The sequence below is a fragment of the Canis lupus genome, chromosome 10, assembly GCF_003254725.2.
Source record: "Canis lupus dingo isolate Sandy chromosome 10, ASM325472v2, whole genome shotgun sequence".
NCBI lineage: Eukaryota > Metazoa > Chordata > Mammalia > Carnivora > Canidae > Canis > Canis lupus.
In genome coordinates, this window is record NC_064252.1 from 50,954,706 (window position 1) to 51,162,502 (window position 207,797).

The 207,797-nt window shown below is 38.2% G+C and overlaps 1 protein-coding gene and 2 long non-coding RNA genes across 7 annotated transcripts; 2 read left to right on the forward strand and 1 right to left on the reverse strand.

The window, feature by feature from the left end:
- The first annotated feature begins 40,148 nt into the window (after nt 1–40,148).
- Nucleotides 40,149–62,635, forward strand: LOC112671940 (uncharacterized). Its single transcript, XR_003143935.3, has 3 exons — nt 40,149–40,254; nt 41,532–41,599; nt 62,216–62,635. It is a non-coding gene; the product is annotated as an uncharacterized LOC112671940 (long non-coding RNA).
- On the reverse strand, nt 61,755–114,744 carry LOC112671946 (uncharacterized). Of its 2 annotated transcripts, XR_003143936.3 has the most exons (4): nt 114,487–114,744; nt 114,041–114,083; nt 70,672–70,853; nt 61,755–62,165 (listed from the first exon to the last, which is right to left on the reverse strand). It is a non-coding gene; the product is annotated as an uncharacterized LOC112671946 (long non-coding RNA). The 2 variants fall into 2 exon arrangements; XR_007413795.1 differs by lacking the exon at nt 70,672–70,853.
- Nucleotides 114,740–181,140, forward strand: FOXN2 (forkhead box N2). Of its 4 annotated transcripts, none has more exons than XM_025466275.3 (6): nt 114,740–114,880; nt 149,520–150,070; nt 162,308–162,432; nt 164,800–164,864; nt 173,262–173,330; nt 176,718–181,140. In XM_025466275.3, the coding sequence occupies exons 2-6, from the start codon at nt 149,534–149,536 to the stop codon at nt 177,239–177,241; spliced, it is 1,320 nt and encodes a 439-aa protein (XP_025322060.1). In that variant the 5' UTR covers nt 114,740–114,880; nt 149,520–149,533; the 3' UTR covers nt 177,242–181,140. The 4 variants fall into 4 exon arrangements, with proteins under 4 accessions (XP_025322060.1, XP_025322056.1, XP_048971835.1 ...); XM_025466271.3 differs by lacking the exon at nt 114,740–114,880 and adding an exon at nt 115,001–115,202; XM_049115878.1 differs by lacking the exons at nt 114,740–114,880; nt 176,718–181,140 and adding exons at nt 115,001–115,202; nt 175,591–175,899.
- Nucleotides 181,141–207,797: the final 26,657 nt, after the last annotated feature.

Consider the following 207,797-nt stretch of genomic DNA (forward strand, 5'->3'; position numbering starts at 1 on the left):
AGCTGGTAGGCTGGAGACTCAGGGAAGAGCTGCAGTCTGTGTCCAAAGATAGTCTGCTGGGGACGCTTGAGTGGCTCAGTGTTTGAGCATCTGCCTTCAGCCCAGGCGTGATCCCAGGGTGCTGGGATCAAGTCCCACATCAGGCTCCCCGCAGGGAGCCTGCCTCTCCCCCTGCCTATGTCTCTGCCTCTCTCGAATAAATAAATAAAATCTTAAAAAAAAAAAAAAAAAACACACACAAAGACAATCTGCTGGGAGAATTCTTCCTTGCTCGAAAAGATCTATCCTCTTCTTTTAAGGCCTTCAGTTGATTTCATGAGGGCCATCCACATAATGGGAGGTAAGCGGCTTTACTCAAACTCTACTGATGGAAATGTTTATCTCATCTAAAAAAATACCTTCACAGAAATATCTGGAGTAATGTTTGATCAAATATCTGGGTACCATGCCCTAACCAGTTAATATTAACATCAACCATCACGTTGTAGAACTCTATTTAGGTACATTTTAGACCTTTTAACTTTGTGGCACTCTGTCTCTTTCCCTTTGATATTCTCCATATCTGTTTCCTTATGCAAAATTTTGGATAATTTTTATGACCTATCTTTTGCTTTACTAATTCTCTCTTTATATATACTCTTCTGTTAAACCTATTGATTTATAATTGCAATTATCAAATTTCTATAAGGTTTATTTTGTTCTCTTTCTAATGTGCTTGGTCATTCCTCATATTATTGTTCTCCACTCATTTTTCCCATACCTTTATTTTATTTCACATTCTGTTTCTGATAATTCTTATATCTGAAGTCTTTAATGATCTGATTGTGCTAACTCTAGTTTCTTCTGGCTTTGGTCATAGTATCTTGTTTTCTTTTATATTTCATAGGATTTTATTTTATTTTATAGGATTATATTCTATATTTTATATACTATATTTTATTGGATTTTATTTCTGGGAATTTTTGAGGTCTGGAATGAAGGTAGGTTTCCTTCTGCCAGGTGCCTGAGGGCACATTATGCCCAAGAACACTTTAAGCTAAGTCCTCAGCCTGACCATCTAGATAAAGCAAATTCAGGCTATAACCCTACTTACTTGATTATACATTCTCAAGTGAGATTTTGTTTGCTCCTTTTACTTAGTAGTAAGATTTGAGGCAAACAATTCTCCTTGCTTATTCCTCTCACACTAGAATAAGGGTGAGGCTTTTAAGGTCCTAGTTTCATTAGGTCTCATAATAGATGCCCCTCTCCTGACTCTGGGTTCCTGAACTTTGTCTCTTGTCTTCAGGACTATGAAGCCATAAAAGCCAAAGTTTGTGTTTATCCAGTTCAGGAAATGCCCTCAAAGAAAAAAAAATCATTTTATTGCTTGGCTTATATCCCTGGGTTCTTTCATCCTTTTTCACTTAGTTTTTGGCCAGAGTATTCCTCACTTTCTTACTAGAGCACTAATGCATTTAAAAAAAAGATGGTTGTAAATTTTATTCCATTTTATTTGTTTTTACCTAGAGGGTTGGCCAGATTACCTAGGTTGCCATTCCTCCTGGAAATGGACATCATTTCTACAGGTATACAAACATTAGTGATAAAGCTGCAGTTTTTTTGACTTGTGGGCAAATCTTTATTAGATTTCCAGGTATTTCCTACTTTTGACTTGGGAGATAGTCTGTCTTTTTAGCCAACTTCTTTAGAACTCCAATCTAATAAGTGTTTTCTTTACAAGATTAACTCTCAAACAGTGACTTAATTTCCAAGTCCCTCATGTCCGTTAGGCTTAGGGGCACATGGCAGCACAGCTGAGTTACAGTTGATTTACACTGATTATTTCTCTCCTTGCATCTTTGTAAATCTTTTTGTTACTTGAAAATCACACACTATTTAAACTGAGAATGGCTTTTAAAATATACAGAATGAAGCAAAGTAAAATATGTGTCAGTGGTTAATTGTTTCTTTGGAAAACAGGTCCTTGATATCTGTCAGGACACCTAAAGTCATGCATGTGTTGTGAATAACTAAATTTATAAATACCATCACATGATATAATTTTCCCCATGAATTGCAATAAATTATTACTTAAGTTTTAAATTCCCTCAAACTTTTTTTTAAAGGTTTATTTACTTGAGAGAGAGACTGTGAATGCACACATGGCAGGGGGAGGGGCAGAGGGAGAAGGAAAGAATTTCAGGCAAACTCCCCCTGATTGCTGATTGTAGAGCCTGAAACAGGGTTGCTGATTGTAGAGCCTGAAACAGGGCTCCATCCCAGGACTCTGAGAGTAAGACCTGAGTCAAAATCAAGAGTCAGTCACTCAGCTGACTGAGCTACCCAGATGTCCCTAAATTCCCTCAAACTTTTAAAGAGTGTCTAAATACAGGATCAGAGTCTTTTATGAGTCTATTAAGATAAGCTAAAATAAATCTATCCTACCTTGCATAATGATTGAATAGAACATTAACTATAAAGTGGTCAGAAACTACAAAATCCAGTCTATGGTGATGAGACAATGTAATTGTGCTTGTTTAAAAGTGTGAACAGAGGAGTATGACAAGTCACAGGAGATTAGCAGGGTTCTCTTGCCCTTCTGAGTGATTATCCAGCGTCAGAGCTGGAAGAAATGTAGGGAGGGGATCATAGAGGAAGATACAATATGAATGTAGACAGTCAAGGACCCATCTCAGAAAGGCATTCTTGATGTTGTAAATGCCTTCTTAAAGAACATGACTGTCTCCTTTGTCTCCTTTGCAAGAACATTTACTGTATTTCTGAAAGAAAGTATTTGCCCCTGAATGCTGGAGACTCCTTGTGAGTTGAACACGTCTATGTTAGGGCATGAATTTCTTCAGCTTGAAAGGAGGGTCAGCTGAAGCCACCTGCCCTATTAGTGCCACATTATGCAGATTGTTGAACCAACTTTTATTTTTGGTGCTTTCATTGCAGCGGTAGAAGTACACTGCTTGTTGCTTCATAGACAAGTCTCTATAGACCACTTGAATCTCACTTCTGTAAAAGGTAATTATTTCCAGTGCATTTCCTCACTGAAGTTTTACTGTTTTATTTCTCACTTGAAAAGTAGTTGTGCTCTGGCCAGGAAGTCACTAAATAGTCTCATAAACCAACCTTCCTCCCTCTCTCTATCTCTCTCTCTCTGTTTCTTTAGATAGTACATGGGTGACTTATCACATCATTGACTTCAAATGGAAGAGATTTTAACAATGATCTATAATTATCCCCAAAGTATTTTCTTCTAAAAATAATTATTTTCTGAGAGTTTTACCTTTTATTCAACAACATTAGAACTAGAGACTACCTTTTTTCACAAGACTCTTCACACACACACACACACACACACACTAGCTCTTTTATACTTCATGAGATTATGCATGTACAGCTGATGGAGAAAAGGAAGACTATATTGTGTTGAGGCTGCTGGGCAGCAGGCAAGGCCTACCTCCTGGATTGGTGTAGTAACTTAGGTACCCCAAACTTGTGGTGATTTATTCACATTTGTGCTCTCACAAAATTATAAGGCACTGCTTTTATTGAAACTCCAAAGACAGTGAAGCTAGAGGAGTGTCTGAGTGGCTCAGTTGCTTATGTGACTGACTCTTGATCTCAGCATTGTGAGTTCAAGCCCTGCATTGGGCTCCACACTGGGCATGGAGCCTACTTTAAAAAAAAAAAAAAAAAAGATAGTCAAGTCAGAAAACATTGAGTCTACAAACATCAATGACCAGGTATTTCTAAACATAAGGAGTTTACTTGGAATACTAAGAGCCTTCAAATAACTGGATCTGGGGATCCCTGGGTGGCGCAGCGGTTTGGCGCCTGCCTTTGGCCCAGGGCGCGATCCTGGAGACCCAGGATCGAATCCCATGTCAGGCTCCCGGTGCATGGACCCTGCTTCTCCCTCTGCCTGTGTCTCTGCCTCTCTCTCTCTCTCTCTCTGTGTGACTATCATAAATAAAAAAATAAAAAAATAAAAAATTAAATAACTGGATCTGAGTTAGCATTTTACATAATTCAGTATATTTCTTTTCCATCTGTTAAAGTCTATAGAGAGCAGACTTTTATATTTGCTCTCAGAAAGAAACTGGAGACTTAGTTCATTGAAATTTATCTGACATCAAATATCAAGACCAACCATGAGAATTGTTAATTTGCTGCTCAGACCTTTACATTCATTGGCTTTTTTTCTCCTTGGAGCATTAATTCTGAATACAAAAGAATCCATCAAAGATCTCTCTGCCAGTTTTTATCATCCCTTTTAAAACAAGTTTTCCATGTTCTTCTTATAAATAGCTTTCCCCAGTGATGGAATCTATATCCTTCCAGATATCAGAGAAAGAAGACGAGTTTAATATCAACAGTAAAAGCACAATGTATGTGGCATCTTTGGGAGAATTTCAAGTCTGTAGAGTTATTCAGACCTCAGTCATCCAGATCTTTCCCCCCACCCCCCCGAATCCCTTTTGAGGGAAATACCTCTCTCGATCACTCCACTACTGAAAATGAAGCCAACAAAAAGATGCAGTAGAGTTATTATCCTCTCTATTCAACAAAGTTTGCTAAAAAGAAAAGGTTTTGCTCAATAGCATGAAATATGGAATCTAGGATATTACAGTGACTCTGGTATATCAGTGGAGATCCCTGGATACAAAGGAAAATTAGGTTCAACCTTTAGAACATTAATTGCCCTGGTGTTTTGCCCTTCAAACAGCATGCATATAAAATTTAATGATTAAATACTCAACAAATACAAAATTTACCAAAAGTAATTTCTATTTCAAGAAAAAAAAACTGAATCAGCTTTTAAAAACCTTTAGCATTTGTTTTAAAATATATTTATTTATTTATTTATTTGTTTGTTTATTTATTTAATTTATTTAAGATAGAGTGAGCACAAGGTGGGGTGACAGAGGAGAGGAAGAAGCAGGGTCTCCACTGAACAGGGGGCTTGAGACCGGGCTTGATCCTGAAACCCTGGGATCAAAGCCTGTGGTGAAGGCAGACACCCAATGGATTGAGCCACCCAGGCACCCCCAGTATTTGTTCTGTTGTTATTTTTTTTTAAGATTTAATTTACTCATTCATGAGAGACACAGAGAGGCAGAGACATAGGCAGAGAGAGAAGCAGGCTCCCTATGGGGAGCCCAATGCGGGACTTGATCCCAAGACCCCAGGATCACACCCTGATCCAAAGGCAAACGCTCAACCACTAAGCCACCTAGGCATCCCTGGTTTTTAAATATATATTTTATGACTATTTTAAAGATAATTTAAAGTTGTAGTATATATTCCATTGGGGAGGAAACAGTAATAACACTGTATTAGTCTGGGCAATAGCAAAAAAACTTCCAAATCTTTATAACAAAGGTTTCTTTCTTTTTCTTGCTACAGGGCCACTCTGGGTCAGCAAAAGGGTAGTGGGAGGGTGGAGGCTCAGCTTCACATTATTCTCATTTAGGGACCCAAGCTGGTAGAGACTCCACCATCTGGATATTGTTGGTCACTGGAGTGGGGCAAAGGGAGATAAATAATTAATCACACCCCAGCTCTTTAAGTGCTTCTGGCCAGAAGAGACATATGTCATTTTATGCACATTTTATTAACCAAAGTCACACGGACATTCTTTAAAATGGGTTGAGCCTGGAAGAAGAGAATCAGATATTGGTAAACAGTAGTAATGCCTATGATAGATGTCTCATTTATTATAAGCCTTTCTACATTTTGAAGCATTGTCACATCCAATGAAGAAAGCACTTGCCTATGGAAATGTTCATATTCCTTTCCTGACCCACAGGACCAGCTTCAGGGTATGTAACCCATGCAGTCATACAGGGCTCCTGTTCAGAATGGCCCATGCTTGGGTTTTAATGCTTCTCTGTTGTCATTTTGAAATTCTTAATAATTTCATCTCTTAGCTTGTATACTTTTTTCTTTTTAAGATTTATTTATTTATTTATTCATGAGACACACAGAGAGAGGCAGAGACATAGGCAGAGAGGGAAGCAGGCTCCCTGCGGGGTGCCTGATGTGGGACTCGATCCCAGGACCTCAAGATCACGACCTGAGCCAAAGGCAGACATTCAACCACTGAGCCACCCAGGCATCCCCTGAGCTTGTATTCTTACATGAAGTTCGACGGTACAGTGGAGCATGTGTGTGAACAGAGGAGATACAGGATGTATGTCCACTGCTGCTCCTTACTACATCCTTTGCAATATAGCATTGACACGCCTCATGAACACAGCATTCCAGTGGCCCCACAATGTGTGGGAGTTCAATGAGACTCAAAGCAAGTAAAAAGTAAACATATGTCTGTGCCTGAGTAAACAGGGGTGCTAACAGCCCCAAGGAGCTATCAGAACTTTCTCAGAGCACAAGAAGAAGGTAATGGTAGTCTAAGAAACACCAAACCACCAAGAAACCCAGTCCCATCCTTTCTGATTCCTATTAACCTACCTGTATTAGCTAACCACTACTACTGAAAATGATGACATAGAGGGAAAGGGGAAGGGAAAGAAAGATCGGGCAACCCACAGCTCCCCTTCTTTCCAGTTCTTTCCTATCCATCAGGAGAAGGACGGAAGTGGTGGTATAATGTGTGCATCTCAAGATGTGAAATAAAAACAGTTAAGATAGGTTTGTGTAATGTTTCCACCGTTCTGGTTAAAACGAAACATATATGCATGCATAAGCTATGAAATACAAATTATATAATTTTAAGGATTCTGCATGTGAGTGAAATGCTCTTATATTTGCATTAGAAACTGGCATTTCCCAATATAAATAGGAATAGAAAATTTTATGACAATAATTTAAATTTTTACTTTCTCTCTACTCAGAATGACATAAAATAGCAAATAAAAACGTCATGACAAATTGAGAGAAAGACCACAGAAGAACAGAAAAAGTTTCATGTTTTAGTGCCTTTATTGGCAATTAAAAAAATTTTTTTTAAGACTTGATGAACAAGGGGTCCTGAATTTGCATTTTGCTTTGAGCCCTGCAAATTACGTAGCAGACCCCACCCACCCACAAGCCTCAGAGATGCCATGTCCAGGAAGATTCATTAGAGCTATAAAAAGTGAACTCAGAGATAATCAAATCCAGTGATTTTCAAATTTCTTTTAGCAGCAGAGCCCATTCTTCAGGGTGAAAGTCCCAAATGGAGGGATCCCTGGGTGGCGCAGCGGTTTGGCGCCTGTCTTTGGCCCGGGGCGTGATCCTGGAGACCCGGGATCGAATCCCACGTCGGGCTCCCGGTGCATGGAGCCTGCTTCTCCCTCTGCCTGTGTCTCTGCGCCTCTCTCTCTCTGTGACTATCATAAATAAATAAAAATTAAAAAAAAAACAACAAAAAAAACAAAACGGAAAACAGAAAAACGCAAACTGTTTTGGTTCAGCAGGATTTGAGCTCTGTTCACCTGACCTCTCCATTCCCACACTTTTTGGGTAAGAATGAAGGTCTCAGGGAAGCTTCTGGAGTTCCTTGGGGCACAGAGGGGAAATCTCTGATCCAGAGGGGCTCACTGACTTTGAGCAACATGCCCAACCTCCTAACTGCTAATGTGCCTCTCTTTCTTCTGCTTCTTATTACCACTCAAGCCAGCTAGCAATCTCAAAGTGTGGGGAGACCTCTGATGGCCTTGGCACATTTGTGAATACTCTCATCTTAAAATGGGGTGGTAATCTACCTCAGGGAGTTGTGTTAAGGATCGAAAGAGATACAGTAACTAAGTAAATGCTTAATAATTAAAAGCTGCAACTTTATGATAATTGTGATAATTATTATTTATTGTAATAGTAATATTATTATAGAATTATAATTACCATTTAAACCTAGAGTCCTAACTTCCATAGATATTGGTAAAACTTCTAGTTTTCTAACTTTTTAAAAAATGTATTTTTAATTTTGCAAAATTACATATAACATAAAATGTACCCTCTTAACCATCTCCAGGGGGTATAGCTCAGTGGTAGAGCATTTGACTGCAAACCATCTCTAAGTGCATAGTCCAACAGTGTTAAGTATACTCACATTGTTGTGCAACCAATCCTCAGAATTTTTTCATCTTGCAAAATGAAACTCTATATCCATTAAATAGCAAATCTCCTTTTACCCAACTACCCAGCCCCTGGCAACCAGCATTCTACTCACCACTTCTGTGAAATTATTTTAGATACTTCAAATAAGTATAATTATTTGGTCTAAGCAACAGATAGAAGGAGTGAGAAGCTACAAAATGTTTGATACAAGGTAAAGAAGGTACATTTTCCTTCTTCCCTCAAAAAGAAAGACAATTCAGAAATTTCAGGGGGAAAAAAAGCAGAAACTAAAATAAATTAAAATGAATGAATGAATGAATGAATGAATGTCTGGTCTAAACATGAAGCAGATGAGATAGATGTGGGTGCAAGATTTTTTACCATATAACTGTCATGTCATTTTGGGTTTTGAATCATATGAATACATTATCTACTCAAAAAACAAACTGAAGCAAATTAAAAGATAGCATGTATTTGAGAAAGAAGAATCTGTGCAGATTTCTCACCAGAAATATGTAAACTCTGTGCCCTTCTCCATCCTATACCTTGTTCTTTGCATCTCTTCCATTTGGGTTTTCGGAGTTGTATCCTTCATAGTAAACTGGTAATAGTAAAGTGATTCCCTGGGTTCTGTGAGTTGTTCTAGCCAACTACGGAATCCGAGGTTGGGGAAGTCATGGTAGTCTGGGTACTCCATTTGTGGCTTGTGACTTAAGTGGGGGCAGTGTCACGGGACTGAATCCATAATGTGTGGTGTCTGGGCTTGTTCCAGGTACTTAATGTTAGAATTAAATTGAACCATTGGACACCCTGTTGATGTCAGAGAACTGGAGAATTGGTTGGGAGAAATCTCACTGGTCTCCCGCCTCCATCCTGGTCTCTTTTTAAAAAAAAAAAAGATTTTGTTTATTCATTTGAGAGACAGAGAGCAAAAAAGGGGGAGTGGCAATGGGAGAGGAAAAAGCAGACTCCCCACTAACCAAGTAGCCAAATACAGAGCTGGATCCCAGGACCCTGAGAGCACAACCTGAGCCAAAGGCAGACGTTTAACTGACTGAGCCACCCAGGCGCCCATCCACCCTGGTCTTCTACAGTCACCTTCATCATAGCAGCCTGAGTCATGCTGATAAAGCAGTTACACTGTGTCACTCAGAATCCCAGCCAAAGCTCTCAGAGTGGCTGCATGTCTGTACTCAAGTTCCATGTGTGCAGTGTGCATATACACACATCACGCGCATGCATCATGTATGCCTCGCGCTCACGCGCGTGCACACACACACACACACACACACACCCTATTGCTTCTCTGACTTCATTTCCTGTTCCTCTCCTTCAATCTCACTAAGCTTTCCTTCCACTTCTTCCACTAATGAGGCATGTTCTGGCCTCAGGACCATTGCATTTCCTACTCCTTCTGCCCTAGGATACCCACATGGCGTATTCCCTCACTTCCTTTGGGTCACTGTGACTGTGGGTATGTACATTTGTGTACTCATAACTCCTTTCCCCCTTCTCTGCTTTGTTATCCTCCTTCGGGCTTATTAGCTAACACATTATATATATTTTACTTATTTCTCTCCCATTATGAGAAGGAAGGCTTCATGAATGTTGCTGATTGTATTCACTTCTATATTCTTGTGCCCGCAAGAGTGCTTGGCACATAGTAAGCACTCAATACATATTTATTGAATGAAAAATGAATGAATGAATGAATGAATGAATGAACTAATGGGCAGATCACTGATGATAGTCTGGTTGCAGAACAGAATGTAAATGTTAACCAAACCTGAGAATGTTAATGTGATCAATCTTGGCAGAGACAGGGAAGTAGAAGGGGTAGGGAGTGGAGAGGAGGGAAAGGCTGGGCATAATTAACCTCCTGTCAAAACAAAAGTCAGGAGATACTGTCTAAGTGGAACAATAGATGGAGGTCCAAATACATTGTTTGAAGTCGAAGATGCAGCCAGTGGGGAAACTGAACATTGGGAGAAGGGGTCTCCGGGGTGGTGGGAGGGGTGCAAGGAATATAAATGAGCTGAGTCTTCCTCTGACATGGCAATGAGTCAACAGACACCACCTAAGGTTCATGAACCAAGAACGGGAGGATAACTGCAAATGAAGATATAGGTATCACCACCAGAAGAAATAAAACCTCCGTTAAGTGGGACTATATTTTAGCAGGATGCAGAGTACTTTGATAAAATCAAATCTCTAGTGTTTTCCTTGGGCACCTTATTGCAAGCCAGTCCCATATTGGGTATGAAAGGAGATACTACCCTTGTCCCTGGGGACTTTAAAGTCCAGAGGCATGGGCAGGACAATGACACCTCAGAGGAAGGACAGTATGAGACAATTCATGAGAGGCAGCGTGCAGAATGGGTCCACTGCCAGGTGAAGGCATTCCAGAGGAAGCATGAGTTAATGCAGGCCTCAGGTGGTGACTGCAAAGTTGGCAAGATGAACTTTCTGGTCTCCAGATCTGCCTCTCAGGAAGGCCAGCAACTGCCCCTTTCTATGTGCCACACCCCTTCCCAGTAAGGGTGCAAAAGCTAACCTGTACCGAATAACTTGCTAGAATATACGTGATTCATGGCAAGGAAACTCAGAGAGAACACAAACCATATCCAGCAGTGACAGGTGGTGCTTATAGGAGAGGAAGTTCCTGGAAGGCAAGCTGGTTGTAAGCATAACAATTACTAACTTCTTTAAAGTTTAGGTGCCAGAAGGCCCCCCCCCTTTTTTTTAAGATTTTATCTATTTATTCATGAGAGACAGACAGAGAGAGAGGCAGAGACACAGGCAGAGGGAGAAGCAGGCCCCACGCAGGGAGCCCGACGAAGGACTTAATCCCGGGTCTCCAGGATCAGGCCCTGGGCCGAAGGCAGATGCTAGATGCTAAACCGCTGAGCCACCTGGGCTGTCCCAGAAGGCCCCTTTGACCAAAAATGTCTCTTTCATGGGTTTATAGGTTACTCAAAATTATTACTATTTTTATTATCATTCAAAGTACCCTATAACAACTCCTGCCTCTCTTCATGTAGTTTGTGGATCTTAAAAGATTCATGTGTTAAAGAAATGTATCTTTCTTTGCTTCCTTTCAATACAATTAAATCAGATTCTGGACATGCCTCCCAGTGGGTTTGCATTTCAACTGCAGTCAGGATTGGAGACCTCTTTTCTGGCTGGAAAATGTGGTCCTGTGAGGTCCAGTGGCTTTCTGTTTCTATGGCAGGAGTACAGAACTTTTTGCCCAGTGTGGGGTCCCTCACCCTCAGGGCCCCAGTTGACCCAGGGTCACAATGCAGTACCCCTCTCTGCCTTTCTAGCTTTGTTTCCTCCTCAAGGTCAGAGGGATTTTCTGTTTTCCCATCCCTACAGCATCTGACCTTTGCTCTCTTGACTTCATCTTATTCTGGAAGAAAGCACTCCCCACCCTCCCCTCATCTTACTGCCATTGAAGGCACTTGGCAATTCATTCAGGATTTTATGGGACAGGAAGAGTCCTCTTTTAGAGCAGCTCCTGCTTTCCACTCTTGTTCTACAAGTTTCCTTTGTCAATTTTTTCTTTCAGAAGTCTCTTGAAAACTTTCATCTGAGGGCAACCTGCCTCTTCCATGCTCTAGGCTTTTAAGAGTTTTTTGTTGCTGTTGTTTTGTTTGTAAGAGCACATTTTACTTCATTGGGGGATTTCAGGACGGACAACAAGTAAACTTGGTACTTACTTCACCAACAACAATTTCATCTGTTAAAATGATTCCTTCACTCTACACAAGTTTTACAGGCAGGATTCTTTTTTTTTTTTTTTTTTTTTTTTTTTTTTCAGGCAGGATTCTTTGTAGGCAATCCTCTACCTGTACATATAGCATGCCCAAAATATATATACACAACTTGAATATTAGAAAGTGGATCATCTTCTATGCCTTAAGAGAAGGGCTGTTTGCAGAAAGTCACAAAAGAGACAAAAATAATTGTAAGTTTTTCTTCAGATACAATCTTCAAGTTATTTCCTGCTTTCATGCATGGTGTTTAGTTTTGTTCTTCCCATTTAAACACGCAAAGTACTGGCTTAAATTCAGTGAACATTAGTCGAAGCTGAAAATGTTTTGCTTTTGGCATTCTTAATGATTTCCATCTTTCTCCATTATGTTGGTTTTGAGAGCTATGTTCTTGTCACTCATTTTATAAAAATAATTGCTAAGTGAAAAAAAGAGCAAAATGCAAAAGAGCTATTTGAATAATTGCAAAACAGTGCTGGACAAGCAAAGATGGAGTTTGCCAGAATTACGCCACTGATAGGCTGGCAGTATGCACAGAAACTTAAACACTCATGCATTAGTTAATGAAGAAAGGTTTGAATTCAGTGTACAGTATAGTTTGTTTAGGAGTTACACAAAAGTTGAATGTCTCAAAGTCAAGGACAGCCTTAATATTCCAAGTCACAGAAGTGTTTAAGAGAAATATTTGAAGGGCAGCCCGGCTGGCTCAGCAGTTTAGTGCCGCCTTCAGCCCAGGGCCTGATCCTGGAGACCCAGGATCGAGTCCCACGTCGGGCTCCCTGCATGGAGCCTGCTTCTCTCTCTGCCTGTGTCTCTGCCTCTTTCTCTATCTGTGTGTCTCTCATGAATAAATACAATCTTAAAGAAAAAAAAAAAAAGAATAACATTTGAAGGGATCTGGGTGGCTTAGTCAGTTAAGTGTTTGCCTTTGGCTCAGATCATGATCTCATGGTCCTGAGATCAAGCCCCACATCTAGCTCCTAGTAGGTGCTCAATAAATATTTGCTTTAAACTGATGTGTACCAAAGAAAGATTATTTAGTCTACCCAAAGTCACTGAGAATTTACTATAATGGCTGGTCCACTGACAAAATGCTTCTGTAATAAAGTGTATCTGATAAAACAGCTAGGCATCTCCCTCATCCAGGCTTTTGTTCCCCAGAAAACAGAAGTGGAGACCTCCTTATTGACCATGATTGTTACTGTTTTTGGTTGGCTTTTTCAAAACACTAATTAACTTGAAGGATTTTTGTCTTAGCAAACAAATGCTCCTCTAGCACCAGCAACCTCTGCAGTATTAATCCCTTTGCAGAGAAGCTTTATATTGGCAAGAATTTATGTTGTCAGCTCCAAGCACATGGCCTGCAGGATCCCTGCATTGTAAAGACCCAATATTTTTGGTGTTGCAGTTCACATTCCTATATTATAGAAGGACTCCCTCCCCCCTCCTCCGCCCCCTTATGCACAGTGGCACTGAGCTGCTTCTTCTCCAATAATGTAATATGCTAATGTAATAGAAACTAGGTTCAGGATAAAGGGAAGAATGACAGACACTCAAAGTTTTTCAGGTTACACCATGTTGTTTGGGTGTTTTTTGTTTCTTTGTTTTGCTGGGGGTAGAGAGTGGAAGGGGATTATCTTTCAACAAAAAGAGAAAGAAGAAAGGACCCATTCTCAGCTACTTGCAAAGCCAAAAAGTCAATCTATGGCTCTAAGAAAAATGTGGAAAAGGCAAATTGGCAACTGAATTAATCTCATTCTCCTAAGAAATATGGAGACTCCATATTTCATCTGGAGTTAACCAGTTATTGGACAGGAAAAATTTACTCTTCTCTTTAGGAAAATATGATGATGAAGACCAGGGATGGAAGTCTTTACAGAAGAATTTTACCACCATGTTTTTATGTAATGGGGGAAGTTTCTGTAAATAAAGCCTGATTATCTCAGAAGTGGAAGCAGATATATCAGGCATGCTGTCTTGAATTGGATTTTAAAAAGCTTTCAACTTTTCAGAAACCCATCCATTACATAAAGTAAGATGCCGTTGTGAGTTTTTGGAGACACAATACATAGTATGCATCAGATACTCTGTCCTTAGTTTTCCTGGAATCACAATGAAAGCACAGCTTTTGAAATTTCCCAGGGCAGTATTTGGGGCTAGTCTTGTTGCTATACTATAGTGAGATCATTTGAACTGAAGGTGTCTTGAATTTTCTGGGTGGAGTTTTAACATGGTATCATCAGTCTTTCTTGGTCTACTAGGCTAGCATAGAGTTAATAATCATGATGCTGATAATGATAATGATAACAAATAGTTAAGGCTTACAAAGCACTTAGAATAGTGCCTGGCACAGAATATATCTTCAGTAAGCCTTAACTATTCTTACAACATGAGATCTCCTCTGATATTTTCTACTCTAGTCTATTTCATTTTTTAAAAATGCTGATCCTAGTCTATTAAATTGATTTCATTACCCATTAATGGGTGGCAATTTGCAGTGTAAAAACTATGAAGTTGAACCCCATGAAGTTGCTGGTTTTATACATCAGAAATGCTTAAATATCAGCAATTTTATATAATTGAATCAAATAGACATCTATGCCTGCTTTGTTCAGCTTTATAGTCTCAAGTAGACAATGACAACAAACTGGTGAATATGTACATACAAGTGATTCTTCAGTGCCCCTGGGACTTGGGATTTGGGACTCCTGCTCCCTATTTAGAAGTTTACTTTGTGAAGCAAAAGTGATCAAAAGATGAAAAGTGATCAAAACACTAATAAAGTGGCCACTTATAAAATTAGTTCCTACTCCAAACACTCTTCCTTTTTTACTGGTAATGTCTACTTCATATATCTATACATATATATATATGAAATATATTTATATATATATATATTAGTCAGTTTCTCATGCATTGTTAGATATATAATTGAAAACACATTCCAAATATATGGAAATTAATTGCAAAGTAAAGTAGCAAATCTTACAGAGGAAGATATAGAAATTCATCAAATGAAATAAAGTGAAAAAGGCGTACTCATGCAGCCCAGGTGGCTCAGAGGTTTAGCGCCGCCTTCAGCCCAGGGCCTGATCCTGGACACCCGGGACAGAGTCCCATATCAGGCTCCCTGCATGGAGCCTGCTTCTCCCTCTGCCTGTGTCTCTGCCTCTCTCTCTCTCTCTCTCTCTCTGTCTCTCATGAATAAATAAATAAAATCTTTAGATTTTAGAGAGAGAGGCAGAAACACAGGCAGAGGGAGAAGCAGGCTCCATGCAGGGAACCTGATGTGGGACTCGATCCCGGGACTCCAAGATCACACCCTGGGCCAAAGGCAGGCACCAAACCACTGAGCCACCCAGGGATTCTCCATAAATAAAATCTTAAAAAAGAAAAGAAAAAGGAGTACTTGAACCACATGCAAAGCCAATGTCAGAGTTACATCAAGTAACAATTGATTACACAGAATGAGCCTTTTGAAAAATGAGAAATCCTTGGTACACTACTAAGGAATGAAATGAAATGAGCTGCAGATATACACAACACATGACGGATCTCAAAATACATTATATTCAGTTAAAGCAACTATATACTGTATGAATCCATTTATTTGCAATTCTAGAACACAGAAAAACTAACAGTGATAGAAAAAAGATCAGTGATTATTTGGGGGAGGGACTGCTCCCTAGGAGGGAATGTGCATAAAGGAACTTTCTGGGGTGATGGAACTGTTCTGTGTTGATATGAATTTGTAAATCCAGTTGAATGGTACACTTAAGATTTGAGCATTTCATTATTTATAAAGCTAATTTAAAAATTCAAAAATTAGTTATTTATGGCATACTAAAGTAGGGGAGTACTTGGGAAAAATGGACAAAGCCTCAAATATTTTTGCAAAAGATAACCCCTTTTTTATGGTCATTCCACAAAAGTCAAATAGGAATTGGTCTAAGTTATACCATATCATTAAACAATTTTGTCAGAAAAATGATACACCTCCCCAAATAAAAAACACTCGGTTCATTCTTTGTTCTAAAAATCATAATTGTTGTACTTATAAACCACATTTTGTGAATATAAATAAAATACTCTTATGATTCGGGGTCCCTGGGTGGCTCGGTTGGTTAAGTGTCTGCCTCTGGCTCAGGTCACGATCCTGAAGTCTGGGATCGAGCCTGCATCAGGCTCCCTACTCAGTGGGGAATCTGCTTCTCCCTCTCCTTCTGCCTCTCCCCCTGCTTGTGCTCTCTCTTTTGCTCACTCTCTCTCTTAAATAAGTAAATAAAATCTTAAAAAAAAAAAAAAAAGAAAGAAAGTTAAAAAATACTCTTACAATTTGTATTTCTCTTTTTAAAGGTTAACTATTGGGCAGCCCTGGTGGCGCGGCGGTTTAGCGCCGCCTGCAGCTCAGGGCGTGATCTGGAGACCCTGGATCGAGTCCCACGTAGGGCTCTCTGCATGGAGCCTGCTTCTCCCTCTGCCTCTTTCTCTCTCTCTCTGCATCTCTATGAATAAATAAAATCTTAAAAAAAAATAAAGGTTAACTATCAATCAAATTTTGGTCCTCATTTTAAGTGGACTCACTTTTTTTTTTTTTTTTTTGAAGATTTTATTTATTTACTCATAAGAAACACAACAGACAGAGGCAGAGACAAAGGCAGAAGGAGAAGCAGGCTCCTTGCAGGAAGTCCTATGCAGGACTCAATCCCGGGACCCTGGGATCACTCCCCAAGCCAAAGGCAGACGTTCAACTGCTGAGCCACCCAGGCGTCCCTAAGTGGACTCACTTTAAAATTAATTCATTTAACAAGTTTTTATGGAGAGCTTACTGTGTGCCCCAGCATAGTTTTAACTGCTTGGGATGTATCAGTGAACAAAAGGGACAAGGATCCCTGCCCCTGTGAGTGTATATTCTCACAGGGAAACAAGCAACACACCATAAAGTCACAAAATAAGAAAACAAAGAAGAATGAGGGGGATCAGCTAGAGCTAAAGCCTGGAGACAAGAGCATGCTTGGCATGTTCAAGAGACACAGGCACAGAGAGAGCTGTTGGAATGAAGAGGAAAGAGGCCTGAGTTGGACAAGGGCTAGATCATAGGAGATATTTTGATATCTTCCTGGTATGGTTCCTCATACTTCTTACCCAACTATTCTTAGTAGGGGGTCCTCTGTGTATTTGTGTGTGTGTGTGTGTGTGAATCTTTTTATCCCAGTCTAGAAGTATTTCTCTGGCTGTCCTGCAGTCACCTTAGAGCAGGATGTCCAGGACAGTTACCCAACCACTCAGAGCCACCCTCCTGTGTTCACTGTTTCTGTTAAGGGCATAAACTTCTTCCCAATGCATCAAGCTAGAAACTGGAGTCATGTTTGTTTCTTCCTTTCCTCTCATGCTCCAAAGTCCTACCAGTTCTACCCCACAGCCTCTTGAATTCACTTTACCCCCTCTTCTCTATCCCTACTGTTTTGGCTATCACCATCTCCTGCCCAGGCTCCTGCAAAAATCTCCTTCCAGTCTGTCCCCTCCCGGCTATCAGACCAATCTCTCTCAAACTTAAGTCTGATTTATAACTTCTCTGCCAAAAATCTTTTGGTGGCTCCTCACCAGCCATAGGATAAAGCCCTTGATCCCTGGGGGGAGAAGGGGAGCTTATGGACCCTTCTTCAAACTCTCACACCCCTTTCTGGTCTTATCTTCACCCTCTTATGCTCCGGCCCCCCAAGATATCTCACCATCACCAGGACACACCTTGTATTTCCATACCTTTGTAAATGCTATTTCTAGATCTTGAAATGTTTTCCCTCACTCCTGTGATCATTTGTATGTCCTTCAAGATCAAACTCACAGGTACTCCACCATGACTCTCTCTCCCTGAATTTTTCAGTCATTACACCATTCGCCCTCTTTATCCCTAGCCCATGCACACGCAGCTCTGGGCTTGCCCTTATAATTATAAGTGTAACTACATTTCCCCTCATATGTCCTCATCTGCTGGAACAGTTCTCCAATTCTGGTTACCTCCTAGCTACCTTTCTGCATGTTGCTACCAGACCATACGTGCCTCTAGTTCTCCCTGGGAGTTCGAACATAGCCATAGTCAAGTCCAGCCAATGATAATGAGGTCTGATGTTTGTTTTATTCCCCTTTTTCTGCTGCAAGGAGTATAGTTCTCCCATGAGTCTCACCATGTTTGTGTGTCATCACCCCAGCACGTGGTGACAGAATTGGGACTTGAACCAATTCCTGTTCTGAGTTCTACATGCTATCCCCTCCCCATGCAGACGTAGTTCTCTATTTATGGATACATTTATGAACATTTAAAGTTCAAAAAATATCTTAAACTATATGTACTACATAGATATCTCTATATAGATAACTTATGTATCCCAGAACTATTCTTTAGCTTATGTATGTACATACCCACATATATAAAATGAAAGTTCCATCCTCAGGAGGTTGTTTATACATGACAAGATTTCTGCCAACAGGTAATTATGGACCTGGATATCACTACATATTTATGCAACTGTACCTTTATTGCTAAATATATATACCATAAATAATTTTACTAATCAGGGGCTAACATAGCTAGATACATAAGTACAAGTTTAGAGTTCCAGTAAGAACTGATCATCTAAATATTTCCAGTCATGCCATCGCGAGTCACCCAGTTCCCAAAGGAAAGCCCCTTCTCAAATAGTGTGTGTCTGTCTCCCTACTAACACAGAGTGTAATTATCTCAGCAGACTCATGTCCCCTGTTCAGCTACTCTCTTTGAATGGGTGACAGCCATGCATCAGTGAGGAGATCCCTTGCTGTTTCCCCTGGGGTCCTGGGAGATGAGGGGCTGTGCTGAGTGTTGGACCAGTTCCCTTCAGGCTTCAGGGTCTCGGAGAGGAGTGGGGGAGGGGGCCAGCGGCCTGAGGCGGCTCTTCCCGCCTCCATTTCTGCTGTTGTCAGAGAGTTTCCTGGCTTCCTTTTGTGATCAGCCGTCTTGGAAAGGCTGTGGCAGATGGCTAATTACCATAATGCACAGAGCTTTTGAGGGTCCTGGGTGCAAACCCAGGCGTGACCAAGCCAAGAGCAGCTGCATCTAACACAGCATGTGGAGCCAACATTAGGCTTTACCCACACACCCATTCTGACCTTTCCAATGGGGAGCTGATGGCATGGTTCAGAACAGATGGCCAAGAGAAACTCGAGGGAAAAGCCCTCCCGACCAGCTGTAGTGTCCCTTTTCCAGCCTCCTAGCCTAACAGCTCAGAGCTGACATGATGCTCATTATCTCCATTGTATCTTTCTCATGGCGTTTATTCTCGGGGCAAGCACAAACCCTGATAGTTCCATTCTTAGCAGTCTTAGCTATTGGGAAATTTGGTTTCTAAACCAAATGATGCTTCAGGCAGTTTGAGTCTGTCACACTCTGCCTGGTTTCCACCCTTGGCTAACATCTTTTCACAAAAATAAACTTCAGGACCCGTACTAGCTGACTTAGCCCTATCTGGTCACTAGAACTGTTCCTGAACTTGAAGGGATATAAGAAGCTCTTGCCCAAACTCAGGATTTAATATCACATCATACTAGCTACTTATCTGCTCTTGACCTTGAATGTTTAGAGCTGGAAAAAATATATATTTTTTATTGTAACAGGATGAAACAAGTGTTTAAAAAAACTAGGATTTTTCAAGGTGGAATCAAATTTTTGCTTAGGAAAATCTCTTGACATTAGTGTGGGGCAGGGGCAGGGTAAACCCATATACGACATGTGTGAGGACTTGAAGTCATAAAGCAAATAAACAAATTGTTAAACAAAATGTGTTTTACTCACCTAACTTGACAAATATTCCTTTTTAAAAATCTGGTAGTCCAGGTTTGAATTTAGACTTCATGGACTCCTCAGAATTCTGAACCAGAACATAGTATTCTGCAGAGAGCTGGGCCCAAACCTTGGCTCCTGGCCCACCAACCATCTCTACCTCCTGGGCTTTCTTCCTATCCCAATTCCAACCCACATGGAGGGAGCCTTTGGCACACTTGTGACAATCCTCCTGCCTTCACAGCCAAGTTCCAAACACACCCCTGCCCACAGCTAACATAGAGGACATATGGCCATAAGGCCTAAAATATTTACTATCTCATCTAGAACGTAGAAAGGAGGACAAACATGGAGCAAGTATGTCTCCTTGGCCAACTGGATGCCTCAGACCATAGATGGGGGGCACAGTGCCCAGAGCTGGGGTCCCTCTTATCTGGGTCTAAGAGAAGTACTGCTTCTGGGAAGTCTCTTGTAAAAAAAAAAAAAGTACCTCATACCCTAAGGGCGTAAACAATTAACAGGAAGTTGGATGTCAGAGAGTAGAGAAGGGAGGAAGTTGAGGTATGTGCCAGAGTAGTGAAGAACTTTTAAAAAACAGGGATGATACATTTTTTTCCATAAGATTTGTGCACTGCAGTAATATAATCCCCTCACCACTCCAAAGCTTCACTAACGTCTGCTATATACACAATTACTTTGTATGACAGTGGGATGATGTGGGTGGGGTAGAGGATAGGAATCAAGGAGCAGGGCTGATTTGAAGTCTGGGCCTACAGAGTCATAAAGGCAGCATGAATGGGGTGGCAAAATGACCCCCAAACAATTAATTCTGCAGAAATGGGAGATGAGAACTAAAATTGACCAGAAACTTGCCCTTGGGACTTTTCCAGAAAATTTGAGGAAGACACTGAACTTTAAACAAACTGCAGAATGAGTCAATCTTGTATAGCTCTAAAGGGCAGGGTGACCCCAGTAACAGCATACATTTTTATGGCTAGATATTAAAAAGTATGACTTCCTAAAATATATGTATTTGACATATTTAAAAGTATGGATCCTTTTTAAAAATACATCTTCTTTGGTGATCCATATAATACTTTGATTCTCTCTATTCATCTTGTTTTTTTCCATCTTTCTCAACCAGGGTCTTGATACTAGATGATCTTTATATCCCTGGGAATCATGATTTTACCCTTTTCTGGAAATTATTTATAACACGTGGGACAACTTACTTCTGAATTTGAGTGCGTTTTCTTACAGGAAATCAATATTCTCTGCCCTCTGCACTGCACATAGAGACTGCCGTTCAATTCTAGACGGACAGTGTTGAACTCTTATCCCATGTCCCCAGCCTCGTCATCCTTAAAGATCCTTCTCAATGCTGTGGGCTCCTCCTTTATTTCTGGTCTATAGACATTCCCCTTTTTCACTTTCAAGTCACTACACAATTAACTAGCATTTCTCATGGTTGGGTTGAAAAAGAGGGACTTCTGGCATCAGCTCAGTCCCCCATCTTTGATTAGAAGTCTATTCAATTGTATTTTTCAAATGTCCACAAATTCCATCTTAAAGAAAAAAATATGTGGCAAAAGCAACATGCATAAACAATATATGGAAAAAGCAATAGCACTATTTATAGCAGTGCAAAACTGGAAATCATCCAAATGTCTAATAATAGGGTAATAGATAACCTATGAAATTTACTCAAAGGTATATTTTGCAGTCATTTTAAGTGGTAATTATAAAGGCCATTTAGCAACACGGGTAAGTGGTTTAGTGAAGAAAGAAAAAGCACCTAAATTATTTGTATGTAATGATTATAGTTATATAAAATAAAGATATACAAAAAGGACTATAAGGAAATATCCAGAACAATAATTTTAGGGTTATAGAATTTTGAATGAATTTTTACTCCATTTTCCAGTTTAACAAATTACTATAATTTAATGAAGTAAAGTTATTTAAAATGTAATTAATTTAGTCCTTAAAACTATTAAAAGGTTTATAAGGAATCATCTGGAGATGTTAAGCAAATTTAGAAAAACAAGTTTCACTTACTAATAGCCTCATGAGTTAAAAATGTACACCCCTATTTATATGTTTTTATGTAATTTTTAATTGTTAATGGATTTTAATGAAAACATCATTGATGAATTTCCTTCCATTAAAACAAAGAAAGTAAAATTATAATAAATTCTTATTTTTGTACAAATAAATATTTATAATTAAAATAACAGTTTTAGTACACCTACTTTTTAAATTTTCCAATATTTTTTCAATTACTCAAGTGTTCTGGGAGAAAAATTAACCATTAAAATAAATTCATAACAACTAATTTCAAGGCTCACATTTTTTCCTTTTGCCTCAGGCTCCAATATGAGTTGGCTCAGCACTATTAGATCCTGTCTTCTAAAAATGTTTTATGTTTTGCTTGTAATAGATTTTTTTTAACAGTAATTTTGATTTTTAAAAATATTATTTGTTTTGATTACTGAGTTTTGGGAGCTCTCTTAATCTTGTACCAGAAATTTATTTTCCTCACTCTAGTTCTAGCCCTGAATCACTAAAATCCAAAATCTGCTGTGGTAAAAATGAACTTTTCAGAGTTGAGTTGAGGAATTTAAGTATGAAAAAGTATCCTTTCAATGGGACTGGGAGTGGGGAGGGAAGACAGGCTGGAAACATTTGCACATTAATAAAATCTCACTCTGTCACATGTTTCCTGGGTTCCAAATAAGGATTCATTAAGCAAAATACTCCAAAAGTAAAAGAAAAAACTTTGAAAACCACTGACTCACAAAGGAAAGTAATAGGAGACTTGGGACTGGAATCTCGGTATCCTAATTGAGATTAGCAAAAACAGTGAAAAACAATATCCCTTCACAAGAGTAACTAGAACGAAAACTAACGGTCATTTCCACTGCCCCTCCCTCATCCCACTCCCACCCCCTACCTCTGAAGTAAAAAGTCAAATCTGCAGAGACTTTTCATATCAAAGCTATATAGCTCAAAAGCTACTGCCAGATTAACACCTGGGAATCTTTCTCAACCCTAAGGAAAAATATAAAGAGTGCTGCTCTTTGTTTAACCTCAGTAAAGGAAAGCAGAGTAAAATGAAATAGTGATTTTAGTGGATGTTGCTTTGGTATCCATTTACCCCAGTCCTATTTGTAGTCCATTAGGTATCTATCCTTCCCCATTCTTTTTAAAGAGTTTTTATTTTGAAGTAGTCTTTGTACCCCATGTGGGGTTCAAACTCACAAACCTGAGATCAAGAGTGACAGGTTGTACAGACTGAGCCAGCCAGGTGCCCATTTCCTTCCCCATTCTTAATCCATGCACTTGAGGGCCCCTCCTCAACCCCTCTCAATATCGGAAGGTCAAACCAGTACCTGTAGCCTATATGTTTCTTGGTGTGGCACATGACCCAATCAGAACCAATGAGAAAAAAACAAGGCTTTGCTAGGACTCCTAGAAAACAAAATATGGCTCTCCTGAGCAGGACTTTAATCTGAGAGAGAATGTGATCAGGAGTTGCTTTAGTCCTTGTGTGACTATAAAAGGAACATATGTTTTAAATTGAAGCCAACCTGGAGGAGTGCTGACTCAAGAGAGAAAGTAAGAGAGAAACTGAGTCCTGATGACATATAAAGCCCCTGCACTGATGCAAATCTAGTGCCAGCATTAAGCAGAATTTTTGAGTCAAATCTTTCCTTTTTTGCCTAAATCAGTTTGGCTTGGATCTTCTGTCATTGGTAATCCAAAGAGATCTGACTGGTATGACTGGCAAGTTTTGTGTTTCTTAAACAAAGGATTGGTCCATTTGTAGTATTTCTCTGAATTTTGTCCTATGTTTATTTTCTTTTGTTTTGTAAATGTTCAAAATTAAAGAATAGTTGATATTCATACTGTTATTTTCATTACAAGTTCATAGTTTTATTAATTTAAAGATTATTTATTTTAGAGACAGGACCAGTGTGTGGGTGATTGAGGGGAGGGCAGTGGGAAAGAAACTCAGGCAGATTCCTTGCTGAGCATGGAGCCCAACAGGGTAGTGGGATCTCAGGACTCTGAGATCATAACCTAAGCTGAAATCAAGAGTCAGACACCCAACCCAATGGAGCCACCCAAATGCCAAGTGTCCATAGTTTTAATAGAAAAAGAATAAACAAGTAAACCACGTGCCAGATTATCAGAGATTCACCTGTTTGCACCCAAGAAACGCCTAATCCATTGACTTTTTTTATGCAGTAATAAGCCAAAAAATATCTTTATTCCAAAATCAGGTGAACTCTCAGCCCGAAGAAGATGCATTTAATTAAAAAGTAGCTGGAGAAACAGCAATGGATTAAAAAATCAAGTAATTCTAAAAAAAAAAAAAGAAGAAGAAAATAAAATCAGGTAATCCTGAAGAAGGAAGGAAAAACAAGGAAATTTAAAAGGTGGGACAGGCAAGATGGGAGGCTTGAGAGTCAAACCAGTTACTTTCATTTCTCCAGGCTAAGGCCAGCGTTGGCCTGGGGAGCCAGCAGGGGAAGCTACTTGGCCCAATTACGGGAAGAGAGTCTGGGCTGGGGAACCAAGCATCCTCTGAGCCACCATGAGAGTTTCATCCTTTCAAATTCTGATTCCCAGTCCCAGCTCCTCCTTTGAACCGTAGCTACTCTTGGAAAAGGCAACCCACTTAAAACACTCTGTGTGAAAGAGTTTATCAGATATCTTCCTGCCTGGCGGAAAGAACCTAATAATTTGCCTGGGAAAGACTGAACATAAAAGTTGGGTGGAGAAGGAAAGACAGCGTGAAAGGGAAAATTGCAGGCCCCAGAGACAAGTTTATTGACTTCCATTTTGCTGATGACCAACCCTGTCTATGGTATCGTGGCACCATTCAGGAGTTCTGAGACAAGCTCCACCCAGCCCAGAGAGCTGTTGGCATAGCTGTACTGTATATATAATGCCATGTAATGACTGGTTGGGGTTAATCAAATATAATGCCCAACCCAGACCTATTAAATTTCACCACAAAGAGGCCTTAATCAGTCTTTTATCAGCTTGGTGCTCTGGCCTAAGAAGACTGCTTTTGTTTGCCCTTATAAGAGACAATGGGAGAGCCAGGATCAGCCTGCTCTCTGGAGTACAACAAGTGAATTGTCCACAAACAACAGATCATTCAAGGCCATGGGAGAGGAAAGGCAGGAGAAGCTGCATGAATCTACAAAAGTGTTCACTGTTAATGGTCATGGCCCCGAGTGTTTAAATTCAGGCCGCATTCCCGCTGGAGCTTCCAAAATATAGGCAGGACAAGAACAAAAAGACTCCAGTGTGCTCCATGTAAGTCTATCTGGCTTTGGCCCTCTGCAAGACATTCTTGTTTGCTACTTGCTGAAAAGGGAAAGGAAAACTGACATTTGGTTCTCTCACTAAGTAAAGCTCAGATCTCCTGGAACTTTGATGCGCTTCACAGGCTAGGGATTAAAGTGATGAGTATAGGTTCTATGCCAAACTGCACCTGTCCCACTGCCCAAGTACTCTTGAACTATGGACGGATGGGAGGAGAAGGGAAACAAAAGGCAGTAAAGAAGGGAGAGAAAAGAGGGTGATCTTCCCTGACCCTAAAGAAGGAATGACACTTAAGCCACCTAATTCAATTCTTTCAGCAAATATTTTGATGCTTTCTAGGAGGTAGGCTGAGACACACTCAGGCACAAACACACAAATTAAAAATCCACCTTTTCTGCCTAGAATTGGCTAGAATGTTAGAGCTGGAAGAGTCTCTGATCATCTCTCTTTATATTGTTGTGGTCTTCAAAAGATGGCAGAGGTTGAAAAAATGCTAAGAAACATAGCTCTATCACACAGGAGTAACCTCAAATTCTGGGATATCATCACGGAACTGTTGTGGGAATGTGCCGTGTCACTGAGAGAAGAAAGATCCAGAATTATTGATCTAGTCTGACCCAGGCATCTTACTGGGGAGGAAATAGAAGTTTTAAGAAACAATGTGGCTTGTTGAAGGCCATTTAGCAACTTAGTAACAGAGAGGGAATCAGAACCCACATTTTCCAGTGCAGAACCCAATCCATTATACCACAAACTCTCACCACTCAGGCTTCCCGGAAGATGCAAGTCCTAAAGACCTTAGGCAAATCATTGACTATCTTGGAACTAGCTTTCCTCACTCATAAGTCACCTATTAGCTACCAAATTTTTTGTGCCCATCGCTTCTAGTTTTCAGAGTTTAGATTTTGAGAACCAAGATTTTCCCTTCTGCTCCAGATGAAACTTTGCTTGGGACTGGGAGTCTGTAGAAGAGTAGGAGGAAGAAGGGATAAAGGATGGCAGCAAAGGAGAAAAAGTGAACCTCCCTCATTGGACCAAACCTGTGGTCCCTGAGCTCCAGATGGGTGTGAAGGCATGGGTAGCAGCTCCCTAATGTGGTCTAGCTCAGAGCTGCATTCAAATATATTTGGGGGCTGATTGATAGGGGATCATTCTTGTGACCAGGTGGGAGAAAGATCTGGAATGTTACTGGATGTATGCATCTGAGGATGAAATGAATACTGTCCTGTCTAGAAGGCCATTAGGGGTGGGATAGAAGAGAAATGAGAAAGGGACCAGGGAAAAATGAAAGTCATTCTGTAAACTGTGAAGGGTGCCAGTGATCAGAAGTCTTTCGCCATTCTCATTTGTCATCGGGTGTAGCTGACCCATACTTCAAAATGGTTTAGCTTCCCTAAAGATATTCTGAGCTGTAATTGCACATTTCCATTTTAGGTTCTTATTCTCTTCCATTCTGCTCTATACAATCAATTCGAAATCCTTCCTCAGGCAATGTGCAAAATGCCTTCGCCAAGTCGATGAACGATCTGTAATATGGTCCATGTGAATTTATCAATTTTTTTCTGCCTGTAATGGGGAGTGGTTATGACAAAGCAGTTATCAACTAAATTAGATCAACAATTTGGGCTGGTGGGGCTTGGTGACATACCTTCTTTGATAACAACCTCTTTATAAATTATATTAATTATGACTTTGCCTTGCATGGCAGTAATGGAACTAGAAGCTTTCTATTTTCTCTTAGGCTTCAATAGTAATGCTGCCTCGGGTTCTTTACTTATGTTCCTGGCAATTAAGTGCTATCTCAAAACATAAACACAATTTCCTCTTCTTAAAATCATTATGCAAGGAGTGTCATGTGAAAGCTGCTGTTACTTAAAATATGATCTTGTAAAATAAATAAAGGGGAGTTCTCTTATTTATAAGACTAGCAAGGAGCTGTTATTAAAAATCTTAATAAAGAAAACTATGCTATACATCATTTTCTTCCCCCCCCTTCCAAAAAGAATAGAGTCCTTCCCTTGGGGATATTTTTAATTGAAGAGGAAGAAAATAAACATTTTTTTTGATTGTTTTGACTGTGGTTAAAATGTGGACTATCAAAAACATAGAAATAAAGAGAATTGTCACATGGACATCTCCCTACACATCGAACAGTGAGATGTCAGAGTTTACCCAGCAACTGTGGCTCTCAGCATTTTTTTTTTCTCTCTCTCTCTCTCTTTTTTAACTGCAGTCAGGATGGCTCTTTCTCTCTATAGAAAAGAATATTGACCCTACAGTCAGATGACTGGGTTTAAATCTATTAATTTGCCCCAGAGGAAACTGTTGTTTGTATACACCAAAGATGGCTAAATATTGGCAATTTCATGGGGCCAGCCTGGTATCTTCTCTTTGGTCAGCCTTCAGTTATATATACACACACACACACAAAATATATATTAAAATATATATTAAATATTTTACTTATATATAAATATAAATTTATAAATTTATGTTCATGTACATAATATACTTAAATTTGCATATAAATTTATAAAATATAAATGTATCTATATAAAATATATAGATAAATATACTTTTCTTTAGAGAGAGGGAGGGGTGGGGGAGGGGCAGAGACAGAGAGTGAAAAATCTCAGGCAGGCTCCACACCCATCATAGAGCCCAACATGGAGCTTGATCTCACAACCCTGAGATCATGACCTGAGCCAAAATCCAGAGTCAGACACTTAACCGACTGAGCCACCCAGGGATCCCACAGATAATGTATTTGAAATGTCTTACTTATTCCATAACACTTAGTATGTCCAGCAAAAATGGTGAGTAATATGAATTATAAGAGGCAGCAATGGTGGCATTTCATTTCAGCTCAGTTCACCAAGCCCAATCTGAGACACTCCTCTTCATCCAGGTGCTGTTTTAGCATCAGGAATACCTGGGTGAGGGCACGTCTCAGTTCCGTGAGGCAGAGACCTGCCAGGTGATGACCTATGCAGGATTGTAGCAGTTTACCCACGGTTGCAGGGAAGCCTGGAGGAGGAGGCTGTAAACTTTTGGGATATGGTGGGGGCCGGGTGAGCAGGGATGAGGGTGGATTTTCCTCAGGAGAGATGCCTCATTAAGGAACTTGGTGGGAATGTTCCAGATTGTATGTCCAGAAACCCTTGGGCTGTTGGAAGAGAGAGAGAGAGAGAGACCACACTGCCATCAGAAAAAGTTGGGGAGATGGTTAGGGCCCATGGGGTAGTAGATTTTGTGGGGCCTGGAGCTTGGGGGACCCTCTTTACAGAACTGAAACTAAAATGGCCATACAGACCTACTAATAGGGGCCTCCCAGGACCTAAAGGGGGAGCCTTGACATTTCAGCTTCATTATCTTCCCTGAACATCTGCCCTGGCAGGGCTACACTGTGAGGGCCTCGTCAGAGAGCAGGGGCTGACGACCGGCAGCTGCTGCATGATCTTAAGCAGCAAAGTGCCACCATTAGATTTGCTATTTAGGAAAACACCCCTAGGGCTGTCTGGAAGATGGATCAGAGGAGCTTGTGTCACACAGCTGAGAAACCAGTTAGGAGGCTATTTTCATAACCCAGAGAGCCAAGAGTCTAGGCATGACAGAATTCATGAAGAAGGAATTGACCCAGCCTCACTCAGCGAAAGTCACCCCAGAAGGCCTGGTCTTCCTGCCCCCGAGCCCTCACAGAGCAGAAGGCAGATGCTTTCAAAATCAGTTTTTCCACCTAAGAAGGATCAGAAGCCTGTCACCCACACACCCATGGTCAGCCCCGACACTGTCAGGCTCACTGATGCTTACTTACTCCTTGCCTCTGCCCTGCCCTGTCACATGCTTAGGTTCTGCCTCAGTTTCCTTTTTTTAATAGTTTATTTTTATTTTTATTTTTTTTATTTCAAGTAGGCTCCACACCCAACGTGGGGCTTGAACTTATATGATCCTGACATCAAGAGTCACATGCTCCACTGACTCAGCCAGTCAGGTGCCCCTCAACTTTTTTTAAAAGATTTTATTTATTTATTCATGAGAGACAGAGAGAGAGAGAGAGAGAGAGAAAGAGAGAGAGAGAGAGAGAGAGAGAGAGAGACAAGCAGAGGGAGAAGCAGGCTCCATGCAGGGAGCCTGACGTGGGACTCAATCCTGGGACTCCACTCCAGAATCATGCCCTGGGCCGAAGGCAGGCACTAAACCACTGAGCCACCCAGGGATTCCCTCCCCCCCTCCCCGTCCCGCCCCGCCACACACTTTTTTTTTTTTTTCCGCACACTTTTTTTTAAAGATTTTATATATTTACTTGAGAGAGAGAGAGAGAGAGAGAGTAGAGGAAGCAGAACCCTGCTGAGCAGGTAGCTTGATGCAGGGCCTGATCCCAGGACCCTGGGATCATGACCTGAGCTGAAGGCAAGCACTTAACCAACTGAGCCACCGAGGTACCCCTCAGTTTCCTTTTTTTTTAAATTTTTTAAAAAAATTTATTTATGATAGTCACACAGAGAGAGAGAGAGGCAGAGACATAGGCAGAGGGAGAAGCAGGCTCCATGCACCGGGAGCCTGACGTGGGATTCAATCCCGGGTCTCCAGGATCGCGCCCTGGGCCAAAGGCAGGCGCTAAACCACTGCGCCACCCAGGGATCCCGAGTTTCCTTTTTAATAGATTAGTTCTCTCCTGGGTTCAGAGTCTAACCCAGAATCCTGGAATGCTTTGCCATGACTCTGTCATCTGCTTAATTCCTGCTGTGTCTTTTCTGTTCCTCCAAACTTTGGGCTGAGCCATGTATTCCAAACACTCCATACTCCTAGGAAAACTCCTATTCATTTTCTTTATCTTTTGAAATGCTACACAGGGGTCCATTCCTCAGTGATCCTTCTCCAGCTACCTCCTTCTGTTCCCTCCAAATCAATGACTCGCTCTTCTCCGTTATACCTGGGATGTGTCTTTATTATTGCATGTATTACACTCTATAATACTTGTGTATCCTTGAGATACTGTCATTTCCCCAGTACATCACACAGTCCCTAGAGATGTTTAATAAGTGTTGAATCAACTGACTTGAACTAAATTCACTCCTCTCCACTTATGATAACACCACATAATAATAATAATATCGCAGCCAGAATCCAGCTATGTCTACCTACTGAGGACCACAGAGCCTCAGCCCACATGGCTTGTGTATTGTCTACACTTCCTACTTCAAGGTCTCTATCATTTACCTAGAATCAAGCCTGAGTTTATCAGACCGCCCCTCCCCCAGACTGCATAGGCCTTGCTATAGCCAAGTCCTATTTCCTCTGGCCAATTCTTGCTCAGTCCTCCCTTCTTCCTACCCTGACCCTAAGGTGAAGGGCTCAAGATACATTGTGACCTCTCTGGCCATGCTGTGTGGACAACAGGGGGATACTTAGTTTGAAAGCAGGGGCCTAGACTATGCTTATAAGGTAGCCCAGTGGGAAAAGTTTTAACCAAAGGGGCTGTCTTAGTCAGTTTGGGCTGCTATAATAAAGTACCATAGACTGGGTGGCTGTTATAAACAATAGAAGTTTATATCTCACAGTTCTGGAGGCCGGGAGTCTAAGATGAGGATACCAACATGAATGAGTTCTGGTGAGAGCCCACTTCCTGGTTCATTGGCACCACTGTGTCCCCACATGGTGGAAGGTTTGAGGAAGCTCTCTGGGGTGAGTGTCTCTGGGACACTAATCCCATTCATGAGGACTCTACCCTCATTGCCTAATTACCTTCCTTAATCACCTTCCTAATACTGTTGGGGGCTAGGATTTCAACATAGAAGTTGAGGGGGGCACAAATATTCAGTCTATAGCAGCGATTTTATGGGCCAATAAGATTGCTATAAGGTGATATATAAGGAGACATATGGAGAAGATCACTTCCAGGAGCCTTCCCTCAGCAGCATGGGCTAGGCAGGCATCATGACTGAGCTCTTGAGAATATTGCTCCAGTATCTATCTGCTCTCAGTATTTTTCCACCTTTGACCAGTGTCACCTGAGACCCAGAACCTGTCTAGTTGCCCTATAATACTTCCTTACCTAAATTTCAAGAACTGTGAAGAGGCCTAAGATTTCACCAAATTTACAAGCTAACAAATTATCTTAACACAGTTTCATAGATACTGGCCAAAGACTCTGGGCCGGAGACAAAGGACTTTATTATTCACAGCACAGCAAGTAGCATGAGCTTTAGCACATTTACATTGGTTTCCATTGTTTCCTAGCCACATGGGAATAATGTAGATGGGCCGAAATGGATGCCTGTGGAAGCTGTGGGTTGTGTTATAATAGAGGAACTCTGAATTTAGGGAAACCAAATCTTTTATACTTGGCAGTAAACATACCTGCTCTTTGCACTATAGGGAGACAGTATCTTTATTATACTAAACAATAAGCATGTATGGCTTTTTCTTTAGATGGAAGCACCATGTCTACCTTCCAAGGCTATTTGTTATACAAACATCCTTGAAAAGATATTTTGAATGAAGGGTAGTAAGTACCTTACTCACAAGGTGTGCAGAAATGCAAGATACTTATGGGGAATTATCTTGAAACCTAACGAGCAGCCCCCCTGTCCATCCACATGTTGGCACTGGCATGTTTATTTCTCAGGTAACAGCAACTTTACTTTTATAATCCTAATTCCTCTCTCGTGCTCTAATCACAAATTTCTTCCTCCAATTGAACATTCATCCAGATATCTGCAGCACTTAAATTTAAAATGTCTACAACTATATACATCTTCCTTCTCTAACTTTATGTTTTATTACTACCATTTCTCTGTCTCATCAGTTCAAAACCTACAAGTCACTTTTAAAGTCCATCGTTTTCCTTATCACTCATAACTAATCAATCACAAGTTCAGTCGGCTCTTCCTTTGAAATAGCCCATTCTCTCTGTCTTTCTTCCTGGCCATTTATACTATCATAAATTTAGTTCAGAATCTTATTTCATTCCTAGACTGCTTAGGAAATGTACTAACTAGCTTTCTAGATTCCTATTCTGCTCCTTGATACTTCTTAATCCTTTTTAAAAAAAAATTATTTATTCATGAGAGACACAGAGAGGCAGAGACATAGGCAGAGGGAGAGGCAGGCTCCCCTCAGGGGGCTCAATGCTGGCCTTGATCCCCAGACCCTTGATCCCCAGACCCTTGATCCCCAGACCCTTCTGAGCTGAAGGCAGACGTTCAATCGTTCAATCGCTGTCACCCAGGCATCCCCTTCTTAATCCTCTTAAGGCACAGTTTTGATTCTACCACACTCTTCTTAAGACAGGTTGAGGAGTTTTACATGGCCTGTTTGATAGAATGCTCTAAACTTCTTTCCCAAAGACTCCAGCCCACCCAATCAACCTGGGCCTTATCTCCTAGCACTGTTCTGGCTGTGTAATCATTACCTCTTTTCTCTACCTGTCACACCCATACATATGTTCCACCTTCCTTCTATCCCTGCCTCACCACTCAAGAGTTCTGAATCCTATACCTTTGCAGAAGCACTGATTTCATCTTTTAAAGCTTAGGAGCTCTTATTTTAATGGTCTAGCCCACACTAATTTCCTTTCTCCAGTTAGATTTATTTAAATATTTCATCATCATGGCTGCTTTTGTTTTGTCTTATGTACCCATCTAAGTTAAGTTCCTGGAGGACAAGTACTATCATTTGTGTGCCTTTTATACTATTCAGTATCTACTTAGCACCAACTTGGGCAAAATATAGAAACCAGATTCTCCCATTTGCTATACGTGTGACTGGGCAGGTAACATCTGTACCTCAGTTTCCTCATTTATTATTGTTTTTAAAGATTTTATTTATTTATTCATGAGAGACACACACACACACACACAGAGAGAGAGAGAGAGAGAGAGAGAGAGGCAGAGACATAGGAAGAGGGAGAAGCAGGCTCTATGCAGGGAGCCCAGGTCTCCAGGATCACGCCCTGGGCTGAAGGCTTAACCACTGAGCCATCCAGGCGTCCCTCAGTTACCTCATTTTAAAAAATGAGATATAGGAGCACCTGAGTGGCTCAGTCAGCTGAGTGTCTGACTCTTGCTCAGTTTCAGCTCAGGTCATGAAGCTCGGGGATCAAGCCCTGTATAGGGCTCCATGCTCAATGAGGAGTCTGCCTGAGGATTCTCTCTTCCTTTCTCTCTGCCCCTCCTCCTGCTCTTTCTCTCTCCTTCAGATAAATACATCTTTTTTAAAAATAAAATATAAATAATACCTATATCACAAAGTTGTTGGGATAATTAAATTAGATAATATGGGAAAATCTTAGCAAGTTATCTAGCATATAGGAAAAGCTTAATACTGACTATTATTATCAATCTTAAGTGATGAATGAATAAATATATAAATGAATGAACAAATGAATGAATGAGATACATAGTCCTTTTTCTTGGGGGGCTCCAGTCTAATGCAGGATGACCATATAACCTTGAAAAATATTTATGATTGCATATCAGTGACCCAAGGGAGAGATTGGATGGAAGATGGGGAGTAGCAACTTCCAAGGACTAACTTAATCCTTGAAAACATGGATTTTTCAGAGATAAGAGAGAACCTAATAAGAGAGAAGAACAAGAAAATTACAGTCCAGGGGGTTTGCTTGTCTCTTTTCTGTTTCCATGTTTCTCTCTGCCTCTTGTGTAAGCCTAAGGCTCTTGAAACATAGGTGAGGGCCCTAGAGAAGCAGCAGTGTGGCAATTGGTCAAAGAGAAAGAGCCTGCCCTCTGGCTGGGGGACGGTATTCCAGAGGGAGCATATCCTGTCGTTCTCCCAGGGCATCTCTGCCATCCTAAATCTGTTGCAATACGGGCAAGCTTGTTATGAGCTAGTTCTATGCAAAGCTGTCACTGCTCATCAGAACCACAATGCTGCTTAATGTTTGTTAGAAGAAGCAAATGCTCACTAATTGGCTGGGCAAAAAGGCAAAGGAATTCTCTCTTAAAGAGTATAACATCCTCAGTCTTCTATTAGCAAATTACCATGATTATCCTTTCAGAGCCTTTTTGTATGTCAAGTACTCTGTTACCTGAGAAATAATCTGGTAAAGTAAGCTTTACAGTATTCACTTTCAAGAAAAGGAAATTTAGGAGCATCTACATTAATTGTCTTTGATCATGCAGCTAAATAAGTGATCGAGCCAGGATGCAAAATTTAGGCATTCCTGCCTCCAAAAGTCTGGGAGCATTTCCCCTGAACACTAGGGTATAAGAGCCTCTAAACAAGCTAGGCCTTAGATTCCTACTCAAGTGTGCTTTCATCCAGTCTCCTAACTTCCTTTTGCCATTTATCAGCCCTTAACACAACTGTGTGAGATTATCAAATGTTTTTTTGAGAGTGGGTTTTTACAGCCTGAAGGGGGAGGGCAGGAGGGGGACACTGAACCCCTCAGTAGGGGTGAGGGAAAAAACCAGCTGTGTGCAGCTGAAGGCAAATGAAAACAAATTTACTTGTTAACTGAAGGTTAGCTCTCTATGTAGCGACTAAAATTGTTTTTCCATCTACTGCCAGACAGAACTTCTGTTACAGCTCTTCATGTCACCAATAGGAAAATATGGGTTCCTTCTAGAGCTCTTAATTCTGAATCTGTTAGTACACTTTTTAAAAATAATGTTAATAGATAAAATAAAATGGAATCCTAACCACAGACACTTTGCCATCTTTATGAAAATATTGGCTCTGGGAAAGGCACAGCCTGGTAGGAAACCAAAGACACAGAAATATGTTTTGAGAATCATGTTCCTGGCTTGAAACAGATCTCACATTAACGAAGGTTGGCTGAGGCCAAGGTTGCCAAGGGCAGAAAGGGAGAGAAGCTGAGTACCTTGTTTTTCCGCAGTCTTGGTGCAACAGGGCAATCAGGGAGGGCATATTTTGCTGTCTACTACCTCTTCCAAAAGAAAAAGCAGTCTAGGTTAGTGTCTCCTCCACAAAAGCAGGGGTAGTTTGCCTTAACCAGGATAGACTACAGACCCCCCATGATTTGTAGGGATGTTTCTTGTTGACCCATGCCAGTTCCCCTTCCAGAAGGCTTCCCCCTCCCCTAGGTGACCCAAATCCTACTACTCCTGACCACCCAATTGTAGCTTCTGTGTAGTAGAAGATGGTTTAGGTCAATGGCAGTTCCAATGAATTTGACAATACCACCATCATTAATTCCTTTTTTTTTTTTTTTGAAGATTTTATTTATTTATTTATTTGAGAGAGAGAGTGTGCAAGAGCACAAGCTAGGGGAGGAGCAAAGGGAGAGGGAGAAGAAGTACACTCTCTACTGAGCAGGGAGCCCAATGCAGGGCTTGATCCCAAGGTCCTGGGTTCATGACCTGAGCAGAGGGTAGACACTTAACTGATTGAGCCATCTAGGCACCACTCCTTTTTATTTTTTTGTAAAGATTGTATTTATTCATTTGAGAGAGAGAGCACAGGTAGAGGGAAAGGGGCAGGGGGAAAAGCAGGCTCCCAACTGAGCAGAGAGCCCAATGTGGGGCTCAATCCCAGGACCCCAGGATCATGACCTGAACTGAAGAGAGATACTTAACTGACTGACCTATACAGGCACCCCGCATCATTTCTTATTCTCATTGTCTCCATTCCCATTTGATTGATTAAGTAGTTAAATAGGCAACTGTTTTAAAATTATGTTTTAAAGTTAACTTGAGGGGTGCCTAGATGGCTCAGTCAGTTAAGTGTCTGCCTTTGGCTCAGATCATGGTCCCAGGGTCCTGGGATCAAGCCCCAAGTCAGGGAGTCTGCTCTTCCTCTCCTTCTGCCCCTCCACCTTGTTCGTGCAAAATAAGTAAATGAATCTTTTTTTTTTTAATTTTATTTATTCATGAGAGATACACAGAGAGAGGCGGAGACATAGGCAGAGGGAGAAGCAGGATCCCTATGGGGAACTCGATGCAGAACTCGTTCCCAGGACCCCAGAATCATGACCTGAGCCAAAGGTAGATGCTCAACCACTGAGCCACCCAGGTGCCCAAAAATCTTTTTCTTTTTTTTAAAGCTAACTTGATGATTAAGAGAGACATTATTTCTGCTTTACATTTTGATAAGTGCTATTGTGTCCCTCAAAAAGATATGATAAACTAACTCAAGGTTAGTTATCAAGGTTATCAAGGTTAACTCTTGATAAACCTGAATGTGACCTTATTTGGATATAGAGTCTTTACAGATAGAACCAAGTAAAGATGAGATCATACTGGATTAGAGTGGGCACTGGTGTCCTTTTTTTTTTTTTTTTTTTTTTGGTACTGGTGTCCTTAAAGGAAGGCTGTGAACAGACACAGACGCATTCAGAAAGAAGGCAGCCATGTGGAGATGGAGGCAGAAACTGGAGTGATGCAACTATAAACCAAGGAGCGCCAAGGATTGCAGACAACCATTAGAAGCTAGAAAGAGGCAAGGGAGGATCTTCCTGGAGCCTTCTGAGGGAGCATGTCTCTGCTGACAGGTTGGTTTTGAACTACTGGCCTTCAGAACTGTAAGAGAATAAATTTGGTTTTTGAAAGCCACCCAGTTTGTGATACTTTGTTATAGCAGTCTTAGGAAACTAATACAAGTTCTTTCATATGCAGTCATCTTTTTTTTTCCTCTTTTTTGTTCTGGTTTGGCTACTTACTGCATACCTAGCACTTATCAAAGTTCTTGGCAACATAATGGGAGCTCAAGTCACACATGTTGAATGAAAAAAAATTGATTATGTATGTGCACAATCCTTATGTAGAAGTATACTTTCTGATCTATGAGCCCCTTGCAATAGTCTATAAAAATAAATCCATGCATGTAGACTGAATAAATAATACTTATCACATAAAGGTACTCTTATATTAATTCAAGAGCCATGCAAATAGACAAAACTAACAACTGACAAAATTCCTATTAAAAAGTCAAAATGAAATTACATTTTTAATAATAGGAAAATTTTCAAAAGGATCAATCTGTCTTCTCCCCTCTGCATTCTCTCTAAAATTGTCAAAATTGGTTAGGCATACCAGTAACATATCATAGTCACTGCCATAGTCAAATCCTCAACTATAGATTCTGATCTGTATAAGAGTCAATATCATTGACAAAGAAGGATATGACCCATTATCTGTATGTATGTGTATATATACATATATATTATATATATAATATGTGTGTATATATATAGTATGTGTATATATAATACATATATATAATATATATATATCTTGCTGCTATCAATATGTAGGAGTCACTCAAATTTGTGAAACAGATGGATACAGGTGGAATTATGAAGTCTCCACCTTTTCCAAATGCACTTTAGTAGCCTTCTTCTCTTCATTGTTGAAGTCAATTTATAATCCTATTCTACAGAGAGCTAGCTCTGTACCAGCCCTTAGGACAATGTTTCTCAAAGTGTACTCCAAGGACCACCTGCATTAGAATTACCTTATAAAGCTAGTACAATTAAAACAGTGTGGTATTGGTACACAAAGAGACAGATATAGTCATGTCACAGAAAAAAAAAGTTTGGAGTTAAACCCAAATCCATACAGAATCTAGAATAGGATAAAAGGAGCAATTTAAATCTGGGCAATGATAAAAGTAAGGAATAGATTATTCAATAAAGGGCACTGGGGGAAACTGCATAGCCATCTGAAAAAAATTTGCAACTAAATTCTACATCTTATTTCTAGAATAAATTCTATCTGGATTAAAGATTTAAATATGTTTTTTAAAATCCATAAAGATACTATGAGAATCTATGGGATAATTTCTCATAATCTCAGAATGCGGAAGGCCTTTCTAAGTATAACATAAAACCCAGAAATCACTTTGGGCCCCCAACATAAAATATTTATGAATTCAATAACAGTTACATTTTTATTAAAAGCTATACTGCAGAAGCCATCAAAAGGGAAGCCAAAAGATAAAACACAAGCTGGGGAAAATATCTGCAATTCATATCCCAACCAGAAGCTTAATTTCTCTTATAGATAAAGAGACCCTACAAACCAGTAAAATAAAGATCAAAAGATCCAGCAGAAAAATAGTCAAAGGAAACAAACAGGCTTTACACACACACACACACAAATACAAATGACTCTCAAACATGTTCAGATATGCTCATCCTCCTCTCATGGTAAAAGAATTATAAATTTAAACAGCAATGAGATACTATTTTGACCTATCCTATTGGCAAAGTTAAAAAGTTTGATAGTACAGTTTGTTGGCTAGAGTTTATGAACAAATGGTATTCATGCTCGTAGGAGTATAAATTGATAGAACTTCTGTGAAGGGTAATTTGGCAATATCTATCCAAATCACAAAATCACTTACCATTTGGCCCAATAATTCCACTTCTAAGAATTTATCCAGATATAATCACTTATGTGGGAAATGACATGTGTACATGGTACTTGTTGCTATGCTGTTTACAGCTGAAAGGGATCAGAAACAACCTGCATGTTCATTAGCAGAGTATTGTTAAATGAATTATGATACGCTCCCACCATGGGAAACTAGGTAGTCATTAAAAGAATGAGAAAACTTTATATACTAGTATGGTACACTCTCAAAGAAACATTGTTAAGTGAAAAAGAAAACACACACACACACACACACACACACAAAAAAAAACCCAAGGTTCAAAACACTGTGCATGGTATGCTATCATGTGAATGAAAAGGGGAAGAAAATATGTATGCTGTTTTTGCTTAATATGCATTAAAGCAGATATTTCTTTGAAAGATATACAAGAAAACTTGCAGATCCCTAGACTGTAATCCCTTCCCCAGATCTACTAAGGCAGAATCTGTGCACGCAGTGGTTCTGAAGTTTACTGAAGTTTGATAAGCACTAATCTTATGGAGGAAAAATCTGAGAAGTACTTTGAGATTTGTGGCCCCAGTTCCAACAGGTAGAATTTTGCCCTGTGTCTCAAATCTAGCTGACCCAGTACCTCAGCTTTAATAACTAGCTTCCCCACCCCTATTACCTCACCTCTGTCTCAGTAAACTACTTAGATCCATTCTGTCCAACCTCTTCCTCCTGGTGTGTAAGGGGCCTGGACTACTGAACTGGGTCAGGGTATCTGGAACCAGGAATGATCTAAACATGAACAGTTCTGGCAACAATTCATTCCTTACTCTTTTTTTCCCCTAAGATTTTATGTATTTATTTGAGAGAGAGCACAGGGGGAGAGAGAGAGGGAGAAGCAGGCTCCCCATTGAGTAGAACCCAACATGGGGCTCTGTCCTAGAACCCTAAGACTGTGACCTCAGCCCAAGGCAGATACTTAACCAACTGAGCTATCCTCGTGCCCCCCCCCCCCCCCACTTCCTTACTCTTGATTTAGACATCTGGGACAAGAGAAAAATTCAATGGTCAGTTCAAGGAGTAAACGGGAAAAAAGTTGTAGCAGAGGGCAGAGATGATAGATGAATAGGCTGAGAGAAGGAAGATGTCCCCTAAAGTGACAGAACTGAAGCTTTTGAAAGGGAGCCAATAACTGATCCTCTGGTTGGGAAACAGTAGAGAACAAGTTCAGACCACGTGTTCTTCCAGAACCAAAGCTCTGCCCTCCCTTTCAAAGCAATGACTGCCATCACCAACACACACCCCTGAACTCTGGGCCTCTGCTAACCAGCTCCAGACTTCCCTGAGCTGCCTGCCCACCGATCTAAGTTTCTGAATGCCTCCTGTTCCCACCAATCGTGAAGTACTTCCCATCTCTCAGGACACACTTTCTAGGCTGAACTTGCTCTTAGTATCTGTAGCTGCATCTGTTCTCCACTGACACTTTCCCTCTGCTGGTCTGATCTGATTCCCACATCTCAACTCTCCAGGCCTGCACTATTATCCCAAAGGGAATCAAGTCCCATGAGGCCTCATAACTTGGTTGCTGGTTGAAATTGATATAACAAGTTAGATGGGAGCTCTGTCTGGAAGTACTTGGTCTGTTAACACAACCACCTGCAACCACATGAAAAGTAAATAATCATATTAATGCAGGTTAATTCAGGATGATGGACACCAAAGGAGCAAAGGTTTGGCTAGTTTTGAGCTGGTATAAGAATAGGACTTTAGCTATCAGATGTCAGAAAAATAGGAGAACAAGTAGGTTAATGGATAACAGCAGGCAGAGGTTAGAACAAATCAAGGATATGCCACATCAAACAATCAGAGTCCAGTGACTTAGGTCTGTTCCTGAAGCAACATCTGCCCCACACCACTCTTTGCCAAGGCGGGTTTGGTATGGGAGTGAGCTCAAAGCTTCTTACTCAGGTAAGCAATCACAGGTGGCCATGGAGGGGGCAAGAGTGACAGAAGGCTCTAAACATCATAATAGGTGTATATGAAACTTGGTGGAAAGACCACTGGACCAAGGTCCTAATAGACCTGAGTACTGCTCTCTGTGCTTCTCTTTTCAGTGACCTCCACTTCGATCCCAAATCCTGCTCAATGGAGCCATCTTGCTTTCAATTCAGCACCCCTATTTCCAGGAACTTGTTCTACATCCATCTGTCACCTGACTCTCATGACCAAGAGCAGATACTTGGCCCTTTAGGTCTGTTTGGTGTAACAGCATTCTTAGCATACGCCCTCACTGTTAGCAATTTTGGAAACACTATGATCCCTGAGAGTGAACAGCCTGTGTCCTGATCAGCTGAGCCTACGGTCTATGAAGTGCTTAATTAAAAAAAAAAAAAAAAAAATCCTGACACAAGTTGGCCTACAGAAACTGCTACCTAAAAAGACGGAACCAGTTCTCTATATATGAAATGTCCTGGTCATATTAGTATAAAGAGAGATTTTAGCCAAGTGGGATTTTTTGTTTTTAAATGAAACTTATTTTAAAAGAGGAAGAAATATCACGAAGTCCTTTGAGGACGTTAGTTGTTTCCAATATTGAAGGTTGTCTATTTTCCCACATTCAATCTGTAGACTGAGAACTGTGTACCTTTTTCTCCAGGAAATTGGCCTCAGCCACAGTTGGCCCCAAAATGTCAGCAATGTAAGCAAATGCTAGCAAAATAAGTCTTCTGCATTAGATAAAATTTTGCCTGCTCTTTTCTCTCCTTTCTCCTTGACATAAGTCAGTAGTTAGCATAAAAAAAAAATCTGAATTTCCTAAACACTTGACACATTTAAAAGTCTCCCAAAGAGAGACTTCTCTCTGCACCGGTGAAATGTTGAGGCTTTTCTACAGAAGTGTCTTAACCCGTCTTCCTACTGTCTAGTTATCCTCAAAAGTTACTCATTATTTCTCTGCCTCAGAGATTTTATTATTTGTTTTTTTTTTTTTTAAGATTTTTAAAAATTTATTTGGCAGAGAGAGAGTGTGTGTACAAACAGGGGGAGCAGCAGCAGGAGAGCGAGAAGCAGGTTCCCCACTGAGCAGGGAGCCTGACATGGGTCTCAGCTCGGTCCCAGAACCCTGGGATCACGACCTGAGCCAAAGGCAGATGCTTAACTGAATAAGCCACCCAGATGCCCCATCTTAAACACTTTTTTTTTTTTTCCTTTCTTAAACACTTTAAAGAGTATCTCATGTTGTGCAGGATGAAGTCGAGCTCCTCACCCTGGCAAAGTCCTCCATCCAGGCAAGTCACCTAAAGGAACTCATGATGTAAGTCAGAAAGATCTTCTCACTACCCCTTTTAAATACCTTACATACTCCTGATACCTCATGTCCACTCTGGCCCTTTCTTCTTCCTTTCTACTACCCAATGTTTACATTTTTAAAAAATAACTAGCTAAAATCCTTCCTTCTTCATAATGGAAGTGCCCTTAGCTCAGGGAGCTCTCTCTCATTATACTTATATTCACTCTCTGTTCCCTTCATTTGGCATGTTGTTTTACAACAAGCCTTGTTTTTTTAACTTGTTTTTCCATTCCACTCATGTGCATATTTACCTTTTCACACTGGATGTTTGACTTTGAGGGCAAGGATCATATCTACCATTAGATTAGCACACAGTGGACTCACAATAAATATTTACTAATTTTAACTGATTGACAGTTAAAAGATGACAACCCTTGCTTTCATCTTTCTCTGTAACCTTCCCTACTTGCTTTTTATCATGAATCATTCCAGTTCCAAAGGCCAACCTTTTCTTTCTGGTTAGAACGTGTCTGGAATTCTATCTAGGTTTTTGCACTGGAAGGATGCTCTCCAAGAGAGACAGCAAAGCTCCAAGGAGTAGTAGGATGGCTCTCTCCATGACTTTCACCTTTATCTTCAAAGTAAAGGGAGTTCTCTTCCATTAGCATGCTCTGCTGCTGCCTTTTAAGCACTCTGACTCAAGGTGAATAAACAAAAAGGATCTTCTCTTGGGTCACCCTAGCATGAAATGCACAGGCTTCATTAATTACTAAGGGAGGCCAAAAGGAAAACAAAAACAAAAACAAAAAATTAAAAGACATAGATACATATAGATATTTATTTAAAAGACATAGATTTTATGTATATTTATTTATATTCATTCTAAATTTTGAATCATTCTAACATTAGCTCAATCCCAAAGTGCTCAAGACCTGTTCTATTCCACAAGGCATCAGTAGGAATTGGGCCTGACAAGCATATGTTTCAGAAAGGAAATCACAAAGAGGAGATGGGGGGACCCTGGATAGGAGGTTTGAGTAGTAGGATTGAACTTGAAATCTCATTCTCTCTTTTTCTCTCACAAACAGCCTCCTACCCACATCTGTCAGTCTTGCTTGTGAAATAATAAATAGTATTTGCTGAGTGCTTTCCATTTGCTAACTGCTTTCCCTAGATTATCTCATTCAGTCCTCACATTAACTTTATGAGGTAGGTACTATTATTACCCTCGGCAAAGAGAGGATATAGGACATATAATCAATGAGTGAGTAAGTGGGCTGTGAAATGTCACTCTTCAGCTTTAGACATTTGAGGAATAGGAAGCAAGAACCCAAGTACTTATGCCTAAAAATTTTTGCTGTCCTTACTTGGGAATAGAGTGGAGACACTATTGATGGACTACCTTCAAGAGCACAGCTTCACCTTTTCAGTCTCAAACAATAATTGTATTTTAACATAGTGCGACAATTGTTGTGGTCAACATAGTAACACAAGGGTCTATTCCTTCTGGTTCTATTCTACCAGCCCAAGAGCCTCAATATTTTTCTTGACATGGTATAATCATGCTTTCTCCCTATCTACAACTATTCCACTCCATTGTTCTTAACTCAAGATAGACGATCACAAGGCTCTCTTTGTCTTCTTCCTGGAGTGCCTACAATAGCCATAAGATTGTTCAATTGGAGCACGTATGTGACCTTAATAAAAATCCTTTTTTCCTCTCTGGGCCTCTGTTTCCTCATCTATAGGTAAGTGGGTTGGACCAGATCATCTCTAAGGTCCCTTGCAACTCTAACATTCTCTGTTACCAAAAGAGAGCAACATTAAATCTGAAAAGGCAGACTGTAGTCTTATTGTGGAGGACTTTGCTGAATTATGGGTCCACTTAATTATATAGACAATAGGGACACACTGAAGGATGGTGAATAGGGAAGTGATATGATTGGAATTGACTGACCATGACGTTTAGGAATAGGGAGTAAAGGGGAGAAGTAAAGAGATCTGAATAGGAGAGATGGGAAATATCATGAGCAGACAAGAGTTTTCTAGGTGTGGCAACTAACTAGATACAGAGAACAAAGGAGGCCTGGGGAGTCAAAATTGCTGGTGATTGGGATGTTACTAAACAGAAATAGGGAGGTAGAGAGGAGTCTGCTTTAGAGGGTAACATAATGAATTCTATTTTGTACATACTCTATAACTCAATTTCACTCCTACACATTAATCTCAAGAAACTCATGGACCCATATAACAAAATACATGTGGAAGAATGTTTATTGGAATATTGTTCACAAGGCAGCCCCGATGGCCCAGTGGTTTGGTGCCGGCTTCGGCCCGGGATATGATCCTGGGGACCCAGGATCAAGTCCCACATCGGGCTCCCTGTGTGGAGCCTGCTTCTCTCTTTGCCTGTGTCTCTGCCTCTCTGTCATGAATATATAAATAAAATCTTTTAAAAAAGGAATATTGTTCATAAAACAATAACCTAGAAATAATTAAAATGTCCATAAACAGGAAAGCAGATAAATTGTAATATAGTCATGCCGTGGAATATTATATGGTAGCCAAAACAGATGAACACACTATAATATAGATAAAAAATAGCAATATAATATAAATTTAAAAGTTAATCTCTTACATTCAGCATAATATCATTAATAAAGTGAAAAACAGGGATGCCTGGGTGGCTCAGTGGTTGAGCATCTGCCTTTGGCCCAGGGCATGATCCTGGAGTCCTGGGATCGAGTCCCACATTGGGCTCCCTGCATGGAGCCTGCCTCTCTCTCTCTGTGTCTCTCATGAATAAATAAATAAAATCTTAAAATAAAATAAAGTTAAAAACAATCAACATAAAGAATAAATGTAATTACATGTGTAATCATACATATAATCACATATATAATCCTTTTAAAGAACACATATTTGGTATGTGTGCTGGTCTTGTTTTTGTTTTAAAGATTTTTATTTATTTGTTCATGAGGGACACAGAGAGAGGCAGAGACACAGGCAGAGGGAGAAGCAGGCTCCATGCAGGGAGCCCAACATGGGACTCGACCCCGGGTCTCCAGGATCATGCCCTGGACCGAAGGTGGCGCTAAACCACTGAGCCACCGGGGCTGCCTTGTTTTTGTTTTTCAATTGAAATCTAGTCAACAGGGATCCCTGGGTGGCGCAGCAGTTCGGCGCCTGCCTTTGGCCCAGGGCACGATCCTGGAGACCCGGGATCGAATCCCACATCGGGCTCCCGGTGCATGGAGCCTGCTTCTCCCTCTGCCTGTGTCTCTGCACCTCTCTCTCTCTCTCTGTGACTATCATAAATAAATAAAAATTAAAAAAAAAAAAAAAAAAAAAGAAATCTAGTCAACAGGGATCCCTGGGTGGCACAGCGGTTTGGTGCCTGCCTTTGGCCCAGGGCGCGATCTGGGAAACGAATCCCACGTTGGGCTCCCGGTGCATGGAGCCTGCTTCTCCCTCTGCCTGTGTCTCTGCCTCTCTCTCTGACTATCATAAAAAAAAAAAGAAAAAAAAATCTAGTCAACAGAAAATATTATTGTTTCAGGTGTACAACACAGTGATTCAACATTTATATATATTACAAAGTGATCACCACAATAAATCTAGCTACCATCTGTCACCATACAAAGTTGTTACAATATTATTAACTATATTCCCTATGCTGTGCATTGCATCCACTTGTCTTACTTATTTTAGGACTGGAAATTCGCACCTTTTAATATCCTCTTCCTATTTCGTCCATTCTTCCCCCTCTGGCAACCACCAGATTGTTCTCTGTATCTAAGAGTCTGTTTCTGTTTTGTTTTTTTAGATACCACATATAAATGAAATCGTACAGTATTTGTCCTTCTCTGTCCAACTTATTTCACTTAGCCTAATATCCTCTAGGTCCATCCTGAGGACCTTGCAAATGGCAAGGTTGTTGCAAATGGCAAGATTTCATTTTTACTTATGGCTAAGTAATATTCCATTGTGTGTGTGTGTGTGTATACACCACATCTTTATCCACTCATCTATGGATAAACACTTAGGTTGCTTCTACATGTTGACTATTGTAAATAATGCTACATTGAACATACAGGTTCATATGTCTTTTCAAATTAGTGTTTTTGTTCCCTTTATATGAATACCCAGAAGTGGAATTACCCATAAGTGGAATTGCTGGATTGAATGGTAGTTTCTATTTTTAATTTTTCCATACTGTTTATCTGTTTGCATTCCCACCAACAGTGCACAGGGTTCCTTTTTCCTCCATATCTTCACTGACACTTGTTATTTCTTATCTTTTTCTTCCTGGCCATTTTGACAGGTGTGAGATATCTCACTGTGGTTTGGATTTGCAGTTTCCTGATGACGAGTGATGTTGAGCATCTTTTCATGTGTCTGTTGGCCATCTGGATGTCTTTTTGGTGAAATGTCTACTCAGTTTCACTGCCCACTTTTTTATTTTTAAAAATTATTTATTTATTTATTCATGAGAGACACACAGAGAGAGAGGCAGAGACACAGGCAGAGGGAGAAGCAGGCTCCATGCAGGGAGCCCGACGTGGGACTCAATCCTGGGTCTCCAGGATCACACCCTGGGTTAAAGGCAAGCGCCAAACCTCTGAGCCACCCAGGGATCCCCCACTGCCCCCTTTTTAATAGGATTATTTGTTGTTGTTTTTTTTTTATATTGAGCTGTGTGAATTCTTTATATATTTTGTATATTATCCCTTTATCGGTGATATCATTTGCAAACATTTCCTTCCATTCAATAGGTAGCCTTTTGTTTTGTTGATGGTTTTAAGTAATATGTATTGATACAGTAACAGAATATAAATAGAAATTAAAGGAATGATAAAAATAGGATACAAGATGCTTACTTTGGATGCAGAAGGCATTGGGATGCAGTGAGGAAAACAGATATAGATTATTGTCAAGGAACTAGTTTTCATGTTGGGTTTTCAGGGGTTTATTATGTTATTTAAAAATAACTACTCAGGGGCACCTGGGTGGCTCAGGTGGTTAAGCATCTGATTCTTGATTTCTGCTCAGGTCATGATCTCAGGTTTGTGAGACAGAACCCCACATTAAGCTTCTCTCCCTCACCTTCTGCCCTCCCTCCCCCACTCATTCTCACTCTCTCTCAAATAAATAAATCTCTTAAAAAACCCATAGAAAGTAACTGATCAAATAAACACATAAATTATCATAAGAACAAAATGTATTAAGCATAACTAAATATAGATCTCAAAGAACACTACTATGGTTGAAAAAGATACATTAGAAGATAAAGCAGATTGGTAGACAAAGTAAAGAGAAAATAAAAACATCTCTGAAGTGAATGCTACATTAGAAACAATGAAAAGTAGGGATAAAGTATGATTAAGGCATGTCAAAACATGAGGAACAGGATAGAGAGAATAAAAGAACACAAATATAAAAATGATACAGAGAAGGTATACAAAGAAGATTCAACTCTTGGATGTGATTGAAATGATATTTATTTATTTTTTTTTTAATTTTTTATTGGTGTTCAATTTACTAACATACAGAATAACCCCCAGTGCCCGTCACCCATTCACTCCCACCCCCCACCCTCCTCCCCTTCCACCACCCCTAGTTCGTTTCCCAGAGTTAGCAGTCTTTACGTTCTGTCTCCCTTTCTGATATTTCCCACACATTTCTTCTCCCTTCCCTTATATTCCCTTTCACTATTATTTATATTCCCCAAATGAATGAGAACATATAATGTTTGTCCTTCTCCGACTGACTTACTTCACTCAGCATAATACCCTCCAGTTCCATCCACGTTGAAGCAAATGGTGGGTATTTGTCATGAAATGATATTTAAAGATATAATGGAAGACATGTTTCCTCAATAAATATTTAATCTGCAGATCAAAAAGATACATCAATATTTGGAGAAAAATGTTATAGTAAGATGAACCCAAGATATATATACCTGTAGAGACTAATGTTCAAGTATATAGAACTAATTATATGAGAATCCGAAGAGAAAAGGCAGGCAACTTAAAAGGAAGAAAGAATTAGGTCGACTTCAGAAATCTCTGCAGTGATATTCAAATGCTTGAATACAGTGTATGACTGACTACACAGTTATGAGAAAATGAAAGTGTGACCCCAAACTACACATCCAGGTGCAGCAGGTAAAAGCTGCTGGTTATTTCTCCACATTTATTTTCTTCCTTCTTAACACAAAGAACCCTGATTTTGAGCCAGACAATTACAATCACCTAAATGGCTATATATCCCATGGCCATGTAACTGATGTTTTTCTAATGAAATATAAACAGAAATGTTGTGTGTCACTTCAATGAAGTCTCCTTGAGGGTAGGGCTCTATCCTTTTTTTTTTTTTTTTTTTTTTAAGATTTTATTTATTTATTCATGAGAGAGAGAGAGAGAGAATGAGGCAGAGACACAGGCAGGGGAAGAACAGGCTCCATGCAGGGAGCCTGACGTGAGACTCTATCCAGGGTCTCCAGGATGACACCCTGGGCTGTAGGCGGCACTAAACCCCTGCACCACTGGGGCTGCCCAGCTCTATTCTTCTTGATTCATTCCTTCACTTTGCTGTCTGAAATATGGATATGATGGCTGACACGGAAGCAGCCTTTTTGGACCATGAGGGCAGGACCATTCTTTAAGAAATGGTACAACAGTGAGCTGGAAAGAGTGTGGGTCCCTGATGAATTCATGTAGACATCATGCCTGCTCTGGACTTCTATTATGTGAAAAAGTAATAAACTTCCATGTTAAAATCTCTCATGTGTATGTATGTTGGGGGAGAAAGATTCTTTATATTAAGCCAAACTTAACACTAAATGATTATGCCAGGCAGCTGTCTTCAGATATAAAGTTAAGAAACAGGACTTCTCAACTTTGGGAAGAAAATTAAATGATGAAACTCAGCAAACAAAAGTTAAATCAAAATAATATACAAATAGGGAATATGGAAGACACTGTAAAAGAATTAATGATGAAAATTTAATTCACTTAAATACAAAAATAAGATTAAATAACTATGGGAGGGGATCCCTGGGTGGCTCAGCAGTTTAGCACCTGCCTTTGGCCCAGGGCATGATCCTGGAGTCCCGGGATTAAGTCCCACATCAGGCTCCCTGCATGGAGCCTGCTTCTCCCTCTGCCTGTGTCTCTGCCTCTATCTGTGTGTGTGTCTCTCATGAATAAATAAATAAAATCTTAAAGAAATAAAGAAATAAAGAAATAACTATGGGAATAATGGCTACCAGATAGAAAGCAAATGATAACACAAAAAACAAAAGTATGGTAGAAGATTGAAGTGAAATGAAATGAAGTTAAAACATTCCCTACCTACTTTATTTTTGAAGACATTTTCTTGTGGGGTTGAAAATTCCCTTTAACAAAAATAAAATTAGAATGATTGTAAAGTATTGTCTTCAAGAAGATGTATGACAAAAGGTGTGGTTGTTGACTTTTCAAAGTCACAAACAGTAACTACCTCTGTTAATAATTATAATAAAATTAAAGAAAATGTGCTGATTTTCTCCTCTTGCATCACACGGGATCTATAGATATAATCTAAAGTTGAATATTTTATTTTAAGATTTTATTTATTTATTCATGAGACACAAAGGGGAGGGGGACAAATATAGGCAGAGGGAGAAAGCAGGCTCCATGCAGGGAGCCTGACATGGGACTCGATCCTGGGTCTCCAGGATCACACCCTAGGCTGAAGACAGCGCTAAACCACTGAGCCACCCAGGCTGCCCTAAAGTTGAATTTTTAAAAAAATCTTTTACATAATGATTTTGACCTCTTAGTGATTTTCATAATTTTTTTAAAAGAACTCGGGGTTGGGGGGTTGTGCCTGGGTGGATTAGTTGAAGTGTCTGACTCTTGATTTTAGTTCAGGTCATGATTTCAGGGTCCTGAGATCAACCCGTGCATCGAGCTCCATGCTCAATTGGGATGTGTCTGCTTAAGTTTCTCTCTTTCCCTCCTCTCCTCTCCCCCAGTCCATGATATCTCTCTCTCTCTCAAATAAATAAAATAAATCTTAAAAAATTAGGAACTAATAACTTTCATAGTGAAGAAACATTTATCTAAAGTTCAGCAATTTGTGCAGTTTCACTTCAATTTCCTTTACCTTCACTAAATGAAAGTATAAAGTTACTATTTTTTGTTTTAAACTAGCATGTAGAGTATGATTCCCATTTTTGTTTGCTGATCTCCTTGTCATTCAACCTAATATTTATTTATCTACCTACCTACTATTTTCTTGTCTATATCTTAGTTGCATATTGAATGTCTTGAAAGACCTTCAACAGGGGCACCTGGGTGGCTCAGTGGTTGAGTGTCTGCCTTTGGCTCGAGTCATGATCCCAGTATCCTGGGATCAAGCCACACATCAGGCTCACTGCAGGGATCCTGTTTCTCCCTCTACTTATGTCTCTACCTCTCTCTGTGTGTCTCTCCTGAATAAATAAATAACATCTTAAAAAAAAAAAAATCTTCAACAAATGTCATTTGTGATAGGTTCAAATGGTGGAATTTATTCTTTGTTTATATATTTTAATAAGCATCATGTATTAGTTTGATAAAACATATCAACCCCGTAAAAACTAGGGTTTTTTTTCTCATAATAGTTTTATTTTTAATAGCTCCAAATGGGTTTTTTTTTTTTTAACAAAGGAATTTTCCCACTTTCTCCTGGAAAAAATTTTATAACTATGCAAAAATGAAAATGAATACCTGCCCCTATACCCAGACAGAAAGTAGAAAATAGAAACAGAAAATAGAAAAGCTTCTATTTAAAGCTTTTAATTTTATTAAAATTACTAACAGGGGTAGTCTCTGTTTGTGACTTTGAAAAGTCAACCACACCTTTTGTCATACATCTTCTTGAAGATAATACTTTACAATCGTTCTAATTTTATTTTTGTCAAAGGGAATTCTCAACCCAAGAAAATATATTTAAAAATAAAGTAGATAGGGAATGTTTTATCCTCATTTAATTTTTTCCTGCATTTCATTGCATCCAAGGTAACAGACCTAAATAGTGGCAGAGTTGGGATTAGAACTAAAATGTTCTAATTTCCAGACCAGATGTTCCCAGAGAAAGACAGTTACTGTTATTTTCCCCTTGTTGAATACAACTGGTTTTCATGGCAATAAGATAACCAACACATACCCAATGGAGCCATTGGTTCATAGAATTTTCAACTTGCAAGGGACCTTAGAGATGGTCTGATGTGAGGAGTCTGCAGAGGGCATCAGCAGCCTCCTCTCCAGGCCCAAACTGGCGCCCAGCTCCTGTGCCTCTAGGCTCTCATTTCAGTCCTCACCAGTTTTTTTTTTTTCTTACCTGATTTACATATTAATGTTCCACATAAGATTCCATTTGAAGAAGAGGCATGATTTCTACAAATAGATTTAAAACCACTGATAGCCTAATCTTACAGAAATAGAGAGGTGATTTAATATAATCATTGCAAAGTGAGGAAGTTTCAAGAAGTACCAACCAATTCATAGGAGAATAAGCAATCTTGGGCCAAGCTTATTTTGAGACTGTCTGATATCATTCCATTTAGGAGCAGCTGTTTTTCTGAATTCACACTTCTCTTTTTTTCTAAACCGCTAGATAACTAACCCAAGTATATAGACTGTACAAATTTTATGTGGTCAAGAAATTGTAGATTAGATGCATGAACAAGAATAAGAGGAAAAAATGTCAAATGTCCTGCCTTATAGTGTTTCATGTTCTAATTGAGAATTGTCAATTGTCTAACTGACAATTAGAATTGTCTAACTAAATGGATCCAATTAAAAATGTGGATCCATTTTAAAGGTAATAATAGAAATGTTCTTTATTAGATAGAAATATCACTATGTCTCTGAGGTTGATGAGGTCAATTAAATGGAAGATGGAGGTAATTTAATACTTTACATTTATCAAGGGCTTTATAGATTATAATCAGTAAAACAGCATTTGGTCTGGTAGGAAGGGCACAGGCCCAGCCTCAGATCCACTTCAACATCTAGTAACTGGGAAACTCCAGGCAAACCAACTTAGCTTAACTGACACTCAGTTTTATCATCTGTGAAATGGGACTTCTGTGAGAATTAAGTGTAATGACACATATTAAGTACTTAACTCTTTCTCAAGTAATTTTAGTTTCCTTTCCTCTGTTTTCCTGGCACGTTGAGTATAATGATGCTTTTATTAGACTATTTTAAATATAGAAGAGTATAAGCAATAATACATGGCAAGCTATTTTTTGAATAAAGAATAATTTTGCAACCTGCATCATAACCAGTAATCAGTATATTGCAAAGAAAAGAGCCCTGGGTCTACAATTAGAAGACCTCAGTTCTTATCTCCATTCTGCCCTTTTTAGATTGAACCATATGAAATAACTATTTTTATAGGTCACAAATGGTTGAATAGATTTGTGGTACTGGAAAAACAATGTTCTCTCTGAGATTCCATTTCCTCATTACATGAATTTAAATAACTACATTTATTCACTGATTAAACATTTATCATATACATATTGTGTGGCAGGCATTGTTTCATGTGACGATGATACAGTGAAGAACACAACAATGTCCTTTTCCTTGTGGTGCTCTATTCAATAAGGCAGACATGTAATAAACAAGCAAATAAGCTTACAAACAATACACTTTTTTCAGGTAGTGATAGAATATTCAGTAACTAGGTGATCTCTAAGGTTTGATTCTGCTTGAAAATTATAAAATATGAAGTCATTTTTATAATAAATTATTTTCTTACTGAAATAATTTAAGATATATTTGAAGATAAATTTATACTCTTTAAAAATAGAAAGAAGTACTTTCACTGTAGGAAATCTGAAAGAGAATCTTCAGAAAATCTCAAAAGGATTTAGGGGATTATATTAGGAAATAGTTTTGGCTCCATGTAACAGAACAACCAAATAGTAGTTTACTTTTCTCATGAATCAGGAAGTCCAAATCCAGCTGCTCCAAAGCTAGTATGGCACCATAGTGCTTTCAGGCCAGGCCACTCTCAGCCATCTTCACCATAGGCTTTCTTTCTTTCTTCTTTTTTTTTTTTCTTTTTCAAGATTTTATTTATTTGAGAGAAAATGAGAGAGCATGAGCAAGGGGAGGGGCAAAAGGAAGGGGCAGAAGAAGAAGCAGACTCCACTGAGCAGAAAGCCCAATGCAGGCTCAATGCAGGGACCATGCCCCTAGCCAAAGGCAGACACTTAACCAACTGAGCCACCCAGGCACCCCCATCATAGACTTTCTTCCTCATGCTGGCTGTTTCACAGTTACAAGTTGGCAGATGGAAACCCCTCCTGCAACACCATACAATGTTTCAGGTCAAAGGATAAAATGTAACTGCCAACTTACTTTGCCTCCTTTTAAAGTTTTCCCAAAAGCTTCAGCTAGCAAATCTCACTTATTAGCAGAAACTGGACCACCCCTAAATTTTTCAGTGGAGCACATGGCTACCCTATATGAAATTAGGATTATGTTAATAAAAGAGCAGAGTTCAGAGAAATATTGGTTAAAGAACGAGGTGTCTCTATCAGAGGGATATACCAACCTTCATTCAGAAATATGATTCTGAATATCTGTGAAACAAACATTTACCAGGGAAAATCATTACTAAAAGAAAATTTTCACACAAATATTCTTAGATAGCAAAAACTATTTGGCATACAATGATCTCCAATTCCCTTCTCCAAACTCTACCTCTCAGGAATGTGTTTGATTAGGTTCTACTTTTATTATTTGCTCTAGTTAAGTCCACCTGTAATATCAACTCCAGGGCTTGGTTTGAATAAATATGCAAGCACTCCATGTATCTGAAGTGATTTTCTATTTCCTTCCTTCCACACCAGGTTTAGGAAGACTTATAAACAAATAAAACCAATGATTAAAATAATAGCTAAGGGATCATGTTTGAGGAGAAGAGCAAGAAAACAAAATCTAAGGGGATACAAGTATGCAGAAGTCCCTGGGATTATCAGAGGGTTCCACAATTGTGTGTGTCCCTTACCATCTGAATTTTAGCAATCTAAGTATGTGTATAAAATCTGCTAAAATGTTTATAAAAATTCAAAAAAAAATTCATTGTCCAAATGAAAAATCAGCTATGATGAATATATGAGGGTACATCAAGTAAAATGGTGTGGGTAAATGATGAGTGGTTCCTCTGGGTATCCCTCACCCTGGCATTTAGAGAAACTCTGGGATAGAAAGTGAGAGGTACAGATACCCAGGCCTAGTGTGCGGTGCCATAAATGTCACACCTGCATGAAACTGGAAGTCACAGAGCTGGTCTCCATGGCAGTGGCTGGAGGAAAATGTGAAGATGTGAAGTGGTGCTCAAGAAGCCATCAGTTCACCACCCAGTCCTTCTGAACCAGATTTTCTTGGGTGGAAGGCTGGGAATATGCATTTTTAACAGATTCCTAGGTAATTCTTATAGACACTAAAGTTTAAAGAACCATAGCTCTAGATTGGTGTTTCTCAAATGCTAGTCCACAGACCTGCTACAATATAGTCCCTTTGGGAGTTTTAAAAAATAAGGAATTGATGGCAGAGAATTCAAAATCATATTTTCTAGTAAAAAAACTTAGAAGCGCAGGATTTGGTATAGACACTTAGGGAAGAATCCAGGTACTTTAAGAATGAGCCAGATGGACCTAGTGTCTTGCTTCTAATTAATGGAATACAGCAAAGATGATGGGATATCATATCCAAAATTAGGTTACAGAAGAACTGTGGCTTCTTGCTTGCTCACTCTTGTTCTCCCTTGTTTGTTCTGAGAGAAGCTTGTTGTCATGTTGTGAGCTACTTGTAGCAAGGAGTAAGGAACTGAGGGAGGCCTCTGGCCAACATCCAGTAAGGAACTGAGACCCTCAGACCAACAAGGAACTGAGTCCTGCCAATAACCTGTGAGTGAACATGGAAGTCAACAGCCCTACTGACACCTTAAATGAAACCTTATGAGAGACTTTGAGATCAAGGCATTCAGCTAAGCTCCACCCAGATTCCTGATTTACAGGAATCTATAAGATCATAAATGTTTGTTGTTTTAAGCCTCTAGAGGAGGGGATAATTTATTACCCAGCAAAAGTTAATTCATACAGGAGTATTTCATGTAAAAATATTTATCAGTTTTTAACATTTTGGCATATAAAAGAATATGTCTTGGTCATATGGGATTTTCTTTCATATACATGAAACACCTTATTCCTTGATACTGCAAATAAAAACAGACTTCTTGGGAGGAAACTTTTTCTTCTAGCCTTCAAAGATTCTTCTGGCTGGTCTAAGGATTAAATTGACATGAGGAAGATCAACAGAAAAACTAACTTAATTTCACATATATGGAAACGACACATGCACGAGAGGTTCAAAAACAATGGCAAAATGAGGTATATATGCCATGATGACCTAAGGAACAGGATAGGGGCCTGGGGCTTCAAAGGGTAGGAGGGCTATTCACACACAGGCAATAAAAAAATAGCAGATGTTTGGTAATTAGATATTTGTCCTGCCATACAAATGGGTCAATCAGATAAAATTTATTTCTGGTAATAGCTCTGATTCTGGAAAAGACACCCAATTTAGGTTCTTTCAGGTAATTAAGAGAGGAGCAAAATTTCTCTTGAGCCTGCAGTGTCTTGATTGCCTTCAGTTCAAAACAGTCCACCTACCAAGGGATACCTAGGTGGCTCAGTGGTTGAGTGTCTGCCTTTGGCTCAGGGCAAGATCCTAGTTCAGGGATCGAGTCCCACATTGGGATCCCTGTGAGGAGCCTGCTTCTCCCTCTGCTATGTCTTTGCCTCTCTCTGTATCTCTCATGAATAAATAAATAAAAATTAAAAAAAAAACAACCCACAACAGTCCACTTGCCAAAGTGGCACATTTTGGGGAGATCTGTTCTGAACCCCTCTGCTGTGTAATACTAAGTTTTAGAAGTTAGGCTTCAAGTTAGGCAGAGAGCAAATGTAAATCTCTAATGCAGAATAGGTGCTTACTAAATAGGAGAACTGAATTAATAAGCCAGAATAGATGACTGGAACAGATAGAAAATAAGATTCCACTTGATCCAACAGGCCATTGGTTCTCAACCCTTAGTGCGAATCAGAATTACTTAAAGGGCTTATTACACCACAGAATGCTGGGGCCCACCTTTTTCATCTTCAGAATTCCTCATTCAGTAAGTCTAAGATGAAGACAACGAATTTGCATTTCTAGGGAGGTCCAGGTGATATAGATACTGCTGGTTCAGGGACCATACTTTGAAAACCACTGCAACAGGCAGTGGTTCTATAGTTTCTTGTTGGGGGAGTGACATGAGAATAGTGCTCTCAGATGACTCATAGGCATCAAAGGAACAGCAAGGCTGAAGGGATCAAACTTGAAGTAACTGTGAGGCTCTTACTAAAATAATTAGGTGATGGTATTTGGGAGCAAGGAGCTTTGCAGCCAAGGGAAATTAAAAAGGAAATATTGAAAAGGCTTGTTTACTTTATCAGTTCTCCTCCAAATATTGCAGTTTCAATAGTCACTCTAGCTACAGAAGGAGGAAATCAAATTATTATCATTCTTAATGAAAGAGTCACACAGCCATGTTTGCTGGATGGGTGAGAGACATGAAGTACCATCCAGCTTGGTTCCTATGAGTCAGTGCTTTGAGCAATATTTACTGCTATAATTAACTCCTCTACCAATTCTATTTACCTGATAAAATTGTCTTTGGGCTTCCATATGGCCCTGGCTTCCTCCAGGATCATTGGCTGGAGGTTCTGAAACCCATTCAAACCCTTCAGATTTGTGCCTCATCTGATTTACACCATTTCAGAACACTGGGTGTAATTCCTCTATGAGCATTCATTATCTCTATTTCCAAGTTGAAAATGATTCAAGCAGTGAAAGAGTACATGATTGTATTTATTCCTGGGTTGTTTTTGAAATGCAATTATTTCCTTGATGTTCTAGAGACAGTGGTGTTAATAGACTGCTTTCCAAAAGCATGGGGTTGCTGATTTCCAGGTTTCTGGCAACTGTTAGCAGATGTCATAAGCAAGGGTGATGGGGCAATAAACAAAGAAGGCCTTCTTTCCATCTTCACTGTGGCACACTCCCCTGAAAACTTGGTTCCCTTTGCATTTTCATTATCATTCCTTGCAAATGGTTCAAAAGTTCAAGAGTATCAAGAATAATGTCTAAGTGGTCATTTCAGATGCTGACTTATTTTTGTTCATTGGGACATTGGCTACTTTCCAGCAATTTCTAATGCTAAAACAATGCCTCCAGGACTGGCAAAATCAGAGCACTGTTCAGAGATATCTGTGGCTGATTTACAAAAAAATTGGGGGGTAGGGGGAAGCAAAGCATCTTGAGGGTTGTGAGGATACAAATTTATCCCCTCAGGATTTTCCAGTACAGTAAGGGAGAGACATTTATGAACAAGCAAACAGATTGGTATTAATAAAATGTCAGGGCCAAAAGAAAGCATCCCAAATGGAAAATCAGACATTTTAAATATGTTTTAAATGTCATGAACATAACTTAGTTAATTTCTAGTATTACCAATAACTGTTTCCATAACAGAAATGAGTGGTGACTCCTGGACCTGGACAGTGAGGAAAAACAGAAGGAACCCTTTTCTGTCTCTCTTTCCCCTGATTTATTTATTAAATTTATTTCTTGAGTAAACATTTTAACAATCAAGTGTCCTGGTTTCCCTCAGTCTCTCCTCTGCCTCACCTCTTTGGCACAGGGCCTGATACCAAATACCAACTTGCACATTTGCTTCGAGCAAAGCATGCACCTAGATACAGCAATTACAATGGTTTTTGTTTTGACTTTACCTCTTTTTTTTAATTTTGAAACTTTATTTTCGTATATTGAGCTATTTATATTTTAAATAACGTAATCCTGTAAACGTAATCCCTAATTTTTAAAATTCCTCAGCCTGAGCGTCTGCCTGCCCAGCCAAGGAAGGCTCCCTGATCCCCCTGAAGTGGCCCTGGGCCCTCAGACTCTAGACTTTACCTCTTTTAATGAAACCTCTATTTAAAGGTTATACTTTGAAAGGTATACTTTCAAGTTGAACAAAGCAAATACTTTTTTAAAAAATTGCAAGTCAATACTTTTTTAAATCAAGATAATAGACAGGATCTCCATCAGTAAAGCAGCGTTCCCATCCCATGTTGCACGAGGCTCATGTTAATATGCCTCCATTCTAATGGTCAGTTTCAGAGTAAACTTGCTCCACATTCCTGTGTTCTGTTTCTCTAGGTACAACCTTCTCTGCAAGGTTTAAAGATTATAAAATGGCCAAATGCTTTCAAAAGCATGGATTTCCCTGGTCTTTAAAATTCTTAAACTGTCCATTTTATCACATTCAATGGACATCTAGCTCCTGCAACCCAAACCCACAAGCATACTCATTCCTATTAGGCTGTTTACATCTACTTTGAAGGTCTTTCAACTAACCTTTTTCCTGACCCACCCCACAATTTCCTCTGGTTTGTTATTTGACAGACTATCTAAATACTTTACCCAAGTCATTTGCTTCCTTCCTACTGATAGCTTTTTAGTGCTTGCCACCAGCCCCTTTCTTCCTGGGAAAGGATCAAGGTTTTCTGCAGTATGGGCTCTGTAGCACATGGTCCATTCCTTAGCTCTTAGTATAATCTCGCTTTTTGAACTGGTTGTGGGGGGGGACAGTGGGCAGGTATGAATTATAAACACAGCCCTAGGGATGCCTGGGTGGCTCATTGGTTGAGCGTTTGCCTTTGGCTCAGGGTGTGATCCTGGAGACCCGGGATAGATTCCCACATCGGGCTTCCTGCAAGGAGCCTGCTTCTTCTTCTTCCTGTGTCTCTGCCTCTCTCGGTGTCTCTCATGAATAAATACATAAATAAAATCTTTAAAAAAATAAAATAAAAATAAACACAGCCATAGCAGTGTGACATAATTAATTCTGGGCACTTAGAATAACAATATTTAAGGCTAATAAAACATTTCAAGGGAAGGACCTTGGAGGACTGTTAAACAGGTAAGTGGCATTCGTTTCAATTAGCATATCAATTGTTTCTATGAAGAAAGTTCATTCTCTAAAACAGTTTCATTATTTCCTTCTGAAAACTTCTCCTTTCAATTGTTTAATAATTATTATCATGGATAGCACAAAGGAAAAGTAAAAAAATCACAAATTCCAAATTAGTAGATACTGATCTAAGGGCTGAGGTGTTACTCAACTGGGTCCTTGGGCTCTCCAATCAATAGCAATTGACAAGAGGCCCAGTGGGCATTCTGGGCAAGACTTTATCAGGGCTTATACTCAGCACAAGGAAGACAGCACAAAGGAAAGCATCCTCAGGCTGACTCCCCAAGTAGAGGTCTAGAGGTGGGAGAGAGTTTTTAAAAGAAACTTAGGTGGAAAAGGGCAAGTCTAAGCCTGGAAAGGCAGGAATTTATTAGCACCTGCATACTTAAAGTTCATGCTTCTTCATGTGTCACATGTCTAATTAACATGTTAAATCTCCACCCTTGGGTGTAATTTTTAATTTTATAATGAGGGGGGAACCTGGAAAGGTAAGCCCTGGGGTCCATCTTGGCACAGACTGGTTTGGTCCAGTCTTCACCAGTCTGTGTAGTAAGCATCTTCTTTTCAGTAAGCATCCTCCTTCGCATTCCTACAAGGTATGCTACTTAAAAGGCAGAGAGTTTGAGCTTTTTCTTTTTTCTTTATGGAGGCAGCCCAGTAATGCTGGATGTTAGGGTCAGGATTGAGGGGACCTGAGCCCAGTCCCTGCTCTGTCTGTGAGGTATCCTTTGATTTGACCAACGTCTGTGTGTATTTTAGTTTTCCCAAGGAGCACCAAAGGTTTTGCCCATCTCCTTCCCAAGCAAATCTAAAGTAATCCAATACTTTACCATTCCTTTTTCAGGGCCCTGGAGTCTAGGACATTACTCAATATTTGCCTATTTTTCCCTGGAAAATTCACAATGTTAATGCAGTCCACTTTGCACTGTTGGGGCCAATGGCAAGCTCCCCAAGGTGGGCCACTTTGGCCTGAAGACTACTTTGAGTTAAAAAGCAATAAAAACTTAGCAGATTTTAGTAAAAGCTCTTTATCTCCCCATCAACTGCCTAAAAAGAATTTAGATAGAGGACTTGCTCCAGGAAGAAAGTTATCACCATAAGTAACTACATTATGATATGAAGTAGGTGTGGTATACAGGGAGGAATCTAGCAAGGCCTATTTGATCCAAGTTCTCTCTAAGTCCTATTGTTTCTGGACGGCCCAGCAAACATTTGTTTACCAAACATTTACTCTTTTTCATCCTCCTGTTAATTGCATTCCTTTCCTCTGAGTCATAGATCCCTACTCCTCCTCAGTTCAGGATGACATGCATACCTCACTTTGCATGCCTGTCTTTAGAATATCCACCTCTGTGTGGATTCCCTGTAGGTACACTGCTAAATTTTATTTTCTCCTGTTAATCTATCTCATGTCAGTTTGAATCTTGGTCCAGATAGAAGGACCCTGAAGGGGACAGGAATTCCTGCTCTCCTTTTTTTTTTTTTTTTTCCTGCTCTCCTGATAACACCTAAAATACACTGGTTTCTCAACTCAACCTTGCTGAAGAGTCTCCCAATGTGAAAACAGCACCAAAAAGTGTTTTTAAATTGCTAGGTAAAAGGAACCAGGGAACACTACCATTCGTTCCTGAGCCAATTTTCCTAGTGACCAGATATGAATTTGGAGAATGGTTGGATGGTCTGAGATATATAACCTGTGTTGATGTTACAGGATTTCTTCTCCCCTAAGCACCCATAGCTCCTGGCCATGCCATTTCAAATGCAGAGTGGTGTACAGCAAAGCAAGGTTTATTGAGCGATAGCAAAGTGATAGTCCAAAGCTCCTGCAGAGGGAGGAGACCTGAGAGGGTTTTTACTGGAGGTTTTAAGTCTAGGAGTTTTTATGAGCTTGTTGGAGGGCTGTTTGAATCTGATTAACCCTCCTTGCACCTGTCATCCAATCAGGTTTTTGTCATCTATCATGTGGGAAAGGGTAGAGAACTTCTTCCAGGGTGGTGTAAAATCCTTTTAAGGATGGTTTCCTCTTAGGGCAGGGGCCCCCTTGCCTTGCCTGCCTTTATTCCAACTGTCCACCACTGACATACTAGAGCACTATGTTTTAAACATCCAAGTTAACTACTACCCTCATATTCTGGGCTTGATAATAATAGAACTATAAATTAATAAAGCCACCTTTCAGCTCAATGACAACAGAGTCTGAATGTGGGCCAGATGTCAGGAGATGTGCATATAATCTTTCCCCATCACTAATTATAATCTATAGTACAGATCAATTCAGTGGAATGGTTGTATAAGCTAGTGGAAACTACTCGTCAAAATCAAGTTGGTATGGGGCATCTGGGTGGCTCAGCTGATTAAGCCTCCGACTCTTGATTTCAGCTCAGGTCATAATCTCAAGGTTGTGAGACTGAGCCCCACATCGAGCTTCATGCCTGGCATGGGGCCTGCTTAAGATTCTCTCCCTCTGGGCAACTTGGTGGCACAGTTGGTTGGGCGGCTGACTCTTGGTTTCAGCTCAGGTTGATATCTCGGGACCATGAAATTGAGCCCCGCTCCAGGCTCTAAACGGAGCACAGAATCTGCTTAGTTTCTCTCTCCCTCTTCCTCTGCCCCTCTTCCTACCCTCCCTCCAAATCAATCAATCACTCTTTTTTTTTTTTTAAAGATTCTTGGGGATCCCTGGGTGGCTCAGCGGTTTAGCGCCTGCCTTTGGCCCAGGGCGTGATCCTGGAGTCCCAGGATCGAGTCCCGGGATCGAGTCCCACATCGGGCTCCGTGCATGGAGCCTGCTTCTCCCTCTGCCTGTGTCTCTGCCTTTCTCTCTCTCTCATGAATAAACAAACAAACAAATAAATAAATATTCTCTTTCTTTCTTCCCCTCCCACCCCTACCCCACTCCCATCTCCTGGGTTCTCTCTGGGGAAAAAAAAAATCAAATGGGTGTGGTATAGATTAATCCCATCATCTACTATTCTATCTGTAAAGTTCTTTTTAATTCTGAAATGTTTTCCATTTTGAGGAATACTCTGTTGAAATGCAAATATGTCTTGAAGGGGTTATAGCAATCTTTTAACAGAAGACACGTTATAAACAGTTAATGTTTTAGCAGAGATTGGTTACAAATTCAATACAGGCCAGGGAGAGCAGGGAAGGCTGAGGCTGATGAGAGAGGTAGAAAGACGCCAAAACAAATTTTATTACCCTTTCCAAAGTGCTTTTTGAGGACCACCTTAATTCTGCTTGTCATTATCCCTGCTGACCATCTCTGGATTGAAGCTGGTGATTTCCCTGAACACAAGGTCAAGCTTCACAATTTGGATGACAAATAGCAGCAACCTTACCATTATCTAGTCTTTAGTCCAAGACATGTCCATCTTCCTTCCATTGGCAACTGAATCCATTTTGCCTAACTTTTTAAAGATGCTCAGGCTGTCAAGCTGTGATTTTCACCCAGGGCTCTCATCTACACAATAAAATACAACACATGACCTGTTTGTTTTTTTCTCTTCACAGGAATCAATAATATTAACACTATTCCTGCAAAGCCAGACGCTGGAGATTTGCATTTTGAAAATAACAAAGGATAAGGGAGGACCCATTTAAAAATTTTTTGTTGGCAGTCTGAAATGTCTAGCCCTACCACTAACTGAATTAACAGACAAAATGAACTCCAAACAGCTGAACTGCTGGTACAAAGGAAGGAAATTATAAATACCCACTGTGAAGGGATCCCTCGGTGGCTCAGTGGTTTAGCCCGTGCCTTTGGCCCCAGGGCGTGATCTTGGAGTCCCGGGATCAAGTCCCACATCAGGCTCCCTGCATGGAGCCTGCTTCTCCCTCTGCCTGTGTCTCTGCCTCTGTGTGTGTGTGCATCTCATGAATAAATAAATAAAATCTTTAAAATAAATAAATAAATAAATAAATAAATAAATACCCATTGCGGCCTCATGACTCGATGCATAGAGTAAGACTACAGCTGGCACCCATATTTTCCTAACAAACACATAATTAGAGATAATTTAGTTCTTAGGTTACAGGACATCCAGGAGAGATTGTTCCCGAACTGGCTAATGAACATTACACAGAGAGAAGAGGGGGAATCTCAAGGAAGGAGACTTTATAATCTTCCCTTCAGACAGATGCACAACCAGAATCACTTCTCTGAAATTCTAATATTAAATATTTTGAAGAACAGGAGCATTTCATAACTTAGTTATTGGAAAATGAACTAACACGAATCCATTCATCCTGAAAACCTGACATGAACTGAAGCAAGACTATTTCTAATCTTTACCTATACCATTTAGTGTTCATATGCAGACAATTCACTAGCAAGTTTTTCTTTGCACAAAGGATCTTTCCATTTTGTTCAGTGAAACCATGTTTGGCTTGCTATTATTGTTTAGAAATTAAAGTAGGAATAGAAAAGTATGTGTAAACGTTGTGTGGTCAAAGGGGTGGACTATTGGTGAGTGGCTTTGGTGAGTTGCTTTTAGCATCTACTCCAAACTCCTTATTGAGGCCTTTCCTGTCCTGTAGAAGCTGGAGAGTTAAAAAAATACATTTCTGATTTCCTGACCCCTGAGTTCAAATAGCTGATTTAATACACACATCTAACTTTAATACACACATCTTTCAAGGCTTCCTCTTGAAAGCCTACAAAAATACAATAAAGAGATTTATTTTTCTAAAAAAGATACAAACTTTCTGGGGCTGGGAAAACAAGAGGCAAGAACATTAATATTTTGGAAGATAGAGAGCGGTAGTGAAGAAGCCAGGGAAAAACCCAATTTACATTGTAGGATTCTCAAAAGGTTCAAGAACTCTGTAGTAGTAACACAGGAGTTGAAGTGAGGGGACATCATGCTGAAATAAGGAGGTCTGGGTAAAAGATGTTTAAGAAGCAGTTAGATCTTGAGAACTCTTCCCCATTCCACACTGCTGGGTAATGGCCTGCCTTTATCACAGCAGAGCCTAAGGCTTTATTTCCTATGGAGGTAAGAGTGTCAGAGAGAAATGCAAGGCTTCCACTGAGGGCTGAGTCCTATGCAGATGAATGTCCACTCAGATGTCCCCAAGGTAGAACTGTAGCTTGGTAATTTCCATCTACTTGCTCAGAGCTTCTAGTATGCTTCCAGTATTTTCATTCCTCACTTGTTTTTGTTTTTTTTCTAATAGGTATTTTTAGGGGTATAATTTATATACAGTATTGAAATGCACACATCTGTGTAAGTCACACCCCTAATACCACATGAGACAAGTCCAATGCCCCAGAACATTAGTCCTTCATTTTATTTTATTTTTTAACTTACTAAAATTTTTTTAAAAGATTTTATTTGAGGGGATCCCTGGGTGGCTCAGTGGTTCAGCGCCTGCCTTTCGCCCAGGGCATGATCCTGGAGTTCCGGGATCAAGTCCCGCATTGGGCTCCCGGCATGGAGCCTGCTTCTCCCTCTGCCTGTGTCTCAGCCTCTCTCTCTCTCTCTTTCTCTCTCTCTATGTCTATCATGAATGAATAAATAAAATAAAATCTTAAAAAAAAAGATTTTATTTGAGAGAGGGAGAGAGAGAAAACACAAGCAGGGGGAGGGGCAGAGAGAGAGGGAGAAGCAGGCTCCCCACTGAACAGGGAGCCCCACCTGGGATTAATCCAGGGACCCTGGGATCATGACCTGAGCTGAAGGCAGACACTTAACTGACTGAGCCACCCAGGCGCCCATTAAAAAAAAAATTTTTTTTAATAAACTCTACATCAAACATGATGGCTTGAACTCACAACTCCAAGATCAAGAGTTGCATGCTCTACTAAGTGAGCCACGCAGGCACCCCCTAGTCCCTCACTTTAAATCATGTACAGATAACTAATTACCAGACATCTAAGGACAGACTCTAAGATAGAAGATAAAGACCAAAGCAAACAAATAGGGGAAAAAAGCAACTTGAAAGAAAGAATCCTTTTAGGAAAAACAAAATATATTTTAAAAATACTATATCAATATCCTTAGGGAAATGAGAAGAGTCTGCACAATGGATGCTATGAAAAAATTCAAACAACAAACAAAAGAGCTCTTTAAAACTGAAAACATAAATGAAAAAAACTCAAAAGAAAATTTGGAAGATGAAGTTGGGGAAATTTCCCAGAAAATAGAGCAAAAAGACCACAAGAAAGAAAACAGGAGTGAAACAGTCAGGAAATCCAACATCTAAATAACAGAGGAGAAGAAAGCAGCAATGAATAATTCAAGAGAATACTCAGGGTTTCCAGAAAGAAAGGACCCGTTGGATGCCTAAGAGAACAGATGAACTCACGCAGAGGCGCGTCATCATGAAATTTCACTGGGAACAAAGAGGAAGGAAATCCTTCCATCACATGGAGGAGCTTCAGACTTGTAAACAGCAAGCACTTAAAACCAGAATTCCATGGAGCAATGCCTTCAAAGCTGAAGGAAAAATACTCCTAATTCAGAATTCTATATCCAGTCACTTACCAATCAAGTGGGAAGATAGAATAAAAAGATTTTCAGACACCCAGATCTCAAAAAGTTTACCTTCCATGGACCTTTCCCAGAAAACTGTTGCAAAACATGTTCCATCAAATGAAGGAAGGAAAGCATGAAAAAATATGTGGGCCAGATGAAACAGAAGATTCAACCAGGAGAAGGGCAGAGGGAATCTGTCAGATTATGGAGGAGGTCCCCACAATGACTACTCCGCACAAAGCACAGAAAATTTTGTCAGAAAATCTGAGGCCACGTGCTGTGGAGAGCCCACATCCATAACCATCCTTATCTGCAGAGTGATCACACAGGCACAGGGAAAGCCCATGCATGTACACTAAAGAGGAAATGATGAGACAGTAATGAAGGATGTTTCTAACCTAATGTTACACTTAGCCTGGGGTTTCTATGTCTTAGCAAAATGTCCATAGACTATATGCAGAAAAAAAAAATCAGAAAAATCAGAAAAATCGAAAAAAAAATTCCAAAGAAGAGAAATTCTGCATATTAATTTATATGTTCGTATGTTGTATATGGGTTTATGTGGATACTTGTGTATCTATGTGCTTATATATACATAGAGTATTTCTGTATGAATTATGAAGGAAATCTACTTTTCTTCTTTTTTTAAAAAAGATTTTTATTTATTTATTCATGAGAGACACAGAGAGGCAGAGACACAGGCAGAGGGAGGAGCAGGTTCCCCGTGGGAAGCCTGATGCAGGACTCTGTCCCAGGACCCTGGGATCACTACTTGAACTAAAGGCAGACGCTCAACCACTGAGCCACCCAGGTGGCCTGAAATCTGCTTTCCTTCTATCTATCTTTTTGTTCCATTTTATTTCTTTTTTTACTCTGTGTATTATTATTCAAAAAAATGAACAATGGATTAAATATTTTTCTTTAAAAAATTACAAATAACAACAACATGAACAACAAAATTATAAACAATATGCCCACTGATTGAGCAGTTCTACTTTTAGGAATCATCCCATGAATACTCTTGTACACATGGGAAATTATGTAAATACAAGGCCATTCACTACAGCAGCAATATTTGTGATAGCAAAGGACTGGGTACTGCCCAAACGTCTGCTGAGAGGGGAATGGTAAGACTAATTACATACATTTATACTGTAGAATGCTTTGCAGTCATAAAAAAAAAAAAAAAAAGAAGAAGAAGAATGTAAAAGCTCATTATATGTTGATACATGGTAATATCCAAGATATTCTATTAAATGAAAAAGGCAATGTATAGAAGAGACTGTGTAATTTGTTATAAAAATACAAGGGGGAGGGCAGCCCGGGTGGCTCAGTGGTTTAGCGCCGCCTTCAACCCAGGGCGTGATCCTGGAGACCCAGGATTGAATCCAGTGTTGGACTCCCTGCATGGAGCCTGCTTCTCCCTCTGCCTCTCTCTCTCTCTGTCTCTCTCTCTCTGTCTCTCTCTGTCTCTCATGAATGAATAAATAAAATCTTAAAAAAAAAATACAAGGGGGAAAAATGTCTCTGACCTTTGCAGACAAAGTCAGATAACCCTGTTATGTGTTCTTAGTATATTCTGTGTTTTGCCTTTGTAATACTTATGACAATTAGTTAATGATTATCTGTGTTTAAAAAAACCTCACACTTCTCATACTCCCTTGCAGTTGGTTCTAGGTATGAAACAGATCGTACCAATTCAGTGCATTATGTAAGATTTGGAAAGCAGAAGGGGTCAGTGCCATCTTCTTGAGTTCTTAGGTGTTGCTGCTGACAGCGATGGTCATGGAATTATTGGGCTTTTCTGCAACAGTAGCCTGGTGTCCAGAGACTAGCCTCATAAATGTCAAAAGGCAGTTGCAGTGAAGGCTTCTGAGTCTTGCCTGGATCATAGTTAGTGGTGTATTCTTATTCTTTTTTTTTTTAATATTTATTTATTTAAAAAAAAGAAGAAGAAAAAAGATTTATTTATTTTTAAAGAGAGAGAATAGGGGTAGGGGTGGAGGGAGAGACAGAATCCTGAAGTAGACTCCCCACTGAGCATGGAGCCCAACTCAGGCTTGATCCAGAACCCAGAGATCATGCCATAAGTGGAAATCAAGTCAGCTGCTTAACCAACTGAGCCACCCAGGAGCCCCCACTTATACATTCTTAAACTTTCCAGAGTAGGCTCTGATTACTCACTTTCTTGACTATGATACTCCTCTGGCAGGACAGTTCAGTGGGGATGTTCAGGGAGTCATTAGAAAGAACCTAACTTATCCCACTCCTATTAGCCTCCCTAACCATTCCCTAACTCTCTGAACTGAAGGCTCTTTTGCTTAAAACAGGAGGTGATTTGTTTCTTGCAATTGATATTCAAATGAAATAATTTATAATATAGATTTTTAACATAGAGAAACTGCAAACCTTATTTTAGAATCATTAAAGTAAGTTATTTGATTTGTATCTATCCTGTATACTATATGCTGCCAAAGTAAGTGTAAAAGAGGTTTAAAAATTAAGAATTATCTATGAGATTCCCTTCTACATGTGGTAACAACTATTGATAAATCAGAGCATACACAACAACTCTGGGGCAGCATGTTTAACCTTTTTTTAAAGATTTATTTATTTGAGAGAGTGTGCATGTGAGAGTGAGTAGGGGAAGGGACAGAGGGAGAGAATCTTTTAAGCTGACTCCCCACTTAGGCAGAACCCAACCCAATGTGGGGCTCCATCTCACAACCCACGAGATCATGACTAACCAAAACTAAAAGTCAGATGCTAAACTGAGCCACCCAGGTGCCCCATAACCTTTTTCTAAAAGTTTATTCAGAACACAGAATGAGTGAATGAATAGGTATAAAGAATTGTTTTTAATAAATAATTTTTATTTTTAAAAATTGATGAAATAGAACATGACTAGCAGGTGAGCAGTGGCTTACTCTAAGAAATGCCTGATGGCATCAATTGAAAGGTGTGTCAGAAACAATTGGGTGATTCCAGGTTTCACACTCCTCGACTCAGCATCCTGAAATGGTTTTCAACAGGCTGGAAAACCCATTAAAACATCTGGCCCATAACAGTAACAGGCTCAATTCCTTTCAATCATGGTGATATTGTGGGAGAGAGTGACATTTCTGAATTTTGTTTTTTTTTACATTGTTTGCAAAGTGAATTTGACAGTGAGTGAGTAAAAGAGAGTGATACATGAACAGTTACAGCTTTTGAGTACCACTGAGCACATGCTTGATATAATGTTTGCTTCTAGGTAGCATTTTATAATTACATCTAATCTAGTAACATTTTTGCCTGTGCTTTCAGAAAAGAAACATTGGGAAGTGGTGGCAGATAAGAGGGCAAATGACTGAGAAGTCACAACTCTCTGCAAATGCAGACACACACATTTACAATATTCTGGCAGAGAATAAATAGCAACAAGCATCTGATTCTAAGTTTTTAGAGTTACTCAATTTAAATGAGGTTGCCACTGAGGGCAGAATAAGACAGAATTGCTTTGATATATATGAAACATTTCTAAAATAAAAGGAAACGTTTTTTGGATCATTGAAAGTTTTAGAATTAAGATTATTTTGAGCTGGCAAGGTCCTTAAAGACTTCTTGTCCAATAGTTTGATTTCATAGCTGAGAAAACAGGTGTAGAGAGGTTTATTGACTTGCCCAGAGTAACAGTTAATCGTGAAATTAAAATGTTTAATTCATAGCTCCCCTCCCATTAGCCTGCACATAAGTTTTTGGAAATATGTTTAGAATTGTCTGCAATAAGGGAGAAATGATCTAACACCAAAGCTTCTTAAGAACAGATCTAGACTCCAGGGGTGAGGGGCTGATGGGGGTGATGTGGGATGTGGCTGGGGAAAAGGGCCTTTCAGGTATTCCTTCACTCAGCTTTGCCACTGACACATAAGAAGTCTATAGAATCTGCCTCCCTTTCTTACTTTATAACTCACTCAGCCTGCTTATTGCCTTTATGCTACCTCTTTCCTGCAAGTAAACCACATATAGTTCCTCTTCAATTGCCTTTTGTGAAGAGGAGAGTAAGGTTCGAAGTATATATTGAATGCTGCTGAGCAGCTAGGCTCTAGGAATCATGAGAATTTATACCACTGAATCCACTCAAAAGTGGCTGGTGGGGCTTTGCCAGGCGTAAGCAGATGGGGAGAGAGGAATAAGTGCCTATGCAGCTGAACAAATTCCAGAAGTTCACCTCAGTACCACTGGCTGCCTTTCAGGCTAAAGACTCACTACTGGGAGCTTAAATGTATTTGCAGATGTACTCAGATTTTAAGAACTCTGTAGCACTTCACCCATTAGGATGGCTTCTATGAGAAAGAGAGAAGGAAGGAAGGAAGGAAGGAAGGAAGGAAGGAAGGAAGGAAGGGAGGGAGGGAGGGAGGGAGGGAGGAAGGAAGGAAGGAAGGAAGGAGAAAGAAAAAAGAAAAGAAAAGAAAAGAGAAGAGAAGGAAAGGAAAGAAAAAATAATAGTGAGGCACAAGAGTTCTTGTGCCCATTGTGGGAATGTAAACAGGTACAGCTACTATTGAGAATGTATGGCAGTTCCCCCAAAAATTTAAAAATAGAATTACCATATGATTCAGCAATTCCACTTCTGGATATATACGCAAGAGAAGTGAAGCAAGAACTTGAAATAGATATTCATACACCCATGTTCATAGCAACATTATTCACAGTAGCCAAAATGTGGAAACAACTGAAGTGCCCATGGACCGATGAATGGATAAACAAATGTGGTATATATTCAATAGAATATTATTCTGCCTTAAAAAGGAGTTAAGTTCTGGGGATGCCTGGGTGGTTCATTGGTTCAGCGTACTTTACCATCTTAACCATTCAGTGGCATTAGTACATTCATATTTTTGTACTACCATTCCACCATCCATCTCCAGGATGCTTTCATCCTGTGAAACTGAATCTCTGTACCTGTTAAATGCCAGCTCTTCATTTCCCCCTTCCTCTAGCCCTTGACAATCACCATTCTACTCTCCGTCTCTAAGAATGTAACTACTCTAGGTACCCATGTAAGTGGAATCACACAGTGTTTGTTCTTTTATGACTGGCTTATTTCACTTAGCATGATGTTCTCATAATGTCCATGATCTACCATGTGTCAGAACTTAATTCCTTTTTTTTTAAGATTTTATTTATTTATTCATGAGAGACAGAGAGAGAGAGACAGACAGAGAGGCAGAGACATAGGCAGAGGGAGAAGCAGGCTCCATGCAGGGAGCCCGATGTGGGACTCGATCCCGGGTCTCCAGGATCACACCTTGGGCTGAAGACGACACTAAACCGTTGAGCCACCCAGGCTGCCCTGAAGTGTGTTAACTGACTTTGTAAAGGGTTCTTTTTTTTTTTTTTTAATAGAAATGAAAATTACAGCCTGCTTTGCATCCATTCTTTTATTCCTTCCTTCTTTTCTTTATCCCTTGATTCCTCCTTTCTTCCTTTGAATATCTATAGACTTACCTAACATGTGCCAAACATTGTGTGAAGCCCTGTGAAGCTCAGTTGAAAGATACCGTGATCCACTCACAGGTCAATGGTGGGGAAGTGCCCCAGGTAAAACAGACATTGTCATGTGGCAAGGGCTCTGATGGAGACCTGCTCAGGTTGTTATGGAAGCTCAGGGAAGAGACTTCTAAGCCAGTCTGGAAGATAAAATTAAAAATTTTTGGAATTTGGAATTCCTAAGTAGAGTCTTAGAGGAATAGAAGTCAGCCTGCTAACAAAAGAAAAATCTGAATTATCATAACAATATTAGTAATAACATTTTTAGCAATAAAGCTATGACTTATGTATTGTTTATCCAACAAATGCTTGTTAAATACTAGAAAATGAGCAGAGTCCTATGTGCTAGAAATATGGAGGGGAAGAAGATAAAGTCCCTCTGTCATGAAGCTTAGGTGGAGATATTCAATAAATACGTAGACAAGCAAAGCATAGTCTATCAGATTATGATAAGTGCTCTGGAGAACAACAGAGTAGGGGGAAAAAGAAAGGTTTGAGATAAGGGAAAGGATGTTACTAATTTTTACACGGTGGCTAGGAAAGGCCTCACCAATACAGCAGCATTTGAGCAGAGAACTGAAGACAGTGAAGGAGCCCTGCAGAAAGAAGGGGAGGCCAAGGGAACAGAAAGAAAAGTTCTTGAGATGAGAAAGTGCCATATGCATTAGAAGGACAATGTGGTTGGAGCAGGAGGGAGGGGAAGAGCTCCCATCATTCAGGGCATTTGAGGCTGTGGTAAGGACGTCAGCATATACACTGTGAGATGGAAATCACTAGAGGGCTTTGATTAGAGGAATGACATGACTTGACCTGGGTCTTAAAGTGATCATTTTATCTTCTATTGAGAAGACAAGAAGGGGCAAAGGTAGAAATGCTGTCTCCAAGTAAGGGACTACTACACTTATTCAGGAGAAAGTGATGGTAACTTGGATTAGGATGGCAGCTGCTGAAATCATATTCTAGATATATATTGAAGGTGGAATCAACAAGACTGTCTGATAGACTGGCCATCAGTTGTGGAAGAAAGTAAAATAGTCATGAATGACATCCAAACTGCTGGCCTGAGTAACCAGAGGCATCAAGCTGCATTGACTAGGATGGAGCACTTGTAGGAAGAGCAGGTTTGGGTTAGGTGCTGACACTGGAGCCACTGAATGAATGTGGGGAGAAGTGAAGTTGGAATATGGCCATGGGACTATTAACACAACTATATTCCTTAACGGGGGTTCCAGGAAAATCAGAGACATTGATGAGAGCCTAAGAGATTCATCTTGGTTAGAATCTTGGTTACAGGTACCAGATAAAGCTTTAAAATCTACTGGTTGGCAAAGCCTACACTAGATGACCACTATCTTAGTGGCTTTCCAGCTCTGATGCCACATCTTTGTTTCTGGGATTTTGGAAAGCTGACTTTGTTTTCAATGAATTTCACAAGCACTTATTAAGTGTACAAGTGTAACAGGAAAGGCTCATAGTATACTGGTTCCTACTGATGCCATCCGTTGATGGGCAGAGTTAACTGGCTTTTGCTCTGGCACAGGCTTTGGTTATATCTGTCTGATTTTGTAAGGTGGAAATTGGTAAACTGAAGAACTTCTATAATATATCATCTTTGACAGCTGGTGATGGCACCTCTTACTCACCTTCCATGAAAATTACAGTGACCTATCACTATAGGTCACTATATCACCATGTCCAATCATGGACATTTGTAAGATTGCTGGCTAGAGTTAGAGTTTCAAGCAGAGAACTTCTGCCTTGTGAAATTAAGTGATTTCAGGACCTACAGTCTCATGTCCTTCTTAACCAGGCAAGATTTTAATAAACACTCAGTAAAAACTCTTTGGAAGAATGTAATTAGAACTCTCTCTGGCACTCTATGAAACTATAGGTTATTTTCATAATGGTGAAGATTCAGGAGTGCTTTCCCAGCATAAAAGATCCAAACAGGCAGTGGGTTCTGAGCTGCTAAGTATAACCCCAGTCCCTGGTGTGGGCCCTGTATAGGATTCAGAATAACTGTGAGGATGATTACATTTTTTTTTTTTAAGATTTTATTTATATATTCATGAGAGGCACAGAGAGAGAGAGGCAGAGACACAGGCAAGAGAGAAGCAGGACTCAATCCCTGAACTGGGATCACACCCCGAGCCAAAAGGAGATGCTCAACCATTGAGCATCCGATGACTGCACTTTCAATGAGAAGACAGAACAGAACTCGCATTGACCAGGCAAACATCTAAGTGTTCAGCTGTGTGCTCATGCCTCCCCCCTGGGCCAGGGCTGGCCCACTCTGCTACAGACCCTGTTACATCTCTATCACAATGTTCTTCACACTTATGCTTACTTCCTCAGACTGTGAGAAAGATCTGCCCAGTTCACTGCTGTATTCTCAAAACCATGGCCAGTGCCTGGGACAGAGCAGTCCCCAGTAGATGTTGAATAAATGAACAGAAGTTATAAAAAGACATTAAATAAAACAGTTTGAAAATGCAAGTTATGTCAGGTAAGGTTTTTCAAGGCCTTTCCTTTACAAAGCAAGTATGGCATTCTCTGAAAGGCTTCCTTGATCCCTGACAGCAACCTCTTCTCCACAGAGGCTGGTTCCACTCCTGTGCTTTGACCCTATTACATCTTGAGCATCTGTTATGCTATTTATTACTCTCTACTATATGATTTCTTGAGTTTTCTTGCTTATATTACTCCCCACTAGACAGAGTGTACCTTGAGGGCAAGATCCCTGCATCTCTGCATCCTAGAATCAAGAGATAGTGTTTGAATAAATAAGCTTCCATTTGCTGAAGTTACTAAAGCTGAATCCATTTATTAAATATGTGGCAGACAGGATTAACCAGAAGCAAGAGTTTGTAGTATTTGATAAGATTTCCCTCAATGAATATTTGTTGAAAACTATTAAAGATAAATTATTAACCCATTGCAATTAGTGTTCCCAAAGGCATCTAAGAGCTCATTTCCTGTTCTGAGTAAACCTATCATCTTCTAAGATCTAAGCCTTATTTCACAGGAAAATGAGGCAGATTCTCTCTGACAGTGTGTCAGACAGTGGTGTTGAGTCTCATTAAGAGGATCATATTCCTTCTCTTTGGTAGACAAAATGGTCAAGATTATAGGATCTCTGAGGTTGACATATACAGCTAACAATCTTTTTTTTTTTTTAAGATTTTTATTTACTCATGAAAGACACAGAGAGAGAGACAGACACAGGAACAGAGGAGGAACAGACATAGGCAGAGGGAGAAGCAGGCTCCATGCAGGGAGCCTGACATGGGATTTGATCCAGGGTCTCCAGGATCACACCCTGGGCTGAAGGCGGCACTAAACCGCTGAGTCACCAGGGCTGCCCCACAGCTAACAATCTAGAACTAAAATTAGAAACTGGTAATTACTACGGGGTAATTATTTAACTAGAAAAATATATGTTTAAGTTACTAAAGAACATACTAAAAAAGGTTGTACCAATGCAGATACAATTTAATGTTAGTGAAATTCACGGAATAAACACCTAATAATTTTATTCTTTTTTTTTTTAATGAAGACTCCCCAAATCTGCAGTTATGTTGAATAATCTAACAGCAAAATTATAATCTGGGATTAAAACAGAAATCTGAGATTCTGATTGGAATCTGTCTGATTCCACAGTCTATGCTTTCCCCTTCTATAAAAAGAACTCTCAGATATGATATACATGCTGAAGTGTTGAGATGAAATATACTGATGTCTCTCAATGTATCAAAAATATCAGATGGATTGATAGGTGGACAGAGGGATAGATAGATGGATCATTATGTGAGAAGGCAAATATGGAAAAATGTTAATTGTAGAATCTAGACAGTCATATAGATGTTCACTGCATAAGCCAATTTTTCTGAATAATTTTCATAGCAAATTTAAATCATTTATAATTATTTAATAATGTATAATAAAAATAGCAAAATAAATAAATAGAAATTTAGGGATCCCTGGGTGGCGCAGCGGTTTGGCGCCTGCCTTTGGCCCAGGGCGCGATCCTGGAGACCCAGGATCGAATCCCACATCAGGCTCCCGGTGCATGGAGCCTGCTTCTCCCTCTGCCTGTGTCTCTGCCTCCCTCTCTCTCTCTCTGTGACTATCATAAAAAAAAAAAAAAAAAAAAAATTAAAAAAAAAAAAAAAGAAATTTAAAGCTAGTAACTAAAACATTTGAAATTTTTCATAATAAAACATTGATGGGGAAAACGTGGCCTTATAGTCCTTCCTAGGCCAATCTAGTCTAGGAAGCTAATGCTCAGAGAGTGTGTCTAATCCTATTATTCCATTGTTTAAGATCCCTGAAGCCTCTCCATTCTCTGTACAATAAAATTCAAGCTCTTTGAGTTGGCACACATCGCCCTTCATAACCCGTCCTCTGACCCGCTCTCTGATCACATCTTCAATCCTTCAAGCATAAGAGCAGAGCTGAATTGCCACATGCGGGCAACTGAGCTATCTAGTAATTTGATGCCCCTTGACATTTTTAAACTAATTTTTACTTATCAAAGCACTATATGTACATAATTTAAAAGGTCAGTAGTGCCCAAAAGCCTTTAAGAAAAAATCAACAGCATTTTCACACAGCTCTGTCACACCGTTACCATCCTATTTTACAGACTCAATCACTTCCAGCTCTTACAGTTGTTTCTTATTTGCCTTCAAGTTTCTTGGCATATGATCCTTTTTGGTCAAGTTAGATATTATCTGTTGATTTTCTTTCATTGCAGGCAAGGCAATTAGCACTCTTCCTCTTCTCTGCCCCATCCCTCATCCCCCAGCATCACACTTTTTGGCTAAATCCATATTCAGTGTTAATTAATAGGACTGTAAGTACTGTTTGCTGAGGACTCAAGAATGGTGATTGCATTTTCTTTCTTGGCTATCTTTTAGTTTGTCCTGAAGTTGATATCTGCCTCTGTTTTGTCATTTGTCCAGATTTCATTGAACAAACTGTGTTTCCACACCCACTAACAGTTCTATAAAATGCTTCTCACTAAAAATTCTCATATGACCAGCCTGTTGGATAATCAAGTAGCTCCATTTTGTTTCCCCTGACAGCATCTTTCCTGGAACCTTCCATCCCACTTAAATTAACATGGTTACTTCTGGGCCTACCACATCACCTACTCTGAGTTCTTCTGGGACTTCATTTTGGCATCATCCTGGAGAGGTTCTATGCCTTACTCCTGTGTTGGATCCCCTCTTCCCTGAATCCACTGTGTTCTTTCTTGGTTTATTTCTTCATTTGGTGGAACATATCATCTAGTGACTTTTTGAGAAAGGATATGTGACAGGAATATCTTTTTGAGATTTTGCATGTATGAAAATGTGTCTACCCTATCCTCTTACATAATCAATGGTTGGTTTGGGTGGGTGGGTATAGAATTCTAAGTTGAAAATAACTATTACTCAGGCTCTTTTTTTTTTTTTTTTAAGAGTTTATTTTTAAGTAACCTCTATACCTAACATGGGGCTTGAACTCACAACCCCAAGATCAAGAGTCACAAGCACCACCTAATGAGCCAGCCAAGTGCCCCACAACTTTTACTTAGGCTTTTAATGGCATTAATCCCTGAGCTTCTAGTTGTAAATGCTGTTGAGAAGGCTGGTGTTAGGCCTTTTTCCCAATCCTATTGAATAATTTTTTTTCTCTCTGAAAGGTTTTTTCCCCTCTGAATTGTTGCTGTTGTTATTGTTCTGGTTTCTAACTTCCATACCGGAAGTTGTCCTCAGATCTCCAGTGATCTTTGTCTTTCCATTTATATCTTAAAATAAATTACCTAATAGCTGTTTGGAAGCTGTTTATTTGAGGGTGTTTATCTTCTACTGAAATGTAATATATGCAGGTGGCTAGCTGAGTTTTTCATTTGGTATCCCTAAATTTTAGCATAGGTAGATCTGTTCCCTAGCAGTGTGGGTTTCTCCTATGGGAGGAGCGGGGAGGAAGTGCCATTAGAACTTGTCACTGAAGTCCTTACTTCCCTTTTTTCACACTCTAGTACCTCACTGCCAGCTCTCCTCAGTGCCTGATTTTCTGAGACTTTCTAGTTTGCTTCTCCAGAGGCTCTACTCTCATCTCTGAGGGTGGGGGAAAGTTAGCCCTTTGTAGAGTAGATGGGAACCTACAGGTCTAGCTGTTCCTTACACACTCTTAAGCAGTCCCCAATCCACTCCCTTGCCTCACCTCTGTCTTTCAGGTAGGTGGTGCCACTAATCCCTGAGCCTTTCTGCAGTTGGGCGGAATGAATCAGCTCCTCCTGATTAACATGGCCCCATACAGGGACTTTGCTTTGATCTTCTTCCACTTTGGTCCAGAGTCACAATTGTCTCCTAGTTTTACTAAAGATAAACTCTGTGTTCCTTATTTTTGTTTTTCTCGTTGTTTAAAGGCAACTTTTCAGAGAAAAGGGAGTGGGGGGGGGGGGGCAGGACCATTTTTATTTGGTCATCTGAAAACTAGAAGTCTTCCAAATGATATTGCATTAAGAAAAAAACCCAACCCCAGTCTTTCCTCCTGTGTTTCTCCTTTACTCTCACACCACTATCACACTCACAACACTTTTTTTTTTTTTTTAAGATTTTATTTGTAAATAATCTCTACACCCAATGTTGGGCTCAAAACTACAACCCTGAAATCAAGAGATACACACTTTACTGACTGAGCCAGTGAGGCACCCCCATACTTCTGATGCCAGATGTGTAGGGTTTGTTTTCCCTCAGCAAGCAATTCTGTGACACAAGCTGGGTGCCCTACAATTTAACTTAGTTCTCACACTATCTACCAGGAGATAGCCTCAGATCCCACAGGTGAGGGGATGAGTCCCACAAGACTGTCCTCCCCTTCAGGTGCCAATCACAAGTAGTAGGTACATAGCCTGGCCACAACTTCTGTCTGACTTGGCTACAAATTGGAGAATCCCATGGCCTCCTCTCTTTGGATTCAATTATTTGCTAGAGTGGCTCACAGAACTCAGGAAAACACTTACTTAGGTTTACCTGTTTATTAAAAGATATAATAAAGAATACAGATGAATAGCCAGATGACAAGACACATAGGGCAAGGTTCAGGAGATTCCTCAGAGCAGGAGCTGCCATCCCCATGGAATCAGGCCGTGTCACCCTCCCAATACGTGGATGTGTCCACTGACCTGGAAGCTTTCAGAATCTCATACTTCTGGGATTTTTACAGAGGCTTTATCACGTAGGCATTATCAATTATTAACTCCTTTCCAGGGCCTCTCCCTTCTCTAGAGAATGGGAGGTGGGACTGAAGACTCCAAGCTTCTAATCACAGCTTGGTCTTTTTGGTGGCCAGCCCCTATCCAGAAGCCCACCAAGAGTTACTGCTGTCACCCAGGAAATTCCAAGGGATTTAGGAACTCTTTGTCAAGAATGGGGGTCAAAGACCAAATATTAGAACAAACAGTGCTCCTGCTATTCTTATCACTTAGTAAATTACAAAGGTTTTAGGAATTCTGTGCTGGGAACTGGGGGCAGTGAGCAATATATATTTTTTCTATTATCTCCAAGACATTCTTTATTATTTGTTCAATAAGTTTTTAGAGGAGAGGCTGGGGGAAGAATGGGAAAAGAAGACCAACAGTGGTGGAGAGCTGAGCTCTGCCTACTAGTAAGTCTTTTTTATTTTTTACTAGTAAGTCTTTACAACTTTACTGGTCTAGTCCAAAAGGGAATGTATTTGCTTACAAAACCAAATACCGGAAAGGCAGGTATGGCTAGATCTTACTAGAACTAGACACTTGATCCTCTTAGGACTCTCTAGAGATGGCTACATTCTCCAGTAGTAAGGAATAACTTGTGCTCATACCTTGACATTAGTAACAGCAGAGAGGAAAGAACTGCTTCCTATCGCTCAGCTATCAGAGTAAAAAAACATAGAATTTTAAGGATTTTATATATTTAAATATTTTCTTAAAAATTTATTTGAGAGAGACAGAGAGAAGGCGAATGTGAGAAAGAGAGCACAAGCAGGGGGGTGGGGTAGAGGGAGAAGCAGACTCTCCTCTGAGTAGGGAGTCTGATGTGGAGCTCCACCTCAGGACCTCAGGATCATGACCCAAGCTGAAGGCAGAGACTTAATCAACTGACCACCCAGGCACCCTGGATTTTATTTATTTATCTTAGAGAGAGATAGAGAGTTAGAAAGAGGGGAGGGGTAGGGAGAGGGAGAGAGAGAGAATCCCAAGCAGACTCTGAGTGTGAAGCCCAACACAGGGTTCTGTCCCAGAACCTTGAGATCATGATCTGAGCCAAAATCAAGTCAGATGCTTAACTGACTAAGCCATTCAGGCACCTCCCTAGAAAGATTCTTTGTCTTGAGCTATATCATAGACAGTGGTCTGGGAAGCTCCATTTGGGCCATGAGAATGAGGGAGAAAAGTAGTGGGTTTCTAAAGTACAGGGAAACAACACCTATGTTACCTGGGGGCATCACTGATGTTCTGCACCTTCACTGAACTGTGAACCTACAGTTCACCACTGCCCTTCAAAAGATTTCTCCTTTGTTGAGGTGGCCAGAAAACATAGGCTTCACTTATTACCTCAGTTCCCAAATATCTATAAGCATCTACTAATGCCACTGGATACTGAGAATAAAAATAATAATAAGGCCCAGTCACTGGACTTAAGGACCTCACAGTCTGATTGCCAAGAGAGTTATGTAAAGAAATAATTACAGAACAGTATTGTGAGTAGAGCAATCCAGAGGTCTAGAAGATATACAGAGAAAGGAGGCCATAATTTCCTTTAAAGGAGCAGTATTTTATAGTGGTGATATAAGCTGGGTTTTGGAAAACATAAATATGAAAGCGTCGGTGAATTGGAACTGGGAAGACATTCCAAGCAGAAAAGAAAAGAAAAAAAAAACATATGCTAAGGCTTATTGGTTCAAAAATATTTACTCATTGCTACTAAGATACCTTGTACTAGGTAAGCATTGAGATACAATTCTAAAAAAAATAGTCATAGTCCCCGTTCTTGAAATTTGCAGTATGATGAAGTCAGACAATCAAATTTTCAAAAAAATAAATTAATTACAAACTGTGTTAACTGCCACAGAAGCGAAGTACACAACACTATGAGAAAGCAATAGGGCTGATAACAGTGGATGGTGATGTGGGTGGGTGGGGCAGTCCACAACATGGAGTATCCAGGGAACCACAACCATTTCCATGTTGCTGGATAAGAACAGGAGGTCCAGGGATCCCTGGGTGGCGCAGCAGTTTGGCACCTGCCTTTGGCCCAGGGCGCGATCCTGGAGACCCGGGATCGAGTCCCACGTCGGGCTACCGGTGCATGGAGCCTGCTTCTCCCTCTGCCTATGTCTCTGCCTCTCTCTCTCTCTCTCTCTGTGTGACTATCATAAAAAAAAAAAAAAAAAAAAAAAAGAACAGGAGGTCCAGCTGTCTTGGACAGGGCAACAAACTTGTTGCCCCCATTTTTAACCTTAGGGCTGTTCCACACTTGTAAACAGTTCTTCAAAACCCATGGGCAGAGAATCATAAATTCTAGAGTCTTTTCCTTTTTTTCAGCAAATTTAGCTTAGCTGAGAATTTCAAAATTCCTCTTGAAAATTATGGATACTCAAGTCAGACCTGATCGGTCATATCACTTCCTGCCTCCGTCAATAAGTCCAAATCTATCTGGAATTTCTCAAAATTCTTCAGTGGGTTTTTTTCAAGATCTTATTTTTAAGTAATCTCTACAATCAAAACAGGGCTTGAACCCACAGCCTCAAGATCAACAACTGCACGCTCTACCAAGCCAGCCAGGCACCTCTGGGTTTTCTTTTCTTGACCTGTTTTTCTTTTTTTCCAACTTCTCCAAACCATTGTGTCATTAGCTGCCTTCACCAATGTAGAGTTTTTTTATTTCTCAAATTTAAGATCAATTTTTAAGCATACATAGATATAGAAATTTTATTCATAAAATAAAATTTTAAGGATACATGATTACTTATGTATAATGCTTCCAATTAGTTTATCTATTATTATAGATAATAGCCTGCCTTTGTTTCCTCTCCTTAGGCTGGATGTAGAATGTAACTGCCCCCATGGAGAGGGGCAAGAAATCAAGGAAAGTAAGGAGACCAGCCTCAGTTATCATTGATGATGCCAAGAGACACTCAGCACTAGGACCATGTTATTTAAACATAAGTGAGAAATTAAGCTATGGAGTGACCTTTAAGAGGTTTGTCACATTAAGCGTACTTCGTATCACTAAAGACTTAACTACTAACAAGCTATACCTAAGTGAGTTACCTAACTACTTCTGAGTGCTTTGAAATGACATCAATATTCAGCTTCCAATTTCTAATCTTTGTTGAACTTTTCGTTGTTGAATGCATTAAGTACACCAAGAGTTGGGGACATTTTTAAATGTTGACTTTGGATGTACTCTCCCTTCCACTATAAAAAATGACTAGTATTTTTGATGCCCATTTAGTAAACTAAGGCTACCAAGTTTTGTTCTTGTGTATGATATTATCAAGCTGTGGTGGGTAACTGTTTTATCCCATAAACTGGTTATACCAGGTTGGGTTCCTCTGATTCATACTGTTTAAAATTTGCAGTGTCTACATTCAGTTATAGAGAACATCCATCTAGAGCAGTCTATTAAATGCTTTACCTAGAGATGATGGCCAGAAGCACTCGGACCAGCTATCAAGGGCCTCAGCAAAATGACAAAGTATGATATATCTTCAGTGCCTTCCCCAAATCTATAGCTTTACCACTCCCCGTGTCTTTTCTTTTCAACTGCAATTTTTATGCTTTTAGCTCCTGAGGTAGTATGAGGAAGGCATTGAAAGAAATGTCTTGGAGGGACTCTGACAGTAAATTATTCTCTGGGTCTGGGAGTACATGTCTACACCTAAACTGTACTTATACATCTTGAAAGAGAGGCCACCAGGGAAGGAGGAAGGGCTCTGTGGGAACAAGATAAGGGAGGGAAGAGGTGCAGAAAGGAGGAGCTCTGATGAGAGTTCCACCCTCAGGGGCAGAAAAAGAGCCATCTACCCGTCTGGGTACCAGATAAGGATAAAGTTAAATGTTGTGTAGGGTGTTTGGAGACTTCATAACTTCTTCATGTTTTAATTTTTTTTAATCCCCTTCTGTTTTCCCATGGTGCTCCCAACAAAGCTCTTAAAATTGAAAGAGCCTATGTACTGATTCTGGTGCACAGTAAGACAGGGATACATCCCAATCCATAACTTCTCTTAGAGGAAAATGAGAATCAAGAAGTATAGTTGGTACTAAGAGATCAAAAAGGAAAAGAAAAAAAGCTAAATTTTTCAGAACTGTGGAAAGGAGAAAAGAGGTTCAAGGAGTCAGGTCACAGAGAATCTAACTGGGAAGAGTTCCCTAACAATCCCTAGGGCAATACAACCTTCCTTCGCCTTGTATCTGTCCTCCCCAGTGTTCCATGTTTTCAAATGACTAACTCTTCCTTCTTCACACTTAATCCAAACTCTCATATAGGCAAGAGAGGTATAGGGAGTACCAGGACCCCCATGGCAAAACTAAAAGGCTTCACAGAAGAAGAAGACACATATGAACTTCTTTTTTTTTTTTAAGATTTTATTTATTTATTCATAGAGATGCAGAGAGAGAGAGAGGCAGAGACACAGGCAGAGGGAGAAGCAGGCTCCATGCAGAGAGCCTGACGTGGGACTCGATCCAGGGTCTCCAGATCACGCCCTGGGCTGCAGGCGGCGCTAAGCCCCTGCGCCACCGGGGCTGCCCACATATGAACTTCTTAATTTGGTATCACCTCTAACAGAATTCTTGTATGACTGTATTCTTCTGGGTCAGCACCCCAGAGATCTCTAGGGCAAAAACCATTTTTCAAGAGGAATAGCTACTTTCTATTTAGTTTTTTGTAAGGAGAGGGTAGTAGGGCAGAGCCAGTCCTATGAGAAATATTCAGTAAAGGAATTTCTCAGAGTCTCCTACCTATACTTCAGAGCCCTTGATTTCCTTGCATTTATTCCTGAATGTGATTATATTAGCCAGGCAAAAATGGCCAACAGTTCATATTAATGGCTGTAATTCGTGTTCCTTTTACCTTGCCAAGGCAAGTGTCTCTATCCTTTCCTTTTATTGGGTTAATTTTTCAGCATTAATGAAAAACATCCTTGAATACTTTGTACCAATATCAGATTTCTTTTCTTTTTTTTAAATTTTATTTATTTATTCATGACACACACACACACACACACACACACACACACACACACAGAGGCAGAGACAGTCAGAGGGAGAAGCAGGCTCCATGCAGGGAGCCTGACATGGGACTCGATCCTGGGTCTCCAGGATCATGCCCTGGGCTGAAGGCAGCGCTAAACCGCTGAGCCACCCAGGCTGCCCTCAATATCAGATTTCTTATGTCACTTTTATACATACCAGGAAATGAAGACCCTCAATCAGCCCATCTGAAGCAGGAGATCCCCTTCTTTAACTGTCTCATTCTATCTCTGGTCCTGGTGTTCTTCTGATCTAACCATTTATTTACCTCCCAGTTTTCTAGGATGCCCTACCATATATATCCTCAAGGGAATCTTGAGTAACACTCAGGCTATATCCCATTTCCTGCCCTAGTACCCCTCCCCTTTTTTCTTGGTTTTGGACTGGTGGCTGGAAGGAACTATGAGAGCATGGCCAGCCCTTTGAGGGTAGGGCCCTATAGAGTTCTGGTTGTAAGAATGATCTCTGCAATCTGACAGCATGCATCAGAATCCTCTCTCCTCTACTAAGATCAAATGTCTAAGTTCCCAACAGCTATAAAATAAGAATCAAAAAACCTTGACATGGCCAGGCTGAGGCAGCCATGTGAGAAGACTGATGATGCAAGGAATTGAGGTCTTCTGCCAACAATCAGTAAGGAACTGAGGCCTCTGTCAAGAGCCACGTATGTCAGCTGTCTTGGAAGCAGATCCAATAGTCCCAGTCAGGCCTTCAGATGACTACATCCCTGGCTGACACCTGGACTGCAAACTCATGAGACCCTGAGCCAGAACCATTCAGCTAAGTTGCTCCCAGGTTCCTGGCCCTCAGAAACTATGAGATAGTAGCAGTTTGTTGTTTTAAGCTGTTAAATTTGGTAACTTTTGGGAGTACATAGCAATACATAACCAATATAAAATGTTTTCTCTCTCTTGAATCTCAACCCCCAGAACCAAAACTCTGTGTTGCATTCCTGCCCAGTACTAAAATAAGTGTTCATTCAGAGCTTACTGTGTGGTAATAACAGTGCCTATCTCATTGGGTTGGGAAGATTGAGCATGATAATGCATATAAAGTACTTAACGTGAGTCTAGCTCACAGTAAGCACTCAACCAATGCTAGTTACCACAATCATACAGAAACACAGGTCTGTGGGTAGTTGCTCTAGATCTTGGAACCTGGGAGGCAGGCTTAGGGCATAGCATAGTGAATGAAGATTCAGAGTTGAGGGGGTAGGGAAGGAAATCCTAAGGTACTTCCTTCCACTCCTAGTAGTTCTTAGGGATCAGGCCTAATGTGGTGCTGCAGCCAGCATTCCCTTCCATGAGAGTAGGAGGGATAGGTCAGAGGAGAGACATAGCTTTTTAGTGGCCTCTAAAATGACTAAAGCAATATGTAAAAAGGTAGAAAACGTTTACTAAATGCAAAGAGGGAAAGAAAACAAGAGATAAGAGTGGCAGAAGTCATCTTGAACTGCTTCTTACTTTTGCTTTGGTACTATTGTGTTTATTTTTAACTTCCACTGGGCCAAGCAGAAGCTATCCTCCAAATACTCCTTATGGTACACAATCATACACTCTGCAGCTTATAACAAAGCACGGGTCTATTGTTTGTTATCTGTTCCCGATCCAGGCCATCTCTGATATGAGTTATATAGAAATGTGGTAGGTTCTGGGAGCTGCAAGTCAACAGGCTAGTCCTCAAGTCGTTTTTTTCTCAGGGGAGACACACACTAAGGGAAAGAAGGGAAAGAAGGGAAAGAAGGTTTTGGAATACTAAGAACAAAGTGAAGAATGTGAAGAATAAAGTGAAATTTTGTCCAGCAATGTGCCAAACTAAAGTGTTCTTCAGAAAAGAAAGTGAAGAACATTTAAGAGCCAAGAGTGGTCAGAGACAGGCTAAAATAAAATGGGTCAGTTAGAGCAATCTTGGAATTAATTTGGTGAATGTGGCTCATACACTGAATCACTATTCTTAAATACACTGGGGTGTAAGCCTCACAATTTTTTTATCAGTTTCAATCACTATCATGTCTCCATTGCCTCTCAGAGCCTAGCACATAGTAGGAACTTCATAAATATTTGTTAAATGAATGAAGATGTGACTCAACATAGATCAAGAAGTAGGGGTACATAGAGATCTATTATTTAAAGATACATATAGACTTATTTCTTAAGTTATACACTTTTGATTCACACTGGTGTTTTTTTTACTGATCTCCAATATATTTCAGTAGTCAATGTGTAGTATGTATCCCATCTGGAGACTTGGTCAGGTTTCAAATTCCCCATGTCCTCTACTCACTTGTTAGACAAGTTAGAAAGAAGACTATAGCTTTGCTTTGTGGATAGTGGAAATAGGCAAGCTAGCTGTTTCAAATATGTTATATGAGAAAATTATAGCTTGAATTCACGGGTCAGTAGTAACACATTAGCAAAGAATTACTTTTCCTATACTTCCTTTGAGGGTTGTAACTATCATATCTTTAAGGGTTAGAAATACTCAACTGCTTGTCTAACATATGCCCTAAGTCCCCAGCCCTCCCACCCAAATGATCCACTATTAGAGAAACTGCTTTGATAAGTAAGACCAGCTGCTTAATTCAATGTAGACTCTACAAGGGTACTGCATTACTGTTGTTCTCTTTGTATGAATAAAGAGGAAATCTAAGGAATTTCAGTATTTTCTCTGTCATTTCTGGTATGGAAAAGAGACATGAACTGTATTTGTTTGACTAGAACCCTTTAGTCCTATAGGACTACGTATCATTTCAAAAGTCTCCTGTAAGGTAAACAAATCTATATAAGGAGATCCTATAGCATAAAGGATGAGAGTAGGAGGGCATAGGAATCACACACAGGAATCACTCCAGAGTTACCTATGAGTTTCACCAATAGTCTGTCTACAGACAGCTTACTGTGAGCTTCCTCAGAGCTTAACTTGGGAACAGTACAATCATCTGGAGCCATTCTGTGCCAAATGACGGCCATCTGCTTTCCACGTGCCCTTTCTACTTGGACAAATAAAAACGATCACCCCACATGAAAACCCATAAATTCATATTACCTCAAAGACACTCAGCCCCACCTCAGAGCAGTAATATCTCAACAGCAACTCTTTGGATATTAAGAATGGATCATCTAGAATAAACCTTGGAAGTACTTGGAATGTATATTTCCACAAGAAAAAAGATTCCTTATTCCTTTCTGGGAAACATTTATCTTCCTACCTGTCTATAATCAGATTAGTCAAATGATGTACAAAAAGCAGGTGAACAATTTTTTATAAACCCTCACTTAAAGCACTAAATTCTGACCATGGTGATACTATTTTTAAATGATGCATGATTTATTATAATCCTTTATTTATATTAATCACACGTTTCCTTATCTTCATAGATAACCCACTCTTTAGGTATTAGGGATCTGGGAGCAGTGGATAAAAGAAGAATTTAATTTATTCATTCAGCAAGTATTGTGCTTACTAGATGTTATTGGCCTGGTAGCAGCAGTGGGATGCAAGAGTGATACTATGTTTACTGAGAGCAGACCCTGTGGCTTTTTCACTCTTTTCCTCATTCAGAAGATCACTATAGCTATATATATATATATCAATTAATTGATTTTTTTTTAAATTCTATTTTTAAATAATCTCTACACCCAACATAGAGCTCGATCCACAACCCTAAAATCAAGAGTCACATACTCTACTGGCATCTCTAATTGATTTTTAATATTATCTGCAGCATTGCACCAAATTGCACTGTAATTTTTTAAGAACAGAGTTTTATCATTTTTATACTATATGTATTATAAATCTGGGGCAGTTTGACAGAGGGCAAAAGTATTTAGTTTACCTAAATTAGAAAGATTATTTTGTCAAAACAAACAAAATCAGGAAAACACTTACTTTGAGAGCCAATGTTGTCATGGTACCATAAAATTTGCCACTTCGACACTATTGATGAAATAAATAACAGTGATTAAGAAGTAGCCAAATTCCCAGGCTTGTGGAAGCTTGGGAATTGCTTAGATAAAAAGAGCAGGTGGTGAGAGAGCTCCAACATCAAAAAGAGAATCACAAAGGCAGAGGTTTACAGCTTTGGCACCACCCTGCCTTTGAGAAATCTCTTTAGAAGGCAAAGGGCACTAAGGTGACCACTGATTTAAAAATAAAAATCTCCCCTAAAAACACTTTATATAAAGGGGTGAAGAGAGGAGAGTCAAACATTATTTATACACACATGTGCAAATATACACATAGGTCAATTTATGTACACATACATATACATGTGTATGTCTACATATAGACAGATACAGATATACACATATACAATAGTATATTTCTGAGAGAAAGTAATGGAGAGAAGTACAGGAGTCAAAGGGAAACTGTATGGATCCTCCCGCCCCCAGGATTTTGAAAGGTTTTGCTTGACTTTTTGAAGAATGCACCCCACTGAAAGGGAGAGAGCAATCAGAAAGAATTCATACCTGCTGAACCCGTTTTGTTTTTTCTTTTCTTTTAATTTGCCTGCAACTAAGCAGCAGAACTGGTTGGGAATTCTTTTTGGACAGAGGGTGGTTTAGGACCTGCTATTATGGGGAACTTAGTCATTTTAGAGTCCATAGTTTTAGAAGAAAAGAAAAGTTATTCCAACTTATTCCAACAATTAAAATGGAAGTTTCACAAGAGCACACACTCGCTTATAGCTGTATAACCCCAGCATATAATTCGCCCTCAGTAAATATTGTTGATTGAATATATGGACAGATTAAAGGATTTTTTTAAAGATTTATTTATTTATTTATGATAGGCATAGAGAGAGAGAGGCAGAGACACAGGAGGAGGGAGAAGCAGGCTCCATGCCAGGAGCCCAACATGGGACTCGATCCCGGGACTCCAGGATCGCGCCCTGGGCCAAAGGCAGGCTCTAAACCGCTGCGCCACCAGGGCTGCCCCAGATTAAAGGATTAATCAATGAGATCAGTGAGTATGGATTGTTTGCTATATGCAATGGAGAATGCAAGGAAGTCTAAGACATAACTGCTACCTTCCAGAAGCTTTGTAGCCAGATAAGAACAGAAAGTTAATAATCATAAAGTAGTTGGAGAACAATAGACACATAATAGCAATAATAAAAGCTACGTTATGTGGTTCACTCTACAAAGCTTTCAAAAGGGCTTGGAGAACAAAAAAAGATGATACTGAGTTTGCCTTAAATAACTGACCAGATTTAAATAACTGCCTGCTGGGGATCCCTGGGTGGCGCAGCGGTTTGGTGCCTGCCTTTGGCCCAGGGCGCGATCCTGGAGACCCGGGATCGAATCCCACATCAGGCTCCCGGTGCATGGAGCCTGCTTCTCCCTCTGCCTATGTCTCTGCCTCTCTCTCTCTCTCTCTGTGACTATCATAAATAAAAATTAAAAAAAATAAAATAAAATAAAAATGAATAAATAAATAAATAACTGCCTGCTTACTAATCCACTTCTCCAAGTGGCATCTTGGTGGTTCTGGCCATATCCTTATAGCCTCCTGGGCCAGTTCTAATAATTTAAAATTTTAAGAATAAGTTAAATCCATCTGTCATCTACCCACAAGTGCAGCACTGTTTTCATTAAGAGAGGAAGAAACAGAGAAGGAATTATTTTACTTTTGTTTTTTAAAGATTTTATTTATTCATGAAAGACACAGAGAGAGGCAGAGACATAGGCAGAGGGAGAAGCAGGCTCCATGCAGGAAGCCCAATGTGGCACTAGATCCCGGGACTCCCGGGATCATGCCCCAAGCTGAAGGCAGACACTCAACCACTGAGGCACCCAGGCATCCCTATTTTATTTAAGATTTTATTTATTTATTTGAGAGACACAGAGAGAGAGAGCATGAGCAGAGGAAGAGGCAGAGTGAGAGAAGAAGGGAGAAGTAGACTCTCCGCTGAGCAGGGAGCCTGATACAGGGCTTGATCCCAGAACCCTGGGATCATGACATAAGCCAAAGGCAGACACTTAATGGACTAAGCCATCCAGGCGCCCCATGAATGATTTTATAAAATAGGTATGGTGGCCATATATTTGGGGATCCAACTCATATTTGAAATTGAGACTTCATAGAAAAATCCATGCTCAGGCAGCCTGGGTGGCTCAGCGGTTGGTTTAGTGCCACCTTCAGTCCAGGGCGTGATCCTGGAGACCCGGGATCAAGTCCCATGTCGGGATCCCTGCATGGAGCCTGCTTCTCCCTCTGCCTGTGTCTCTGCCTCTCTCTCTCTCTCTCTCTCTCTAACAAATAAATAAAATCTTAAAAAAAAAAAAAAAAAAAGGAAAGAAAAATCCGTGCTCAATAAATACTTGCAGATTGTCTGATCCAGATCTCCTGGCCCTCTCTTCACTCATTGCAGGGAATGTGTTATTGCTCATACAGTGGACTCTATAGTTCTTTCCTTTAATGAATACTTCAGGAAAGTCAGCTTTCAGAGAAAGCCTGCTGATAACCTAAAGATTGATTTGGGTTGAAAACTGATCTCCAGGTAGCCCTTTGCAGCTTAAAAAAAAAGATGAATGGATAAAATGGATGAAAGCCACTTTATCTAATTTGAATGAAGTGAAAGCTATAAACCTCAACAGACAGGGAGGGATTCTGCAGCTTCTCAGAGAAATTTTACAATACTACTGTACTAATGCTGCTGCACCTATACCTATGATTTCCCAGTTTTGCCTAATATTTTTTTTTTGCAGCATTATGCTTGGATGACAAAATGTTTTTCTTTTCTACTATGCTGGTCTCTCACTTGCTCTCTACCTACCCTGTCCTTTAGTCAGTTTGTAGAGAGAAATGGGTTTGCCTATTATCCCAAGAACAAGCTTTGCTGAATTTAATGGGAAATGGGGTCCCAGTAGCACTTTTGGAAGACACTGACAAGTATCCTGGAATGCAAGCAGCATATGGCATGAATCTCTTCTAAAGTTCTTTGTTTTGCATAGCTCTTGAAACAAAACAAACAAAACAAAAGACACAAAGACAAACTTTTTACGGAGAAACAAAACAGGTACAGAAAAACATACAAAACAAACATAGAGCTTAATGAGTCATTATAAGGTCAACACCTTTATAACCACAATCCAGGCCAGGAAACAGAACTTTACCACCCCAGGCCCCATCCAGGAGCCCCTCCATATCCCCAGTCCAACGATAGCTTCTTATCTTGATAAAAGTAACCACTATGCTGAGGATTAAAGCAAACCTTGCTTTATGTTTGTATTACACATGTGTGGTAAGACATCAAGTGTGCAACTCTAGACTACAGCTTAGTGTTGTCTACAGTAAGTCTCTTAATGTATAGGTTTCTTCTTCAATGTCTCCCTAGTCATTTTGGTTATCTAAAGCCTGACCTCTAGTTGACTCCACAGAGAGAAAAATGAGAGTGCTATTCCCTGAGTTCTTGCATGTTGATAAATATTTTTTTTTGTGCTTTTGACACCTGATGGGTCAGTTTTGCTAATATACCTCTGCTTCACATTTGGTTTGAGTACTTAACTATGTTACTCCATTTATGTCTAGCATTAAAGTGTTGACAAGACTGATGATAATATAATTGTTTTTGTCATATAAAGCACACATTCCCTTTTCCCTAGATGCCTAAAAGACTTATCCCTTTTTCTCTAAAGTCTAACGATTTGGGGCACCTGGGTGGCTCAGTTAAGCATCCGACTCTTGGTTTTAGTTTAGGTCATCATCATCTCGGGGTCATGAGAATGAGCCCTGCATCAGGCTCCACACTCAGCAGGGAGTCTTTTTGGGATTCTCTCTCTCCTTTTCCCTGTCCCTCTCCCCGTTCCTCGCTCTCAAATAAAACCTGGCTTGCAGTTGCATGAATTCAGCACCAAACTGTTCTAGTGCCTTCCATCCTTACTGGAGACCTCTTGCACTCATCTGCCATTTGAGTGGGGTACCTACCTCCCAATTTCAGCTGCTATTCTCAAATAAGTCTTCTGCCTCTCCAGTACGTATCTGTTGGCCATTTTTCTCTGCTCTGTTTTCAGGTTTACTTAGAGGCCGTATTATTTTCCTCTGCTTTCTACCATACAAATGGCAGGACTTGCGGATTTTGGTACCTTGTTTTCATTTGCTTGTGTTTTGGGTTTTCTAGAGTTACTCCTTCACCTAATTTTATCGTAAATGTTTTTGGTCTTGCTATCTAGTGGTTCCATGTTTTGTTATGCAGGGATGTTGAGAGATTAAAAAACTATGTGGCTGCGGCCATCATTCCAGAATCTTTTCAATCCTAAAACATTTTTTTTAAATGTATATTGTCAACACAACAATATTGCCCAGCACACAGCCCACAGAAAGATGGCTTCCTGACCAGGCAGGTTGCATCAGGGATCTTAAAGCTAGATAGAGCTTCAAGAAATCATCTGGACCAGTTCATGTTTTCAGGCAAGAAAAGCATCATCCTAAATTCAGAAGACATAGCAGTGGCACTTCAGAATTAAGTAGGATGTGGAACCTATTATTTAGTCATTTTACATTTTGTGGTTTTCTTATAGTGTTCATACAATAGAACCTAAATATATAAATACATACCACAAAATATTGCTCACTCAAGTTAAAATAAACTTGAATATTCAAACAGTTCAGAAGTACAAACGACAGGTTATGTAACATCTGCGTATGGGTAATAGTTAAAATTTCTGTATTAGTTACAGTCATGAAAGAAATATTAACTGAAAGTAGCTACTTTTTAAGACAAATCTGAAAATCAGCTAAGAGTAACATCCAATTCAATCAGTTGTGAATAGCTTTTTGAGTGAGTCAGAATATTTTAATGCAAATTCTTGTGAATTAACTAGGGAATAAAATCTCTGGTGATGATAAAATATTGAATTAACAAATGATAGAAGGATTTTTTTAAAAAGGAAAGACAGCTATCTATAATAACAAAAAGAAATAACTATAATACAAGATGAAAATAACCTAAAAGCAAACAGAACATGTCATTAATAGAGTCCTTCATTATCTAGCATGGGCTGTAATGGAGAACACGGCAAGTGTAATTCTGTTATCTCACCCTAGGCAGTACGCACACACTGTAAAATCCATCTCTTCATTTTCTGGTTGAAAAGATCATTGTAAAAAAGGACTGCCAGGGAGTGGAGGTCATGCTGATTTATTGGCAATTAAACCTGCAGGATTTCTGCACTCCCTTCAAAACAAAGTATCCAAGGCTATTCAGCCAGGATGATTACATAGTGGGCTATCTACTAAAGCCCAGGAGTCTTTCTGTTAGTGCACAACGGATACAATTGACTTGGCTGTATTTAGAAGATTACTGCTATTTTCTGTGCAAATTCTTGTTGTATCTTCCGCAACCGCCTAGGCCCAAAGAATTACCTTGTTAGTCAATTTAATAAGTAGAATCTTATGAAATGATATATAATTCTGCTTCGGTGTATAAAAACTGTGGTACAAATACAAATATGGACTCATATAAAGCAAGTGAATGTATTACTGAATCTATTTAATTGGTCTATGTTGCCTGATGCCTGAGCCCTAGCTTTCTGAAATGGTTGAGATATTTTTAGGTTTGATACTTATTATGAACTGAATGCTTGTATCTCCCTAAAATTCATATGTTGAAATATTAACCCCTAGTGTGATGGTATTAGGAGGTGGGGCCCTCAGGAGATAATTAGGTCATAAGGGTAGTGCCCTTATGAATGGGTTTAGTGCCCCTATAAAAGGAACTCCAGAGAGATCTTCCACCCTCTCTTTGCAATATGAGGACACAAGGAGAAGTCAGCAGTCTGCAACCCAGAAGTGGGCTCTCACCAGAATCCAACCATGCAGAAACCCTGATCTTGAGAGTTCCTGCTTCCAGAATTGTGAGAAATAAATTTCTTTTGTTTATAAGCCATCTGGTCTATGGTACTTTGTTATAACAGCCTGAACTAACACAATACCAGAGCATATAAGTAGCTTTTATCTATTCCATGTCTAGATATAACCCAGGTTACTTAGGCTAGCTCTTTAGGTCATGAGTGCTATATACATTTCTGATGCCCTACAGATGGTGATGGGTAGGTAGGCTTAGGTGGTAGGAATGATGGAATCTTAGCAACACATGTAGGTGGAAAAGAGAAGGAAGGGAATACATTAGCTGAGGGTGGAGAATAGTAATCAGGTTAACATTTCTGCCTCTGCCCAACCCTACCTGCCAAAATGAATCTGATTATACTTGAGTTGTCCTACTCCTTAGAAATAGGAATGTGGTCACTGTATACTGTACCATATTGGATTATCTGCCTCAGGCACTAGCCTGTCTGTATCAATCCTAGCTTTCTTCTCTTGGGTTTGTATGCCCAAGGTCTCATTTATTCATCCATCCATCCATTCAGTAAACATTTATTGAGATTTTAATATATGCCAGTTACTGTTCTAGGCCCTCACAATATAGCATGTCTCTGTAATGTACTCTGCTTTTTAATTTTTAAAAAAGATTAATTTATTTTGAGAGAGAGCGAGCGCACACACATGGCAGAGAGGAAAGAGGGAGAGGGACAAGCAGACTCTGCCCAGTGTAGAGCCCAACAGAGTGCTTCATCCCACAACCCCAAGACCACAACCTGAGCCAAAAACCAAGAGTCAGAGGCTTAACAGACAGTGCCACCCAGGCACCCTTGGGATTTCTTTTATAAAATCATTAATCCCATGAACCCTTGTGACCCAAACCCTTCCCAAGGCTCCACCTATAAAATACTATCCCGTTGGGGATTAGGTTTCAGCATATGAATTTGGAGGGAACACAAACAGTCTATAGCACATTCAGAAAACAATGGCGTTATTGTAACAGAAACATCTTGCCTCTCTACAGTGAGTGTGCTTTTTACTACAGGCCTTCTCAAATATTTTCAGAATATTTTAGAATAACATGTTATTATTTAAAATATTTGGTTGCATTTTTTAATAATAAAAATCTCAATTACCAGTAAGATTTCCATCAATACAGCCTCGTATTAATTTCCTTCCCATGGGTACCCACATCAAAAAGTTTTGCATTGGTGGCTAGCAAAGAGCTGTGTCATTCTGAACTAGTTATCTGAAAAAGCTATTAGTAAGTCTCAGCCACACTTTCTCTTTTCAAAATAGAGCTACTCTAGATCACCACAGGACCTAGGTAACTCGAGATGAAGAAAAAAAAAGAATCATTCATTAGGAAGTGTGAGAAATGTCTTAGGGTTGATTTTGTTTAAATGCCAATGTGAATTGATCATTAGCATTTGCGAGAGCTGTGCAAATAACACCACCTAAGGGGCTAAACCAACATGGGATTGTTTCAAAGCAATTAATTCACTTCCAAGTTTCTTGTATTAACACCACCTTATTTCCCTAGTGTAGATATACAATTTGTCTTAAAAATCAACCCAAAACTGTGATATTCCACCAACAAGATTACAGGGGTGAAAGCACAACCCCCTAGTCAAAGGCAAATTGTAGTCATATTAGTATGCTAATGAGCTAAGTGATAAACTGTGGGTCAAATTTCCCCTTCTTCAGCTTAAAGAGCACTTGAAAAGGCTTATTTCTAAATGTCTGGGAAACCTAGAAGCAGCAACAATTAAGATTTATAACATGAACGTTATCTGTTCAGCAATATGAAAATTTAGTTAGACTAAACTAAAATAAAACAGGATTCTTCCTAATGATTTTCAAGTTAATGGGAAACACGGCTTCAAGGAAACATACTGAATTATTCAAAATCTGGAGTGAAGTCTTTTCAAAAATCCTAATTTTACAATTTTTAAAAATTAGGTCTGCTTTGTCTAGTCAAGGAAATTTAAGGGAAGCCAAGGAAGAAAATAGTGGAGAAAGAAAAGTTGAAAGGAGATAACGTTTTCATGAGAAAAAAAGTTTACAGATGTCAATTTCTCTTTCCTGACCACCTATCAAAGACGACTTTCTTAATTGAAACTACTCTCAGGACCTGATTTCACCAGGTCACAAAACATGTATGTGCTTTTATACAGTTTTTCTACAAATATCCATTATCCTTTATACGTACGTGTTCATTTTATTCATTCCTTAAAACCCAAAGCAAGTCTGACTGTATTTTGCAGCATCCAGATCAGCTTCTTGCCTGTGGAGCAGGCTGGGGAAGGCAGAGCCAGGACCCCAGATGGCCAGGAAATGTGGTAGAGAGAACCTGAAAATGGATGTGGATCCATTTTCTGTGCATCCACATTCAACTCTATCCTCTGCCACTTCCACAGGCTGTGAAGCCACAGGCAAGTTATCCCATTTCCCTAGGCCTCAACTTTGACAATTATAAAAGGGACATAATAAAGCTTTAGGTCCAAGGCAGTGGTCCCAACCTTGGCTGCACAGTCGAATCACCTGAAGAACTTTAGATACACTGCTGACTGGGTCCCACTCCCAGAGTTTCTAAATTTATCTGTGTGGCTGTTGCAATGGCATAGGGAATTTTAAAACTCCCTAAGTGATTGTAATGGGCAGATGAAGTGAAGAACCAGTGCTCTAAGGGTGTTCCGAAAATTAGTTAAACAAAGCTAAACAGTACGTACTTGACAAGTAGTAGGTCAAAAATTATTTATTTCCTTTTTTCTACAGTTGGTTTTTCTCTTTGTGTTCATAGTCATGTGTGATCTTAGCTGGAAGCTATGAGAGAGAATTCATTCAAAGATTTGTTTTATTTTTTTATACTTTTTTATTTTGAAATAATTAAAAAAATTTTTTATAATAAATTTATTTTTTATTGGTGTTCATTGAAATAATTTTAAACTTAAGAGTTGTGAGAGCAATACAAAGAATGCCTATACACCCTTCACCCAGATTCATCAATTGTTAACAATGAACTACATTCACTCTATCACTCCTCCTTATTCTCTATACACATATAATTAATATAATTTTTTTCCTGAACTACTTGAAAGGTAGTTGCAGAAAACATGCAACTTTACCATTAAAGAGCATGTATTTATAAAGAACAAAGACTTTCTCCTACATACCTACAGGACAATTATTTGGGAAATTTAATATTGTACAATACTATTATCTAAACTACAGTCCATATGTAATTTCTCCAATTTCCCAATAATATCCTTAAGGCATCCCACCATGCCCTCGTCCCAACATTCAGGATCCAATGCAGGATGGTGCACTGCAGTTGGTGTCATGCCTTTTTCATTTCTTTTAATCTGACATAATTCTGCTGTCTTTCATGACACTGAAAGTTTTTGAAAAATACAAGCCAGTTTTTTTTTTTTTTTAAATATTTTATTTATTTATTCATGATAGTCACAGAGAGAGAGAGAGGCAGAGACACAGGCAGAGGGAGAAGCAGGCTCCATGCAGGGAGCCCGACGTGGGATTCGATCCCGGGTCTCCAGGATCGCGCCCTGGGCCAAAGGCAGGCTCCAAACCGCTGCGCCACCCAGGGATCCCAAGCCAGTTGTTTTGTATCCCATGCCATCTTTTTTGTAAGTGTACAGTTTAATGATTTCTGGTAAATATATAGAGTTGTGCGGCTATCACTATAATCCAGTTTTAGAACATGTTCATCATCCTCCCCAAATTCTGCTTTCCCACTCAAACTCCCAGCCCTAGTAACAACTGATTTTCTTGATAGTTTGGACTCTCCAGAATGTCAAGCGATAGAATTATACAGTATTGTATCTGGTTTTTTATATCTGACTTCTTTGACTTAGTCCAATGTTACTGAGATTCACCCATTTGCAGCATATCTCAGTAGTTTTCCAGTTTTTTCTTTTCCGGTTTTAATGCTGAATAGTACTGTTGTATGGATATACCACATTGGTGGGCAGCTTCTAAGATAGCCTTCAACGACCCCTGCCTTCTGGTATTCATGGCCTTGTGTGGTTGCTTCCTATTGAGAATGGGGTGGACTTAGCGACTTGCTCCTAAGAGATATCCCACTAAGCAAGGTCCAGATTCCTGACCCATAGGAACAGTGAGAAAATAAACACTTATTGTTTTAAGTTACTACATTTTGGAGGGGTGATCTGGGCATAACAACAGATAACTAATATACTATATTTTGTTTATTCATTTACTAGCTGATGAACATTTGGGTTGTTTCTGGGTTTGGACTCTTATATATAATATTGCTATAAATATTCACATTCATGTTTAAAGGACTTTTCTTATGGCACCAAGCTCACTTGACTTGTACTATTCCTATAGTTCCAATTGCCACCTTGGTTTTTTAACTGTTTCCCTGCTTAAAGTACTTTCTTATCTTAACAAATAAAATTGTGCACTCTACCAACTAGACCCTACAGTAATATTTTAAATCAGGACACAATATGTTAAAGAAGTAAATAGACTTAATTTAAAAAATCAATAGGTTCCAAACTATACAGAGCATCAACTACTTCTTGATAGAATATTAATATTTCAGGATATTAAAAGCCAATTTGGGGACAGCAGTGATTATTTGTTTAATTTTTGCTAGATATGTGTATAGTGTAAAGGGTAGTTTTGTGCCCTAGGAGAATTAAGGCCATATACTCTTTTTCCACCTCCCTGCTCTCCAAAGCATGTATCTCTTAGAAAAAAACAAAACAAAATTTAAATCTACTATGCTTGCACAGTGGTTACTGCATTCCTTTAATCTGAACTAAGAATAAAGTCACCATGACCATGTTTTCAAGATTTTCTTTGCATAGCCAATATATGGACCAATTTCTAATAGTTAGTGTCTAATGAACCCTTAGTATGTGCCAGGTATTATTCTATACTCTTCATATGCATTACACTTAATTTAATTCTTACAATGATCTTAACTGTCACAACTCCCTCAGGTAGGTACTCATAACAGGATGGTCTCTTCACACAATTCTAGGAGATGCCATTCATGTTGTAGTTTATATGAATGCCTGCAATTATATAGTGCTAGGCTGCTTGTTGCTATTGTCTATTACATTTTCTACTCAACAGATGAAGATGCACAGAAATGTTAAGAATCTTGTTCAAGCTCACCTACTTTGTAAGTGGCTGAGCTAGGATCTGTAACTAGGCTATCTAGCTTCAACCAGGGCATGAACTCTTAGACACTGTATTCTTCTGAAGAATCCTAATTTGAAGTTTAAAAAAAAGTCATGTTAGATATGGCCATTTTACTTTTATTTTTTGATATGGTCATCGTAGATAATTATTTCTAGGGCATTGTGTCTCAAGGAATGATCCCAGACCAGAAAGATCAGCATTCACCAGCAAGCTTGTTAGAAACGTGAAATGTAATGCCCTAGTCCCATCCCAGATATACCGAATCAGAAAGTCTGGGATGGGACCCAGCAATCTGCACTTTACAAGACTCTAGTTGATTCTGATGCACGCTCAACTTTGAGAACTACTAAGTTTAAGGAAATATAAGTTTCAAAAAAAAAAAAAAAGGAATACTTAATGGTATTTAGATTTCTTTTGCTATTTGCTTTAGGGTAAGTTTTATTTCAAGTAATCTACTCAAGTTAGTCCCTGTGTTTATTATACTCTTGATCTATATTATAAGAATGAATGATCTTACAGAATTCAAGGAACAGGCAAGGGTGAGAATAGGGCAATCACTCTTTCTGGCTCCCCTATAAAAGTGATGTAGCTACTCCCTTGTTTTCTGTCTCCTCTTTCAAATGTTCGAAAAGGAAAATCTGATTGATTTAGCTGTGTGATGGGGGGCATCCTCTTGAGCCAGTCAAGTACCCACGGCTTACTTGCCTGAGTCTAGGAGAAGGATGAGGTCACATAGTACAAATAGGCCAGAAGGGCTCTGTTGTGATGGCAGCAAGTCAGAGTCTTTTAGAGGTGAGGATGGATGGAATCGATGATCTGCATCTCTGATACACACTTTATGTTTAAAATAATGTGGTAAACATACGTCAGGCTCCCTGCATGGAGCCTGCTTCTCCCTCTGCCTGTGTCTCTGCCTCTCTCTCTCTCTCTCTCTCTCTCTCCTGTGTATTCTCATGAATAAATAAAATCTTTAAAAAAATAATGTGGTAAGCATAAAAAGAATGCATTTGTTCTATCATATTTGATATTGAACATGTGGCATTTGAGCTCCTTAACTGGTTTGGGAAAAGATTCTATGGACCTGGCTAGTGGAGAAGCCCAGTGCAGAGCTGCAACGAGTGAGGTTCAATACACTTCTCTGTCAAGTAGCAACACAGATACTGTAAAAGGGGAAAATTCATTTGCTAGATTAACTGAAGTAAGGCTGGCATTTTTTTCCTCATAAAGATCTGAAGATATTTTTCAAAAGAATATGAAATGCAGTATCTGCTTATGAGAAATTAAGTCCAATGGTAGTTCAGACTTGTTCAAAATGACACTACCATTAGCTGAATTATACATTGTATCTAGCTATTACCTGAACAGCCTGTAACCTTTGAACAAATTCTGAGCGGTAGTCTGGCTACCTTGTTTCTATCATATAAGTATTCTCCTGAGGCGCAGTTGATTGGATCAAAGGTAGACATCTGACCAAGGAAAAACAAGCCATTTTAGCGAAATAGGTTTTCTATCTCAACACTCCCGATAGCTGAGGCACATTAATGGTGGAGGAGCAGAGCAAAGATCAATAAAATCTTGATACTGAGAGTCCTGAAATGTATTGATTTCCTGTTTTTCCTTAGTCATTTCTTTGTTCTTTTGTGGACTACAAAAGTATTTTTATAATGCAACTCCTTTTAAAATAATATATTATGGGCACCTGGGTGACTCAGTCAGTAAAGCATCCTACTCTTGATTTCAGCTCAGGTCACAAATTCAGGGTGGTGAGATCAAGCCTTGCATCCAGCTCCATGATCAGCTTGGTATCTGCTTGAGATTCTTTCTCTCCCTCTACCCTTCTCCCTCCTCACATATGTGTGCTCTCTCCCTTTCAATAAATAAACAAGTAAATAAAATCTTCTTAAAAAATAAAATATATTTAATGATACCCATATAGATGGCAAAATCTATAAAGAATAACAAGAAAATGATATTTTTTTAAGATTTTATTTATTTATTCATGACAGACACACAGAGAGAGAGAGAGAGAGACAGAGACACAGGCAGAGGGAGAAGCAGGCTCCATGCGGGGAGCCTGATGTGGGACTCGATCCCAGGTCTCCAGGATCACACCCCAGGCTGAAGGTGGCACTAACCGCTGAGCCACTGGGGCTGCCCAAGAAAATGATATTTCAAAAAAGCGGTGTAACAGTTACCTCTGAAGGTGAATGAGGGACATATTTTCAGAGAAGGGAAAACAATGGTCTTCTACTGAATGGCAGTATTCTCTTTCTTAAACTGGCTGGTGGTTACTTTATAGTTCATACTCACATATATGTATTTTATACATTCTTGCTCGACATGATACAATTTCTCAAAAGGAAAAATAATTTTTATCTGAGAAAATTCAGTAGGTTTCTACTACTTCCATGCAAACATGTCCTAAGACCCATAGTTATTAAAGACAGTTTAAGAATAGTAGTATTCATTTAAAAAACAGAATATGGGTATATGTGTTTAAAGCATGATTCAAATATCACTAAACTCCAGGGTTGGAAGAAACAGAGATTTTCTACTTATTTGAAGGTCTTTATTTAATAAAGATAAAATTGGGAGCTAGAAAGATTAAATAATTTGTACATTTTCTTCTTTTAATCCAGAATTCTGGGTCTTTCTACCAAGCAATACCACTTTCCTAATATGAGAAGAGATAGCAATCGTATCAGTAAGAAATGCATATTTCAAAGTTTCAATTATTTTTAATGCTTATTTTATTCTTAGAAGACTTGACTGCCTCAGAGCTGAAAATAAATTCTCCTATGTAATATAATATCTATACATAAGCAACGTTTTATATCATGATTGCTGGATATCAAGAACATTCAGAAAAGAAATTACTGCAATTTAAAATGGAATTTTACTGACAAGTACTAAATTTTCTTTCCTGCTTATTCATTTTAAATCATATAATAAAGTGAATTTAATGATAGAGTGATTCTTATGGGTACAGGAAAAAATTGCTTCCCCTTTGCTAAGCCCATCAAAGGTAATCGAAGATTAATAATACTATGTGTTGTAAAAATTGGCTTATTTTCACTAATGGAAGACACATCACCACTCAGATGTTATAGTCTGTTACTTGGAAAGGAAAAAGAAGTAGAATGCCTAGGTCGGACTGACCACATTATTTGTAGGACCCAGTGAAATATGAAAACATGGCACCTTGTTCAAAAAGCAGAAAAAGTGCCAATACACTGCAATGCTAAAGATACTAAAACACAAAACACTTTTCTTTCTTCTCTCTCATTTCTTCTTGATGTTTTAATTTGTTTACTTGCACAGGGATACTTTCAGGATGATGGCAGCTGCTCATAGGCACCTTAGGTCCCATTCCATGACTATGCACTCACCATCCACCAGCTGCCAGGTTCACATCTCTCTAGCTGCAGGACATACACGCTGTGCCCTGGTAGGGGCAGCAAATCAACCTCCCTTTGCATGGCCCATCACCCTAACCCATGGCAGACAGGCAACTCCCAGAAGGCTGCAATCTCCATACCTAAAATTTTTCTTGTGTAGCCCTCCCATGGAAAGCTTCCACTTTTTGTCCTGTGTCAATCTTGAAGTAGGAACCAGAACATATTCAGGAATCCCTTCAAAAGAAAATCCATCCATCAAATATTTATAGGCAATGTAGATTCTGCTGAAGAGTTTGTAAAGGAGCCACTGGAGGGTTTCATAAACCAGAGTGAATAGCATACAACTTTATCAATGCCCTCTTCCAATTTGTCTTCTTTTTCTAGTCTCATGAGGATGTGTGTGTGTGTGTGTGTGTGTGTAATAAAAGATTCATTTTCCCCTAAATGAACCAACTTCTAAATCTTCCTCTGTGCACCACTACTATTCTCTCCCTTTATTACTGCATTAGAACCAATCTGAACTATCGGCCTGAGAATGAGTGCCTCTTAGCCAATATGTAAGACCAGGCAGTCCCAGAAATAATGGCTATTTAGACATGAAAATTGTGTTCTGTGAACAGATGGAGTATGGCTGAGGTCTAGAAGGGGAACAGGGGAGGGCAACATGGGCACGACTGGTTCTTAGATGAGGAAACACGGACATCAGCTTAGAGCTGTATTTAGGACACTTGAGGGTTTCAGTGTAGCACGGAGGAGAAACTGAAAACAAAGAGAAGTTGAAAGAAAATGGAAAACTCCAACTCATGTAATCATTGGCTTTGTTAAATTACTGTCCATTTGCTTCATTTTTGTCCAAATAAGACAGTACAACAAACACACACACCAACTAATAACCACAAAATTTATCAGTTAATTCAACAAATATTTTTTGAGCATGTACTACTTGCCAAGCAGTGTTCTACATAACTAGGATATGTCAGAGAGCCACCTGGGTGGCTCAGTCGGTTGAGTGTCTGCCTTTAGCTTGGGTCATGATCTCAGGGTCCTGGGATCGAATTCCATGTTGGGCTCCCTGCTCGGTGGGGAGGCTGCTTCTTTCTTCCCCCCTTGTTGTGTTTCTCTCTCTCTCTCTCTCTCTCTCTCTCTCTCACACACACACACACACACACACAAATAAATAAAGTCTTTTAAAAAAAAGTATATGTCAGAGATCAAAAGAAAGACTGCTGTCCCTGTGAAACCTACATTGTTGTCAGGGAGCCAGACTTAACCAAAACATAATAAATAGGCTATCTAAGTGTGTGAGAAGATAATGTTGCTCTGGGAAAGATAAAGTATAATAGGGAGGGAAAGGGTATTAAGATTCTTGAGACATGGTTGGGGGTAATTGCAGTATCAAATTCGGAGGTCAAGGCAAGCCTCATTGTGAAAGTAAAATTTCAGCACGGACTTAAAGGAAGTGAGAGAGTTAGCTAAGCAGATATCTGGAAGAAGAATCCAGGCAGAAAGCAAAGGTCACAGGGCTGGGTGTGCCTGGCACTGTCAAGAAAGAGCAGGGAGGCCAATGGTGGCAGTGCTACACAGGGTTAGATCATGTAAAATGTGGTAGGATATTATAAGGACTTTGGCATTATTTTGAGTGAAATGAGGAAGCCACACAGTAGTTTTGAGATGAGGTTACCCAAACGGGCAGATTTTGAACGGACAGATTTTAAGAGGATCATTCTGGCTGCTGTGCTGAGGAAATACTGCTTAGGGGCAAGAAGAGAAATGTGTGTGTGTGTGGGATATTAGGAAGAATTAAAGCCATTCAGGTGAGAGAGGACTGTAGCTTTGAGCAGGGTGGTAGTGGTAAAGGTGAGGAGAAGAGATCAGATTCTTTTTTTTTTTTTTAAGATTTATTTATTTATTTATTCATGAGAGACACACAGAGAGAGAGAGAGAGAGGCAGAGACATAGGCAGAGGCAGAAGCAGGCTCCTGCGGGGAGCCTGATGTAGGACTCGATCCCCACATCTGGGATCACACCCTGAGCCACCCAGGCATCTGATGAGGTCAGATTCTAGACACATTTTAAAGGTATAAGAGAAAGAAAGGAGTCAAAGGTGACTTCAAGGTTTGGGGTTGCACAATCAAAGAGACAGAGTGAAGCAGCAACTGACCATAGTTAACTAAAAATGCCTAAGTCTAAATGCAAACTACTGTGGAACAAAAATTTATATTTGCTATAATATAACTTGGAATCTCTTTAATGCTGCTTTCCCTGAGCAATTACCTAATTTATCAAAAGTCAGTTTCACGGGATCCCTGGGTGGCGCAGCGGTTTGGCGCCTGCCTTTGGCCCAGGGCGTGATCCTGGAGACCCGGGATCGAATCCCATATCAGGCTCCCGATGCATGGAGCCTGCTTCTCCCTCTGCCTGTGTCTCTGCCTCTCTCTCTCTCTCTGTGACTATCATAAGTAAATAAATAAAAAAAAAATTAAAAAAAAAAAAGTCAGTTTCACAACTGCAGTATTTAATTTTAAATAAACTCTATTTACTGGATACCCAACTGCTATAGATATAATTTGTTTTATTCTTCTAGCAGCGGAGAAGGAAACACACTTCTCTAGCTTTTCTTGCACAATCCTTTTGGGCAATTCCTAAAATTGAACTAGGTTGACTTTTTAGTTGTTGTTCATTTAAAAATAACAATAGAAGCTAGCATTTACTGAGCACTTATTATTCACCAGGCCATGTGTTCAATTGTTTCACATACATTGGCCTCATAGCACCCTTCTGAGGCTGGAATTGTACCATTCCACATGTCTTCATTTTAGACATGAAGACGCTGAGAAAATGTGGAAAAATTTTGCCTGGGCTAGTAAGTAGCAGAGCCAGAATTCTAACCCAAGTCTAAGCTTACAGCTTTTAAAAACTGTACAAACTGTCTCTCTACTCGACTGCTAAGGAGGGAGGGACTAGAAGGGATATGGAATTTATTCTATCCCTAAGAATTATGAAGCTTTAGGCTTCCCTCTGTGTTGGTATATTCGGGCTGACATAACACCATACCGAAGACTGGGTGGCTTACAAAAAACAAGTATCTCATTCTCACAATTCTAGATGCTGGGAAGTCCCACCATTTGGTGTCTGGTGAGAACCCAATTCCCAGTTCATGGCTGGTCATCTTCTCACTGTAACCTCCCATGATGGAAGGGGCATATAAGTTCTGTGGGGTCTCTTCCATGAAGGCACTCATCCCATTCTGTACAACTCCCCTCTCATCACCTAATCACATATGAACTTGGGTGGCAGTGGTTGTGGGGGCAGATACAACATTCAATCTATAGCAGCCTCTTTTGTGTGGTTTTTTTTTTAGTCTTTTTTTTTAAATTTTATTTATTTATTCATGAGAGACACACAGATTGAGAGAGGCAGAGACACAGACAGAGGGAGAAGCAGGCTCCATGCAGGGAGTCCGACATGGGACTCAATCCCGGGTCTCCAGGATCATGCCCTGGGCTGAAGGTGGCGCTAAACTGCTGAGCCACCCAGGCTGCCCTAGTAGCCTCTTTTGTGAGTGATTAGTATAATTTTAAATGTACATATGTGGGGTTTAAAAAAATTTTTTTAAATTTATTTACATATTCATGAGAGATACAGAGAGAGAGAGAAAGAGACATAGGCAGAGGGAGAAGCAGGCTCCCTGCAGGGAGCCCAATATGGGACTCAATCCCAGGACTCTGGGATCACGCCCTGAGCCAAAGGCAGATAGATGCTCAACCACTGAGCCACCCAGGTGTTCCTGTACCTATGTTTTTACTGAGTTTCATTGGTCACATTCTAAAGCCTTAGTTTCCCCATCTTTGAGAAAAGTCACCTAGATCAGTGATTTCTAGGTCTTTAAAAATTTCAACTCTCACAAGGCAGAACAAATCCTATCACTATTAGGGATTCATTGTAGAAGTTCTCAGTGAGGTAGAAGTAAAAAAGAGCCTGGGAGGGGTGCTTGGGTGGCTTGGTTGGTTAAGTGTCTGACGGTTGGTTCCAGCTCAGGTCATGATCTCAAGGCCATGAAATGGAGCCCAGCGATGAGCTCTGCACCTAGCCAGGAGTCTGCCTGAGATTCTCAAGATTCTATTTCCCTCCTCTCACCTCCTACACTCACTCACTCTCTCTCTCTCAAATAAATAAATCTTTAAAAAAGAGAGAGAGAGCTTAGGAATTTGACAGAGCCTGGCCCTAAAGATTCTGATTGTACTTCTCTCAAGCCATTAGATCAGTGGTTTTCAAACTGTGTTCCTGGAGGAACACTGTATGAAAATGCCTGGGTGTTCCCAGCCTTTAGCTGCCTTTTAGCATCAGCCCATTTTCAACCACAGCAGGTCCACTGTGATCTGTTTTATAGAGTTGGGTTCTATATAAGATTTCATGGAAATCTTTCATGGATTTCTACTTTGAGTAGTCTGAAAACTGCCATTCCAATTAAGTGCTCCTTATACTTTAATGTGTGTATGAATCACTTGTGAGAGTTAAAAATGCAGACTCTTATTTAGTGAGTTTGGAGTAGGGCCTGGGTTTCCGCATTTCTAATAAACTCCTGCTGATACTAATGCTGCTGAGTGCTTGACTATACTTTGAATATAGCAAGGATTAGAATGATCTCTAGAGGGGCACCTGTGTGGCTCAGTGGTTGAGCGTGTACCTTCAGCTCAAGTCGTGATCCCAGAGTCCTGGGATCAAGTCTCACACCAGGATCCCCACAGGGAGCCTGCTTCTCCCTCTATGTTTCTGCCTCTCTCTCTCTTTGTGTCTCTCATGAATAAGTAAATAAAATCTTTAAAAACAAAGAAGAATGATCTCTAGAGCTTTAAAAACTCTAATGTTAGTTTTTCTACTCAACCCAAAAGATTGTGTATTTTCCTAAGAATGATCTTAAGTTTACCAAAATGATAAGTTCTAGATTTCATCTCCATCTATTCCCCAGGTCTTAGTCTGTCTGCCTTTGTCTTTTCAAGTTCAACTGTGTTTCATTCTCTCAATGCCTCTCTTCTCTTTGTCTTTTGAAAGGTAAACACTGAACCTTTCGGACATGCATTTAACAATCTACACACAGTAAATATTGTGCCTCAGCCAGTTCATCTCAGCAAGAGCTAACTATGGAGGGTCTGGGAAATTTGCCACAAGTGAGTTATTTAAAGGTAGTTACGGTGACACTCTCTTCTAAATTTAGCATCTTAATGAACTTCTCCAGATTAAGGAGTAACTGTCTTGCACTCTTCCACCCTTTGTGTGAAAAACTTAGCACATACTTGAGACTGATTATTTTCTTTCCTGTGTTAGAGCCTTCAAACATTTCCATTCTCAAAATACTTCCTCAGCTGCTTTTTCCCATTATCCTTTTTCTGCAAAGAGGAGGAAGGGGTTATCCACTTTTCAAAGCTTCAATTACTGGAGCTGTCTCTCTCTCTCTGAGCCCTATGTCTCCACATCCAACTACCCAACACATGGATCAGCAGTCCTTTTCTGTGAAGGTCTAGAGAGTAAATATTTTCAGCTCTGTGGTCCATAGGTTCTCTGTTGCAACTACTCAACTCTTGCTTGTGACATCAAAGCAGCCAAAGACAACATGTAAATGAATGTGTGTGGCTGTGTTCCATTAAAACTTTATTTACAAAAGCAGAAGGCAGGCCAGATTTGCCAACCTCCGTCCGACTCCCAAGGCCATAAGTTTGCTGACCCCTGATCTACATGCATGTTGAAACTGGACCAGTCAGATTACGGCTCCTGGGAATTTGGAGTTGGGACTGGGAAACTGAGTTAAGTAATAACTGTGGGTTGCTAAGCAAGAAAGTTGGGCAAACTGGGTGGAGGCCAGAGGCGCAGTGTGGGGGCCACTATGTGGGACTGCCATAGTATCACGCAGGCAGACAAGTAAGCAGAGAAGCCCGTTTGCAGAGGAAAGGAAGCAGACATACAAAGAAAAGCTCAGATCAGAGATCAGAAGATGAGGGAGGGAAAGCGGAGAAGGAGGGCTCTTGTAATGCTGGCTATGCTTCCCACAGTTCTGTCTCACATAATCCTTGCCTATTTTTATATTCGTTCCTCCTTTACTTTAGCCAGCTGGCATGAGTTTCTGTTTCTTGCAACCAGATAACCCCTAACTCGAGCAACCTTTTATACTCCAGACATTCCAAATGACTGATAGTACTCTGACTTGAACAGTCATGCTCTCACCTAGCTGAGGCTTTGCTAGGTATGGTTCCATTCCCCACCCCCACATTGCCACTTCTACTCCATATTCTTTTCTTTCTGCAAACTTTGCTCAGACATTATCTCCTGTGGCTGAATTAGGACTTGGTTCCCACTACGCCTTATGTAAAGCTCTATCATTGCACTTATAATGCCACATTATACTTTCTGATTTGCTTGTCTGTAGTTATAACTGTAACTTTTTTCTCTGTGCTATGTACAGGGTTTGGTATATGGTAAGAACTTAACATAGAGGTAAAGTTACACAGTGGTAAATATATCTGTAACATAGGATAGGTTCTAACCACCTTGAAGGCTCAGGATCCTCAGATGTCCCTTCCAGCTTCATGAGCCAAAACAGAAATAATACAAATTGATAAATTTATTCATATGTAAAAGACTATAGAAATGTACTCAATATGCCTTTATAATCAACTTTGCTAATAGTGTTGTTCAAACCTATGTTCTCACTGAATATTTTGTCTGCCTATTTTATCAGTAGCAGAATATGTTAACATCTCCCGCTAAAATTGTTGATCTTTCTATTCCTCCTCACATTTCTGTAATTTTTGCCCTATGTGCTATGAGGTTATGTTATTAGGGGAATACAACTTAGATTTTTTTTTTTAATCTGGCAAAGTAGGGACACCTGGGTGGCTCAGTGGTTGAGCATCTGCCCTTGGCTCAGGTTGTGATCCCGGGGTCCTGGAATCAAGTTCCACATTGGGTTCCCCGCGAGAAGCCTGCTTCTCCCTCTGCCTGTGTCTCTGCCTCTCTCTCTGGGTCTCTCATGAATAAATAAATAAAATCTTTAAAAAAAATTCTGGCAAACTAAATCTTTATCATTATAAAGAGTTTCTCTTCGTCTCTAGTAGTGCTTTTTGTGTTAGAATTTACTTACTCCAATATTAATATATTGCATGGTTTAGTTTTTTCCATCTCTTTTATTTCAACCTTCCTGCATTTTAATGTCCTAGATATATCCCTTGTAAACAGCATGTAGTTGGGTTTGGATTTTTTTGTCCAGTATGACAATCTATGCTAGCTGGTTATATGAATTGGTGGTCCCAGATTTATCATACCTACTAATATTTACACCTTTCTGTATTTCCCTCCCCTTGACTCCGGAATGGGCCTGTAATTTGTTTTATCCAACAGAATGTAGCAGAAGTGACCATAATCCTTCTGAAAGCCTTGAACTTGTGTGTAAGACGTCTGCCTATTCCCCTAGAGATTATGTGGAGGGGTCAAGTGGCGAGGAAGAAGTCATGGAACTATTTACAAAAAAACCAAAGAACTCAATCAACAGTGAGAACCAAGGCCACATACATATGATCTCAGTGAAGCTGGTCCAGCTAACCTCTAGCCATTGGAGCTATCCTATAGCTGAGGTGCCAGACATGAGAAGTGAAGCAGCTATCTGGGATGTTTCAGCCCTAGCAGGCATCACCCAGAGATGAGATGAATGGTTCATCTATCCAATTTTGTGTCCTATCCAAATTCCTGACCCATAGAATCATGAAATACAATAAAATGGTTGTAGTTTAAAGTTACTAATGAGGGTAGACTGTTAAATAGCAATAGATAACCAAAACAATCTTTTTCATTAAATTAGGATCTGTTTTCACTTAATGTAATTAGTGATATATTTGGGTTTAAATCTATCATTTGATGAAGTACTTTCTATTTGTCTTACCTGTTGTATGTCCTCATATTTTTCCTACTTTGCATTTAGACTGATTACTTTTTTTTTTTTTAAGATTTTATTATTTGAGGGAGAGTGAGAGGAAGAGTGAGCTTATGTGGGGAGAAGGGCAAGGGGAGAGAATCTCAAGCAAATTCTGTGCGAAGCATGGAAACTGACACAGGGTTCCATCTCAGGAATCTGAGATCATGATCTGAGCCAAAATCAAGTTGGATACTTAACCAACTGAGCCACCCAGGCACCTCTAGATTGATTACTTTTGATTACTCCATTCCTTTTTTCCCCCTTATAGATTGGAAATTGCATAGTGTGATGGTTAATTTTATGTGTCCACTTGGCTATACCACAGTGTCCAGATATTTGTTCAAACACTATTCTAGACATTTCTGTGGAGGTGCTTTTGGATGAAATCTATAGTTTAATTGGTGGACTTTGTGTAAAGCAGATGACCCTCCATAATGTGAGTGGGCCTAATTCAATCAGTTGAAGGTCTTAATAGAAGAAAGACTTCCTGAGCAAGAAATAATTCTACCAGCAGACAGCCTTTGATCTTGAATTACAACTCTTCCCTGGGTAAACCTGCCAGCCTATCCTACAGATTTTGAACTTACCACACCTTCACAATCACTTGAGCCAATTCCTTAAAAAAAAATGTGTGTGTGTGTGTGTGTGTGTGTGTGTGTGTATCCCTGTTAGTTCTTTTCCTCTGGAAAACCTTAACTAATAACCATAGCCTGGGGCAACTGGGTGGCTCAGTCAGTTAAGCATCTGACTAGCAGTTTCAGCTCAGGGTCATGATCTCAGGGTTGTGAGAACAAGCCCTGTGTCTGGCTCCCTGCTCAGCTCAGAATCTGCTTGAGATTCTCTCCCTCTCCTGCTGCCTCTTCCTCCACTTGCGCTCTCTCTCTCTCTCTCTCAGAAAAAAAAACAAAAAACAAAAAAACAAAAAACAAAACCATAGTCTTTTACTATTCTTATAGTGATTTTTTTTTTTAAGATTTTATTTATCTGAGAGAGTGAATGAGAGAAAGCATGAGCAGGAGGAGAGGCAGAGGCAGAGGGAGAGGGAGAAGCAGACTCCCCACTGACTTCCCAGCAGGGAACTGGATGCTGGGCTGGATCCCAGGACCACAGGATCATGACCTGAGCTGAAGGCAGATGCTAAACTGACTGAGCCACCCAGGCACACCTCTCTTAGTGATTATTTTAGAGATTATAAGATGCATTCTTGACTTATCAGAGTGTACTATTAATTGTAACTTTCTTCCATCCTCTTAGACAATAAATAGATTTTAGAACACTTGATTCCATTTACTTTCTCCTAACTTATATACCATTGTTGTATATTTTTAAGTATGAAAGACATTGCTATTATTGGGTTATATACTCACTACCAATATTCATTTATATTTACCCACAATTTTATCATTTTAACTGATCTTAATTGCCTCAAGTTTCTTTGACATTATTACAACTAGGATCATTTTCCTTCTGCCTAAAGAATGCTAGTGTGAATCTGCTGGTAACAAACATTGTATTTAATTTTTTTGAAAATTTCTTAATTTCTCTTTCATTCTTAAACATTTGCTTTCAGTCTTTTAAAGTTATTATGCCATCATTTTCTGGCTTCAGACTATTCTATTAAAAAGTCAGTTCTAAGTCAAACTATTGTTTCTTTAAAGATCAAATTCTATTTTTTTCTAACTCTTCTACTACTATTTTTCTCTTTGTCTTTGGGTTTTAGCATTTTTTTCATGATCTAGCTATGTGTCAACTGTATGGATTAAAAAGATATGTATGTATATAACCTGCTGGGGATTTATTAACTCAAATATCATTTCTGTCCAATGTTTCCAGAATTCCAACTATGTGCATATTAAACTTTATCACTATATCTTTATGCGCTTTCCCTGTGCTCTGTATTTTCCACCCTTTTTCCTATGCTTCATTCTGGACAGTTTCTTCTCACTTATCCTCTAGTTCACAAATTCTATCTTCATCTGTGTCTAATATGCTGTTACACCCAACACTGAGTCATTTTCATTAGTGAATTCTTTGGTCCTAAAATTTTCATCTGGTTCTTTTTTTCAAATTTCTAGTTATCTGCCTAAATTTTTAACCTCATGTTTTCTTTATTTATACATGGAAAGCATTGTTATTTTCAAATCTGTGTCTGATAATTTCACAATCTGAATCCCTTTTGCTCTGTTTTTGTTCTTTGTAGTTTCAGTTGGTTCTTTTGCTTGTTTCTTTGGGTGACATTATTTTTCACTGTGTACTAGACATAGTTTTTGCAAAACTGTACAAATGATTTGAGGCCGAGAATATTACTTTACTTCAGAGAAAATTTCCCTTTGCTTCTGCCAAGGGCTTGGGGGCATTAGGCTAAAGGAATTCCCCTAATCCAATCTCAGGGTTGAGATGATATGAAACTAAGATGTCCCTCCTTTACTTCTAGGATATAACCATTCGGATTTCTTGTCCAAAGCAAGGGGGCTTCAACCAAGTCATCCTCCTTCTCCCTTTGCACATCCTGCGCTCTAATCACTAGCCCCTATTCCTGTTCAGCAACCTTCTATGGAATGGATAAGTGAATTCCCTGGGTTTCCATCAACTCTCAGATTATGGACTGTAATTTCTATCTTGTTAGCTCTCTAATACCTGATTTTTAAAATATTTTTTTAAGGTTTTTTTGTATCCTTAGTAGGAGAATTGGTCTAAATTACTGCCAATAACAGGGCCTATGGAAATATAGGTATTATGAAATACAGTTAGTTACTCTTAGGAAAGACACTGAAAAAGATCCTCAAAGGAAAAAAAATTTAGACTCTCATTCACAATTCTAACTTTTTAGCCCAACTGGCATACCAGTACTTAGGATCGTTATATCTTAGTCCTGGTATCTTGTAATTTGAGAAAAGTTACTTCTTTTATCAGCGTATATTATTCACCATCACCTTTGTCCTGAAAACTGTTCCAAGAAATTAAACTGTAAGGATGAAAAAGATATGGTCATTGACCTCAAGGGGCTTGAAGCCTACATTTCCGTATTGGCAAACTGGTTGTTTTTAGAATCACCAACTATGATCAAAGAGTCTTTGTTAAATATATGCAATAGAGTGTTAAATACATTGAACTGAAAACATGTATATTTGCATTCCTATCACTTTTCAGCCTAAATACAAAGGCATTTCAAACAATATATTTTCTAATGCATTTGTCTTCCAGTAAAGTTTATTAGTGAATATGTTCCTTTAAAGTATTTTGGAGAATGAAGAATACAAACTTCACAAGAGATCTTAAATGCCAGGATCCTCTTTTTCCTAAAGAGTTCAGCTCTGTTTTCATAGCCTTTTTACTCTTGTAAACTCCTGGGGAAAGCTACTCACTCTGAATCATCATTAGTTTTAATCAGAGCTTTTCCTTGATAGGCGTTCAAAGTCCTCTAAAATAGCCTTTAAGTATACAAGTGTCCCTGGACTCTAAACTAAGTGTGACAGATTTCCCAAGAGACCTCAGCCTTATCCACAGCGATTATTTAAATGTTCCCAGCCTCTCTACTCAGTAGAGAGGCCCAGCAGAGAGATCTTAGTGGATGCTAATGCAGTACATTCATTACTTGACCTTGGACAAGTTACATGACTGTTCTGGATTTGTTTTTGCATCCATGATAAACTGGGCTCCTAGATGACCTATCTTTAAAGTATATATTCATTCCAGATTTCAAATTCTGGGATTCTTCTAGAGTTGAGGAGGACTGTTTGGTCACCTGAGTTTAAAACTGATTAGAAGGAAAAATAGAAACTAAAGTTCAATATATCAAATAAGATACTATTACAATAACCTGTAGGGAGAGGAAGACCTATATTATACTAGTGATCACCATGGCCACTAGAGATAAAGCAAAACTAAGGTAGGAAGAGGCTGTGGCTCTTCACAAGCCACCTCCTGTCAGTCTTCCTTTCTCCCTAGCCTGTTTGTGGTAAAAAAAAAAAAAAAAACAAAAAAACAAAAACTACTATATTCTAGTACTATATTCTAGTAGTTCTGAAAACTAGTAATTCTACTATATTCTTCCTCTAGGAACGTCCTTCAACTTGTCCACATGAGGGGGTAACAGTGATTGCTCTGAAGGGAGAAAATGAAGCAACTCTTGTTTTAATTGAAGCTTACTGTATCTTTGCCGGGTGGCCTCTTACTCCAAATGCAGTCATGAGGACCTTCAGGACGGTGTAATGAGAAATAAATGGAACTAGTAGCTGATTTTGGACAAATCCTATAGACACAACATTTTCCTCTGTGGAATGAGGGTTGAACACTTCCATTTTTGTTTTTATACATTCTGATGCCTAGAATTCTTCTATGTCTCTGTCATCTCCACAGCTTGACTTGTTTTATTGTCAGTAGGCAGCTCGTTTCATAATCAGCTCACTTTATACTCATGGCCTGGCACATAGTAAATATTCAGTTAACATTCATTGTTCTGGAAGAAAGTGAGCCTCCTATGACACCAGCCACTATGCATGTCTCTTTCACATACCTTTTCTCTCCATCCATTCAGCACATTAGAGACAGGGATCATTACTCTAGTTTTTGAAGATGTGGATAATATAGATACTCAGAAATTTAGTGATCAGAATCATAATTTTTGTAAAATAGAGCCTTAGTTCTGCCACTTACCTTGTATTTGTCAGGTTAATTTCCTAAGCCTCGGTTTCCTTATCTGTAAAGTGGGAATTTGTAAGAGTTAGGGTAGGGTTTGCAGATTTAGCAAAAAAGAAAAAAAAAAAAACAGGAAGTGTATCTCCAAATGGAACATTCTTATATTAAAAAATATTCTACATTTACCTGAAAAAAAAATTTTTTTACCTGAAATTCTGATATAATTGGACACTCCTGTGTTTTATCTGGCAACGCTATCTTAGCATCATGGTTATTACAATGCACGTAAAGAATTTAGCTCGGTCCCTAGCACTTAGTGAGGCCTCAGGAAATGCGATGCTTATTAAATTTTGGGTCTGATTCCAGAGTCTTTTTTTTTTCTTTACCACAAACACGCTAAGCTCAGTTTCTTCTTAAAATTCCAGTCAAGCGAGTGCAATATGAAGTTCACACTCACGCTTTACCGTTTCGACAGCGCTTTCAAAGCCTGGGCAATGGCGGAAGGCTCCCGGGGGCCCCCACAGGAGCCCGGGCTGTCGAGGGGCCCCGCCGCAGTCCCCGCGCCAGGACGCGCCGGCCGCGCCGCCGGGGAGGCCGCCCTAGCCCCGCCCCCGGGCCTCCCCGGCCACTCAGCGGCCGCGCCGCGCCCCGCCGCGCTCCGATAGGCCCTTCCGGGACAGGCGAGGCCTTTCCATTTTTCCCGCCTTCCCAGCCTCTCCTCAGCCCGAACCCGGCCCGGGCCCACACAGCGCCTCCGCCCTGCCTTCCGTGCGAACCCCGCCCTTCCGGACACCGCATCTCCCTTCCTTCCTCGCCAGCCGTCCCGAGCCGCCTGCGAGGCCCCGCGCCGGCCCTTAGGTAGGAGGTGGGCGGGGCACCGAGGGGCGGACCGAGCCCCTCCCGAGGGGCCGCGGGGGGGGCGGGGACCGCGGGGGGCGGGGCTAATCGCCTCGGCGCCGCGTTGCCATGGCAGCGGGGGAGGGTGCCGGGAGGGGGAGGAAGCGAGCGGGAGGGGGATGTGGTGCTGCCGCGGCCGCCACCGCAGCTGCCGCTGCCTGCTCTTTGCCGCGTCTTCCCGGAGGCGGCTGCTGGAAGCCGCCGGGAGCAGCTGCGGGGCTCTGCCATATTGTGTCCTCCCCTGCCCGCCCCTCGCCTCCCCGCCGCGGCGGCCGAGCAGACGGTGAGTCCCGCGCGGAGTGGCGCCCTGCGGGGCCGGCGCCGCCGGGCGTCCGCGCTCCCCGCCCCGGCCCGCGCCGCGGCTCCCGGGGCGGAGGCAGCGCGTGCGGCGGCGGCCGGCGGCCGGCGGCCGGCGTGGGGCGCGGAGGCGGCCGTCCCGTGACGCGCCCGGACATTTTTGTCCTGTGAGGAATTGGCGCCGGCACGGGGCGGGGAGGGGGGCGCGCTGTCCCCGGCGCGCGGCGTGGGTCCCGTGTGGGCTCCGGGGCGTGGGGGCGGCCCCGTGAGGAGTTCGGAGTTGTTGGCGAGCGGCAGGGACTGCCCGGGGGCGGGTGCCGGCGGCCCGGCGAGGCTCCGCTCGGGGCCAGGCTGCTGTCGGAGGAAGTGCCCCGAGCCCCTCGGGAGCGTGTGCAGCGCCCCCGCCCCCGCCCCCGCCCCCGCCGAGTGGAGCGCGACGTGCCGGGCGTGGAGGGCGGCCCGGCTGGGCCCCGCCGAGGCGCGCCCGGGGAGGCGCCGGACGGACGCTGCGCGCAGGCCACTTGCAGCCCCCCGGGCGGCGGGGCTCGGGGCACAGGGGCGGGTCCCGGATGTGGGGGGCGCCCCGGCCCCTGGCCCCTCCCCCGCGGGCGCCCGTCGGGGGGCGGGGGGAGTTAGGGTTTTTCTGCGCCGCTGTACGGCCACTTCCTGTTCGCCGCCGCTGGGGCCCGTGGGTACCTCTGCCCCTCGGTCTTCTGCCTGGGGCGGGGGGCGGGCCGTGGGGGCGTGTGCGAGGCCCTCCGCCCGCGGGGTTGGCCTCGCCGCAGCCGCAGCCGCGAGTCTGAAACCCCGGCGGCCGGTGGGAGGCAGGGGAAAGCCGCCCGTGTGCGCGCCCCTGCACCCTCCACCCTCCACCCTCCACCCTCTATCATGCCACCCTCTACCCTCCACCCTCCACCCTCCACGCTCCTGCAGCTCCACCTTTGCGAAATGCCTCCGTTCCCACCTCCGGTCGCTGGAGTGGGCGTAGCGACTTCAGTGGGGGTGCACTCTCGGGCTCTTCGTGGACCCGATTTCTGCTTGAAAGTCTCTTTAAGGCAGCCTCTGTACTTTACCTTACAGGAAAGGGGGGGAAAAAAGTCTTGGCGTGCAGAGAAACGGCACAGCGCCTCTTCTGCCGCGACTCCGGGGTGGAGGGAGGGGGGCAGTTATTTGTTTCCAGGTTAGTTAGTGCGGTCTCTCCTGCCTGCCTTCTGATTGTGACAGCCACGTGGCCGCCCGAGTGTGAGAGTTGCCCTAGCGCCGCTCGGTCTGAGGCTTCCTGGGTACCAGGGGCTTTGTGATCGTGCTGTAGCCTTGCATCCACACTTACTTTGGCGTTTTCTGAGATGAGGAAGTGGAAAGAACTGAACTTGTTCATGTCTGTCTCTGTTCCGCATTTTAAGACTTTGTTTCCTTGCCGTCCGTGTATATATGGACGTTTTTTGCCTTCCTCCGCTGTTTTGATGATTCATCCCTAAAATCTCAGCAGTGTTAGGTATCATTAAAGAGTGGTGGGGGAAGAGAGTAGTACATTATGAAGTTCCTCAACTCTGGGAAAAAAAAAAAAAAAGCCGTTTGTATTTCAGAAGCATCAGTGAGAGGTTCTAACGCAAGAAGAAATCATCACGTTCTGGAGTATTTCTTTTTTTGAGTTTTATAGAAGTCTTATTTTTTTTCTTCTTCCATAAAAATTGTGACCTGAGAAGATATGACTGAAAATACTTGTTTAGGGATGAAATAAATACTTGTTTGGTTAAAAAAAAAAAAAAAAAAAAAAAGTTTGGTTTGTGTGCACTTTCTTAAACTCATTTTTGGAAAAGTATTCATGTTTAATGTGACTGTTAACATGAACAGATTTTCTTTTAAGGAACGAAATTTAATTTTGAGAATACATGAAAGCAAAGAGTCAAAGGGTTGAAGATTTTTTTAAAAATCCAAGCTTTTGGAGAGTTTGGAAAATTTTAGAATTTAGGTGTAATCTCTGCATACTAAGGCATGTTTCGTTTTGTAAATGCTTTGGTGGATTTGAATTATTTCTGTAACATGTTTTTTTTTAAATCAGTTTTACTTGGAGGGTGCTAAACCACAGGAAACATTTAGAAGGTTTGAAACAATTATGTAGAGAAGTTATAGCAGCACCGTTTATGAGAATTTAGTTATGCCATAACAACAGTTCTCAATCAATGAAGTTAATAGATAAAAAGATTTGGAGAGGATTCAGTACAGAAAAGATAATGGGATTGAGAAATGAGTGTATGTGCTGGCCACTAAGAGCAATGCTTAGTTGAGAAAGAAAAGTAAATAAGGTGATGAAATACTTATATAAAGCAGGAAGCACTGAAAACATATGCTGTAAGATAACAGCATTATTAGTTATGGGATCCAACTATCAAATGAAACTTTAAAAAGTGCCATCCAAACAGGACTTACTCTTGTTTTTATGGTAGTTTAGCTACTCAGAGGATGTATTGTGTGTTGCTGTTTTAGATTGTTGTCATTTTGGTAACTGGGTTTTGCGCAAATGCAAGAAGTCCTCCAAAAAAGTTTTGAGGGTCCAATCTTTGCTGATTTCTTAGGGAAGAAACAGAGGTCTACGATTTGAATCCCTATTCTTTGATTGAAAAGACTAGATTAACATCCATGAAAATAAGAATTTATACTGTGAGAGGATATAGTTAGGAGTTAAATTGTATAATTCAGGGGGGTGCTGTAAGGCTTAAAAGAAGGAACCTAGAGTTTTGATTAGATAGGGGAGGCTTCATTCTTTCTCAAGTCTAACCATGTTACTCCTATTAGATTAATCTTCCTGAACATTATATCACTCTTATGTCAAGCATGAATTGTATCATCCTTTATGTCAAGCATGAATACCAAATTTCTTCTCAGGACTTTTCTTTTTTTTTTTTTTTTTTTTTTTTTTTAATTTTTATTTATTTATGATAGGCACACAGTGAGAGAGAGAGAGGCAGAGACACAGGCAGAGGGAGAAACAGGCTCCATGCACCGGGAGCCCGACGTGGGACTCGATCCCGGGTCTCCAGGATCGCGCCCTGGGCCAAAGGCAGGCGCCAAACCGCTGCGCCACCCAGGGATCCCCTCAGGACTTTTCAAACTTTGGTCCCTGTCTTCTCCCGTTTTACCATCCACTAACCTTCAGGAACTGTTCTTTATTTACTACTTCGATGTTGTATAACTATTTACTTCTTGCCTTTGCTGGTGTAGTATTTTTCTGTTGGAAATGCACCTGCTCACGTCCTCTTAACCCCTGAAGAAATACTCGGGCTTGAGTCTTGGCTGCCCTGAGAGCCTTAGAATCATAGAGTTTTAGACCTGCCCTCACCTGTCCAACTGAAAATTCTTTACCTTCTCAAATATCATGTAATTCTTTTGGCTGTAGCATTCTGTACCGCCATGTTTTCACTTAATAAATACTTTCTGAGCACTTCTATGAGGCAGGCACTGTTACAGGAACTGAGAATACAGCTTTGAATGAAACAAATGCCTGTGTTCTTCATTAGTCATCTTTTTAGGTTTGATCACCCCAAGAAGATTGTAAAGTATTTGACCACCCAGAAGAATCTTATTTTCTTGTGTATATGTGATGTGCTTAGTGAGTATTTAATTTTTTTCTGAATAAAAGAAAGGCAGGACTTACGAGGCAGAAAGATGGGTGGAAGGATCTTTACAAGTGAAGAGTACAAAAGCATAACCAATTATGGATGGTCTTGAAAGTATCACTTCTGAATTTAAATATGGTTTAGCACCCAAAAAAAGATGTCATTTGAGCCTTGGAATATGAAAATCCTTATTTGAAGAAGGTTCTTTGATAGCAGTATGTAGTACTAGTTATTAACTGTGGGGATGGAGAGACATGGGAAGGGGAGAAATCTATTGAAGAAAAAATTAGTAACTATGAAAGGGAGGTTTGGAGGAGGAACATCATCAAGAAGATGGTGAATTTAGTTGAGTGTAAAGTGAACTAGAGGTAGTAAGGGGAATATAGCTTTTAAGTGACTAAAGATTAGAAATGTGGGATGGTCCATTCAATATAGAAGTGACAGCTAACGTTGCGAATTTATGTTGTAGCGTGAAATGAAATATTGAGGACTAAGAACGATACTTTAGAGAAACTAAAATTGAGAGGGCGTTTGCTTTGGTCATATATAATTTCATAATTAATACTATAGACTAATACATGCCTACAGTATTGTTTTTATTAATAATTTTATTTCCACTATCCACTATAGAAGTATGCTATCTTTGTCTTAATCACCAAACATAGACCAAAAGAATGTTTATCAACATTTGCTTCCAGAGGATTTTGATCATTCCTTATTTTCCTTACTCTGTTTTTTTATTTAAATAAGTTTTTTAGATTAGTTTTACATTTACAGAAAAGTTGCAAGATAGTATACCTTACTCAGTTTTCATTTCATTTTCGTTGTTAACTTCTTATTTTACTACGGTACATTTGTCATAACTAAGGGAACAAAATTGCTACATTTCTAATAAGTAAACTACACACTCTATTCAGATTTCACTAGTCAGAAATGTTAGAGAATGTCCCTCAGTTGAGAGTTGTCTAATATTTTCTTCATGAGTAGACTAGGGTCATGCGTTTTAGGGAGGAAGACAATAGAGGTGAAGTGCCATTCTTATCACATTACTCCAAGGGTATATAATAACAATATGATAAAATTGAGGATATTCACAATCACTCTTTGAGGTCTTTGTTTGCCAGATTTGACCCCCATCCCTTCCCTACTCTTTTAGAAACGAGTTGCTAAGCATATCCCATACTTAAGGCCTTAATCTAATTTTGATTCATATATTTTTTTATTGCCCTCAAGCTAATTTTCTTTTCGATAAGTAAACATTTAAACTTGGATAGATATTTTAGAGCATCTGCTGTATTTTGGTGCTAAGAATATAGTGGTGAACAAGAGATGTAATTTCTACTCTTCTGGAGTTGGCTTGATATAAAATTTATCCCCTCACTTACATAGATGTTGATGTTGTTATGAACATAGTATTATGATAGACCTAAAAGGCAAAATAAATCAAAAGGTTAAATATATGTACCATAAGAATAACTGCCTTTTTGTACCAACACAGATAAAGAAAAATTACTTTGATTCTCCCCAATACACGTATTCCTGTGGAATTACCAAGAGAGTTTAATTACCATTAATTAGCCTCATAATCTATAAAGTTTGCAAGTTGTATAAGAAAACTTTTGGCTTCTGGATTGTATTTTTTTAAGTATTTGGTTCTGTTGCCACTTAGAAATGGTTTGAAATATGTGTTGGGGAAAACACATTGGGAAAAGGATAGCTCTATTCTCTTCTTTATGAGAGGATGTAATTTTTATTTATGGAAAAGAAAATAAAGTTTCGAGAGTGATAATAGACATTTTTGAAGGGAAGTCACTGTATAATTAAGAGAAGAGTAATGCCATTCTAATACTGGGAATGTTATTGAGAATATTATCAATAAAATAGTGCCAGTTTTATTGAACAACAAAATTTGATGAAAGACTTGTTGAATGAGGATTTCAGTTAATTTTTTTCTAGTTAACTGGGTTACTAGAACTCTTGAGTTTGGAACTCTTACTGAAATTCTAAAATGTTCTTAATACATTATACCTTTTACGCTATGGTACAGCCCACTGAGCATAATTTAATATTTAAGTTATGATTTTGACACAGAGCTAATATAGTACTTCAGAGTTTTATTCATAACCGTGGAGGTAGAGAATTGAGAAAATTGATGAACTTATTCTTGTGGTTTATCTTAAAAGAGGAAATACAGAAAAAGAAATGATTTCTTGTACATTAAGGTTTTCCTGTTCCTTTTGTTTGCCCCATGCCTTTGTCTAGCTTCTCCATCCTTAAAAGTTCAGTTTGAATGCTACCTCTTCTATGCTTATTGAAGATTTATTAATAATCATAGCAATCAATACCTTTTATTGAGTACCTACTGTATTCTGACATGGAATTATACTAGACACATAGTATATAATATGTAGAGTATGTTTTCCTCATAACAACCCTACAGGAAGTATTTTTTTTTATTGATAAAGAAAGATAATGAGAAGTATGTGAATGTAGTGCCGCGTCTTTGAACCCAGGTTTGTTAGACTTAAAAAAAAAAAAATGCATATTCCAGGGCACCTGGGTGGCTCAGTTCGTTGAGCTTCAGGCTCCTGATTTTGACTCAGGTCATGATCTTATAAGCCCTGAGATCTAGCGGCATGGGATCCATGCTCCGTGGGGAGTCTGGTTAAAGATGCTCTCCTGCCTCTTCCCTCAGCCTTCTCTCTCTGTCTCTGTCTAAAATAAATAAATCTTTGAAAAAAATTCATATTGTATGTACTGTGACCTGAAGTTTTTAAAAAATGGGTATTTGCCAGGATGAGACACTTGCATCTTGATCTGCCTCCCGGAAGGAGTAGGGAAAAATAGAAGATAGGGACCGGAAACTAGTATTTACAGGCCATTTTCTCTCATTTGATGCCTAATTTATAGACTGCCTATTCTAGCATTGCTACTACTTTATTGTTGTAATGAGTTAAGTAAGTGGTATTAACTCCTTGAGACTCAAGGAGGTTAAGTCATTTCTCAGAGATTCTATAAGATTGCTGGCTGATGGGTCTGCTTGATCTCAAAGCCTTGCTCTGACTTTTCTAGTATAGGATGCTGCTATATTTATTTATTTATTTATTTAAACATTTGCTTACTAAATGGTCTATACTAGAGCATAAAAATAAGTATATTGAGTTCTGCCTGCAAGGATTTGTAGTGCAATATTTCCTATGTGGATGATAGAACCAATGTAGTAAACTGTAATCAGCATTTCTATTAAAAAGGAATAGAAAATTTCAGTGTATTGTATGTGGTAAGTGAAAGTGTAATTTCATTTTGTTTCAGTTATATGTGTATATCATGGATCTTTATAAAAATGTAATTGCTCCTCAGCCTTTTGGCTAGGATCAAGTGTAAAAATGTCATAAATAGGAAGTAAGTTCTATAATAGGGTTCTTTTTCTTTCTTTCTTTCTTTCTTTTAATTTGAGAGAGAGCAGAAGAGAGCACACATAGAAGGAGGAACAGAGGGGGAAGCAGACTCTGGCTGAGCAGGGAGCCCGAGAGGGCTCCATCCCAGGACCCTGGGATCAGGGCCTGAGCCGAAGGCAGACACTTAGCTGACTGAGGCACCCAGGGGCCCCTATAATAGGGTTCTATATAGGGTGCTAAGGAAGCATGATGGAAAAAGATAATTCAAGGAAGACTGGAGAGATGATGTTAAGCAATTTTAGCAAATGGGAATAGTGAGAGCCTTAAATACATCTAAAATCCTGAAGAGGGGAAGCCTGGGTGGCTCAGTGGACGCCTGCCTTTGTTTGGCCCAGGGCATGATCCTGGAGTCCCGGGATCGAGTCCCACATCAGGCTCCCTGTAATGGAGCCTGCTTTTCCCTCTGCCTCTCTCTCTCTCTCTCTCATATGAGTAAATAAAGTCTTAAAAAAAAAAAAAAAACCTGACGAAATGAAAGAGCATACTATATGCAGGAAATTTGAAGTGGTGTGAAATAGTGGCAAACAGGAGCCAGATTTTTCCTGGGAGCTTATAGGCTACTGTACCAAAGATTTTAGATTTTATTAGGCTCATGGTTTTCTGGAGTTTCATGGTATCCCTTTGTTAAAGAACAAATACGTATATATTTTTGATTGTATCATATGATTTAGAAACATCTTTAGCAATAGAAAATTTGACCATATAACATGTATGCAGTATAAAATGGTGCCCATAAACATGACTGTTGATAAAACAATAACAGCCAAAAACTGGTTAAGTAATTTTGAGGTGGCTATCAAATAAATGTTCCTTTTCTCCTTTTTCTTATGTTTTGTCATCTGCTAGCTCTTGCTAGCAAACTAATGGTAGCAGGTGCTAATGTTTTAAGAGAGAAACTTTTTAAGAGAGTTGTTTACTTTTCCTTTGAAATTGGAAGACAATCATTTTTGCAGTTTTGAAGACATTCGGGAGCCAGCTATTGGAATATTAATGTCAGACCCATTTCTGAAGGCAGAGTTCGCAGACTTTGCCTGCAGCAGTGTTTTGTTTGGGTTGTATTTTTTTCTCCCAATTTTGCATTTTTTGCCAATATTTAAATATTGGTATGTTTCACATTAAGTGACTAGAGTTCTGTCATCTTCTGGAAAATTGAACCTTGTAGCAACATTGGTTTTTCATGTTCCTAAACAGTGGTAATTGGCTAAAATTTATAAGGAGCTATCTTCTTTTTGGCAGTTTCCATCATTCTTTTTTGTCTTACACTGGACCAATTTCACTCATTTGTTGCCTATTTTGTCCTTGTAAAGCTTTTGAATTGCCTGTATATTGTACTTTGTGAAGAGTTTTTTATTTATTTTATTTTATTTTATTTTATTTTATTTTATTTTATATTATTTATTTTGTTATTTATTGTGAAGTTTTTTTTTTTTTTTTTTTTTTTCTGTGAAGAGTTTTTAAAAGGACATTTGGTATTTGGAAGATCATTCTGCCATTACTGGGGCGGGTAGACTGGAGGAATATGAGAAAGGTCTGGTTAGAATTTTAATGCAAAAAAAAAAAAAAATTTTAATGCAGTACGGCAGGTAAAATGCCTTTTTTTCTTCTGAACCCACAGTACCCTGTAACTTTCTCACAGTGCATACTATATATAGCTTTCTATTGTAGGTGTTACTTATCTCTTCAACTAGAGTGTAAATACCTCAGAGATAATATATTCTGGATAAATGTTTGTTGAATTATATTTATTTTAAAGACTACCATATTTATCACAAAGGTGAGGTTTCTTAGGAGTTTTAGAGTATCTCTTAACTGAAAAAAATCTTTTATACATTTTAACTATTAGTTGCAGTTTGTTCTAAGAATCAATGTGAGATACTTTTTAAAGTATGTGTTACATGTGCGAAACAGAACAAGTAGGTACTATATAGTAAGACAATAGACTTTTGATTCATCATCCTGTTTGCCAAACATAAGGACAAAACATTGTGGGAATATTTGTCTCTTGGTTTACCATGTCATTTTATGAAGTTGGTTTGAAGATTACTCCCAAGTTTTTTGTTACGGTTGTCTACTGATACCTAAAAGTAGCTTTTGATTTTCCTAAATTCCTTTTTTATCCTTTTTACTATAAAATAAAATGTAAATGCAGAAAGCATATGTGTAGCTTATTGAATTATTGTAAGACCCTTGTAACCATCTTCCAGGTTAAGGGATAGAATTTTGCCAGCCACCTTAGAAGCACTTCTATATATGCCTCTTCCCAAACATAACTCACTTAACTTCAAAAAATAATTGCTTCTCCTGACTTTTATTTTCAGCCCCAGCACTTTCTCTTAATTTTCTTTTTTGTTTTATTATCAAGTATATATACCTAGACACTATAATTAAGCTTGCACCCATCTTCTTCATTTCTTTTTGATTGTTTTCTTTTCACCTTCTGTTTTTCTTAAGGCTTTATCTTATAGGTTTATTTTTAAATCAACTTTTAAATACCTTTTATATATTTTTTCTGAAATTATTCTTTCCCTTTTATTTCAGACTCTTTCCTGAATGCTGTCACTTCATTTCTGAGCTTTTGATACAGGTTTTTCTTTAATGTCTTGTATAATATTTTTAAGTTCATTTTTTTTGTTTTTTTTGTTTTTTTTTAAAATTTTTTTTTAATTTATTTATGATAGTCACACACAGAGAGAGAGAGAGAGAGGCAGAGACACAGGCAGAGGGAGAAGCAGGCTCCATGCACCGGGAGCCCGACGTGGGATTCGATCCCAGGTCTCCAGGATCACGCCCTGGGCCAAAGGCAGGCGCTAAACCGCTGCGCCACCCAGGGATCCCTTTAAGTTCATTTTGAAATATAAACTCATTTTTATCTTTCCTGTGAGCATCCCTTTCTGGCATGCTTTCATTGTAGAATGTTATTTTATTCTCCCTTTTAAAAAAATTTATTACTAAAAAAAAATAAATAAAATAAATAATTTATTACTTTGTGCAGAGGGGTGAGTAAGGATGTATAATATGAGACCTACCCTGTTCAAAATGTTTAAACACAATACGGTATTGTTAACTGTAGGCACTATGTTTTACAGCAGATCTCTAGAACTTACTCAATCTTGCATAATGGAAACTTAATACCTATTGAACAACTCGTTTCCCCCTCTGCCTTGCTTCTATGAGTTTGACTATTTTCCTGTTTCTTTTTTCTTATTGTAATTTTGTATGATATTCAACCTCAATACTTTGGTTTCTTTATATCAAAATAGTTTCTTGAACTTCTGGGAGGAGGCTTAGTTCAGATAGCTCTTCCAACTTCACAGATTTCTGTTGTTTTTGTGCATCATTTAAAAAATGATAGATTTCTCAGATTTCCTGGCTCTGTTCTACTCTGACACTTCTATTTGGACCTTCTTGTTTCCTTTATCTTGTTTCCTTTATCTTGTTTGTCCATAACCTGCTCAATTTTATTTTCAGCCCCAACACTTTCTCTTAAGTGTAGGCTCTGTCTTGGAAGATAGCCCCACGTTCCAGTTTCAAGCATCCTAAGGGGACCAGACTGCTTCAGGCTTATAGGCCTTATTGTGAACCCCTTAGCTTCTCACAAATTGTCTCTCACTGCTTTCCACTGAATACCTTTTGGCTATTTTGTGCTTCTGTTCTCAAGTTCTTCATACACATTGTTGCTTCCCCTTGCTTTCTCTCACTTAGACACCAATAGAAAACAATTTGGGGGCAGAGTTGGGGGAAAAAAGGTTGGGGCTGTTGGTGGTTTGTTTCGTCCTTTGTATTACGGGGTTTGTGGTGAGACTGTCAAATAGTGTCATAAAAGTTACCCATAGGTTTTTGGGTTTGCTCTCTAGTTGCTCTTTGTTTTATGTTAAGATTCACGAGGAATCAAAAATTTGCTGCCACCACAGCTGATGTTTTCTGTAATCTTCCTGAAATTTTTAAAGGAGTGGTTATATCTTTTTTTTTTTTCCCCAAAAAATCTTGGCAAAAAAAACTTACTACTTCTAAAATTATTGCCACTTAATGCTGTCCATTAATTTTATATGTCACAGCACTCTGAACCTGTTGTTCTGCCCTAATTATTTCTTCTTAGTTGAGAGCATTTAAAAGTCTGTTAAAGATCCTTTGGGAAATTTGAAGGGGTCATGGGATTATTTTACAGTTGTAAATACACAAGTGTTAGTGCTTTGACATTTAATGCGTTAGCTCTTTCCAGTATTTAGAAGCTAATCTACATCATTTACACCTAGGGCTATTCTTAAATTATGGAGGAAGAATTGGTTAGGGTTTTGAGAACTTGTTGATTTTTCCTTTCCGTAAGATAGTAATTCAGAAGTATGAAATAATCAGAAAGCTTAATGGGATAGTCAGTCTCTTGATTGATGTTTAGAAGAACAAAAAGTTCAAGGTAAAGATACTTATTTAACAAATAGCAAATACTTTATGTTAGGAATCAGATACATGTAAATAAATAATTGTAGTGTGAGGCATACCGTTCTAGACATAGATTCAAGACTAGTATGGGAACACAGAATGTAGGAACCAGCTTTCCCCAAGGAATGGGTTTAGGTAAGGTGAATTTTTTAGTTATAATAGAGGTTTACAAATGGTTTATCATTACCTTTAATAAACTCATTATTTCTTTGTTTTTGTAGACTTTTCCATTAGTAGTGCTTCATACAAATGGTTTTACTCTAGACTTCCTTTAATTACTACTTCCAATTAGCATATTGCTCAAATGGAATTAAAATGATTAATGCTTAAAAAGTTTTCTGATACTATTTTCCAAATGCTTAAGTGGAGAACTAAAATTTAAGAAGTGAAAGGCTCACAGAGCAGAATGGAAAAATGTTATCTAGCCTAGTGTTCTGTACTTGAATGTTAATTGCTCAGTAAATATTTTTTAATGAATATAATATTACCTTTCAAATTTTTGTTCTTTGGGGGGAAAATCTCCTTTATTGAGTTGAAAAAAATTAAGAATATGGTATAATTTGGGCTTTGCATGTCTAATCTACTTGGTAGCAACTGAGAGCCAAAGTATACTTTTTCACAGTACTCTACTTAGGGTTGTTGTATCCATTCTTCTCTTCTCTTCCCTTCTCTTCTCTTCTCTTCTCTTCTCTTCTCTTCTCTTCTCTTCTCTTCTCTTCTCTCTCTTTTCATTCTGGAGTAATTCTTTTTTAAGGCATAGAGCTTTAGTGTTTATAAAGTAATTTCATTTTGCTTTGAGCTATTGACACAAATAACCACCATTTTGTGTGTGTGTGTGTGTGTGTGTGTGTGTGTGTGTTTTAAGGACATATAAATGCAATTGGAACATAGTAGGAGAAATAAACATCTCTAAAAAGTTCTGGTAGTAATTGCATGGAGGATTTGTCATTAGGATTTGGCTGAATGGTTGTAGGGAAGGTAGACAATGCAGATGTTGGACTAGCAGGAGCAAGGATATAAATAGAGAAATGCACAGGAAGTATTCGGACAGAGGTAGTCTAGTTTGAACTAACTTTAAGTAGAGGATTAGCTTGAGGATACAGATGCTGAGTAAGATGTATTTATGATAGTATGTACTTTTTTTCATTCGTGTACTTATGGAATAATAGGCAGGGTGGCAGCTAGTGTAGTAGTGTGAAGAATGTGAGTTCTGGAGCCATATTCCCTGAGCCTATATCCCATTTGTTTTATGTTAGAGTTTGTGATAATGAACGTACCATTTAATCTCTCTGTATCTGTTTCCACATATAAAATGGGTACTAATAATGGCTACTGCTTGGTAGAGTTGTTACGAAGATTTTAAGAGTTAATACTGGTAAGGCATTTAAAACAGTTCCTATCAATGAGCATTCAGTGAACTTTTTTTATATAAGTACTAGCTCTCTCATTTACATAACTCATGTGTACATGATTTATATATACACATAGCAAATGTACATATGGGTAGGATATAAAGGTTTTACTGTATATATATATCTGCAGGAAAGCTGGTAATATTCAAATTTCAGTTTTTGATGGTAGTTAGGTTAGTATAGAATGAAAATCCAACCATCTCATTTTATAGATGTCCAAGTTATGTGGTAGTAGAGCTAGAACCAAGATCTGACAGACAACAAATACTTGAGCAGTAAACAGAACAATCATCTCTGCCATTATGTAGCTTTCATTCGGTTTGGAAAGATACATAGTAAGCCATCTCGGGTGATAAATGTTATCAAAAAGTATAGGATATTATGGAAAGGCAGAATTTAGGACCCTGTCTAGTCTGGGATGTTGAGAAGGTTTCACTTAAGATTTGTAAGCTGTGATGTGAATGATAAATAGCAGTCAGGACTAGGTGAAATGAAGAGTGTGTCAGGCAAAGGATAACATTTCTAAAGGCCCTGGGGGAGGGGAAAGCATGGGCCTATTCAGACTTCTAACATGAGGAGAATCTGGGAAAGAATGACAAAAGGTGTGGCCAGAGAGGTTACACAGGGGCTGCATTATGCCAGATCTCATATACTGTGTTTGGACCTAAGGGTCCCCTTGATGGATTAAGGAAGAAAGGGACCATGTCAGATTTGCATTTTATGAGATTATATTCTAGAGAATAGATAAATAGAAGATGAGGCCTAGATACAAGGAGACTGATATAAAAAATACTGTCAGAGAAACTGTGTATGTTTGTGCAGAACACGATTATAAGGGGTACCATTCATGTAGACTACTATTATAGCAGTCTGGATCAGAAATGTATTGATCTGGACTATTGTTGTGACTGTGAAAATGGAGAAAAATTGGCAGGTTTCAGATTTTACTGTTTCTCCAAAATCTATCCCCAGACCACACCTGTCTTCTGAACTTTATTTTTTTAAATCTTTTTTATTTTATTTTTATTTTTTTTATTCATGAGAAACAGAGAGAGAGAGAGAGAGGCAGAGACACAGGCTCCATGCAGGGATCCTGACGTGGGGCTCCATCCTGGGTCTCCAGAATCCGGCCCTGAGCCGAAGGCAGCGCTAAACCACTGAGCCACCCGGGCTGCCCTGTCTTCTGAACTTTAAATCACATCTATCCCAAATGACAACTATATTTGAATATCTCACAAGTCGAACTCAAGAGATCAAAACAGAACACAAATACACACATACACACTCCATCACTACCACCACAAACATTGATCTACCTCCAAGAAAAAAAGCAGCCATTTTGCTGTCAGTATTCTCTAATATCAAATAGAACTAACATCCATTCAGTAGCTGATCCTATCTACTAGTAGTGACAGCTAGACCTCTTTACTACATAGGGCTACAGTTGATTGGCTATTTAGAATTTAGTTATGTTCTGAATAAGTTTATTTAGAAATTTGAAAGTTTATTAGGTTAAGTGTTACTTTTTACAATGCCTTGGAGATAGTGTATTTAATAAGATCTTTAATAATTTTTAGCATAAATATATTTTACTTCAGTAATTACAGATAGAGGGTCAGTTGAGTCTTAAGTACTTAAAAAAAATAAAATGTACTTATTTCATATCATACTTTTAATTAATCACACTTGTGCTGTTCTTAGAATTACATATAAAATCCATATATTAAATCAACTGTCAGAGTCCTAAGTTTTACGTTTGCTCTCCAAATTTGATATAGAAGGCTGTTAGTAAGATAAGATATCATTTTCTGCATTTATTAAATTTATTTCAAATTTTGAATGTTCCTTTAAAAGATGCCTTTTTTCAGTGGAACAGTTTAATTGACTGTGGGAGATTTACTGCATGACTGACTAATTATGGCTTATTTCAAAGCATTAAAAGTAATTTCTATATAAATAAATTTTGATGACACAGAATACTTACTGTTTGTATTCAGATGCCAACCAAATTTACTTGTGTACTTTAGGACATTAGATCTGTTGACTTTCAGGTTTCTGTAACTTTGTTCCTTGCAACAAACACTACTTTTCCAATGTGGCTGGTATAGAACTGTCACAGGACCAAAGGGCTGGTTGGTTAGTGAACTGATTACTGTATAGTTTGTAGCATAGGTGACTTCTAGATGGCATGTATGTTTTCCTCCACTAGTGATTATTTTTTATTTTTTTATTTCTGTTTTGTCAGTGTTTTCCAGCCTTTAATGTGTTTTCCTTTGGATGTCACATTGATGGCAGTTCCAATGGTTGAGAAAAGATGGATTTTCTAGGCTGGATTTACTCTGAGAGCTAGTAGTGCTTTTTTCCCCTATCATATTTAATAACATGTAAAGTAAATTAGTGCTGTTTTAGATAGTATTAGAAGTTTTTAAGTTATTTTGTCAATCAGTTTTTTTAAAACATTTGATATTAGAACTAACCATTTTCCTTATCAGATCTTTGTGGTACTGCTTTTTTAAATCAGTATTTCTGTGTGTGAAAGGCAAGGTTACATGCCACCATTCGTTTTAAGGAAACGTGTTTGGTCTTTATACAGAAAATACCTGGTTTGTTTACTGATTAGAAGCAGTGTATTTCATTTTTTATTTTTTTATAAAGCTATTGCTTCATTTTAACTTCCCCAAGAAACTGATGAACAACTGAGACACTTTTTTAAAGAGACAAATACTGCAACAATGTGTAGGGGAAGTCCATGTACTGTGTACAATAGCACAAAATTATTTAGATAGAGATGGATTTAAATCATGGTTTATACCGTGTACCTGGGCAAGTTAGGAGGAGGAGAAAAATGGATTCGGTGGGAGATTACAACAGAATTTGTTCCCTCAGATTTAGTGTTTTCTGCTTTTAGCATTAGTTCAAGAAAGGTCGTTTCCTTCACTCAATTTTATTTCTTTTTTTTTTTTTTTAATCCCTTTTTGAAAAAACAGTTTCCCTATGAAACAAATCTTTGACCCTTTTGTATTCTGCATCCCCCCTCCCCTTTCCCGCCCTTTCTTGACTGGAAAATGCAGCTGCACACATTTTTTGTGTAGAGACAATGGATCACATGCTGTGTCACCTAAATCTATGACCAAGAGGCAGTTTTATCCCTAAGAGACCATAATGCTTCAGTTGTCCTGGATACATGACATCATGTAGCATTATAGTCAAACACACGTCTTTTTTTGCAGTACATTTGGTATTTGAATCGACCCTCCAATTCTCAGTATTGGATTTTATGGGATGACAGTATTTATAATAGGGAATCTTAATCAAAACAAAGATGTTATTGTTACTCAAAGGGAAAGATTGAGTTCCTTCTTTTTATACATCTAATTTTTTTTCTTTCCTGGGGGTTACCAACATTATCAGATATTTTGAGTTAATGGAATATCATTAAAGTTCTAGTGTGTGTTAGGTTTGTTACACAGTGCCTTGCGAATAGTATGTGCTCAATAAATGTTACATTTTGTTTTTACTCTCAGTGTGGTAAATTAACAGGAGTAAAATTTTCCTTTTTTAAAAATGAGCTCTTAGGATTTAGAAAATAATTATCTGTAAACTGCTAAAATATTTTATGTTATGCTTAATATAATAAACTTATACTATTGGATAAATCCAGGAAATATAATTCTGTGGCTTCCAGGGTTGAGAAAAGGTATTTTATGTTAATTAATTGATGAAAATCGTTTATTCTCAAGGAGATTGGAGGTAAGGAAAGGAGAGAGAAACTGAATGGAAATTTCTTTTATGTGTTTATCTTTATCAGAGAAAGCTTAAATTATGGTAAAGAACTGAGATAATAGCCAGGCCCTGCTAATAAAATCACAAACATTTTGGAATTCTGTACTGTGCCATGTCTCTGTGGTAGATTTGCTTTTTTCTTTGGAAAACAGTGTTTAGTGATCTGACTAAATTGAATGACTATTTCCCTTTGCTAGAGTTGTCTTACCCCAAGTCAAATAGTTTTTTATATTGGTTACTTTAAAGTAGGATAGGAAAGCCACAAATCTAAGATGGGGCCTACTCTTTGGTGGCTCTTTTGACATTTGCAGGATTGTTTGATTTACTTATGACATTAAGTTATTGGTAGGAGGAAAGAAGGCAAGTCAATAAAAATAAAGTTTCCAAATTCTTAAGGCCATGTAAAAAGATAAAATTAGAAATTGTAAATGCATATAATTAAATATAACCAAAAAATAATACTCATTTGTCACATGCTTGATGAATTCACATGTTTAAAGTATTTATAATGAGACTGATTTTAAGTAGAAAGCTAGACTAGAATAGTGAAAATGATGAGAAATAACTTTCTGAGATGCTGTAGGTCAGATGCTGCCATATTGTTCAAGGTTAATCATCCCTTGCTTTTAGCCTAGGACTGACAGCAAGTCTTCTGCAGGGTTTCTCTGTGCAATTGCTCAAGTGTTGGTTTCATCTTCTTCCCAGTTCTAGTAAAACATAACAGATGGCATAGTGCCTTTTCATTCTAGTGTAGTAAAAACTTTTAACAGCAAAATTGATTTTCCTCATTACCCTTTTCGGGTTTTCCTTTTTTTAAGAAAATGAGGAACTCTTAAGATTTACAAAATAACTAGTATTTGTAAACTGATAAAATATTTTATGTTGAGCTTATTATGATCTTATGCTATTGAGTAAATCTAGGAAATACGCTAAGAAAAGAAATATTCAATGATTTGCTGGGGGGCATGCAAGGAAAAAAATTGGAATAAATTTGCTTTGGGATATCAAGAATTGACTAATATTTTATTTTGATCTGAGTATTTCTTGGTGCTTTTTAAAAATTTCCTAATGAGAATTCCTAGGTAATATAACGAATTAAAAATAAATTTTTGTTAGTTTTTTAAAAAGATTTTATTTATTTGTTCATGAGAAACACAGAGAGAGAGGCAGAGACACAGGCAGAGGGAGAAACAGGCTCCCTGCAGGGAGCCCTACTCAGGACTTGATCCCAGGACCCAGGGATCACGTGCTGTGCTGAAGGCAGATGCTCAACCACTGAGCCACCCAGGTGCCCCCAAAATAAATTTTTAACAATTAAAAAATTATTTCACAAATAGTGTCTTAGATTTAGGACTTGAAGAACTGTAATATAGGTAAGATAAAAAATTAAAGTTGAAAAATATAACATCAGGAGACTCAATAGTATTGAAAAGCACTTTTTAGAAGTATTAAACACATCATTAATAGAATTGAGTTAATTGCAGTTATTCCTTATTTATAGCTATGGATCTGTATTACTAAAGCATGCACTTAAAAAGTTTCATATTCATGAGAATTGCTGGACCGAGAGCCTGATTTGGCACGTTTTTAAGTAAATTTTATATTCATTAACCCATTTTTTTATGAACCCATATTTTTCTCCTTTTTTTTGAACCCATATTTTTCAAGTACTATAGCTATTCTGGAATCACAATACTATAATATCTTCAAAGAAGAGATTATTATCTTGGATATTCTAACCTGATAAGAATCCTGTAAAAGGCTAGTAGATTCTGAATTCTTTGGATACAAAAGAATGTACTGTATATGTAGATCTTTAAATTTCTGTTCAGTTTTGGCTATAACATTATATTTGCCACTATATTTTTTCTTTTTGTTACTGAGAATGTCATTACTAGTGAAAATTCAATATTTTTTTTAACTTTAGAGGTAGTGCATTTTCTTTATTTTTTATAAATTATCTTTTTGTGTATGAGAATGTTAGCATCAAGCAGAGCTGTTAATACATGAACTTAGAGTTTTTGGAGGCCATTAATACAAAATACTAAAAAAGTTCTAAAAGTTTATATGATTTAGTTTCTTTTAGTTTATTTAAACTAGAAAGATTTGAAGAAGAGTTCTCTCATGGAGCAAGATTGGTAAAATATTGATATAACATAAAGTTGCATGGAAACCAATAGAATAAGGAAGTGAAAGTCGAATCACAAAGAGAATGATGAAACTGTTATTGCAGCACTCTTCTGAGAAGTCCTTATTTCAGGTGGCTGCTTTGCCAATGTCATTGGTCATAAGGGAAACCCATTCTTAAAGTTAGGGTTTGATTTTTTTTTTTTAATTTCAAAGCATAAAGTATTGTTACTGATTTTGTATTTTAATTTTTGTATTTATAAGATGTACCATTTATAAATCTACCTTAGGAAGGAAACTAATAATGATTTTAAAAATTAATAACAGTAATAATAATTATCATCTCTGTACCTCGTATTCATCGTGCACTTACTCTCTAGCACTTTTCAAAGTGCTTTATATGCTCATGTAATTTGTATTAACAGTCTTAGGAAAGTCAGTACTATTACAATTCTAAATTGATAGGTCTTATAGCCTATTGAGTGACAGAGCTGGGATTTGAACCCAGGCAGTATCTCTTCACAGCTCATGTTCTCAACTCTCTGCTTTACTGCCACCAGATGTGATTATAATATCAAGAATAGTGATTTAGATTTTACTGTTTTTTATAATATGAAATTGCTTATCCTTCACAATTTTAACTTCAGCTATACTGTCTCTTCAAGTTTCTGTTAAATATCTCCTGGTATTACATGTATTAATTCCTTTCTCAAAGAGGAAGCCTTTGATTTTACAGTCGTGCCATAGTTGTTAGGTTCCGTGGTAAAATATGGCCACAGAGGCATGAATGTAGTAGGAGTAAAAGGATTGTGGTGTTTTTGTTTTTGTTTTTGTTTTAATCTTCTTTGAAGGAGGACTAAGAGAGGTTATTCTGAAGAGTATATATGTTATACTTCTCTTTCTCTACCTTTTCTCCACATTGCAAGATAGTTTAAATATCTGTATACATTTAGGTATTTCTGACATTTTAGAATTCATAATATGTATTTTCTGTTTATCAGGAAGTTACTTATTCTGTATCCTCAACTATTAAACCACAAATGGACAAAAAGAGATCCCTAAATAGTTGGGAGAAAAATTATCAAAGCTTATGCATTAAATTCATGCACCCTAAGGTGAGCTCTTTGCACTTCTTGATCTTACTGTGATCTTATATGAAATTCTAATAAAATTTTTTTTGCTTTCTAGTCTGTAACAGATAATGGTAGTATATAATTCCATGTTAATGATGGAGAAATCCAAAATGCTCTGAATACCAAAGTTTTTTCATAGTGTTATTTAGTAGCAAAATATGATCTGAACTGATGTAAAACTATTGATGGTCTTTATTTACCCTTTTCTTAGCAAATCTGCATTTTGCTACGGAAATATTAAAATGTTCATTATGGAGTTCTGCCTCACATCTCACTGACATAACATATTTGCATTGTAGTTCCTTTCTAAACTCCATAATATTCTAAATTCTCAAATATATTTGCCCTCAAGGATTTTAGATAAGGGATCCCACACCTGCATAATCAGGTACAGTGAGTGCAGTACAAATGAAAACTAGGATATAATGAACTTAAGAAGATTAATCCAGTAACTCAAGCATAGCAAGGTGAAGCCTTTTAGCGTGGAGCAGTATTTCTCACCTTGAATAATACATGGATCTCTTTTAAAGAAAAGAATTATAGATCCCATTTTAAGAATCACTGACTTTAGTTCCTGAAGTAGCTTTTTTAAATAAGTCTTTCTCTTTGAAAATAGTAAAATACATTTTTATACTGTTACTAAAATAAAAGCACAAAATGAAAATTTGCAAAAAACTCTTGGCCCCCAGTGTATATCCATGGGACACCTTGATTTGAGAATTTGAGAAATAACTAATAAAGTGGCAAATAGTCCTATATACTAGAATAGCTCCTATAACTTTTTTTTAAGCTTTAATTAATTATTTATTCAGAGAGAGAGGCAGAGACACAGGCAGAGGAAGAAGCAGGGTCCATGCAGAGAGCCCGACTTGGGACTCGATCCCAGGACCCCGAGATCACACCCTGGGCTGCAGGCGGCGCCAAACCGCTGTGCCACCAGGGCTGCCCTCCTATAACTTTTCTTTACCAAGTTTGTTTATAATGACAAGCCTGAATCATAGTTAAGGGGTTAAGATATCTTTCCTGTCTTTAATGATTATGATTTTTAAAAGGGATGAAACATCCTCCTTAAAACAAAAAAAGTACACAAGTTTTGATTAACTACCTTCCACCTCCAGGAAAATGTCCTCTACCTACTTCCAGTTGGGAATTACTGTCATAATGAGCAACTCTTAGACTGATAGAGGAGTGAGTCAAATTCCTTAAGTGTGTTGAGGCTGAAGAAATTTAAGAAACCGTGCTCTAAGATACAGGATAACAGATTAGTGGTACTGCCATCAGGAACTAATATAAACATCTGTTTCCAGCAACATGGAAAACTAAATACCTGGACCAGCTTTTCTGCTGAAAACAACCTAAAATGCTCGATAAAATGCATCAGTGCCCTGGCACAAAAGTAAAGAATATTTAGACCGAACACTAATTGGAAACCCCGCGAGAACCCAGCTCAGTAAGCTGAGTACTGAAGCTGGCTATTGCCTTGAGGGTATTTACCCAATCAAGGGATTTTCTGTTTTCTTAGCCTTATGGAAGTCAGTATCAGGAAGCAAGCCCAGACCCAGCCCAGATAAAACACTGTAGCAGGAAATAGTCTTCCCCATTACAGTGGAGCCCCACAGGACTATAACTTCTAGACATAAGAGTGATCTAGATATTCTTTCCCTTCATGTCCTTAGAGATGACAAAATTATCTTTCCAGAATATTGCTCTTAACAGGAAAAATAAAATCCCTACTGAAGATTTGTTAACCACAAACTAGCCCTCACACAGGTTGCCTAAATTCACACTAACCTCAAACTAAGAATTTAAAATGATCCTGCATTGTTACTATTCCCAGGGACCTGACAGAAGCACGCAAGTCATCATGATCAAAGAATTGCTTTTAGTAAAGTTCTATTGGAAATTAGTAGCTTAGGGGCAGCCCCAGTGGCTCAGCGGTTTAGCACTGCCTTCAGCCTGGGGCGTGATCCTGGGGACCCGGGATCCTGGGGCGTGATCCTGGGGACCCGGGATCGAGTCCCACATCGGGCTCTCTGCTTGGAGCCTGCTTCTCCCTCTGCCTGTGTCTCTGCCTCTCTTTCTCTCCCTGTCTCACATGAATAAATAAAATCTTTTTAAAAAATGAGTAACTTAGGGGCGCCTAGATGGCTCAATTGGTTAAGTGCCTTCGGCTCAAGTCGTGATCGCGGAGTTCCTTTCAAACCCCACATCAGGCTCCCTAGTCAGCAGAGAATCTGCTTCTCCCTCTGCTCTGACTCTTCCCACCTCCCAACACACTCACACACAATACTTGTGCTCATGTGTATGCTCTCTGTCTCTCAAATAAGTAAATAAAATCTTTTATAAAAATGAGTAGCTTATAATAAAAATTTACAAACTATCCAAGGAAACAAGGCATAATATAAGAGAATCAGCAGAATCAGACTTGCCAGTAGTTCATATCTTGGAAGTATCAGATATAAAATATAAAATTAGTACATTTAATATGTTCAGTGACAACTTGAAATGAGGAAAAGAGCAGATATTTCATAAAGAATCAGGGGTTCTAGAAATAAAAACGTATAGTAATTGAAATTAAAATTCAAAAGATAGATCAGGGCAGCCTGTGTGGCTCAGCGGTTTAGCAGCGCCTTCGGCCCAGGGCATGATCCTGGAAACCTGGATCGGGTCCCGTATCAGGCTCCCTGCATGGAGCCTGCTTCTCCCTCTGCCTGTGTCTCTGCCTCTCACTCTCTGTGTCTCATGAATAAATAAATAAAATCTTAAAAAAAAAAAAAGATCAAAGTAAATAGGCTCCACCGAAGGAAAAATTGGTACGAGAGATGAACATCTGAAGAAATCCAGAATGCAACACAGAAAAGAAAATGGAAAACATAAAAGAAGTAAATAAAGGAGAAAATTTTAAGAGAAAACAGAACACTTTTAGAGGACTATCAGGTTTTAATAATGATAGTGAAAGTAGAAGACCATGAAATGATATAATACTCCGTGGAAATAAATCTAACAACTATAACCTATTCTAGTTCAACCTAGAATTCCATAGCTAGCAAAAATGTCTCCTAAACAGAGGGTAAAATAAAGACATGCTCAGGTAAATAAAGTCTGAAAGTTTAATAGCAAACCATGTTTTATGTAGAGGGAAAATGGTCATAACAAGAATGAGATTCAAGAATGAATAATCAAAGAAAGTTGTAAGTATATAGATAAATTAAAAAAAAATTTTTTTTTATGATAGTCACACACAGAGAGAGAGAGAGAGGCAGAGACACAGGCAGAGGGAGAAGCAGGCTCCATGCCCTGGGAGCCCGACGTGGGATTCGATCCCGGGTCTCCAGGATCGCGCCCTGGGCCAAAGGCAGGCGCTAAACCGCTGCGCCACCCAGGGATCCCAGTATATAGATAAATTAATAAAAATTAACTGTAATAATATTACTTATTATTAACTATAAATAATAAAAGTTAGAACCAAAATGCCAGTTATTTTATTTACAAAATACCTGTTCTTATAAACCAGGAGAAGGTGATCGAATGTAGTATTCAAAAGATCTTTTTATTACTCAGATTAAAGGTAATTTTGGATTTTGATAAGAATGCATGGTAAAAATTGTAAGTTAACACTTTAGTAATAGAAATAAAAATATAATTTCCAAACTAATAGATTATAAAAAAAAAAACAGGGTAAAAAAATCTTAAAGAAGGCAAAAAAAGAAGGAAAGAAATGTAGAGTAGAGCACCAAATGAGGCATTAGAAGTAAATATATTTATACCTTATATTTAAAATGTTCAGCTCTGTGGGGTTTATTTTTTTGTAGTGTTTGTTGAATTTATTAAGTGATAAATGAATTTACATGGGAGAGTATAGATAGAAATAACTACTTTTATAAGTGAAGTCACCCTGCCTGAGCTTTATGAGGTTTAAAGCAGAGACTGAAAGGAAACAAAAGGAAAAAAATGTTGAAAGTAAAATGATGGAAAAAAATATACCAGGCAATTAGTAGAAAGAAAGCTGGCATATCATTTGAAGTAGATGTTAAAACTAGTAGAATTACTAGAGGAAAAGAATTGATCTATTAATGGTAAATGTTTCAGTTTTGCCAGGAATAATAGCTTTAAATTTGTATGCACTTACAACCATAACCACAAAAAAAAAAAGCAAAAATTAACAGAACTACCAGGAAAAATAGACTAACTTCACCAGCATAATGGGAGATTGAAATATATCTTCCTCAGTATTTAATAAAGAAAACAGTGCCACCCCCCCCCAAATTGGTGAGAATATAGAAAAATTGAACAATGTAATTAACAAGCTTAATTCAGTGGACATCTGTTTCATCCAGTCAGTGCAAACATCAGCTGACTCATGAAAATCAACCACATACTGGGTGGGACCAAACAAGTTTTAACACATTTCAAAGGATTAGTATCCTATGGACCATTTAAGTTAGAAATTAGTAAGAAAAAAAATCACATGGCAATTAATAAGCATTCTTCTAAATAACTCATGAATGAAAGAAGAAATGTTAATGGAGCTCAAACTGCTTTTTGTCTGGGAGGAAATGTTAGGTCATCTTTCAGGTTTGCTTGCAGCAAACACAACCCTGAGAAATGGTCCAAGTAAAGGCCTTTCATTCTTGGCATGTCTAATGGCGATTGGTTCCCATAACAGGAAGGATATTTTTTTTTTTAAGATTTAATTTTTTGGGTTTTTTTTTAAGATTTAATTTATTTTAGAGAAAGAGAGCATGAGCTGGAGGAGGGGCAGAAGGAGAGGGAGAGAGAGAATCCCTGAGCAGACTCCTCACTGATTGCAGAGCCCCACGTGGGGCTGGATCCCAAGACCCCGAAATCATGCATGACCTGAGTTGAAATCAAGAGTCAGATGCTTAACCAACTGAGCCACTAAGTCACCCTGGGAAGGAATTCTTTTTTTAAAAATTTATTTTATTTTTATTTTTATTTATTTATTTTTTTCTAGGAAGGAATTAGTAAATGAGACATTAACCATAAAGGAAATAAAGGGTTAATAAATTCCATCATATTAAAGTTAAGAACTTTTTTTTTTTTTTAACGATTTTATTTATTTATTCATGAGAGACAGGGAGGCAGAAACACAGAGGGAGAAGCAGGCTCCCTACAAAGAGCCCAATGCAGGACTTGACCCTGGGCCCTGGGATCATGCCCTGAGCCAAAAAGCAGTTTACTCAACCACTGAGCCACCCAGGCGTCCCAATAACTTTTTCATTCATAGGCAACTAATAGGCTAAAAAGACAAACCATCTACTACAGAAAGATATTTGAATCACATGTAAGGATTAGTATACAAACAAAACAAATGACTGCAATAGACAATTAGTAGAAGAGATTTCTTATATGCAGGTTTCCCCTTTTCCTACAAAACCTTAGGAAGCCAAAATGGAAGTGAAGAAGCAATTACCATTAATTTATATGGAAAATTTTTTGAACATTCCCAAAGGCAACATTCTCATAGGCTTTTCTGATACCTCAGGATGCATCTTGCCAAGGGATGCACAAAATAAATCAAGAAAACCACAGAAGCCCATAGGTACAGTTCAGAGCTATGGCAGGTTGGTGCTGAGGTGCTGAGTATAGATCCCCTGGCAAAGGAGCTTGGCATGCCACCCTCCTTGCTCAAGGTATGCATGTCTCTGTAATGGACACTTCAAAACAGACTCTGTCTACTTCTTGCCTTTTTCTAACAGCGAAAATCCTCTTCTACAAGTACTAATATAGGTCTTTAGTAGAAGCAAAGTGGTGTAATAAAAGCTTTGAAAAGCGGGAGATACCTACGTATTCAACTCCCATTACTAATCTGGGAAATGCAAATTAAAACATAAGGAGATGAAATTTCATAGTCATTAGGTTGGCAAAAAAAAAGTTTGATGAGTACATGGAGTAAACAGAATGCCCATACATTCCTGGTAGTAATTTGTCATGAGAGAAAATACTGTGACCCAGTAATTCCACCCAGTATGTTCTGCTTTTAGTTGTGTACCTCAAAAGTTCTTAGCAGGTGTATTCCAGGAATTATGAACAAATGCTACTTGTAATACCCTCAGACATAAATCATTGTCTTCAAGAGTATAATAAATTTAGTATATTTGTAAAGTAGAATACTAGTCCTCTGTAAAAGTGAATTATTGCTGCTATAATGTTAATGAGTTTGGTGGTGGGGGGAACAAGTTTCAGTACAATTCAATTTTATATGATGGTTAAAAATATAAAGGGCTAAAATAATGTTTAGGGATCCTAACATGGTAAAACTATAAAGAAAAAATGTTTTTGTTGCCTAGTCTTTGATACAGTCAATTAAAAACATGGACATTGGGCAGCCTGGGTGGCTCAGCGGTTTTAGTGATCCTGGGCCTTCAGCCCAGGGCCTGATCCTGGAGACCTGGGATCGAGTCCTGTGTCGGGCTCCCTGCATGGAACCTGCTTCTCCCTCTGCCTATGTCTCTGCCTCTCTCCCTAGGTCTCTCATGAATAAATAAATAAAATCTTTAAAAAAATAAAAACATGGACAAATAAAATAAGTAAAAAAAAATGTGTGTGGTAATAATTAGCATTTTGTATTTAGAAAATTTCTTAGTTATTTTGGGCAAAAGAGTTATCAATAATAGCTTTTATAATACCTGTAATACCAGGGTAATTTTGAAAATTCTGTACCTTAGTTTCCCTTCTCTAAGCTCAGTCAAGCATTGCCTCTCAGAACATTGTTAATACTGACCTAAGCAAAAGTGCATTCCTCTAACCTTTTGGGAAATGATCCAAGAATTCCAATATGGAATTTTATTTTTCTTGTCCTAGAGTAGAATATCACTGTAATATTGAATATCTAGTATCATTGTAATATTGAAATTAGGATGGAAATACACAAATCTCTAGTAGATACATTTGAGAGATGCATGTGCTACACAGATGTGAAAAAATGATACATTTTAATTCTGAACCCTCTTCTCAAGATACTGCCATGGCCTTGCACAATGAAGATGTAGGCAGAGGTTTGCAGAGTGATTTTACTGGGCTTGTTTGAACTCTCAGCTTTTTATATTAAGTTCTTTTTTTTTAAATTTTTATTTATTTATGATAGTCACAGAGAGAGAGAGAGGCACAGAGACACAGGCAGAGGGAGAAGCAGGCTCCATGCACCGGGAGCCCGACGTGGGATTCGATCCCGGGTCTCCAGGATCGCGCCCTGGGCCAAAGGCAGGCGCCAAACCGCTGCGCCACCCAGGGATCCCTGAACTCTCAGCTTTTAAATTATTCTTGTCTAAAGAAATTCAGTTTTTTTCCTGAAATGTAGAATATTTGGAGGCCTAACACTAATGTGTACTTTGCAAAATTGTCTTGTACATTTACCTACTTTTTTGTAGCATTGTCTTGGTTTTTAGGAATTGGTTTATTAGTGGATGTATTCATTACTCGGGTTATGCTAATTATATTCCTAAGAAATTCGAGTATTGTTTTCAAACCCCACATCTAGTCTCTTGACCCTAATGCTTATGTTGAGTGATATTTATTATGTGTAACAATTATGTGTGGTTTGTTGAAGTATTGTTTTTAAAAGATTAATAAAAGGAAATGTTACATCACTAGCCAGATTTCCTTTTATTTCTTTACTTGTTCTGCTTTATGAAACAAACTTCCACACACATTATTAATGACCTGCTACTGAGTGGTTTCAGTTCATTTTAAGAAGCAGTTTCTCATGAAGTTAGGATTTTACAAACAAAAGTAAAAGTTTGAAAAAAAAAAAAACAAAAGTAAAAGTTTGTTTTTTAATATTGTGAAATATACAGGTCTTTCTGTTGTAATATTACATATTATATATTTCTGAAAACAGTAAAATATTGTGCCAGCTGATGGGTCAACTCACCTAAAAGCATGAAGCTTTGTAACTAGAACACTAACAAATAAATTTTAATAGGAATATTAGAATATTGGAACGCCTGGGTGGCTCCGCAGTTGAGCATCAGCCTTTGCTCAGGGTGTAATCCCCAAGTCCTGGGATCGAGTCCCATGTCGGTCTTCCTGCATGGAGCCTGCTTCTCCCTCTGCCTGTCTCTGCCTGTGTGTGTGTGTGTGTGTGTGTGTGTGTGTGTGTGTGTGATGGATAAATATTTTTTAAAAGAATATTAGAATATATTTAAAGATATATTACATTTATTGCAAATTTTAAAATACTACAATTTAGTTAGTTTGTTTTTTTTTTTAAAGATGAAAATAGACTGATGGATTTGCAGGGAAAGGTTGATGCTACTGGTTATGGAGGCCAGGGTAAAATGCATTAAGATTTGGAGAGAAGAGCTCATTAACACTTCCAAGAAAATGCATGTGGCCAAGCTGTGCCAAGAGGAAGAACATGGGTTGAATGAGAATTGTGTACAATACTGTATTTTCAGCAGCTTGCAGCTTTCCACTATGTTAGCCTATTTTGGGTTCAACTGTTATTATTTAGTATTGCAAAAACATAGGCTGGTAAAAATCACTTAGAAACCAATGTGATTTTCACATTGTACTAAAATCTTTCCCCTATTTACTAGTGAGCTAATTTGTGTTACAGAAAAGCTTGGTGGCAGAATAGGCTGTACTGAATTTAAGAGGTGGCTTCTCTTTGGGGTTTTTTTGGTTGGTTTTGTGTTTTGTGTGTTGTTCTGGTTTTTTGTGCTGCCTTTTTTTTTTTGTGGCTTCTGTTTTTGGCTTAGCTTTTGATAAGTCCATGACCTTTTTGTGATTTGATTCTTTGTGAAGTGGAAATACTATAACTAAAAATAATCTTAACACAACCTTTTCCCCCTTGAGTATATTTTAATTTTTTACTATAAAAATAATAAACACTTTAAGGAAAAACTGGTAAAGAAGAAAAAATTACCAAGTTGCTAATATAAACCACTGTTAGTGTTTTATGTATTTTTACTTTTTCACCAATTCTTAATAAGCTTTTTTTGTTTACTTTACAGTCTTCAAGAAGACCATTTTTAATGACTATTAGATTGAATAGATGCACTTCAGTTTAGTAATAAAATGTGTAAATTGTACTTTTCTAACAGAGGAGGAGGAAAGAGAATCTATTTTTCCTCTGTAGGATTATTTCACTGAAGTGACTTATAAGTAGAATTATTAGGTCAAAGAATATGACTTTTTATTTGAAATACAGTCGACAGAATATTAGTTTCAGGTGTACAAACAGTGATTCAACAATTATATACATTACAAAATGCTCATCACAATAAGTATATTACAATGTTACTATTTTTTTAAGATTTATTTTATTTATTTTAGAGGAAGGGGCAGAGGCAGAGGGAGAAGAAATAAATCCTCATGCAGACTCTCCACTGAGCATGGACTCCGAGATCATGACCTGAACTAAAATCAAGAGTCAGATGCTTAATTGACTGAGCAAGCCAAGTGCCCCCCAGTGTATTACAATATAAAACTTTTTTTTAGAAAAAATTTATTTATTTGAGAGAACACAAACGGGGAGGGGCAGTGAGGAAGGAAGAAGCAGACTCCCTGCTGAGCTTAGAGCCTCACACAGGGCCTGAATCCAGGCTCTGGGATCATGACCTGAGCCAAAGGTGGACATTGAACCAACTGATCCACTCAGGTGCCCCTCAGTACGTTACAATATTATTGACTAGATTCCCTGTGCTATACTTTTCATCTCTATGATAAATTTTATAACTGGAAGTTTGTATTTCTTAATCCCTTTCACTCATTTCACCCATCTCTCTATACACTTCCTCTTAGTAACCCCCAGTTCTTTATGAGCGTATTTCTCTTTTTATTGATGTGTTATTTGTTTTGTTTTGTTTTTTAGATTTCATATGTAAGTGAAATCATAGGGTATTTGTCTTTCCATGTCTGGCTCATTTCACTTAGTATAATATCTCCAAGGTCCATCCATGTTGTCACAGTGGCAAGATTTCATGCCTTTTTATAGCTGAGTATTAAATATTCCATTGCTTATATATACCATATCTTATTTATCCATTCATCTAACAGTGGACTTTTTTAAAATTTTTATTTATTTATGGTAGTCACAGAGAGAGAGAGAGAGAGAGAGAGGCAGAGACATAGGCAGAGAAGCAGGCCCCATGCACTGGGAGCCCGACGTGGAATTCGATCCCGGGTCTCCAGGATTGCGCCCTGGGCCAAAGGCAGGCGCTAAACTGCTGCGCCACCCAGGGATCCCTAACAGTGGACATTTAAGTTGCTTCTATACCTTGGCTATTGTAAATAATGTCACATTAAACATAGGGGTGCATATATCTTTCTGAATTAGTGTTTTTGTTTTATTTGGGTAAATACCCAGAAAGAATTATAGGATCCTTTGGTACTTCTATTTTTAATATTTCAAGGAACTTCCAAACTGTTTTCCACAGTGGCTGGACCAATTTGTATGTTACCAGTAGTATATGAGAGTTCCCTTTTCTCCATTTCCTCACCAATACTTGTTATTTCTTGTCTTTCGGATACTAGCCATTCTGACTGGCCTAAGGTGATACCTCATTCTGGTTCTGATTTGCATTTCCCTCTGGTTCTGATTTGCATTTCCCTTGGGCATCTTTTCATATGTCTCTTGTCCATCCGTATGTCTTTGGGAAAATGTCTATTCAGGTCCTCTGCCCATTTTTATTTGGATTATTTGGGGATTTTTTGGTGGTGCTAAATGAGTTCTTTATATATTTTGGATATTTAAACCCTTAACATATATATCATTTGCAAATATTTTCTCCCATTCAGTGGGTAGCCTTTTATCAGGTTTATGGTTTCCTTTGCTCTGCAAAAACTTATTGTTTGATGTAGTCCCAATTGTTTATTTTTGCTTTTGTTTCCCTTGCTTGAAGAGACAGATCCAGAAAAATACTATTATAGTTGATGTCTAAGAGATTACTATTTTCTTTTAGGAATTTTCTGATTTCAGGTCTTAGCATTTAGGTCCTTAATCTATATTTAGTTTATTTTTATGTATGGTTTAAGAAAGTAGTCCACACATTTCATTCTTATTCCATGTAGCTGTCCAGTTTTCCCAACACCATTTATTGAAGAAGAGGCTCTCTTTTCCCCATTGTGTAGTCTTGTCTCCTTTGTTGTAGATTAATTGACCATATATGTGTGGGTTTATTTCTGGGTTTTCAGTTCTGTTTCATTGATCTATGAATTACTGGGTCAAAGATTATGACATTTTTAAAGATTCTTGGTACATATTCCCAGTTAGCATTCCAAAATGGCACTAGCTCCTTGCCCCAAGTCATGTATTAAGTATTTTTTAAACCATTGCTACTTTGGGCAAAAGTAAGTATTATTATTTTTATTACTAATATTTGTGCTTACTGCATACTAGGCACTGTTCAAATACATTGTCATACTTAACATTTGTGTTTTGCTTTGTGTTTCTTTGATTATCAGTAAATTGGGTATTTTCTAATATGCTTGTTATTTACATCATTTGTGAGAAAAGATCATTTGCCTAATTATTGTGGTGGAGTTAGTATTCTAAGTGGATGGTGCTCTAAAGTATAATTTAGAAAAAGCTCTTTTTCTCTCCTTAAAAATACAGTCACAGTTCAAACCTTACTAAGAGAATGTCAGCCTTTTTGTGTCAGTACTTGACTTTTTAACTTTGGTTGGCTGTACAAGTTGTATAATCTTTGGCATATATGCTGCCATAATACTGCTTTATGTCTTAAGGTAATGGGATTTTATTCTAAACCTGTAATTCAGAGGAATAACATTCACAGCCATCTGAATTAATTTCTGAGGAGAATATATGTTATTCTCATATCTGTCAACAGTATGTTTTAATTAGGATTGCTAAAAATATAAGTTCCTTAAGAGATTGAATGTACTCTAGTGAACAAAAAACTTGAATACTGAACTCAGTCCGGTTTATAATTTTGCCTCTACTGTTTATTAGTTTTAGAACCTTAGGCAAATGGCTTACTTCACTTCCATTTCATTATAATAGCAGTGAATTTCAATTTTCTGATTATTACCAGTTATGATGTTTTCTAGTATTAAGGATTTTCTTTTAAAATAATTCTTAAAGGCAGGTGGTACAGTACTTAGTACAGAGTAATCATATATGTTGATTATAAATTCATTTCAGTTTGAAATAATTATAATTTGAATGTCTACTCATGCCCAACATTTTGTTAAGATTCATTAGGAATACAAAAGTAAAAAACTTACACATTATGGAATTCATGGCTTTGAAGTAAGGACCATACGCAGAACTAAGTAGCAATGCAGAATAAGTAGAGATTTTAAAGCCCATAGCTACTATCTAAAATATAGTAATGTCTCAGTAAATGTTAGCTACTCATATTTGGTACTCTCTGATTTCTATATGTGATTGAAGATAAATAAAGATATAGGTAGCAAAAGTAGAACATTGGAAATTAGTCATTCCCTTTGAACACTGAGTGCTAAGAGTGTTTTGTTTTGTTTTTAAAGAAAGGAAGATAATTCTTCAATGAATTCTCATTGATCACATTTTTGAAATTCTCTATAGGTAGAAAGACTTTGGTAAAGTTAATAATTGGTTAGCTACATAGGACAGAATGTCATCTCTGAAACGTGCACATATACACACATGCATGTTTATGAATATGTGGTTTTCATAATTGATTTTGTTTTTTTTTATTTTTTATTTATTTTTTATTTTTTCATAATTGATTTTGAAATAGAAACCAAATTTTTACAGTTTGATCTTTTCCTTTTTAAAATGTCTTGATATGTCAAGTTATAGATACAGGTGTAAGAAAGAAAGATAGGAACTGGATATGGAGAGAACAGTAATAAGATTTAACATGGATAGGATTGGGTCATTGGTACTCACAAGTGATGAGTTTGCATTCTTACCAGGATAATATAGTAGTTAAGAGTTGTGGTTCTGAAGTCAGTCTGCCCAGATTTAAATTCTGTTGTTTCCAATTACTAAGCGGGTAAGCTAAAACAGAATGCTTATTAACCTTTGAGTCATTTTCTTCATTTATAAAATTGGGTTAATAATAGTGCCTACTTTATAGGATTTAATTGATGATTAATTGAGATGTAGTTTATGGTGTTTAGCTAGCACAATGTCTGGTCCCAAAAATATTAGCTGATGCTATTGATTACTAAGTGCTTTGAGACTACATCTATTACTGCTACCAGAATCCATATAGACTGTTCTACATGTAAAATTGACCATTTTTCATAACTCTTGGAGTAACCTGCCAGCTTTGTTCTAAGTAAAATAAAACTGTGGGGGTCCTTCTGTAATTTCAGTTGTATAAGCATAAGTAGATAGAATAGGGTAATGGAAGACCTAGAAAGTTTTTCACTGTTCATAAATGAAGTACCTTCATGAACCATTGAAAATGAATTTAATAGCACTTTACTTCTATTACTTTTCTCTTTGGTCAGTTATTTCCCCATGATAAGTTTTTTGCATTGAAGTATGTTTCAAAAGCAAAACAAAAAGACATATGAGAAAATAGAAATTTAAAAAGGTAGTGTAGAAATAGCTTTTCCCCCCTCCTTGAAAATACAGTGACAATTAAAATTTTACTTAGAGAATGCCAACCTTTTAGTGTCAGTACTTGATGAGATGATATAGAATTTAGTTAAGAATATTAAGTATACTAAAGAAATAATAAATTCACAGTAAATAATTATTTGGCTGATAATGAATTTAGTGAATAAGAAATGTTATCTTTTTAATATGACCTATACAAATATTAGAAATGTTTATCTCTTTATAGTAAATATTTCAAATCTGAGGGAAGAGTTTGTTTGAAATTATTGTTTAAGCAACATTTTTAATTTGACTTAAAATTGAATTTAAATCTTCAACTTATTATATTTATAAATATATATTTGCATTTAAATTTATTGAATTTAAATTTGGTTATTTTCTATATTGAGTAAGGTCATAGATCCTGAAAATGTGTAGATTATAAGGTCTTATAATTCAAAGAAAGTCTGCTCATTTTTAATAATAATAGCCATTACTTATTAGGCTGTTACTGTGGGCTGGGGACTTTAGTAAGTATTAAATAAAATACATTATTTACTTTTATTAATATCACTCATACATATGGTGTTATAATGCTATATTTTATTTATAGCCATTTCAAATAATAGGAAATAAATTCTCTTCCTCATATGATAACCATTAATGTCTTTGTTGTACAAATATTGTGCTTAAATATTATATAGGATAATTGCGAAATTTCTGATTTGATGATATTTAAATATATATTTCCTTTTTCCATGAGCTTAAGAATCTTAAGTATTATATTGATTGACAATTGTTTCCTTTATTGCAGAACTGTAGGAGTAAATGGGTCCAGTAATTGGAATGACTCCAGAAAAGAGAGCTGAAACTCCAGGAGCTGAAAAGGTTGCAGGATTAAGCCAGATTTACAAAATGGGAAGCTTGCCTGAAGCTGTTGATGCTGCCAGGCCAAAGGCCACACTAGTGGACAGTGAGTCAGCAGATGATGAACTCACAAACTTGAACTGGCTTCATGAAAGTACTAATCTCCTAACAAACTTCAGCTTTGGAAGTGAGGGTCTTCCAATTGTTAGTCCATTGTATGACATAGAGGGAGATGATGTGCCATCCTTAGGACCATCTTGTTATCAGAACCCAGAAAAAAAATCAGCAACTGCAAAGCCCCCATACTCCTTTAGTCTTCTCATTTACATGGCTATCGAACACTCTCCAAATAAATGTTTGCCTGTCAAAGAAATTTATAGCTGGATTTTGGACCGCTTCCCATATTTTGCTACTGCACCAACAGGCTGGAAGAATTCTGTTCGACATAATCTGTCCCTGAATAAATGTTTTCAGAAAGTGGAAAGAAGCCATGGCAAGGTCAGTGTTTATGAACATTGCTATATTTGGGGAGGTGGGGGAGAATTAACATCGAGACCTTAAAATATGGGGAAACTAAAGGAAGACAAAAAACAGTCAACTCATCATTACTTCAGTTTGAGCTTAATTATATTCATCATTTCCCTTCATTTGAAATGTTTTAAAATTTCTTAAATATTGATACAAATCTAGCAGAATTTCAGTCTACTATAAATACATAAATTAGTTTTCTGATGTTCCAATTTTCTAAGTTTCTGTAGTGTTCCTGTCACTGTATTAATATGTTGCAGTCTCTTCCTTATAATTGGAATGTAGGCCATTTACATTAATGTAATTGATATGGTTGGATTTAAATATATCATGTTATTTTCTGTTTATTCTTTCCCCCCACTTTTCCTGTCTTTTTAAGAAGTGAGGTTTTTTATGATTAAGTTTTATGTCTGCTACTGGTTTATCAGCTATTCTCTTTTTTGGGGATGATGTTTACTATACGCTTTTCAGTATATATTTTTAAACAGTTTACTTTCAAATAATACTACCATTCTACTCTTATACCACTTACTATCTGGCATTTTACAGAAAAAGTTAACTAATTCTGATGCTTTATCTGGATCAATTCCTTCTTCTTGGATAAGTTTATTTAACATTTCTTTTTTTAAATATTTTTTATTTATTTATCCATGACAGAGAGAGAGAGGCAGAGACACAGGCAGAGGGAGAGGCAGGCTCCATGCAGGGAGCCCGATGTGGGACTCGATCCTGGGACTTCAGGATCTTGCCCTGGGCCAAAGGCAGGTGCTAAACCACTGAGCTACCCAGGTGTCCCTATTTAACATTTCTTATAGTTCAAATCTTCTAGCAATGAATTTATAAAAATCTTTTTTGTGGAGGTTAAGAGATTTTTTTCCTTTAAGTATTTTAAAGATGTTACTGTCTTGTGTTCTCTGTAATCAATCTTTTCTTTTCTTTTTTTTCTTCTCTTTTCTTTTTTTTTCTTCTCTTTTCTTTTCTTTCTTTTCTTTTCTTTCCTCTCTTGCTGTCTGACTTCCATGACTTTTTACTTTATATCACTACTTTTCAGCAGTTTGACTATGATGCACCTGGGTGTGTTTGTCTTTATTTTTATCCTCCTTTGGTTTCTCAGAGATTCTTGGATCTGTGATTTGTTGTCATTTATTAAATTTAAGAAAAATTTTGCTCATTATCTCTTCAAATATTTCCTTACTTCCCTATTCTAGGATTCCAAGTAAAAATGTTAGACCATTTGCTGTGTCTCACCTCTTGGTTGCTCTGCCCAAGTTCCTACTCTTTTCTCTCTGTTTCAGTTTGGATCATTTCTTTTCAACTTTTATAGGTTAAGTCTTCCCTCTTTTATGTTCATTCTGTCAATAACCCTCATAAAGGACTACTGCATATTTTTCATTTCTAGCATTTTCATTTGCCATTTTAAAAGTAGTCTCGGGCAGCCCCAGTGGTGCAGCGGTTTGGCACCGCCTGCAGCCAAGGGTGTGATCCGGAGATCAAGTCCCGCCTCAGGCTCCCTGCATGGAGCCTGCTTCTCCCTCTGCCTGTATCTCTGCCTCTCTCTCTCTCTCTCTCTCTCTCTCTCTCTCTCTCGCTGTCACTCATGAATAAATAAATAAAAATCTTAAATAAATAAATAAATAAATAAATAAATAAATAAATAAATAAATAAATAAATAAATAAAAGTAGTCTCCATCTTTTGGCTAAAATTTCCTACCAGATCCATAAACATATTAATTATAGATAGGATGTCTGTCTAATAATTTCAATATCTGGTCCATTGCTGGGTCTGGTTTTGTTGACTGTTTTATTTCCTGTTTTTGTATATGTTTCATAATTTTGGATTAAATGCCAAACATTATTTGTAAAAGAATAGTAGAGACTGAGGTAGACATGCCTCAACTTTTGTCAGATTGTTAGCGTGAAACACATATTGGTCAATCTAGGTAATTGGGCTGGGTTTCGGTTTTGTGGTTGTCATAGTTACCTTCTGAGAACCACAGGCTTCAAATTCATATAGAGATGGACTGCTAATACTTTATGCTTAATATGTGTCCTGGAGTGGCAAGATGACTTTTTTTTTAGCATTTATACTCTTCCTTCATCTTTCAGGTTGTAATATATTTGGGGACAGGAAGGGAGTTAGATATTTCTCTCTGTGCTCTTGTCCCTCACATAGCAACTGCTTGTTACTTGGTATGAGGCTCTTGGGATGGAAGCATGAGTTTCTTGATTTTTCTGCTCTAGTTTTAGTATTAAATGGGCTTTTTATGTGTAGTCTCAAAAGTAGGACTTGCCTTGCCTCCTCTTGGAGCAGACAATCTCTCCCATCTACTCAAAGTAGAGTCCAGAGCTGCAGTCATCAGTAGCTATCTCTACATGTGGCTGGTGGTTGGCACATTGGACAGTACAGATATTTGGTATTTCTGTCATTGTAGAAAGTCCTATTGGACAGCACTGCTCCATAGCTCAGGCCAGTTTCCTGCTCATTCCCATAATGGTAGATAAACCTTGGCCTAGGATCGTTGGGAGGTCTGGGTATAAGTGACTTACCAATTCCTATCTCAGTGGCAACAGATCTCTGCTTTGTATCATCTGGGCATGAGCAGATTTCCTACCCATTACCTAATGACACTAGACTATTGCCTAGTGTCAGAAAAGTGAGAGGATAGCTGAGGGTTATATTTTTCTCCCAGTAGCAGCCATCCTTTATCCAGGACTGGGATGAGGAGGGTATTTTGCCTTTCAGCGGCAGAAGGCTTTTACATATTGGAGCTTTGTCCAATATGTAAGCAAGTTGTGTGCCTGTCCCACAGTGACATCTGATCTCACGCTCATTTAAAGTCTGGAATATGGATGAGCTTTGCCTGATATCCTTGAGCCAGCCTTAAACCTTAGTATGTTTCACACATCCTTCACCATCTCCAAGGGTGTCTCTCTTAGGTCTCCTGCCCTGTAGTCTTCTTATGGAGCACTGGATGAATGCCTGCAGAAAAATGCTGGCTAATCGATGCAGATTCTTCTGTCTGAGAATGCCAAGGATGCTAAATTATCTTGCTAGTTCACACTTGGCTTTTAAGAATTTGTTAAAATTTGAGTGTCTTTCTCTCTCTTTTTTTTTTTATACCTTAGTTTTTGACTGCCACTTTTTCTGTACTCTCCCAAAGCTAAAACAGTTCATATGTTCCATTTCTCCTCACAAGGTCCTGTCACACTTTAGAATTCAGTTCTTTCAGTTGTCTTGTGGCCTTTGTTCTTGGATGGACTCATAAGAAAGTATGATTTCACGGATTATTTTGTTTTTTTTCTTGTTAGGCTGGGAACAATGTTTTCTTATGGCTTCCTATAGCCCTAAGTGGTAACAGAACTCTCCTCTATTTTTTTTTTAAGATTTTTAAAAATTATTTATTTATTTATTCGAGAAACAGAGAGGCAGAGGCACAGGCAGAGGGAGAAACAGGCTCCATGCAGGAAGCCCAACGCAGGACTCCATCCCAGGTCTCCAGGCTCATGCCCTGGGCTGAAGGTGGCGCTAAACCGCTGAGTCACCTGGGCTGCCCCTATTCTTGTTTTGAATAAAAATTAAGAGCAAGTAATTATGTTGTTAAGTGAATGATTTTTCTAGGATAGTGCTGCTCAAATTTAAATATATACACTGATATCTGGGGTTCTGGTTAAAATGCAGATTCTGATTAAGCAAATCTAGGGTGAAGATTGAGGCTTTCTTTTCTGACAGGCTCCCTTTTGATCCTTGTGCCATTAGTCCATGAGTAACAAGACATTAAGATGTATTATCATCTTACAGCTAACTTAAAGGAGATTATAGTAGTTATCTTTTGTAATACATTGCTATCTAACACATTGTCTACTACACATGGAATATTTATGAAGACCAGCTATGTGTTAGGCCATTTAAAAAGCCTCAATAGGGATGCCTGGGTGACTGGTTGAGCGTCTTCCTTTGGCTCAGGATGTGATCCTGCAGTCCTGGGATTGAGTCCCGCATTGGGCTCCCTGCATGGAGCCTGCTTCTCCCTCTGCCTTTGTCTCTGCTTCTCTCTCTGTGTGTCTCTCATGAATAAATAAATAAAATCTTTTTTTAAAAAAAGAAGCATCGGGATGCCTGGGTGGCTCAGTGGTTGAGCGTCTGCCTTTGGCTCAGGTTGTGACCCCGGGATCCTGGGATCGAGTCCCACATCGGGCTCCCTGCATGGAGCCTGCTTCTCCCTCTGCCTGTCTCTGTCTCTCTCTCTGTGTCTCATGAATAAATAAATAAAATCTTTAAAAAAAAAAAAAAGCCTCAATAATTTCAGAGAATCAATCTCTGTCATAGACAGCCTTGAAGAGGCCCCCAAATGAGCCCTTCTAGTACTCTTGCCCTTATAGATAGAGTTCCCTCCAGTAATGAATAGGGCTGACCAATGTAACCCAGAGAATTTGGGGAAATGATGGATCATGCCTTTTGATGCTAGGTCATAAAAGGCAATGTAACTTCCATCTTGGGCTCATGGATAACTAGCTTTAGGGGAAGCCAGCTGCCGTATCATAAGGACATTTAAGCAGCCTTATGGAGAGGCCTATGTGTCAAGGAAATGAGGCCTTTTGCCAATAGTCATGTGAGGGGCCATCTTAGAAGCAGATTCACCCAGCCTCAGTCAAACTTTCATTTCAGATGGCTAAAAATTTTAGGAATGTTGGATATGTTCTTTCCAATGTGTATTATTAGATTTTATTTTGAATTGTTATCACTTAATTATCTTCTAGTTTTAGACCTATTGTGTTTATATTTATGGTGGGACATAAGATGGGAACTATCTACTAGGTAATTAGACATATGGTACAGGAATAGTGGTAATTGGGATCAAAGCTCTAAGTTTGGGAGTCATCAGCATTGATTTTCAGTAGAAAAATCTAGAAAAACTATGTTAAAATGGAAGCCACGGAGGGTAAGTTCAAGTGTGAATGAGCAACAGTATCAAATGTTGCAGAAATCTTGAAAATGATTGGTTAAGAAGAAGTGATTGAGACAACCAGCAGTCAGTAGGTTAGGATTCCAAATTTGGTGTGCTGATATATGTTGAAGGATTGAGTAGGGGTGGGGGTATATAGCTTTTGTAAATTTTCACAGTATAAATATTTCCATCATGGCCAGTTTCAAGCTACCAACATCATGTCATTAAAAATGAAGTTGATAGGAGATGTTTACAATGAGCAGTACTCCACTGTATGTAAAGAATTCCTCTAATTCAATAAAAGAAAACTAATTGAAAATTTGATAAGAATACGAACAGTCAGTTAACAGAGGTGGAAATACAAATGGCCGAGATGTTCATCCTCACTAGTAATCAGGGATATACAAACTAAAAGAACCCCAGAAAATAGTTTTAGCCATTGGAATGCAAAAATTTTAAAATTTTGATAATATCAAATTAAAAGAGGATGGGGAAATAATATGAATATTTTCATACTACTGATAGGAGTGTAAATTAGTATGACCATTTTTGAGGGCAACTTGGCTACAATTATTAAAATTAGAAATGTGCACATCTTTTGATCTAGTGGATTAGATTCTGATTTTTCCCCCAGAGTAATATTCATACTTGCATTTGAGGAGGTATATATCCACTGTGGTATTGTTTGTAATAAAAATTGCAGAATAATATGTCCAATGTGGTTTGATTTATGGTAGTGATCAAAAGGACTCTTCTTGTCATAATATTTAAAAGCGTGCGTTATTTACATAATTAACCAGAGCAATTTTTGAATGCTCAGAGAAAGAAAAAAGTTAAGGGAATGATAGTGAACAAGAAAGCATATAGTCCAGAGTATGGGGAGAGTGAGATAAAGAGAAAGAAATCATCTTGTGAGATAATAAATGTGAGGATCAATATAGAAATTATAATATATTGGGATAAAAATTAGTAAGCTATTACAACAGGTCAGGTGAGAGGAAAGGAACTGTCAGGCGATGGTCTTCATAAAAATCAATAGCCACTCTGCTTAAATGTCTGTAGCTTGGACAGAAAGTGATACATTCAGGAAGGATGGAAGTTGCTTGTGGATTTTTTTTTTTTTAAATTTATGAAATACTTCTAGAGTCAATGTTTCAAAATAACAGTACTTCTCTTGTAATCTGCAGAAGGCAAGTAAGTTCTACTTAACCTCCAATAAATGTTGGAATTGAATTTGGCAACCTTGCCAGGACTTTTCTGATGAGTAGCTCTTATCTATACATGATAATCTAAAAAAAAAATGGCAAGATGGCAAGGTCTGGGTCAAACTACAAAGTGATAATGGTACCCAACTAGCTGGATAGCTACTGATTAGATCTTCCTTCCTATCATCCATACCATTGTTAAAACTCTCAATTAGACAGGTCTGAAAATCTTGGCATGATATTTATCTGCCTCAATATTTTAAAATTATAAAAGTTAGATCTGGTCTTTTTTTGTTTGTTTTGGTTTGGGTTTCATGTTTTAAATATTTAAACATCCAGGTCTTATCTCTACTTTTCTAAATTTGTATAAAGCCAAACTAAAATACTTTAACTGTGAAACTTTAGCTGGGAAACACAAAGTTAGAAATTTTGCCCAGTTTAGTACAGTTTTAGTCTGTACATTTGCATAGTGATGACTTGCTTCAATAGCTGAATCCCAGGAAAAGAAGTCATGCCAACCACTATAAAAGTTCATGCTTTAAGCTATAAGCAGGACTTATGAATGCCCTTTTTAACTAGTTAATTATTTTTAATTCAGTCATTCGAAAAACCACAGAAAAGGTAGTCAGGGGAAAACTATTAAAATGTACAGGGCAAGTACATAAAAACTTTTCAGGAATAGTGAACTTTGCTTTTTCTCCCAAACAGTTCTTTACAACTAACATTAAGATCTTTTTAAAGTTATTTCTTAGAATATTCCTTATTTCTTCAAAACCTTCAGTGGTTCTCTACCAAATAAGTCCAGAAGCCTTATAGTTCCAAAATGCAAAATAGTAAATGAGAGAATGCACATTTCCTGTTTCCATTGCACAGAGGATTTATTTTGTTATAGGCAAATTTAGTTTAAAATAGTACTTAACGTCAAAAACTCTTTATTATTTGTGTTCTGTCATCTAAGCACAGTAATAAAAGGGCAAGGTTTTTAAGTGAGTTAGTTTAAAATAAACTCATCTTTGCTGAAGACTGTAAAACATAATGTTAGCAAATAGATAATTTTATCTCTTGTTACTGATAGTTCGTGAACAGACCCAGTGAAAGGAAATGCTGCCATGGTAACATAAACCAGACTGTTATTTGGAGACCTTACTCAAGATACTTAACTGCCCTGAACAGCAGGTTTTCAGTACCACTTCTTCCAATTTACTTTTTCAAGGAAATAGCAATTCTACTATGGTCAAAACAATTTGTAATTCTCACAATAGCGTTTGAAAAGTAGACTGTTGAACTAAATAGTTTCTAGAAGTGTAATCTCAGGAATATGAAGATAGAACATGGCTAGAAAAGTTAAAATAATTGTCTTAGTATATGAAAAATAATTCATATGTATCTTCTATATGAAACTGAAGTAGGTTGGGGCAAAGGATGTTGTGAGTGCTAATGTTTTAAAGTTTTATTTCCCTATCATTAAAAAACACATGTATCCTTTGAGCCAACTGACTGAAAATATATCTAATTTAAGTAATTTCATCCAAAAGTACATTTATAAAATTTGACTTCCTTTGAAAAACAAATCAAAATTTCAAACACTTAATTAGAGTTCATGTGCTATTTTGCTGCTGAAGGCCAGAACAAAGTTTCACCTAATAGTATGGTATGTTTCTTTCTATATGACAGTATGATATGACAGCCATGATATTTCTCTTTCTATATATTTAGGTTGCTAGGATGTTAAAAACTGCCTTACACTGATAGTATACTTTTTCTAAGACAGGTGCTATTTTTCCTTCTAAATTTAGTTTATTCCTTGTTCTTTACTATCTTTTATTCAGAATTAATTGATTTTGTTGTTGTTGATTTTTTCACAACTTCCTCTTAGAGACAAAGGAGTAGGAATATACTATTTAACCATATAAAGTTAAGGCACTTGGGTGGCTTAGTCAGTTAAGTAGCCAACTCTTGATTTTGGCCAGGTCATGATATCAGGGTCCTGGGATTGAATCCCACATCCAAGAGGCTCCACACTCAGTAGGCAGTCTGCTTCAGGATTCTCTCTCTCTCTCCCCCTTTCCCCCTATCCCAACTTGCACGCACACTGTCTCTCTAATAAATCTTAAAAAAAAAAATACCATATGAACTCTAACTTTATGCCAATTTCAGAATAACCCCCAGAAATAAGTATTCATTTATTTTGCAGCTCTATGTCACTTCCACACAAATTACCTTATTTGAATCTCATCACAATTTAGTGAAGTGGACTGTTTTTATATTTTAGGAATAAAAGATGAATTATAACACTGACTGACAGATTAAAATGTCCAGTGTCACATAGCCAATCAGTAAGCAATGATTAGGTCTTTAGTTTTTATACCTGCAGAAGTGTTCTTATATTATGCCATTCTGCTTATAATAATTATGACATGATGTTCAGAAGATAAAAGAGCCTCAGTAATAGAATAATGTTAACTTGAAAAAGAGTTTGGAAAAAAAAAAAAGAAAAAGAGTTTGGGAAATGGAAGCATTCTGGAATTCATCATGTTAGATCTTCAGCAATCATAATTGCTTATATCATATAGGATTTTATATAAACAAAGGACCAGAGGAATAGAACAACACATAAATTTTATTGTTGTTCAAGTAATTCTTAATGTACTTGTGAAGTGTAATTCAAATTTTAAGAAAGGCTTTTTGAAATAGAAAAGTTGTGATATAAAAACAAAAATTAACAATTTGAATCTTGCTAATCTTAAGAGTTCTGAGGAAGTTTTGTATATCACATGGTGTGGGGGGGAGGTTATATCTTACAGTTGATTTTCAACATTTGTAGAGAAAAATTTAAAAAAAAACTTCAAAAGTATTTGTTAAAATGTAATGCCAATATTTGGTGGAATAAAAACAAAAAAATTTGCATACTATTAGACTGGAGGAAACAGGAACAATTTTTGAAACTACCAAGAAAACGAACATACATCAATAGCAGTAGCCAATGTTTACTGAGTACTTACTGTCTGGCAGAGATCTTTTTTTTTTTTTTTTTTTTTAATTTATGATAGAGAGAGAGAGGCAGAGACATAGGAAGAGGGAGAAGCAGGCTCCATGCACCGGGAGCCCAACGTGGGATTCGATCCCGGGTCTCCAGGATCGCGCCCTGGGCCAAAGGCAGACACTAAACTGCTGCGCCACCCAGGGATCCCGTCTGGCAGAGTTCTAAGCACTTTATGCGAATTAACTCTTTTAATACAGTAATTCTTAAAGTGAAGTAGATAATTATTTTTTATATAGTTGATTTTGAGTATACTAATACACAGAAAACAGACATTTTTCTGAAGATTACTCAGCTCTTAAATGACAGCCAGGATTCCCAGGGAGGAAGAATGGCTCCAAGGTTCAACACTCTTAACCACTGTACAAGTAGTGTTCAGCCCTGGGGAAGTGGGATGAGATTGAACATGGATCTTCTTCTTGCACGGCTGTGGAGTTCTGTGTGTAGGCTATGCTTGGATCTGGTACATGTATAAGGATGTGCTTATGGTCCAGTTTCTGTTCAGAATGTGCAATTGGGGATGGTCAGATAAGGTAGTAGGAAAGATTTATCCTGAAGGAAGAGTTAACAGATGATAGAGATCACAATTCCTAAAGTCCTTGTTATTTCCTTTGACAAGGGTCAAACTAGGTGTGTAGCATATTGACAGTTTTTTAGAATACTCAACTAGGGTGTGTAGCATATTGACAGTTTTTTAGAATACTCTCTTGATTTATCAGTCTCATTATTTTTCCTAACTTCTAGTTTAATAATTTATCAATTTTCATACATTTACATTATATAACATTATATAATTTTTTCTCCCCATCCCCCAGATAAGATAAAAGCTTATTTCAAATATTTCAGTTGTTGTTTAAGAATGAAAATGAATGGGATACCTGGGTGGCTCAGTTGGTTGAGTGTCTGCCTTTGGCTCAGGTCATGATCCCAGGGTCCTAGGAATCCAGTCCCACATCGGGCTCCTTGCAGGGAGCCTGCTTCTCCCTCTGCCTATGTTCTTTCTGTGTCTCTCATGAATAAATAAATAAAATCTTAAAGTACCATATATATATATTTTAAATGAAAGTGCATAGGGGCATCTGGGCGGCTCAGTTGATTAAATGTCTCTTGGTTTTGGCTCACATTATGGTCTCAGAGTCATAAAATCAGCCCCGTGTAGGGCTCCATAACCAGCAATGGAGTCCGCTTGAGATTCTCTCTCCCTCTCCCTCTGCCCTTCCTCCTCATGCCTTCTCCCCCCAAAATAAATAAATAAGTCTTCCCCCCAAAAGTGAAAGTGGATATAAATTTGCTTTTGGCCATATACTCTGAGTTTTTATATAACTATGTTTATACTCTTTATTTATTAGATAATCTGTAATTATAGTTTGGATATCTTTTTAATCTATTATAAATTTCCCAGTGGTCAGAGAATTTTGTTTTGGGGATTGTTTTTTTGTTGTTGTTGTTTTGTTTTTGTTTTTGTTTTATTCATGAGAGATACAGAGAGAGAGAGAGAGGCAGAGACACAGGCAGAGGGAGAAGCAGGCTCCATGCAGGGAGCCGGATGTGGGACTCGATCCCAGGTCTCCAGGATCATGCCCCGGGCTGAAGGCGCCGCTAAACCGCTGAGCCACCTGGGCTGCCCGACATAGCATTTTTCAAACCTATTTGAAGGAATTACCTCATAGCCTGGCCTTTTCCCTGCATGTTAGATAATATTAGTGAAGTTTTACAGGTATCTTGTCCACTTAGCTTCCTGTAAGCTTTTCCTTCATATTGGGGGAACTGGATCACACAAGCTCTTCTTTCAGGCACCTTCCATTTGAAGTCCAGCAGGCACTTTAGTTAGTTTCTACTAATCATGAAAATTCCATAATTTTTAGATTCTGTTATTTCAGTGGAATCTGGGTTTGTGTGCTTATTGCCATATTATCTAAAAATCCCTCAAATGTTATAACTTAATTATCTTGAGGGAAGGGCTGATGCATCCTTCCTGTTTGTTATCTTTTACAGAAGTCTTTTCTATACCTCAGTTATTAGTTTACCACTCTTTGAGACTTTTGCTATACTTTTCATGAAATCATTTGCTTTTTTTTTTTATTTTTAAGATTTTATTCATTTAGAGAGAGTGTGCACATGAGCATGAGGAGGGGCAGAGGGAAAGAGAGAGACTCTCAGGCAGACTGGAGCCTAGTGCATCCCCAACGTTGGACTTGATCTCACGACCCTGAGATCATAACCCAAGCTGAAATCAAATTGGTTGCTTAACCGACTGAGCCACTCAGGAGCCCCTGAAATAATTTGCTTTTTAAATGTAAACTTACTTTAGATGAGAACTTAAACATTACTGTTAATGCCATTAAAAAATAATAATTATTATTTTTTTAAATATTTATTTATGATAGTCACACAATAATTATTTTTTTTATGGATCACCTGATCTCATACTGTTTATCACTTTTGGAGAAGCAATGCTGCATAGAAAGCTTAATTTTTCCTTTTCTTTTTGGTTTTTCTATAACAATAACAATAATGGTTTATATTTATTACATCTTAGTATGTGGAGGACCACATTATACAGCCTTCATGCTGTTCACGGCATATCTTGGGGTTGTACCGTTCTCACAAACTATTGGCATGTCCTGTGGCCCTATGTGCCAGGCACCGTGCAGTGTACTTTAGGCATAATTTAATCCACATAACAGCCCTAGGAAATTGGTAGCATCATCATCCCTACCTATTCCAAATGAAGGAATTAATGGCCTGAAAAGATAGATAGAGGTTGGTTAACTTTCCTAAGGTCACACAGTAGGTAAGTGACAGAGCTGGAGATAAGAACCCAGGCAGTCTGCCTCCCAGGCTTTTGACCGCATGGTGCATTTATAGCAAGCTAACATCAGCCTTTGCATTGTCCTTAAAAGTTGCTGTTAGGGTTGTTTTTTTCCCCATACACACATTTAGTTAAAACATTCAGGTACTGATTGCGTTTGTCTCAAAGTTGTATTTTAATAATTCTTGTGTATTTTATTTTAGGTTAATGGAAAAGGTTCCTTATGGTGTGTTGATCCAGAATATAAACCCAACCTTATGCAGGCACTGAAGAAGCAGCCTTTTTCCTCAACATTAACATTTTACACCCCTCCTGCATCTCCACAAAGGTACAGGATCTTCCATTTAAGTGTCAGTGATGACTTAAAAGATTTCATTGTATGAGATGGAGAACCTTAACAATGTTGTAAAGTTTTTTGGTTTTTTTTATTGTGTAGAGAATACTTTATGGATAAGACATTAGCCTAAGGCACTTATAGTCTAATTTGTGTTATTAGGAAACAGGATATTTGATAGATGAGAACATAAATTCTGGAAAATATAGTCAGTCCTGAGTATATTATAAGTAAACCCAAAAGAAAGTTATAATACTGATTTCAGGTACAAAAGGTTTAAATTATTTTGATTGCCTGAAAATACTAATGCAGGCTAAAGACATGGGAAATTAAAAGTATAATTAAACTTTTAAAAATAAGATGATTAACATTTTGTCATTGTAACATGTTTATGTGTGTTTTTCTATTTTGAGTTTGGCTTTCTTTCACAGCACGCTTAATACTTAAAAATTATGTTCACAGTTTCATTTTAAAATGTCTGACAAGTAAAATAATGCTTTGAGGCTTTTTGTTTTGTTTCTGCTGGTGAATATAATTTTAATGCATTTTATTTTGGCTTTTGTTTTCAAACTCAGTGACTCCTATTGATCTTACAGCTTTCCCATTTTAAGTCAAAACTGAAAATGATACTTCAAATCCAATTTTGTTTCCTTTTCCTAAAAAAGTCTTCAGAATCTTTTTTTTTTTAAATCTATTATATACATTCATTTGAATTCAAAAATCCCAGATTTTGTTGAGATACTTTTGAGGGTGGCCTTATAATAGTTGTTTATTGGAAAATTTTTAAAGTTTTTAATAAAATACTAGATGGAGAATTTCAAACATACACGAAAGGAGGAAGAAAGCTATAATGAACTCTTCAGCTGCAACAATTATCAGTATTTCATACAGCATTTAATTTCTTTAAATAACTTCAAGTGGAGTGGTTGTAGCTGAAATACAGTAAAAAATTAGTAAGGCTAAAGTTGAAATTTGTAATATATATCTACTCATCGAGATTTTAAGCTTCTTTACTAGTAGATTGGAAAGACTATTGTCACAAGAACAATTGAGTGGTTGATCTTCATGTAAAGAAACTAGAGAAGTTATTAGAATTTATATCTTCATTGTTTGAAACTTGGTATCTTCTTTATTAATATTGGTGCTTATAAGGTAGCCTACTTAAAAAAATAATTTAGAAACTAATGGTAAGTTCTGCTTATGTGTTTTATTTGGCTATGCTTTTTTTAAATTAAAGTTTAAATGAGAAAATTGACTTGTATATCATCAAATATGCACTTCACTGTGCCTTTCATGTTTATATCTTTTAGCTTTATCATATGTTTAGATGTTAAATAAAAATGATTTTGTGGTTTAAAAGCAGGTAGATAAATGACAGCATAAAGATTTTAATTTTTTACTTTAAAACATTATCTTAATATTTTTAGAAACATTTTCTCTTTTTCATTGTATGGCAAAATGATGGTTCCATCTAATAGGCCTTTGTGTAGCCCTATTATGTCATAATTATGTCGATAAATAGAATGAAATATAATATATGTAAAACCATGAATAGGAAATAGACTTATAATTTAGTTAGCAAAACAGATTTTTTACACTATCACAAATTCCAAAGAACAAAAGTAGTGTGTCCCAAAAACGTTTTTATTTTTGGAATTAAAAAAAAAAAAAAAAAAAGCCAAAACTGGGGCACCTGGCTGGCTTAGTGAGAAGAGCATGTGACTCTTGATCTCAGGGTTGTAAGTTCAAGCCCCATGCTGGGTGTAGAGATTGCTTAAAAATAAAATCTTAAAAAAAAAAAAAAAAAATCCAAAACTGCTGGTCTCTTTAGGACTATAGCAGATTTAATTAATATTGATATTTATTGATATTTATTAATAAAACCAGGAACCTATCTGTTTTGCATCATTACCATACATTTCTCTTCACACATTTGTGTAGATAAATGCTTTCATTTCTTTGGTAACACCTATATGAATATCATATCAAACTTGGCATCCAATACAAAACCAAATAGTAACTATTATGTATTGTCTATTGTTACAGGCATTTTAAATGCATTATTATTATTCATCACAGCAACCCTATGTGGGAGGTTTAATTATTCCTATTTTACAGATGAAGAAACTAAGAAATTAATTATTTTGCCTAAGAACGTCCAAATAGTTGTGATTTAATCTTGGATCTAATACTCTTTCTGCTTTGGCAGACTCTTCCTAAACTGAATAGTATTAGCAAAGAAAACAAGGTAAAAATAGCTTGTGTTTTTTTATTGTATAAATTAGTTGTATTTGTGACTAAGTTCTATAAAAAGTGAAAAAAGATTTTTATAAGCATATTTGCCTTATCTTTATTTTTCAGTGGCTCTTTATCACCTCATTTCTTAAGCTCTGTACTCAAGCAGAACCAGGTGCGAACCCTCAAAGGTATGTGTAAAAACATTATTTTGAATCATAACAACTCAGGTCAAAAATCAGGATTTTTTTATTTAATTTTTTTCTAATTATAAAAGGATTACATGTTCATTGTAAAAGATTTGGAAAATAAAAACATTTATAAAAAAACTAAATTTTAAGAAACAAAACTGATGAACACAGGGGAAAGGAAGGAAAAATAAAATGGGATAAAAACAGAGAGACAAACCTTAAGAGACTCTTTTTTTAACTTATTTTTTATTGGTGTTCAATTTACCAACATACAGAATAACCCCCAGTGCCCGTCACCCATTCACTCCCACCCCCCGCCCTCCTCCCCTTCTACCACCCCTAGATCGTTTCCCAGAGTTAGCAGTCTTTACATTCTGTCTCCCTTTCTGATATTTCCCACACATTTCTTCTCCCTTCCCTTATATTCCCTTTCACTATTATTTATATTCCCCAAATGAATGAGAACATATAATGTTTGTCCTTCTCCGATTGACTTACTTCACTCAGCATAATACCCTCCAGTTCCATCCACATTGAAGCAAATGGTGGGTATTTGTCATTTCTAATAGTTGAGTAATATTCCATTGTATACATAAACCACATCTTCTTTATCCATTCATCTTTCGATGGACACCGAGGCTCCTTCCACAGCTTGGCTATTGTGGCCATTGCTGCTATAAACATCGGGGTGCAGGTGTTCCTGTGTTTCATTGCATCTGTATCTTTGGGGTAAATCCCCAACAGTGCAATTGCTGGCTCATAGAGCAGGTCTATTTTTAAAGGAGACTCTTAACTATAGAGAACAAACTGAGGGTTGGCTGGAGGGGAGGTTAGGCTGGGGGATGGAGTAATGGGGTGATTAGGGGGGCACTTGATGTGATAAGCACTTGGTGTTTTATGTAAGTGATGAATCACTAAATTCTACCTTGAAATTAATAATATACTATATGTTCACTAACTTGAATTTAAATAAAACCAAAAGAGGGCAGCCCCGGTGGCGCAGTGGTTTAGCGCTGCCTGCAGCCCGGGGTGTGATCCTGGAGACCCAGGATCGAGTTCCGCATCGGGCTCCCTGCATGGAGCCTGCTTCTCCCTCTGCCTGTGTCTCTGCCTCTCTCTTCGCTCTCTCTGAATGAATGAATAAATAAATCATAAATAAATAAATAAATAAATAAATACATACATACATACATACATACATACAAAAGAGAAAGACACTAAACCCTTTATTTTATCACCAACATTTTGTTTTAATTACTTTGGTTCTTCTTATATCTTATACATGAGTAGATGTGTCTGCATACATGCATATGCACACGCACACTTTTTCTTCAAATGCTAGGCTCATACCATGTATATTGTTATATATCTCCTTTTTTTCTTTTTTTTATATCCCTTTTTTTCTTCTCCTTTTCTGTGTATTTTTCCTTGAAAGTAGGAAAATATTTCTTAGTAATACTATCAGTATAGAGTTCTCTTTTCAGGTCTGATACTAGAATAGCAGTTTGTAAACTATAGCGTTAGGCCATATTTGGCTCACCACCTGTTTTTGTATGCCCTATGAGTGTATATTTGTAAATAGTTTGAAAATAATATTTCAAGGCATGTGAAAATTCATTACAAGAGCAGAGTTAAGTAGTTAAAACAGAGATCTCTGTATTGTGTCCTTGTTTTTGCCTCTCTGCTGGCAAAACCTAAAACACATACTTATCCTTTACAGAAATTTGTCAACCCCAGATTAGAATACAGTTTAGAACATTTCTTTTATAGATTAAGTGTAAAGAACTTTAAGAAAGCAACAAGTTAACTTTTAGAATTTTATAAATGACTTTTCTAAAGTATTTCAAAATTCATTAGTAGTGTTTGCCCCCTACTCATAGTTAATATTACAAATGGGTGATGTGTTAACATAAGGTCTTCTAAAATTGTTGCTTTTCAGCCTAGACACATTTCTGTGACCTTTAGAAACAGAAATCCTCAGACCAAAAATCTTTCTGTGTATCAGATACATTCTGACTCTTTGGAACTACACTATGCAAAGCCTAGGAAACAGTATGATGATGATCTGTAAAAATGAGGGAGGGAAAGGGTAGGAAAAAGCTGAAGAGAATTCTGCAAAGAAGTTAAGTGGATTGAGAGTATGTTGAGCTAATGTTCTGACTTAACATAAGACAAGTATACATTTTCTCGTTCCTGCATGGGTAGATGTGGTTTCTTTTTACATTTTGGCATTATGGAAACTGCATATTTTTATTATCTCAGTAAGTCTGACCTTTAGTCTTTCAAACTCAGTTCGTATACAGATTTTGAGAACATTTTCTTTGTGAATTCTGAGTTTATATAGAATCTCTTCTTTTAGTCCATTCTATCCTAATTCTTCTTCCTTTGGGGAACCAACACTTCCACCATTTCCTCTTGCTAGTTTAGCCACAGTTTTTCATAACTAGAGCATAGGCACTTTTCCTTCATCTAATGACTTACATATATGGTGCATTGTCCCTCCAGTGTTGCTAACTGCTTCACTCCATCTCTGTACTCGTGGGTCTTAGGCCTAGTTGTAATTAACTAGGTGGCGAGGGTACTTGGCATTCCACGTTAAAACAAATGCAGGCCTGTCTTGGTATAGATATACAGTTCTCATGAGTTCTAAGAGGAAAGCATAAGACCACATAAAAACTTGAGAAAATTTATATTTACATCTGGTTGCTTTAGGGAGTATTGATAGACTTAATAAGGAAATTTGCTTCTCTCTAATATTATTTTCAGGAAAAGTTTGAAAAAACGCAACACTGAATGGACTAAACATTCAACTGTTTATTCTACAAGTAATTGTTGAATTCCCACATAGTGCCAAGTAATATATGGGTGCTTTGGCATATGCAGAGATGAAAGAGACCCAAGCCCTGCTCTCAAAAACTGTACAGTTTAATTGAAGAAAGTTGACAAGTTTATACAGAGTATGATGGGGTGAAAGGAAGTAAGTGGCAAAGTAAGCTTAGAGGTAGGTAGATCAGGAAAGGCCTCTTAGAAAAAAAAAGTGTGGTGCTTGAGCTGAACCTCAAAAATTGGGGAAATACTTGACCTTGTTGAAGGGTATCTGCTGGGAACTGCATGCCACTGAGTATGGCTGAAGCCTAGGAGTATATAGAAGAGGATTCAGTAGCCTTGGTCCAGTAGCTATAGATATGATCATTTAGCAGGGGCAAGGCAAATGAAGAGTTTAAGCATGCATTAGCCCATTCAAAGAGAACTTACTTAGCGTAATGATTTTTAACACCTTTCTATAATTACAACATTAGTTAGCACTGAGTTCTTCTTCTTTTTTTTTTGCATTGAGTTCCTTACTATGGTGCTCTGAGTGCATCATCTCATTTCATTCTTACTACTCTTTGAGGTATTGTTACCTCCTTTTACAAATAAGGAAACTTAAGTGTGGAGAGATTAAGTAATTTTCTTAAGGCCACACCACTAGTAAATGGCATACAAGAAACTCAGAAACTCTTGATTTAAAACCTGCACTCTACCAGGTATGAGGCATTGGGGGAGGTGCTGAAGGGCTTTAAAGAATAAGGCCATACTGTCTGTCAGTTTTGTGTTTTCTGAAGGTCACTTATGTGTCATTAAGTTCCAGTATTAGAATCCAGCATTAGATTCATCTGTCACTTCATAGAATCATCTTTACTAATCATTATATTAGAGCTACCTTTAAACACCTAAGAGCAGGGCCACCTGGGTGGCTCAGTTGGTTAAACATCTACCTTCATCTCAGGTTATGATCTCAGGTTATGTGGGGTCCTGGGATCCAGCCCCACATCAGGCTTCCTGTTCACCAGGGAGTCTGCTTCCCCCTCTCCCTCAGCTGTTCCCCTGCTTATTCGTTTTCTCTCTCCCCCCCACTTCTGTCAAATAAATAAAATCTTAAACCACACACACACAAGCAATGGGAAAACTTGTTTAGGCATAGAAACTCCAGAAATAGTCACTATCACCCAGAGTAGGTGCAGCAGTTTGTTTAAAGTATAGTTGTCTCTCTTACCTTACCTTACAATGACTAATTCTATTTTCCAATATATATGTTATAGTATTATTTAACAGGGGGCAAGAGGCACAGGAATCTCACTCCCCCTGAGATACCAAAACAAAACCTTTTCTGTCTATATTTTGGTTTGGTGTGGATTTAGAATAAATTGATCTACTTAAGAAATATCTATTGAGCACACTTTTGTGTTAGGCACCAAGGATACATCATTGAACAAAGATGACAAAAATGGAACTGACATTCTAATTAATAAATTGTAGTATTTATACTTAAGTGCTAATATACTACAACCAAATACAAACTTTAGACAGTTAAGGATGATGTTAGGGGCTAAGTGCAAATTTAAGTTCAGATTTAAGGTTCCAAATTAGCATAATTTGTATCTTAATAGAAATGAAACTAAATCAGTGGTCCAAGCACCGTAAAGTATTGGCAATTTATCAAAATTGTTCTCCTCTATTAAAGTATCACAAGAGATACTCGCTTTACTGTTTGGATGCTCTGTAAATGTATATGTTAGCTTTGATAGATAATAGTAAGTCCTTACAGTTATTACTGAGCTTATAACCATTTAAATTCTGCCTATATGGCTCTCATATCATTTCTTAAGCTTAATGGATTGAGAATCAGATAACAGAAATGTGTAATTTTATGTTATAGCCCTCACTTTCACATGGCTGAACCAAGTGTCTTTGAATTTTTTTCTCAGTTATTGTTAGTAATTTCCCAGCATCAAGGCTAAGAAAATATAAACCAGGACATACAAATTAACACTTATGACAGAAATTTATTTGACTTAATTATTAAATCAATAGCATGTTTTGAACTCCAGTATTTTCAACTGTGACAGTAAACAATTAAATCTTCAGTTTAAATTTAATACCAAAACAGGATTGGGTATTCTAAATAAAAATTGTTTGTAAAGTCTACACAGAGTTTTTGTTGTATTTGTTCTAAGAAGTTCAAGATAGTACCTTGGACAAATCATTGGTAATCAGGTATTCTTGATTGCTCAGAGGTTGGGGTCATTTATCTTGCTGTTAGTCATTTTTCTAGAGTTAACTGGCAAGACATTAAGAGAAGCATACTTATAAATGTTCAACCAAACAAATCACATATAGATAAAATCCTTTTTCAGGGAAGTTTTTGGTTTCATAAAGTTACTTTCATGTGGGAGAGTTCAATTAACTTGGCTATAATAAATCTATATAAGAAACAAATGTGTTTAAGGAACACTTTTCCTGTCCTTCTACTATTACAGAAATAGCACCTAATTTTGTTATCATTTTGAGTATGTAGAAACTAGGAAAAGAAGTGGTGTTCATGCAGCTTTCTTAGGTTGTCACGATAAGCCTCACCAATGTTCTTTAGTTTTAGGTATTTCAGAAATATGACTCCTTGAATTCTCATAGAAGTTTACTATAGGAAGTTAAGCTAGAGGTATATTAATTTTTTTGATAAGACTTTATGGGTACTTCATTTATAAGACTATAAATTTTCTGAAATTGTTTCCTCATTATAGTACTTTCCATTGTTAGATTCTGCCTCACAACTGCCTCCCCCCCCCCCTTTTTTTAAATGAAATTGGAAACAACAAGATAGACCTTTTTTATATTAAAAGAAAAATTGTTTCATGGAGCAGAAAACTCTGTTAGGGCTTTTGCATAATGCCATGCAAGATGTGCCCCGCACAAGGACACTTGGCTGAGGCAATGAGTGAGGTCTGAAATTCAGCCCACACTCTTCAAGCTGTGTGCCTTCATACAGCGAAGCATTCACCTGGAGACAGTCTTGCTTTTTCCCCAGTTCACACAGAGATACAATATGGGCTGGAGTCTACCCTTTTTTCATCAAAGACATGTTAGAATACTGAACTCTATCAAATTGTAGTCTGGCCTCATTCTAAAAGACCAGAATTGGAGAGATCTTCCTTGGCTATCATGGGAATCACTGATTCAAATTCTTTTTACTTACTGTTCTTTCTGCCTTGAAATTCTTTTCCTTCAGATACCTACATGGCTTCTTTTTCTTATCTCCCTGAATCTTTGCTCAACCATTCATTGCCTCTTCTTGAAGGCTTCTCTAACCTCTGTGTTTAAAGTATAACCACCCTTCCCAACACTCTGTATCCCCCTTCCATTTATCTTTTCTCCCTTGTGTTTGTCAACCTCTGACATACTATGTTTTAATTATTCCTTTGTGTTATGAGAGGGTAGGGATTTTCCTGTTTTGTTTTTTGCTATATTTCCATAGCCTGGAAAGATGTCTGGCTCATAAGAGGACACTCAGTTTGTTAAGTGAATAATAGAATAGAGAATTTCCGGTATACTCTGTAAATTTCTGCAGAATTTCCTACTCTATTCATGGATACTTAGTAGGTATTAATGAGTGATAATTGATAGAGTACAAATTGAAGGCCTAGGTTCTGGAAGTAGACTGTTGAAAGGTTCAATCTTCATTATTTCTAGAGACCTGTTTTTCATTTTTAAGATGGAAACACTATTAGTATCCACATTATAAAGTTGTGAGGATTAGATGAGTTAATAATACTCAGAACATGCCAAGCCCATTGATATGCAGCATTAGTTAGTAATTTGGTGATGATCAGCTTAATCTAAGGAAAGGAAGGCAAAGAAGTTCTATACTTCATTATTTGAACATTTATCAAGGACCTACTACTGTTCTAGGCATTGTAGAAATAGTGGATAAGACAGGTTCCTACCTTAATTGGGGAGGCATTCATAGAGACTCTTATTTCACAAGGTCACAGTTTATTGAAAGGGAAAGAGCTGTAGTTTTATGTGCTCCTTTGTAACAACCATCTTCTGATTTACTTAAGTCTGTTTGGTAAAGCCAATAACAAAAATAAGTCCATATCTTTATGGCTTTGTTATCTAAAATAACTTTACAATTAGGGATTACAAATAAAATGGAAAACTTTGGGGTAATAAAGATTTTTAGCATTGAGATATAAATGGGAAGTTTCATATCCAAATCTTATTTTAAACATCCTTTATAATTTAAATTTTTTAATATTGGGGTGCCTGGGTGGCCCAGTGGTTGAACATCTGCCATTGTCTCAAGTCGTGATCCCAGGGCCCTGGGATTGGATCCTGCATTGGGCTCCTGGTAGGGAGCCTACCTCTCCCTCTACCAATGTCTCTGCCTCTCTCTCTCTCTCTCTCATGAATAGATAAATAAACTCTTTAAAAATAATAAAATAATAAAAAATAAAATTTCTAAATATTTTCTAGCTTTTCCTTCATGTTAGATTATACCATTTCATTTTTATGTAATTACAGTTATTCAGGATAATGAATCGCCAAGATGGAGAACTTTTGGCAGAAAAGTAGATATGAGAACATAATGACTTTATCTGGAGTAAAACCTGCTGATTTTACCGGCCTTTTGAAACTCATTTTCCTTATGGAATATCCATAATTATATTTGACCTCTTATGAAGTTTATAGTACTTATAGCCTCATATAAAATTATGATTAAAAACATTACTAATACTTTTATGCCAGCAGTAGTTATTCATTTAGTGTTTTTAGTAACTCCTGTAACTAGTATGTAATTAATGCAGTACTTCATAACTCTAGATATGCCCAAGTAAAGATATTTTTTAAATGCTAAAAAGGTAGGGGCGCCTGGATGACTCTGTCAGTTGGACATCTGACTCTTGATTTTGGCTCAGGTCCTGATCTCATGGATGGTAGGATTGAGCCCTGCACTGGGCTCTGCACCAGTGGGAGTATGCTTGGATATTCTTTCCCTCTGGCCCTCCCCCAGCTCACACTCTCCCCCTCTCCCTCCACCAAAGTAAATAAATCTTAAAAAAAAAAAAAAAAGAAGAATGCCTCAATATACATTTTTAGTTACAGTTGGCCCTTGTATAATATAGGGATTAGAGATGCTGATCCGTGCTCCCTTCCCCAATGCAGTTGAAAATCCATGTATAACTTGATTCCCCAAAAACTTATCTACTTAGAGCCTTACTGATGATATAAAGTTGATGAACACATATTTTGTATGTTTTGTGAATAACATACTGTCTTCTTACAGTAAAGTAAGCTAGAGAAAAAAAAAATGTTATTAAGAAAATAGTAAGAAATTTTATTATCTCCAGAAATACTCAATTCCCCTTTACTCAATACTGTTCACAAAACTGTTCATAATTTTAAGTGAACAAAAATAGATTGCAGAATAATATGTGTCTCATTTTGTTTAATGTGTGGGTGCCTTTGTGTTTTTAAGTAAAAGAATATACACCAAATCTTAATGTTAGTTACCTTTGCAAATACTTATAATAGCCTCTTTTATAATTAATTAATACTGTTATTCTTTTCCTTTTTCAGAATCTGATATTGATGCTGCCACTGCAATGATGCTCTTAAATACTTCTATAGAACAAGGAATTTTAGAATGTAAGCAATCATGCCTTTCTTCCTATAACAGATTTTTGCGAGTGCTTTTTTAAATGTAATTTAGAATGCAAAATATTTAAATGTTATAAGCAAAATTGTTTTTTTCCAACTAAATTTGTGTTTTCATTGGAATTACTTAGTTTCTATTTTATTCTATTTCCATTAATATATGTGAGCAATTATGAAATTGAAGTTAATACTGTGATAGATATTTTTATGTAGACCAAGAAACAAATAAATTAAGGTTAAAGATTTAAAAGTAAAAATAAAAACCATGGGATCCCTGGGTGGCGCAGCGGTTTGGCGCCTGCCTTTGGCCCAGGGCACGATCCTGGAGACCCAGGATCGAATCCCACGTCGGGCTCCCGGTGCATGGAGCCTGCTTCTCCCTCTGCCTGTGTCTCTGCCTCTCTCTCCCTCTCTCTGTGTGACTATCATAAATAAATAAAAATTAAAAAATAAAAATAAAATAAAAACCATAAATAAGAAAATATAGGAAAGTATATTAAAACCTTGGAATAAGAAAACCCTTCAGATACAAAATGCAAAATCCATAAAAGAAAACATGGGTAAATTTAATTAAATTAAACATCAGAATGTTGGAGTTCTGACAACAAAAGATATCTGTAAGGAAAGTCACACAAGACAAACCCTAAAAGAACATTTTTTTTTTACTATGTGTATAACAAATGGTTAATACTGAGTATATGTATATAAAAGGATTCTACAAGTAAGAAGGAAAATGTTCAACAGAGAAGCCAAGAGAATATATATTAGATTGGTCTCAGAGAAGGAAATAAAAGTGTTTGATACACATTTGAAAAGATGTGCACCTTCTCCAGAAGACAGGGAAATGCAAAATGAAATAATATTGAGATACTGCTTTTTTTGTCCATGAGATTATGAAGAATTAAAATGAATAATAATATTAGGTGTTAATTGTGGGAACTGGATGTTGTCATACACTGTAGGATGTAAATTAGTACAACCATTTTGCTCAATTGGAGGACAATTTGAAAATACCAACTACAAATACAAATCAAAACCACAGTAAGATCCCATATTAGTCAGAATGCCTAGTATCAAAAAGACAAGAAATAACAAGTGTCGATGAGAATGTAGAGAATAAGGAACTTCTTATTGGTAGAAATACAAATTGGTCCAGCCACTACGAAAAACAGTATTGGAGTTCCTCAAAAATTAAAAATAGAAGAACCATACTGTCTTCTAAATATCCCTTCTGGGTATTTACCCAAAGGGAAAAAAAAAACCACTTAATTTGAAAAGATATGTGTACCCCTGTGTTTATTACATAGCTAACATATGGAAGCAAACAGCCTGTATCCATCAGTAGATGAATGGATAAAGAGGAGATACACACACACACACACACACACACACACACACACACAATGGAATATTACTCCACCATAAAAAAGAATGAAATCTTGCCATTCTTGACAATATAAATGGACCTAGAGAGTTTTATGCTAAGTGAAATAAGCCAGAGAAAGACAAATTCCATATGGTTTCACTTTTATGTGGAATCTAAAAATCAAATGAACAAACAAAAAACAAACTCAGGCGCCTGGATGGCTCAGTCCATTAAGCATCTGACTCCTGGTTTGGGGTCAGGTAATGATCTCAGGGTCATGAGATTAGGCCCCGCATGGGGCTCCATGCTCAGTGTAGAGTTTGCTTGTCCCTCTCACTCATACTCTGTCCCTCTCCTCACTCATTCTCTCTCTCAAATAAATAAATAAATAAATAAATAAATAAATAAATAAATAAATAAAATCTTCAAAAAGACAAAACCCCACAAAAAACAGAAACAAACTATAGAGAAAAAACTGATGGTTGCCTGGGGGGAGGAGAATGGGTAGATGGGTGAAATAAGTGAAGGCAATTAGGAGATTACAAATTTCCAATTATAAAATAAATAAATCACAGGGGGATGAAAAGTACAGATAAGGAATATAGTCAATAATATTGTAATAACTTTATATGGTGACTACAACTTAGGGTGAGCATTTTGTAATGTATAGAATTGTCAAATCACTATGTTGTACTCCTAAAACTAACATAAGATTGTATGTCAACTCTATTTAGGTTTAAAAAAAAAAAAACAATTATAATTTGAAATGTGTATATTCTTTTACTTAATAATTCTATTTCTTGGTATTCTAGAAAAATATTTACATATGTGTAAGAAAAGGCATCTAGAAGGATTTTCATTGCAGTATTTTTTTTTTTTTTTAAGATTGTATTTATTCACAATAGAGAGAGGCAGAGACCTAGGCAGAGGAAGAAGCAGGTTCCATGCAGGGAGCCTAATGTGGGACTTGATCCCAGAACTCCAGAATCACACCCCGAGCCGAAGGCAGACGCTCAACCACTGAGCCACGTGTCCCCGAAAGCCAGAAGATAATGGAATGATATCTTCATTCCTGAAAGGAAATAGCTGCACCCAAGGGACTCTAGGCCCTGAAAAGATACTGTTTAAGAATAATGAAGAAATAATGGGACGCCTGGGTGGTGCGCTTGCACGCTCTCTCTCTGTTTCTCATGAATAAATAAATAAAATCTTAAAAAAATTTTTTTTTAAATCTTAAAAATTAAAAAAGAATAATGAAGAAATAAATAGAAATATTTTCAGACAAACAGTGAAAGAAAGGACAGATGAAATTATTAAAAAGTGAAATCATCAGAAGGGTCTTTTAGTAAAGTCTAAGGGGCATATTTCAGAGGGAAGGAAAGAGATCCTTTCTTCCATGTAGAGAGAGAGACCCCAAATAGAGATGCCTGAAGTGGGCATGAAATGCAAGAAGAATGAAAACCAATGCAAGCAATAAACATGCAGGTAGAGATAAACAAGCGTTAACTGCATAAAATAACACTAATGACATGTTAGAGGATTAAAAACAAGAAGGCAACAAACAAACAAGATATCTTCCCTTGCCTAAGTTCATGAAGGCATACTACCTATATCATCTCCTCAAACTTTTATTGTTCTTGCTTTCATATTTATGTGCTGAGGCGTCCCTCATTACAGTATTATTCTTAGTAGTGAAAAATTGGGAAAACCTAAATATCAACAAGGAAATGGTTGGCTAAACAGTGGTACATTTTTACTGAGGCATTCTGTACAAGCCGCTCAAAATAATTATGTTTTTCATGGAAAAATCAAGACATAAGATTAAGTGATTTTAAAATGTTTCAAATTAATACCTACAGGATATGGTCTAAGTAAAAAAAAAAAAAAGTGAACAAAAACCTATAGAACATTACTAAATGAAAGCACTACTCTGTATTGATATAGTAGTTTCAGTGGCCTGTTCTTGCAATCACATGCCTTTGACCTATTGATGGAAGTTTTCTTTTCTACAGGTGAGAAGCCTCTTCCTCTTAAAACAGCAATGCAGAAAAAGAGGAGTTATGGCAATGCGTTTAATCATCCCAGTACTATGCGATTGCAAGAGAGTGATTCTTTGGCCACGAGCATTGATCCAAAAGAAGACCATAATTACAGTGCAAGTAGCATGGCAGCACAGCGCTGCGCGTCCAGGTCTAGTGTGTCTTCTCTGTCCTCTGTCGATGAGGCATATGAATTTATCCCAAAGAGTAGCCATGTGGGAAGTGATGGCAGTGAAGGATTTCACAGTGAAGAAGACACAGATGTTGATTACGAAGATGATCCTCTTGGAGACAGTGGCTATGCATCACAGGCTTGTGCAGATACCTCTGAAAAAGGGCAGCCAGGCAAAAAGATGCGCAAACAGTTATGTCAAGAAATTGATGAGGAGCTCAAAGAGGCAGCTGGATCTCTGCTCCACCTTGCTGGAATCCGTACATGTTTGGGTTCCCTAATAAGTACTGCAAAGACTCAAAATCAAAAGCAGCGGAAAAAATAGAAATACTTATTTGTGTGAAATTATTTTAAAGTGTGGCAATACTATTCTACTTAATTCTTTACAAGGGATATCAAAGCCATAATGGACTTCTTTGGTTTTTGGGTGGGGGAGGGTGCTAATTACTTGTTTATTACAGAATATTTGTTTTAATTTTTATTAAGTAATTGCTGTTAGGATCATGCCCAACCATAGATATGATGCCAAGTCCTAAAAACATAATTTTTGTGATAAATGTCTCTCAGATTTGGAAATTTTTATATAAGAAAATTCACAGCCTCTGTCTTAAAACTTGTAGGAAAAATCTTTTAATTTGTTTATGTTAAAGTGTAAGGATTGGCAACTATAGCTTTTTTTTCATTTTCTTTTCCAATCTGTGTTAACTATAGTTGGTGATCCAGCTAAAAACTTTGCTGATGTCTTTCTCATATACTTCTCTCTGGACACATACAATCCAGTAGAATGAGATTTGGGTTTTTAATTTTGTCTTAATTTTTGTTTTTAATTATTTTTTTGTTGAACCATGGACAAAGTTGAATATAAATTGGAAAAGGTCCTAGTGGTCTAGGAAGCTCCTTTTGGTTGCATAGGCAGAAAGTACAGCAAAGAGTTCTGAGATTTAGAAAAGGCAGTTTTGTGGTATAGTTTCATCTAAGAACACTCCCAATTCCTATTACAATTTTATCTTTGAATGTTTTTTACTTCCCAGATGTTACATAAAATTTATCGGAGGCTTTTTGTTTGTTCCCAAAGTGCTTTGCAGCCATTGTTTGAATTTTAGCCACTGGTTGTCTTTGTTGAGTAGAAACAATCTAATGAGAGGATATAGCCATAGAGTGTGTTATGGGGTTAACACTCATTTTGACACACTTTTTGCAATAAGAGAATTCCGTTTGCTTGTTAAGTGGACTGCATTCTGGGAATTTTGTAGTAGGAATGGAGTGTAATCTAAAATAAACATTTTGAATAATTAATAATTATGTCCTCATAATTATTTAGGTAGATCATTTAGGAAAAAACTTCTAAGGTTTATATGAATTAAATTTGTGTGTATTCCTAATTAAATTTAAAAGGATTTAACAAAACTGTAGAGACAAAGTACCTGTCAAGGGTTTAAAATTCATATAAAATTAAATCTTCTACAGTACACCCTTCAGGGGAGGCAGTATAATACATAATATGTGCCATTTATTCCATGCTAAAAGATTTTATATTGCTGTTCTAAACATGCATTGACTAAGGCATTTTAAGTATTGGAACAAATCTGCTTCAATGAGACATTTTTCCATATCATTTTTATAGTTTGACTATATTAAGGACACAGGATACTAATAATACTAAAATTACTCATTATGTATATTTTTTTACAGTTGGTGGAAGCAACTTCCCTAAAGTTCAGTCTTATCTCATGGTACATTCTGTTTTATAACAATGACCTTGTTATCATTTTTCTGATAATTTCATATATACATACATACATACACTCGTAGGCTTATGATTTTGATTGGTTACTTTCAGCTATTCCTATGACTAAAGCATTTTCTTGGCTTTTTTTTTCTCTTAAAGAGACAAATATTTTTGTTTTAACTTGTAAATCTTATTTGGGCAAAACTGTCAATTGAGAGGCATAACGAAAACATCGTTTTCAATTGGCCAAACTTTAAGCCAGGGATAAAAACAATATTATCTGTCCCATTTCCATGTTAATTGTGATTGAACTTGGGCGGCCACATCAAAAGAATCGGTGCTGTTGATATACAGTAATTTTTAAATTTGTTGATAATGAAAAATAGTTAACTATGCAGGATGAGGTATTTGGGGGTTTTTCCTTCATATACATCTCATCTACAGAAAATGGCTAATCCAAGTCAATACATTTTACTGAAGACAGTGACTATAATAAAAAAAAATGCTTTTATCACAGTATAAATAGTACACAGATGATAAAAATCATTTTAATAACAGTATCTTAAAGCTATTTACTGTGGCCCACTGTGGATAGACCTTAGTAACAATGTTTCAGTGATCTGGTTCCAGTTATTTTGTTCTACTGAAATTCTGTACCACACATGTTCTTTCTGGTTCCTGTCCATTAGATAATTGCTCTTCATAAGCAGAGGGAAATGATCTTGGGTACGGAGGGGGAGAGTTGTTCTCCTTTGAGAGGGATCTTCAAAATTATTTTAGCTTAATATAAATAACAATAATTCTTTAACTTGATATTCTCTCCCTCTTCATGTACTCTTCCCACAAATTTAAAAATTTGTATACTTCACTAGCAAGGACAATGAACACTTTCATACTAAAGATTAACGAGAAAAAGTCACAGGATATTTTACACTTAATTCCTATACAGAATTCAGTGCATCACTTTCCATTTGCTGATTTACCAAGGCAGTTATTTTTGAGAGGAAGTACCTTTTTTAATTATGATTCCCCCATCGTTACTTTCATAGGTATTATAATCCCATTCCTCAGGTGTGTTGAGATAAAAACATGGCTAATAACTACCCAATTAAGGAAAGTCATTTCAAGTCCTATGGACTGGAAATTGTATTTCTAATAATATAGTAATAAGAAATTATACTGTAATAGGAACAGTTTGGCAATCCCAGAGAGTTTATATGTTCAGCATATTTTAAGACTGTGATTTAAGCTAACATAATTTGCCTTACATCTATATAAATTGTTATAACTGATTCCAGTTTATAATAGATTTCTAGTAAAAGTTTTGAGTCAGCACAGTTAATCTTCATCTTTCACATCCCAGAAGAATCAGTGTTTCTTGAATATAGATCTTTGAAATTTGTTTGTGCAATATATTACTAAATTCATTAATAATTTTACGTTTCAAATTCAGAGAAAAAAACATTACTTGTATTCATGGAAAGGCTAATTATTGGTGGATTGCCTCCTTTTTTCCACCTTCAAGCCTTTCCTTTCCTCCCTATAGCCAGCATGACTTCTCTTAACTTAGATTCCCTTGTATATAGTAAGGCTTAGAATATATATTTTTTCTTTTGCTACTTTTCTGAGGCATTATGTAAAGGGTTCATACTAGGTGGTCAGTTAAATATATGTTAAGCACGAATTCAAGGTAGAGAAAGTGTTGAGGGAATGTGTGTGTCTTCGTAGACCAGGAGGCCTTTTCTAGCAATTTAATCAACAGATGTGAATACTTCACAAAGCTGTAAAGACTTTTGTCTTAAATACTACAGTAACTTAACAACCATTTGTGAAGACCGTAGCATTTGATTAAACTTTGAGGCCTTCTGGTTTACATGTACTTTACAGGTTTTTTGTTGTTGTTAGTTTGAAATGTGTAAGCTTTGATTGAAACAAAGTTTACTTCACTATGTTAATGATGTACTCAAAATATTTATTGAAAGACAAAGTAGAGTATTTTAATGTTATACCTGCCATTTTTTCTTAAAGCACATTTTTTTTGCGTCTAACTGCCAGTGCCATTGTCAAAACTTGTTTTTAAAATTGTTGTACATTTCTTATTAAACTAAGTGCTTAATTTTAAAGTATTATGTTGCCATCATATAGTGTATAAAATGTATAATTGCCAATTCACTGTAACTATTATTTATTTTTTAAATGAAAGTATAAGAATGCTTTCTGATTCAAGAAATTTGAGTTATTAAACTGGTTTCCTTATCCTCTTTTCTAATGTAGCATAAAAATTGCCCTGAGTTTGAGTTATAACTGCCAGTAGATGACCAGTCACAAGTGAACCACTTCTCAGTTGCCAGTCTTTGCTCATATTAAAAGCAACTTAACAGATGTTTAGTTTTTGTATCTAATCTCTGATTATTAAAATGTTTATAAAGTTTATTTTTACCAAAGAGATGCAATTCATTATGATAAAGTATTGCAGAATAAACCTTGTTTTATAACATTGTTGTATTTTCTCTATTATTTTGGGTTGGGTAGTGTAGATTTGAGTGGCTCATACTTCTACATACACCCTTTCCACTTGGGTGTTACAAAATTGAAGTCATACAAATGAAAAAGTTTCAATTTCAGAATTTTAAGTCTTTTAAGTATTATTTTTCCTGGTTTTTACAGGCCAACCTAAATAATTTTGAAAACTGAAATAGTGTTAACTAAATTATTCACTTCCTGAAGTTGAACTTCTTTTCCCATGCATAGGTATATATAAGATATTTTGAAATATAAGAAAAATTGAATAGAATATGAAATTAAGATTATTTCTAAATGTAGTAGTGTTACTTCAGCACTACCCAATAATACCATGTGTAGCTATGTAGAGTTCTTTAAAATGAGTCAAGTGAGACAGCCATATTGATTTTAAACTACGATGGTCTCTAAGCCCTCCTTCCTTCCAAAGCATCTTCTTGATATACAAAGTCATTTACCAAACAACCATTTGTGAGAGTCGTGTTTGTTCCTTAGGAGTTTTATTCTTAACTATTGCATTCATCTAGCTCATGTTAGTTCTGAAGGGGGAAGAAATATATACCATTTTAGAAAAATAACATTAAAATATGGGTTAAAACACTTAGAATTTCAGAACATACTAATTTGATAATTTTTTAAACTGGAAATAAGCTTGCAAAAATTGTGCAGAAACTTAGATGTGAAACTTGAAAATCTTTAAGAAAGCAATTATTAATCTTAGTAACTGTTATTATGTTTCATGAAATTTTAAATAGAGAACTGTTAGAAGCTGGCAACTGAAAATTGAAATAGCCATGTGCTACTGGTACTGGTACCAAACGTGCATATGTTTGATAGTTTGTGTTCCAAAAGTTTGTTTACAAATATGTTCCTGGAGGAGGCATTTTTCGGTGAACTTCAGGCAAGTTATGAAACCTTATTTACTTCATAATATAGTAGATAAAGTTTAAACTAAAAGTGATTCTTACACGAAATTTTTGTATAGGTGGATTTACTTCCATTATAGATTTTCCTCAACCTTGAGATTTTGGTTCAAGTAAACACTTAAAAGTCAGTGTAGGGAAAATTTAATAGAAGTGGAAACTAGGAATTGGACCACAAGGAGACAATGTACAGAATATTAACTTAGGGGAGATTTTAGAACCTGAAACAAAATTGCTGTCTAATCATTGAGAATTCTTTCTTTTTTAAGATTTTATTTATTTTAGAAAGGAGAAGGGGCAGGAAGCTCAGGCAGGGCTTGATCCCATGACCCCAAGACCATGGACCTGGGCCAAAAACAAGGCTCGGTAGGCTCAACCAATTGAGCCACCCAGGTGCTCCTAATGGTTGAGAATTCTTTTAAGGTTTTTTTCTTTTTTCTTTTTTAAGGTTTTATTTATTAGAGAGTGCAAATGAGGGTTGGAGGTGGGCAGACAGGCAGAGGGAGTGAATCTCAAGCAGACTCCGCACTGAGAATGGAACCCACTGCAAGGCTCCATCCCAGGACCCTGAAATCATGACCTGAGCCAAAACCAAGAGTCCAACGCTTAAGCAACTAAGCCCCCCAGGCGCCCCAATGATTGATAATTCTTAAGTGGAGACTACAGCCAGTGTAACTAAATTTATATGATAATCTTGTATATCAGAAAAGGAATTGAGAAAAAAATGCCACACCCTTGGTGAACTGAGCATTTTTTCAATCAGGTATTTCAGTGCCTAATGCCAAGCATTGAGCTTAAGTGTTGGATATATAATATGCACTAAGAAGTAAAAATAGATAATCCCTCTCCAAAAAATGTAAATACAATTGTGAATTGTGATGATTGCCATTGAAAGAAAGAATAGGGAGCTCTGAAAATATAAATCTAGGGTTTTAGGGGAGGCTACCATGAAGAATGTGATTTAAGCTGAGATGAAAGAAACAGGTATTGGAACGGAAAGCATAACATATTGTTCTGGGCAGGGGCAACAGCAATTACTAAGATCCTGGGATAGGAGAAAACAGATTTTTGGTGAACTAAAAGGCTAGTAGTTTGGGTACAAAGCAAAAGAGCTGGCTCCAGGTTTTGCAAAGCCATGTGAGTCAAAAATTTGGGCTTTTAAATACCTTAGAGAAGCCATTGAGGGTATAGACAGTTTAGGAAATTACCCTGATACTTTGACTTGCAGCCATGATTAAGTGACAGGACCAGACTTAAGCTTCTCTCTAAACAACGAGAAAACTGGACAATATATGAAAAAAAACATATGAAACATTTTTTGACAAGATCAGTAAGGGTGATGTCCCTCTAGCCACATTGATTAATGGGAAAAAATGATGGCCCAAAATAACAAAATCAGAAATGAAATGAGACATAAGGACAGATCCTATAGATATTAAAAGGACCACAAAGGAACATGATTAGGAACTTTATGCCAATAAATTCAACAACTTAGAGGAAATTAACAAGTTTCATAAAAGATGTAAATTACCAAACTTAAGAAGAAATAGAAATCTGAATAATCTTGTACCTATTGTAATTGAATTAATACTTAGTAATTAAGATCTTACAAGATGCAACACCCCAAAACACAACTCATGAAAGAAAAAATGGTAAGTTTGGACTTCACTAAAATTAAAAACTTAAGCTCTGTGAAAGTTATTGTTAAGAAAATGGAAAGACAAGCCACAGCCTGGGAGAAAATGTCTGCAAAACATATATAATAAAGAACGGGTATCAAAAAACCACAAAAAGCTCTTAAAAATCAATGATAAGAAAGACAATTTAAAAATGAGCAAAATATTTGGACAATTTAAAAATGAACAAAATATCTTCATCAAAGAAGATAAACAATGGCAAACACATTCAATGATGGTTCAACATTGTGTCATTAGGGAAATGAAATTAAAACTATTAAGATATCACTACACACCGATTAAATAGCTAAAATGTAAAACTGACAACACCAAATGCTGACAAAAATGTGGAGCAACAGGAACTCTTATTCACTGCTTCTGGGAATGCAAGGTACTGCCACTTTGGAAAAAGTCATGGTTTCCTACAAATTAAACATATTATATGATCCAGCAATCGTGCTCTTTGGCATTTACCCAAATGAATTGAAAAACGTGTCCATGCAGAAACCTGCACGCCATTCTTACAGAAGCTTTGGGGGCACCTGAGTGGCTTAGTTGGTTAAACATCCAACTCTTGGGATCCCTGGGTGGCGCAGCGGTTTGGCGCCTGCCTTTGGCCCAGGGCACAATCCTGGAGACCCGGGATCGAATCCCACGTCGGGCTCCCGGTGCATGGAGCCTGCTTCTCCCTCTGCCTGTGTCTCTGCCTCTCTCTCTCTCTCTCTCTCTCTCTCTATGTGACTATCATAAATAAATAAAATTAAAAAAAAATAAACATCCAACTCTTGATTTCTGCTCAGATCATGATCTCAGGGTCATGAGATTGAGCCCCACATCAGGCTCCATTCTCTGTGGGGAGTCTTGCTTCTCTCCCTTTCTCCTTCTGCCCCTCCCCCAACTCACATGTGTTCTCTCTCTCTAAAATAAGTAAATCTTTTTAAAAATTTTTTAAGACTTTATTTATTCATGAGAGACACAGAGAGAGGCAGAGACATAGGCAGGGGGAAAAGCAGCTTCTGAGCGGGACTTGATCCCGGGACTCCAGAATCATTTCCTGGGCTGAAGGCATATGCTCAACCACTGAGCCACCCAGGTTTCCCAGTAAATCTTTTTTTTTTTTTTAAAGAAGCTTTATTCATAGTTATCAAAACTTAGAAGCAACCAAGATGTCCTTCAATATGTGAATGGATACCCAAACTGTTGTATATATCCACATATCTACATAAACTATGGTAATATCCAATACAATGGAAATATTATTCAGCCGTAAAAAGAAATGACATTCTCCAAAGAGATAACATCTCTCCAAGGAAGATATACAAATGATCAATAAGCACAGGAAAAGATTCTAAACATCTCTAATTATTAGGTAAATGCAAATCAAAGCCACGAGATACCACCTCAGGCTCGTTAGGTTGGTTCTATTTAAAACAATACAAACAGGGCAGCCCGGGTGGCTCAGTGGCTTACCGTCACCTTCAGTCCCGGGTGTGGTCCTGGAGACCTGGGATCGAGTCCCACATCAGGCTCCCTGCATGGAATGGAGCCTGCTTCTCCCTCTGCCTGTGTCTCTGCCTCTCTGTCTCTGTCTCTGTCTCTGTCTCTGTCTCTGTGTTTCTCATGAATAAATGAATAAAATCTTTAAAATAAATAAATAAAACAGTAAAAACAGAGTAACAAGTGTGGGCAAGGATGTGAAAGAATCAGAACGCTTGTACCCTGGTGGAGGAAATGTGAAAGGGTACAGCTCCTATGGAAAGTATATGGGAGTTTCTAAAGAAATTAATAATATGATTACCATATGATCCAGAAATCATACTTCTGGGCATATACCCAAAAGAAGTACAAGCAAGGTCTCAAAGAAGTATTTGTACGTGTCCATCACAGCATTATTCACAAAAGCAAAAAGGGAAGCAACTCAGGTGTCCACTGACAGATGAATGGATAACCAAAATGTGGTATTATACACACGATGAAATATTATTCAGCCTTAAAAAGGAAGAAGATTTTGACACATAACACAGAAGAACCTTGAGGGTATTATGTGAAATGAAATAAGCAAGTCAAAAAAAGATACACATTGTATGATTCCACTCTGGTCAGGTACCTGGTGACATTCAGTTGATACAAAGTGAAAGGGTGATTGCTGTGGAAAGAGGGAAACGGGGACTTGTTTTTTAATGAGCATGGAGCTTGAGTTTTGCAAGATGAAAAGACTTCTAGAGATGAGTTGCACAATTGGTTGTGCTTAACTAGAAACAAAAAAGAAAAAAAATGAGCTACCGAGCCACAAAAAGACATGAAAGAATAGTAAATGCATATTGCGGAGTAAAAGACACCAATCTGAAAAAGCTACATCCTGTGATTCCAACTATACGACATTCTGTAAAAAGCAAAATTATGGAGACAGGAAAAAGATCAGTGGTTGCCAGGGATTTCAGAGGGAGGGGGAGAGGAATAGGAGTAGCACAGAGGATTTTTAGGGTAGTGAAACTACTCTGCGTGTTACTGTAATGGTGGATCCATGTCATTTTACATGTGGCAAAACCCATAGAAGGTACGAGATAAAGAGTGACCCCCTAGGGGCGCCTCGGTGGCTCAGTTGGTTAAGTGTCTGTCTTCAGCTCAAGTCATAATCTCAAAGCCCTGGGATGGAGCCCTGCTCAACAGGGAGCCTGCTTCTCCCTCTCCCTCTGCTGTCCCCCCTGCTTGTGCTCTCTCCCTGTCAAATAAATAAATAATTAAAAAAAAAAGTGGCCCCCATGTGAATTATGGATTTTAGTTAATAACAACATTAAAATTGACATTTGTCACAAGTATACCACACTAATGTTAGAGGTTCATAAAAGAAAGACTTAGTGTAGGGAAAAGAGGGCTGAAGGCAGGTATAGCAGAACTCTGCTTTCTGCTCGATTTCTCTGTAACTTAAAACTGCTCTAAAAGGTTAAGTCTATGAATTAAAAACAAAACCAAAAAACCCCTGTCAACTGCCAACTGCAAGAGCTCCCAATGGCCAAAGCTGGAACCATTTAAGCAACAAAATAAACAAGAGTATTGGCTTGTAACCCAAAGTATAAAATAAATATCCATGAGTACACATTGTTACCAATTATGACCGACTAAATTAATAAGTGAGGGAAAAGAGACAAATCTCCCATACAGAAAAATTCCCAATAAATGGTGCAGATACTCCAACCCTAAAGGAAGAGGAGCTTAACTTTCCTTTTCCTAAACTGGGGCTGCACATAATGACTTCCTTCCAAAGAGCAGAGTATGGACTGGGGGTGGGGAAGGAGGTGGAGAAGACTGACAAATGCTGCTTTAGCCCAGTGACCTTGGTCAACATTGACAGTCATAAATCAGTCTCCAAGAGTTTGCTTCCTCTAGGTGCCTCATAAAAGTGGAATCATACAATACTTGTCTTCTTGTATCTGGCTTATTTTAACTTAGAGAAATGTTTTCTTTTCTTTTTAAAAAGATTTTATTTATTCATGAGAGACACACAGAGAGAGGCAGAGACACAGGCAGAGGGAGAAGCAGGCTCCATGCAGGGAGCCCGACATGGGACTCAATCCCAGGTCTCCAGGATCACACCCTGAGCTGAAGGCAGCACTAAACCGCTGAGCCACCTGGGCTGCCCTAGAGAAATGTTTTCAAGGTTCTCCCATGTGGTAGCATGTATCAGAATTTCTTTTTTGTTTTTTTTAAGTTTGAATAATATGTATTGTATATATATGTATATATACATGCAATGATTTACATACCATATTTTGTTTACTCGTTCATCTGTTGATGAGTTTTTGGGTTTTTCCACCTTTTGGCTCTTGTGAATAATACTGTTATGAACATTGGTGTACAATTATCTGTTTAAATCCCTGCCATCAGTTCTTTGGGGTATATATGTAGAAGTAGAATTGCTCAATCAGATGGTAACTACAGCTTTAATTTAATTTTTTTGAGGAACCAACATACTGTTTTCTACAGTGGCTACACATTTTACATTCCCACCAGCAATGCACAAATGTTCCAATTTTTCCACATCCTCTCCAACACTTATTCTTTTCTTTCCTTTTTTTAAAAATAATAATCCTAATGCAGTTGAAGAGGGTGTCTCACATTTTCATGTCTTGCAAACAGACACTGACGGTCTTTTCTTCTAGATTATATTTTTAGGGATGTTTGTATAGTGAACAGCCATGGATAAACTGATAGCATCTCCCTCCAGAGCAGAGAACTGGTTTGGTGGCTGTCCAATACAATAAAGAAAATGGCTCACCTTGGGGCAAAGGTCAGACACATTTGCTTACACCCTTTATAAAATATTTGGATCTCACCTGTGCTGCTCAGCATAGGCCATGGGCTTAATAAGAACCAATGCGACCGAGAAGCTCTTATTGCTTGCTGTGCTATAAGCAATAAATTCCTTTGTCTCTGACCCAAGAGTCTTGTTTTTTGCAAGCATCCATGAAGCTGTAGCAAGCTAGCTTATTAGCCTGAAAGTACTATAAAAGCTCACATCCTTCACAGTTCTTGACATTCTTCTGTCTGATAAAAGCCATCTATGAAAAAACCTACAGCTAACATCATATTGTATGGTGAGGGGCTGACTGCTTCCCCCCACCCCATTATGAATAAGCTAATGGTGTCCCCTCTCACCACTTCTTTTTTTTTTTAAAGACTTTATTTATTCATCACACACACACACACAGAGGCAGAGACACAGGCAGAGGGAGAAGCAGGCTCCATGCAGGGAGCCCGACATGGGACTCGATCCCGGGTCTCCAGGATCAGGCCCTGGGCTGAAGGCAGCACTAAACTGCTGAGCCACCCGGGCTGTCCCCTCTCTCACCACTTTTATTCAATATTAGTGTGGGCATCCTACCCAGTTCAGTAAGGCCAAAAAAATAAAATAGAAGGAGGACAAGGAAAAGAAGGGGAATAACTAAAGGGCATACTTCTTGGGAAAAAAGAAACCACCTTTATTTACAGACAACATGATTGTGTAGGTAAAAAATTCTAAGGAATCAACAAAAGGCTACTAGAACTAATAAATAAATGTATCAAGACCATGGGGGTACTAGGTCAATATTCTCAAAATCAATTGTACTTCAGTATATTACCAACAAACTTGGAAAATGAAATCTTAAAAGAAATATTATACTATTTACAGTAGTATACAAAAAATGAAATACAAAGGAGCAAATTTAAATATCCAATTGTTGCAAAATATGTGCAAGACCTGTGCAATGAAAACTATAAAACATTGCTAACAGAGCATAAGAAGGTCTAAATAAATGAACAGATATTTACTGTGTTTGTGGATTCAAAGACTTAAATGCTGTTAAGATGTCACTTCTCTCCAGATTGATCCATACATTCAATTCAATCCCAACCAAAGTGTAAAAGACTTCTTTCAGGAAATTGGCAAGCTGATTCTAAAATTTGTATGGAAATGCAAATGGTTTAGAATAGCCTGAATATTGCCAAAAAAAAAAGAAAGAAAGAAAAAAAAAGAAAGAAATTGATATCTTATACTACTTGATTTCAAAATTTATTGTACAGCTATAGTCATTAAACAGTATGGTATTTGATATAAATTTAAATGTAGAGATCAATGGAATAGCATAGTTCAGAAATAAAATCTACGTGTATATGAGCAATTGATTTTTAAAAAGATTTTATTTATTTATTTGAGAAAGAGAGAGAGAGAGCATGAGTGGGGAGGAGGAGGAGAGGGAGAAGCAGACTCCCCGCTGAGCAGGGAGCCCAACACAAGGACCCTGGGATCATGACCTGAGCCGAAGGCAGACACGTAACCAGCTGAGCCACACAGGTGCCCTTGAGCAATTGATTTTTGACAAAGGTCCCAAATTAAATTAAAGGATTAGGATGATTTTTTTTTTAAACAAATGCTATTGGAACCATTGGGTATACATGTGGGAAATGACGGGCCTCAACTCTTACCTTTCAGCATACATAAAAATGTGTTGGAAATCAATTATAGACTTAAATATTAAAACTAACACTGGAAGACTTTTAGAAAAAGACATAGGAGAAAATCTTTTTGACCTCAGAGCAGCCAAAGATTTCTTAGGACACACAAAACATAATCCATAAGAGAAAAAAATTATAAACTGATCTTCATCAAAATTAAAAACTCCTACTCTCTAAAAGATGCCTTTCAGAAAATGAAAAGGCAAACAACCTATTGAGAAAAAATCTTCACAACATGTGTCTGACAAATGTTTGTATTCAGAATATAAAAAGAGCTTCCACAACACAATATCAAGGAGACACAAAGCCAGTAAAGAAACAGTAAAAGAGGGCAGCCTTGGTGGCGCAGCGGTTTAGTGCCGCCTGCAGCCTGGGGCCTGATCCTGAGGACCGTGGATCGAGTCCCACGTCAGGCTCTCTGCATGGAGCCTGCTTCTCCCTCTGCCTGTGTCTCTGCCTCTCATTCTCTCTCTGTGTCTCTATGAATAAATAAATAAAATCTTTAAAAAAACAAAAAAGAAAGAAACAGTAAAAGATTAGACCAGACCATTAACCAAAGAAGATCTACAAATAGCTAATAAGAGCATGGAAATATGTTCAACATCTTTAGTCATCAAGGAAGTACAAATGAGGTGCTTCTACACATCCAAGAGAAAGTCTGAAATTTAAAAGTGTTAAGACAATTAAAAGTCAATACCAAGTGTTTTTAAAATGTGGAGCAATTGAGAATCTCATATGTTGCTGGTGAGAATAGAAAATGGCACAACCACTTTGGAAAAGAGTTTGGCAGTTTCTTATAAAGCGAAACGTGAACTTACAGGATGACATTATAGCACAGTGTATTAGTTTGCTAGGGCTGCTAAGGTAAAATGCCACTGGATGGATGGCTTAAAAGCCAAAAATTTATTTTCTCACAGTTCTGGAGGCTAGAAGCCCAAGATCAAGGTCCTCGGCAGGCTTTGGTTTCTCCTGAGACTTCTGACCTTGGCTGGCAGAAGGCTGTCCAGCTGCGCCCTCACAGGGCCTTTCCTTTGTGTATATGTACCCCTGGCATCTCTTTTGTGCCTCTTTTTTGTCCATGTTCTCTCTTCTAATGAGGACAACAGTCAGACTGGATTAGGACCCACTCTAAATGGCCTCATTTTAACTTAATTTCCTCTTTAAAGTCCCTATCTCCAAATACAGTCACACTTTGAGATTGTGGGACTTACACCTTCAAGATACGAATTTGGGGGAGGGGCTCAGCTCAGAACACCCAGCAATTCCACTCACGGGTATCTACCCAGAAGAAATGAAAGGTGTGTGTCTGAATGTTGATAGCCATCATACTCAAGATGGTTCCAAAATGATAAAGATGATGTGGGATATATATACACATACAATGGAATATTACTCCACCATCAGAAAGGATGAACACCTACCATTTACATCAATGTGGATAGAACTGGAGGGTATTATGTTGAGTGAAATAAGTCAGTCATAGAAAGACAATCATCGTATGGTTTCACTCATATGGGAATATAAGAAATAGTGAAAGGGACCATAAGGAAAAGGGGGGGAACTGAGTGGGGAATAACTAGGGAGGAAGACAAACCATGAGAGACTCCTAACTCTGGGAAACAAAGGGTGGCAGAAGGGGAGGTGGGTAGGAGGGGGTGACTGGGTGATGGGCCCTGAGGAGGGCATTTCATGGGATGAGCACTGGGTGTTATGCTATATGTTGGCAAATTGAATTTAAATAAAATATTTTTTAAATGGCTAAAAAATGGAAATAACTGCTCTCATCAGGTGGATAAAAACATTAGGATGGATTCCTGGAAGAGAGCACTACTCAGAAGTAAAAAGAAACAAACTGCTGATGCTAGTAATAATGTAAATGAAACTGGTCTTAGAAGAATACACACCATGTGATTCCATTTACATGGAACTTTAGAAAAGACAAATGAAATCTATAGGGACAGAAAGTGGATCAATTGACTGCCCAGGGCGGATGTGTGTGTGTGTGTGTGTGTGTGTGTGTGTGTGTGTGTGTGTAGAAGGGTAAGGGCTAAAAACCCAGCAGAGGAAAGCTCCTTGGGATTCTCTTTTTTTTTTTTTTAATGAAACAAAAATAATAATGTGTCCTGTTTGAACTGAAGAATAAAGAAGATAATAAAAATGTGTTAGTAAGCAACAGATGAGTCGTTGAAATGCGTTCAACAGCTCTGTTACTTTCAGAGCTGAGAGAGATGAATAAAAAAACTTTGGTTTCAGCACAGGTCATGATCTAAGGTTATGTGAGGGCTCCATTCTCAGGGTGTATTCTCCTTGGGATTCTCCCTCTGGCCCTCCTACTCATTCTCTCTCTCTCTCTCTCTCTCTCTCTCTCTCTCTCTCTCTCACTCTCTTTCAAAGTAAACAAATCTTAAACAAACAAAAACCTTGGAATCAGACAGATGCCTGCCACATAGACTCTGAGATGCACTGGGGAGGGAGAAATCTTAAACGGCTTCTGGCCAGGGTTGGGTGGGCGTGGGGGACCAGTTGCTAGAAGTTCAATGGCTCTTTTTTAAAAAATTAAATGAAGAGCTTCCTGAAGCTGATTTAGTAATCTGTGATGGGTCTGATCTGGAATGTTCTAACAACTACTTGTTGAATGTTTCCTAACTCAGCAACTCAGTGAGCACCAAGCCAAATATTTGGATATTTCTTGTTATCTCATTTAATCTTGACATCAGCTCTCTGAGGTTAATGAGGTAAATGTTATCATTTATAGATGAAGAAATCCACACTCAAGGAGCTTAGATCACCCGTGTTTACACATGCTAGTAAATGGTGAAAAAACCAAGTCTGATTCCTAAATGTGTGCCGGTACTCCTGGATGTTACTGCCTCTAATTTATAGGAATATCCAGGCACAAGAGGAATGCTTGACCTTTTATTCCTTTATCCCCCCTCCCCCCAAAAAAACAAAAACTGAAACTCTTCACCTGTTATTCCTTTATCCCACAAATCTCCACTGAGCGCTCGTGAGATGCCCATCACATCACCAAGCTCGGCCCTGGTGGTTTGGTGGTGGACAAAACAGACAACAGTCTCCACCCTCGTGGATCTTACATTCTTCTGGGAGGAGACTGACAAAATAAAAATTCAAAATTAAACTTCAGAAGTGGTAAGGGCCATGAAGAGAACTAAGGTAAGGAAGGGGAGGGCGGGGGTGACAGTTGCTATTTTAGAAAGGTTGGACAGGGAGGACTGCTCACCTAGGTGACCTTGAGCAGGCATTAGAATGATGATCCAGAGTGAGACCTACAAATACCCAGAGGAAGGCCCTTCCAGGTAGGGAACAGAGAGGGCTACAGTGCAGAGGGAGCCTGTGATGCTTTTACAGCATCCCCAAGAGGAATGGCTATTGTGCCTGGAGCATCGTGTGCAGAGGAAAGGCTGGAGGAGATGACCTGAGGAGTGTTCAGGTACAGAGGCCATGCCAGGCAGAGCTCTGCAAGTGCCACGGTAAGAAATGAGTATCTAAGACGGGGGCGGGGGGCGGTAATGGAACCACACGTGCATTTTCAAAGGATCACCATTACACTGGAGATCTGGAGATCGTTCATTGCAGATCTTAAATATACATTCTTAATCAAATACCTTCTGACAAAATACTACATCCTGCACACTGTAATCCTTCAAGCCAAAATCTCTCAAACCCAAGAAATAGATAATCCAGGAAGTTAAGAAAGAAAAGGTTGTTTCTCTAAACTGGTACATATATGAGCAAGGTGTTTTCTAGGATAAAAATCTTACCACTTCTTACTAATGTAAAGGTCAGCCTACATTATTGGAAAGCATATTAAAATACATATTTATTACTCTTTTAAGTGTAATTGGACCTAAGCCATCCAAGTTTTTTAGGGCATTCAGGGAATAGAGAAGAATAATTTTATAATTAGCCCTCTGACAGGTTTCATTAAGTAACTTAAGCATTCCCTTAAGATCTTGTTTATAGTATTAAATCTCATGATAGGTAGAGTAAAAGAAAATATAAAACTGAATCTTGATCAAATCCTGGTGCTATCAGTTCTATAGTACCATAATTTACAGCTACCAAGCAGACACTTTAAGAACACAGACATTTGCTCTCTTTCCTATCAAATGAGCAAAAACCACGCCAACAGCAGAACTTTCCCCTCGTGCGTATCAAGATTTTTTTTTCGTATCAAGATTTCATTTAAAAGAACTCACACCCACTTTCTGCTTCATTTACACACCGATCTCAATTCTTTTTTTTTTTTTTCCGATCTCAATTCTTAAAGGCAATTATTTATGAAATTGTTTTTTCCTGAATGTATTTGACGATGATTCAGAGAATCAATGTTTCCTTATAACTTAATTCTGTGTAAATACTATCTTTCCCTTCTTTTAGATGAATTTTTCCCAGGAAATGTACAGTCAGCTTTAATTCACTTTAAGAACAGTGTTGATTATTCAAATGAGAAATTGCAATATGCAAATACTTATAGCCAGCTCTTTGGGAGAGGTGGTGGTGTACTTGCACATTTCAACTGACATACTACAGGTTCTTTATCAGTGGAGGTAAAAGCAGGGCCATATATAATTTATTAGTACTCTCTCTCTCCTAATTGCTTTCTAGTAGGATTGCAGGAAGGAATCTGCGCTCTCCTGTTTCCCAGGGGAGATTGCCTTTGTTACAGCTCAACTATAAGCTTTATATGGAGTTGTAGCTCTCAAAATAGAGCATTAATTGAAAACAATTATCCAATTATACCAGCTGTGACTATGCTGTATACTGAATATTTACCAAGAAAGGAACGCATTTAACAGATGATTTAATATAGCAGCCTGGCGTAATAATCTGCAACCGACACTTCAATCACATAGCTAATGTCTTCAGTGGCTGAAATAGTCAAGACTATACAAGTAGCTCGAGTCAGTGCAAAAAATAAAATAGACTCTCAGCCTTGATTTTCAAAACAGTGCAAACATGTGTGATGTGAATTTCAAAAGTAATCAAAGAACTTATGTTTATTATCTACAATGCGTGAGATTTCTCCAACTGCTTGATTTTAAAAGTAGAAGTGCTTTCAACTTTAATCATTTTTTTAAACTCTTTTGACGCCTTATGTATGTGCCCTGAAGTCTTATTATAGGGCTGTCCTTGAAACTAATGCTTTGGAACCACTTTAGGTCCTTCTCAGGTAAGTCCGAGAAAATTCTGCCTTTTGTGAAATTCCACTCTGCAACCAGTGGTGTGATAATGAGCTGCGGGATAGTCATTTTCTGCCCGTAATCTATTCGGCTTCTCAAGTGCTGACCAAGTGCTAGAAGGGAAAAGGCTTTGGCTGGGCTGGCATTGATTAAATGGGCTTGAAGATAATCCGTATTATCAAGGAATATTTTTCTGGGCAAAAATCCGCTACTAACCCTTGCAAGATGGGCTCTGCAAGAAATGAAGACAACATTTGATTAAATGCAATAGCTCTATATTAAAGAAACAAAACAAAGGAACCACAACACTTTGCTACCAACTCTTGAGTCATCTTATTGGTGCTGTCTTGACAAAGAGATGCCGTTCCTCTATGTGCTATGATGTCACCTTTGTCCAATCATAACCTTCCTTATGAGAGTGGGGGCTACTCTCTGGAGACAAGGTGAGTGACAGCAGCAAGCAACGCAGCAGTCACTAGGCAACAAGATCCAGCCTTCAGTGGAAGAGAATTTTAAAACATTTAACCCTCACGCTGTCAGGGCTGTTTGTTGCTGGTGTGGCAGTAATCTGTGGACAAAAGGCCTAATACGAACACTACAGATTTTTTTCTCAAGCTGTGTTCCTAAAGGCAACACAAAGACACTTCCTGTTTAGGCTTGGGACATTATTCAGTTTGAAAAGATTGGTAAAGTTAGAAATCTTTACAACCTCCTTTTCATAATGGTTAACAGTTTAAGCCTCATGATTATCAGCATGTTTGGACCTGCTAGTCGATGATTGTTCCCCACATACAACATACATACAGGTGTGTAGTCTGTGCCCTGCACAAAATCACACCACAGGGGGGTGAGTGGCACTGAAATCAGCCTGAGCTCCATTTGCCAAGATGCCCCCCTCTTCAGAAAGGTCCTTTATCAATTTCATTGCCTTGATGAGGCACCAAGTTTTCATTTGTCGGCCTGGAGGGGTTGCTTTTCCCAATTTACACAAAATTGTTATATGAGCTCTTGTGTGTGTAGGGGGTCAGGGGGGTAAAAGTACATCTTATTTTTTCCAACTAATCAGAAAGTTCAAGATTGTCCCTCCTCTTTCACTTGACTCTGTTAGAAAACTTAGCACCGGTCTGGACAGACCCAGGTGTGGCCTGGTGGTATCGTTTCCATACTGGATTTCCATCATCATCTCCTTCAGATGATTGTTTTGGCTTGTTTTGAGAAAAATTTAGATTTTTTCTCTCATAAATCTAATTTTTTATGGATTTGAAAGATATAATAGTTTAACATTTTTTCTGTACCTCAACAATTACGTGATGTAATGATTTCCTCAAGAAATCTTTTTTTTTTCTTTAGCCAGAAAAATAAATCAATTACCAGACAGTTTTAGGGTTGGTTTTCTGGAGGGAGGTTGGGGATATAGTTTATTATTTCACTTTTTGTGTTTTGTTTTTTGTTTTCTTTGAACACAGTTGACGCACAATGTTACATTAGTTTCTGGTGTACAACATGGTGATTCACCAACTCTATACATTATGCTCTGCTCATCACAAGTATGGCTACCATCTGTCACCATGCAATGCTGTTATAATACCATTGACTATATTCCCTATGCTGTGCCTTTTATTCCTGTGCCATAGGAGCAGGGGTGAACGGATGGGCCAAATGGGTGAAGGGAAGTGGAATATACAGGCTTTCAGTTATGGAATGAAGTCACCAGAATAAAAGGTATATAGCGTACAGGCAGTCTGGGTGGCTCAGAGGTTTAGCAACACCTTCAGCCCAGGGCCTGATCCTGGAGACCCGGGATCAAGTCCCACATCTGGCTCCCTGTATAGAGCCTGCTTCTGTCTCTGCCTCTCTCTCTCTCTGTATCTCTCATGAATAAACGAATAAAATATTTTTTTTAAAAAAGTGCATGCTATACTTTTTTTTTTTTTAAGATTTTATTCTTTATTCATGAGAGACAGAGAGAGAGAGAGAGAGGCAGAGATACAGGCAGAGGGAGAAGCAGACCCTCTGCAGGGAGCCTGATGTAGGACTCGATCCCAGACCCCGGGATCACGCCCTGAGTCAAAGTCAGACGCTCAACCGCTAAGCCACCCAGGCGTCCCCAGCATACACTTTTAAGTGAGCTTCTTGAGGATAGCGGTTACCATGTTTTCTCTAACAGTACCTGGCACATAGTAAGTGCACATATATCTTTTCATTAATAAGTTAATTATTTAATTGATTAATTAGTTAATGGTATTAGTTAATGGGGGATCCAACAGGAGAGAGTTATATATGTTAAAACTGTCAGACACCTTTTTTAATAAATGTTTTTATTTTTATTTTAATATTTTGTTTATTTATCCATGACAGACACAGAGAGTGAGAAAGGCAGAGACACAGGCAGAGGGAGAAGCAGGCTCCATGCAGGGAGCCCGACTCCGGACTCCAGGATCTCGCCCTGGGCCAAAGGCAGATGCTAAGCCGCTGAGCCACCCAGGGATCCCCTGTCAGACACCTTTCATGTTATCTAGTATAACACTCATTTTGCAGTTGAGTAAACTGAGACCCAAATAACTAACCAATTAATATACCTAGTTAAAAGCATAACCAGGTTTCCCTATGATTAGGTCAGTGTGGAGATGAACTTAGGTTATAAGTACGCAGAGGACAGATAACATTTTCATTGACCTTGCTATATGCCTTATCTAGTATCAGCTTTTTAACTTTGCAAAGTGTTTGGTTTTGTTTTGTTTTCATCATTGAAGTTTTTTACAATAAGGAGACAGGACTAAAACAAGATAAATTAGAGAAATAACACGGCCAAAGATTTACTAAGCCAAGTGTTTTATAAATCTTATTTAATCTTCACAGAGGATGAATCCAGGATGTACCCACAGACATTTGACTACCAAAACTTTCCTTATCCTAAAATCATTATTTTCCAACCATTAGTCATTCATATTTTTTCATATCTGAATGTCACCTGTACTATTATTTCTTTGACATTTTTCTTCAAATTGCCCCCGCCCACTTTTTTAAAAAGTTTGTTTCATTTTGTTTTGTTTGTTTTAGTAATCTCTACATCCAGTGTGGGGCTTGAACTTGCCACCTGAAGATCGAGTCACATGCTCTTCTGACAGCCAGCCACGCATCCTAGCCCTACTTTTTTATTTGAGTATTATTCTAAATTGTAATACCCAGGAGATTAAAAAGTATGCTAGATATATATTATTTTCTAATTTACATTAAAATAGATATGTAACTATTAAAATAAAAAGATGTTGGTCTGTGTGCCACCTAAAATTATATCAAGGCTTCAGTGATAATAGTACCACTCTTTGGAAAATATTACATCGTCTAAAAGAGGAAAAGTCCATGCTGACAACAGATGATTTCATGTAATTCTAACAAACTCTTCATGAAGTTATATTAGATATTACAGTCTTATGTTCAAATTTACTACTGGCTTGCACTTTGTTCCTAAACGGTACTGTACTTTGCACCAGTCTATTTCCTCATCTGTCTTACAGCAGGTTGGATTAGATGAACTCTGAAGGCCAACATTCTAAGAGCTAAAATCATCTGTATTCTTTATTAATCCCTCCAGTTAGACAGAAGATCCTTGTGTCCAGGGAGATCCATATAATATAGTGGGAACAGTGACCACATATATGTGAATCACATGGTGATTCAAAGAAAATTATCCAAAGAAAATAATAGAATAAACATGCAAAAATGTATATGTGAACATATTAAATTCCCTATTCCCTAAATTCCCTACTGAAGACTTTCAAATGATTTCTTTAAGAAACAAAATTATGTATGTTGACAAAACATCCTTAATTTAAAAACAATTTTTTTTAATAGGCTCCATGACCAATGTGGGGCTTGAACTCACAACCCTGAGTTTGTTCTACTCACTGAGTCAATCAGGTGCCCCAACAAACCATTCTTACACTGGGATGTCTGGGTGGCTCAATTGGTTGAGTGAGCGAATCTTGATTTCAGCTCAGGTCTTGATCTCAGGGTTTTGAGTTCAAGCTCTGGGTTGGGCTCCATCCTAGAAAAACAAACAACACACACACTAAAAATAAAGAGCTGGACAAACATATCAAATAAGTAAAAAAAAAGTGGTAAAATTAGTATGAGACAAGATAGAATTTGAGGCAAAGAGATAGGATAAAGAGGAATTTTTTAAAAGATTTTATTTATTCATGAGATACACACACACAGAGATAGAGAGAGAGAGAGAGAAAGAGACAGAGAGAGAGAGAGAGAAGCAGGCTCCATGCAGGGAGCCAGACATGGGATTCCATCCCGGGACTCCAGGATCAGGCTCCTGGGCTGAAGGCGGCGCTAAACCGCTGAGCCCCCTGGGCTGCCCTAAAGAGGAATATTTTATTTTTACAGATGTATAGTTCGCCAAGATGTTATAATATGTTGTAAATATTTGTGGACAAAATAAATAAAGCAAAAATTCGTAGAAATATATAATTTGGTAAAATCACAGTGATAATGGAAATTTTAATAAATATTCCTCTGGGGATCCCTGTATGGCTCAGCGGTTTGGTGCCTGCCTTCGGCCCAGGGCGTGGTCCTGTAGTCCCAGGATCAGGTCCCACGTCAGGCTCCCTGCATGGAGCCTGCTTCTCCTTTTGCCTGTTTCTCTGCCTCTCTCTCTCTGTGTCACTCATGAATAAATACATAAAATATTTAAAATAAATAAATATTCCTCTGGATTTATACAACACAAAGAACAAAATGAGATAAAGTTTGGATTACATATAGTTAGAAAGCTTGAATTAATAGATACGTGTAGGACTTCGTATGCAACAAAAGTCTATCCTTGTCAAGTAGATATTTGAAAGGTAAAAATTACACTGTCAGTTTCTGACCATAGTGAAATAAAACAAGAAATTAATAAGAAAAAACTTTCCTCCCATCAAATTAAATTACTCAGAAATTATTCATACAAATTAAAATCAAAGAGGAAATCAAAACTGGAATTATAGATAATTTAGACATTCACATGCGAAAATACACAGTAAAAGATGTATTCAGGGGAAATACATAAAATTAAATGCTTTTATTAATAAACATGAAATGTTGAAATAAAGAAGGTAGAAAGAACAACAAAATAATATGAAGGCAAAAGTAAGAATTAATAAAAAGATAAAAGCAGAATCTAATTTATTGGGGAAAAAATATAGGCTTACTATATAAAACCCAGAGTTATTACTTTGAAGGTCAATGAAATAGAGAAACTTCTTGGGAGTCTGATTATGGAAATAAGCAAAACCACAGATACACAACATTCGAGGTGTAGAAGAGAGGCAACAAAAGGCACAACAAATTTTTATAAGAATATGTGCAATTTTATACAGTTCATCTGAACATTTAGAGAGGCACCAGGCTGGCTCAGTCAGTAGAGCATGTGACTCTTGATCTCAGGGTTGTGAGTTCAAGCTCCATGTTGGACGTGGAATTCTGCTTCCAGAAACAAAAAAAAGTTATAAATCCCTGATACCAAAACCAGAAAAATATCACAAAAATGCTATCAATCTCCAACAAAATGTAAAACTGGTAAAGATTTTCAAGGCTAATGTAACTCAATGTTGGCTTGGTGTTGATAGGTATATACATTGGTATAATCTCACGGGAAAGCTGTCATTACAACTTTTTAATGTTCCCATTTAACCTAGAAATTCAATTTTAAGGAACTCATCCAAAGAAAATAATAGAATAAACATGCAAAAATGTATACGTGTTTTTAAAAGCTCATATGGCATAGTTTACAATTGAGGAAATTTGGAAATAACTCTAATGGCCATCAACTGGGAATGTTAAGATTGATTATATTGATTACAACAAATACTACAAAATTTTCAATAGGAATTGAATATATGTATTGACATGGAAAAACATCCATGGTCTATTGTTAAGTGCAAAAAAGAGATTATAGAACAGAATGTGTTGCACTTTATTTAACATAAATTAAACCACTATGTTTATAGATGTGTTTGCATATACTTTCAGAGAAGTCTAAAGGATTCCTAAATATGTGCGAGAGGTTATCTCTTCTTAGGTGTGATAGGAAGCTACTTTATGTAGTTCTGTGTTGTTTGAATTTTACCCTGAGTATAAAGAGGTAAACATAAGATTAGCACTTATGTAAATAGATAAATGGATAGGTAGGTAGGCAGGTAGATAAAAAATAAACACATGAATACATAAATAGATAAATAAAAGTGTTTCTATCTCTCTTGCTATTACCCCATGAGATCAAATGTAACTTTTGACTCTACTAATTTCCACTACCATCATTATACCAATATGCTTGCTTTTTCTCTTCCTTTTGTTAGTTCTTCTTAGAGACAGAGGAAAAAGAAATAGTTCATTTGATGGCCACTTATGAGACGTGATCCTCAAAGTTCTTCCTGAAATTTCTTTCTCTTTCTTCAGATTTCCAATTATTTTAAAGTCATTTAATACCCGGTAAGGCATTCTCTTTGTTTCAGCCAGTTAGAATAGATTCCACTTCTTACAACAAAACCCTGAACAGCATTGAGAGCTATTAACACACACAACAAAAATAAAGGTTCACAAATTGGACTTACCTGGCAGATACATTTAAGGTTGCATCATCACAATCAATAGCTGGAAAACAAAACTGACTTACTTTACATGAACTTTGCTAAACTACAAATGAAGTTTCAGAGCTGGATGAAAATGGTTGTTTGTTGGGATTGTGAGTTATGAGATTCCAGGAGTATGAGTATTCATTGAAATGATGAAAACAGTAGTTACAAAATAATGCCAACATTCTTTCCTTGTTGTGAAAGTTTGTTAATCAGTTAGTTTTTCCTACACACAGTGAAAGGGCCCAACCAGGGACTCAGAAACTCATGAAACCTAAGTGTGAGAGGCAAAAATAATGCCTCCCCAAAGACTTTTCTTTCCTAATCCCTGAAACCTGTGACTATGTTACCTTTAGATGAGAAAGGAGAATGAAGGTTGCACATAGAATTAAGTTTGCTAATCAGATGACTTCAAACTAGGGGGGTCTCCTGGATTATCCAGGTGGGCTCAATGTAATTAGTGGGTCCTTACGTGGAAGAGGAAGGCGGAAGAATCGGTGTTGGAATGGCATGATGGGAGGAAGGCTTACCGGTCATTGTTGGCTTTGCAGAAGGATGGGGACCTGGGAGCCAAGGAATGCAGCAGCCTGTCCAAGCTGGAAAGGATAAGGTGAGCGACTCCCCTAGAACCTCTAGCAGGTACACAGCCCTGTGTGTGGCTACTTTGATTTTAGCCCTGGGAAGCCTCTTTCAAACTTATGATCTCCAGATAATAAATTAGTGTGAAGTCATTAAGTTTGTGGTAATTTGTTGTAACAGCAAGGGAAATGAATAACAATAGATTATGTGATCTATCAGTAAAAAAATGCATTTTCTGAGCTATACATCAAGAATAGCCTGAAAGTATGGGACAGGATCACTTCGTTAGTGATACTCTAAGCATTTCTCTAGCAGTAATAATAATGCGAAGACTAAATGCATCCTCATCTGTAATAATCTATTCTGTGAGTCTGGGCCTTAAAATATATTATGGCATCAAGAGAAATTATTGCATGCTGAACGTCTTCAACGTTTCCCTAATATTCAAAATTAATAACCTTCATGTATCAGCATCTTGCCCATTAATCAATGATGTAGGTTGCAGACCATCCTGCCTTGGCAGGTGGTGATTAGAACCCCATGCTGGCTGCCTACATGCCCTTAAGTCCTCCAGTTTTTCTGAGATTATCTTACTTAAATAAAATTGTTAGTACTGAAGTAGAATTGGCCTACTGAAATATCTGATGGGAAGTCAACATCCTAGTAAAGATTTCTGGAGATTCTGAGCCCACAATAGGTTGTGTAGGAATGCTTTTGTTTTTGCCAGAAATATCCCATCTCCAAATTCTACTGACTTTTCTTGATCTCCACTTTGCATTTTGCCTCCCACACCTGTTCCCTATTTTATATGCTGTATGACCCAACTAGATATTTTGCTTTCCAATCTCTTCACTCTCCCAAATACCATCGTGACTCAAGGCAATGACCATAGCAGGCTTTATTAATAGTTTGGAGCAAAGAAAGGTTTGCACTGAATAAAACACAGACAACCACTTAATGCTGAATAATATAATTTCTTATCTTTAAATGCACATTGGCCATTTCAAGACTGGGGAGCACCTTGTCACTTTTGCTTGTCTTCCTGCTGTAATTTTGGGTTTCCTCTCTTCTTCCTTGATCCTCTTTTTCCTCTTTATTCATTTTTAAAGATTTATTTATTTTTAAAGATTTTAAAGAGAGAGAGAGAGAGAGAGAGACCATGAGCAGGTGGGGCTGAGGGAGAGAAAGAATCTTAAGCAGCATGGAATTTAATGCAGGGCTTGATCTCATGACCCCTAGATCACGGCATGAGCTGAAATCAAGAATCAGACATTCAACCAACTGAACCACCCAGGCACCCCTCTTTTTCCTCCTCAGTTCAAAGCTCCCAAAATCATTAACTACTGCTCATTTCTTAGGGAGAACAGTTTACCTATGTCTCTGTCCCCATTGGTCCATCCAGCTACCCTACAGGAGCCTTGTCTTTTTAACAAAACTGGACCAAGGGGGTGGGGGGTCCTAAGACAAGACAGATTTCTTACTGAAAGTAATTCTTTTGTCAGTTTGCTGCAACAATTGTTTTCTCCCTCTACTCAAGTAATTTAAAGCTTTTTACATTTAAGATAAACGTCAATTTAGCAGAATATAAAATCCATCTGAGTTTTTGGAGTAAAACAGGAAAATATCAAATATCTTAATTGTATTGGGGCTGCTTAACACTATAGCCCCCAATTGGGGCATGGGTGCGTTTGCTTTCCTTTGCATTCAGAGTTACATAAATGGAAGCTTAAGAAGCCCTGGTCTGTTTCTATTTCACTTTTTCGTAATGAAAGTTTTCTTTTCTTTTTGTAATGAAAGTTTTCAAGCAAACACAAAAGGCACAAAAAATAGGATAATGAATTTTCATGTATTTGTAACCTAGTTTCAACAATTATTAGCATACGGCCAATCTTTTTTTTCTTTAAGATTTTATTTATTTATTTTTTTAAAGAGATAGAGCACAAGCAGGGGGAGGGACAGAGGGAGAGGGAGAAGACTCCCTGCTGAGCAGGGATCCTGATAATGTGGGGCTCAATTCCAGGACCCTAAGATCATGACCTAAGCCAAAGTCAGATGTTTAACTGACTGAGCCACCCACGTGCCCCTCAACATATGGCCAGTCTTGTCTCAGATATACGCCCTCTCATTCTCAGATATACCACCCTCTCCTACACTGGCTTATTTTATTTTGTTTATTTTTTAAAATATTTATGTATTCATGAGAGACACAGAGAGAGAGAGAGAGAGAGAGAGAGAGCGAGGCAGAGACACGGGCAGAGGGAGAAGCAGGCTCCATGCAGGGAGCCTGATGTGGGACTCGATCCTGGGTCTCCAGGACCAGGCCCTGGGCTGAAGGTGGCACTAAACCACTGAGCCACCCAGGCTGCCCTACAGTGGATTATTTTAAAATAAATTGCATACATCATATTCTATCCATAAATAACTTCATTATGTATATCTGAAAGATAAGGACAAATGTCTAGAGAGTGTTCAACTGTCCCAATTGCCTCACAAAAGCCTTTTTCCAGTTTTTGAGAAGTGCTGTTTCCAGACCTTGTCCTTGTTATAATCCAAAAACACACATGTTTATCAGGCACTTGCATGAGAGTAGTTGCCACTTGGTAAGGAAAAGGAGATATTGTTTGAAGACTAGTCCAGCTTTGGTTTTGTTTTTAGAGGTTGGTTTTTTTTTTTTTTTTTTTCTCTTTTTTTTCTCGAGTAAGACATCTCTAGAATGGTGTTCAATTCTCCAGATTAGTTGAATGGCATCTTTAATTTGCTCCATGAGGAGGCTTGTCTTTACAAGCAATTAACCAATGAACAACTTAATCATATGCAAGGCATTCTTGGTCCTGGGCCCTCTGTCACTCAGCAGCAGGGAAAGAACTTGGAGCTTTTAGAAAATCTGTGCTTTTGGAAGGCAAAGAAGAGAGCTGTGCAGAGATGGCCAGCTGAACCAACTATCTCCAGAGAGGACTGGCCACTAGGCCACTAGGTGGAGGGAGGCTCCTTGACCTCCTGCAAAAGTGGTCAGATTCAGTCTGTTGGAAGTCCAAGCAGTTCTGCTGAGCGGAATCGACTCACTGTCCACCATAAAAGCTCCTGCTGGGCAGATACCATCGAGTTAGCTGCTGTGTCTCCTGTGGCTAACAACAAAAGCACATAGCAGACCTTAGGAAGGTTGAGAGGCTCCAAGGCAGACAGACGGGTGTCTTCCTGCAACTGGGCAGGGATTCTGTGCACTGGAGGAATTGGGGGCTTTGCTGAGGAGGAGGAGGTGTGAGAGGTGGTAGCAAGGGTGAATGACTTGATTTGGGCAAGCCTGGGAACATGGCATAGGGGTGCCCTGTGTTCCCAGCGCTTTGGGGGCAAGGCAGTTAGGGGTGAGATATAGATGCTAAGAGGATGACCAAAAAGATACAATGACAGTTTGCCTATTTTTAAAACGTGTCCTGCTTTGGCTAACCCTGCAACCAGGTCTGTTGTCAGGGTCCTGGAACATAAACCCACACTATTGATACTTGAGTTAAGTACTTTAACCTGTGGAGAAATGGGTTGTTTGTGGGATGGCCCAGGACATGTCAGAACCAGGGAGAGGGGTTGGGAGAGTAGGTCAGATCAGGCAAGGGGAAGCCTTGGAATCTAGACAGACACACAGGGATAGTAAGTTGAGAGATGGACAGACGTATGGCAATGTATCTGCCAATTCACCCAAATGAGATTGATAATAAGTTTACTTATAGGTAGAATTAATAAGGTGAATGGATCATCCAAATTATCCTCTGAGGACTTTCCTTTGCTGAGGGCCATGGCTCCTCCTATGTTCATCCCCCCACAAAGATGCGGGTCCAGGTGGGAACTGACAGTCTGGCTTAGCTGAGTCAGGATCAGTGGTGTTTGTTAGAGGACCAACAGGTGAACAATTAGCCAAGATCTGGCTACTAAAAGTATGAGGAAGAACCCGACAGCATGAATCAGGAACTCGATTTGCAAGGGATTATTGCATGCTGAGGATGAAGAGCCATACAGTACTGCATTTATCAGGCAAAGACTGGGTCACGAGGAAACATGGAGTATAGAATGAAAGAAAAGAAAGCTTCTAGGCCTACTCCATACTGAATCAGTCAGCCTCAGACCCAGGGCTCCTGTTTCTCCATGTCTTGGCCTTGGATGGTAGGCTCTGGAGTGCGTGGTGAAGAGGAGCCTGTAGGTAGGAGTTCCAGAGGTTTTAGGGTAAGGATAGAAGTATTGCAAGATGAGGGATTTCAATGTATCAAACTATATGAGCTTCTCAAATGGCCTGTATATTTCTTAGGCAAATCTAGTTGCTGAACTGAGCTCTGTCTCCAAGTGACATGTTTTGTGGCACATGGGAGGATGCTGCACACCCCTGGCCTCTTCCAAGGGTTGACTTCCAAGCAACATTTAATTTAGATTTACTGAGATCTAATGATTTAGATTTAGATTTTTTTAGATCTGAGATTTAGATTTACTGAGATTTAGGTCTCAGTAGATGTCATTTCCTCCCTGATCCCAGACCTCTACCTACGTGTGCTCCCTTAGCATCCTGACGTGGCACTATCACACTGACAAAGTAGCCCATTTTCTGGTCCATATGCCCCACTGTTTGCATTTAACTTTTGTAAATCAGTGTACCCAATGGGTCTAAATGTGATGTTTTTTGTATAGCTGTATAATGCCGAGATTACTTATGAAATGTCTAAATGAAACTTTTCACCCTTGTATAGCCAAAATAAAGTGTTTGTTGGAAAATAGCTGATAATTGTCTAACTTGTATGGTGTGAAACAACACCCATTGTTGAAACCAAGGAGAGCCCGGACAGCCAAAATATCATGGTACGGTTGGACTGCCAAAGGGGAAATTTATAGCTAAATGCTATTTTAGAAGAGATGGAAGATCTCCTATCAATTACTTAAACTTTCAGCTTTAGAGACTAGTAAAGGAAAAATGAACTAAACCCAAAGGAAGTGGAAGAAATGGAATGATAAAGGTAAGTGTGGAAATAAAGTAGAAACCCAACGGAAAACTGTAACAAAATGAAGAAATGTCTCTTTGAAAAGAATATAGACGAACTTTTAGCTTGACTGACCAAGAGCGAAAAAAGATAAAAGAAACAAATTACAGATATCAGGAATGAAATAAGAACATTGTTACCAACTTTACAGCAATGAAAAGAATTCTAATGAAATCATGAACAACGGTTTGCCAATAAATTAGTTAACTTATGAAATGGAAACTTCCCTAGAAAGAAATGAATTACTGAAACTGACTCAAGAAGAAAATAGAAAATAAATATGTGTATATAAGCACTTTTTCTGGAAGAATTTTTTTTCAGAGAAGTTTTACATTCACAGCAAAATTGAGAGGAAGCGCCAGAGATTTCCCACATATCCTCTGTCCCACACATGTATCCCCCATTATCGATAGTCCCCCAGAGTGGGACATTTGTGACAACTGATGAACTTACATTAACATGTCATAATCTCCCAAAGTCCATAGTTTACATCATTACTCTTGGAGTTGTACGTTCTATAGGTTTGGACAATTTATAATGACATGCATCTATCATTATGGTATCATGCAGAGTATCTTCACTGCCCCCAAATCCTCTGTGCTCTGCTTATTAATC

Bases quoted from the DNA above. Each gene is read 5' to 3' on its own strand.
- FOXN2 (XM_025466275.3), top strand. From the start codon at position 149,534: ATGGGTCCAGTAATTGGAATGACTCCAGAAAAGAGAGCTGAAACTCCA. The intron at 162,433-164,799 runs GTACAGGATCTT...TTTATTTTTCAG, and splicing joins CCTCCTGCATCTCCACAAAG to TGGCTCTTTATCACCTCATT. The intron at 173,331-176,717 runs GTAAGCAATCAT...TCTTTTCTACAG, and splicing joins AGAACAAGGAATTTTAGAAT to GTGAGAAGCCTCTTCCTCTT.